The 256,873-nt window shown below is 38.3% G+C and overlaps 1 protein-coding gene and 2 long non-coding RNA genes across 4 annotated transcripts; 1 reads left to right on the forward strand and 2 right to left on the reverse strand.

Annotated features, from left to right (window-relative positions):
* Positions 1-49,695: 49,695 nt before the first annotated feature.
* On the reverse strand, positions 49,696-152,126 carry Snca (synuclein alpha). 2 transcript variants are annotated; one of them, XM_085690882.1, is made up of 6 exons: positions 152,014-152,126; positions 150,552-150,697; positions 142,600-142,641; positions 136,526-136,668; positions 51,301-51,384; positions 49,696-50,281 (listed from the first exon to the last, which is right to left on the reverse strand). In XM_085690882.1, exons 2-6 carry the CDS (start codon positions 150,670-150,672, stop codon positions 50,249-50,251), a joined length of 423 nt encoding a protein of 140 aa, XP_085547008.1. In that variant the 5' UTR covers positions 150,673-150,697; positions 152,014-152,126; the 3' UTR covers positions 49,696-50,248. The 2 variants fall into 2 exon arrangements, with proteins under 2 accessions (XP_085547008.1, XP_048272005.1); XM_048416048.3 differs by having other exon boundaries at positions 151,888-152,066.
* LOC146894288 (uncharacterized) lies at positions 85,387-124,114 on the reverse strand. Its single transcript, XR_015002342.2, has 2 exons — positions 124,048-124,114; positions 85,387-88,119 (listed from the first exon to the last, which is right to left on the reverse strand). It is a non-coding gene; the product is annotated as an uncharacterized LOC146894288 (long non-coding RNA).
* LOC146894289 (uncharacterized) lies at positions 151,609-187,797 on the forward strand. The gene is made up of 2 exons (XR_015002343.2): positions 151,609-151,879; positions 187,089-187,797. It is a non-coding gene; the product is annotated as an uncharacterized LOC146894289 (long non-coding RNA).
* Positions 187,798-256,873: the final 69,076 nt, after the last annotated feature.

Raw genomic sequence — 256,873 nt, forward strand, 5'->3', positions numbered from 1 at the left:
AGGCACAAATTTTGATATCAGATATCTTTATGTTGGTTTATCTTAGCAGTTCCCACAATCAAATGTCTCTCTGTAGTTAACTCATTAACAGTCAAAAAAGTTAAAGAAGATGCAATAATATACATAATCTAGATTCTCTATGTGTTTCCATGTTTACATGACCCATTCTAATTTTTTACATATTTCTCCTTTAAGGACCTCAGTTTATTATCCTTAAATTATTTCTTTTATCTGTGACTCTGTCTATCCTCTGTCCTTTCTGTCTCTCAAGCTTGTACACATTTATCAATCATAGTGTGACCCATTTAGAGGCCTTTTTTTCTCAATCTGTCCTTATTGTGTATCTGTAATCCTTTTATGACAAGAGAAGTTTTTTAAATGTTAAGTGGGTGTGACTAGAATTAGTGTGGTGATTTTGACTGCTGGCTCTGTTCAGTTCAGCTTCCCAACATCGCAGAGGTGGTATATTCACCACTAGATCAGGAAGTCATTTTCATTCAGATCGCCACAATTGTCCTGTCTATTTTGTGTTCTATGGTCTTCTTGTACCTTTCTATACTCATAAATATTTTAAATGAGATGATCCCCTCTGGGCTAAGAATATTCCTTCCAAGAACCATATAATCTGCAAAAATCCCCAAAATTAGGCATGAAAAGACCTCTTTTGAATTCTTGGTCAGGGTTTTCCATGAGACTCCCAAAATATGTTTTTATTGAGCTATATATGTTTCCTCACTACTCTCCCTGCCTCCCCCTCCACTTCTGTTTTCTCCCATTATTTCCACACTCTCAATTTATTCAGGAAATCTTGTCTTTTTCTACACCCCATGTAGATCAGATCTATGTATGTCTCTCTTAGGGTCCTATCTTTTCTCAATTTCTCTGGGATTGTGGATTGTAGGTTGGTTTTTCATTGCTTTATGTCTAAAAGTCATTCATGAGTGAGTAAATATTATATTTGTATTTCAATAGGACAATTTCTAGATCCCTCCATGTGCCTGCAAATTTCAAGACATCATTGTTTTTTTCACTGTGTAGTACTCCATTGTGTAATGTACAACATCTTCTTTAGTCATTCTTAGGTTGAGGGGCATTTAGGTTGTTTCCAGGTTTTGGCTAAGTCAAATAATGTTGTTATGAACATAGTTGAGCACATGTCCTTGTGATATGATTGAGCATCCTTTGGGTATATACCCAAAGGTGGTATTGCTGGGTTGTAAGGTAAGTTTCCTAAATTTCTGACAACTCGCCAAACTGATTTCCAAACTGACTGCATGAATTTGCACTCCCACCAGCAATGGAGGAGTGTTCCCTTTATCCTACATCCTGTCCAACATAAATTGTCATCAGTGTTTTTGATCTTGGCCATTTTTTTATTATTTTATATTTACTTAAAAAAACAAAGCTATCTTTTTTCATTATACATACCAATCCAATTCACATTCCCTCCCTTCCTCCCATTCCTTCCACTTAACTCCCCCAACCTCCCATCCACTCCTCAGAGAGGGTAAGGCACATTGCTTTGGGGAAGGTCCAAGACACTCTTTACTATATCTAGGCTGAGCAAGGAATCCTTCCAAAGAGAACAGGTTCCCAAAAAGCCAGTACAAGCAGTAAGGATAAATCTTGGTGCCATTACCAGTGGTCCTTCAGTCATGCAACTGTCAACCAATTTAGAGGGACTAGTTTGGACCTATGTTTTTTCCTTCCCTTTCTGGCTAGAGTTGGTGAGCTCTCATTAGCTCAGGTAGACTGTTTCAGCAGGTATACCCATCATGTTCTTGACTTTTTTGCTCATATTCTCACTCTTCCCACTCTTCAACTCAGTCCAGTGCTCCGATGTGAGTCTCATCTATTTTCATCAGTTGCTGGATAAAGGTTCTATTGTGATATTTAAGATATTCATCAGTCTGACTATAGGGCAAGGCCAGTTTGGACACCATCACCTCTATTGCTTAGGGTCTTAGCTGGGGTCATCTTTGTGGATTTCTGGGAATTTCTCTAAAGCCACATTTCCTGCTAGCCCTATAATGCTCCCTCAATCAATATATCTCTTTCTTTGCTCTCATTTCTGCCCTTCCTCCTTCTCAACTATCCGATTCCCTCAGTTCTCCTTCCCCCTTTCTTCCTCTTTCACCATCCCTTCTCCCCCCAACTCCATGCTCCAAATTTCTTTGGGCAATCTTGTCTATTTACACTTTCCTGGTGAATCTACATGTTTTTCTTAGGGTTCTCCTTGTTACTTAGCTTTCTAGGATCATAAACTATAAGCTCAATATCCTTTGCTTTACAGTTGGTATCAACTTCAAAGTGATACATACCATGTTTATCTTCTTGGTTCTGGGTTACCACATTCAGGATGGTGTTTTCTAGTTCCGTCCAATTGTATGCAAATTTTAAATGTCATTGTTTTTTACCACTGAGTAATAGTCTAATGTGTAGATGTGCCACATTTTCTTTATTCATTCTTCAATTGAGGGGCATCTTTGTTGTTTCCAGGTTCTGGTTATTACAAATAATGCTGCTATGAACATAGTTGAACAAATAAATGTCTTTGGAGTATGACTGAGAATTTTATGGGTACATGTCCAAGAGTAATATTGCTTTATTCCGAGGTAGGTTGATTCCCAATTTTCTGAGAAACTTCTATACTGATTTCCAAAGTGGTTTTACACATTTACATTCCCCAGTTTGTGTTTTCTTTATTGCCTTTATTTCAGTCTTCAAGTCTTAAACTATTTGCTTCACCTGTTTAATTGTTTTTTTAAGTTGGTTTTATTTGAGGGATTTTTTAATTTCTTCTAATTTTTTTGTTTGTCTTTTCCTCCATTTCTTTAAGGGAGTTTTTATTTCCTCTTTAAAGGTCTCCATCATCTTCATAAAATTATATTTAAAATCGTTTTCTTCTGCTCTTCTGGGTTAGGATGATCAAGTCTTCCTCTTGTATGACCACTGGGTTCTGGTATTACCATGTTGCTTTTTAGGCTGTTGGATGAATTCTTGCATTGGCACCTATCCATCACTTCCTTCAGTTGATGCTGGCAGTGTCTTTTTGTCTTGTTCCAATCCTTTCAGTGACTTTCTGCGTCTTTGGAAACTGTTCTTGGTTTGCTCTATACTGTCGATATCTGTGTGTCAGGGAGCTACTGAGGTCTGTCTTAGCCTGCTTTCTTGATCTACTTTCCTAGTTTGCTCTCTTGATCCACTATGTGGAATCACAGTTTGTGCTTTAGACTTCCTCTCTTGGTCCTCTCTCCTGGCACTCTGTGTAGTCGCAGCTTGTGTTTCAGTGTTCCTCTGAGGTTATAAGGCAGAGCCAGGTTGGAGGGCTTGGGAGTGGAGTGGGATTTGTAGCATGCAGGGTCAGTGGAGTACGGGGTATTGGGACAGTCTACTTGCAGGAAACTATCCTGATTGCTTGCAGTTGGGGGAGGGGGTCTGGGGTTGTGCCCCTATATGGAGGGCCTAGAGAGTGGGGTGTCCTTCTGGGTAACTGGTTCCTTACCTCATGGTCCTCTCTGTGTAGTATCAGGCTGTCTTTCAGAGTTACACTGAGGTTACAGGATAGTTTGGGGGTGGATGGGAATTGTAGCTTGTAGGATCTGGTAAATGGGGGATATTAGGGCAACCTACCTCCAGGAAACTCTCCTGCTGACTGGCTAGAGAAGCTTGAAGCAGGTGGGGGAGGGTCCCGGAGTTTTGACCCTGTATGAAGGACCTAGAGAGTCAGGTGTCCGGCTGGGTGGCTGGACACTCACCTCTTTGTCCTCTCTGTATTGTTTCAGAACACAACAGGCTGTGTTTCAGAATTCTGCTGAGTTTGTGGGAGGATAGGTGAGTTGGAGGGCAGTGTGGGACTTGCAGCTTGAAGGGTCCAGTGGATGTGGGGGTGGGAGTATTGGAGCAGCCTACCTCTTGGTCCTCTCTATATTGTAGCAAGCTGTCGATCTTGGCCATTCTTACAGGTAAAAGATGGAATCTCAGAGTTGTTTTAATTGTGTTTCTCAGAGCATTTCCTTAAGTGTCTTTTAGTCATTTTATATTAATCTGTTGAGCATTCTTTGTTTAAGTCTATACCCCATTTTTAATTGTATTATTTATTCCTTTGATGACCAATTTCCTGAGTTCTTTGTATATTTTGGAGATCAGGACACAGTCTTATATGGGGTTTGTGACTATCTTTTCCCATTGTATAAGCTACCATTTTGTCTTGTTGACCATGTCCTTTGCTTTACAGAAGTTTCTCAGTTTCAGGAGGTCCCATTTATTAATTGTTTCTCTCAGTGTCTGTGGTTATATTTAGAAAATGATCTCCTGTGCCAATGCATTCAATTGCACTTCCTACTTTATTTTCTATGAAGTTCAGTGTGGTTAGTTTTATGTTGAGGTCTTTGATCCATTTGGACTCGAGTTTTGTGCATGGCAATAGATATGAATCTATTTTCATTCTTCTACATGTTGATATCCAGTTATGCCAGCACCATTTGTTAAATATGTTTTCTTTTTTTTACATTTTACATTTTTTTATTTTTTCTGTCAAAAATCAGGTGTTCATATGTGTGTTGATTGATTGAATTAAGGTCTTTGATTCAGTTCCATTGGTTCTTCTGTCTGTTTTTATGCCAATACCAGGCTTTTTTCAGTATGGTAGCTCTGTAATAGAGTTTGAAGTCAGGGATTGTGATACCTCCAGAAGTTCTTTTATTGTACAGAATTGTTTTGACTATCCTAGGGTTTTTATTTTTGTTTTTCCATATGAAGTTGAGTATTGTTCTTTCATGGTCTGTGAAAATTTTTTCTGTGATTTTGATGGGCATTGCATTGAATCTGTAGAATGTTTTTGATAAGATTGTCATTTTTTACTACGTTAATTCCACCTACCCAAGAGCATGGGAGATCTTTCCATTTTCTGGGGTCTTCTTCAATTTCTTTCTTCAAAGACTTAAAGTTCTTGTCATACAGGTCTTCCACTTGTTTTTTTTTTTTTTAGAGTTACTCCAAAATATTTTATGATATTCATAGCTATTGTGAGGGATGATGTTTCTCTGATTTTGTTCTCAGTCCATTTATCGTCTGTGTAAAGGACAGCAACTGATTTTTTTGAAGACTTCATAACTACTGTAAGCTATTGCTATTGCCCTTGATTGTACCCAAGAGGAAGAAGGAGAATCCCTATTGTTAAAGACTCCATGCACTTCAGACATAGAACCCAGAACATTCTCTTTCCCAATCTGGATCTCACCTGAAAGCCTCCTTCCTCAATACTAGTTTTTATGGGCCCAGAAAGCACCAGACAAACTTCTAAAGGATGGAAGTGACCAATAGTTCTCTTCAGTCGTGAATGCTATTAACTGCCACAATTAACAGCATAGCACATTAACCCTAATTGTGCTATTGCAGTATGTGTATCTAGTAAGTAATCAACAACTTTCTAATTGCACTTAAGACCCATTTAACAACAGGGAATATGATGTCTGGTACTGGAACCTAGCGAACTATCAAGAGTCAGTGCAGTAATGTATCTTACAGAAGAACTTACAACCACTACTTTACTACAACAGCATAATCCCTAACTAGATTCTACATATTTGTGTTGATATCCAAAAATAAGGATGGTCCTCACTCCTCATTGAGAAACCTTCTCCTTGCACTACATGGAGATCATTACAGAACACCATGATTGATCAAAATGAAGAGTTGTGTAACCTACTCCCAATTTATATATCTAGATAACAGCCTCTGCACCTAAGGTTCAGGAATAATTGTGGAAGAGGAGACAGGAAGATTTCAAAAGTCAGAAGATCAGGGAATTTTCTGTGAGTTTGTGTTTCCTAGAAATGTCAGAGAGATTACACTTAGGAAGTCTCACCAGTGTGGCTGCATAAATGAGATCTGAACAAGGATGGTATCAATAGACATTCTAACACTGAACAGGGAAGGCTAGCAAGGCCACAAACCTAAACAAAAACTACAGGAAGACAGAGCATTGGACTGAGTTTCCAAAGTACAGTTAAAGCGAGGGAGGAGTGATAATATGAGCAAAAAGGTCAAGGCCTTGATGAAGATATGCACTAAAACAGCTTGTCTGAGCTAATGGAAGCCTTCCAACTCTGACCTGACAACAAGGAAGCCAGCATAGTACTAAAAAGGCCCTCTAAATGTGAGTGACAGTTGTACGGGTTGGGCAGACTGTGGGACCACTGGCAGTGAGACCAGAATTTATTCTTACTGTTTGTTCTGGCTTTTTGGAGCCCATTCTCTCTAGGGAGATACCTTGCTAAGCCTAGATATAGTGGGGGAGGGCCTTGGTCTTGCCTCAAAGAAATGTGCTAGACTTTGTTGACTCCCTATGGGAAACCTTATGCTCTCTAAGGATTGTATGGGACATGGGATGGGGGGGGGGGAGAGGGGAGGATGGAGACAGCAGGAGAAGGGTAGGGAGTAGTAAGTGAATTGGGCATGTGAAATGAGAAAAGATAGTTTTTTTTAAATAAATTAAAATTAAAAATACAAAAATATACTAAGAACAGAAAAAATAGTCTTCAACATTGAAGAGCAGCAAAATAGTTATCCAAAACCAATGGTCAACCCTGCAAGCAGGTATATATGTGTATGCACATAAACATGCATATTTATGCATTATTATAAACATTATTAAATATTACATTTATGTATGTAATACTATGCAAACTGTACAAGTTATCAAGTTATGCTTATGTATTTAGAAATGCATAAATACCCACCACAGTCATATATACGTATATATATGTAACAATTAAAGTTAAAGAATTCATTTATGCGTTATTGCATACATTATTACATGTTGCATTTATATGTATGTAATATTATGCAAACTTTGCAAGTTATCAAGTTTCACTTATGTATTTAGGAATGCATACATACGCAAATTTATATATATATATATATATGTATACATATGTAACAATTAAAGTAAAAGATTACACAGATTTGAAAATGAGCAAGATAGAAGAAGGTTACCAGAGGAGGTTTTTGAAGGAGAAAAGGGACAGAGTAAATGATATAATCACAGTATAATTACAAAAAAGAAAAAATATTTTAAAAACCACATTATTGATCCACTTACTCTATCTGTCTTCCGGCCAATATGCTAGATTTTCACTGTTCCATTCCATAAATGAGACATTTCCATTTCCAAATTAAATGAACGTTTAATTTGACCTGAATTTTCATTTCCAGTTTCATTGCCATTTATTTATTGTCCAGTAATTCTATCTCTTTATTGAGTTCTATTTTCATATCCTTGATTGATTTCCTCACTTCATTTGCCTCTTTGTTTTGATTCTTTTCCATAACATCCAAATATTCTTTGAGTTGTTTGAAAGTAATTATAGTTATTTCTTTAAATTCCTCAACCGAAAGTTCTTCCAAATTATTTCACTGGGATCCATTACTGTGGGATTAGTAATTTTGATTTAAGACATGGTACCTTGTGTTATTTTTCTGCTGTGCTGAAATTTGTGTCTGGAATTAGTTTGTTGTTTGACTTTTTCATTTTTTTATTGTAGCATTCTTTTTCAGTAGAGTACTTGACAATATTCAGAAAACTAAGTTCTAGTAGGTTTGAGATAAAATTTTTCTTCTAGGGAATTAATATTTAGGGTTGGAGATTTAATCCTTAGTCTTCCTCTGAGAGTCAGGTGATATCCTTGGTCAGCAGGGTTTCCTGCCTGTGACTGGAACTCTGGAGCTTCTAATGCTTGTATGTACTCCTAACTGAACCAATGTCTTCCTCAGGAACAAACACAGCTCAAGTTTCATGGGTCAGTAGCTTCCAGCAGCGAGTGTGAACCTCCCCAAATGCCCAGGAGCCTTACTCTAGGTGAGATTCAGTTTCTACCAAAGTCCACAGCATCTGTTGCAAGGAATTGTAGAATTGCCGGCATCTCTGGGCCTTTCTCTGGTTCAGCTTAATTCTTTCTTTTGGGTCACCATTTTCTCAAGGAATTGTGGCCATCCCTGTGCTGCGAGCCTTCCCCTGGCTCAAATTCTGTCTCTGTTGTAGGCATTCAGCTTCTGATGTTTCTGTGTACCATGGACCTTACCCAGCTGAGCTCAAACCTTTTTTCTGTGTTTGAGACTTGCACACAGAGCTACAGAATCCCCTGCACCTGTGTGACTTCACCTGGGTCAGCTTGATCCTCACATTGTTGACTTTTCTAGGTACTAGGATTACAAGTGTGTGTCACCACATCCTAGACTGTGCATTTCTTTCTTTGACTTTTGGAAAGAATTTGTTTGCATATAATAAACCTCCTGTATGGCATAAAGATAACAAGACACAGGCATTCCCAATACACTGGGTGAGAAGACTAAATCTTCTCAGCTATTGTACTAGGAATTCTTGATTATGAGATGGTTAGGAAACTTTCCTTTCCCCAGAATATTTCTCAGTCACACTACATAATGGTAGGGGCAGCTCTAGTCTTATTTTGTCATTGTTGGCATTTACTGATGTTTTCACATTAATCTATGTCTATAATTTATCAAGGTTGACAGCTAGTTCGGCACTCTGGTTCTTTGTTAAACTGTCAGGGGTTGAGGTTGGGGAGTATATTTCTTATGCATGAAATATAAAACCTCCCTTTTACTTACATATGTAGTACTAATGGCTCCTTTGGAATTTAAAGCATCTGAAGGAAAAACAGAATTCAGAATTCTTAATTGTTGTTTCATTCTTAAAAAATTAATTTCTGAGAAACTGTGGCTAAGTGAATAGTTTGCATTGCAATGTCCAAATATTATTTAGGAAGATACCCTTTAACTGATATCACATTAAAACATTGTTATGTAATTTCTTCAATCATTCCCAAGTTTCTCCTTCTTCTTTATCATAGTAGGATTTATTGTACAATATCCATATATCCAATGACACATGTCTAGTCTTGGAGCATTGATAATCTATTGCCACAGAACCAAGCACTACAACAGAACTTTGCAATTACATACCATATATATGTGACACGTATAGATAAAAATTCTGGGGTATGCTACTTTTATTAGAAGAAAAAGGAAGGTTTGAAAGTTATAAAAGAAAGTAGAACTAATTCAGAAACAAAAAAAATGTTACTATAAATCAGTTGCAAGTAATTTATAGATATTATAGAAAATACTTTATAGATATTATCCCATTAGTTCCCAAAGAAGCATAGCATTTGAGAAGTTGTGCTTGCAAAACTTAAAAAGACAAGATCGCTGGGCAAAAGTTGGGAGCATGGGAATGGGGGTGGGGTGAGGATAGGAAAGGGGAGAGGGAGAGAGAGAAGGGAGAAGGGGAGGATTGTGGAGAGTTTGGGGGAGTGGGATGGTTGAGAAGGAGGAAGGACAGATATGGTAGCAGGGAAGAAGATATCTTAAATAAGGGAGCCATTTTAGGGTTGGCAAGAGACTTAGCTCTAGAGGGGTTCCCAGGTGTCCAAGGTGATGTCCCCAGCTAGGTCCTTGGGCAGTAGAGGAGAGGGTGCCTGAACTGGCCTTATCCCATAGCCACACTGATAAATATCTTGAATATCACCATAGAACCTCCATCTGGCAATGGATGGGAATAGAGACAGAGACCCACATCAGAGCACTGTACTAAGCTTCCAAGGTTCAGCTGAAGAGCAGAAAGAGGAAGAAGATGAGCAAGGAAGTCAGGACTGTGAGGGGTTCATCCACCCATGGAGATGGTGTGACTGATCTAATGGGAGCTCACCAAGGCCAGCTGGACTGGGACTGATGGAACATGTGTTAAAACCAGACTCTCTGAATGCGGCTGACAATGGGGGCTGACTGAGAAGCCAATGATAATGGCACTGGGATTTGATTCTACTGCATGTACTGGCTTTTTGGGATCCTAGTCTGTTTGGATGCACACCTTCCTAGACCTGGATGGAGAGGGGTGGGCCTTGGACTCCCACAGGGCAGGGTATCCTGCCCTCTCTTAGGACTGGAGGGGGAGGCAGGTGGGTGAGTGAGGGAGTGGCAGGGAAATGGGAGGAGGGGAGAAGGTGGATATTTTGAATGGTATTATTTACAAAGCAAAAAAATATATAAGATAAAATGTTTGAATAAAATGTAAAAAGAGAATTATAACTCTGCCTTCTCTGAGGTTCGTTCCATGCATGCTAGAACATGAAGCCACATATGGAGAGAAGCTTTCTTTAGCATTTAAAAGTAAAGCTTACCTTGGTAAGATGTTTACTTGCTCTTATCCGTGGTTGTATTTCCCTGTTTTGCTCTATTAAAATCAGAATCATCTCATGTCCTCTAGAAATTGACTCCTTACATAAAATCATATACTAAACACTTATTTTTTCTATAAATGCAAAATCTACTCATAAATTATACCTAATTATAATTATATTAATCTTTATTATAGTTGTATTAGTTACTTTTCTCCTTGTTACAAAAAGTACCAGACATAAGCAATTTAACAAAAGTTTATTCTGAGCCAGGTGGTGATGGTACACGCCTTTAATACCATCACTCAGAAGGCAGAGGCAGGCATATCTCACGAGTTCAAGGCCAGCCTGGTCTACAAAGTGAGTTCCAGGATATCCAGAGCAACTATATAGAGAAATCCTATTCCAAAAAAACAAACAAAAATAAATAAATGTTGTTTGTTTCTTTTTAAGTTTTTTGTTTCCTGGTTCACAGTTTGAGAGTATAGTCCATTAAGGTGATCCAGGCATGGGGGCAGGAATGTGAGGCTGTTTGTCGTAGTGCATCCGCTTTGAGGCAGCATAGAGCAACAAATGCTGGTGGTCACTTCTGTATATTCGGTCTGGTACCCTAACTCATGGAATGGTGCTCTCCACATTTTGTGTGCATGTTCTTAGCTCAAATTACGCTATCGAGAAGCTACTTCAAAGATGTGCCCGGAAAATCACTTCCTAAATGATTCTAGATCCTGCCAGGTTTACAACATAAACCACCATAATCTCAGCCCTTGTCAGCTGGACTTGTAAAAACATCACTTTTAATTGATAACCTTTTACTGTTTTCTCCATGAACGAATGGTGATCATATAATACAACACGAATTTAGTCCATCTATAAAGGTCCCCCAACCTTTAACAGTGACAACATTTTTCAAAAGTTAAGTGCAGGGTCTCATTTAATTCTCAGGGGATCCGCTGTTCATTCAAAACCAACTCCACCCTACATATAATGGCACAGAGTGACTTATTTCCTTCAGCAAGGGAGTAACTGGAATATAGCAAGGAAAAAAATGACTAAAGCAAGACCTGAATCTCACAAAGAAAGTATCATAATCTCTAACTGCATGTTAGACGCGTGATGGACATATCAGTGTTCTAAAGGATTTGAACTGCCCTAGCATTCCATATATGTCTTTTGCAGCACATACAGGCTCTCTTGGGCCAATCCTACTCGGTGCCTGTAGCTTTCGTCAGTAGACATTCCCATACCCTGAATCTGTTGTAGTCTCCACTCTTACTTACTTCACTATTATAGCTTCACACAGTCACTCCAAGAGATATCAACCCTGTCAGACATTGCGTATCCTCACCAGTTCTCTGCATTACTGATGAGGTGGGGCAGGTGTGAGACGGAGAAGCCTAGACATCAATGTCTGCTTTATATCAGGTTTCATTTCTGTTTTGTTAATATTCTCTTTCATTTTACTTTCAGACAAAGGTTTTGCTGTGTAGCCTAGGTTGACTTCCAATTCATAGCAATCTTTCTTCAACAGCTTGAGTGCTGGGATTACAGACATACACCACATGTCTGACTTCAGATTTAAGTCATATACTATTTAATTGTTACACTTTCATCAGGGAAAAACATGGAGCTGTTACAAAAATATTACCCAGATAAGTTGGTGCTTCAGCCAACATTTAATGAAATTTTCCTGGCCCAAAAGAAGAGACAACCTGCAAGACTGTTCTAGAAAACTGATTTCTTCAAATAGAAGTCTCTCAGGTTTGTGAAACACTTTATTAGCCTTTGTTTTGAGTATGATAATTAAACATTTGACTTCATTTGTTGCATTTTTTATTATTCTACATTTTTCTCATTCTTTTTCACAGACAGGATACAGTGCTCAATTAAACTACAATAACTGTACGGTATCAACAATAGCAGTTTTCTGGAGTGTCGTTTTCTTCCCGGGATGCTCAGTCCTTCTGATGATGCAAACAGATTAGATCACGTGTGTTCAAGATGGTATCATTAAAGATTTGAACAAACAGAAATGAAAGTTGTAATAATAAGTTTTTCATTATCTCTCAAATCAAAGAAGAGAGCAAAGATGTGTTAGCATCCTTTAATAAATATCAGAATTAATGGTGTCACAGTTCAGTGCACTGGTTTATCTCCCATTTCGGCCATGTTGCAATTACATTAAACATTCCAAACACATTGCTATTGTGTCAATATGTCATCTAAACCTGTCTTTATGTAGGTGAAGGAGCAATCTGTGGACTGATGATAGGAAAGGAAGAGAACCCAAAAGGCAAACTACCCAGTGGTTCACAGTGTTCTCAAGGATGGTAAGGACAAGGGAGGGCTCCCGTGTCCTCATAGAGAGCCATCTTATTACTGTGTTAGAGAGAATTTGAGTGAAAGCAGCAGGAGATTGGATTAAATGTGTGAGGGAGGGGCGATATTAACTTAGTGAGGATGAACTAAATATAATTGTGCTGTTTTTTGAAATTATAACAGAACATGAAATGTTAGCATTAGCCCTATTTTCTTGTTACATAATGGGTACTTGCAATATTTGTCTGCAGTTGTAGTGACAACCTAGGCATGTTATTTCAAATTACTAATGTAACTACAGAAGAGTCAAGGATACAATTTTCATGTGTTAACTGAGAAACAATCTCCTCATTGTTGAAACACTGCCTTGAGAAGATAGGGAGAACAAACAGAGCAACTTTTTCTTTAAAATTTATGTCCTGAGGCAACGTTAAAAGATAAATATATCCACAAAAGAACAATAGCTGCTGTCTGAAAAAGCAGTGTTCCTAAAGCTAAAGTGTTGTCTGAATTACTTTTCAGTTTTGATTTCTACTTTAATAGGTGTTATTTAGAAGAGTATTTATTTTAAATTGTGTAGTTTACCATGTTGTTATTCTGTTCTCATTCTATTAAATCAAATTGCGTTGTGCTCAGAAAGTTTCACATCTTGGAAGTTTTCATTTGAAAATCTTTAGAGATCTTCTTTATAGTTGATTTTTTTAACTTACCCTGGGATTTAAAAAAAAATACAAAATCTCCTTAGTTGGGTAGAGCTCTGAACTCTCACTGTCTTAGAGCACTGCAGTGTAAGCTACAGCCCTAATTCCTTTAGACTCCTTACAAGGAATTCATAGAGCAGCCTTCACCCGGGAGATTTGTCCACTTCTCCCTCTGCATCTATTTCAAAGACATGGCTCCACATCACCAAGATAACCTGTATATTCAACCAAAATAAAATACTTTCTATTTTTTACCTTAATTGCATCTTGCCAAACATAAATTTTGTCAAATACACACCCCTCTGGCCATCAAACACTGGAATGTTTTTCCAAGTCTGCTACAATTGTATTGAAAATGAGAAACATGAAAAATGAATGAGAAAAAACATTCAAAATCTACTCTTTCATAAACCCTTGAGAATCTGAGCATACAACTGTTACCATTAATTTTTCAGAATTCTGAAAGCTAACTAAAGGCTTTCAATAATCCAAAGAAATTTCATTTTAGGAAGATTGTGGAATCTTCACACAATTGGAGACTTTGTGTGTGTGTGTGTGTGTGTGTGTGTGTGTGTGTGTACACCTGTAGAGGTCAGCAGTCAACATTGAGCATCTTTTGTTGCTATCGAATTTACTTTTTGAAATAGGGTATCTCAAGGAACCTGGAACTCACTAATTCATCTAGACTGCCTGGCCACTGAGACCCTGACTCTCATCCTCTTATCTCCACTGACCAGCACTGGGGCTATAGCCATGCAGCACCAAACCAGGTTGTATGTGGGTTCTGGGCATTCAAACACAGGTCCTCATGCTTGCTCAGAAAGCACATTATGCACTGGCCATCACCCAACCCATAAGCAGTTATCTTTACGGTCTATTAATATGTTTTGTTTCTTTTTCCCTCTCTTTTAACTCTATATCAGCCTTTTTTTAAAAAAAAAAAAAAAGCCTAAACAAAAACACACCATTCAAACACTGTGTGTAGAAAAAATGTAACCCGACAGTGGAGTGAAATGGGATTTGATACCTGATCCTCATTGTTCTGTTGTTACCAATTGACCTATGTAAAAGCTACCTGAGGAACTTCATCCTCATGTTCATCTTTATCTTATTAAATCCAGAATTTTGTCTTTAAGAGAAGCTATATCCCCAGAAATGTGTCTAAGATAAACATTTATTTAACATCATAGCTTTCTTGAAATAAGTTATCACTGGAGCTAATAAGAAGCTGACTAAGGAGCATAAATGGGAAGGTGATTGCTCTTAGGACTGGAGAGGGAGTGGAGGGGGGAAGGAAAGGGGAGGGAAATGGCAGGAGGGGAGGAGGTAGAAATTTTTAATAAATGAATAAATAAAACAATTAAAATAATAGCCTAATGAAAAAAATAAGCGTAACTCAAGGGCTTCAACAAGTTCCAAATATTGGCAGGAATCTCTCTCTCTCTCTCTCTCTCTCTCTCTCTCTCTCTCACACACACACACACACACACACACACACACACACACAAACACACACACACATACACATATACACACACAAACACAAACATGACACCTGAGAAAGTCCCATTCTCTCACCTGTGTCTCTGGTCAACTTGAGTTGCTGCACAATGAGGAGGTAAGGGTTAAAGCAAAGTTATAAACTCTTTGCTAGAATGTTAAAGAAGTAGATCAACATAAATACTAACTTTCCAAACTCCCTCAGGAAAGGTTTCTTAGGGGTCTAAGGGCTATAAAGAGAACACGACTGAATCACTAGTTGATGACTAACTTAGCTGAATAGAGATTTGGGTGGTTGAGTATTGCAGATAATATGGACTCAGAAAAACCAGTTCAGCATAGGCAGGGTTAAAAAAAAAAGCCTGAAAGAGAAATTATCAGATCAGGGGCAATGACAAACGGTACCAATATCAAAATTTAGGATGATGAGGCCTCACATTGGTCTCGCCCCAGAGTTCACACAATATTGTTTTAAAGGCCTCATTCTTCATCAAGGAACTGAGACAAAAGCATGCACTGTATACAGTAGATGAACTAAACCTGAAAGGAAATGCTTGACTTGAAAGATGTTGGGTTTACTAAAGGCTTTATCAACTATTATAAATATATTTAAGAACTAAAGAAATATCTAATGCCCAGAGGCTATCTTGTATACCTCTTCTGTTCAATATGGTAAACACCAATCAAATAGAGTATTTAAACTTAAAATAATTTAGGTATGAAAAGATAGACAGCACTTTCTGACTGAACAAGCCTATCAGTACCGAGGTAAAAGTAGAAGGAAAGAATCATCTGAACCACTGACTTTATATGCATGCTATAGCATGCAAACACACACACACACACACACACACACACACATAAGTATGCACACACAAAATGAATAAATAATTTTAGAGTCATTTAAAATTAATAAATTTCAATAAATTAAGATTTTGATAGTTCTCTTTATTAACAACCACCCCAGTGCACAACACTAAAATTGTAGGGAATTTTGTATTAGGCTTCTAAGAGATAGAGCATTTGTATAAATGAAGAAGCTTCAATGGGGCAGAACTAGTCTCTAACATTTAACTTGTAAATGGAATAAAGGAATGAAAGGAAATTTATAAAATAAGAAGGGTTCCATTTGGTAGGGGATGAGGAGGACAGAGTAGTGTTTAATAGAGAGATGCACAAACAGTCAACATGCAAGAGAAAAAGTAACTGAATCCCTAAGTGAGATATTCATGTCATATTCCTGTCCAAGTCAGTGTTGTGGAATATTATTTTAAGATGTATTACACTTGTTTTTGCAGCAAAATATTTTTAATGATGCAAATATATGTTAGATTCTTTTATGCTGTATTTGTTTAACTCTCTGAAGCTGTGTTATTTTGCCTGTCTAAAACACCTGGTTGGTCTAATAAACAGATGAATGGCCAATAGTAATGTATGAAAAAGGATAGTTGTGACTGGTAGGCAGAGAGAATACATAGGCAGAGAAAACAGGGAGAAGAGAAGATCCAGGAGCAAGAAAAGAAAGTGTCAGCCACACAGCCATCTAGCCACACAGCCAGACACGGAATAAGAAAGAAAGAAAAGATATACAGAAGTAGAGAACAGTAAAAGCCAAGAGGCAAAAGATAGATGGGATAATTTAAGTTAAGAAAAGCTGGCTCAAAATAAGCCAATCTAAGTCTGGGCAGTCATAAGTAAGAATAAGCCTGTCAGCGAATTTATAGGAGAGTTGGGTAGTGGAACTCTCAAAATAGCAAAGAGCAGGAGTAAAGAGTAAAAAGCAAGCAAAAGCAAGCAGCCAACAAGTCAAAGCTACTATTGATGTGATGAAACACCATGACCAACAGCAAATGGGCGGGTATATTTGACTTATACCTGGAGTCAAAAGCGATGTGGACAGCATGGAGGGGTGCTACTTAAGAAGGCTTGCTCCCAATGTCTTGCTCAGAACCAGCTTTGCTATAGAATTCAGGGCCACCAGACCAGGGATGGTCCACCCATAATGAGCTAGTTTTTCTTTTTTTTCTTTTTTTTTAGATTCCAGGCCCTGAGATGACACCCATGCTACAGTAAATTTCCTGCAGCCATCCATTCACATGCAAACTTCATTAAGTAATATCCACTTAGTGGATAGATATTACATTATTTAAGAGAGAGAGAAAGAGAGCATGCACATGAAGTATGGAAGGAAAAGTGGTGGGGGAAAAGAGGGGAGGGGTTGGAAGGGAGGGAATGAGGGATGTATTTAATCAAAACACACACACACACACACACTGTGTGTGTGTATATATATTACATATTTTAATATTCACTTAAATATTTTAAAAATAAATCAGGGGAATATAAATAGAACTTTGTTGGGAGTGTCATGTGCTCATTCTTCTTGGAAAGAATACAACACTATCTGTTTAGCTTAGTAATGGATTAGGCACATTGCTCAGTGAACATTAAACATATTTTTTACAAAACTAAAAATATTTAGTAAAAGAACACCTGTAGCATTATATTTATTATAACAAATAATTGGAAATTCTGCCAGTATTATTTATAGAAAGTTACTTTATTTATGTAACTTATCAAGTGGCAATAAGTTCATAATCAAATAATTTAAAAAGATAGAGAAATTTATAACCTTGATAAAAGTACCTGAGAACAGTGGAAACAATGCAGACATCAAGAAGTCTGGTTATAATGATTTTTAATGAAGATGAAGTCCTGGAGCTAAAACAGTGAGCATTCCTTTTTAGTTCTGGCAATATATACAATGTCTGTGTCACTTAACTCCTTTGAGCTTTCAAGAAATGATGGAGACTAAACATTTGAATTTCTAAAAGTCCCTTGAATAATGCAATCCCTGTGTGAATTAAGGTTCTTCCTTCCCTGTACTAGAATTTTAAGGTTAAAGTTGTTTTAGGTGAGGGTTATGGATTCACAGGCAGTTGTATACAAAACGTCAGGAAGATTCCATGTACCATCTACCTATTTTCTCTATTAACAGCATCTTGCAAAATCATGACACAATATTACATCAGGATATTGGCATTGTTTCAGCTAAGTCACAATATCTCTCTGTACACTTGATTCCTGGGAGAGCAGATGCTTGTCAGCTGGGGTGGAAGAATGAGATGTAATTGATATGAGATAAAAATCATTGAGATGAACTCTTCTGATAAGTATTTCTCCAGGCTCCACATGCAGAAACCTTGATCCAGAGAAAATCAAGCCTGCATCTCAAGATAGAATCTCACATGTTTAGCAGCATGTGAGAGTCTACCACATGGTCCTGTTTGTGGAAGTATGAAAGCTCCAGAGTTGAAGGAATTAAAAAGATAAGGTAAGAGAGAGGTCAGGAGAGGTAACTGGTGAAGCTGAAGTCCCAGTTAGAGTGGAGTCCTCAGAATACTGAATAAGCCAGCAACATTGAGAAATTACCAAGAACAGTGGTGGGTATGGAATGAAGACAGCATGAGTACACCAGAGAAACTATAGGTTTCAGATGGCAGAGCCAAAGCAACGATGCTGCCCAAGCACTTAAGAGCACAGAAGATCATGAGTGGGTCCAAAATGCCAGACACTGAGCTACAGAATTGAACTTACACTACTGGACTTTGTTTTTGCAGCAGTGTGATTTTAATTTTTTTGCCTTTGTCTTCCAGTGTGGAGTGAGAAAGTGATACTCTTAAAAAAAATAGAAAACCACAGCTAATAGATTTTGAAATTTTAAAGTGAGGTTTTTTCTTTTTGCTGTGCAATAAACAGAATCACCTACAACCAATTCAGGAAATAAAAGTTTGCTTGACTTATACTTTTAATCACAGTTGATCATTTGATGTGGGATTCCCCTTTGTATGCTGTGAATATCATTGCTTAATAAAGAAGCTGTTTCAGCCAGTGGCTTAGCAGAATAGAGCTATGTGGGAAAAACTAAACTGAATGCTGAGAAAAAGGCGGTAGAGTCAAGAGAAACCATGTAACCCTGCCAGAGACAGACGGCAGAACTTTATCCTCTGGTAGCCCACAGCCTCATGGTGATACACAGATTAATGGAGATGCAGTAATTTAATATATGAATTAGCCTGAAATATGTATAAGCTATTGGCCAAACAGTATTGCAAATAATATGTTTTCTGTGTGATTATTTCCGGGCTGAGCAGCCAGGAAAAACAAGCAGCCTCTCACATCATTGAGGGAAGTCACAGTAGAATTTTAAGCAGGAACCTGGAGGCAGGAACTGAAGCAGAGACCACAGGAGAGTGCTGCTTACTAGCTTTTTCTCTATGGCATATTCAGTTTTCTTCTTTATATAACCCAAATCGACTTCTCCAGGAGAGGCATGGCCCACGAATGGCTGGGCCCTCCTACATCAATCACTCATAAAGCAAATTCATCACAGACATGCCCACAGGACAACTTAATTAAGATTCTCTTTCCAGGTGACTCCAGATTTGTTCAACGTTGACAAAACAAACCAACAAGCAAACAGAGCAGAACACCCTCTCTGATGTTCCTGAAACAAACTTTGAAGATCCATACGCTTGCTTCACTTAGCATTAATTAAGTTGTATTGCACGTATCACTGAGAAAATACATGCATTGTATGCATCTGTTTATGGCAGAAATGCTTTACTTTCACTGACTGACCAAGTCACAAATTGAGGAAGATCAGAATGTGCCCAGGTCTACATGACCTTGCCTGTCACTAAGGCAATTGAATTTGTCTAAGGATTGGATTTGTAATCCTTATCATCTGGACTCACATCTTTTCTTCTTAACTTCTGTTCTTTTCCTCATTCTATGAATAATGAATGATGGCAGAACATGGAAGAGGATGAATCAGGGGCAATTTTTAAAAAAAGTCATCTGACATCTAAGGTTAAAAGAACAAGTAAACTATAAACAAACATACTTGGATAAATAACCTATTTCTATAAAACAGACAATGAAAGACAAAAACACCTTACTCTAAAAGTAGAAATGCCAAACTGGAAATCATGCTACTTCAATACTATAAAACACCAGTTTTCCTTAGTATTATGAGTTCATTAGGGTTCAACCCTTTAGACTTCCTTCTTTGATGACAGGAATGTCAGGTTACATGGTAAGGTCACATGAAAGTCCAGCTGATGGCCACTGCTCAGGGCTCAACAGACAACCAGGACTGACTTTTAGGTAAGTGAATGTCACTCAGACATTAAAGATAAAGCTGTACAATTAACACAAAAAAATTGTATTGAAGGTCTTCCAAGAATCATAATTAGAATCTGAGGCTCATATGGTAGACCAGAAGGACAATAGCTCTTTTATAATCGATGGACTATGAATATTTGTATCCCATAGTATCCATAAAGAAATAATCATGTTTATACTAAACTTTCCCCCCTAATTACTCCATGACCAATGAATTATAGATATTAGTGACAGAATTGACTGTATTGGATATTAATCAAAATCTATGTACGATGTAAAATGTGCTGATGGTTTAGGGGTTTGGAGTGAATGTTATGACATTTTGTACAACAGAGTCAAACATCTCAAGAGACTGGTAACCATAAGAGATCAGTTCTCAAATCAATTCTTCATAGATATGGAAAGTTGACTCAATGTGTTGATTTACATAAATTATAATCATATAAATATTGCAGAAATGCAAATTTTATTCTACAATCACACAGTTTGTTATAACCATGTGGCTGCCAGTTGAAACCTTGGTGAAATGTGTTGTTATTAACATGGTAAATGTGCCTCAAATGTAAGTAAATACATAGTGTGAGTTGGGCAAACATGTGGAAGTACTATCATATTCTATATGCCAATATCTTATTTTGAGAAGTTATTGATATCACTTCTGTTGCACTTTTACAGATGTAGCTACAAAATTCAACAGAGTTTTAAGAAAGGGTCTTATCAAACATTAAGGACCTTGTACTTTGTGCCCTTCCAAACAAAAAGTGACCTATCTTCCAAATAAATGACCCAGTTTCGATTAATCAATATCCCTTTATTTCTTCTGCCATACTACGTTCTATTTCACCAATATATTGGGAAAGCATAATATAATGACTATAAGCATATATATGTATATATATAAATATATACATATATACTATGTATACACACACACATATATATATGTATATATATGTGTGTGTGTATATATATATATATATATATATATATATATATATATATATATAGAGAGAGAGAGAGAGAGAGAGAGAGAGAGAGAGAGAGAGAGAGCCCTCCTACAAGGCTGGTTCCAAAAGTGAAGTTTGGAATAAGTAAAACAAGAAAAGAACACAGCATTTCTGTTGTTAGGGGTTGAATACACAGACCTGAATGTCAAACACATGTTTAAAGACCAAAATGTCATAAAAGTAAAGAATCTCTGAAATAAAGGAATTTATTGATCAATTACAGGAACTATTCAGAAATGAACAAACAAGCAAGGATAAGTTCCTGGAATTCAAGAAAGAAAAGGCCAGATAGCTTTTGGACGTAACACTGAGTAAATTTATAACAAAAGTTTAGAGAAGAATAGCTATCTTAGCTACTTTTCTACTGTCATTATAAGACACTATTACCAAGGCAACTTGTAAGAGAAAGAGTTTGTTTGAACTTATGGTTTCATAAGGACCAGAGTTTTTGATCATAGTGGTGGGAAGCTTGGTGGAAGGCAGGCTTCCTTGAGGAAATAGCAGCTATGACTTATAATTGGAGACACAAAAATTACAAGAGTGAGATAACTCAAAATTGAATTATCTTCAAAGCTCACCTTCACATACTTATAATAAGGCCACATCTCCTGATACTCCTCAAACAGCTTCAAAATGGAAAAAGAAGATTAAAACATATGAGTTCATGAGGGGTGTGCATTCTTTTTTTTTCTTTTTTTTTTATTAAATTATAAAAGTTTCCATTTCAGCCCCTCCTCCCAACACCCTCCCACTCCCCCCACTCCCTCTCCTCCTCCCTCTCTATCCCCTAGAGCAGTCAGGGTTTCCTGCCCTGTGGGAAGTTCAAGTTCCTCCCCCCTCCCTCCAGGTCCAGGAAAGGTGAGAGTCCAAACAGACTGGAGCGCCAAAATCCAGTATATGCAGAGGAAGCAAGTCCCAGTGTCATTGTCAATGGCTTTTCAAAAAGGCTCCGGGCCAGCCACATTCAGAGAATCTGGTTGGATCACGTCCTCGTTCAGTCCGAGTCCAACAGGCCTTGGTGAACTCTCATTATATCAGTTCCCTTGTATCAGTGGGTGCTCGCATCCCTCGCAGTCCTGATTACTTTTTTAATTTTCTTCATCTTTCTGTTCCTCATTTGGACCGTGGAGTGCTCAGTTCGGTGTTCCAATATGGGTCTCCATCTGTATCGCCATCCAACGTCGGATGAAGGTTTCCTCTGCCCTTGCCTTCTTTGCTCACGTTCTCTGTCCTTCTGCCTCTTATTTGGACCTAGGGAGCTAGGTCCAGTGTTCCAACGTGGTTCTCCGCCTCCATCTCCATCCATCGCCAGATGAGGGTTCTATGGTGACATGCAAAATATTCATCAGTATGGTTGTGGGCCAAGGCCGGTTCAGGCACCCTCTCCTCTGTCCAGAGAACCATCTGGGGATCTCTCCTTGGACCGGGGATCCCCTTTATAATCAAGTCTCTTGTAAACCCTAAAATGATTCCCTTAGTTGAGGTATATACTTGCCTGATCCCATATACATCCTTCCTCCCTCCCCCCATCCCAGTCCCCCGATCTTTCCCCAATCCTCCCCTACTCCCTTCTCTCTAACCCTCTCCCTTTCCGACAACCCTCCCACCCTCCCATGCACCCGAGGTTACCTGGGACTCTTGTCTGTTTCCTACCTCCTGGCAGATAGCTAAATAATCTTCATCAGGTTCATCTTCTTATTTAGCTTCTCTAGGATCACGAATAATAGGCTCAAAGACCTTTAATTATGGTTAGAATCCACTTATGAGTGAATACATACCATGTTCCTCTTTTTGGGTCTGGCTTACCTCACTCAGTAAAGCGTTTTCTATTTCCATCCATTTGCATGCAAAATTCAAGATGTCATTGTTTTTTACCGCTGAGTAAAACTCTAATGTGTATATGTTCACACCTTTTTTAACCATTCTTCTATTGAGGGGCACCTAGGCTGTTTCCAGGTTCTGGCTATTACAAATAGTGCTGCTATGAACATAGTAGAACAAATGCTTTTGTAGTATGTTAGGGAATCTCTAGGGTATATTCCCAAGAGTGGAATTGCTGGGTCCTGAGGGAGGTTGACTCCCAGTTTCCTGAGAAACCGCCACACTGATTTCCACAGTGGCTGCACAAGTTTGCATTCCCACCAACAATGGATGAGTGTTCCCCTCATGCCACATCCTCTCCAGCATAGGCTATCATTGGTGTTTTTGAGTTTGGCTATTCTGACAGGTGTAAGATGATATCTCAAAATTGCTTTGATTCGCATTTCCCTGATTGCTAAGGAGGTTGAGCATGACCTTAAGTGTCTTCTGGCCATTTGAAGTTCATCTGTTGTGAATTCTCTGTTCAGATCAGTACCCCATTTTTTAATTGGGTTAATTAGAGTTTTAGTGTCTAGTTTCTTGAGTTCTTTGTATATTTTGGAGATCAGACCTTTATCTGTTGCAGGGTTTGTGAAGATCTTTTCCCAGTCAGAAGGTAGCCTTTTTGTCTTACTGACAGTGTCCTTTGCTTTACAGAAGCTTCTCAGTTTCAGTAGGTCCCATTTATTTATTGTTTCTCTTATTGTCTGCGCTCCTGGGGTTCTGCTTAGGAAGTGGTCTCCTGTGCCTATATCTTGTAGACTACTTCCCACTTTCTCTTCTATCAGGTTCAAAGTGGTCGGATTAATGTTGATGTCTTTTATCCATTTGGACCTGAGTTTTGTGCATGGTGATAGATATGGATCTATTTTCATTCTTCTACAGGTTGACATCCAGTTATGCCAGCACCATTTGTTAAAGATGCTATCTTTCTTCCATTGTATACCTTTAGCTCCCTTGTCAAAAATCAGGTGTTCATAAGTTTGTGGGTTAATACCCGGGTCTTCTATTCGATTCCATAGGTCGACTTCTCTGTTGTTATGCCAATACCAAGATGTTTTCAATACTGTTGCTCTGTAATACAGTTTGAAGTCAGGGATGGTAATGCCTCCAGAGGTTCCTTTATTGTATAAGATTGTTTTGGCTATCCTGGGTTTTTTGTTTTGCCATATAAACTTGATTATTGTTCTCTCAAGGTCTGTAAAGAAGTTTGATGGGATTTTGATGGGAATTGCATTGAATCTATAGATTGCTTTTGGTAGAATTGCCATTTTTACTATGTTGATTCTCCCTATCCAAGAGCAGGGAAGGTCTTTCCATTTTCTGGTATCCTCCTCAATGTCTTTCTTCAAAGACAAAGTTTTTGTCAAATAGGTCTTTCACTTCCGTGGTTAGAGTTACCCCAAGATATTTTATGCTATTTGTGGCTATCATGAAAGGTGATGTTTCTCTGATTTCCCTCTCTGCTTCTTTATCCTTTGTATATAGGAGGGCAACCGATTTTTTGGAGTTGATCTTGTATCCTGCCACATTACTAAAGGTGTTTATCAACTGTAGGAGTTCTTTGGAAGAGTTTATGGGGTCGCTGATGTACACTATCATATCGTCTGCAAATAACGAAAGTTTAACTTCATCTTTTCCAATTCGAATCCCCTTGATCCCCTTATGTTATCTTATTGCTATTTCTAGAACTTCAAGCACTATATTGAAGAGGAATGGTGAGAGTGGACAGCCTTGTCGTGTTCCTGATTTTAGTGGAAAGGCTTTGAGTTTCTCTCCGTTCAATTTGATGTTAGCTGACGGTTTGCTGTATATTGCTTTTATTATATTTAGGTATGATCCTTGTATCCCCAGTCTCTCCAACACCTTTATCATAAATGGGTGTTGAATTTTGTCAAATGCTTTTTCCGCATCCAATGAAATGATCATATGGTTTTTTTCTTTCAGTTTATTTATATGATGGATTACATTGATAGATTTGCGTATGTTGAACCAGCCCTGCATCTCTGGGATGAAGCCCACTTGATCATAATGGATAAATTTTCTAATGTATTCTTGGATTCGGTTTGCCAGTATTTTATTGAGTATTTTTGCGTCAATGTTCATGAGTGATATTGGTCTGTAATTCTCTTTCCTGGTTGTGTCTTTGTTTTGGTATCAGGGTTACTGTAGCTTCATAAAAAGAGTTTGGCAGTGATTCTTCTGTTTCTATATTGTGAAATACATTCAGGAGTATAGGTATTAACTCTTCCTGGAAGTTCCGGTAGAATTCTGCATTGAAACCATCTGGTCCTGGGCTTTTTTTGGTAGGGAGATTTTTAATAACAGCTTCTAATTCTTCACGACTGACAGGTCTATTTAGATTGTTCACCTGTTCTTGGTTCAACTTTGGTATATGGTACTTATCTAAAAAAATGTCCATTTCTTTTACATTTTCCAACTTTGTGGCATATAAATTTTCGTAGTAAGATCTAATGATTCTCTGAATTTCCTCTGTGTCTGTGGTTATGTCCCCCTTTTCATTTCTGATCTTATTAATTTGCATGTTCTCTCTCTGCCGTTTGATTATTTTTGATAGGGGTTTGTCGATCTTGTTGATTTTCTCCAAGAACCAGCTTTTTGATTCATTGATTCTTTGGATTGTTTTCTGTGTTTCTATTTTGTTGATTTCAGCCCTCAGTTTGATTATTTCCAGTCTTCTACTCCTCCTGGGTGAATCAGCTTCTTTTTTTTCTAGAGCTTTCAAGTGTGCTGTTAAGTCTCCAATGTGTGCTTTCTCCGTTTTCTTTAATTGGGCACTTAGTGCTATGAACTTTCCTCTTAGCACTGCTTTCATAGTGTCCCATAGGTTTGAGTATGTTGTATCTTTATTTTCATTAAATTCAAGGAAGACTTTAATTTCTTTCTTTATTTCTTCCTTGACCCAGGGGTGATTCAGTAGTTGACTGTTCAACTTCCATGAATTTGTTGGCTTCCTGGGGGTAGCACTGTTCTTGAATTCTAACTTTAATCCATGGTGGTCTGACAAGACACAAGTGGTTACTAATTTTTTTTGTATCTGTGGAAGTTTGCTTTGTTACCCAGTATGTGGTCAATTTTCGAGAAGGTTCCATGAGCTGCAGAGAAGAAGGTATATTCTTTCCTATTTGGGTGGAATGTTCTATAGATGTCTGTTAAGTCCATTTGATTCAATACCTCCAGTAATTCTCTTAATTCTCTGTTAGGTTTCTGTCTGATTGACCTATCCATTGGAGAGAGAGGAGTGTTGAAGTCTCCTACTATTAGTGTGTGTGGTTTGATGACTGCCTTGAGTTCTAGAAGTGTTTCTTTTACATAAGTAGGAGGCTTTATATTAGGGGCGTAGATATTCAGGATTGAGACTTCCTCCTGATGAATTGTTCCTGTTATGAGTATAAAGTGTCCATCTCCATCTCTTCTGATTGATTTTAGTTTGAAGTCAATTTTGTTGGAGATTAGAATGGCCACGCCTGCTTGTTTCTTAGGTCCATTTGCTTGAAGAACCTTTTCCCAACCCTTTACTTTGAGTAAATGTCTGTCTTTGTGGTTGAGGTGTGTTTCTTGTAAACAGCAGAATGTTGGATCCTGTTTTCGTATCCAGTCTCTTAGTCTGTGCCTTTTTATAGGTGAATTGAGTCCATTAATATTAAGTGATATTAGTGACCAGTGGTTGTTGACTCCGGTTATTATTATTTTTTGTTTGATTAATAGAGTTTGTATGTGTCCCTTCTTTGAGTCAAGCTCTTGAAGGGTCGCTAGATGTCTGAGTTATTGTAAGCAGTGCTGGCAATGTTGGACTCCTTTGGTTGCAATTTTCCTTCTATTACTTTCTGTAAGGCTGGGTTTGTGGCTGCAAATTGTTTAAATTTGTTCTTATCCTGGAATATTTTGTTTTCTCCATCGATAGTGAATGATAGCTTGGCTGGGTATATTAGTCTGGGCTTGCATCCATGGACTCTTAGTTTCTGCAGTACCTCTATCCAGGACCTTCTGGCTTTCATGGTTTCCATAGAGTAGTCCGGTGTGAGTCTGATAGGTTTACCTTTATAAGTTACTTGCCCTTTTTCCCTTGCAGCTCTTAATATTCTTTCTTTAATCTGTATGTTTTGTGTTTTGATTATTATATGGCGAGGGGATGTTTTTTTTTTTTGATCAAGCCTATTCGGTGTTCTGTATGCTTCTTGAACCTTCATAGGAATATCATTCTTTAGATTGGGAAAGTTTTCTTCTATAATTTTGTTGAATATATTTTCTGGTCCTTTGATCTGCAGTTCTTCTCCTTCTTCAATCCCTATTATTCTTAGATTTGGTTTTTTTATTGTGTCCCAGATTTCTTGAATGTTTTGTGATGAGAATTTATTGGATTTGCTGTTTTCTTTGATCAGAGCATTTATTTTCTCTATGGTATCTTCAGACTCTGAGATTCGTTCTTCCATCTCCTGTATCCTATTGGTTATGCTTGATTCTGTAGTCTCTGTTCGTTTACCTAGATTTTCCATATCCAGCCGGCCCTCGTTTTGTGTTTTCTTCATTGCCTCCATTTCAGTTTTCAATTCTTGAACTGTTTCCATTACCTGTTTGATTGTTTTTTCTTGGTTTCCCAATATATCATTCATGGATTTACTCATTTCTTCGATTTTTTTTTATATTTTTCATCCATTTCTTTACTCATTTCTTCAATCTTTTTGTTATACTTCTCATCCAGTTCTTTAAGGGAGTTATTCATATCCTGTTTAAGGGACTCTATTGCTTTCATAATGGCATTTTTTTCCCGCTTCTTCTGAATTAAGAGGTTCAAGTCCTTCTATTGTAGGGTCATTGGGTTCTGGTGTTTTCATGTTGTTTTTTAGATTGTTGGAGGAGTTCTTGCCTTGGCGTCTGCCCATCTCTTCCTTCAAATACTCTCTACTGGATCTTCTAGTACCAGGTCAGGTTCCCTTGTTGGGCAGGGAATTCACTGACAGAAGGCCTACCTTTCCTCAGGCAGTCTATTGACACACAGGCACTCCCTACTACCAGGTTGTACTCACAACCCAGGTCCAGCGAGCAAGGGAGTTGCTCTGGGGAGATTTTTTGGCCCCAGAGGGAAGGGGGGAAGAGAGGAAGGTGTACCTGGATAAAGGCTGGGAGGGGATTCAGGAGAGCTCCGCAGGGAGGAGTCGCCTCTGCCTGGTGACCAGATTGTCGAGGGGGGCGGGGAAAGGCTGAATTCCTCCTAGAGGAAGCCCTCTGGCCAGGGGAAAACTCACCCCACCTCCAATGGAAGTCTGCTAGAAGTTCACTCTCTCTTGCTGGCCAGGAATGTGATTGAGCTGAGACAGGGCTTGCCTGTCCTCAGACAGGCTCTCAAAGCACCTGAGCTGCCCCTGCCGGACCGAGCCCACAGACCAGGCCCAGCGTGCAAGGGAGCAGCTCTGGGGAGATCTTGTGTCTCCAGAGGGGAGGAGGGGAAGAGAGGAAGGTGTACCTGGATAAAGGCTGGGAGGGGATTCCAGGAGTGTGCATTCTTATTCAAGCCATCATAGTCTGTTTTGGTTTTTTTTTTTTTTTTTTTTGGTCTCCAAAGGTCTGTGGACATACCATATGGAAATGCAATTGGTCTAACTTCAAAAGTTCCCATTGTCTTACATCACTCTCAACACCATTTGAAAGTTCAAATATTGGGGCTCTTCTAGAACTCAAGGCAACATCTTAATTGTAACTCCGGGTAAAATTAAAAAGCAAACTACATACCTCCAACACACAGTGACACAGAATTTATATTACCATTCCAAGGAGGAAGAATTAGGGCATAATGAGGAAATACTGAAGCAAATCAAGACCAAAATCCAGCATGGCACACTTCAAATCATTTAGTTGTGTGTTTGATGTCAAAGGACATAGATTGCTCTGCCTTTCCCACATTGTTACCTACAAGGTACATCTCTTCCTAGCTTTGGTTCACCTCCTTGACAGATATCCCACAGACTTAGCACCTTTAACATCTATGGTCTCCGGTGCAATCCAGACTTCACTATCACAGATTCATATTATAGAGACTCTTTGGGCATCCATGACTCCCCTGAGACACACCCGGCCTCAATAGCTTTTTCTGAACTGTGAAGAAAGGCTCCAGGACCATTTTTTATGCATCCTTCATGATTGTAAAGCCAGAATCATGGGGTATACAACTGCTAAGTTCAGCTACCATCTTGGGATAGAATTTGGCACCACTAAATAAAACTCGTGAAAGCTTTCTTTTATTATTTATTTTTAGCTACAAAATATTCCTCAGCCCTTTCCCTCTTGTATATTGGAGACTTAATAGATTGAAGGTTTTTCCCTGAGAGCACCTTTCTCTTAACTCTGCTTTTGAATAGGCCTTTCTTTAATCTTCTCATCTCCTAGCTCAAACATTACATTTCCTGATGTTCTTTTCTCTTCCACCTGTACATTGTGTATTTCTTTTTGTCTCTCTGCCACCTTTCCATTACAGATCTGAATAAGAGGGAATACTCATACCTGTGAGAGGCAAGACCAGTTTTCCCAGGGCCGTTGAAGGACATGCCTGGCTCAGCATGTCCCTCTAATTTTATCTCTCATGGTTCCAAGCATCTTCTGAGGTGACACAGACCACAGACATCCAAACAGACTCCAGAGGTAGCTGGATGGTGGACCCAGACATGGTCCTTGGCAGCAGTTAGGTTCCAGTTGACATACTGGCTCTGTGTGGAGGGACTGGCCACCATTGCCACCAGAGTGAATGAAGAGATAATGGAGAAGCAAGAAAAGGGAAGCAAAGAGATTTCTTTCCATTGTGGTTTTTGTTTTGTTGTGGTTTGGAGTTTTTTTGTTTATGTTGGTTTTGTTGTTGCTTTTGCTTTTATTTGCTTTCTTGCTTATTTTGATTTGTTTCCTAACGTGGAGGGGCATGGCAGGGTTGAGAGGAGGATATAGGAGAACCGGAAGGTGAACAGAATTGAGGTTTCATGATGTAAAACTACCAAAGAATCAATAAAGAAGTTTGCTTAAAAAAGAAAGAAATTTCAGCTAAATTAATGGTTATCTTATATTTAAAATTGGCAACTTCAGACTATTTCTGACTATACTTCTTTTTTTCACATTCCTTGGAAATGAACAGTGAGATTCTTGGCATGGGTTTCTCCACATGTAATAAAATAAACTCCAGTTAGAGCACTGGGTATTGTAAAAATCAACTAGACAAACATTGGTGAGTTAATATTTTTAAGTATATAGATATCATCTTCACATTTGCACAAAACACATGCAATTGAATTGATTATAACTTGCAAAAGGATACCTTCCTCACTTCCTTAATTGGTGGAATATAATGAGATTCATTCGACAGTTTCCCCATATCTAAGCTCAGAGAAAACTCTGATTTTCCTTCCCTATGCAATTCTAATCAGGGCAACATTAGGGCTCCAAGTTTGTCCTTCTTCCCCAAAGAAAGAAAGGACAAGAAAGGTGTAGTTTGTGAATCAAGCGTGGTGTTTGCACATACGCCATTCACCAGTGTGCCAAAAGGCAAGGCATCCTCTCTTCACTGACATCCATGTTTGCTTCCTTCTTGCTGCTCTGCTGGTATTGGCCCTGCATAGAAAAGCTCAAGTGAATGCACAAAGAGTGCCATTCTATTTTTGTCATTCCTGCTGCTGCTCAAGCCCCTTGATATTTCTCCAGCTCAGCAGTTAGCTCCAAAGACAATGAAAGCCTGTCCCTTCAGCATGCAATTTCCTGCTCTCCATCCATCAATCACATGGACCAACAATAGGAATTCATTAAATGAGTTAACTGCTTGGTTATTATAAGAAGGAAGAAAGCAAACACTGCTATTTTTGACCAGAGTGGCCTTTTATGACAGCCACTAAAGACTGTTCTTTCCCTAGTGAACTGGATCCCTCAAAAGTCACCTAGTTCCTTCTTGATGCTGCTCCATGATGGGCAGAAGAGAAACTATCAGAGGTTTTCTCTTTAGAAAATAAAGGGCAAATATGTAATTATTCAGCAAAGTCAGTGGGCTTTGTAGTTGTTTTCTCATCTGTGTATCACTTGAAGAGTCACTATAGTTCTTGGGAAATTCTAGATGATGTTGTGAATAAGGCTGACGTGCAACCAACAGCTTCTATAGTGAAGAAGTTAAAGGAATGGCGTTATTAATTTCATCAGGGTTAGTTGGTAATAGAGTAAAATTCATTTCTTTAAGTGCAGCGGAAACTCTGAAGCGTAAAAGGCTGAGAAAGAAACCTTAGCTTATTTGGGTAACAGGATTGAGCCCAGATATTTTTGAGAATTATACCATTACACAGAAAAGCTACTCCATTCTTTTATAAAATTGCTATTCAGTGAAGCTTTCAAAGTCCTAGAAAATTCAGTACAGCTGATGCATCCAAGATTCGACAAATGTCTCAGGAGGAAAAAAGTGAACAATAGGGCTGACCGAGACGATTTTTTAAAATTCAATATTCAGTTTCCTAAGTAACACTGAAAGAGTTTGGATGCTTGTATCTTTATTAGAAGGGAAAACTGATTGTGTCTGTTATTTGTGTTGCTAAACACAGAGATAATCTCTCCCTAAACTGCTGAAAAATTATTATCTTAAGTGTATATGTATCTATTTTGATAGTCATTACAGTTTAATTTGATAAACGTCACACTCTTCTTATATGTTGTAGAAGTAGCTCTTGATTCCTGCTAGTCTCCCTAACTATTTTTCCCATCTGGGAACTGCACTTCATAACCAGGGATGGGGCTCTACCATTCACAGCTTTACCGGGTTTTCTGTGTCTGATCTTGATGCCCCATTTAGCTCTGTCAGTAAGACTACCACGAAGAGTTGGAAAGTGGGACTGAAAGACACAGAAGTTGGTTCTTCTGCCAGCTGGGTCTCACCATGACCTGGGGTTTCTGAAACCTTGCCTGACCCTCCTGCTGAGGTCTCCCTTTTCTTCTGTGACATTCACTTGCATCTTCCTAAAAAGCAGATTTATTTAATTTAAACCCAGATGGTGTTTGTTACTTGCAAAAATAAGAATCTTAACTAATGTCTAGAGTCTATCTTTATCATACATATACATGTGTTTAACATTGATGTCATTCCCATATCTCCAGATTTTTAATAAAGATAGAATAATCCAAATTCAATCTGTAGCAAGGCAGAAAGAGAGAAATTTTTCTCAAGAATCTTTTTTCTCATTAAAATACTTATAGTAACCATAATTAAAGAATAATTCAGAAATATTCATATGAAAACTCCATGTATTCTATTTCACAAAATAATATTGTTGTGAATATACCCACTATAATATCACTAGACTATGTCAATCACTTCTACTTCTCAGTACACCTACTAAATTTTTAAATTGATTTTTATTGAGCTCTGCATTTTTCTCTGCTCTGCTCCCTACCTCTCCTCTACCCTTCAGACTCTCCCAAGGTTGCCATACTCCTAATTTACTTAGGAGATCTTGTCTTCTTCTACTTCCCAGATAGATTAGATCCATGTATGTTTCTCATTGTTGTCTAAGTTCTCTGGGATTCTGATATTTGTGGGCTGGTTTCTTTGCTTTATATTTAAAAACCACTTATTAGTGTGTATATGTGATAATTGTCTTTCTTGGTCTGGGTTACCTCACTCAAAATGATGTTTTCTAGCTCCATCCATTTGCCTGCAAAATTCAAGACACCTATTAAATTTTGATAATCCTATGTTCTAGGTAATGACAAAAATGTGGAAGACATCTGTGGAAGACATCTGTGGAACTGAAGGTCTTATCAGTTTTTGAAATAGTCACACATGGATAGAGGATTTGGAGCAATACAGAATCGATAAACTGTCATAACTTATAGTTATTTTTTAAATGCACAATCTCTTGTCATCTTAAACATAAGAAGCAACACCAGCTTTTATAGAAAACACCAGCTAATGCCAAAATAGCATTTTATGAGTGAATACATAAATTAGTGATGGCATATTTCATTTACTCTGAAAGGAAAGGGGAGAAACATTTTTAAAGAAACTGCATCTTGTCTTGAAAAACATTGCAGCTATCTTTATCCTTTGCTTCTCATTAACTGACTTAGAATCTGAAACTGGTCTTTGCAAATTCATAGGTGGTCCATAAATATTTATTGGATCAAAATGTGTTCCTCTGGGAGGTTAATGAAATGCAGACAGTGAAAAAATCAAGCTGGTGACAAGAGGAAGAACACGGTACCTAAATCACCACTAACCACTGGGATAGAGCGACTTGAAGAAGGACACCGCATTGCCAACCTAAATGGAGTGCTGGATTGAGATGAGCAGTGGACAGGAGGGAAAAGGGCAGCTTGAAACTTTTTTTCTATAGTTTTATCTATGACTTGAGCAGAAATAAAACATTAGACATGTCAGTCCCACTAGTAGCTCTAGGTGATATTGCACAGGAAGTCTGAAGATGTGTAACAGCTGAGTGTTTGACCTGCTAATCAGCCATCTCTCTGTGTGCTGGACATTGGTTCTCACTAGAGGAGACTTCAAATCTTGTTAATGCTTAAGTGAAAATAAAGCTCTTGACTTCCCCAAATTCACACAACTTTAGTCAGGACTCTGTAATTGCCAGAGTGTGAAGGTACAACATTGTCTTTCCTTCCCTGCCTGTTCTTATTCAGCCATCTTTTTTTTTCAGTAGACTAGTTGACCAGTGAGGAAGAGATACAAAAGAACAACATGGCCAGAGCAACCTGAGTCTGGTAAATAAAAGAAATGTAAAGCACGTTCTGTGGACCTATCGATCCATTTATCAGTTGCAAAATCATGGCTAGTCTTATTTTAAAATGCACAGTACCAAAACCAAAATAGCACACTTTGATAATAAACCAATTAAAACTTGCCAGATCTGAGGTCTCAGAGGATGGCCCACTGTATTAAGGGCTTGTTGTATAAGTATAAGAATCTAAGTTTGGGGTCATAGAATCCATGTAGAAGTCAGGTGCAGAAGCATACATCTGTCATTCCATTGTCCCTAGGGTGAGGGGGTAACAGAAACAAACAATTCTCTAGAAGCCTGCCAGTCTGGGTTATGAAATGAACAACAAACGAGACACTGTCACAAATAAGGTTGAAATTGAAGATCAACTGTTATACCTGTGTGTCCTGGCACATAGTGTGGAATCACTTACATATGCATCATGCTTTAGAAAGAATACGTTCATTAAAATGTTGACTGCTGGTCACAAGACATGGTGATATCAAATTTAAAATGACCAGAAGTCTTCACCCTTGCTGTCGAGCAGTCATAGTATGATAAAATAAGTAAGCTCATTGGAAAGCAAAGTCAACAACAGTCTTCCCTAGTTCTGAACCCTGTGAGCTATAAAACTGATCAGCATACCAAGATATGCTCATGGATGCAGTAGTAGCACAAAAGCTATAGGGAATAATCAACTGATTTTTACTGTATTTAAGGCCTCAATCAGAGGAGAAAATACTATATCCTGGTACAATCAATCTGACCCAAAGAAGTTCAAGGTCACCAGGGAAAACTTTCAATTATTATTCTGTTGAAATGGACATAGTATTAAACTGCCTCTAAAATCATATTTTAAAACAGATAAACTAGTGCAGTTCTCAGACTTAATCAGAGGTTTCTTTGTGTATTGGAAGACGGTTAATGCAGAAACTAACCAGCGATCGAAGTGCACAGAGTACCTGTTGAGTGCTCAGCCACCAAAGGTACATCTATCACCCCTTCCTCAAGGCTCAGAGAAAATCAGAGAAGGAAGAAGGGAGGAAAACTAAGAAAGGAACCAAAGGTCAGGAAGGACCAAAGCAAAACAACATCTTCTGCGCACAAGAGGATGATACGCTCATGAACTCACAGCATCTGTGGGGTCCTGAACAAGACCTGCAATCAAGGTAACGGTAACGTGGAGTTGGAAGGAGTTAATGAGCTCCTGCCCCTAACTGAGACACTGTGGGCAGTTGACGGCTTGTCAGGGGGAGGCAGTTTTCTTTAACGGTTTAGGTCTAATACATGAACTATTCTCCAGTGCATGGCCCCGTGTCGTAAGTTTGTGGGCAGAACAAGCTGGACACAGTTATTTAAAATGAGAAAAGAGAACTTTAAAATGAAATTGAGAAGAGATGGGAGGTGAATGTGCCTATGGAAAAAGTTAGGTGAAGGAATATAGGATTAATAATCTCAAAATACCCTGTCTGAAATTCTCAAAGAACTAATAAAAATATTACATTCAGAACTGTTAACAACTCCAAAAATGTTTCAGTATAGGTACTTAATTTACCTTTTAATTTTTTAAATATTTGCCTAACTTTCTAAAAACCAGTACTTGAGAGAATATATATTATTAAAAAATGAGCTTTTTAGTCTTTGATTTGTGAGGCATTATTGTGCCTCTCCAGCTTCCTAACCTTTTCTGGGTCATGCCCATTTTAGAAGTGGATGAAAATAGAAAAGTGTCTAGCCATAAAACATTGCATAGACATATGGACATTAAATTTTATATAAAATGCACAATTTGCATGTTATTTAAGTGTGATCTTCAATTTACCTTTGGACACTGTAATGAGGAAACCTGAACTTTTCAACTCTCTTAAAAATTAAGATTTATTTCTAGTATTCTCCACTTAATTGTGGATAATTTAATTAAAATTTTGAAGTTTTATTGTTTAAGTAGATGCTTTACACTCTTATGTGGCCCTTTTGAGTGACCTGGAAAAAGAATTTATAAAGAAATGAGTGTTGCAGTTCCTCTATCACAACCAAAAGTATGATAAAACATGACATAAATAATACAAACTCTTGGGCTGGAGCAAGAGCTCTGTTGTAAAGAGGGCTCACTGCTCTTACAGAGGACCTAAGTTCAGTGACCAGTCATGACTTTTGATGAATCAAAATTGCCTATAACCTAGCTCCAGGGGATCCAACATCCTCCTTTAAACTCCGTGGACACTACACTGTGTGCATAATCACATAGACATAATTAATAATAAAATAAATATTTTAAAATTGAATAGAAACTCTAAAATGTATTTCTGTAATGTAAACTTCTGAAATACTAGAGCAGTGGTTCTCAACCTTCCTAATGCTATGACCATTTAGTGCTAAGAATGTATATAATGCCCAAATTCTCAACATACATCTAATGTTCAGAGGTTAAGATATTTCCTTGGTTTGTTTACATAACTAACATGTCAGAACAAAATTAAGGATCAAGAGGACAAACAGTCTAGGCAGTGGTGGCATATGCCTTTAATCCCAGCACTCGGGAGGCAGAGGCAGGTGGATTTCTGTGAGTTTGAAACCTGTCTGGTCTACAGAGCAAGTTCCAGGACAGGCTCCAAAGCTACAGAGAAACCCTGTCTCGAAAAACCAAAAAAAAAAAAAAAAGTACAAACAGCAAGAACAAGGTGTTCATATTGGAAAAATAGAAAGCATGTTTCCTTTTGTAATAACTTCAAAAATAGCAGGACATGGTAGTGCAGTGCTTGAGAAACAGAGAAGAGAGTTGTTTGAAGCCATGAGTTTGAGGCCAGCCTGGGTATTTGATGGAACTGCAAGCCCAGCCATGTATGACAACACAAAGTGAGCTCTGACTTTTTGGAGAATTTCAATCTCATATTGCTTTGCTTGGGTATTTTTCGCCTTAGTGGTAGTTTGCTTGTCTTATACGTTTCCCTTCCTTTCTTCCTTCCTTCCTTCCTTGCTTGTTTCTCTCTCTCTCTCTCTCTCTCTCTCTCTCTCTCTCTCTCTCTCTCTTTACCTCTTTGCTTTCGAAATGGAGAAAGGAGACATGGAGTTGGATGGGCAGGGTGGTGGTGGTGGGGTATCTGGAAAGAGATGAGGGAGAAAAACTGTGATAAGAATATATTATATAAGAGTTTGCTTCGGGCCCGCGGCAGGGTCCCGGTGAGGAGGAGCGCAGGCTTTCCCGACCCCATAGACTCCCAGGTCACACTGCAGTGCTGGCTCCCCCCTCCCGCCTGCCATCCCAGCTCCCATCCGGTACGAATTCCTATATTTCTCCCTTCCCCCTGGGGTCATAAAATTGTAAGTGCATCCCGAAAAGAGGGAGTGCCTGTGCTTCAATAGCCTGCCTGAGGAAAAGTGGGCATTCTGTCAGTGAAGTCCCTGCCCAAGAAGGGAACCTGACCCGGTACTAGAAGTTCCAATAGAGAGCATTTGAAGTAAGAGATAGGCAGACGCCAAGGCAAGACCTCATCCAACAATCTGAAAAACAACGTGAAAACACCAGATCCCAAGGACCCTACAATAGAAGGAGTTGAACACCTTAACCCAGAAGAAGTGGAAAAAAGTGCCATTATGAAAGCAATAGAGTCCCTTAAACAGGATATGAATAACTCCCTTAAAGAATTGGATGAGAAATATAACAAAAAGTTTGAAGAATTTATTATATAAAAAATCAACTAAAAAAAAGACCACATGTCTAAAGAATAATAATGATTAATAATGAGTTTGATTTCAAAACACTGGGTCAAACTACCTGAAATAAGTAAGAAATTGTCTTTGGAAAGGAAAGGCTTGAGAAAAAAGTTTGATGCCATGCTTGGTGGATACAGAGAGATGCATCCTGGGTAATCAGTGTACCCACACTGTGAAACCTAGAAAGTACTGGTCAGTGACTAGGCACAGTGTCTTGAGACTAAGAGGCATGGCAAACAGATGCAAGACTATTTGAAAGAGACTTTTTTCTTAATTAGTAATTAATTCTATAATGATTAATCACAATTTCAAAATGATTAATAAATGCACAAACTAGAAAGACCATTATTCATTGTCATTATCAAATGTTTGGTATATAATTTTGTGCTTTTTTCACAACTGACAGCGTGGTAGGTTTGCTTTCAGCAGCATTATCGTGAATGTGGACTCTGTGGCACTTCATGACGACAATGCCATCATGGCATGGAGCAAGAAAAGCTCTGGCATCCATTGTAGTCCTACAGGAACACTGCAGTTATATTGTCTGTTGTTCTCAAACATCACAACTATACACAGTGCACACAGTAACCAAAGTTCTATTTCCTTTTACTTTAGGGTCTCTTAGGACTGTGGAGTCTGTGGAGAGCCCTGCCCTAATATCTAGACCTATGACATGCCCTACAGAAAATTGTTCTCATCATTTTGTTTTAATTTTTATTTAATACATTTTGCACACAACACACACATACACACACACACACACACACACAGACCTCTGTATCTTTTCAAAAGTAAGTCCACTGCTAATCTCAAAGAAAGAATCCCTTTTGTGGCTGGCCCAGTTTGTAGTCTTGTGTCTTGTGTGGTTGCTAATTCACACCTGCTGCTTCTCCATCTGCTAAAATTTTAGATCAGTAAGACCTTCCCAAAATATATGTAAAATGTCAAACAGAATCCAAAAAAGCACTGTCTTCTTCAAGTTGATGGTGTCCTAAGCTGACTGATGCTTTTCCTATATTAGCACTGCTTCTTTTTTTTCCCATTAACCTAGAGTCTTACATTTAAAGGATCAAGACAATTTGGTCTTGGTTTAAAGAACAGAGAGAAAGCATTTCTGAAGCAAATGCCATTGTCCTCAATGGGAGGCACTTGAAAGGTTTTATCTCCGATACTTAGGTGATACTAGTCACATGCTTTAATACCACAACAAGCCTCAATGATGCATTCTGACATTCAGAGAGTATACAAACAGCTTCTATCTCTACCTTAATATATCAAGCATGAAAAATTTTACATGTAAGAGTAATGTTCAATGACTTGATTTCTTTTTCCATGCAGGTACTTAGACTGAGTGAGATGCTACAGAAACTGATATGAGGAATCCAAAAATATGTCCAGGAACATGATGGCATCATATTTTTGCAGATATATGGTTGGCTCTTAGACTGGAGTTACATTTTGTTATTATTGATTAATGTTTCAGGATAGAATTTGGTGTTTATTTTCCCATATGTTCATGTGAGCCTTTGTATCGCACTATCAATCCTCATTACCTAAAATTTTGTGTTTCATGGCAAAAGGAAGATCTGGGAGTAAAGATGAACACAGTGACTCAAAGGAGTAAGATTCAATGAATCCCAACATTGGAGATGCATGTTGTGTGTTTTTCTTAGAGTTACATACTGGGATGTTGTCATTCTGTAGCATGGAATTCACTATCAGCTTTTGTAACAATAAAATATTAATCCTTGAAAGTGTGTGTAAATTCAAAATGGTGAAAAGTTGTGTATTGCAATGAAAACATTGAGTAATTAATATGTTACATGAATATCTAATTCTGAGTCAGTCTAGAGCTTTGTGATCTAGGCAGGGCTGAGTTGAAGCAAAATATAGGATCAGCCTCAAAAAGGAGGGTGTATTATTAGAACAAATTATTTACTACAGCCTGATACTAGAGAGTATGAAGCTTGGATTTTCTTCGATCTGTGTTACATCCTGAATCTTGAAACTCTTCCTATATCCTTTATCACTGTAGACTCCACCAAACGGCAGCCTTTGCCAAGTCAGGCTCCATCAAGCTGTTACAACTTGGCTGCTCTTAGGGTATCTCACCGGAATAATCCTAGCTTCCCTTTGAACCAAGAAAATAAACACAACTGCCAAGATGAAAATTAATAAGGTAGTTAATACTTCACCTAGAAACCTGAAGTTTTCCAGAATGTTTTTTGAAGACATTCACAGTGCCCAATGCCAAGCAGTTGCCTCCTAGAAATTTGTAACAGAACATTAGTTTACCCCCGAAACAAAATAGATTAAAGTATGTAGTGAGTCTTGTGACTCCTATGTATATGATAAATGGAAGCTTTCAAGGTTTTGCCTTGCCTTGAACTTTGACATGTAGGATTATTTGCTTCTGAACAAAATTCATAGAAGCATTATGATCTCTATTCTAAAAAAATTGTTCATCTCTCAAAATATCAAGAGCATGCTAAGAATTTTCTTTTTAGTTGAATAAATGCCTGTCCTGCGTCTAGATACTTTAGTTGATTGAAAGATGCTGTGAGTTAAAAATAGCTGATTGTTAATCCTGCCAAAACCTTCATATCATTTGTGTATGTTTGTGTGTTCATGTGCATGCCTGTGTGTGTGAGAGAGATTATGTGTAAGTTCTTTGAGAGCTTCATATGTTTTATCACATTCCCCCCCTTACACCTCTTCATGGATCCTCCTTCCTTACCACCCCCACAACTTTGGGTCCTGTACAACTATTCTTGGGTGTATGGTCTTTCACTGGGGTGTGGTTAACTTTTCAGGGTTGCACTCTTAGTGAAAACTGTCTCTTTCTCTCACAGTAGAAAACAATTGCCAATGACCCCGTGGATAGATGTGAAATTTTGTGTTTATCTCCCATCTTCATGTTGTGATTTGATATGACTTGGGCTCACACATGTTTTTGTGTGTGTGCCATTGCACCCACATAGGGATTCCCATGTGCAGCTGCCCTGATGTGTCCAGAAGATACTTTTTTTGCAATTTTTTCTCTGACTCTGTCTCTTACACACTTTCTACTCCTTCCACAATTATTGCTGAGCCTTTGGAGGAGGGGCTGCTGTATATATGCCCCACTTAGTGGTAAATACTCTGAAGTCCACTATTCTATGCACCTTGACCAACTGAGAATCTCTCTGTTAATCACTGTCTATTGCAAATAGAAGCCTTTGAGATGAGGGCTGAATGATCCACTGATCTATGAGTATAATGATAAAACATTAGAGTCAATTTAATACTATTTCCAAAGTAGTAGGTTTTTTCACTAGGGCCTAAGACCTCTGTAACCATAATTCTTGACCTGATAGTGGTGCAAAGTATGGATTTTATCTTGTGAAACAGAACTTAAAGTGGTCTGTTATCTACCGCCGTCTACCCACCCAGCCAGTGCTACTATAGTCTCAATAAGCATGTCTTGCCAGCCAGTCCTTACTATAGTTTATAAGGCTCACAGTTTGGTGTGGTTTGTGATTATTTTTCTCCACTGGAAGCTGTATAACACCTTCCAGCACCACGGAATCTAACCAGTAGGAATGACACATCCGCGTTAGTACCACCTTGATTTATCTATGTTGAATGATTCGAGTGTATGATATCTTCAGCAACAGCTTTTTACCCTCTATCTAATATGTGAAAAGCTCTGGAATTCTACTGTTGAGGCCCCTGCTTGGAGAAATGATGTTTTCTTTCATCAGGCTTCTTTGGTAAATGACACACATTTTTATGTACAGAGTACTGCTCTATCTGCATGATTTGTGGCTTTTTGTTCAATCCTTAATGCACTATCTGTTGGCAGATTTTCTCTTTGTACATATCTCTTTGATGTGGAAAGTCCTTTGTATACATGTTGCTTTTATTGGTTAATGAATAAGGAAACTACCTTGGCCCGTTGATAGTGCAGAGTAGAAATAGGCAGGGAAAATGAACCTGAATACTGAGAGAAATAAGGTGGAGTCAGTGAGAAGCCATGTAGCCCCACAAGAGACAGACACCGGAACTTTACCCTGTAAGTCACAGCTTTGTGGTGATACACAGATTAATGGAGATGGGTTAATTTAAAATATTAGTTAGCCAGAAATACACTTAAGCTATTGACCAAACACTATTGCAAATAATATGGTTTCTGTGTGGTTACTTTGGGGCTGAGTAACCGGGAACAAACAAGCAGCCTCGTACTACAAATTGGAGCTCCAACGTGTGCTGGCTAAATCCACATAAAAACTGAGAGGGCTTGGAAAGAAATTGTAGATACTAAAACACCAAGTTTACCCAGATTTTTTTTTTTCTGGATGGACTCTGCTTGCTGGCGGCATGCTGCAGCTCCTTTAAAAGAGATCTTCCTGATTCAGCAGTAATAGCAAAAGAAAAAAAAAAACCCATGTGGCTTAGAAACGATAGCTCCCTGGTTCATGCTGCTAGTAGGAACTCTGGCTCTTTCATGATACCAAGCATTTAAATGGGGTTTGTAAGCAGCGTGTTACAAACAGCTTAAAGTCTTGGCAGAGACCGGATGTATACATGGAACTGGGGTGGTGTACATGGCCTGCAGAAGCAGTGAACATGCATCTACCATGCTCAACTGGGTAAAGCCAAAAGGCAAAGCAGCCTTAGTACTTATCATACCGTCACTCACTCACCTTTTTAAGAAGTGCTTTCCATTTTAAGAAGCAGTCCAAGTCAGAAAATAATTACAAATACACAATAAAGGCAGATTCAGATAAAAAAAAAAAGACCTCTAAAAGGGTCACAATGTTGGATAAATGTATGTAGCTTGGAAAGAGAAGAAAAAGAGTATAGAGAGTTATAAAAAGAAGTTAATTGTTTTAAAAAATAAAAAAGTCTTTAAAAGAACAGAGTAAACTCATAGAAAAAGTAAAGGAATAAAGAAAAATAAGTCGTGTAAAGATGGAATATACATTGAGAATCTGGATTATGTATATTATTATATTTTCTTTGAATTTTTTGACTACAAAGAGACATTTTATTCTGGGGACTGCTAGGCTAAACCAACATACATGTTTTAAAGGTATCTTGACTTCCAGATTTGGGTCTAAGGATTTGTTGCTTTGGATGAGAGGTTCTTCTTTTGTTTTCACAGAGGATAAGAGCCTGTGGAATCCTTCCAGACTACTGTGGTTTGATGGACCAAGGGTCCTGGAAAGGTTTCTGTGAACATCCCCAAAAATTACTTTACCCAGCAAAAAGTAGGAAGCAGTTTGGAGAGAACTACGCCCAAATTCCCAAATATTATTTATAAATGTTTGTTTATATTTAAAGGAGGATATGATATAGATATGAATAATTTGCATTGTATGGATCTTAGTCTATTTATGTATATTTCTGATCTTGATTAAGGTATTGTGATTGTGCAGTTCATTTAAAATGTAATGTATAATTAAGAAATACAGGTTAACAGATAGTCATCTGTAATAGTCAAGCTTGTAGTCATGTTAGGTTTTCTAGATATATAGAGACATATTTCAGTTTTATAGATATTCTTCAAATCTTTCAAAGACCTTAACAATATGGCATTTAAAAAGGTTTTAAGAACTTAGGACTTTACATAACAATGAGACACATCTGTTCCTGGCAACACCAATTGCTTTGAGAGGAGAATGGGCATCCAAAAAGTTCCTTATGGTGTTAGTTAGCCATATGGGCAAGAAACTGCTCTTGCCTGGACTTTGTGATCTTATGCTGTGTGAGCTGAACATGCAGGATCCATGGAGAGATGATTGCTGAACTTACCTAAAGGTGAGATGGTCCTTTGGGGTTCCAGCTTCATGAAAGAGTCTTCCAATCTGCTGGATACAGAAGAATGTGACTGACAAATATCCTATATTGGCAGAACTGTCTTTGAAATTTCCTGCTTCATGGAAAAGTCTGCTGGATACTATGTGCCTATAGGCTGAAGATGGATGCCTCAATGATACAGAATTGTGGGTAACTGTCTAGGCAGTGAGATGTCTCTGTCAATTTTAGAGTTTTGGAAGTGTCTTACAATGTACTTCCTGTTTACATCGGTAATATTATATCCTTCTGGAGTCTTTGAAGGAGTCGAATAAGAGATAGTTATAGTTTTCCTTAGTTATGAAAGAAAATATTTATAAAATATATAAATGTTGTAACTGTAATTCTTACTTGATACCTGTTTTGTTATATGTAGTTTTATTATGTTAAAGTTAAAACCTTCCTTTTGGTTTAAACAGAAAAGGTTAAATGATATAGGAAATACTTTGTATATGTGTTGCGTTTATTGGTTAATGAATAATGAAACTACGTTGGCCTGTTGATAGCGCAAAGTAGAACTAGGCAGGGAAACTAAACTTAATGCTAGGAGAAAAAAGGTGGGGTCAGTGGGAAGCCATGTCACCAGCAGACACCAGATCTTTTCCTGGTAAGCCACAGACTTGTGTTGATTCACAAATTAATGGAGATGGACTAATCTAAGATATAAGTTAGCCAGAAATATGCTTAAGCTATTGGCCAAACAGTATTGCAAATAATATGATTTCTATGTGATTATTTTGGGGATGAACAGCTGGGAACAAACAAGTGGCCTCCTACTACATTTCTTCTCTTCCCTGACACTTCCTTTTCTCTAAAGACAAGTTAACTTTACAAGGCTTTTCTTCCCAGTGTGATTCATACAGTCAATACCTGTGTACTGTAGTGCAGTTACCATGCCGTGATGTTGGACACAGATCACTCCTCTGGGCCCTCTTCTTATAGAAACGTGTTGTCGTGCTTTTAATTCTGTCACTATGGTGGTACTTGGGACTGGGGTAGATGCTGTTGGAAATATAACAGAACTTCCTATCTGAAATAAACCCTGTCTGTTTGAGCTCCTAGACGAAAGTGGTAGGAAAGTAGAGGTGATTCAAATCCTTTGCTATTAGTAAGCCTAGGGACTGCCAGAATTTCTTCTTCAGGAAAAAAAAATTTTGTTATTAAGATGTGCTTGACTAATGAAAAGTATAATTCAGAAGGGTGCCATTTGATTGTGTCATGTCTTAAAATAGACATTTGTTAATAATAGAAATTTGCTTAATTATTATATACTACATTCTTTAGTTACATGGTTCTATTATTTAGAATCTTTTATATTAAAAAAAGTCAGCATTATTTCACAGTCCAGTGTAAAGTTTTGTGTCTGGTTTTTGGTGATAGTTGTTTGTTACAATGTGGGCAGAGTATTATTTGGCAATGAATTGAGTACATAGATATAATTATCATTCAGCAATTGAAAATGTTAAACATATATTACATGTTAAATATCAGATATGTACATATCTGTTCTTAATACACTACATAATTGAATATGCAGGATGACAGATGGTCTGTGTTAAGCTGAGATGGGTGGGAGTAGGAGTGGGATGGAGAAATTTGTCAGCTGAGAAACTGCTTCAAGAATTCAAGTCAATTAAAACCTGTCAATAGACTTTATCTATAAAAAGAGAAGTAGAAATCGTTGTTATTTCAAGAAGAATTACTCTGGGGATAGGGGAACCTGTTTCTATTTTACTCAGGAACTGTCATGAAAATTATGACCCAAAGATATTTCTAATGACTTGGAACTAGGTCTGCAGGAAGCAAGCAAAGCATGGCATTTCTGTCACCACAGACAGTGACAAGACAGCCATCATAATATGTATGGGGAGACACGGCTCTCCTGAGACACAGCTTTGATATGATAGACTCCTCAAAATTGCATCAAGCATCCACCAGTACATTTCTGCTGATGAAGCTGTGATTACTAAACTAAAATCCATTATAAGCAATCTTTAACACAGGTATTGGTTCTTGTATCTTTGCTAAGCTTAGTGAAGATCTTTAATGTTGAAGGTAATGCATTACTTTGTAATTTCCACTTTGTTTATCATGCTCAGGAAATGGCCTCCGAGAAATTATTCTGTAAGTTGTTAAGGTCTCCCAAGGCTGGTGGCTTGGGACATCTGCCAGCAATGCTTGAAAGTTTCTCATCATTGGACATGACACTCCATCTTCAACAGCAGGAGGCAGTGCTCCTGAATTACAAATACTTGGCAGCCTCTCAAGACTGGCCCTACCATTTCCACAGAGAGCTAGATGAGGTCATGTACAATAGACAGACTCTGTGTTTAAAGATTATTTTTAAGAGTTAGCCTTTCTAGGAGTTATAGCATTGAATAACAATGTTCTATTATTCTTAGTTCCCGAGGCTGTGAAAAAGTGTGAGTGTCCAGAGTGTGAAATGTCAAGTTCAAATTGTCCTATTCACTGACTTCCAACACTACCCCTCAGGGAGGTTCACAGGCACCTGCCACAGAAAGTACCTCATCTGTCACTTTCTCTTAGCAGGCTGCAATGACCAGGAATAAAGAAAAACAAGCGGTACCTTCCCTGAAAACACACCTACTGGCATCTCAGCTGTTTCTTGGATAATGTAGGAGCTGTACATAAACATTAACTTCTTTTGAATCAAACATTTAACCAACCCAATAGGAAGAATATGGGGGAAGATGAAAAATGAATTAGAATTAGGAATCCAATGGACATTCCTGTTTGAATTTTAAAGTTATTTTTCTCTAGGTGACAGATCAATGAGTTTTAGATCTGTGTTTTATGTTTAACCATACTATCTTTTTACCATGATATTTATCTTTTTACCAGGTTACCAGGATGATCAGAACTCTAATCTAAAACACACTAAAGACTATTACCTGTATGTATATATTTACTCCTCTTTCTATCAATCTAAAATCTTCCCTGATTGAGAAGCTAAGTGGCATGGTGAGTATAGTTGAATCTAAAGATAAATGTGTTCCATCAACATATTGTTTATGGATAAGATACATATTCATCTCCAGTAGTTATAATTGTTTTGATAGCTTAATAATATTCAGTTAACTTTACATAAGAGAGCACTGCTATTTGCTAAACTATTAAAATGTTCCAACTGCAGTTAATTAATAGCTTCTGGCTCTTGTCTCCAGGACAATTCCAACATCACCTAAACCCTGTTAAGTATTTTCTATTAAGAGTATGTATATACAAATTACATAACAGAGTGTATCTGACATCATTCTTACATAGTTTTAAATATATAACATATTCTAATCAATAATAGCTACATTGGGTCACTGATCATTTACTATAAACCAGGAATAATCTAAAGAATTCTACTTAATATTTATCTTTTGCATAGTAATGGTTTGAAGTACTATGATTACCATATGCATTTTTCTTTGGCAGATAAAGAGAGGCACCCATCTGGGTTTAAAGGAACTTGCTCAAAGTAACACTGACTGTCAGTTAGTCATTTTTCAATGGTCTTTTTTGGAGACCATTTTCAACATTCCTCTAGCCAGCCTCTCCAGGTATACATCACTGACTTTTCTACATTAAGAGTATTATATTCTTTCTAAGATAAGCACATAAACTTGCTACTATATTTTCTTAGATTTGACTTCTTGTATCCCTGCATTACTTTTATATTTATGGACATGGGTCATCTTCTAGCTCCTCTCAAGATATGAGTCTATTATTTAATTACCTCTACAAAGCAGTTAAGAAGGCTTGGATGAACATAATTAAAATGCAACAAATTTCCAAGACACCATGTCTTGCCGTGTTGCCATAGAAACAGTGGGAATTTCTGGTCACTGACCTTTGAGGGAATTCAAGGATACATTTTCATAAGGCTCACAAGAGAAGCCAACCCAGGATATTAATCTATAGCTGCAAGAGCAGCGTTTTGAAATGTCCTATGTAATCCTGAATAATTTTAAAGGTGAACTGTATTATTCATTCATACTATAGAGTTAAACTAGAACTTTTTGAAGAAATAGTTTTAACTGATTCTAATATATGATCTAAAATAATCACAGCTACCATAGGAACAACAAAGAAAAGGAAATCTTAGATGAGTGCACTGGGGTTATTGGAAGAAAAGCCAACTATAAAAAGTTCTGATGCTTTATCTGTTTGTTATATTATGAATCCTTCAAATTTAGGCTTACACAAAGCACATAAAATATGGCCTCACTGTACCAAAAATATAACTAGAGATTAGGAGCTTATCACAGATTATTAAGGTGTCAATATCATTTACCAATGGAGATTTTTAGTTCACTCCCTTACTATGTAATATATTTTTACATTAAGGTATTTTACTGATAAATAAACATAATTAAAATTCATGCTTATGAATGAATTTGCATATTTCTTTGGCCATTTGGCAGAAACCAAGTACCAATGGGAATGTGACAAAGCTTGCTTTATTTTAGACTGGTGTTACTATTACATCTATATTTTCATTCTATTGAAAATAAAAAAAAATTAGAATCATTTAATTATGACAAAATATCTATCAAGGGCTGAGTAGTATTCTTAGGATCAGAAATCTATCTCCAGAATTGGAACTCTCATAGCACAAAGACACCTGAAGTAAAGTAGAAATAAACATCCTAATAAACATCCTAGAGTTCACACCACTGCTTAGGCTTCTAGCAATTTCTCTTATAAAGTTGCACATTTTTACTCTGAGAGACATTGTAAAGGCTGGGACGCCAGGCCCTTCCACTTACTGAGGAGACGACCTTGAGCAAGCTTCTTCTCCTGTAGGTGCTTATGTTTACTCACATAATAAATGAGACAGAAAATTGGATCTCTTAGTGTTGTTTTGAGAATTAAGTGACCTAAAATTATATATTAGAACCAGAGTTTTCCCATTTAGAATGGGAAAAGAATGTTTTCTTAAGATATATTCAAATCCAAGGAAAGGGCTAGCATGGTCATGCGAGTCCAGCTCTGTTGTGCTGCCCAAGACAGAAAGAACAAAGTGGGTGAGCTCACGCTACACTGGAATACAGTTTCCCCAACTCAAGGCCAGGGCTGGTGTGTTAAGTTCATAGTTAGAAGATATATTTTATTCCTTGGGATGGGTTTTTCTCTTCACCAAGTGTTGAGTACCACAAAACTATGTCTAACTTCAGATGCCAGTAGCTAGTGTTGGGTCTTTAAGTTACTCCCAACTTCTTGTAATTGGAGGTTGTCTAGATTCTCTGCTTAGTTCTAAGTAAACTAGTAGTTCACAATTTGTCCAGTATATCATCAGCTTATAGCAAAAGAAACAACCCTGGAGCAACATGATAGAAGAAATGCAAAGGGCTAGGTGTAGGGTTGGTGTTCTAAAACTTCAGGCCATCTCTGGGTGCTCACTTGCCCAGGAATTTTCTGAGTCATGCCTTTTAGGGACTTTACAAAGAAATGCTTCAGACGGGTCTTGATATCTAGATCTTTTCCTTTCCTGCAGTACTGGAATGGGGACTGAAAGTTTCAAGTTTCTAACATTGTTTGACCTTTCTTATGAACAAGGCCAGGACTCAGAATACATATCTTGAAATATGACATGCATGCTGTGTAATTTAAGCTTAAGGAAACAGAAAGGTTTAGAATCACAAAGGTCTCTCTGTCTCTGTCTCTGTCTCTCTTCCTCCCTTTCTCTCTTTCTCCCCTCTCTCCTCTTTTTCTCTATGACCTTTTCCTGTTTGAAGACATCCAAATAACAGGCACCTGCTTCCAAAGGAAGACATGCCAACAGAAGCAAGAAGAATACAAAGAGGATTCCACCCCCCAGTATATTGTCACTGTATTATATCACATTTTTATTTAACCATGGTTCCATACAACTATATTGTTTACACCAAACTCAACCATGAAAAAACAGTTGCCAATTTTTTGGCTCTTGATTTCTGAGTACTCATGTCGTGTCAAACTTTCCTTAGATATGTTTGCCCTTCATTTTGCCCATCTTTGTTAGAGGTATATCATCGGCCATCTTTGTCATGAATGGGGAAAATATGTTACTTTCTCTCTTATATACCAGTCAGTTTCAGATGCCAACGTGTACTTCATCAAAACCAGAGTCAGAAAGTTCACATTAAGAGCTGTGTCTAAACCAGCGACATAAATAATCTATTAGAAGAAAAACACACGTAGCAATCTTAGCCAATATATGGTTCACATAACCACAAGTTTTTAAGTAACTCAAAGCAGAAAGTATCTGTATATATGTTTCTTGAGACAGTGTCTCAAATGCATGATCCTCCTGGCTCTGAAGAGATTATAAGTGTACGAGGTGTACGTCACTATTTTCTAGCAAGGGCATGTGTGTGTGTGTGTGTGTGTGTGTGTGTGTGTGTGTGTGTGTGTGTGTGCTGCTCTGAGTGCTGGCTGCATTGATCAGACCTGGCTCTGGGCAGCTACACTGAGGAACTCCTCCAACAGGTCAATGTTCCATCTCTCACTCCTCTCAATTTTTAAAGACCGTGTTTAAGACTTTAAGTTCAGGTTCTTTCTGTCAGTTGTCATTTCCAGTTTCATGACCCAGCTAAGCATGATTTTATTACTAAAGTGACATGGAAAAAAGTAATTTTGCAATGAGATGATATTTATTTTAGTTTTCACCAGCTTTGTACAAACACAAGTTAATAAAACACATCACAAAACTGTAAAATTCATAATTAATATTTATAGGTGCATAGTTTCATGCTCACATATTTTAAAATATATTATTAACAAATTTCACAATACATCATTCTTAGACAGAAAGAATCATTAAGGACACCTAAAACTCTTATAAGATAGCAAGTCACAACTTCTCAAGAACAGCAACAAAAATAGTGAAGGTTTAGAAATAAGTGGTAGTCACTTAGGTGTTTTAATTTTCTTCTAACATTTTAGGTTTGAAGCCACGAGATCCACAGCACACAGGACCCTGCTACCATGTATTCACTGTAGTGAGAGGGAAGCACCGGGATGCTGAGGGGCAGGTACAGGACGTCAATCACTGCTGATGGAAGACTTTGAAACACACTGCACAGCTTTGAGAAAACATCATGAATGGGCACATTGGAACTGAGCACTTGTACGCCATGGAACAGTGGCCGGCAGATCTCAGGACATTGGGACTCAAGGCCCTCTTAGGCTTCGGGCTCATAGTCTTGGTATCCTTCCTATCATCAGAGAGAAAGAGAGAATGACCTGTCTGTGAAAGTGACAGCTATCAAGAGTCTACTTCACACAAGAGAAGAGCCCACATCCCACTCAGATAAAACCCTCAGAACAGTGTTTGGAACATTTCTGTCACACACATTTATTTGTTTTCTTTTTCATACGTGTCATCTATAAGTTAGGGGAGTTGTCAGGGTTAGCGTACTAGGCCTAATTCCAGGTGTGTTATTTGATTTGTGGTCTGTCCGACAGTGTAAATTACCCGGGCTTCTGGATTTGTTTCCTTCATTGAGAACTACAAGCTGTGAGCACCAAGATCATCTGCATGGAACTTCTTCCTGAGCTCAGAGACTCTTGTTCTCAGAAGTGACAATGCTTAGAGATAAGGTGCATTTCTCTCTCCCACTAGGAAACTCCACTTCATGGAAAGCTTTAATGATTCCTTTACCTTATTCTAAAACCCAAGCCTTCTGGCCAAATGTGGACAAACACTTACAGCAACAGTAGGCTTAACTAGCTAGATTAGGTGTCCTTCCTCAAGAATAATTCCAATTATATCAAAATTCTGCTGTTAAACTAAACTTATCTTCAAACGCCTGCTTTTGTTTTGTTTTGTCTTGTCTTCTTTTAAACAAATATAAACTTAACTGACAAAGTTATTTTGGTGCTCTATAGTTTTTTTCATAACCCTAATTATGTCTTCCATTTTAATCTGTCATTTTTCTGTTTTCTAAGCCTGATTAATAAATGTACACTCATTGTTCCTCAGATACTTCCATGTGCCTTTGTTTCTGGTAGTCTCTTTGCTAGAATATTCTCTTCTCATTTTAATCTATAATATCTCCAATGCTCTCCCAAACAGATCAAAATCAGTTCCTCTGAAATCTTTTCTTGATTGAACTACTCAGACCCTAATATGGGGGAGATCTGATAGCCACAGGGTTTTGATGATACTTATCGGTATGACCTAAATTAAATACCTCAACTATTTTTCTTAGTTTTCTGTATATATATCATTTACCTCTGAAGGCATTTCATAAGCCTCACTGCTAGGATCCACAGGCATGTCTTCCAGAATTCCTTCTTGTGGGTATCCTTCTTCACCCTACAGTCAAAGAGAGAAGTGAAAAGCACAATGAAATATCATTTATAGCTACTGAAACATAGTTTGAAAAACATTATATCTAACACATCTATGGGATGTTCAGTGGAATATTGTCAGAGTTCCACACTTTAATACTACTGATGAAATTCTAATGGTACCACACCTATGGAAAAAATGCAAACATGGGTTACCAATCTGAAGAGTACTAGGCTTTTACCCAGGTGACTAGGAAGTTGTCAAAGCTAAAGTCCACAAATTCTCTCCATAAGAACAATGTGATAGATAGTAACACAATGGCTAATAATCAATGGATGATAATGAACAAAATAATGGTGATGTATTCAAAATTATTATAAAAAACATATGTTAATTTTCTAATAATGAGAACTTGGCTATGGTATAAAGCTTATCAGGACAGCATTTTTGGAGAGAACCCATGTAGCATTTTAATGCAAAAGTTGAAAAGGTCCAAAACAGTAAAATAAATATATAGAGACAAATTATTATTTATTTTACCCTAAATTTTATAGGGTTAAGTATATATGGTTTATAATTTACTTAAGAATTATTTTTATTTTACTTTATGTGTATGGGTATTTACCCTGCATGCATTTATGTTCACTGTGTACAGTCCTGGTACTCATAGAGGCAAGAAGAAAGCATCATATTCCTTGGAACTAGAGCTATACAGACAGCTTTGATCCTTCATATGGGTGCTAGGACTGGGGCCCCTGGAAAAAGAACCTGTGTTTTTAACTACTGAGCCATATCTCCAGCCCCAACAAATCATTTTTAAATGCTGGCAAGGAAATAAGTTCTCTTCTAAAACACAAAGTCTGAAATTATTCATAATTGTAGTTATAAAGCAAAAGACATGATTAAAGCAATTTTTCAGATTATCTCTCTATAAATGCAGACACCCTAACATTCAGTCCATCGCGATGCAGTTTATTTGTATTCTCCATCAAAAATCTTTTGCTCCTTCCCATTTGTTCCAGCAAAGCAATTATTAAATTAAAGAGTTCAGTAAAATTCAATGAGTAGAAATGCAACCAGAGTCTAAACGGGCTCACTTGAAGATGTCAAAGAATGTTCAGTTTGCGTGGATTATTTTCTAGTGTAAATGTTAACTCCCACTGCTTTTATCATAGACATGACAAGGCCAATATGGTAGGGAAGAGACAATGGCTGACAGTGAAGTAACATCAGACTCTGAAGACCATGTTTTTGGCAGTTGGAAAGAATAGCTTATATATCATCTTTTCCTGCTTTACAGACATCACCAATCTCCACTTATAAACCCAGAGTGTCCAATTTGTTTATAAGTTAAATAAAATACAAACCATTCCCAAAACACTTCACTTCAAAATGTGTGTATATCACAATACAAAATACTGTGATATAAAAATCCAAGTTTTTGTTGTTCAGTTATCAATCTTTTGTGACCTTGGACATGTTTCCCATACTACTCCTCAGCATCAACTAGTTTTAGTAATAGAAGAAGCAGAGAGATCTTTTTCTTGTATACAACTTGAAGAAGCAACTAATATCATCGACCCCTCCGATTGATATGCAAATGCTTTTTAGAGACAGTCAATATAAAGAAAATATGATGAACCACCAGCTCTGTGCATTTTTAATGTAATCTGTGAGATTTATGTTATAAACTGGATGAGACAAATGCAGGCCAATCTTGGGGACTGCTGACTCCCATAAAAGAAGTGACCCTGCATGAGTAAGAGAAGAGGGAGGGCATCATTGGATGTGACTGTCCCCATCTATGAAAGGGTAACCGTTTTCACTTTGAAGTTCAGTCAGGAAACAACTGGATGTTGTCATGTACTACAATAAATTAAAACCCATCCTTGCTAATTTTAAATATAATATCAACCAAATTGTAAATGAAAATGATGAGTTATAATTTTAAAATATAGTTTATATGTTTCTGAGTATAATTTTTCTTGTACTAAAATTGATTGAGTAAAATTCAAAGGTAATACCATATTTCACAAATTCATGAGTAATTATCATCGCAGATTTTTTAAAATTTTTTTAAGACATTCAAAAATGTTTGTAGGCAAAGGTTTCAGAAATCATTAAGGAACCATAATTTCTATAATAAAAGTAAAGTCACAGACATGTTTCCATAGTTTATCTGTGAATATTCTTCAAGGGAGTATTACATCTTTTGTGGTATAAATAAATACCCTCCCCAAAGAACAAAACAAAGTATTTGTTTAAATTAAAAGCAAGAATGTCTTTATAAAACACTCTGATGAATCACCTGAATGTGTTAAACAACAGCCAAAGGGCAAAGATAGAGCAAGGTATTGGTACAGATGAAGTGGCCATGCAAAAGACATTCAAATATCTGCCACTTTTACTGCAGCCATTATCAAAATCTTGTGACAAGGATATTTTATATTGTGCCTCCTCTTTTTCAGAGAGATCTATGCTGCAGTACCACCTGGATCCTCATGCATAGCTTGTATCCTATCTGGACCTGTAATGAATAACACACTTACTTCCTGGCCCTTAATGTATGTCTTGCATCCTATCTGACCCTTAATACTCATCCTGCATTTTATGATGCCTTAAATGCACAGCTTTCCTCCCACCTGGACTCCATGCCTAGGTTGTATCCTATCTGGCCGTTACTACATAGCTTGAATCCTCCTAGCCCTTAATGAATGTTTCCAACAAGCCTGGCCTCCAATATGTGGCTTGCAACCTACCTGATCCCCATGCAAATCTTGCATATTCCTAGTTTCTAGTATATTTCTTTTGTCCTTCCTGGTATTCCTATACATAACTTCCATCCTACCTGGCCCTCATGCCCCAATGCATAGCCTGTACCCTAACTGTCTCCCCCATGTATAGCTTGCATCCTACCTGGCTCCCATGTATACCTTACATCTTACTTGCTCTTAGCTCGCACACTTCACTAAAGTGTGTCACAGAAGATTCTGAATAGGACAATTCTTGGTAGCAAAGTAACAACATAGAAAACATGGATTATGCACAGAAGGAAGAAGTTATGACCAGAACTGACAAGGATTTCCAACTAATCTTGAAAATTACTGTCCACTGTAAGCAATCATTTGTAACCTACACAGTGACATTTAGTATAAGAACAGAACAATATACTTGCTACCAGCCTGTCAATGTGAATATTATAAAATAAAAGATGTTCTGACTTCAAAATCAGAGGGTAATGAACAGTTGCAGTTTCTGAAGAATGCATATAGAGTGTATATACATACAAACATACATACATACATACAATACATAGTGATATTTTCAATGGTAAGGGTTAATCAATTATCTGTCATCTAAATCTATAACACTAAAAGTGGCAGATCGAGATATTGCCCCACTGCTTTTATACTAAGATAGGTTTTGGATATAACCACTATTTTATATAATGCCAGGCAATGTTAATCAGCCCACAAATAAAGGAAGCAGCATATCATAAAGATGAGTAAGCATCAGTCATCGGACAAAGGAAAAAATTTAAAGAAAGAAATTTGAAATTATAAGGTAAAGGTTAATAAGCACATGTATTAGTTTGTTAAATGTTTCTAATATGAAATACAACCAGAACTCTGTTTCAGATGAAAATAGCATATATACATATATACATATACATACATATACATACATATATATATATATATATATATATATATATATATATGACTAAACAAAATTTCTTTCAGAAGCCATGGGCTATTAAACCAAACATCAAATGTCAAGGGCAGGATGTTTTCTTATGAGTTGTTGAACATAGAGACACCATAAAAAATTCCAACAACACCAGCTCTTTCCACTCTTCTTTGCTGTCTGCCACAAGTAGGTAATACTCTATTCCTAAATACACTAAACACCTTGGACGCAGTACTGGGGGAAGTCAAACTGGATCTGAGCTGAAGACTCCTCCCTGCTGGCTAGATTTCATGGTCTTAGAAGGTGCTATGCAAGATACTGGAAGTAAAATGACATCTTTTTTTTATTCTATGATATATGAGTCCAGTCTTCCAAGCACAATAGTGGCACTGCTGTTTGGGAGGTAACCACTTGCTCTCTGGTTGAATTAGTCTTACTCCAAATGAAAAAATGCATGTCTAGTGTTATAAACATGAAAAAAAAAATAAAATCTTGGTAGGAGATATCATAGCTCCTTGGGGAATACTGAATAGTGTTGTTTAGCAAATTGACCTTGTATCAAGTTGCCTCTAAATATTTATATTTATGCTCTTAAACAAATGCTACTTTTGGCCTTAATCACAGAAGCCTCTTTTTCCAGTGTACAGTGGTGAATATAGAGACCTATGGCTACAAATGGCACTGTGATTGACCTTCAATAATATATTTATATCATCTGTTTTAAAGATCAGTGGTCATTGAAGAAATGGTGACAGAAAGAGCCAGAAGAAAAAGCAAAGGGCAGTGATAAGCTATTTCCTTGGCAAGACAAAGAAATTTCAGTCATGAACTCATAGAAGCTGCTGGTGCCTGCTCTGAATATGCATAGAAATGAGACTGTCAACAGTTAGGCTTAGCTACAAGAAGGGCTCAGATGACCTGACCTCTCACTGCTGAACTATGTACTAATTAGTTTTGGGAAAGGGTAAATTGCTGCCTTTAGTTTTATACCCACAAATGATTCCACTATATACTAACGGACAATTCCAGCTAAACAGGCCTGATTAAACCAACTCGGTCTTAAAACAAAATCTAAATGCTTCGATGAGAGAGGGGCTCGTGGTCATGGCAGGAGTAAGTCTTAAATGGGAGGAGACAGAAATAAGTAGAAAAAAAAAACAGAGAAAGAGTAATTAGGAGGGGTGTGTGTGTATGTGTGAGTGTGTGTGTGTGTGTGTATAAAATAGTCAAATTTAATTGAAAAAGGTGTATATAACTATATACTCCACTTCTTATATAGGGAAGCCCACATACATATAAATTAAAAAGCAAATTTTGCTAAGACAAATAGCCATGTTTTTTTTTATTTTTCCAATTTATTTTTTTTTATTTCATTTTACATGGCAACCACAGTTTTCCCTCCCACCTCTCCTCCAACTACCTCTTGCTTCCTCCCTACCTCCCATCCACTCCTCTCAACAGGTAAAGGCTCTGATGGGGAGTCAACAAAGAACCATGCATTTTATGTACACATTAAAAAGTGAAGTTGCAAGAACGAAAAACTTGTTCAAAAATAAGTATACGGTACATTACATGGATTCAGCTATTTTTGCTGTCAGTTTTGACAAGGCATAGATGTTTACCACGATCAACAATTTAGAGCTTGGAAGGCCTTTGTTTCATATGAAAAGAGCATGAGACTAGGAGGAAATGACTCAATCAGTAAATTTCCCCTTTCTAAACATGAAGGTCTAAGTCGAGTAGCTTGTGCTTGTAACCTCTGGGTAGGGTACAAGGGAGGTTAGGGGTGGGCAGGAGATGAGGCTGTGAGAAGCTGATCTCTGGAGCTCATTGAGCAGTCAACCTAGTCTACTCAGTGAGCTCCAAGTCTCTTTGCCAAGGTCTTTGTCTTCCTGGCCCCTGAAAAACAATACCCTTGGGTTGTCTTTTAACTTGTACATAACCAGGCAGAGAAAAACTCCTATCCACATGCATGCATCCTATATTAATAAACACATAAAATGCAACTATAGAGTTCAGTGTTTGAGTTTTTTCCCTGACCTTGATATCTACTACTATTAAATTAACGAAAACACAAGTATATTCCGATTTTAACAAGAACAACAAAGGATAAAACAAAAAGCTGACTGAAGATCTGTGGTTCCTGATTCATCTGAAAGGCTAATTTACTAGCATAGTGACTAATCTGCCCTCACTTATTACATTTAACCAGATTTTCTCAATGAAATCTCAGTCAATTGTTATACCATCAACTACATGTGTCATGTGGAAATAGTCAAGTTGGGAAGCACTGGCAAGCCATGTCGCAAACACACTGCCCGGAGCTCACACCTACAAAAAGGGTTTTGAGATTATGAATGTAAATTTATCAAGTTAAGGGACATTTGTGGAGATTCTAATCCTACATAGAGACAATATATAGTCATGTTCTCATTGAACATGGGCATGTTCTACATTGGAAGGCCGATAGCTCATTTCTCACTTTTTCTTCTGGCACACTAATTTAGTCTCAGCAATCCTCTCAGACAGATAGAACAGTATAGAGAAAAGATGAACATCTGTTTACCTCATTGTTTTAAAAGGTATGGGAGCAGAGGAAATAACAAGATAATATAGTAAACATGCTTGAGGAATCTTTGTAAATGCTTTTTATTAATTATTGAAAACCAGTTGCATAAAACACTTGACACACTAAGTAGGTATCTGTGTAAAAGCTATTTTAAGTAGGGTTTCCAGGAGGTAGGCTGCTATCTTAATCCACATTTTCTTCGGTAAGCAGTGTAGGGCATGCCATATTGAGTGCACAACCATGTCATTAGCTGACTCAGCTAATGAGACTGCACAGCATGGCAGCAACTGCCAGCTTTCATTCCTGCTATTTGAATATGACCTGCTTGAAAATCTTAACACACAATGGAATCCTGAGAATAAACTGTATTTTTTCATGTTTGGGGACTGTTGAGGTAAAGTATTATTCTATATATTTAAATATTTACTTGAGATTTGTACTATTAGTTTAAACTTGTATGGATTGGATTCATAACGATAAGCCCCTGGTTTGGCCTGGCATAGGACATCATCAGAGTTCATGTAGACTGAGTCGAGGCTGAGCTGAGGCAGACTGGCTGTGCGGTGCACACAGAATCAGCTAGCCACATTCTCTTTGCAAGTGTACTGGTCTTCAAAAGCAGGTCCTAAAACCCACAACTGAATGATAAAGGTAGACTTTGCTGCAATTATGAAACAGGATTACTGTTTTTATTTTTGGTGACCTTGGAGAATGCTGAAGATCTTAGAGGAAAAAAAAAATAGGAAGTATTAAGACTTGAACAAGCCAAGGCATAGATGTTTGTTTTAATCAAACAAATAACAGACATTCTATCTATCTTATAGATAGATAGATAGATAGATAGATAGATAGATAGATAGATAGATAGATACATACATACATACATACATACATACATACATACATACATACATACATAGAATAGATATCCTTGCCTGGAAGGAAACTCTTCTGGAAAAACAAGCTGCAAAGGATGGACAGGAGTTACGGGGTTCTGAAGCAGACCATGGAAGCTTAGACATCAGCAAGAATAAAATCAAGAAACCTCAAAGAACAAAACAACGTTGTGTCTTCCTTATCAAGCTGTAGCAGGAATTTGAGCAGAGACCACGGAAAATCTAACAAGCCTAAGGTCTAGAAAGACAAGTTCCTCACTGGGCCCCTGCCTCTCAGACTGACTGTGCTATGCAATGTCTCCATGGGACCAGAGGCACGAAGGAGCTAGTGCCTCACTAATCATATCAAACTACTTCAGAAGGACTTGAAACTTCTCTCATAATTAAATATTGTCACATTGGTGGCATTCACCACTCTCCCTTTCCCTGTTTTTGTTTTTTGTTTGTTTATTTGTTTTATTTTTATTTTAACTTAGACTTGTTCTGGAAATGTCTAACCATGTCTGAACAGATTAGTGTAAAAAAGGAACTTTTAACCAGTACATGCCAGAAATGTGGTAGGGTGTCTGCGAAAGAAGTCATTCAAGGAAGAAAGGACTTCTTTTGTCTCACAGTTTGGAGAAAGTACAATCCATTGTGGTGAGGAAGTCAGGAGCTATGTTCACAAGATCAGGAGTGTAGGTTTGCTTGCTTAAGTCTTGGCAGATTAGGAAGCAATAACTCAGGCTAGACTCAGAGCCAGCCTATAATCATAAATACTGTCCCTGTGACCCTGTGTTTTGTCATCTAGACTTCATGTCCAAAAGGTTTCATGTTTTTCCCAATAGTAACACCAGCTGGGGACCAAAGGGTCAAGCATACAAGCCTGTAGGAAACATTTAGTATCCAAACCATAACAGAAAGAAATGGGGGGGCAGAGAGAAATAAGAAGAAAGGCAAAAGGGGGAAAGGGAATACAGCATAGTGTAATAACTGCTGAATTGAAATAGGATATTCTCTCCAATTCTGGGAATGCTTGATGTTCTCATTACAATGATTTCTAAAGGACTTTTTTGAATATAAATATAAAAGACTTGATCAAATAAATACTAAACATTCTTTTAAAAAAAATAAAAGAAAGTTGATGGGTAAGGGGACTCCTTAGGTGGTAACTGAAACCCAGCATGGTGATCCGCACCTGTAATACCAGTGCTTCGAGAATTAAAACAGAATTTCCAAGGATTTCAGCCCAGCCTGGGCAACAGAGTAAGTTTCATATATATAGTGAGACTTGCTTGCTCACAAAAATAATAAATTAATATAGTGAAAGAAAATGTTACTAAAATGTTTTCTTGTCCATCTTATTTATTAATGAGCAACAGTATTAAACAGACCTTTCTTGGTGCTTCACCGGGGTCTGGACATATTCCAAAGACCTTAGAAATATTGCATCCTTGTTCTAAAGCTCACCCTGTTAATTAATATGTTGTACTATTATGAAATCTCTTGTAAATAAAATCTTCACAATAAAACATTAAGCCAGTCTCCATGAACAAGGCATAATTAATTTCTGAAAATGTAAAACATTTTATTAAATACCTTAACTATCTGGTATTAATTAAAGTTTGTTTTGTTGCTATCCGTCACAGGAATAAGAGTCTCAGACGAGTGCAAAGGAAATTGAGTGTGTGTGTTTGATGTTTTGCCAAGGACAAATTCAGATAGCTTAGCTTTATAATTTTATTTATTTATTTATTTATTTATTTATTTATTTAAGCCTAGAGGACAATGAACAAGTATCTTCTAATGAAGAACCCTACTCAGGAAACATTATTTTCTGAATTTGTGGTAGCTATTTTGTCAGAGGTCCTGACACTAAACCTCCAGACTAGTTTGAATTATAATCATTGAGTGGCTTCCTTCTCCCATGCTGGACAAGGAACAAAGCTTGACTGAGCCCTGAAGATGCTAATCTCTCTTAAGCCCCTGCATTACGTCCACTTTGATTATTACAATCAGGTATAACGATCTTCAGTAAGCCCACTGGGCAGATGCCACATTTAGTCACTATATTTAGTTGGCTTATTTATTCACACAGGATCCGAAAAGAAAGGGAAGCTCCTCATCACAACTGATGTTCTTTTTCCTTTCCTTATAATAAGGCACTAAGTGTTTCTTTGTAGTCTCTTAATTACTTTTAAAGAATCCATTATTTCTAGATTACTTACATTATTAAATTCTCAGTAAGTCAATCCACTGCTCTTGGATCTTTCCTAATTTGGTTTTTTTAGATCGCCTTTTATTGACTATGCAACAGGAACTCACAGTTTCCCACAGACCGAGTGTTGTGTAAGGACAATGGACACATCTCCAAGACTGTGAGTAGCAGCTGCACGCACACTTTTGTGACGACCATGTACACATCTCCAAGATTATGGGTAGCGACCGAGCGACTGCAGGCACTCTTGTGGGGCGACAGTGCTGTTCTTTGACCCCTTAACTCTGGCTTGCCCTCACTTTCAGGTGATGACAACCAGCAACCAGCACTTTTGTTCCACTAGTGGTAATCCCTAGCTACACCTGACTTTAAGATAGGACTTCCTGAGCAGCAACAGTACCTATTCCAAGCTAGCCTCACGTTTCATGATCCTGATAGGGTTGCAAGCTGGTGGAGGAGGCATGATCTTGAGCCTTCAGCTGCTGGTGCCAGGATGTGGGGAAGATGAACCAGGGACTCCGCCTCTAGGCTGGTATTCAGGTTCAGAACACTCCCCAAGCTTGGGCAGCTGAGTAGAGAGTATTGGAAGGGAGAGGGGGCGCCTCCCACCCCATCCCCTGTTTGGAGTCTGGGACGGCCCCAGAGAGAGGGAGTCCAAAAAGGGTGGCCTAGAGCTACAGTCGGAGGACGATGCCCACTGCCAGGCTAAACGCGGCCACTTCATACAAGGTAAAGTCATCATGAGTTTGTGTTCCACCTGGTTTCTTAGATCCAGCCTCCCAAAGGCCAGCAGGCAAAGATTCGGGTGGGAAAATGCTGGCCTTCTCACTGGTTTGGCTGAGGGCAGGATTTTATTTAAAAGAGGGCTCCTCCATATTTAATGGGGGTACACTCAACCGCATAGTGATTGACCCCATCAATGATTCTTGTGTTCCTCACACGGGGGTCACCAATCTGCCAAGTTTTTTTTAGCAGAAAGGGCAGGGTTTCCTAGGGCTGAGCAGAATGGTGAGTGTAGATGACTCTGACCTCCCTCTCTGGCCACCAGGGATAAACACACACAGTGAGTAGGAAGTCTGTCAAAGCAGGATCGCTTTAATTGTATCAGGCAGGAGATAGGAGGTGGGAAGCCTGGGATGGGCCAAGGCAGATCAAGGAACAAGGGCCAATAATATCCTGCCACATTAGTGGTGGCTGGGCAGAAGCAGGCCTAGGTCAGGTTGTGCTGAGTAACTTCCTATGTGGAAGTTATAGTCAGAGGCAGGTCTCCAAACTAGAGCTAGACTCCAGAAGTTTCACTAGGCCTCAGACAAACCCAAGTTAGGCTCAGGAAGTTATGCTGGGTCACATGCCCAGGCCTCAGGAGGCCCAAGACACATGTTTCATTAATGAATACTCATTATTTTTAAATTATCAAGTTATGCCTATTTTTTCTCTAAGAATAAAGTATTTATTTAAAAAAAGCAAACTTTATTTTAATAATAGAAACCTTTTGTCTATTTTTCATCACTTACATTTGAGTCTCTAAGCAACCTCAGTTTGTCTTTTTCAAACTGGCACATGGGCCTGTCCTATCCTCACCTCTTAGCTGCCCAGGAATGTGGATTCAGACTAAAGGAAGAGATGCTGAAGTCCTACACATGAGTAAGAAGCACTCACTGGGAGACTTTTAACAAAGCAACAGTTGAGAGTGAGAGCTCTCAGCATCCTTCGCACAGGCTGACTCATAGTTGCAGGAGCAGGGCTTATGAGGAGCCACTGGGAAGGTAGGACACGTCTTAGCCTCAGTTCTGGAGGATAAGTAGGAGCCTGTTAATTCATATGATGCTGCTAAGGAAGCAAGCATCTCCTGAGGAAAGCAGGATAAGAACTCTATGCAAAGCTTGACCTATTCTTTGGAGTCCTTGGGTTCGATGCCCTAGTTTGCTGCCTATGAAACTTTCACCACTGAGACATAAGCAAAGACAGCTGAGATCTCAGAACAGAAACAAGAATTATTTCACAATATTAGTGCTATGATGGTGATTAGATGCATGGTCACTAGTCTCTAAAAACATGACCTATCTTGTGTTTAAGATGTTATACGACTTCTGCAAATGTAGACTTAATGTTACTTTATTTGAAGAACTGGCCAAATCATAGGGACTTTGTTGATGTGGGACTCCGCTATGTATGCTGTGATTCCCATTAAAGAATAAAGAAATCTAGCTTTAGCCTATAGCAAGGCAGAACTTAGCTAGGTAGGGAAAGACTAAACTGAATGCTGGGAGGAAGAAGGTGGAGTTGAAGAGAAGCCATGGAGCCACACCACTGGAGACAGACACGCTGAAACTTTGCTGGAAGGCCACAATCTCATGGCGATGCACAGATTAATGGAGGATGGATTAAATTAAGATGTAAAAGTTAAATACATAAGGGTAAAATTTGCTCCAGCAAATATACCTTGCCTGTGACCTGCAGAATGGTTGCATAATATGAAGATCATGTGAGCTGGTAGCAAAACCCCAAGGAGAGATGTTGGGAAGCTTGAGTACTGACAATGAAAATATAATAGCTGTGATCTTTCAAAGTTAACAATGATTGCTTAAAAGCTATCGATAGTCTCAATTTTTTCCTACTTGCAAGTTATTTGTCATACCAATATTATAGATATTGAAAAAATACAAAACAGTTTTGAGCCTGAGACAAGTGACCTCACTGTTTGTGAGGGCAACAGTAGCCAGGGCATGGTCCTTCTTTCACAGACTTCACAAAGCCTCAGGAAACTTCTCAGTTCCCACAAGAAGAGAAACCAACACTCAATAACTGGCTTTATAATAGAAGAGAACTCCAGAGCTCAGGGAGGTGGCACTCTTAATATAAAAGGGAAGTGGCTACAAACACAGCTTCTGACTAAGGGTGCCCACTCACATATGCCTTCCTCCTCAGAAGAAACCCCATCCATTCTCCAAGGCTGAACATTTTCCTAATATCCCCGTGAAGGGAGACCTGCAGTTGGTGGTGTTTTACTATTAGTTCTTTTGCCTTTTTGCTCTTTGTTCTTTACTTTCACTCTTTTGCCTCTTTGCTGTTTGGGTGGCCTGCCACCTGGCTCCCAAATAAATATACTGGAGGCTTATTCTTTTCTAGGAATGCCCAGCCTTAGCTTCGTTTGTTTCTAGCCAGCTTTTCTTAAATTATTCCATCTATCTTTTGCCTCTGGGCTTTTATCTTTCTCTATTTCTGTATACCTTTATTTACTTCTTACCCCATGGCTCACTGTGTAGCTAGACGCCTGGCCCGTTCTTTTCTGGCTCCTTGATATTCTTCTCCCAGATTCCTCTTCCTATTTATTCTCTCTGCCTGTCAGTCCTGCCTATCCTTTCTCCTGCCTTGCTATTGGCTGTTCAGCCTTTTATTAGACCAAAAAGATGTTTAGACAGGCAAAGTAACAAAGTTCCACAGAGCTAAACAAATGTAATATAAAAGAATGCAACATATCTTTGCATCATTAAACAAGTACTCCACAGTATAGATAAATATAGCTCATATTTACCTAATATTCTATAACAGACCCAAGCAAAAGCAGTCAATGTCTAGTTCAAAATGTGCAGAAATGCAAGTTCCTGTGGGTTCTAAGATTGTGTGAATGTGGATAAGTAACTGAGAGGAAAGTGATAAACTAGTTGATTTTTAATTATCAAGATCATAATTTAATTACATTTCTTCCTCCAAACCCTCCTATATACTGAACCCTGCTCTTCTTCAAATTCATGGTCTCTTTTTTCATTATTATTGCATAAATATATACATTTGCATATAGATATATACTTCTAAGATAGCCTGTTCGGTTTATATTGTTACTTAAATGTTTTCAATGCCGACTAATTGACACTTGAGTCTGACTGATCAGTAACACAGGGACTGCTATTAATTAGCAACAGGAAAAAATAGATATGCTATATTATAGGACACATAGACCTATCTGGAATACATTGTCTGAGATAATGGTACAAATCTTTTATGAATAAGACATTAGAGATTCCAGAAATGTAAGTGTATTTTAAAGACAAATGAGAGAAAGAGGATCCTGTCCGTAAGGCCCTAGGACAAAGTTAGACATTTTAAAATACCACTAAAACACCAAAAATATGATAAGCCTTTATCATAATCACTATCTAAATGTTTATTTAAATAAGCTAAGAGGTTGGTGGCTGGAGCAATGTGGTTCCCTAACTGACAGCTGCTAGTTCTCTGGTACTTTGTCAGTATGAGTGAAAGACTATCAGTCAACTGGAGTTAGTCATCAACACAGTGGCTAGGGTCACAAAAGAAAGAGGACAAGCCTTGGCAGCAGTGAAAAGAGAATGACTGAAAATCTCCAGAGAGCAACTGAGTAGAAATGATGGGTAACAGAGGTTGTGCAGACCATGCAGACTGTGAGGACTTAGAGACATGAAGACTCAGACCTGGCTCTTCTGAAAGGTCCAGGGAGCTCTCAGACTTTAAGACAACATTGATGTAAGAGCTGTATCCAATCTCCTGTTGACAGCAGATCCTAACATTCTAGGCCCTAGAGCTATAGCACATTGCTTTAGACATGAGGGTGCTAGCAAGAAACACTTGTTTCAGAAGGCTGCAACACTAGCCATGGTAGCCCTCGGTCCCATTCATGGTGTCCCTATCAGGGGCTGTTAACAGTGGCAGCAGCTGCCTCCTGGGAGCATACCCTGAACCTGGAAGTTGAGGATTACAACAGTTAATAAGTGTCAGGGCCACATGTGATTAAAGTTCAGAGAAATAAGCCATCAACTGAGCCTACAGGCATGACTCTCTAGCTAATGTCTATGCAATGATCCCATGCCCTGAGTGGCTAAAGATACAAGCCTGGGGTTCTGCTATCCCAACCCCCAAGATTCAACACTCAATGCCTGAATTCACAGCCCCAGGTAAGCTTCTTTTCATCTACTCAAGATTTCTCTCTAGCCAAGAGAAGGATTTAAGCAGCTTATTGGTGACAGTTTGAACATTGACTTCATTCCTGTGATTGAGGAAGTCATCATATTTCACAAATGTGTGAAGAAAAGTAAGGCAAGTGAAGAAAGAGAACACATTTGTAGTAATAAAGCCACTTGTTGCTTCCTGGCTGTTCAGCCCAGAAATAATCACACAGAAACCATATTATTTAAATTACTGCTTGGCCCATTATCTCTAGCTTCTTATTGGCTAGCTCTTACATCTTAGTTTAACCCATCTCCATTAATCTGTGCATCACCACGAGGTCGTGGCCTACCAGCAAAGTTACAGCATGTCTCTCTCTGGCAATGGCTTCATGGCTTCTTTATGACTCCACCTCCTTTTTCCCAGCATTCAGTTTAGTTTTCCCCACCTATCTCTGTTCTCTTATAGCTCTGATATAGGTCAAAAGCAGTTCCTTTATTAACCAACTGTATTTACAACATACAGAGGGAATCCCACATCATACATCATACCAAAAAAGAAAAAAATCTTCTCAGGAATCAAAGGAGAATAATATGAAAAACACATAAGCTCAGATAAAAGGTGTAAACCATAAAATAAAAGTGTTCTAGGAATATAATGGAAAAATCCAGGTACTAAGGATGTCATTGCTAAGGGTGTCAAGCACTGATCAAAAAAAAATGAGAATAGAAATCACACAAATACTTACTGTCCTGTGTTCTCACTTACTAGGAATGCATATGGGTGTCTTAAGGTTTCCTTGGAACATAGAAAAGTCTAGAAAGAAGAAGAAAAGAGAAATAGGAGGAAGAAAAAGACAGAGGGGAGAGGAGGAGGAAGAAGAAGACAAAGAGCGGGAAATGAGGGAGGAGGAGGGGAGAAGGAGAATTCAGATCTCAGAAGAAAACGGAAGAAGAAAGGCTTTTGGAGTCCACTATTTAAAGAAGTTATGAACAGAAAGAGTGGTCATTAATTCAGAGAGCAACAGTACAGGCAGTGTAACTGGGTATGTGCACCTGCCCTACATTTCTCTATTATTTTTCTTTCAAAAATAGAGTTGAGATTTGTTAAGCACTCAGTTGGAAGAAGTTTTAAGGTATTTGGCAGAGAGGTTGGTTTAAGATCTGAGATAGTTTAAGATCTCAGGTCACAGGTATATTTTCTTCACTGCGCATTACTGTGAGTGACCCTGGAATTTGGAAATGTCATCTTGGAAAAGTAGATGCATCTTAACAGGTTGCAGGTGGAGTCCAAATTTTTTAAAAAAAAAAGGAATCTCTAACACACCCCCCTCTTTTTCTCACTGAAACTGGTAAGATCGTGATCGGGAAAGCAGGACGGGAGAGGGACATGTATTCACCTCGTAATCCTGTAAAACAGTCTTTCAGCCTGTCTTATTCAGGAGAGTAAAACATGAGGGTGCATCTCATCCTAAAGTCACAAGGATGGCATTCAAGCTTAGGCTGCAGCCATGTAAATGGCAGACCAAAATGTGTGTTTTAAGTGCTGAGATGTGGTTGTGATTGAAGAAGTTTTATAATAAATCCTGAAAAACAAATTAGAAAAACATTAACCAAATGCCTAGAAGCAGTGTGTAATAAGAGGGACCTTGTATTGTCACAGAAGAAGTGATACATAACAAACAGAAGCAGGGCATCATCATTTGGGGTTTAGTCAGTCAGTCCAATAGCCGAAGTTTTTTCTAACAGTTAAGACTTAGTATAAGTGTTTAATCTTTCAAGGACAGAAAATGTTATAGGCTGTTTAGCATCTATAGTTTAAAAAATACTGTCCAAAGTAACAAATAACAAAGTTTCTTCAAGAAGAATATCCAGGCAGGTTGTATACAAGAATTAGCTGTATACAAGAATACAGTGTTACAGCTCCTAAATGCAAAATCAAGCAAAGTAGTCTGTTATCAAAGTCCTAAATTAAATTCCTATTTACATAATTAGTCATTTAAAAATAAATTTTAAAGAAAAATGTCACTTGGACATCAAACGAACACATTATATAAGAAAGCCTATATACAATGGACTTTAAAAATAAAAGTTGCTTTTTGAAATTAAAAACAATTGAGTCGGTTTCAATTTACTAGTTCGGAACAAATCCTTTTTTGCATTCTTTCTTTATAGGAACTTATATTCCACTTACCTCTTTTGATACATTCTTGCTACTTTAATTTTACAATTAAATTTAATTTTGTATTTAAATAAATTTTATTTTTACTCCTTAATACTGCCACATCTGGATAAAATGAATATAGATCCTAACTTTGACAACTCTTAACTCTGAGATATTTCCTAGCCACATCTGCTGAATGATGGCATCCCCCCCACTCCAAATCTGTGGCTCTTTTTCCTTACTATGTGTGTCTTAAACTATAATTTTGTGCCTAGTACATGAACATCTGATCTCTGTACAATCAATCATGGTGTAGGCAGCACAAAGGTGAAGGGTGAAAAATGCTTTCAGCGTGGAGGACCAGTGCACACCACCTCCTGGGCTAGTGCTCCCACCCCAAAGTGGCATCCTAGACATCCTAGCGGTGAAAGTTTACTCGAGCCATGGATATTTCAAACTACAGCACACCACAGTCAGGTTATACGATGACATGGCTATACTTCTGCTGGGAAATAAACTAGGCAGGCTCTCTAGGACTGAATGTCATGTCTACTGTTCAGATGGCCACTTTGTATGACTTAAGTCTTGCTGCCATCATCATTTTACTTCACAATTGCCATTAGTAAAAAATGCAAAAAAGACAACTATTTATATTTTTTAAAACCCTACTTCCAGTGGTAGTGCATGGTACATGCCTTTAATCCCATAATCCCAGCACTCAGGAGGCAGAGGACCTTTATGAGTTCAAGGCTACCCTGGTCTAGTTCCAGGACAGGCTCCAAAGCTAATGAGAAACCCTGTCTTGAAGCAAACAAACAAACAAACAAACAAACAAAATCCCTAGTTTCTGCTGCCTTGTCCCTGATGACTTGAACACTTAAAATGAATCTACAATGTTCTATGGGGCAAGTGTGAAAACCATAGCAATGAGCACTGTCAGGAGAGAGCTTGATATAATGGAGTGCTACTGGTTAATTAGTGAGATGGCTTTCATTGTACTAATAGACTGTGGTCTGACAGAGCACTGATATACCGCATAGCATCAGCATACCTGCACAATGGGGGTTTCCAAAACGGTCAATGAGAGACCGATTAGGGAAATTAGAATTTCCCTTTTATTTTCTTCATAGTCAAGCAAAATGTATACTGGATGAGTCAGCAAACTGATGCAGCTAGCTGACATGTCTTATTTTTTGGTTACATACAGAAGAACAGCCATTTGTAAAAAGTATTTAAAATGAACCTGATCAGGTATTGCTCCCCAATCTCTCTTCCACTATCAGTTCACCTGCTTTGCACAGTAAATGCTGTTCTTGCCTCAGGCTCTCTCATTAAAAGTCTTCGACCTCTGGAAGGAAGGACAACTAAGCTTGCTCAGTAAACACACACTAATGCAGAGAAGAAGGCACCTACAGGAAAGGGCTTGCCAAGCCAGGGCAGCAACCCAGGACATGAAGAGAACGCTGGTTGCACAGCACATACACACCGTTCCGACTTGTAATCTACGGCATATCTGTCACAAAAGGAACATAAGAAGCTTTAAAGACGCAGCACAGCCTGTACAAAGCCAAATGCTCTTTCTTGCTTGAAGGACACAGAGGATATCTAGAATCGAGAACAAACCTGATCTCTAAGGTGATTTTACACACTCATCTTGAGGAACGTGGAGAAAGTGTTTATTATTTTTTGGAAGCAATGCCATAATTCAAGTCAGACAGGGTCACTAAGAAAGAGTTATTTAATGATTTAGAAATAAAAGCATATACCTTTAGGTGGTTTCAGAGTGACTGAATGTATGATGTCCAGAAAGTTATCTGAAGAGCACAGATTCCATTTCTTTTTAAACTGCAGAGATGCAAAACTAAAATTTATTTGGACTACCAATTATGGATTTAAGTCAAAAGGAAATTTAGTTAATGGGTATTTGAGCACAGTAGCTCAGCACTATTTTTCTAACATTGTCCACCATTGGGGCACTAAAACTCCTTTCCTTAGGAATGCAACATGTTAGGAAGGCAGTACATTGCTGTCTGATGTCAGCTTTTCCAAACAGTCTCAGCTTTCTGCGCTGGGCATCTTATTTTCCTTCCCCACATTATACATTTCTACAGGAGCACTTTATTTTTAATTGATCCTCTCATTTCCAGCACTTTAAAAGCCATTTTAATTTTGTATTGAAATCCCCCCACAGAGACTTCAGTAATGTTTGAGTTGCTGACACACACAGCAGACTTTGTCAAGTACAAACACCAACACAAATGAAAAGATTTTAACAATAGAAGGCCTAAATCAACATGGAAGGTCAAGTTTCTCAGGATGTCTTATGTCTTCAGAACCTCCCTCCTGTAATTATCTGAAGCTTCGGTTGGGTAATTGCTGGGGACTCTGCAGTTGTCCCTTCTCTCTGCATAGGTCACCACATTAATTAAGGGAGTTTCACTGGGGACAGGTTGCTGCTCTGCATTTTAAAGTATTTTATTTTTAGTCTTTTATGTCCAACAGAGGTGGAAAAAACATTAAGGGAAAAAAAAGGCTGCTTCTCAGCTAAGTTTCTCACACAGATCTTTAAAGAAAAGGCAGGTGGTGAGGAAGGAAGCAGAAGAATCTTCCAGAATGAGTCTTCACAATTGAACTTTTACACATTTTAAAAAGGAGATCAGTTGGAAATTCACACATCTTTCATGGCTTCTAATATACTTTTCGGGCTGATTCATTTGAATTAGCACGGACATGTGATCCAGGTGCCGGCTGTCATCGAGAGGCTAAAGGTGTCTTCACACTACATCACCACCTTCAGGTGCGAAAACACAGTGGGACCATGAGGAAGCTGAGAATTGAAAGGACCAACAGGAGACAGGTCCACCTTCACCCAAGGGCTTCTCTAGGGCCGATGTGGTGATGGGAAAAGGCAATTAAAGCATGTTTCCCAGACACTTTTTTTTTTGTCCAAGGCTGCCTGTGTTATTGTAACACCGTAAGCAAAACAAGCCATCTGAGGGATAAATCTGAACTCACTTTCATCACCAAATGTCCTAATTACTTGTGCTGAGGCTGGCAGACATGGCCCTAGGAAAGAAGGTGTGTGAGAAAACTAGCCTGGTGGTGTTCCCTCTCCTTAGGTCCTGCAGATGGTAACCAACAGCCAGCCTCAGTGGTCTGCAATTAGCTCTTCCCCGTGTGCTCCCTCAAGCACATCCTAAATATCCCCCAACTCTGGAGAGCTCTGATATAGCTGAAAAGCCTTTAGGCCTACAGGATGGTGAATATCTAAAAGCAAGGGCATGACATTCTCCCATCTGTGCCTTTTCTAGTTCTTTCCTCAATGCCAAGTAAAACCTGCAAACTGAAAATGAGAAACACAAGGATGTGAGAGAATTTAACTGTTTTCAAACCATGAACGCTCAGTGTTTTGTGGCTGAAATTTAAACTCAAATAAGAAAGGAATTACTGTTCTTAAAAGGTAGAAATTTTTATAACAAAGGGCAAATATGCATGCTGTTTGATATTGACCTTTCATTTACTGTTTTTTTTTTGTATTTTGAGGTTATAATATAATTCAATCATTTCTCCTTCCCTTTCCTCCTTATGAGCCCTCCCATATGCCCCTCTTTGCTCTTTCAAATTCATGACATCTTTTTAAGTAAGTGCTGTTATGTGCATATTTGTACACATATTCTTAAATATAACTTTCTCAGTCTATATAGCATTATATATGCTCTTTTCAGGCTATCTGGTATTAGATAGTCAATTGGTGTATTCTTCCCTTAAGAAGACCATGTCATACACTATGAGAATGTCTTAGTTGCCTGTAGTTCTTTGCAAAGGTTTAAGGTCTCACGGGCTTCTTTTCTCTCCACTTAAGCAAATCTCTTGCTGTCCTGGTTGAGCTCATGTTTAGGCAGTTGTGTTGGTGAGACTTTATGGGTGTAGATTCTGACATTACTAGGAGACAAAGTTCCTCAAAATGACCAAAAGATGATTTACATGGACAACGCTTAAACCGTCAGCATCTTAACAATAAACAAAGCTGCAAGTCAGAGCGCTTATGTTGCCATGCTTTTGCAGGCTTGTTCCTCGTCAGGTGCACACTAACAACTTTATGTCGGTCTTAGTATGGATGCTCCAGATTCAGGCACATTCCACAGACAGTTAACTCGGAGCTCCCAGTTACAGCAGATGACACTGGAACTGTGACTGAGTCCCAAGCTACCAGGCTCAGTGCCTCTCAAAGCACACTCACGTGTGACTTCATGTTTAGGTAGTGAACATATCAGCGTGACTGAAACCACTTACTCGTCTTTACCTTGTGGTCTGAAATCCCAAGCAAATGGGAAAATCCTTGTACTTTCAAAATAATTGAAAGTGTCATTGAGTTCATTCACAGTACGCCTGACGCACTTTCCAGTGCTACAGAGAGAGTGTAATGGGTAGCTGGGAACAGTATATTGATTTGTACACAAATCAAATATGATTGTGCACAAATATATGTATATATATTCATTTCATTGATTCATCAGTCTGAAGTTCTCTCTGGATTTGGCTTTAAATGTTGCCACATTCCTCATACACAAATGCACCATCTTACAAACCTCTATTAAATATTTAGGAAAAGGAAAACAGACTGAACACAATGATTTGTTGTGACACTGGCACTCTCACATTGCCTCTGTAGAGAGTAATACCTTTTCCACAATGGTCCAAACAGGCAACTCTATCCATGTTATGTACGGTTAATATGTAAGTATGTAAGCAGCACATTTATACCACACTAGTAGTGGCCATGCTTTCCGAGAGGCAGGTCTGGGGCCCTGCGTGATTCCTTATTTTTGTCATTTTCTTAGTGTTCATTTTCATGAGAAAGTAGAGATTAGAACTAAAGAACGGCAGCATGTCCTCCATTTTCCTTTTTTGTTTTGTCTGTTTATTTCTCTGTGTGAACATGCATGTGCATTTGGGGGAAAGTCATAGGACAGCCTTGAGTGTCATTTCTCAGGATTTATCCCACTTGTTTCTCTTTTTAGCCAGGGACTCTCTGCTGAGGCTAGGCTCATCAGCATCCACCTGTCTGTGTCCCTATTGCCTTCACACTGGGGTTCAAACTGAGGTCCTTTGTGTGTAAGTGGCAAGAACTTTACTGACTCAGGTATTTCTCCCATTCTGATACATGTCTGTTAAGTGAGATTTTTTTTTCTCTCATGCCTGTATTTGACTTTGTTAGTAACTATTTGACAAGTACCTCGACAACTCCCAGTCATATAAATGACTGGTAGCACCCTGCAGTAGAAAGCACAGGCTCACCTTGTGGTAATGTGATGCTAGCCACCTCTGCCCATTGGTCAACTAATTTCACATCCTACGATCCATTGTTTTGATTGCTCACAGCCCACTAAACAGTTGGGCATCCTCTTTGACACGTGTTGATTTTGCTTCTACATAGGAATAATATTCTATAGCTCCGTAAAAATGATTCATGAACTCCAGTAAGAGCAACCGCTAAACAAGGCTGAAGTATAGTGAAATCATTTTCTTCATTTAGTCTTAATAATCTGTGTAATTTAAAGCGTTTTAGCCTCAGAAAATGCCTTCTTAGTCTCTACAGACTGTGTAAGTACTGTAATGTCACCTAAGAAAGTAAGGAGAGGCCACAGACTACAAACATTGGAGAAGGTTGTTTTCCAGGTCTACAACTGTGCGCTCTATAACGACTCCTGACGCTAAGCCTGCAGAGATTTGGCAGGTGGTTCATAGTTCATTCCCATGAGACATCACCGTAAGACAATTTTAGAAGTTGCATTATCTCTCTCATTTCATTTTGTATTTGAACATATCATATCCTTTGAGGATTACAGAATAAACACATCACTTCCTCCAAGAGTCTTCTCTAAGGAGTACAGGTAAGTGTGCCAAGAGAAGAAACAAGAAGAAACAGCTGACCCTCTGGTTAAATGGTCTCAGAGCATACAAGGCAGGAGTTCTCCAGCTGAAGGAGAATCCAGCCGCATGGAACCCCTGGAGAGGCAAAGCTTTTCATAAGCAGCATCTTCTGTTCTGCTCCAAGGACAAAGGAACTCCCCAGATAATACCTTTCCTCCCTCCCCACTCTTATCTACACATAGACCCAAAGAGATCAATTAACACATGTTCCAGGAAGAAACAGAGACAATAGCATCCGTATCACAATGTTCCTTTGTGAATTAGTTTGAAACTTGTGGAGAGGAAGAGAAATGTTTTGAAAGAGGCAGTGCTAAAACAAACCCCTTGGCCTTACTGCTTAAAGGAAGCCTGTTGTAAAAATAAAGCAAAAACATGGTGTATTGAATGTGGACTGTAATTATAGACCTGGTCTTCTGAGAGGATTACATAAAATGAATGAATTTTCTAATGCCCAGTGTGCTTGGAGAACTCTGTAAGAAGGAGGTCAAGAGGAGATTGAGCTAGTGGACAGGAATGCTATGGGTGGAAAGACAGAATAGGGTCCAAGTGTATACAAACTTGCATAATATTGGAGTAAATGGAACTTCTTCTTGTACACCAAAATACAGCATGTCCCCAACAATTATGAAGTGTCCTGACTCTTTCAAAATTCCAATAAGTAAATGTTTTGAAAACTTGGGTGATTCTGGGCATACTTCAGTAGGGAAAATTCCAATCTCACTTTTAAATTAAATGTTTAAGTTAACATGTTCAATTATTGATTCTCTTATAGTATTTTCATGCATGGATATCACCGTGCCTAATTATATTCACCCCATTGCCTTCTCTTGGCCCTCTTCATTATGCTGGTGTCTGTCTTCTTCCTGCATACTCCTCATTTTGTGTCATAGTTAGAGCACAATATATTTGAATCTAGACTATTTGTATGAGAGTAAACAGGAGATATTTGTCTTTCTCACACTATTGCTGTCTCAGCACCTTTCTTCCTCCCATTGGTTCCTTTCCTCCCAAACTTAGATAATGGAATAAGTCTGAATGTTCATCAATATGAATGAAATTAAGGGGATGCATAATATACACGTGTTTCTGGGTGATGGTATGGCATCCATAACTAACAAGTTACAGCCTTTCTATTCATAAAATTACTTGAAAGTACGTAGGTATACTTTGAATAATTTCTTCTTTCAGAATCCCAAGAAATTAAAGGGAAAAAAGTAGAAACCATTTTTAACAACAATCGCCAATAAAGGTTAGTATCATAAACACAGGCATACAGAAACTTATAAATCAAACTAATAAAAGATTTGTACATCATTAAAATGCATAGATACATCTGTGACCCAGGTTGCCACTATCAACCCAGTATTGCAGTCCAGGTTTCTTTGTTTCTGGAATACATCTGATTATAAGACAGACATGCCGTGAGCTGGACAATAGTAAACTCCTTCCTAGATTACTGACAAGTCTGTGCACAGAATGAAAACTTCTTGCTGAACTCATCCATCTACCCCCAGCCTGCATCTCTTCTTTCACTGACTCTCTCCTAGTTTTCTGCCCTCTTCCATGCCATTACGACACAAGATTCTCAAATCCTTTAAATCTTCATCAGGAAATGTTTTCTGCTTTGGATATGTCTGCCCTACAATCTAACAGCACCATCCTCAAATCTTCTGCCTTTGTGATATGGCTTGACTCTTTGCTTATCAAATCTATATTAAAATGTGATCTTTCTGTATAAGCTTGATATAGTTTGCCCTGCCTTATCTTCCTATTTCATGTGCTTTTTTAATGAGAATTTGGAAAATATGTGTGCGTGCACCTGCATGTATTCACAATGGATGTGAATATCTATGGGAGAAATTCAGGAAACAGTGTCTGCTCCCAGCCTGGCTTAAATGATCACACTACTATCCACAAGGGGTGAGCCACCAGAGCTGTTGATACTCCATCTGCAAGACCCCAGACACAAAACACAGGATCATTAGTAAAAGGAACATAATAGCATGATTTCTTCCTAACCCGTAAGAGCTGGTTTCACAAGGACAGCCAAGCAGATCAAAATCAAAGCATTTAGTTCTCAAAGGCATGAGATGCCCTTGCAGATGTCAATAAATCACAAAGGATCCTGAAGAGCAGCTTAAGGACCAATGATACCATTTACAATGGACGAATACCATGTTTATCCTCAAATCCATCAGGTCTGAAGATTTTCAGGTTAAGTAGCTGAGCTCTGGGATGGAAAGAGTGATGATTAGCAGTTACAGATCCATCTCTATACCATCATCTAGGATTATGAAAAACTACAAATTCGTTTCAGTGACTTCTCAGGCACCCACTCACTGCTTGCCCCTTACCTGCTTGCTACTCAGCAGCTAGAGAGCAGCTGCCAAATAGACAAGAAGTGAAGATGCGCATTGCTCTGTGATTTAAGGTTAACTTGGTATCGTCAGGAATTTCACCAGTCTTCTAACCAGCTTTCTTTTAGCACAGCCTTAATCTGCCTGTAATTGCCTTGAACTCAATGACTCAGTACATGTAAGCATTCATTTGACTCTCAACAGTGAAAAGCTGCAACTAATTTGACAGTAGGGATCTAGTCTCATCTCTGTGTATTCTGCATGATGCAATCAATACACAGACTTTGAGACTCTTTTTTTTTTCTTGCAGTGTTAGTGAGCTTGAATTTTTATATCTTTATTGCTCTAAGTAAAATAGAATGTATTTGAAAGGCAGTGGCTGTGGCAGAGTTTATAGTATATAGTCTGTACTAGACTTTTCTTTTAATGAGAAATTATGTTTTTAGAAAACAAACACAGCATATCTATTCATTTTAAATCACATTTGCTATAACATCATCAGTCAATTAAAAAAATTACATAAAGCTCTGTAACTGATGAGAATAAAGAATATGTTTAATTGAAATATTGGATCTCTGTTTTAATCACAAGAATTGTGTCATTTCGCTCGCCTTCCTGGACCTGGAGGGAGGGGGAGGGAGCTGGAGCTTCCCACAGGGCAGGAAACCCTGACTGCCCTGGGAGACGGAGGGGAAGGAGGGGGGGAGTGGGGGGAGTGGGAGGTTGTTGGGAGGGGGGGGCGGAAATGGAAACTTTCATAATTTAATAAAATTTACTAAAAAAAAATCCAAATAAAGAAAAAAAAGAATTGTGTCATTTAAAACAGGTATAAAAACAAATATTTTTAAACTAAAACCAAATTAAGCAATTAATTTATTTTTAAATAATGTTTATATTTAACAGGTTCTGCAGAAAATAGTAAATGTTTACATGTTTTAAAATCATGTTTGATATCCTCAACTTATTTGAACATGGACACGAATTTTAAAACTCCAGAAATGTTTATTCACTGACCAAATCTGAATACACAGCATCATAAGCCTTCATCAAGTGTTAATTTAACGTCTCAGGTTTTATTTAAGTCGTAAAGGAGGTAATGAGATTCAAAGGAAGAGGCATTGTCTGTGAACAGCTCTGTTTCCAGACTCCAATTAAGCCATTGATTATTTATGGCACTGAGACTGAGTCAGACAGGTTTGCCTTTCTATACAGCCATATTGTGCAACAGTAGGGGTTCAGGAAAATAGGCTCACTCCTCCTTTCTGGCTCCAAGAGAAGGAAGCTTCAGTTTGCAGGCCTAATAAATTTTAAAATAATCATGCTTTTTACAGATCCAGGTGAATCCAAAAAGCAAATATCACAACAGAAAAAGAAACTAATTAGGATTTGACTGGTTGCTTCAGACACAATTGTTATTATATAACTACAAAATATCAGGACACATTTTTTAATTGAAAATAGGTTATTTTCTCACATAATATATACTGATTACATTTTTTCACTTCCTCTATTCCTCTCAGGTCCTTCCTATCTCCTTAGCCTCCTCTTCCCTCTTTTTTGTTTTTATTTTTTCTTTTTCTTCCTTTCTCTTTCTCTGTAGCTTTCTAATACTGTTACAACTTCCAAAGATCAGAGGCTAACCTGGCTTATGATATCTGAGTACATATTTTTAACTACTCGTTTTAGATTATTAAATAAAACCTCCACACATCATGACATTTTCCCCTTTGCATGAATTATTCCCACACATACTTACATCTTTCCTTCCTCCACTCTAACAACCTAATATTTGTCATTATTCTCACCATGATTTCTAAACTCTTCTTTTCCTCTTCAGTTATAACCACACTAATATGTTAGTATACACAGTACTATTAGAGTCACCTTACACCCTAAGTCAACCAGTACTTAACAAGGTTCTCTTTGTAGTCACCAGTTACCCTGTTATCAGAGTGGGTTAGCTGTTGGATAGAAACTGTTGCCATAGACAGCTCTCAACACACAAGGGTAGATTGGAGATAGAACCTGGTGCTTGGAATACCAGTCTAAGAGACAAAATATCACCAAACTGTACTACAACCTAGTCTCCCATGAACACAGCAAATACATCCACAGAAAGAAGAGAAACAGTGAATTGAAGGTAAATGAATGTTACTGGACTAATGGTAACAAAGCATTTTAACCATTGATCAAACAAATTGTTATATATCAATACAAAACCAAAAGTTCATGAAATAGAGTATAACAACTACTTATTTTTTTTATTTTTTTTATAACAACTACTTATAAAGCACTTAGTTTATATTAGGTACTATAAGTATTCTAGAGGCAATTGGAAGTGTGTAGGAAGATGTAAATTGAAAGTGCATGTTAATCAATTACATATAAGAACTTAGGCATCTTCAGTTTGGCATCTGAAAGGGGTCCTGGAGCCATCTCCTATAGATATAGATGGATGGTAATATGAATCAATCACTTTGGAAGAGGTTCTATAAGGCTGTCCTGTGATGGCATATGAATAATTAGCATCTGAAGCAGGTCCTAGAACCAAGTCCAAGAGATATAAAGGGATGACGGTTACATGAATCATTGGTACCTTAAGGGGTTTCTGGAGCCATTGCCTACAGACATGGAGAAACAATGATATATGAGTTAATTGGTGTGTAAATAAGAAAAAAAGAAAACATCACAAAATTTACTTTATATGGCCAATGGGCAGAAGTGTTATATAGAGGGACAATACATAAATTATTGATATAAAAATAATAAAAAAGGAAATGTTACAAAATCTTCTTTATATGACCACAGGGCATGAGTATCTGATGATTATTAGAAAAAGGGTGAACAAATAAATACATCTAAGGCAATGTGTAATTTTAATAAAGAAAATTTTTAGTTTAAAATTATTAAACAAACATTAAATGACAATTTACTCATATTTTTCAACATTAACAACTTATAGTTTTAGACACATTATTTTCCCCAAACATTCAGTATTGATTATCTCTGTAAATAACCACTTTAAAAGAATTTATGATAAATTTTCCTGATATGCCTGAAGATTCCTGAGAGATACCTGGAGATAATCATTCAGCATTTGTGGCGGAAGACAGTGGTAAAGGAAAAAAGAGTTTCAAGTTTGAGAAGGTTGAAAGATGCCCTTTTTGATTGATATACTCCTTATTTTCTCTAGAGAGTAAATGAAAGCTTCATTAACAACATGAAAATTTCTGAAATAAATGTTTAGATATAAAAGTATGGATAAATTTTAGGACATTATATAACTTAAACTATCTATAATATAATGTTACTAGTTATATAGATTTATGAAGATAATGTATGTTGAATGATCTGAATGACTCTAAGCATGTTCACAAATGAAGCATAGTTGTGCTCACATGTAACCTGCTTTTATAATGGCATTCAAGTATTAACAAAGCAATAATCAAGTGTGGTGTGGGAGGTCCTTCTGTATATGTTTCACTTTTATTGGTTAATGAATAAAGAATCTGCTTTGACCAGTGATTGGGTAGAATAGAGTTAGGTGGGGAAAACTAAACTGAATGCTGAGAGAAAGAAGGCAGAGTCAGAGTCAGGAGCCGGAAACAGACATGGTGGAACCTTGCCAGTCAGTAAGCCACAGCCATGTGGCGATATACAGTTTAATAGAAATGGGTTAAATTAAGATGTCAGAGCTAGTCAATAAGTAACTAGAGCTAATGGGCCAAGCAGAGATTTAATTAATACAGTTTCTGTGTGGTTATTTTCGGGTTGAGTAGCCAGGAAAAAACAAGTGGTCTCCTACAACACAAGTGGAATAATTTGAAAATACAATTAAAAGAATCAGTCTCTGATAGCCAAATTTTAATAATTAGAGAGAGATACATCATGTATAATTTGAATTTACACACTCTAGTGTGCTAACTAACCTTGCTCATCTCTAGAGGCTAATTTAACTCAAAGTATTAAATTTGCCCAAATAAGGGATACTTGCATAAGCACATTTTTTCATGGCTAGACATTTGTTCTTCAAGTGTTTTCTAAGCATCCTTGATGAAAAATAGCTGTAACTATGAATCTGTGCATGTAATAGAGATAGAGTGTAGTTAGACATTTCCTCTAATGTCTTGTTCTATTACTCCTCTTTCCCGTTGGTGTCATAAGCACATGACGAACACATACAGCAAAATCCCTACATGAGAAAGTTCTGATGTATTAATCTACAGGTATAACAATGAGAAGCTTGTTTAATACTATGGTTAATTAGCAGAGCAATGGTAGTAGGTTATCCACTGGAGATATGGCTTTTTGAACCACAGGTTGTTTGTCTCAGGAATGATGGCATGTATGGCTTTCATCTTGTGGGACAGGCCTTAAATAAAATAAAATCAGAAAGCTGTTGATTACTCCTATGACATTCATGCCACTAGTCTACCAGGAGTCATATGTTGCCAAGCTCATCATTGTTGTACCTTGCAGGGTTCACATTTGACTAGTACTGATGACTGGTTTTTTCTCGTTTTGTAGCTCTTCCTAGCACTGTAAAAACTACCCAGTAGGGAAAAGGCTTCCAGATGAGTGCCATCTTGATTTTTCATGTTCTATGGCTCAAGAATGTAATGTCTCCAGCAATAGCATCATATTTCAGGTTCTGGAGGACAAACAAGAGTACTGAAAAAAGTTTATAATGCTTGGTGACCTCACTCAGCAACAATTCTAAAAGGTGGTAAGCCATTTCTGACACCGGGCTTTTATTTGTTAGCCTATACTGTCTAGTAGGGGCATTATTGTCCTGTTATAGGGTAATGATACTTACACCCTTTTGATATGTGTGTGTGTGTGTGTGTGTGCATCTATTTTAAGAAATTTCAACAGTAGTTGACTTTCATATGACATTTTTATTTTTGAAATTCTATTTTAATTACAATAATTCTTCCTTCCCCTTCAAGCCTCCAAATCTATATAATTTTTAAAAGGTCTTCAGTAGTAGTTATTTCTTTCCATAGTCTCTCCTATGGCCCACCATCCCATTTTAGTAACTCCATTTAACCCTTCCTGTTCCATATTTTCCATTTAACCATTTCTACTACTATGACCTTCCTTCTCTCCCTTGAAATGCTCCTTATAGCCTCATAATTTTCTGACCCTTATGGATGATTGATGTAAAATACAAATATCTAAGGAACTAAAACTAGCATGCATAAATGAGAGAAAACCTGGAAATATTTTTCTGGGTCTGGATCATAAGAGAAACTCCTTTTTACAATAGATGGTTATTAACACAGATAACTGTTGCAAGGAAAGGGCTGTTTGTTTGTCTCAGCCACCTGGCTTGCTTAGCCTTGAAATAACCACACAGAAACTGTATTAATTAAATCACTGTTTGGCCCATTAGCTCTAGTCTTTTATTGGCTAATTCTTTTATCTTAATTTAACCCATTTCTATTAATCTGTGTATCACCACGTGGCAGTGGCTTACTGGGTAAAATTTCCAGCATCTGTCTCCAGCGGATCCATGGCATCTCTCTGACTCTTTCCTTCTCCCAGCATTCAGTTCATTCTTCCCCACCTACCTAAGTTCTGCCCTATCAACAGGCCAGGGCAGTTTCTTCATTCATTAACCAATGAAAGCAACACATAGCCAGAAGGATCTCCAACACCAGAGATCCACAACTGGTCAAAGCAGAATACTCAACCCTAACCATATTGTGTCTTCCCAAGGCTTGGTACTCAGAAAGGAAGAGAGGGCAGAAAGAGTCTAAGAGCCAAAGGCAGCAAATGACTACAAGGAAAACAATGTTTTCTAGACATAGCAGAGTTGGTGCGCATATGAACTAACAGTAGTGTCCACAGTATGGACAAAACCTGTATAAACTCAAGTCAGACCAAATCCCTGCATAGAGGGAAAGGTGTGCAAAAAAACCCACCATTGGCCAAAAAAACTGTTGCTAATTGCTAGCTGTTGAGGGACAGGGGATGGATTGTCTGTAAGGGTGTTTCCCCTGGTAACTAGACTACACTGCAGTGGAGCCCACACATTCGTAAGTGCAAAGGCAGCACAGATTGTACTTGATAATTTGTTGGTTTTCAAGTTTGCTTGCTTGCTTGTGGTTTTGTTTTTTGGAGGGTACAGAGTTGGATGGATATGAAAAATGAGGATCTTGGGAGCAGATGAATATGATAAAAATACATAGCACAAAATTCTCAAGGAAATAATAGAAAAATGTGGAAACATTTCTGATGGAATTAAAAGTTTTAGCTACAAATCCTTTTTTTAGAATGGCATGACAGCTTATAAGAGTTCTCTGGCTATAATGGATATGTTCACAATGGAAAATATCAGGAAAGAATTTAACATTAAATAACAAAAAATGTTTTGAGACATTGGCACTAAGTATTCTGAGTCACTTTTTGGTTGTGTTTGACTCACAACTGAAACATTTAGCTTGAAATAGTCTTTAAAATAATGTTTTCATGGAGGCTCTTAATCCTAAAATGGAGTGTGTTGGAGATAGCTGTGTGGGGTAGCTAGGGAACAAACATGGCTATGGGTACAGTGGGAGATTTTAACTTTAGGCTTCAAGATGATGTCATGAAGTTATGTTAAGCAGGTATGTTTAAAAGCCAATCTGTCAGCTCTATCATCAATGCTCTCAAACATGAGGTAAAGAAAAATGTCAGTTATATATATATATATATATATATATATATATATATATATATATATTACAATAAAATGATGTTATAAAACTGAATTTTCAAATACACACTAGGAATATATACTATGTACAGTGTGTATTAAACTATAAATTCTACAATGTGACTTGAAGGAAACATGTGGCGGGTTCTTGTGATATTATGTGTCAAAAATCAAAGTCTCTCTTTCATTTTATTAGCTCTTTTCATGGGCTATTTATGTGTGTGTGGTGGGGATTAGGAGCAAATTAAGTAGTAAGTCATTATCTGATGTAAAAGCAAGCATTGATGAAGTCATCCACAAGGTGATAGTTTGCTAATAGCTAGGCACTCGCACCAATCTTCAGGGACTCAGATTCTCGGGAGTGTGGTAGAACATGCACCCAACAAGCAGCAAGCTCATTTGAAAAGATCACAAGCAGCAAATGGCCTTGACATTGTGGATTCTGCTCAGTGACAGCTGTATTTCAACCTTGTTAGCAGGTGAGGATGAAAAATGGCCCTCTACCAAACCTCGCCTTCAGTTCTTCTATGTGAGCCCTGCTTTCAATAGTCTGTGACTATAGTTCAGAATGATCCAGAAAGCATTCACAGGAGATAATGGAGCCAATGTCTGGGAAGTCATAGCCATCATTCTGTTCGCGCTGCTCTTAGACTAGGATCAGGGACTATATATGTGAGCAAATGTTTATCTTTCATACCCAAATCCAAAATTTATTTGGCATCATTGCGCAAGATGTGTAGCAGCATTGGTGCAAAAATAGGTTATACTGACAAGATCCAGTTCTTACCCAGATCTTTGCTTTCCTGTAATCTATTTGACATTCAGTTGCTTTACATCTGAGCCTATGAAAAAGCTCCTGTTATATTCTGTCAGGGCATACACACATCTCCCGAATTGTATCTGTGTGATCACAAAGATGCAAGCAACATTTATCATCCTTCTTTGTTTTTCTCTTTGGCTTTGGTCCTATGACCTTCAGATTTATTTGAGTTTGGATCACCTCACAAAAATAAGTAGGGTTAAATCAACTTGGACTCTAAATGTCAGAGAAGGCTTGGAACATACATTAAATACTTTTTTGTATAATCCTTTTGTTTTTATTGCAAAAACACATTTATTCCGTCATTCTTTTCTGAAAGTGAAAAGATCAAGTTCATATCATCACAGAAGGAACATAGGGAATTATTCATTCATGTTCCCAGACTGGCAATGGCAGTGATTCTTTATATCAATGACCTCATTTACAAATATTTTCATTTATGATACAGCCTTCTTTAATTAAAGGATACTGCAGCACAAGCATACTATCAACATCTACATTATTTGTTATTCTATACGCTTCCTATAATTATAGTACTTGTTGCTCAGTTTCAGTTTAATTATATTCATTGTTATTAACAGAGCATGTATAAGTTGTCTATCATCATTAAATAGTAACTATTTAAGAGGTGTCAGATTATTTTAGACCAGAAAAAGATAATTATTTACCACGATGCACAAGCTTTATTTGTTTGTTTGTTTAATTTTTTTTTCATTTTACATACCTGCCCCAGTTCCCCCTCTCTCCATTCTGCTGCTTTTACTATTGACAGTGATCAGTTCTGGCTGTAATCCTACAATTGCTGTTAGAAGAGAAAAGCGGATGAACAGGCCTGCTGGTCAGTGAGATGCATAGGGATGGGAACCTCCTCTCTGGTGTGGGAGAATTGTCTGTATTCTGTCGATCATATTTTAATAAAACGCTGATTGGTCAGGCAGGCAGTATAGGTGGGAAAGCCAGACAGGAAGTAGGGGTGGAGCAAAGAGACTGGGAGTATTCTGGGAAAACAGGAAGCTCCCTCTGGCAGTTCTGCCCAGACCACCGGAAAGGAAAGATGTAAGCTGCCCCACTGGAAAAGGTACTGAGCTGTGTGGCTAACATAGATAAGGATAATGGGGTAACATAAGTTATAAGAGCTAATAAGTAGCCTGACCTAATGTGCCAATCAGCTTTGTAACTTGTAGAGATCTCTGTGTTTGATTTTCTCTGGGACTTGCAGGTTGTGGGGTACCGGGCGGGAACAGAAACCCCAACAAGCCAGCCCTTCATGCAACACCTCTCCATACTAAAGAAAGGGCAACTGTGGGTCTTTCCAGACAGTAATTACTCTCAAGCACCACTGATAAATGGTTTAATTCTTTTTCCAAAGACATTTTTATTATATTCTGTGTTTATAGGATGAGCCTACATAACACCTTACCTGCTTGAGGTGACTAACAGCTCTCCTTAGGTGTTTGTTCAAGGAGTGCATAAGCGATGGCTTATGAGAAATTATATTGTTGAATTTAAAATTAATTTGGAGGTGATATACAGTCATTGTGTTACTAGGGTTAGCACACTGCTGTAGTTTTACTGTAAAAATTCTCTATAATTCATTAAAGAAAGGTGGTATTGGAGAGTTACATACTTTATAGATGAATTATCTATGATTTCCTTATAGCATGGACTTACTAAAATTAACTTTATAAATATAAATTCTATGGTATTGAAAGCTACAAAACTTTATAGTTATCCTTTCTATAAGCAAATGGCTACTTGTAAAAAAAATCATATGAAAATATACTGTCATGTAAGTTTTCTTTATTGCCCCTCTAAGAAATCTACAGGAGTGCAGTTATACCTGTAGACAGAAGTAAACCGAAACAGATAAATACATCTTTCAATAACACTTATAGGTACCAAGACATTCAATTTATTAAACCTCACTATGTAAAAAATCACATAGAAAGTGATAAAAAGAGACCAAAGTTATGGTGATAGTATTGAATGACTACAGACCAGTTACTGGAATGTCTGCAGTGGATCCATGCCAGATGTGTTAATCCTAGCTAATGTGTGTTTCTACAAACATTCCCATGCAGGGATTTTGTCCACATTAGGATCTTACTGAGATGAAAAGGAAAACAGAATGATACAACGTTACATTTCTCTCTGGTCTGGACAGAATTATTTCATTGATACTCAGTGCCTGTAAATTCATATAGAATATGAACAGTCCTTATTGTTTAGTTTCATGCACACACCATTTTAGGTTTCATGGAACCCAGTAATTATGTGGTTAGTTGGCATCATTAAGGACCTTTCTGAAGCTGCGGTTACTGCACATGCCCTAAGAGAACGCTTCATCAGTCACTGGCAGGTCATAGACTCTCCCTCCACAGAGCTGGAGCTCATCCTCGGGAGACTTTGTCTCCGATCAGCTGTCGGAACTTGAAAACATTACTCTTACATGGCAAGCTGTGTAGTTATGCCAAAAACTTAAACTATGATTTTGATAATAAAAAATATTTTAAAAGGAAGGCTAATTTGTTTTAGGATCAGAATTATTTGGAAACTAGATGTAAAAAGGCTATAGGTCTTAATCCAAATCTACTCACTTGCAGTTTGACAAAATGGGTTTAAAAATATGAATAGCTGTTTTAAAATAAATAGCCTACCTTGGTGGTACATGCCTTTAATCTCAATACCCAGCAGGATCTCTGTGAGTTCAAGGCCATCGTAGTCTACACAGTTGGCTATAGGACAGCTAGGACTCCATAAAGAAAACCTGCCTTAAAACACCAAAAGCAAAAAACTAAAGAATTAAAAATGATTGTAGAATTTATATTTGAGAACAAAGGGAAGAATGAAACCTCTGGTCTTGTGGAACCTGGTAGAGTGGAAACAATGCAGAAGGTTTTCATCTATGGCTTTCTGTGATGAAAGCAAGAGCTACGCTTAGCCGTTGGTCTAAGAATAACTAGTTAGAATGCAGCTAGGAGAGTTAGAATAACTAGTTGGCCTAAGAATAACTAGTTAGAATGCAACTATTGAGGGTTTAAATCTTTGAGAATTTCATACAACATATTTGGTCATGTTCACCCCAGCTCCTCCCCACAGTTCTCAGAGCTACCTCCTTCCCCCTCTTCCTGCAATTTGTATCTTTTTTTTCTTATCTTTTTTTAAAAAAATGGTAAAAAAAAAAATTGTACATGCTAACAAACGACCTGGTCCTCTGGTTCTTACCATCTTTCCACTCCCTCTTCCAAAATGTTCCTGACCTTTAGTTATACATGTTGTTTGGAAAGAAATTAACTGGGGTCACTTTTTCTCTACATTTTGGCAACATACTGGTCTCTTAATTGGACTTAAGGCCTGCTCAATGGAGGGAAATTCATTCTTGGTACTGTAAGTCAGTCAACTACCCATGGCTGGTGGGGCAATGGACCATAGGAGAGAACCTGCTGCTGCCATTTTTCTAAGCCAGTATAATTCTTAGATTCATTCTAAATAGTTACCACTTATCACAAAAGCTTTTTGCAGCAGCAACAGCAGCCACCACAGACAGAACCCATCATAGAAAGCCACAACTGACAGCCTTTTGAACTATTTTTTCCCTGAACCAGTTTCCCCAAAACCAGTGGCTTCCTTCGTCTCTTTTTTTGCAAATATGAATTCTGTAGTCATTCCAAATCCATCACATTCTCAGTCATTCTGTGACCTGTTCTTCCCAGATCATCTTCTAGACCATGTTTTCTGTTTACACATCTAGCCATATCACAACTCTAAATTGCAAATAGGGTCAGCTGTTTTCCCTTCAAACCACCACTGAATTGAATTATTAAAGTATAGGCACTATGCTAAGTACTTTATATAAATTTGTTGAGGTAAGAGTAACTTTTATTCTCATCCCATGTGCAAAACAGCCAAGGAACACAAAAGATTATGAGCTATTATACAAGACCTCACTGCATGCATACAGTCTGTTTGACTAGAAGACAGTTGTCAACCGCTGCAATCAGACATTTGTTGCAATGGTCATGAACCACTCATTACACAAGCTGTACATACAGGCTTTTTGGGCTTCATGTTTGCTTCTTATGTTCTGGTAATAGTAGAATTTTACTTGCATTGCTGAAAAAGTAGCAGCAGAAGAAAATAAAGGCAGACCACAGAGATCCTAAGTTTGTTAATAGTTTGACATTGTTTTGTGTGGTTTGGGAAATGTTAAAGGGCTGTAGATGGAAGTTTATGGAAGTGTAATGTGGAGAGGTGTAACTGGAGACCAGAGGAGAGAGGAGATGCTGAACTGTGTTGATACAGGCAAGGTTGAGTGGAGGTGGGGGGAGTGTGCAGAACTACTAGGCAAATATGACTAACTGTGGAGGGCAAGATAGCACACATCTTGACAATCACTGTAGAGTGGGAAGAGAGACTTGCTTCTGGTTCTGTTCTTGTTGTCACTCTTGGTCTGGACATAGCCTTTCAAGTGCAGCTTCCTCCAGCAATAAAACTCCAATATCATAGTTATGAACTAGAGAAAACAGGTAAAAGAAAAATGAGGGATTTTGAGTCTGTTAGGCTTTAACTAAGTGGTAGGTAAGGTGTTGGTCAATACATAGGTATATATATATTAGGCTTCCTTTATATAATATTATAATCTGTATTTAATTGATATATTAAAAGTTTTGTAATCATGTATTTAAATAATATAGAAAAAATAAAAATAAGATTTAATTGGTGTTTTACATTTTCAAAGTCCTCACCATGCTTAGTTCTTGAATATGCAGATGTTTATCAAACACAAATGATAAAGATAATGATAATAATACCTCTGTATCCAGAGATCACTTCTTATATATAGGGACATAAAATTAAATTTTTTGTAATTAAATGTAATCTAATGGGTGTGTTTTCAATGTAGTTTTTAAGTGGAAAAAATAAAATAGTTACCATAATATTTTACCTTTACCACATCAGCATAAAGGCTTATTTAAAACTGAAATTTCCTTAGAAAATATTAGAAAACCCCAAGAAATTTTTCATGGAAGAAAAATTAGCCAAAGAAGATTCCGTATTCCCAAAAGCTCTGCTCAAGCAGGTCAAGGCAAAAAAGTAAGTCAGAAGCAAAATTAAATAAATATGTGCCAACCCAATCTGGGTGTATCTTTAGTATAAAAATTGGAGAAGAAAGAGCATATGGACACAGGAATCTAAGCAGACACATGAGAATCTATCTGAAAAGAAGTATCCAAAAGATTTTCTAAATGTCAAACAAAGTCTAAGTTTATTAAAAGAGGGAGATTTTATTAGAATTTAAAAGGAAAATACAAACCTAGGGCAGGCAAGCTGTAGCTCTCATCAGGTGCCCAGAAAAGGAGAATATGAGAGAGAAGGAAAAAATTCTATACGTTGGGCTAAGCACACTTAGTAAAGACAGAGGGAAGGGAAAGTTATGGTCCTCTGGGAAATTCAGAAAAGCAGGCCAACTAATGATGTAGTGCACCTACACTCTGTAAGAGATTCAGCCAATGGATAGGAATCCTGAGATGTAAAGCTACCTCATGAAAGGGACAACGAGTCCGCTTATCTTTTTAGCGAGTCTTAAGTTGAGCCCACCTTCCTCTGGAGTGGTCCTTTGACTAGGTGTCTATACAACCTAATTATGTTGATTTTCGTTTATTTAGTTTGCAGTGTTAGTTCTTGCTAGAAAAAGCAATAATTCTAAAACGAAGACACCAAAAAGTTTTCACGTTGTTTTTTTCTTCACATGTTTACAATGTAGGGGATGAGGGTAGCAGAAGACAGTGTAAGAAGCCATGGAGAGTGAGAATGGCATGGAACCCAAACACATAATAGACTTTTGCCAGGTGGATAGTAAATGATAATTGAAAACCAAGTCACAGAAATGAGTGCTGTGTAACTGAAACACAGTCATCTGCTCAAGCACGCAATCTGAGATGCAGCTTTGACTCTGGCTCTAGACTTCAAGTGCTTTAATACCAGGATGTGTACAACTTGGTAATAAAAATCTACGAGCCAGTGAATTCCCAGAACTAAAAAAGTATCTCCGTAAGAATAGAGCTGCTTAAAACACAAAATCACTTTCCTTAGAAAGGTGCCTTCAGCTGGGCCATCCAACTTTAGAAACTGTGAAAGATGATGTTTATCATCCTCCTTTAGGAGAACCCCTGGAATCAAGCTGAGGATTCTGCCTTGCCCAATCTAAGCTTCTCCACCTCGGCCTAGTTGTGAGACATATGGATCCCTCGAATGAAGACATGTGGATGTTCTTTTTGAGGCTGTCCTAAGAACATTTTTCAGAACTCCAGAAATAAATTTCTTAAACTCAGGGTCATCTCTCTATCTGTGCTACCTAAGAGGATTCTGTGGAATGAATGGACATGCTAATCATCATCTGTCTCATGGCAGGAAAGTAGATGTCCTGGCCAATGCTGTCTTGACAATCATGTGTGTTCCCTTCTGCTGACATCAGGGTGAAAATGGGCATTCCCTAATTTCTGCCACCATGGAGTGAGAAGTCTGATGCTTGCTGGATTGACATGATCAAAGTTCATACTAGATATTCCTCCAACAAAATGTGAGAAAATTACTGCTTTTAGAAGGATTATTCTATTTCAGTTAACCCAGGGTTGATGTCTGAGTTTCAGTTATCAACTGATAAATTATTTTATCATTCAGTGAATACATTGTGGTATTAAACTCTAGTTGTAGAACAAGTTGAAAACTCAAAAGAAAGAGTTATTCCAGATAAGACTTGACTTTATTCCCTCTGTAAACTACTGTCATACCCCATATCTGAACACGCACAGTTTTTGTTATCATGGGTACTTTCATAGAGTAAGACTCATGCATAGGCATATGTCATTTCTGACAGCTTTAAAAAGGACATGTTCGGTAGTGAAAAAAAAAGCGCAGCAGACAAGTTGCTACTAGCTATTTTCTCTTACTCTATTGAGACTATACCTAATATTTAAATGAGCTTGTAGTTGGTGTGCAGTTATTTATTTAATTAAAGTAATCATAATACAGGTATAGGTGTGAAAGCATCTCTCCACAAAACTGATAAAGATCAAAATCTCAGGCAGTTTCAACCCTAGATAGGTCTATTCTTCATACATGTGGAACATTTGCTTAGAGGCACACAAACTCATCTTTCAGATTCATCTTTAGCTGGATTAAGCTGTAGTTGACTTGATACAAGTTATTCCCATCAGACCAAATAGCAGAATACTTTCAAAAATGAAGACAACAACAGGGGCAGCATAAGTAAAAACTGTGAAGAGTTCCTCTTGTCCACAGGCAGTTTTACAGATCGAGGCTTGGGCCACATTCAGAACATTCTAGTATCTGGAAAATATACAGATGAAAGAGACACCTAGAAACTGTGTCTTTCTGAAGTTATCTCCTCCTCAGCAAGAATAATGGAGACCAGAATGGCTTCTTAGGCACTGAGGAAGCCAAAGCTCTCGTCTGAAAAGAAGGAGGCTAGGTACTATTTTGAAGCTGCTTCTGTTTTCTGATTTCTGAATAGAATTTTGGAACCAGGAACACAGTATTTCTGGCCTTTGGAAGGGAATCATTTTGCAGAGCGTGCCTGCTATTTGATGCTAAGCACAAACAATTTGGTATTTGGCTTCGGAAATATCCTCACTGTTGACATTTCTCCCCTCAGCAACAGGCATGCAGCCAAATCATTTTTAACCAAATCCCAGAACCCAGTTACGCCTGTGCTACTGAGACCATTTCAGTTGCTGTCAAGACAAGGAGAAGAATGAAATATTGGCACTTTTGAGATAAATAAATTGCTCACCAGTATATTCTACCTTAAATCAGAGTTGCTAACATTGTTTTGCTTTGAAGCCGAACTTTGTGGAAATGGAAAATAAACATGTCAATCAGAAATATTCAACTTCTAGGCTAGAGGCTTATATAAAATCCAAATTTTAAGACTCTCCTTAGACTGAATCTTTCATGCTTCACACAAAGTGTGCGGAATTTGATTTATGTTTCTAATATGAAAGAGAAAATGAATAAATTACCTCTTACTATTTTCTTACAACACTGCTTTCTGGTATCATTTTAACATATTGTGAATCTTCATTTTTTTCCCAGAATTTCACATTGTAATATAATAAAGCATTTTACCACAATTCAACAAAGTTAGTGAACAAGAATTCTGAATTTTCTTTCTCATGGTTTAATTATGTAGATTCTAGTGAGATGGGTAAGGTCATGGGATGCTTTATTGAGCTTTAAGGGAAAGATTAGAATAAAACTAGGTAATTCTGCAAATAACACCATAATAAATAGTAAACAATATATGTATATATTCTAGTAATATATTACTTTTTAAGCAAATGGGTTATTATGATAAATGATTTCATTAAGATCACTAAAATGTACATAAATTTTGATTTTATGGAGGTAGAAAGTAGAACAGCTATCATGAGAAGCTAGGGACAACAAGGATGGATAGAGAAAGCAGAAAGGCTGGATAAATGCAGCAGACTACTGATCGGAAGAAGGAATGATCTCTGGTGTTCTACAGAGGCATAACATGCCAACAGTTTATAGTACTTTATTAGCTACGTTATAAGGAAATAGGAGAATGGTACTGAGAATTTCCTTAAAAAATGAGAAATGGCTGAGGCATTTTATAGCCTAAGTTTTTCAAATGAATGAGGTGTGCATGCATGTGTGTGTGTATGTGTGTTTGTGAGGGTGTGTGTTTATCTGCAGGTATATATGTGTATGTGTGTGTGTGCAAGCCAGTGAACGGTTTCTGATATTGTTCCTCAGATTCTGTCCACATTTTTTTTAAACAATGTCTCTTACAGGCTTGAATTTTGTCAAGCAGACAGTGCTGGTTAGCTAAGGAATGCAGAGGTCTTCACTCTCCACCTCTCAGAGCTGAAATCAACCATACATTTCACCATTCCTGCATTTTTTTCCTAAGGATCAAAGTCAGGTCTTTGGGTTTGTGAGAAGCCTACTGAACCATCTCTCCAGACTGGGATCCCTGATCTGATCATCACGTGTCAAATCATTGTGTAACACCCTGTAGGGACACACCACAATGAAATGTCAATGAAAAAAAGGCAACATGATGTTTACATAAGTTCATAGAGACGAGTGGAACTCACTTCTTTTCGCTGATCTGAAATCTCAGTAGCATTTGGTGACAATAAGGATAGACTCCTTTGGCAAAAATTAGACAATAAAGGAATTATAGAGTGAGAGTTTCCATTTCTTAGTTTTGTACTGTGCAGGTGAACTGTTAAGCCACAAGCACTTTTCCTTGTTCAAAAGTAAGTGTTGGGCCTAATTAGCTCAAATACTCCCACTTTTGCTCACCCTTTAATAGCAGGCATCCTTGGTCACCCTTCATGCTGGAACGCTCACTCCGACCACATCATTTGGGAGTTTTTCTCTGTTTTCATCTAACAGTCTATCTCAGGCCTTTAGTGACCTCCCACATGTGCTTACGCTTTTCTTTTCTTTCTTTTTCTATACAGATCAGGTTTCTAAGACCCAAAAGCAAGTCAATTGTGGGAAAAAAAATTGTCAACCTGTCAACGTGTGATCATACCCCACTAGGTATAGGATCCAAACCAGCACAAACCATTCATACACCACAGAGCATGACCAAGTATCCAACTTCATCAGTTGGTATTGTGCAGAGGGTGCAAGAAGAAGGCAGTCATTTTCAGTGAGCTCACAGAACAACTCAGGAGCCAGGCCTGCAGACCATTGTAAAATAGTTCAGCTGTTGCCAAGACAGAAATGAGCATATGGACATGGAACCAAAGGGAGGGACACGTACGCGGCCAGAGCCAGAGGGAAAGAAGGTTGAAGGAGACTTAATGGAGAATATAACGTGTAGAAGGCAGTGTGTAAAGGAGCTGGCTAAGGTAAGGCAAAGGTCAGCAGAGCAGGAACAAGCCCATGAGCTGAGGCAGTCTGCACAGAAGCAATTTGGGCACTGTCAGTACTTGTATCTGCAAACACCTCCACAGACATTGGAATCTGCACACACTCCTCCACAGGCACACACATCTGCACACTCTCTCTTCTCCACAGTCACTCACATCTGCACACTCTCTCTCCTCCACAGACACTGGAATCTGCACACTCCCTCTCCTCCACAGACACGCACATCTACACACTCCCTCTCCTCTACAGGCCCTCACATCTGCACACTCTTTTCCAGTGCACTTTATCAGAGTGACCACACAGATGTTCTGTGGATATGAGGGTCACAGAAGAGTTAATGGATAAGGTGACCTGTATGCTTTATGACTTGTGCCATCACATGGAAACCAGGAGACCCAAATGCAAGTTGTTACAAAGCACTTGCTTGTAAAATCTCCTTGGTAATAATGCTGAAGCATCAAAAGCCTATTTTAACTGGGGTTGGTGTACAAAATAAATAACATACTTGGCAACAATTTAAGACTTAGAATACTAAGATGTTTTTGAGAACAGCTCTGGGCAAAACAACCATTCCAAGAGCTTTACAGAAAAGCCAGAATTGCCTGACTCACCAATTTCCCACCAGGCTTGACCTGCTTTTACATCCAAGATCTATGTGAAATAAGCCTTGAAATACCTAAGCAGCACCAAGTGCCTGTGTGGGTAGCACTGGAAAGATCCTCTGCCTCTGCCTCACTGTTCGCTGCATCTCCACTCACTTCAGAGTCATATTCAAGGCACAGATGGCATCAGCTGAAACTCCTTAATGCCTAAGAACTCATTACTAGAAACCTCAATTTATATTCAAGTTTCACTTAATGTTGACTCGCTTATGGGCCAGTTGCTTTTAAAACTGCCTGCTTTCTGCCATTATCCAACAACAAACACAAAAAAACCTGTGTGGTATCCAAGTCTCTGTTCTGAAGTGGCTGGTTTTAAGTCTGTATTCCAGAGACTCTGTTACTCTGACCCATGTATTTCAAGTTCTTCGATTTGAATCCCATTTTAAATCTTTCCTCCCATCAAATGTGGTGGTATATGCTTATAATCCCAGTGCTCAGGAGGCTGACACAGGAGAATCATGAGTTTGAATCCAGCCTGGTGCTTCATTGTAACAAGTACCGGAGCCTGCTTAACTTGAGCCTGTGGTATATTTTCTGGAAACTAACATTCTGTGATGGTCATCCAAGATATATTTTCTGATACTATGAATGTCCTCCATGCATATAAGTGTGTGTGTGTGAGTGTGTGTGTGTTGCTGCTGCTGTTGTTGTTGTTGTTGTTTGATTTTATTTGAAGCCTGAGGAAAATCTTTCACAGAACTGAATTCATATGTTTTAGCACTTATTGATCAGTTCTCAGTAGTATCCAATGGTACCAATGACATGAGCTATCCATTTTGGAGGCTTGCTCATTCAGCTTTCTGATTATAGACGAACAACCATAAGACAATCCTTCCAGAGAGATAAGATATACAATGATGATTAAATAATTTCAGATTTTTCGTGAAATATCTGAATGCCACAATATGGTTTAGAGTCAGTGTGTCAAAACCAAAAACAAATACTTCACATACTGTTGAAAATGGGAGCCTTAAGAAAGACTACATCTGCCTGGGAAAGTTCAATGAACAGTAATAGGTTAAATTTGAAAATTCTTCTCTATTCCAAGAATAAGAAAAGGTTACTTTAGAAATGATATATGTAGGTTATTGTCTTTAAAATGTATTTATGATTTGCATCTGTGTGTGGTGTATAGTGTGTGGGGGTAGACACAAGCGCAATGTGTACATGTGGAGGTCATCTTTGGCAGTCAGTTCTCTCCTTCATCCTCCGGTGGGAATTGAACTTGGGACATCAGGGGTGCAAGACAAGCACTAACCTTTTGTGCCATTTTGCCTGATCATGTCCAAGCCACTTTTTAAAGAATACTTCTTGTTTCTTTTTTATGTTTGCATAGTGTTTAGGACACACAACTCAGTTGTGCAAAGACATTTCAAATGAATTCATTGTGAATTATAAGTTTTACTCCCTGCTTCTAAAGGCTGCCCTAGAGTATTTTGCACTTGCCATCAGGGTACCTTCAAGCTTCCAGTTCATGCTTTTCTTCTTCATGGTTTTGAGGGGCCAGATGACGCTTAAGTATTGTATAGCTAGTTACCAATCTACGGCACTCTCCTCCGATATATTTTCTTGAACACTCAGTGTATTTTACTTATTAATCCATAATGTAACTCTTTTATCTTTGAGTTTGTACTTCAGTTTTAGTTGTAGTAAGCCATCTGTCATTAAATCTGTTGATTAATTCTTAATATCTCTTTTTAAACTTTCACTTATTCAGGGTGGAGCTGTATATGTGTCACGATGGACATGCAGAGGGCAAAGGATAACTTGTGGGATGACAATTCCTCCTTTTACTATGTGGTTCCTAGGGAACCAAACTCAGGTCGTCAGGATTGGCGGGAAGTTTCTTTACCCACTGAATCATCTCATTGACCCTAATATCTCTTTGACTACATCTTGAAGCATCTAGTCAACTGAGTAGAAACTCTGTGAATAATTACTAAATTGAATTATCCTTTTTAACATACAGAGCCCCACATGAAGGATAAGAGTCAACTACAAATCAATTAATTGATCAATCAACTCGCTGCAGAGCACAAAGGCTTAAATCAACAATATCTCACAGGGAAATTCTTCCATATTTTAAAATAATACACAAGTCCTGTGGCTTTCTGATTTAGAGTTAATTCACAAGATCTGAGCTTTTCAGGATTCCCAGGGACACATTTTTTTTCTTTCACAAACAGTAAGATAAACACTAAGCCTGAGTGATAGTCCTGCAGTACAACCCTTGGTCACAGGAGGTGGGCTTTGCAGTGCCATTGTAAACAAGGGAATTATGAACCAAAACGTGAAAATCTTGATTGCAATTCTGATTCAGTCTTCAACAGAGGCTTGCATCTCACAGTCTGTGAAATAACTAAGTAAGACAACCATGCAGAAGTCCACCCAAGAGTGCTGACATCCATGCTGCCTCAGATTGGGACTGTACCCTCTCCTTGGACAATTTAAAATCCTTTCTACTTTGAATGAAAGGGGAGTACCAGGTAACACATGTTTCAAAATCACAGTCCTCAAAGCAGATATATCTAAACACCTACATTTTGCTACATTTTTTTTCCATATGTCTTTTAAGACTATAACCTGAAACCACTCACAAAAGCTTGTCCAGCAGCATGCATGGTGTCTGCTTCCTTGCACTGTCACAGAGGCCAGCATTTTATCAGTAGTGATATGAAGTAACTAAAAACTTACAGTTCATGCATCTTACTTTTTTATCTTCTGTTTTAAGGTTTCCACTGGGGATGGAATCCAGAACTTAAGCTGTGCATATGAGACAAGTGTGCTACCAGGGAGCTAACATTCTTAGACCGCGAACCTTTAAATGTGGTGTAATGATATCAGTGACGGATGGGCGGGTGAGATCTGAAGGAAACATTCTTCAGATCTGAGAACAGATGGCTAATCATTGTGACAGCAAAGGACATATCCCAGATGAATGGCTGTCAGGCTGGACTTGTTTTAAATTTTTAAATCTTCCATCACTTGACATGCCCTGTATTAGCAGAGCTGACACAAGCAAGCCTTTGGATTGTTCCCCATTCTTTGGAGAGTCTCCTATTGCTTGTGTTCAACAGAGCAGCAGTGTGGTGTCAGATGCTGCTTCTTAGTGATCTCAAGTGTCCACAGGGAATTGGCTGTTTCTCATGACAGACAAGCTGCCATACCAGTGCAGACTTTAGATACAACCATTTTTCTGTAATTATTCTATTGTATAGAATTCTGAGCCTAATTTATCACTAATTGGCTTATTTGTCTTATGGTCCAGGGCTAATTGGAGGTTTATCATTTTAATATTTGAAGTTGTAAGAGTCAGGTTAAAAGAGAAGCTGGATGTGCTAAGAAAAAGACTGTAGGTATGGGGTAGTGGTTTCAGTTTCCTTTACTTGACACCTTCTACCAGGAAATGGGAAGGATTTCAAGGTGCATTTTCCAATCTTGTATTTACTTTAAACAATAGAAGCTTGAAGAAAAATGCATTTCTTCCTGGTTTTTATACATATATCTTGGTGGTCAGATACCGATAGAGTTGCAATAATCTACAGTGATTATTCCTTTTGCCAAGTACTTAGGTCCTTGAAATCCACACCCAATTTTCCTGTTGTGATCAGTTCCAGGATTCATCTTTAGACACATCTTGTGAATGACAGAAATAATTTATATTTCTTCGAATCCAGATGAATATAGCTAAGGCAGTGTTATAGGGGAAAAAACCATTTTCTCCATTTTTTGTTTACAAAAGCTAAAAAAACAGATTTTAAGTTTTTAATTGACTTTAGTTTCATTAACTGCCTTTACTAGAATCTCTAAATAATATTTCCTTCAGTGAAGCACATCATAGTGGCTATTAGTTTCAGAAGTCTAACCCCTAAATGAATAAATAGATGGCCATATTATTAATTGAGGGTTTTGGATAAACATGTTTTTAATTCTGAGCTCTTTTCAATGGTAGGCACCTTAAGAAAAATTTTTCTTTTTAAAAAATCTTGGCCAAGTGGGGAAAGTGTTGGCTGAAAAGAATGAGGAAATGAACTCAAATATCTACCACACATGCAAAAACTGAGCATAGTTGCGTCTATAAGCCCATTGCAGGGAGCATGGAAGGAGTCCAGGGTCTAGTCTAACTGAAACAGAGATTCCATATTCAGTTAGAGAAAGTGTCTCAAAAAATAGTTGGAGAGTGATTGAGAAAGATTTGATGTAGACCTCTGGCCTCCACTTACAAATTCAAAAATTTGTAAAACTAGATACTACACATGAATGTACATACCACAGACATATAAAATATGGTACATACATACATACATACATACATACATACATACCTGGCATGGAAAATGAGGAGGGGAGTAGCAAAAAGGCCTTGTGAGATCCATTTCTTTTTAAATGGTAATTTTAAAACATTATGTAGTACTGTCACATAACACAAATGTATTTCTACTACATCATAATATTGCAATTCACAATTTGTGACCTGACACAGACTTGTGCACTATTTTGGAATTTATTGTTTAAATGGAGAAACAATCAAAGTAACAAATGCAACTTTAAAGATGAGAATTTTGAAGTACAATCCAGGCTAGGGTCAAGATTAGGCAAAAAATAAGTAAATGTGTATTTTTACCAGACGAAAAAGTAAAACAAAGAGCATGTGTTGATGGTCACCACATCCCTATGGTGGAGGGAAAGAACTGGCCTCTGAAGTTGACTCAATAACAGTCAGTGAACTGAAGAACTAATGAGCAGATAGAGGCTTATACCTGGGAACCCTTTGAGTCTGTGTGCATAAGTAGTCCAAGTCCCTTTGAAGGATTATGTGGCATGTTTTCTCCACTTGTGTACTGGACTAATGCAAACCCATGAAATTCAGAATGCTCTAGAAAAGAAAAACGAGGAGAGCAAAGAGTTTCTCGGCACATTTGACACAACGCTTCTTCTGACCTATCACGTATCTTGCAGACCATGGAGAAAAGATGGCAGTATTTATTTTTTAAAGAGGTGTGGCTATCATCGGGTGGGGTGGACAATGGGAAAGTGTATCATTGTTGAATAAACCCATGCAACAGGTCAAAGAAAGAAACATCATAGGGGACAGAACATATGAGGATATTAGAACACAGAAACTTTTGGAGTAATATGGCTCTCCCAGCCAAAGTTATACCAACGAAGATGCTCAATTTATCAATCTACCTGAGTGACCATACATCAGTTCATCTGGATCCTTGATGAATCTGAAGATGAAAAACAATGTGAGTCCTTCCAGAACTAGAAAATTCTACAACGCAAAAGATACTGGAACTGTCAACTATTAAATCACCCCTGGGTCAAGGAAGAAATAATGAAAGAAATTAAAGTCTTCCTTGAATTTAATGAAAATAAAGACACAACATACTCAAACCTATGGGACACTATGAAAGCAGTGGTAAGAGGAAAGTTCATAGCACTAAGTGCCCAATTAAAGAAAACGGAGAAAGCACACATTGGAGACTTAACAGCACACTTGAAAGCTCTAGAAAAAAAAGAAACTGATTCACCCAGGAGGAGTAGAAGACTGGAAATAATCAAACTGAGGGCTGAAATCAACAAAATAGAAACACAGAAAACAATCCAAAGAATCAATGAAACAAAAAGCTGGTTCTTGGAGAAAATCAACAAGATCGACAAACCCCTATCCAAACTAATCAAACGGCAGAGAGAGAACATGGAAATTAATACGATCAGAAATGAAAAGAGGGACATAACCACAGACACAGAGGAAATTCAGAGAATCGTTTGATCTTATTACGAAAGTTTATATGCCACAAAGCTGGAAAATATAAAAGAAATGGACATTTTTTTTAGATAAGTACCATATACCAAAGTTGAACCAAGAACAGGCGAACAATCTAAATAGACCTGTTAGTCGTGAAGAATTAGAAGCTGTTATCAAAAATCTCCCTACCAAAAAAAGCCCAAGACCAGATGGTTTCAATGCAGAATTCTACCAGAACTTCCAGGAAGAGCTAATACCTATACTCCTTAATGTATTTCACAATATAGAAACAGAAGAATCATTGCCAAACTCCTCTTATGAAGCTACAGTTACCCTAATACCAAAACCACACAAAGACACCACCAAGAAAGAGAATTACAGGCCAATCTCACTCATGAACATCGACGCGAAAATTCTCAATAAAATACTGGCAAACCGAATCCAAGAACACATTAGAAAAATTATCCATTATGATCAAGTAGGCTTCATCCCAGAGATGCAGGGCTGGTTCAACATACGCAAATCTATCAATGTAATCCATCATATAAATAAACTGAAAGAAAAAACCATATGATAATTTCATTGGATGCTGAAAAAGCATTTGACAAGATTCAACACCCATTTATGATAAATGTGTTGGAGAGATTGGGTATACGAGGATCATACGTAAATATAATAAAAGCAATATATAGCAAGCCGACAGCTAACATCAAATTGAATGGAGAGAAACTCAAAGCCTTTCCACTAAAATCAGGAACATGACAAGGCTGTCCACTCTCTCCATACCTCTTCAATATAGTGCTTGAAGTTCTAGCAATAGCAATAAGACAAGATAAGGGGATCAAGGGATTCGAATTTAAAAGGATGAAGGTAAACTTCATCGTCATCGTTGTTTGCTGACGATATGATAGTGTACATAAGTGACCCCAAAAACTCTACCAAAGAACTCCTACAGCTGATAAACACCTTTAGTAATGTGGCAGGATACAAGATCAACTCCAAAAAATCAGTTGCCCTCCTATACACAAAGGATAAAGAAGCAGAGAGGGAAATCAGAGAAACATCACCTTTCACGATAGCCACAAATAGCATAAAATATCTTGGGGTTACTCTAACCAAGGAAGTGAAAGACCTATTTGACAAGAACTTTAAGTCTTTGAAGAAAGAAACTGAGGAGGATACCAGAAAATGGAAAGACCTCCCCTGCTCTTGGATTGGGAGAATCAACATAGTAAAAATGGCAATTCTACCAAAAGCAATCTATAGATTCAATGCAATCCCCATCAAAATCCCATCAAACTTCTTCACAGAACTTGAGAGAACAATAATCAAGTTTATATGGCAAAACAAAAAACCCAGGATAGCCAAAACAATCTTATACAATAAAGGAACTTCTGGAGGCATTACCATCCCTGACTTCAAACTCTATTACAGAGCTACAGTGTTGAAAACAGCTTGGTATTGGCATAAGAACAGAGAAGTCGACCTATGGAATTGAATAGAAGACCCGGATATTAACCCACAAACCTATGAACACCTAATACTCGACAAGGGAGCTAAAGGTATACAATGGAATAAGGAAAGCATCTTTAACAAATGGTGCTGGCATAACTGGATGTCAACCTATAGAAGAATGAAAGTAGATCCATATCTATCACCATGCACGAAACTCAAGTCCAAATGGATTAAAGACATCGACATTAATCTGTCCACTTTGAACCTGATAGAAGAGAAAGTGGGAAGTAGTCTACAAGATATAGGCACAGGAGGCCATTTCCTAAGTAGAACCCCAGTAGCACAGACAATAAGAGAAACAATGAATAAATGGGACCTGCTGAAACTGAGAAGCTTCTGTAAAGCAAAGGACACTGTCAGTAAGACAAAAAGGCTACCTTCAGACTGGGAGAAGATCTTCACCAACCCCTCATCAGATAAAGGTCTGATCTCCAAAATATACAAAGAACTCAAGAAACTAGACACTCAATCTCTAATTAACCCAATTAAAAAATGGGGTACTTCACTGAACAGAGAATTCACAACAGATGAACTTCGAATGACCAGAAGACACTTAAGGACATGCTCAACCTCCTTGGCGATCAGGGAAATGAAAATCAAAACCACTTTGAGATACCATCTTACACCTGTCAGAATAGCTAAACTCAAAAACACCAATGATAGCCTATGCTGGAGAGGATGTGGAGTGAGGAGAACACTCATCCATTGTTGATGGGAATGCAATCTTGTACAGCCGCTGTGGAAATCAGTGTGGCGGTTTCTCAGGAAACTGGGAGTCAACCTCCCTCAGGACTCAGCAATTCCACTCTTGGGAATATACCCAAGAGATGCCCTATCATACTACAAAAGTATTTGTTCAACTATGTTCACAGCTGCACTATTTGTAATAGCCAGAACATGGAAACAACCTAGGTTCCCTTCAATAGAAGAATGGTTAAAAAAGGTGCGGAACATATACACATTAGAGTTCTACTCAGCGGTAAAAAACAATGACATCTTGAATTTTGCATGCAAATGGATGGAAATAGAAAACGCTTTACTGAGTGAGGTAACCCAGACCCAAAAAGGGGAATATGGTATGTACTCACTCATAAGTGGATTCTATCCATAGTTAAAGGTCTGTGAGTCCATAATTTGTGATCCTAAAGAAGTTGAATAAGAAGGTGAACCTGAAGAAAATCATATAGTTATCCTCCTGGATATTAGAACTAGGCAAGAGTGCCAGGCAAACTCGGGTGCATGGGGGGTGGGGGGATGGAAGTAGGGGAAGATGGTTAGGGAAAGGGGAGAGGGGGAGGATTGGGGATGGCTTGGGGGAATGGGAGGGAGGAGGGAGGAAGGATGGTTCTGGGAGCAGGGAAGTTTATATCTCAACTAAGGAAGCCATTTTAGGGTTTGCAAGAGACTTGATTCTGGAGGGGTTCCCAGGCCCAAGGAGAGGTCCCCAGATTGTCCTCTGGGCAGCAGAGGAGAGGGTGCCTGAACTGGCCTTGGCCCATAACCATACTGACGAATATTTTGCATGTCACCACAGAACCTTCATATGGCGATGGATGGAGATAGAGACAGAGACACATATTGGAACACTGGACTTAAGTCCCTAGGTCCAAATGAGAAGCAGAGGGAGGGAGATCGTGAGCAAGGAAAGCAAAATCAGAGGGGGCCTTCATCTGACGATGGATGGAGATAGAGACGGAGACCCACATTGGAGCACTGCAAGTCAGGACCTCGAAGGGTGCGTTCACCCACTGATACAAGGGGACTGATTGAATGAGAGCTCACCAAGGCCAGCTGGACTGGGACTGAACGAGCATTTGATCAAACCGGATTCTCTGAATGTGGCTGACATGGGGGCTGACTGAGCCCCCGAGGTCCAAATGAAGACTGAGAAGCCATTGACAATGGCACTGGGTCTTGTTGCGTCTGCATGGACTGGCTTTTTGGGATCCTGGCCTGTTTGGATGCTCACCTTCCTGGACTAGGAGGGAAGGGTAAGGAACTTGGATTCCCCACAGGACAGGAAACCCTGACTGCTCTTGGGAATGGTAAGGAAGTAGGAGAGGGAGTGGTGGGAGCGGGAGGGTATTGAGAGGAGGGGAGGAAGTGGAAAGAGTGTTTTCGGATACTTGAATAAACAAAAAAAAAAACAAAAAAAAACATAAGGATTTTGAAAGAGCATAAAAAAAAGATACTGGAATCTAAAACCATGTTAATGTGGGAATGAAGTGATTATTTTTAAATGTGCTTGATTATTATTTATTTTGTTTGTATGTATATAAGTATTTTTCTTCATGTGTGTATTATATTACATGCATGCCTGGTGACCAGAGAGCAGAAGAGGGTATACTATTCCATAAAATTACAGCTACAGATAGTTATGAATCACCGCGAGGGCTCTGGGAACTGAGCTCAGGTATTCTTAAGTACTGATCTGTCTCTCCATAACCAAAGTGACAGCTTTTTATTGTTTTTGAAGGAAACAAACTGTTCTGGAAAAGCAGCATAGTATGATAAAGCTTTCTCTTTTTGGGCCCACTATGCCCCAGCCATCATATCACTATGCCAATGAATTGCATCCAGAAGGTGGGGTAAGATGGTCAATAAAAGCAAGATAGTATTTCACATTTCAAGCTTTATGAAAAAGTGTGCTGGATACTGTAGGCCTGTAGGCTGAATGTGGATGCCCCAATGTTAAAGAAGAACTTTTGGTACTAGCTAGGCAGCAAGATGTCTCTTTCATTTCTAGAGTTTTGGAAGTTGTTTACAATGCACTTCCTGTTTACTCCGGTAATATTATATTCTTCTGGAGTCTTTGGTAGAGTTGAAGACAGAGCAGAATATAGCCAGACTGGAAGAGATATAAAGAGAGAGCAGGCAGAGTCAGAAAGATGCCATGAAGCTGCCAAAGGAGACAGATGCCCTGGAACTTTACAGATAAACCACAAGCCTTGTGGTAAAATATAAAATAATAGTAATGGGTCAATTCAAAATGTAATAGCTAGCTAAAAAGACACCTAAGATATTGACCAAAAAGTGTTGCAATAAATATAGCTTCTCTGTGATTATTCAGGTTTGAGCAGTCAGGAAATGAAAACACAACAGTCTCTGTCTTCATATGCTGTATTGATAACCCCCATATTCCTTTGATAGAATCAGCTGGCTCCAATGAACAAATGATTCTATAAATTTTGCTAACATTTCCATGACCTGATGTGCATTTATTTAGAAAAATATTGTAAAAACAAAAAAGTGAATAAATATTAAAATTAGAAATATTTACTAAATATAATGCATTTATTTATCTATCAGTAATCTACTAGATGTTGAGTGGCAGCTTTTTTTTTCTCCTAGTATTTACTTTAATTTTTTCCAAGGATTAGGTAAAATATAGTGAGGCATATCCAGCAAAACTATATTTAAATATATAAAATGTTTCTTGACCTAGTCAAATAGATTCAAATCCAAAAATGGGTGAATAAGGTTTTATCCAAAAGGAAACAGAGGCCAGAGAGGCCACCTGACTTCTCGACTGTACTGAAGAAGGCTAAAGTAGATTTGGGTTTGAATCTTTGTTATGTGCCCTGGCACAGATTCTGCCTGGCAGGGCACTGCACTGTGTTCAGCCTGAAGGTCTGGCGGTTTGTGCAGCTGCACATGTGAACCTTTTCTTGTGTATCCTGTTGACTATGACCAGTAACTCATCTAATTAAAACACGGGGAATAGGTAATTAACAACTATTATGCTGCTGTTGTGCCAAACGTTAGGTAGTATACCAGGTTACACTTCTTTCCAGGGTCTTTTTGTTATTGTTTTTGCTTTGAGGACTATTAAAAACCAAGATCTTACCATATAGTCTAAGTCGATCTTTATCTCACTATGTATCCCAGTCTACTGAACCCAAGTCCCCCCACCTCTATCTGCTACGCTGGGGTACAGGCATGCACTACTGTACCCCATATTTAAGGTTGTTATCTCCATCTTTAGTCTAAAATACTCTATTAGAACTAGTCTACAGAGACCTCACTCACCTGAGAACTAAAGGCAAGAGTGAAAGTTTGTGAAAAGTAAGGGAAGCCAGGATGGACACTTTAACTGAGTTTTCTTCATAATTAAACCTTACTTACACGTGTATTACTTTTGCATTGCTTTGTAAATCCAAACACAATTTCGAGTAAAAGATAGCCCAACTTCAAATAAAGAAGATAACTCAAAGATAATAATTGAAAGAAAATTCTGAGCTCACAGTCAGGAAGGCTGCCAGTGTTCGGCTAACAATAGATGCTCTTAGGGATGAACTATACACAAGAAGCCAAGTTCAAGCTGGTCCACAAGCTGGCATTAATTACTTGAATCAATTCCCAGTAGGGCAATGCCTAAAGATGCTTCCGTTAGAACAGCATATAGATTTGTATAAAAAGGTAATGTTTCAGCCAAGAAGGTGTCTGACCTCCACATATGCCACTAGCAAAAATGTCTGAGAAGTATTTCGAATGAGTGGATGGAAAACTGCACCACAAATGGGCGTCTTCAGAGTCTGGTCTCAGTTGCTCACACAGCCGGATCAATTGAACAATTCTGTCCAGAGCAACTAAGGTGATAAGATGACTGTGTGTGAAAAAACTGCAGAATTTTCATTGATAACATGGTGTCTTCCTGAGGCTATAATGCTATAATCCTCACTTTCTGAATGTTGACAAGAATAAATATCTTTAAACAGAAAAACCTTTTTAAAAACTATTTTAGCGATTACCCTCTCTTCACTTTGTCTTTCTATCCTTGACATGATTGTATTTAATGAGTTTTAGCCTGCCTACAGCAATTTATTGCTACATTGTATTTGAGAATACTTCATTTTATTTAAACAGCAGCAGCTCTATGTAGGCATGATTATTTTTTACATATTCATCTTTTGTGAGTTTACTGATATAATTGTGACCTCTTGTTAAATTCATAGCTAGCCTAGTTTCAAGTGAAAGAAAGACATCCAACTCTCTTCTTGAGGGAAACTTCTAGCATCAGCCCACATATTATGGTTAGTAGGGGGCCTAATGTGGCTTTCTAGTGATCTGCAGAAAATCTGTTCTTCCTTCTCTGTCTGACATGTCTGGCATGTACTCTACAGGACATATTTTTAGCCTCCTTCAGTTGTGAATCAAAGTCCATGACATGGAAAAACCAATGATATATGCTTCTTCAAACAAGTGATGGAGTGAAGGATATACCCTTGGAGAAGACAGTGGGGCATCATTAGGGAAAAGACTGGCCATCTCAATTTTTCTGCTCAGGAAACTCTCACTTGCCAAAACACCTACTATGTTATATTATGTAAGCACATAGCTATTTATTGTATTTGAACATCTTTATGGGAGATTTAGTAAGTAATGGCTATTTTGTAGTTTAAGATTTTCGTAACTCAAAATACATAGAAAAGTTTCAATAATGGCTCAAGAGACCCTATATTCACATTGTCCAGAATCCCTAATCATTATTTTTACCTTGTCTTCCTTCCTATTCAATGAAACAATCAGAGTCTCTCTCTCTCTCTCTCTCTCTCTCTCTCTCTCTCTCTCTCTCTCTCTCTCGTGCACTTATATGTGTGGCCTGATTGATTGATCATGGGATAAAACACTCAATGTTCAGCATGCATACCCTGGAAACAGGAATACTAGTCTACACAAACAACAGACTTCTCATCAGTCAGGAAGCATACACAAAAACAATACCAAGCCAGATAACATTAACAGACATTATTCTGTTTATGAATTGTTCAATTGTTTTTGGTGTGACAGACAAAGCTGAAACCATACCTTCTTTTACCCACTTTCAAGACACCCTTTTCTTTCCGACTTCTGTGCTTAATCATGACTTGATACTATTTTTCCTCCTCACTGGGCTTACTTAGATACATGGCAGTGGTATTTTCACATCGCATAACAAGATAAAAAGGGAGAGAAGAAGTATCAAAGGGCAGATGAAAGAACAAGGAAAAAGTGGTGAACAAATCTACATTTGGTGTAATGTTAGCATGATTTTGAACATCAGTGCTAAAAAAAAATCTGTAGAGGACACCTAACATGGACATTCACATTTCACTCAAGCTCTTGTTAGGACTGGTATGGTCTAAGTGTAACTGGACAACAGCAAATGTTCTTTTAAACCATCCAGTTGCAGCATTCAGATGACAAGCAAGCAATTTCTATATGTTTGACATTTAGCTTTTTATATTTTTTATTAGAAGCCGTAAGCTGAATACTTATAAAATATGTGTATTAAGTAAACATGATTTGGTCGAAGAAAATCTTTTCTCTGAACACTTAGTTCCAGAAGAGAAGACATTGAGGCTTAAAGGAGAGCACACTACACACTGAGAAACATTTGCCTCGCAATAAACACTCTGTGAATGTAGGAGGTAGAAGAATTCTGCCAAAAATACATTCCCTTCAGCGAAAACTCACAGCAGCTTGTCAGACTTCTCACAAATTTATAAAGGCAGACCTGCTCATCAGAATCATGTTTTGTACAATAGTAATTTGATTCAAGCAATTTCAGTATCTATTCATTGTATTAAGTAATTGTAAAAAAAAATCTCTTGACTACTTCACTATGCATAAAATTGTATTGAGTAGTTTGATAGGCTAACAGTAAAGTAAAAGCTTTCTTTATTCCCATTAATCACACTGTGAGTTTCAGCTGAAACTACAGTATGAGGACATACAAGACAACAGCCATGATCGCTAATGTGGCAGAAAGCATATGTCTCCTAGAATATAAATGTGCTTTATCTCAATAAGTACTTGCCAAATCTTAGGTCTGAATCAAAGAAAGGAATTTCTTACCACCTCAGAATTTTCACTGAGGATGTGGTTAGTTCCCAATAAAAGTTCAAAATAATGGTTTTAAATTTATTATGTCATAGAACTTAAGGCTATGTGTTTACCCATGAGATTCCAAAAGTCCATTCTCAAGACCCTCGTTCCCCTTCCACCTGTGGTGGAATTTGACGTGGTTGACAGCAGTAAGTCTTCCTAGTTCTTATATCAAGAAGTTTCAAAATCCTGCCAGACTTCCGGAGTATGTGTAGAAAGTAGTGCTGCAGGGAGGGGCTAGCTTTTCGAAAATGGGGGCAGTATGTGTGTACAGCTGGTAGGAAATATTGTATATACTTCATCGTACCCCGACTAAGCAGCAAAGAGCAGAAAAAGGAACTCAGTGCTGATGGCCAGCCAATGGGGAAGAAGTGACTTCAAAGGAAGGGGCCACAGCTAAGAACTCTGAAGCAAAGTTAAAAGAAAAAGTCCACAGACAGCCTATTTAAGTAACAAAATCCTCCTCTCAAGAAATAGAAATTTATTAACTACAGTGAAACCTGATACAAAAAAAAAATAGTTGCTATGCACTGTCTGTAGTCTGCTTGAATCCACTATGTTCTAGAGTGTCTTCTGACAGGAATGAGAGCTACTTTAAATAATGTTTAGGCACATAACTTCTATTCAAGGCTCGTGTGTCTTATAATGTAGTGTCTTCTTTACTCCCGTTTTATATGATAGTTCTGCATGTTTTTTTTTAGAGAAAACTCTAAAGAAACTGAGGTAGATGTTAAGTAGGGGGGCCCCTTGGTGGCCCTGATTTATCTAATGACAGTCACTAACTGTTAGGTTCTCACACCATCCTCTGAATATGAAGAGGGCAAGTTCATGTCCAATGGTAGCTTTGTTATTTTCTAACAAAGGACTTAATAATGAACTAAGCCACTGTAGTTTAGAATGTGACAAAAATGGGTATGTTTTACTGTCCACATGGCCAACTGTATAACTGTGGTGTCTGTTTCTGCCTCTTTCACCACTCAGGTCAAAATGTCTTGTCTCAAACAACTAAACGGTGGTGACGTAGTTTGTCTCAAAATAGTCTTCACCCCAGTCTTCATAAACACCCCCATCACTGAATTCCCTCTTCTATGCTACAAGACAATGGTGTCTACACATAAAGATGTGCTTTGGACAGTACTTTTTTCTCTAGTTGCCTTAAAATCCTCATAGTGAGACCTGCAACCTTTGATGTGAAGGGGAAATGTGAAAATGTATGGTCCAACTTTAGGAAGGAAATTTTTTCTAAGGTATATTTCCATCAGACAACTTCTCATCTATGATGGTTTGCATTGTAAATACTTCTGATGAGAAACAAAGATTTGTTGGATCTAAACTTCACCTGTGTTCATCTCGGGATGCTAAGATCTGGGTCTGCCATCCTTTCATTCTTACCCACAAGAATCAGAGTGTCAACTATCCTTCATCTTGTCTCTCCTCCTGAAAGGCTTCTGTGGATGACCAAGTCCACTTTCAATACAATTAAAATTTAACTTATTTAATGCAATGAATTTTTTTGTTTTTTCTATTGTGGCTATATACTGGCAATACATTGGGATGCAGCTTCCGTTTCACAAGCATTTCTGTGTATCTTCTTGCACACACCATTGACTGGAGACCTTAAGATTTATGAGAATGGTCACAAGGCATTAATTGTGTGTAACATGAGGGCCTGCTTGGGGAAGTGGTGTGGGAAAATTATCTGTATTCTGTCAATCATGTATTTTAATAAAACGCTGATTGGCCAGGCAGGAAGTATAGGCGGGCCAACCAGACTGGAAGTAGAGGCGAGGTGATGAGAACAGGAGAAGGCTAGGAAGGAGGAAGCCCATTTCTCCATTTCTGCCCAGACCACAGAGAAACAAGATGTAACCTGTCCTGCTGGAAAACGTACTGAGCCATGTGGCTAACTTAGATGAGAATAATGGGTTAATATAAGCTATAAGAGTTAACAAAAAACCTGAGCTAAAGGGCCAATCAGCTTATAATCTGACGGAGTCCTGTGTGTGATTTTCTTTGGGGTATGCCAGCTGTGTGGTACCTGGCCGGACAGAAACCCCAACAAGCTGGTCCTCATGTTACAATTGTGGACTACCTATTAAGAACATCAGACTAAGAGCTCTAAATACATTATTGTGCATAGTATTAACATGTTTTGAGGCCATTACTTATTGTGTATATTTTGCTGTTTTATATTTCAAGAGATATGAATGTAATTCATTTTTATTGTTGTTATTTAAAGACTTCAAATGACATATATGTATTATTTTAGAGGACTATAGGTTTAAAACCCATGGAAGTTTCACCGCTAAACACAGTATGTGGAAAGGATTTTGCACCCTGCTAAAAGATCTAGGGCAAAGTCTCTTTCTTTGCTGCCCCAATTCCTTAAGGACATTCATAATTCTGATCATGATCTACTGTGTATCACACATGCTCTATTGCTACCTGTTTAATCTCTATGAGAGAGATAGTTGCCAAAGGAAATGGGTCTTTGGGTTTTTTAGCTCATAATTCTACGTGAATTCTATCCAGCATGACACTCAGAACCCAACATGATTTCATGAATCAATGAGCCAAAATTTCTAGTTTACTTAATGTTGTGTGAGCTAGTGAAAACACTTCCACGAAAAAGCACATATATGAACAACAAGTGTGAATACTAAAATTTAAAGAATTGTAGCTATGCTTGTAAATACCTAATACCATAGTGTCCTCTATACAGTATTAACAGATTATATCATTGTTATTTATTAAAAGATCCTTCTTTAATTTATTGTTTATATTATTCAGTTATGTAGATTATTTATTTGCTCATCTATTTACAATTCCTTAAAAGAAAAGGGTAGAATGTTAGGAAACAAGCCAAAGACATCTTTCATTTGACCAAATGCCATTTCATGCCTTACCATGCCTGTGAGGCAGTGTATTCCTGAGGACAAGTTTCAGCATTCAGAAGAGGTGGGAATGTAGAATTGTTGCTTTAGGGAGTGCTAGACCCTCTTGGTCCTGCTATAATAAAAGGTTTTATGTTTTTTATGTCCTTTAAACTTGTTAAACTCTAATTAAAGCCATGAAGACTCAGATGTTCATTCCAACAATGTACATCTCTTCACGCACATAACACTCTGCATAGACATCCAAAGATGGATTGTGGAACCTATCAAAATACAGTAAAATAACCTCCTTATTTAGGTGAATCTCTTCCTGGTATACTCCTTTCCAGATGTGAGGTACACAGCAGAGTATGTCAGTATAGCAGGAGTACCAGGGGCCAAAAGCAGTTGGGAGGTAGTATTACAATCCAAGGCCAGGTATTTTTGAAGACTGGAGTTGACATTTGTGATGCTGAAGTGAGAGAAGTCTCATATGAATAGATCCAAATTGTCTTGGTATTTTGGAGAGTGAAGGATAAAAAAACCATCCTTAACTATAACATTACTACCCTCTGCAATCAACATTTTATTTGTTTGTAGTTGTCATAAAGTATTGTAAATATTACCTATAGAAGGACTTTGAACAAAGAAATATTCTAGGCTAACTTTTATGTGATTTTCAGCCATTTATATATTATTACAACTCAGAGATCATTCTATCCATGGCTATTATTTGAAAATTTGTTTTACATTATTCCTGCACACTGTATGAAAATGTATTGATATGATTGGTGTAATAAAAAGCTGACCTGCCAATTGACAGAAAGAAGTAAGATGGGACTTCCAGTCAGAGAGAGACAGAAAGGGGCAATGAATCTAGGGGTGGAAGAGGCACCAGAGGAGAAGGAGAAGAAGCAGGACATGCAAGGAGCGAGGTAACAGCCATGAGTCAGATGGCAGGTTATAGATTAATAGAAATGGATAAGTGTAAGTTATAAAAGTCAGCCTAAGCTATGGCCAAACTTTCACAATTAATAATACTTCTCCATGTCATATTTAGTGAACTGGCATCCCAAGGAAAACTCCATCTACAAAGATTTTTGTTTTTGTTTGGTTTGATTTTTTTGATACAGGGTTTCTCTGGGTAGCCTACTGTTCTGAAACTCTCTCTGTAGACCAGGCTGGCCTTGAACTCACAGACAGAAACCTGCTTTTACCTCCTGAAAACTGAGAGCTACCACCACCCAGCAATTTGAAGATTTCTTAACCCATAAAGAAAAGTCTTAATATCTATTTAAATGTACCTAATTTTTCACCCCAGAAAACATTTTCAACTGCCACTGAACAAAGACCATTAAAATTATTGCAAATATGAGCTGGTGAGATCGCTCAGTGGGTAGAGTATTTGTGTGCCAGCCTGATCACCTTAGTTGAATACAGAATACTACAAAGAGGTAGAAGTGAGCTAACTCCAGAGAGATGTTTTCTGACCCCCACAGTCATATGGCACATACACATTGTGAAGCAAGCAACAATTGTTTGGAAAAGAGGTTCTTCTTTTGTTTTCACAGATGATGAGAACCTGTGGAGTTATTCCAGGTTAATGTGGTTTGATGAACCAAGATCCCTTGAGAGATTGCTGTGAACACCCTCAAAATTTCTTCACCCAACCAAGTTCAGGAAGCAGTTTGGAGAGAATTTTGCCCATAATCCCAAATATTGTTTATAAATGTTTGTTTAAACTTAAAGGAGGTATGCTATAGATATGAATACTTTTCATTGATATGGATTTTGGTCTATTGATACAAATTTTAGGTCAATCTTATTATATGTATATTTCTGCTCTTGATTAAGGTATTGTGTTTGTGTAGTTCATTTTAAAATATCATATATAATTAATAAATATAGGTTAACATATAGTCAGTACTATACTGGGTCTACATTAGTTCTAGTGATTTCAAATCAAATCTTCACATTTGGTCAGTAAGAACATTGTGCTCTGAAGCATTTCCCAACCCTCCATTTCTGTTGTTGCTGTTTTATTTTAGACTGTTGGTTTTGAAAATTTTATCCTACTTTCTTAATTTATTGTTTTGAATAATAAAAGATTATTAATAGTAATATACCAAAGTATTAATGAATAAGATTAATAGTTAAAAGAATTAGAGAGGGTTACTTTGAGTACTGACATTAGGTATAAGAAGATATTTACACCACCTGGTTCAGCTTAATATGAAGTCAATGCTTTAACAGTTTTTAAATAGGTCAAATGTTAAATTGTGAGATATATATTTTAAGTTGCATAGAATTTCTTCATAATCTTACATAGATTGTATGTAGAACCATTGGTATGTAGTTAAATAGGTTTCTTTGCTTTGTAATATGGTAGCCAGAGGTCTGTTTAACCCATGTCTCAGAATACATGTCACTACAACTGTACCTTAGTTCTAGAGACTTAGTAGCGATATTTGTCCAATTATAGACACACTAGACATACAGGTATAGATATCAACAAGAAATGCTTATGAAGCCCTGCCTTAGAAGGGAAAATTTTCTGATGCTCAATAACTAGCTAATCCAAATGTACGAAAGAACAAATGGCAGGATGTATATCCACGCAACAAGGATGGAGAAGAAGTAAGAGCTTAGGACAAATACGGACTTGTCATGAGGACCTGGAGAAGTGTGTTCATGTTCAAAGGAAATGATGTCTAGAGACACAGGCAGCTAACAGTTATCCAGAGAAAAAGATCAATCAGGAGACAAGTTGTTAGTCTCATTCACTCTCCAGGTCAGAGTCTCACCGACCTTCTGAATGAAAATGACAGGAGAGAAGTTGGAAGACAGAGTGGGAAAGATAAGGAACCTAGAATCATTTTATGAGAGAGAAAGGAAATTAAAAACTTCAAATGCCTCTGTGTTTTGTGTTGTGGCTCACTGTAGAATACTGTTTCCAATGTTGATAACTGATAAAGCAGGATTGCTTGTTTGGGGGAAAGATTAAGTTGAACTTTATGACCTGTTGAAGCGGAAATGGAATATCTTTCTAAGTAAATGTGTGGTATGTATGAAGAAACATTGAGTCAACAATGTAGCTAGAATTGTAAATAAAATGATAAATGGTTTTGAGAACATATGGCATTTCTGGTGGGAAAGGCAAACATGGAGAATATGTCAGGAATCTACACAGTAGTTTAAAGGCTTAAATTGTGAAAATGTGAGAAACAGATTTTATGGACAATGCTTTGGGTAATACATAGGAGATTAATAAAAGAACCAAATAGTAACTAGACAGACTATGTATCTTTGTGTATGCAAACAGGTACAGCTGCAAAAATGTCAAGGTTACTGTCTCATGTGGCAACATCACTATGCAAATCACAGTTTCTAATGGGGCACAGTGAAAGCAGAAGAGTCATGTGTAATATCACAAAATCACTTGTGCAAACACTATGTTATCCTATTACTTTCTTGCCCATGTTTTACATAACGTGTCTAACTATAATATGAGTGCTGTATATGCCCTTTATTAACAGATCCTTGTATAAATCCCACACGGATTTTCTAAAGACAAGCCTAACTTGCTAAATATTATACACTCCTTGTTGAATTTTAATAAATCTCATAGATCCCACCTGATGTATTTCTGAGCCTTTTTCCTATTTTTTCCTGCTGTCTCTGCACCTCCTGTTTGCAGATTGTTCCATGGTCATGTTTTCTCCTTCAGACACTGGCTCCATCCTACTCCTGCCATGTCTGAAGTGAGGAACCATATGGATTGTACTAGGGCTTGTTAAGTCTCACACTAGACATCAAAGCCGGTGACTTCAGCAAGATGTGTTATGTGCATTGGAGTCTGGACAGAGAATATTGAACTCCTATGCAGTGGGCAGGGAAGCATGCTTCTCCCACAGAGTTTAGGTAACTCAAAACTTTTCTTTGGACAAACCTGTCCTAGATGAACAACAACTCTATATCTAAACACTGCTTCACCTCCATACAACTATGGGGTATCAGTCAATATAATCACCAGAAAGAGGGGGATGGGGAAGACCACGTGAGGTGATCTGTTCCCAGACAGTCACTCATCTCTCCCTGCCTGGCCAGGGTAGTTGTCAGTCTGCAGATGACCAGCCCAGTCAGGAGGACAGCACCTGCTGCTTGTTTCCCTTGTTCTCCCGCTCTATGCTGCCCTCCCGTTCCCAAATCCATCCCTCTCCCCCACTCTTTTCTCCTCTTTATGGTTACCTCTCTTGACTGTTTAATGGGTTGTTATAAGATGCTTTTATTACCAGCATCCATAAATTACTACTTAATGAATTTGCATACCATCTGTTCTTACAGGAATTATAATAAATACAGAGGAAATATTTACCAAAATATTTAGAGAAATGTAAAATTCCAAATAGTTACTGAATTCTCTCCACATCAACCCTAGTCATTTGGATGTTTATACATACAGCTTTGGAGTACTCACAAGGTAATACTTCAATTCCTTTTATATCTTGATTTGATTAATTAGCAAAATTATTAAAAGTGTGTCTAATCATTCTCATGTGAAATGATACATATTTATAAAAAAAAAAGGAGTAGCTTCTCTGAGGCATTTCAAACAGCACTATAATCAGGAAACACAGAGGTACCCTGAGGTGATCTAAGGCCATAGACAGTATAAACCCTCTGTAGCATTCTCTTGCACATGTTATTAAAACCAACAGGGAAGGAGAAATATACGATTGGCTACACATTTAGTTATGCGGTCATTTTTTTGAGTCAGTAAATTTTAGGTGCCTATTAATTGTGATAAATACTGTAGAAGGTACAAATGCAAGTAAAATGCAGTCCTAGCCTGAGAAAGAATATATAATCTCTCAAGGCATGAGGAATAATTAAGATTATCTATGGCGTAGACATTAAATTTCAGTGGTAACCCATAAGTGTTACTAAAGGATTTGCACAGTGCCTAAAAGGGACTTCTCGACAGCTAACAACAAATACTTGTTGAATGTATCCAGATTTCAAGGAATCTGAAGAAAGAAGACAAAACCTTTACCCCATGTTTCAGTGTTGTGTAGAGATAACAAAATAAACAATTCTCCCAGTTTCTAGCCACACTGCAGACCTAACTAATGCCTACTGACATTCCATGCTTGAAGGAATAATTAGACATATTCTGTGTTTCTGCTCCTCTTTATTTGAGGGTAGGATTATTTTGGAGATATAAATTATTTCCCATACATTTTACATCAACATATTTGCATCTCTACTGTTACCAAAGTGAATCCAACTGGATGACACAAGGATAGGTGAAAGAATGCAAAATAAGTTTCTAGTACTGTGGATATACATATAATCTAGGGGGTTATATCCTTCTGACACACTAGTTTTAGAGAAGCCTTGGACAGAATATTTGTACAGAAATAAGAATGATTTCCAGGTATTCCATTTTCCCATCTCCCAATTCCCAATTTATCATCTTGCTTAAGTTAATAAGAACTAGTATGATAGTACTAAAGGTCAAAGTTCACCTATAGATTTCAACTATTTTATATGAGTCAACAAATGCCCAACATGGACAAATATGACATCACAACAACCTGCCTAATTATGTTCCCATCTCCACCACTCAGTCATTCACCTGTTCAGGAGCCCTGGAAGCCATTGTTTTGCTTTCTTATTGTCCTCAGAATTTTGTCATTCTAAGATTATCACATTTTTATATATCACCACATCCTATAGCTCATAGTCTTTTAAGACTGCCTTATTTTACTTAATAATATATATTTTAAATTTCAACATTGTGTTTTTGTGCTATGATAGATCAGTTTTTAATCATCACTGAACAGAATTTCATTGAGTGGCTGAATCATAACTTGTTTATCCATTCATCAATTAAAGAACTTCTTGAGTGACTCCAAGTTTGGGGAATTTTGGATAAAGTTGGTAGCAAACCATGTGCTGTTCCCCATGTAAGCATGTCTTCAACTCAAGTGAGTAATATTAAGGACTGTGATTGATACATAATAGATACTAAGCCCAGCATTAACTTTGCAAGGAACTTACAAGCCATATTCCATGCTTTGTGTGTTCAGCTGCAGTGTATGGGTTTCTCTAGCTAACCACCCATACTTCCCAGCATGAATAACTGTTATCACTGCTTTGTATTTGGTCATTCAACCAATGCATGTTGAGATTTTCAGGAGGCTAACTCTCATATAGACTTTCAAGTCACCAAAGAAAAGTAAAATTAGAAGCTCCGCTATTTCAGGGAAGCATGGAAAAATGAAAGGATACTATTGAAAGGCAACATACTAAATACAGAGAATCTCTGAGAAACTAAACTAAGATTTTTAATGGTAGATTTTTAAAAATTGACTTGTACATACCCAGGATATGCATTTTTCACTATCCATTTTCTGCTGGTTTAAATAGTTCATAGGATTAAGACTTGTTTAATTATTAGTAATTTTGAGTAAAAGTTGTGATATGTATGACTGTGTTCTTGAGAATCCCATGACTTTGGATTCAGTTTCTGAGATGCACAGTACTCCTGATGAGTCAGGCAGACATGGAATTTTAGTACATTGGATCTTTTTTCTTTCTGGGTCAATTACCATTTGTGAGATTTGGAGTTCATTTGATCTTTTATGCTTTAAAATGTGTTCGTAAAATGTAATTACATTATTTTTTTCTGATATACCTTAAAGACTTAATTAAGGTTTCTATTGCTGTGAAGAGACACCAGAACCATGGAAACTATTATAAAGAAAAACATGTAATTGGGGCTCGCTTACACTGGTTTAGTTCATTATCCTCATCATAGGAAACATGGAGGCAGATAGACATAGTGCTTAGAGTTCTATATCTGAATCAGAGAATCACAGGAAGTGAACTTTGACACTGGGCATAGCTTGAGTATAGCAGAACTCAAAGGCCACTCCCCAGTGACACACTTCCTTTAACAAGCCACACTATAACTTCAGCAACGTTACACCTCCTAATAGTGATACTCCCTATGGGCCTATTTTCATCCAAACCACTACAATTAGTGTTGACAATAAATAGCAATTAATAAGTATGTTGTACATTTTAAACTATGCAAAATCTGAAATCTATAAAACACTATAAAAGTATATTGTCTCACTGGTGAAGGTTCTTACTTCACAGGGTTTATAATTTGCCAGGAAAATGTGACACTCAGTGACCACAGTACAGTTTAATAAATGTCAAGATAAAGCATTAAAATTTCTAGGCCACTAAGGAATAAAAAGACCACAAATTCTAGGCTCTTTTATGGCAGGAACTAGGACAGTTATTACCACACCTCTAAAACATGAATTGTGTTAGTTTCAATTCACACAGTTTAAGTAACTGAATAATGAAGCAGTGTGCTCTTGACCAGACAGATAATGAGTGCATTCCCACTTTCCACAGGACACTGGAGGAAGCTACATTACATAGCCTTAACTACACAGACTATTTCCAGAATTCTAATTTCAAGAAACCAGACCATCTGCATACATTATCATACGGCATAGGGATGGGGTCAAAATCTTGGGTCTCTTTGCCAGACGCTCTAGCAGGCAGATTTATACTATCTTGAGTCACGGTTTTGACCATGGCTCTGCAGCAATAATGCTGTCTTAATTTTTCTTTCCATTAAAGAAGCAACAACAATGACAACAAATTCTTAACAACCTCAATTATGATTGGCACCTTCAATAAAAGTTAGCCTGGGCATAACCTCAAGATTAATTTGTGAGAGATTTAGTATCCTAGCCTTTCAACTTCATGGCTGCTGAGGAGTTAAGAGGTTTTGAATGAATCCAGTGTGATCAGGAGAAGAAAGGCATTGAACTGAGTGTGTCTAGAGCAAAGACAAACTGAAGAAACTGCTCCTTTAGATTCATTTTTGAGTTTAATATGGGAGGGGAACAGAAAAGAGGAATCAGAGCTATTCTATACAAATGCTATTTTCATTATTCTGCATCTTACACATCTTAACCGTTCTTGTATCTTAGCTCTCAAGAAAGCATAATGCTGTCTGTGGACCCATCACACAGTCAAATATTCCTATGAAGACACATAGTAACAGGCTAGGACAATGTATAATTTTGTGTAGTTGTACATAATATGTATTTACCTATATGGTTGCTTTGGAGACATTTTTGTTTTTGAAATTCCTACCGTTTGCTATAAAGGAATCACCTTCATCTGTCATCCAAAGCCCTATACTCGAGTAGAAACTTGAGTATCAATACGCTTCCAGCTTAGATTGTATAAAAGATCTGAAGTGGGCGGATTAAGTAGAGCACCGTTAATACCTGTGCATTAATAGGTCCTGATGAAAGGATTACTCTCTACCAGTTTGTGAGAAATACAACTGGATGAAATGACACAATGGTAATTCAGTGCATCCTAGGACACTGAGCATCAGCCAGGTACAGTGAAATGCACAAAAGCTACAGATAGGGCATACAGGGTAAACTCCATTGTAGTAACTCTGATTTCATTGAAAATATAAGTATTAAGAAATTGTAAATCTTTTTTAATTAACCAAAAGAGAACACGGAAAAAGAAATTAAGAAAACCAAATTCCAAATTGAGAGAAAACATATAAGAACTAATATAGAAAGCACATGAAAATAGAATTCTTTAAGAAAAATATAGATATATAATTGACAGAAAATGATGACAGCTCCTGTTAATCACCAGACCCCCCAAAAATTATAATCACATTTTACTGAATTTTAAAACTACTTTTAAAAATAAAATGTTATTTTTGTAGGTTTTTTTTATGGTTTTGGTTTTTTTTTTCTTTTGGTTAAAAAAAAGGTCTGCCCATGTGAGGCCTGACTTGGGTTTAGTTAAATATGAAGTAAAATATTATTGAAAATTGAGGAAAGAAATAAATCCATAATAAATTCTGTGAGTAAATCCAGCAAAAGCTAAGCTGATGATTCACATAACAAATGCTTCAACATTTTCCATGTGGCACCAAATGCTAATTCCAAGTAAATATCAAAAGATAGTAGGAGAAGGTATAGCTGATCTGTGCTTGCAGTCACCTCTCTAGTAATGAGGCAAATGACTGAGAGATACAAGGTCAGCTTTGGGTTTCTCTAACTTTGTCATCTAGATGGGGTCAAGCAAGCACAGAAGTAAGACTGGTGTCTCTCAAGAATCTTGTTCACAATTCTCATTCACATTCAGGTCTCATAGATGTGTTTTGTATTTAAGAATAAGTGCACGCAAATGTACTTTGGCTGTGCAGATAACAACCCTTCAACATGATTGTGCTGTAGAGCATCAATTGACTCCCTTCCACAGAAGATGAATTACTAACTGTGGTGTTTTGAATAAGAATGGCCCCCATGGGCTCATATATTTGAATGTCATCAGAAAGTCACACTATTTGGAAAAATGGTTCTCAGTCTTCCTAATGCCGTGACCCTCTAATACCATTCCTCACATTGTTGTGATCCCCAACTATGAAATTATTTCCTCTGCTGCTTCACAGCTGTAATTTTGATATTATTATGAATCACACATAAATATCTGTGTTTTCCAATGGTCTTACATGACCTTATGTTGAGAACCACTAACTTAGAAGAATTAGGACTTGTGGTCTTGTTAGAGGAAGTATGTCACTTCGGGAGGGCTTTGAGGTTTTAAAATCTCAAGCCAGGCCCAATGGCACTCTCTCTCTTCCTGCTGGCTGCAGATTCAGACATATAACTCTCAACTACTACTCTAGCACCATGTTTACCTTCATACCACCATGTCTCCCATCATGGTGATGACAATGGACTAACCATCGGAAACTGTAAGCCAATTCCAGTTTCTTAATAAGAGTTACCGTGGTCATGGTATCTCTTCACAGATATAGAATACTGACTAAGACACTAAACTACAGTGATTTCTACCAGAACATACAACACAGTAGGCAGCATTTCTCTGGAGGTTGAATATGCTTTTTTCTAAAAAGACTAGTCAAACTTGAAGAAATGCAGCAAAATGAGAAATCTCTAGATTGACTACTATAAGCTATAGATAAAGCAAGTCATAGTTTACCTTTATAATCTTGACTAATTTCAGAGTTGAGTCAGGAAAGCTAATGTAGCTTGACATTTTTCTTTTCTTATAGTGAAACCATTAATGCTGAGGAGTTCTGAAGAATTTAAGAAGCCCAGGGTTTCAGCTATACCTCCTGAGCTCTACTCAACGGCATAGTCCAGACAGTGACAAAGTCATACAATCTCAACCTGCAACATAGCCTCATTCACCCTCTAACCACACCTCTTCATTGTGTGTGTGTGTGCACACATGCATGTACACACATACACATGCATGCATGTATGCACTCACACACTTTCCCTCCTCCTCTCCTAAGGAAAGGAACACTAAGAAAGCTTTAGTGCTCTCTGCCAAGTAATTTGCATTTTCTAACTGGCAGCCTGGAACAAAAGGCAGAAGGAACATGAACTCTTTTTTGTATTTTTATCAGGCCTACCTAAGTGCCTCATTTTATTGCTTATATTGCAATCACTACAAGAAAGCAGTGAGTATGTTTGGATTTGAGCTGGGAGAAGGCATTATTTTGGAAGGCATTATTTCCAAAGGAAAACATAGTTAAATCTTACATTCAAATACAAACATGCATAGTCAAAAAAATTTCCAAGTTTCCTGCAGGTAGGCTGTTCTTTTATCCCCATTCTGACCATTAGACCCTGCAAGCTACAAGTACCATCCCATCCCCAAACCCTCCTATCCCCCTGCAACCTCAGTGGAACTCTGAAATACAGCCTGCTACTACACAGGACCAAGAGAGGACCTAGAGTCTTCTACTACAAATAGAGGACCAAGAGCCAACTACTACACAGAGAGGACCAAGAAACTCCAAATAACCCAATTTAAAAATGGGGTACAGATTTAAACCCAAAATTCTCGACAGAATAATCTCAAATGGTCAAAACACACTTAAGAAAATGTTCCTTCATCCGAAAATGGATGGCGATACAGACGGAGACCCACTTTGGAGCACTGGACTGAGCCCCCCCAAGGTCCAAATGAGGAGCAGAAAGAGGAAGAACATGAAAGAGGAAATTAGGACTGCGAGGGGTGTGATCACCCACTGATACAAGGGGACTGATCTAATGAGAGTTCACCAAGGCCAGTTGGACTGGGACTGAATGAGCACGTGATTCAACCAGATTCTCTGAATGTGGCCGGCCCGGAGTCTTTCTGAAAAGCCATTGACAATGACACTGGGACTTGTTTCCTCTGCATATACTGGATTTTTGGGATCCAGTCTGTTTGGATACTCACCTTCCTGGACCTGGAGGGAGGGGGGAGGAACTTGAACTTCCCACAGAGCAGGAAACCCTGATTGCTCTTAGGGATGGAGAGGGAGGAGGAGAGGGAGTGGGGGGAGTGGGAGGGTGTTAGGAGGAGTGGCGGAAATGGAAACTTTTATAATTTAATAAACTTTGAAAAAAAAGAAAATGTTTAACATCCTTAGTCATTAGGGGAATGCAAATCAAAACAACTTTGAGATACCATCTTACACCAGTCTGAATGGCTAAGATCAAAAACACCAATGATAGCCTATGCTGGAGAGATGTGCAGTGAGGGGAACACTCATCCATTGTTGGTGCAAATGCAATCTTGTATAACCACTTTGGAAATCAGTATGGCAGTTTCTCAGAAAACTGGGAATCAACCTACCTCAGGACCCAGCAATACCACTCTTGGGCACATACCCAAAAGGTGCTCAATCATATTACAAGAACATTTGTTCAATTATGTTCATAGCAACATTATTTGTAATAGCCAGAACATGGAAACAACCTTGATGCCGCTCAACCAAAGAAGGGATAAAGAAAATGTGGTGCATTTACACATTAGAGTACAACTCAGTGGTAAAAAAACAAAAACATCTTGAAATTTGCATGCAAATGGACAGAATTAGAAAACACCATCCTGAGTGAGCTAACCCAGACCCAGAAAGATGAACATTTTATGGACTCACTTATAAGTAAATACTAGCTGTAAAACAAAGGATATTGAGCATGTAGTTCATGATCCTGGAGAAGCTAAGTAACAAGGTGAACCCTAAGAAAAAACATCCACCTGGAAAGGGGAAATACACAAGATTGCCTGACAAAATTGGGAGCATGGGGGTGGGGAGAGTAGGAAAGGTGGAAAGGAGAAGACGAGAAGGTGAAGGGAGAGGAGAACTTGAGTTAATGGGATAGTGGAGACTGGAGGAAGGACAGCGCTGAGAGTCTGAGGTGTGTATGTGGATGGGGTGGAGAGATAGGTAGAAGGAATGGGAGGAGGGGAGGGAGTGGGAACCGGAACTGGTATGTAAAATGAAAAAAAGATAGGTTGCTTACTTTTTTAAAAAATTATTTAAAAATTTCAAGCTACACATGAGATCCCTGTTTATCCATTAACTAAATCCATACACTATGAGTTGTGCTAACTACTAGGAATAAAATGAGGATAAATAAATAAATAAATCCCAAAGTGTGCTTTTGTGACTTTCTGTACCTTATCAAACAGGATAACAAGCACATTGGGAATGATATGTAAGACAGGGATTTTGTCACGCTGTAAATAATGTTAATATAGAGAAGAAGGTAACATTCTAAGAACACTTGAAAATAAAGATAATTGCTACTATGGCCTGAATGTCCGCAAAACCCATGATCTCAAATTTACTACTGTCGCAGTTTTTGAGGTAAAGCTCTTTGGAGGTAATTAAGTCATGAAGGATCTGTTATTCTGTAAAGGGTATGAAGGGACAAGTTTACCCCTTTGGTTCTTTTCACCTTGTCAGCAAAGATGTCAGCATCTTGGAGCAAAGATGAAATCCTCTACCATTTTAATCTTGGAATCTGCAGCCTTTACAATCTGACAAGAAAATGTCTCTTGTTTATTAACTACCCTATCTCATTTATTTTGTTACCACAAAACATATTGACCATGAGGAACAACTCTCTCAGAGTCCAAAAGTTTTATGATGAGAATTGGCAAAGTCAGTTAATTTTTAGGACTCCAATGATCAGAAATACTTGTCAAATGTACATAAGCCAATAAACTACATCCATTTTGCTCAGGAAATACAATTCATCGCTCTTAGAAATGTTTTGTTCTAATGTGTCCTGTTATCTGGATATAGCCTGCAATTATCATAAGATAACAAGAAAGAGAATTGTCAAAGTGGTATTTCATATTTCTTTGAAAATTAAGATCAAGAGTAATATATAAAAGAACTACTCCAGCTAGGAATTGTTAATGATCAGGATCTACATAACTTCACACGCGCGCGCACACACACACACACACACACTCACAAACACAAAATCTGGTTTTATACTAGGAGGAGACGAGATCATTGAGGGAGATACTTTCAAGCAAGTCCACACTTAATAAGTGATTATCAGGGTTCACAGCTAGATGTCAGTGCATTAGATCCCCCCAAAGCAATCTTATACATAACCACAGTATAATGCTTGCTACAGTCTTGAACACATAGTATTAATTAACTAGGTAAACTCATGTATGTGTAAATAAGTAAATGAATGGACAGTGAAGGTCATAGTCATATAATTAATTTCAAGTCCTACAAACCTCAAATGACTTTACAAATCAATTTAAGTTGAAATTTGGACACCAACAAGGAAAACTTTTATTTTTAATTTCTAATTGTAATTAAAGGTGGATAGTGCATAGACACACACATATCACATAGATGCACACCTCTCTCTGTTTCTCTCTCACACACACATTCATACAGACATACACACACCACATGTATATTTTAAAGAACAGAAGGGTTTACCACATTCATTATTGTTTTATAATCTGTTTGTTTCATCTAATGCAGCAAGAGCAACCTAATATAACACTGATTATTCATCTATACCTTTCTGTTCAAGTCATTGTTGCTTGGGAAAAGTCATCATGTATTTAGCCAAATGTCTATGTCAAGCTTCTAGCATTTAAGAAATGCATCATAACCAATGCTTCGATAAATAAACTCATATTTAAACTGATGGCTGCTAAATTCCAAGACACAAGATACAGTGAGCAGAAAAGCATACTTGCAGGGTTTTTCTATTAGTGTCCCATGTGTCCTTAGGGATGCTTCTTTCAGTGCATTCTTAACCTATGACCTGGAGATGCTCAACACGTGGAGCATCAGCAGGAAGCACCACGCCCTTTCCAGGTCAGCCTCAGTGCCTGAGATTCAACACTGGAATGACAAATTTCCAGGTTCTCTGGGTTCAGATCAGGTCTTTGAAAGAAGTGTAGGCTGGCACATGACAAGGAGAGAAGCAAGCAGGGGAATCTTCTCTTTCCAAAGCCTCTGGGTTAGGAATGTACCATGGCACATTTCAATCACAGGGACCATAGTCACAGACAGAACTGGGCAGGAATCTGGGATGATTACTAAATGCCGGCAAGAGCAAGGGCATTTCATGTCCCTCTTTTTTCCTCTTCTCTCTGCAGAGACATCTTTCTATTTTTTTTAAAGAACTTAGAGAAGAAACAACTTTAAGGGTCTGTGTAGTTTTGTGATGGCTTCCATTTCAGGAATTTCCAGCCCGATAAATTAGCATGAGGAGACACTTTACATGTGGTATCCTCTAATGTTGATGAGGAAAAGGACTGAGACAATGAAGATGCCAATAGCTGGTCTCCTTGGACCTCTCCCCATCGAAGGCATCAGGATCTTTTGAGGATTTGGTGAAAAACCTCACACTTGGTTATCCTTCCCTTAAAAATTTTTTAAGTGCCTACAAAGAAATAGATTATGGGACAGAATGCTGAGAGGTCGGTCACTTGCTCTGAATGTCCTTTCAGCTGGGATCTAAAACTAGCCATTTCTAAGAAAAGGAAGAACAGAGTGCAGAACCAGGCAGGTCATTAACCCAGGTCATCTCATATCTGTGTTCCATTGAATACTTAGAATCTTTCTCTATGCACCCAGCACCAAAAGAAACTAAGAAAGATCATTATACCTCCGCCATGTAATGTTAAGCACTTGGGTTTTCTTCAGTTTAAAAGAGAGGCTTTTAAATTTGCTTATGCCAGTGTTTCTCAAAATAATTTGAGCAGAACCCATTCACATTGGAGCAAGGAGGTAACAATTAATAAAACCTAGTATATTTTAGAAAAATTTGAAAACTCTAAGGGACAATAACAGTGATGTGATGTAATTGTTAATCTCAATTGTAAACTGGATAGACTCTAGGATCAGCTAGGAGATGAGCCTCCGGGAGTGCCGGGGAGAGCTATCCTGATTAGATAACTAAAGTGGGAAAGCCATTCAACGATGGGTGGCATCATGCCCTGGGCTAGGATCCTGAATTGTGTATAAAGAGAGAGTAAGTGAAGAAGCTAGCATTTGTCCCTCTCTACTCCTGGCTGGGTTTTTCTTGTTATTGTTTAGTTTGGTTTGGGTTTTGGTTTGGGTTGAGGGTTTTTGGTCTGTTTTTTTTTTCTCATGGCTTGACACTTTGAATTTCTGCTGCCTTAATTTCCTGTCATGATGATCTCCACCTTGAACAGTCAAATAAAGCCTTTCTCCTTTAAGTTGTTTAGGTCAGAGAATTTTTTTATCACAGCAACATGAAAGAAACAAAGACAAGGAATGTGACTCATTTTATTTAGCCAATAAAGTGAAATTCTTGGTGAAGTCTATTCCTTTTAGTGTTAAAACGCTTAATAAAGCCAAAGTATGCTACTGTGGGAAAGGGTCTCTAAAATAATGTATCTAAAACAGAGATACAACAAGAAGCATCAAGAAAAAAATGCCACAACTATTCTACTACCCAGTTGACTGCTTGTCTTTTGTCTGCCGCTGCATTTTTTCTCACTCGAACTCTGTGCAGTTGACCAGCCAATTACAGAGGAAGAGCGCTGCTTTAGAAAGGTTAAATGAGTTGCCAAGGGTCTGGTAATGCATAATTGGAAAAAAAATTGGCCTAAAATGCAGTCATTGAATCAGCACGAAAACATTTTGAGCTCATTTCACTCAACAATTCTATTCAATGGATAAAAACATCCATGTTCAAAGCTCTGTGGCGACCTTATCCAGTATGGTGAAAGGAATGAGAATAATGCCACACTCCACGACCTACCGAGCTGCCCTCTAGACACTGCCACATTTTCTATACGCCTGAGCAAACTAAATAGTGCCCATAAACCAGGCACTGGGTATAAAGATCAGGGCCAAAGTCCATCATAGTGGGTCAAGTATTAAAAGCAAAGTAGCTCTAACCAGAACATGTAGGAACTACCTTTGCTTCAAACTTAGAGTGGCTGTCTTCCATGCAAGAATCCTTGTTTCTATAAACAATTTTGTTAGTATTAGCAGAGATTTTTAAAAATGTATCTGCTTGACATATGTGGCAAAATTAAAGATGAAACATTCTAGTAATTTTGCACCATGTACGGCAAATACTGATCCCAAGCTTAGTGATGTAATAGCAAGCACCTTCCTTCTCCCAGAGACTTAACAAATAACACTTGGTCCACTGAGCAAAAATTGGAGTGTCAAAGCTAAGCTGAGCATGCTTTCCCTAAAGCTGTATTACAAGAAATAACATAACATATTAAAATGGAAAAAATTTTTGTGAATATGTAACAATAAAACAGAAAGGTGTGCATGTGTATGTGTGTGAGTTGCTGTTGGTTTACTACAAGCATAGTAAAAAAAGTCTGACATTTGTTTTTATTACTTCTATACACTGACCTGCAACTGTATTCATTCATGTGAACTAAGTTCCAGATAAATTAGACATACTGTTTTAATTAGAGAACATCAATGAAAGATAAGGAAAACAAAAGCTGAAATATACATGTCCTCTTCTTATTTTTCATTTATTTTATTTTCATTGGTTCCTGACTCTATTGCTTGTTTTAAATATGCAATATAACTTTAATGGGAATTAAAGACTACTATGAAAATGTTGCAAATATCTGTTTAATGATTCCATTACACTGGGGGATCTTTAAATTAAAATTAAAAAATTGATAGAAAATATAATAAAATTTCTTATGAGGTAATTACTTCATACTAGATTTGACAATTCATTTTCTCCTAATAGAATGGTTAGATTTATGATATGTATCATCCAATTTCACTTTTCATAAATATATATTCCCATGCAAAACCAAACTGATCTCATTTACTTTACTTCTGCTCTTGAAAATATCAAGCAGTTGTATTGTATCCTGAATTGTGCATTTTGAGTATTTGGAGAATAATACGACACCTTCTGTCATCTCCTTTTGACAAGTGACAATACAATCTATGTGTACATGGGATTAGAATCAAAATCTTCCTTTTTGAATTTGGGATAAGACTAACTAATGACAGTTACAATATACAAACACGTCTTAATCATTTTCTGCTTTAATATGTAGATTCTATCTATGTCTGTTATTTTCTTACAGAGTGAAAATGTGGGTTAGATGGGAAAGATGAAAATGAAAACAAACCATGGAGAGCTCATAAATGTAAAGGCAATAGCAAACATTGAAAGTGTCCAGGTAATTGATGACAATAGCTAATATTGAGTGTGTACAAGCAATTTTCCAAGAGAGTAACTTTTAGCTTCTATTAATAAAAAATAAATAAAACTAACATTATGAGACAAGAGACATGTTAACTTGCTTGACTGTAAGAATGTGTGTGTGAAGATGAGTGTACCATGTTTTATCCATTTAATATACAAAATAAATTTTATAAAATCATATAAATTTGAAACCACCTTACATATAATGGTAGAAGCTCAATGAAACCCTATCAAAAATATTACACAATAGCTATATGTAAAGGGACATTGCAAATAAATGTTCACATGTGTCCAACTAAGACCAGTTCATGAAACTGCAGTCGTTGCTGTTTTGAAGTATTTGTTAGAATACGAACATCTGCCAACATTTAGGAAAAAATGAACTAGTTACATAGTATAGCTTGTACCTGTTCACTGGAGTAATTATGGTCATACTACCATGCTGACCTTGGAGTGCATTTCTCCTACATACAGCAATATCTATGATTCAGCATTTGAACATTTTTATTCATGTCGATGCTGCTGAAGGTTTCATTCTGGCAGACTGTAACCACTGAAACTGAGAACTTGAGTGGAAGTTTTGTGCCCTTGTGTTTAAACAGCTGAAATATTATGGTTATTATTTGTCTAAGATTACTTCATATACCCAGCTTAACACTTGTTCAAGAGTTAGTATTTATTTGGAATAATAAAAATTCTCTTTCATTTCTAATAAAAGCCATTTAATGTTTTTTATAATAGATATAAACTTAAGGCAAGTGCATACTACAGCCAGATTTTGATACTAGGGATAATCTTATCTGTTGCCCTACATACTCCAGGACAGAGGTCAGGCACTCGTGATTCATGCATCCCCTGCTGAGCCATCTACATACCCAGAACATACAAGCAAATTACACAGTGCTATTGAATTACAGGAACAACCAAAGCCCAGTAAGTCTATTTTTCCATAACAGTTTATAGGTCATAAGAGAAAGATTTTGCATTTAGAACCTTGCTTGCATAAGGTCACGAGGATTCACAATTCATCTTCATCCATATATGTTCAATGAAACAGTGACAGGCACATCACAGCTACCTGACATGTATGTTTCTAAGTGGGGACAATGCATGCACAATTAGCAGATTCTCCTTTCAGTAAAAATACTGTATTCAAATCACATTGCAAAAATATTACTGATAATATCCCTTTTAAAACAAATCAACTGAATAAATTGTATTTTTCCTATTTGGTCTATTATTAGACTTTAAGATTTCATGCAGTTTGTGGACTTCACTCCCACTACAAACAGAGAGCAGGTCACTCACTGTGCCTCAAAGCTTTCACTTAGGTTTGAATACTTTTAACAATTGTGTTGACTGTCTTCAACTGGACTGACAGGACTCAGAGTACTAATGATTTCAGATAATGTATTGCATTAACCATTATTAAACACTGAAGGAGAAAAATTTACTGTGCCAGGAAGTATTTCATTAATCCTGACATTTGATGTCACCGGTAATCTGTGTATTTCTTCAGAGAGACCTGAAAGGCTGCCTATAGCCGGTGGCTGCTTTGTGAGATGGGGATAACATGACTCACCTAGACTCAGAACATGTCTACTGATCAAGCTCTGTTTCAATGTTTAAACTTTAATCTGCCTGATGCTGCATATGCCAATCATGCTAACAGGAGGCAGGAAGAGGGATGCAATAAACGTTACAGACCATGCCACTCCTGACTCTGTTCATTCTGCCTTGGTCTTCTTCACCCAGCACACACTTAATTAGCCACCCTCTTATGAATTAAGGAATGATTATAGACTACACTTATCTTATCCTACATTGAAATTCAGGTTTTCAAATTTTATTTATACCCTATTGGTAAAAATTTTCAAAATTAGCAATGCTTCAGAACTTCCTTTTGATTCTGGGGAAACATAATTAACACTCCTGAGCCTTGGTGCTTCAAGCTTACTTGTATAAAAACAGTGAGTATCTGTGTGGATTAGGTCAATGCATAACAGGGACAGAATAAGAAGCAGAGCAACATCATGTATGCAGGGCAGCAGCTCCACAATTGATGCAGTACTTTCCCACATTTTAAAATGTTTTTAAAAGTCTGGTTACAACTTTTCAGAATGCTCTAAATTGAATAAAAGAAATATGTATTTATTTAGCAATAGTCACATTGAACAGCATCCCCATACAGAACACCACTGAGCAGCTGTACAAGACGTACCGGCCAGATGTCGCAACCAAATGCTCCAGTGACTAGCTCTGAGCTGTAAGCACTGTACCGCTACTCAACAGCATGAACTCCTGTAACTTCCTTTGTCCTATATTCTCCATCCAAGCAGATCTTTCTCTCAGTCAAAATGGAGAATAGACTGATCTTCTGTACATAAAACCCTGACTAGCTTGCATTTCTGCCAGTGTGTTTTGGCCAATTTCTATTGTAACAACCAACTGAACAAGTTTGGAGCAACTGATAAGCTTTGCAACACAGTTAAATGTAGATCAGGTTTATTGACTATTTAGTCACTTATAAAATTTTCCACATTTGATGTTGCCAGTGATTATTCCTATTTGTGCATATACAGCGCAGCATATGTATGTATATGTGTGTGAGTCTGTGTTTTATATGTGCTTATTGATATATATGGAAAAACTGTAAATAGTACACCAAGCAGCTAATAAACAAATACAGTAAAGTTTTCAGTTATTAACTCAATATGCAAAATTAAGAAGCAATTTTACAGGTATCTAAGAAAGAAAATAATTCCACTTAAATAGTATTAATAGCATTGAAAGTATCAACAAAAATAAAGTCCTTAGAAATAATTTAATGCAGGTTCTATAGTCTCTGAGAACTAAAAATTATAAAACATTGATGAAAGAAATTGAGAAGACAAACGCAAATGGGAAGATAACCTATATTCATGGATCTGTAGAATCAACAATATCAGACATTCACTTTGGCTAAAATAGCTTAGATCTGAGATGTGTCTCTGGTCCCAACTACAATACCACATCTTCCAGACAGCCAAAAGCCCTAAACCCAGACGTGTCAAATGACATTAAATGTTCAAAGGACATTAAATGTTCAAAGTCACCTTGAACAATAAGTAATCATACCAATACTTCAGATTCATAACTGGAGGCATTAGAATGTCAGATTTCACAAACTGTCAAAAAACTGGAGTAACAAAACAATAGTGTACTGGCATAAAAACAGTCACATAATGCATGCAATAGAGCAGAGAACCTATAAACCCACAGACTGGACATCAGTCCACCTTAGCCAAACGCATCAAAAGCACAAAATAGTGAAAACTGCACTGGGAAACTTTCAGCAAGCATCACTAGTGATGTGGACAGTCATATGCAGAATGGAAAATTGGACACAACATTCAAGCCTTGAAAATAATATATGAAAACATAAAGGAAAATTTATTGATGTTGGTCTGAGCAATAATTTTTTGGATCCTATTAAAACACTACAGACCACAGAAACACACAAATCTCAGCTTCTCCACTGCAAATCAGATGACTCTCAGAATACAGAAGTAGCCTGTTGAATAGAAGAACCAGTTTGTGAACCATGTATCTGTTAGGTGTTAATTTTTTTTAATGAACTTGAATTAATCAATAGAAAGGAATTAAATAATTTGGGTTAAAAATGAACAAAAGAGTGTAAGAGCCCGAGGGAATGGAGAACCCCATAAAAACAAGGCCTTCTAAACACAACAGAACATACCCACATATGCCTGTGGCACCATGTGGTATGGGAGAATTGTCTGTAATCTGTCAATCATGTTTTAGATAAACGCTGATTGGCCAGGCAGGAAGTATAGGCAGGAAAACCAGACAGGAAGTAGAGGTGATGCAATGAGAACAGGAGAATTCTGGGAAGGAGGAAGCTGATTCCTCCCACTCCTGCCCAGTTCACCGAAGCAGCAGGATGTGATCTGCCCCACTGAACAAGGTACTGAGCCACATGGCTAACTTAGATCAAAATAGTGGGTTAATATAAGCAACAAGAACTAATAAGAAGCTTGAGCTAATGGGCCAATCAGCTTTATAACTTATAGAGATCTCTGTGTGATTTTCTCTGGGACTAAACTGCTGGGGGTATTAGGCAGGACAGAAACTCCCAATTAAGTCAGGCCCCTCATGTTACATGCATCGGGTTGGCACAAGTCTTCACCAGATGAAATCCTAGACCAAAAAGGAGAAGTGAACACATTCCCCCACCCCAACCCAGAAGCGCTCTCCAGTTTATAACCACTTGCAAATGAAAACTTAGCTTTTTCCAAGGAAATCTCATTGGAGAAACTCACTGTTAAGGGTAGGCGCCATGCGCAGCAGCAGATGGTCAACACAAAACAAACACAGTGACATCTTTAGAGGTTCTTTGTCCCATAATATTGTGTCAGGGCATTTTCTTAATGCTACAGGTCTTTGCATATATGTTATGACTTCTTGTTTTGTGAGGGATTGGCAGGGAGTAGGGGATTCTTGTGTATGCAAATGTGTGTGCCTCTGTGTCCATATGTATTTCTCAGGCTTTTTCTTTGACTCTTTTCCTCCTGCTTGCTTTAGTTTTATCTGTTATAATATGATACCTTAGCTACCTGTTTATTTTCTAAGGATAGACAGAAATGGTGCAGATGAGGATGGGAAGGGAGTTGGGGAGCAACTGGGAGCAGTTAGGGTAGGGGAAGTTATATTCAGAATACTTTGTATGAAAACGATCTATTTCTAACAAAAGAAAAAAAGGGAATAAAAGGAGTTGGACAGTTGGCTTACTGGGTAACATGACTGATGCCCTAACATGGGGTCCTGAATTTAGATAACCAACACCCACATGGAGAACAAAACAGCTTGGCAGAGGACACCTGCAAACCCAACACTAGGAAACAGAGGCAGGTAAATCCAGGGAGAACTGACTGAGAAAGAGATCCCAACAGGAGCCTACAGCCTCCATATATGCCTGTAAAAAGTGGATTTGCATACCAAACACACACACACAAACCACAGATACACTACATACACCATACACACATGCATACCACATAAACACTCATACGCATGTATACAAAATCACATGAAAACCACACATACCACAGTTGCACGTGGGAGTACACACATACACACCCCTAAGTGAATTATCTGGATAGACATTTATCAAAGAAGACACACAAATGGCCAAAGGCTACACGAAAAATATTCATCACTAACCATTAAGAAATGAAATTCCAAACCATAATGGCATTGCCTTAGACCCCATTAGACTGGTCAGCTAAAAAACAACAGATGACAAACATCTTGAGGATGTGAAAGACAGGGGAGCTTGAGCTCCTGCAGCTAGGAACGTAACTGGTAACTGATTGAGCCATTATCAAAATAGTATGCAAGTTCCTCAAATTCTGAATCACAACTACAATGTACTCTGGTAATCATTCTCGTAGGTATAAAGAAATCACTCACAATAGTCAAGATATGTAAGCAAGCAAAAGAGTAATTAGCAGTCGAATGAGTACAGAAAATGGTGTGTGCACATGTATGCAAATGAAATGCTATTCAGCCTTCAAAAGTCATTAATGTTGCATTGTATTCATAAACTGTTACCACAATAAGAGGAAAAGTCATGGAAGATGTTGACTATGTTAATTATCTTTGTTGCTGTGATCATTACAAGTTGTACATACACTTACTAAAACATTGTGCTGTATTCCATAAATACAATTTTCTTTAGTTAGCTGTACCTAATTTAAGATGGGGGCACATCTCACCTTAGTTATGTGAAACCATACCTCTTAACTGATATTAAAAATAGGTAGAATACAAAAGAGCAGAAGTATCACAAAGAGAAGAATTTAGGAAATAACAGGGTAAAGAGATGAATGACTATAGCTTAGTTCTAGAGAAGAAAACAAGAAGAAAGGGAGGGAAGAAGTAAGTATGCCTGTTCTCTTATCACCCCAAAAGCGATGAGACAAATACACTCAGAAAGCATGCTAAGCAAATCCAACGTGTGTCACCTCTATTTCCCCAGTGAGCCTAGGTCAGGGATCCTGGCCACCAAGAGAATGGCAATGTGGTTAATCCACTTCTATGAGCCCCACTGGTCAAATTTCTGCTCTTCCAAGTTTCTCGAACACATTAAATAATCATTAGCTTTAAAAAATAGAGCAAATGAGGTCACTGAAAATTAGTTAAAACATAAGTAAACGTTTGTTGCTCTTTACGAAGATCATTCTGATTAGAATCTGAAAGATGAAATAAAATATTTCAAATTTCATTAGAAATAAATGTAATGATTTTATTTAAACTGTGGATATGTTTAGCATCAAAAATATGGTCATAATTTTCTGATTTACTTGAATAATCCTTGAGTTATTGTAGATATTCAGAACTTCATTGCAAAATTGGGCTTTACCAGCTTTCTGGTAAAGTAGTGGAATTCCCTGTATTCCACTGTAATGATTACAGATGAAAAGGTCTGAGGCACTGAGCACAAGCTTTCATGCCTAGCAAATGACCAGTAGAATATGAAGATCCACAATTTTAATCCCAAACCCACTGGGTTTTATAGCAATTTCTAACTCCAATTTCTATGTTTATGGATTCATTTTTATACTAGGAAATTTTAAGAACTTACAATACTCAAAAGAGAAATATCTGCAAATGTTTCATTTTATAACATTGGTAGATTTCTTCTTTAGAATATTAAAATGAGGATTGGTATTTTAAAAGGTAGAAAACAAGCCCAAGTTAATGTGAAGTGGTCTAATGAACCATTTGTGATTTACATTGCATATTTTAAGAGCAAGCAAATTGGGAAATGGAATGAAACATGCTTCCCAAACTTCCTACATCCAAAGCAACAAATTCTTCTACTAACTTCATTATTGCATAATTCAATCAGAGGAAGCTGCGTATTGGCCATGACCAGGGAAGTGATAGTTCAGATAGACAGATGTGTGCTAGCCAGGACCATCAAGGTAACTCCAACGGGCTGCAGGAACTTGACACTCACTTCCCCTCTACAAATTCCACATTCCTCATTATAAAATCAGCAAATAGTTTTAAATAGAGGTTCTGTTGACAGCCTTCCTTTCGTCCTTTGGTATATGAATGTGATCGTGCATTTTTTGATAAGAGACTCCATTGCTATATTTAGAATATGTCATTAAAGCCCCACATTTATCAAGAAACAAATTTAAAATTCTGGAAATGTAGGAATCACCATATGAAACCATGACCTCTGTTCAGTATGCACTTTCAGTCTCAGTTTACAAAAGCTGTATTGGTAATGAGTTGATATCTGATATGCAAATATGTCATTTAGTAAAAGATGGTGTCATTACAAAGAAATCAAATAAAAGATCTTCATCCTTGAAATTTAGGAATGAGGAATGGCAACATACTGTTATTCTCACAACGAGGAATTCCAGACCTACCATTCACATGAAAGCAGCCATTCTTTCTGAAATGTCACCAATACTTTAGCACTTACGATACTGTTCATTTCTGCCGTTTTCTTCCAGAAATTAAAACAATCAGGGATATTGTGCAGTGTGCATGGCATTTCCCAGGGTAAACAGTGTGACAAAATAAAGGCCCTATAAAAGTTCAGTGCCCTCCCATGCATGTCCAATGTCTTCTTTCTGATATATATGAAGGATAGTGGTATTCCGAGGTTATCATGATAGTATAAAACAAGCAGTCTTACCTTGCCCATCTGGTCCTTCTTGACGAATCCAGTGGCAGCAGCAATGTTCCCAGCTCCTTCCACTGTCTTCTGGGCGACTGCTGTCACACCAGTCACCACTGCCCCTCCAACATTGGTCACTTGCTCTTTGGTCTTCTCAGCCACTTATGAAAATCAAGAGAAACACCATATTAAAAGTTTTAAACGTTTAGTTTTATGTTTTAGTAAGTGTATGTACATCCTGAAATAGATTGCAACAACAAAGATAATTAATTTAATTTAAAGACTTCAAATAACTACCCTTCCATCAGCTGTCAACAGACATAGACACATACACCATAGGCAACAAGAGTTGAAGAACAAGACACCGAGGTAGAAGTGACCTGATTTAGCCAAAGACTGAATCTGAGCTATAATTATGCACAGCTTAGAAAATCCGGAGCATTTAGTTGTAACAAGATGCAAACAAAGTTTGGTTTGCATTGAGGCAAGTGGACAGAAAACCATGCACCTGGTACAGTGTCAAGCTGACAGGCCAAACATCTCAGTCATATTAATTTCCAATGCCAATCCTTTGATCTCATTTACCAAATTCACTTCCATTATCCCTCTGAGGAAACGCATCTCACAATCCAATATTATTACTTTGAAAATGTTCCTAAATCCTTAACTTTTGAGCAGGCCCAATTTAATACTAGTAGAAAATTTCACACCATGAACTTTGATATATGCTCCGAATTATTCTAAAATAGAGTATGAAATTGCCTTCAGACAATACGTACAAGGTGAATTTTACGTTTAGACCTGGGTCCCATTGCCAAGACATATCATTATAGGTATGCACTTATTCCCAAATCTAAAACAGTTAACATCTAAAGTAAGTGTTTCCTTAAGCAGTTCTGATAAGGAGACCCTAAGTGCTCATACATGCTCCTTGTACGTTTTGGAGATAGGTGATAGGTGAGGACACGGTAGAGGAAAATGATGGTTCTTTTAAAAGAATATTTTTTAAAACATTATGTGTATGTGTCTGGTGGAGGCAGGTATGTGCACATGTGTGCAAGTGCACAAGAATGCCAGAAGGTGGTGTCAGATCCCTGGAGCTGGCCTTACAGGAAGATAAAAGCTTCCCAGCAGGATGCTGAGAACATAATTCTAATCCTATGGAAGAGTATCAAGTGCTCCTCAACACTGAACCATCACTGCAGTCAAACAAATTTCAGCCACTTTAATGGAAACAGAGAAGCTAGAATTTTAGTAAGTGTGAAAATAAAGAGATTTACAGAACATACTTATATTATGGCTGTTTAATGTGTTTTTTAGACAAGTTAAAATTCAGAGAAGATTCTACAAATAGTTTAGAAGGTATTTATAAGCAGAGACTTATTTTCATATAAAAAATTCTTTGTGGCATCTTAGAAGGATGCCTAATTGTCTTTACCACTTTCATGTATACATACACACACATATGTGTGTGTATATATATATATATGTCAGATATATATACATATATATATGAACTCATATATATATATATATATAATCAGAACTCAAAATTTTTAAAAAAAAATGTGTTTTTGTTCACTCCATAGTTCTGTGCAAAAAGTGAAAGGCAAGAGATTCCACTTCTAAAATGTTGCTAAGTAAAACAAATAAGTAAAGGAACCTGTCTGTACCTGAACCTCTACATCTTATATCTATAAACCCTGAAATCTCCCAGCTCTTATCAACATGGATGTCATGTCTGCCTTTCATTTACTCTACATTTTTTTCTTTTGCTTTTGTGCCAAATTTCAGCGGTAGGTGTTTGAGTTCATATGCTCCATGTGTTTTTTTTTCTCCTAAGCAAATAACACATGTTTTTCTTCACACTCTCTGAGAAGCTTGGATCCTCATAATCTGAGGAGTCAAAGCACATTAGCCATTCACATGACTACTGAACTATACAGATTTCAGTCATTAGCCAGAAGGACCAGTAACCCAATAAAGTGGGCAAAGAAAATTAATTTACAAGGGACACGTTCTGTAATTGAAGCTACATTATTTGTAAAGGCACAGGGCTTATCCCTCAGACCAGGCAGAGAAAGGAAGCCTGAAGGTCATGCACACTGCACCAGAATCCACATAAGCGACTCTATAGCTGCCTTTTAGGTCTGAGCTCTGTAAGTCTGCCTATGAGCTCCCTGTCATTCTGTGTGCTTCTTGAACATCACTGGAATCATAGTGAATTCTGTTTCAAGTTGTTATTTTTCTTCCAAGAATATGACAAAAAGTTTTGCTTGAGATTAACACTTTCTTGTTAAAACAACTCAAAGCAAAGCAAAATAGTTTTTGTCTTTTTACATATTCTTATTTTCTGCCAGCCATAAACTTTACATTTTGTGCACACTTCTTTATATAAATATAAATTTAACATGTTTTTAAAACACAAAAATTGTACAGTAAGTGCAAATTATACAGGATTCCCATTTTAATGGTTTATCATAACAATAAACAATATTATAAAATGACAACATATATTAGTGATACTATATGTGATTAAAAAGTTAAAAATATAAATATCTGTAGGACTATATTTTGCCTTTAAGGTCTACAGTTTACTCACTGACACTGCTTAAAGTAAAAAGGGAGACAAACTTTCTTGTGCTTTATTCATTCAATAAATGACATTTATTTTGTGGCTAAAGACCTTATAATCAGGATCAAAAGATTTAGCTACTGTCTTAGTGTTTTCATTGCTGCAGTGAAACACCATGGCCATAAAACAAGATGGGTAGGAAATGGTTGATTCATCTTACACTTCCCATCGCTATTCATCACTTAAGAAAGTCAAGACAGGAACTCATACATGGCAGAATCCTGGAGGCAGGAGCTGATGCAGAGGCCATGATGGGGAGGGGGGTACTGCTTACTGGCTTGCTTCTTCAGGGTTGCTTATGCTGCTTTCTTACCAGGCCCCATGGTAAGAAAGAGGGCTGGGCCCTCTCTTATTGATCACTAAGCTGAGGCTCCTTCCTCTCTGACTTCTCTAGCTTGTGTCAAGTTGACACATGAAACCAGCCAGCACACCTCCCAATCACGGATATGGTAGAATTCAAACCGACTTGTGTTTATCCCGATGTGTCAGTCTTGTCTAATTGCTAAGTAGAATTCCATCTGATAAGAAGCCCTTGTCCACTCAGTTTCTCTGTTTTAATCCACTCAACTGTCATAGCCTGTTAAAGACCTGCAAAAGACTCCTTCTTTCTCCATGGCCCCATGGATTTCTGGCTATATCTCAGTGGCAAACACTGAGAATGTTATCAAAATTTACCATATGCCTACCTACATTTGTCTCCATGATTTAAGCTCTTTAAAATCATGGGCACAGCTGTCTTGTTTTTTCCTTATATAATGCATTGGCAGATATTTAACAAGCAATTTTTAATTTACCAAAAAGGAACTTAATGCCAAACTTAATGCCCAAATTAATTTTAATAATTAGATTTATATATTATTTAGTTGCTAAAAGTAAAACTTTAATTATAAAGTTATTATACATACAATAATAAAGTGAAAAATTAAATAAAATATTCATGAAACTTCACACTATAGTTATATAAATAAGGTTTATCATCATTTTTAAGTTTTTACAAAATTTTTGTACTTTTTTATGTGCACAAGTCTTTGTGTGTGTATATATATGTGTGTGGACTCCATCTATGCAGGGTCCTTGGAGGCCAAGAGAAGATTAAGTTCCCCAAGTACTAGAGTGAGAGATGCTTACAAGATGTCAAGTGGGAGCTGGGAAGCACACCAGATCCTCTGCAATCACAGCCAGTGCTCCCAGTTGCTGAGCTCGTTTTGCAGCCCCACAGTTTATTCTGAAACAACTTCAAAGATGTCTTTCAATAAATCTAATGAAATGTATTCTTATATCCCTGCCACATGACACATACACTGACAACTGAAACAATATCATGAAATCAAAACGGTAGAATTTAAGATGTTTTCTACATTTATATTGAAGGATTATCTGACTGAGGGATTTTCTTTTCCTTGGATTTGATAAGTAGAAAAGTACCACCGAAGTTTCTTGGTTTATATTCCTGCTGAAAATCTATGGTGGGGGTCTTGGGGAAACTTCAACAGAGGTAGGTAAGGGTGCAAGCTGCAGGGGAGTCTCTTTCTTCTTATGTAAGCATTACTAACAATAATGGAAATATCACTGAACCAGTATAGTGCACCTGAAATGGGCACTTCATACCCTGCACAATAAACCACCAACTCTCCCTCTATTCTCATATTGAAGTGGTTGCCAGAGACATTTGTCCCTGTAACTGAAATTAGGGCTTAATATTAAATAATATTACTTCATAAATTAAGCATTTTATTTATAGGCAATGGGGGAATGGTTCTTACTGTGGCATCTTTTTGACGATGCATCTATTCATCGCCAGTCTAATTGTGACAGTGCATTTGATGTTTTACTACTGCCAGGGTACTTAAGTAGTAGAACGGTAATTCATATTGCTACAGACACATCCTTGTGTCTTTGCTGCCTAACAGAGTCTCTCATAGTGTTTTGTGAAACACTAGATCCATTTGATATAGTAAGTACTGAGAAGAAGCTTCAGTAGTGAAGCTTCCAAGATCCTTGGGTTATACCATATTATGTGTGTTTATTTACTGTGGGATATCTCAAATTCTTTAATAGACTAAAGAAATAGAAAAATACAGTATTATAATTTTTGGGCACTATTAAACTATGGAAATGCAAACTTGCTATTATTCTTTAGAAAATATTTGTAAAATATTGCTTATTGTATAAACACCCCTTCTCTCCTTCCCTTGCTCCCACTCTCTTTCTACGCAGCATTAAAAACTCATGTCCTACATTCTGCTATTTAGAGGAACACTAAAAAGTTCCACACTTGCCAACAGAAAGCTCTGCAGCCTGTCATCACAGAAGATTCTGAACCTCACCTTGCTACCTGTGTTGTAAACCACATTGCTTCTCGCTCAACTACCAAAACCAGAACACCACGACTCTAGAGTGGGCCTCTTCATGACACTCTCCGCCTGTCTAATCTCTATGTCTTATTATATTTGCGCTGACGTTTGTCTTTCTTTCAGCCTCCCGAAACCAAGCAGTCTATTTATTTGTCTCACTATCTACACTTCCTGTTGGCCAATAGGAGAGAGAAGGTGTCAGCACTGTGAGCTTTGAACCTGTCTGTGTTCCTGGGCTTCAATTTTACTTGTGCAGCCTCGCTCTTTATCAGAAGGTTGTGCAAAAAGGGATGAAGCTCTTTTCTTCCCTGACTGACAAATCTCACTCAGGAAAGGGCCAATGGAAATCACAAGCTGTCCCTATGTAATGCAATGCATTTGCTTTCTGTTTTCAAGGTCTTTCACAGATGAGAAAATTACGCCAAGGAAAGATAGAACTCTAGCAGAAAGTCACACAACAATAAAAATTAAACAAAAGTGGACTGGATTCCTGGAACTCGGCCTGGTGCCTGGCTGTGGATCTCTGCATCTGGTTCCATCAGTTACTGGATACATACTCTATAATGATAGTTGGGGTATTCACCAATCTGATTACAGGGAAGACCAGTTCAGGCACCCTCTCCACTATTGCTACAAGTCCTAACTGGGGTCATCCTTGTGGATTCATGAGAATTTTCATAACACTAGGTTTCTCCTTAACCCCATAATGGCTTCCCTTATCAAGACATTTCTTTCATTACTCTCCCACTCAATCCCTCTCCCTACTCAGCCATCCTTTTCCCTCGTGTTCTAAATCCCATCCCCCCTCCTTTACCACCTTCCCTTGCCCCCAATTTACCCAGGAGGTCTCATCTAATTCCTCTTCCCAGGGTCCATGTGGCCCTCTCAGGGTCCTCTTTGTTTCATAGCTTCCCTGGGGCTGTGGATTGTAGTCTCAGCAAAGCAAAACAAATTTAAAAATAGGCATATAAAAAGTAAACTGACCAGTGTTCCTCTGTAGACAGTGGTTTTGACAGCTACATTTTGAACCATAAGCATAAGGTGCAATTGACCTACAGGAAATTTTAGATATCACCCCAGGACAAAAAACCAATGCAACTTACCTGTGGTCACACCATGAACCACTCCTTCCTTAGTTTTGGAACCTAAAACAAAGAAATTGAATGCATAAGGCTTAAACTGTCCTTGGATTTTCAGTCAGCCAATTAAACCATCTCAGTATTTTGATGTTCATGTACAAAGACAACCTCAAAGGACAAGCAAAACCAAACACTCACAAAACTCATTAAACTGGGGAGATTCAGCCACCAGAACACATGAAAGCCAGCAGAGGCCTCTCCAGGTGAGTGCAGGAGGGAAGACCGGAGGGCATGATTAATGGGCAGAGAGTTTAGTCAGCAGTATGCAACTCTGTGCTATTCCAGTGGGGTGATCACACACAGCATCAGGGTATGGGGTAATTCAAAACAGTACAAGAGACTTTAACGGTGCTTGTCTTAAAGATCTCATAAGTGTTTTGTTTGTTCTTTATTTTTTCATGGATTTCTCTGCACAGCCCTAGCTGTCCTGGAAGACAACTCTGTAGAACAGGCTGGCCTTGAACTCAGAGATTTGCCTGCCTCTGCCTCCCTAGTGCAGGGATTAAAGGTGTATGTCACCACACCCAGCAAGATCTGACATATTCAAGGTGACAGAGATATGTAATCTGATCTCACAATATAAACATGTAAGAAACATCACAAGGGGTCTCACTGATAGGTAAACATTTTGTGTCTTTATGTATCAGGTAAAAAGACATGTATCTTCAAAAAAAAGAAAAAAGATTTTCACAAAGCATAATGACTTTTTATCTAACCCTTGCTTATAAAAGGGAAAGGTGAAAATTCACAGGACTTAGAAAGACTCTATGTGCAGACCTGCGGATGCTGTAAAAGCACAACAGAATGGAAACTGGACGAGCTTCAACAGACAAGTAGAAGGGAAGAAGGTGCCAATGTCTGCCCAACCTCTGGTCCGGCTTCACCACACCTAAACTTTGAAGGAGCCATTCAGCGTCCATTTCATACATAAGAAAAGTCATAATTAAGTGATTTATCTAATATTAAGTAAGAGCATGTTATGGCACAATCAAACTGTATGGAAGATAAACCCTCACCTACGTCTTAGCCATTACTATACAAATAATTATTGCATACATTACTAAAAGTAAGTCAATAAAGCACTTTAATCATGACCTCTCTAAGGTTGAGTTTTTCAATATAATTTATACCTTTAGAGTTATATGGCTTTTGTAGATTTGAGACTCACTTTAAAAACTCTGGTTTTGATATATTCCAGGCTCTTCTCCCATTCATCCATTTGTGAGTAACTGGACTGATTCCAAATTGGGCTGTGGTTGAGTGGTCAAAGAAGAATGGGTATGCAATATATCATTTTTACATGCTGACTCTGGGTTTACACAGAAGTAGCATGGTTGGAAATTTCATTTATAATTTTTTTCAGAATTCTCCCCGTACTTAACTTCTTAATTTACTCAATCATAATGAAAAATAAAATTAATATGTGTATGAAAATGGATGGGTCATCATGGTAAGTGCAATGAGCCAGCTCACAAAGATAAATATGGCATCATTTTTTCTCTCATATGTGCATTATGGAATGGGTTTTTAAAATGGACACAAAAGTAAGAGGGCACTACTAAAGATGTGGAGAGAAAGAAGCATAGACTAATGGGGAAACATGATCAAAGTGAATACAAGAATTGTGAACAATCATATGTTAAATACTTACATTAAAATGTTCTTATGCAACAGTATCATGAACAATGAGTAATCACAATGGAATTTGAAAAGGATCATCTCTACAAACAATAAAAAAACTGAACAATAGAAGGGTGTATATAAGAAATGCATGTATGAGAAGATCATAATGAAACCATTCATTTTGCGCAATTAATATCCACAGTTTTAAATACACACACACACACACACACACACACACACACACACACACACACACAATACAAATCTTAAGTGGAAGTTATAGGGCTGAAGACATAGTTCTTGGTACAGCAATGTTTTCAGATGTGCAAGGCCCTGGATTTGATCCCCAATATTAACAAGAAAATGAAGAAAAGAATAAAAAGGAAGAGAGAGGAACATTAACTACCATAATCCTATTCACACACAGAAGAATGTGAAGGATAAAAGGAAATGGAGACATATAAACTGAAAGAGATTTAGGTTTGTGTATGGAAAGAAATTTAACAGTTTGTGTTTTAAAAATTCACTATTTAGAAAAAAAATCTTGTTAAGTATACAGGAAATAAGTAGAAAAAAACTAGAACAAACTCGTATCATATACATAGCTTCCTAGAGGCTAAGTGCACAATAAATACAAAGTACAGATATCGACATTTGTAATGAACTTCATTATTCCCTGTACATCATTGAATTACAAATCAAATTTTTCTGTTTTATAATAAATACTATGACCAAATGCAACTTGTTGGAAAGCGGGTTTATTTCAGCTTGCAGTTTAGAAGGGCATCATCTTGGGAAACCAAAGTGGGAACTCCAGCATGGCAGGACTGGAGACAGGAGCTGATGAAGAGGCCTTGGGGAACACTGCTTACTGGCTTGCTCTCCGTGCCTGTTTTCTTATAGCACCCAGGACCACCTGCCCAGGGGTGGTGCCACTCACAATGGATGGGGTGGACCCTCCTGCATCAGTTAGCAACCATGAAAAAAAAAAACTTGCAAAAATTCCCACAGATCAATCTCATGTAGGCAATTCCTCCAGTGATAGTTCCTCTTCTCACTTACCTCTATTTCCTATAAAGTTGACAAACATTACCAAGTATAAGATTTCTAGCTCCAAAATTGTTTAAACTTCAGATGTTCATTATCTACCGCCTAATAATATGATCAATTAGATCTAAGGACATGTACAGAAGTATGCTAAGGCATTTGGAAAATGTTTTTGAACATATATAATCGCAGCCTTAAGTGAAATTTGCATATATATTTAAAATTATATTTTTAAAAAGAGTTCATTCAATGCCCTACTTTTAAAAAAAACATATTTAGGAACTTTCATTTTGAAAATAAAGACTGCCCAGAACAGAGTCCATGTTTCAACATCCACTTCATTAAAAAAAAAAAAACTGCATCATTATCTTAGTAAAAGTATTCAGGAAATAGTTCACAGAAGGCCCCCGAGCACTGTGTTTAATGCAGGATGCAGACTTGGTGAGAGTTCTGCTTCTTACACACACAGCACTGAAGAAGGAGGAGCTGAAGCTGAAGGCACAAGGCAGAACACCACACTAGAAGAAGCAGAGTCAAGGCCACATGAGCTGGCATGAATGGGCACGCTCCAGTGTTTTACATGTGTGTTGTCTGTATATATGCACAGGCACTGCTCACTGTGCAAGGCACTGTAGAGCTGGGTCACTGTACAGAACCAAATAATGGAAGGGTAACCTGCTTAGGCAGGGGAACACTCGGGGCTATTATTCAAACTGTTAAGCATTCTGACTCATTTATAAGTTTGTTGAGAAATCATAAACTATTAGAGCTAATATTGATCTTACATTTTGTAGATTAACATTTTTATTTTTTTGCAAAAATAACATATGAAGTATTTCTAACAGAGCTTGTCTTCTTCTCATTGCATATTCCTTCTCAGGTAGGTATCTTTTTCATGTCCTATAGAATTATGCAGATTAGAGTCCACAGTGGTAGAGGGAAAGCAGGGCAACAGGAACAACTGGGAGTTTGCATCTTGATCCAAAATCAGCAGACCAAGAGCACATTGGGAATGATGGGTGGCTTTTGAAGCGTAATAGCCTACCCCTGTGACACACCTTCTCCAACAAGTCCACACCTCATACACCTTCCCTAGTTCCGCTCGCGGGGAAACAAGTTCATGAACCTCTGGATAGCATTCTCATTAAACCTCCACAACTCTCCATGTTATGAGCTGTCCCTGATAGTTCCTTTAGCGTGGGGTTGAGATGGCATTACTTCCTCTGAGGTAATGGCTTCCGATACTTCACATCCTCAGTGTAAGTTTATACATTCATTTCCAGATATTTAGCTGCATGTTTACTATCTAGGAAGACAGTAAAGACCACATCTGCGCTATACTCAGTGTCAAATTGGCAAACACTAACCAGTCTATGAGGTAATTGCTATTTCCTAAATTATTTAAAATTCAGTCGTACATTTTTGCACTCTGAATAGTCAACTGTTTCTTCCACCAAGCATTTACTCGCAGCATTTTTCATCTTACTGCCTCAATGTGCCCTCACCTCAGCTGGTCAGCCTTCTCGTTCTGGAATGCAATTCTGCAAAATACCACACGGACTCATCGCCGCCGGAGACAAGAGACAACACACCCACAGGTGTTGCTGTTTGTGAGAATTGTGTAACAGATGGAGAGTGGCAGCTCACCAACAAATTCCCAAAGTAGTGGTTTAACTTAGTCATCAATTATAATGGGTTATTTGTGTGATGATTTTGAGGGTGAAGAGCTAGCAGCAAAGATCATACCTTGCATAATTGCTCTTAATTTATGCATTGCAGTAACAGATATTTAAATTGTGTTGTTTGGGACAAGTGCTATTAAAGTCACAACTGGAATTTAAATATACTGCACAACAAGTAGTTGAAGGGCTTGTGTGAGAGAATGCCTTTCTTCTGAATCCCTTTTCTTCACTCCCTACAACCATTCAGACCATGACTAATGGAAAGAAATGCTCACTGCTGATCCCTGGTCTGTCTCCTCTGCCTCAGCAGCAGGGACAATTAGACATTTGATAAACCATGGAATGCCTTTTTAATGGAAGACAAATGACGGTCTTGATGAAGTTGCTGTATCTCAAAACAATACCTCATCTTTGTTTTCATAATTATCAGTTAAGTAATAAATGATAATTTCCCTTCCATTTACAAATGACATCGAAGTAATAATGTCTAGCTAAAAAGTTGGTTCCAGTGGCAAATAAGAAGCAAGATATGAAAGCTGGGAGACAACATGGCTTCTCCGAGCTGAGGTGCTCTGCCCCCAACCCTGTCTTGCTTTTTGGGAAATCACAAGGCTGCAGACTGGCGAGGGCTGTGAGAACACCACTGTAACATTGTTTCCTACGCTCACTCTCTAAACACAAGCAATAAGTCCCACATGTGAGAGTGGGAAGTGTGGCTCAGCAAACAGTGACACAGAATTTGAAGGTGATTTTCTTCAACTTAATACTATAAAACTAGCATTATGTGAAGAAAACATTTTGACTTTAATCTCAATTTCCAATTATTTGTCATGCCACTGACACTTTTATTTATGTAACTAACATATGCTAATTGAAATTTTTATGCAAATAATACAAATAGTAACAGCAAATTGTAACAGCAAGAAAACAGGTGTCTAAAGCATCTGATATACAGGAATGAGATTATGCTCCTGCCAAGCTTTTTCAGCCAGAAGTGAAATTTAAATTTTTTCTTTGATTACTTCTAATCTTTTTTTTTTTAATCCTCTGGTTTTCTAGGATCAAACCCAGTGCTGCTTGCACACAGACAAGCACTGAGTCACTGAGCCAAAGCAACAGTCCAGGCTGTTTCCAATTTTTCGGGCTAATTATTGATAATAATTTTATATATTGAAGAAGAAATCATGCTATCAAAGTAATTGTTGAGTTCCTAAATATGAAAGTGTACTCAGTTCCACATTTCCACAAAAGCTCTGCAAAGTAATTGCATTTTTATAAACTGTCTGTTTGTGGGAAAAGGAAGGAAGTCCAAAGACATTAAAGAACCTCTTCAAGATCCTAAAGGTAGCAGTGATGTAGCTTGGATTAAGTTTATGTTGGTATGATAGTAAGTTCATAACCCGATTTCCTTTCACATCTCTGTAGCCTGAGTTCACTCCAGCTTACTGTTTTAATAACAAACTGCAGCAGCCACACTGCTTACTGCCTGTGGTGATTTTCACACTTAAACAGTAGAGCTGGCTATCTGAGACAGATTTGCCAAAATAAGTGTGAACAGTAACAAAAGTTGACAAAAATCTGAAATATGATTTTTATCTTTGTACCTCACTTTTGATCCTAAATTCAACTTGTGCTTAGCTTTTAATTGGACTCCAGAACATAATCAGAGAATTATTAATTATACATGTATTAAATATAAAAACAAAATATAATAACAGACATGGGCAATTTTAATAAGATTGAACATATTGAAAAACTACACTTTTTAATATAATTGCCTTGCAGTGAATAACAAAACAATTCTTTGAATAATGCAATCATTTTATTTGCCCCAAATCACAATTAACAATAAAACACATAAGTGTTCTACTTGATAAAATCTGTTTATTATCTAGAAATAGTAATAAATTAATATTCAATAACTTCCAGATTTGCCTGAAATTTGTAGTCTAGCCTGAAGGAGATATCACATGCCTTTAATCTCAACACTTGGAAGACGGAGGCAGGTGGATCTCTGTGAGTTCAAGGCAAGCCTAGTCTATATAGTGAGTTTCATGACAACCAGAGCTAAAAAGAAAAATCCTGTCTCAGAAAAAAAGGAAAAAAGAAAAAAAATAAAGAAACTTAGAAAGATATATTCATTAAATAACTGAAGTTAAAAAAAAACTTAGTCATGAGCCCATAATTGCAGAACGTGAAAGACTTAAGGCCCCCCAAAATCTATAAATGAGTGATTTTTATATTCTGGATTCTACCTAAAACATTATACTTCACAAAAGAAGCACTTAACTCACTTATACTTTTCTCTTATATTGCTCATTTCACAACTTTCTGAAAGGATGCTTCGAGGTAGAAAAGAGTTAAGTCAACATAAAAATAAACTATAAAGAATGAATGAAGGAGATCTGCTGGGAACTTGATTAGAAGCATTTATACAAATGTTTCCAAGGGTAATTTTCCCACTGAACTCTTGGAGACTTAGCACAACTTCTGTCTCTCCACACTTCCTGGTGTATGTAGCATCTCTGCCGTATCTGCCACCTGGCCTGTTCCATCTCCATTTGAATGTCTACTGTGGACCTTCTACCAAGAGTAGAGCCTCGAAAGAAGGTGGTAAAGCTCAGAGAAGCAAAGAGAGTCATGCATCTGTGCTCCTGTGCATGCCTGCGTCCCTGTTGCAGATGAATGTGTGTATGTGTGTGTCATTTCCTTCCACCAAAGTATTGAAAGTGCTCTGTAAGACTGCACCCAATTGAACACATGGAAAGACACAGAAAGAGTGTGACCTCTGCTGTGAAGGTGTACACTTAGGCACAAGTGGCACCAAATAGCAACCATTTATTGTTCCGTGCATGCATCATCTGGCATGTGACCACACAAACACTTCTGAGGTTCCTTGGGTTTCTGTGTCCACACTGACCAAGTGGTCTCTAAAGGAGATCCACTGGAAACAACTGCTTTTTTTTCCTACTTGGGGGTCCAAAGTAGGTATATTTTTACAGATATTAAATGCAATCATACTAAAGTCTTACATTAAAAATTACAATTCATTACAATTAGCAAGTATTATCTATAGTGATAATGAAAGGAGCCAAGTTCCCATGAGTGTTTGGGGCTCATTTTGCTATGGGATTTCACATAAACCAGACTGACTCTGACTTTACTCTGTAACTGAAGTTGACCCTTAATTCCTGAACCTTAGGTCTCCACTTCCACAGTGTTGGAAGTGCAGGCATGTACCACCATGCTTGGCGTCATAAATGGGTTTGATTAAAAAGCATATTCTTAGTTATTTTTCACAGGTTGTCAGTTTTAAATATTCCAGTGTAATCACACACATAAACATTGAAAACTGAAATAAAAACCCTAAGTAACAAAATAAGTTTTCTGAGTGAAGAAAACATTGTTCCCATTTGTTTCTGAGCGCAGGGGCAGGTTCACACTCTCTCACCTCCACAAACCTGTCACTCTCCTGAGGAGCAGGGATGCACACGAATCCGACATCGCACACCAGCACTGAGTTATCAGCCTTCGCAACTCATCAGTCAGAGTGTCACTACCTACCTACATAGAGGACTCCCTCTTTTGTCTTTCCTGCTGCTTCTGCCACACCCTGCTTGGTTTTTTCAGCAGCAGCCACAACTCCTTCCTTGGCCTTGGAAAGTCCTTTCATGAACACATCCATGGCTAAAGATGTATTTTCTTCCACACTAGAAAATACACAATACATTCTGAATTAGAGAATTTGGGTAAAAGAAAACAAGATTAAAGCAGCTAGAGTGGAAAGAATAAAAACCGAGAAAGAAACAGCTAGAAAATTAATAGGGACCACCTCATCCCTGTGTAACTGTACACTCGTTTTATAATTTTTGAGTTTTAGTTTTTTATTTATTTGTTTGTTTGTTTGTTTACTTGTAGGACTGGGCATGGTGTTGCTTGTCTCTCTGCTTTTTCACTCAATTGAGGAAAAGTCAAGCCACTGAAGGATGGGATGGATCCAGATGGGATCACCTGGCAGGTGTTACATCAGTTGAGAAGTGGAGTTACATGGAAAGATGGATGCCCTCTGCCCCATCAAGATCCTGTGGTCCAAAGGCGACATTCTAAATATAAAGCCTATCTAGAAAACGAATAGGGGAGAAGAGCTGAAGTTGGGGGCGCGGGGTTGGGGGGTGGGCAAGAGTAGAAAGGACCCAGAGCGGGGTTAGGAAGTGGTTAGTCTTTGGTGATGAGAGGAATGGGGACTGCTCACTTCAGGATGAAGGGAACAGCAGGCCAACTGGCAGTGGTCCAGGTTTTCTAATCTAGCAAGACCTTCCTCCCACCACAAGCTCGCCAGTCTGCTATCTGCTATCTGCAGGCGCTGTCCCTACACTTGAGCAGTCTCACTTCAGCGTCACTCAACCTAGGGGCACTTTCCTCAACTGTAAAGATGCTGGATCACCCTGCACCCGGTGCTCATTAACCCCTTATCACCTGTTGCCAAGTGTCCTTGGCACGTCTATTAATCACTGGCCAAAGGCAGCCTCCTTATTCTACAAATAAAAGCTGGAACGCGCTCGGGGTGGGGGAAGAAAGTTGGGTGATCACGTTTCTTTCAACGCCCAGCACCCAGCTTCCAGTCCCCAGCACCCAGCTTCCAGTCCCCAGCACCCAACAAGAAACACCCTAGCGTTTCCGCTCGAAAAAGCAGGTGCCACAGGCAGCCTGGCGTTTCCCTCGGGCTTTGGGAGGATGGAAGGGCACGTCTCCAGCGGGAGGAAAGCCAAGTAATGTACTTTCTACGCACTAGCCTTGTTCCCACCGCCGAAGTAGCCTCAGTTGATCTCCAGGCACCCAGACTCCTCTTAGCCAGGGCTTTCCGGGGTGCCCAGAGCGGCTGTAATCTACAGGTACTTACCGGCGCCCTTGGTTTCGGCAGAATTTCAATTCCTCCTCTTTCCCCCTGATCTTATTTCAATGGCAGTGGGAAGGAAGACGCTGGGCGGAGGGGCAGCGACAGGGGCAGCACCTGCTGGTCTCTTGCCGTCTGCTGCTCGGCGCTCTGGCTCCCGGCTCCTTCACGTCGCCCCCGCAGCTGATTTGTCAGCGCCTCTCCCCGCCCCTCGCCTGCCTCGTGCTTTCGCCCCTTTCCTGGGGAGGGATGGGATGGAGATGCGTGAGGGCTGCGGGTACCAGGAGCACGCTCCCCAGGAGGAGGGAAGAGAGGATGGTCTGAGCTTCACCTCGAGTTCAGGGACCCTGGCTCTATAAGGGTTGAACTTGGATTGCTGTCTCTCTTGCCCATCCCCCACTCCTTCCCTGCCTCCGCCTGTTCCAGGTTCCACTCGGCGACCCCTCCTCCGGGGACGTGCTGGGACGCTGGCACCGAGGGCTGGATAGCCTGAGACTGCCTGTGTGCCTAGCCAGGCCCTGGGGAGAGAGTACACACCCTTTGGGTTGCTTTTGTTCATACAGTCAGAGATTTCCATTTGCTTTGAGCCTGCAGGGACCTAAAAGGGTTGTGAGTGTGGAGAGGAGCCGACTAAGGAAGAGTTACAGGTCGAGAAGCAAGGAGAGTCTCAGCAAATCCTCTTTCCCACTCCACTATCACCATTTTCTTTTCCACCAATCAGCAGCTGCCAGGCGCTGATTTTTCCCATCTGTGGAGCAAAGAACAAATATCGCCCCCCCCCCCCAACCGTCGAAACCCAGCCGCCTAGAGTTGTTTTTGCTCTTGAAATGTGGCTTGCTGTGGAGAATCGCATAGAACGCCTGTGGGATTCACCCTCTGGGACCATCAGAGGCAGTATCTTCCTCCGCCCCCATTGAAAGGCAGATTTTACACACCTCTTACCTTTCCGACTTCTGGCTCCCTGGAACTTCAGCTGACAAACCCTTCCCCCAGGCCCAGCAGACACGCAGATGCACACGCTTCTAGACAATTTTTGTGCTCCTTAATACATCTCCACTTCTTTCTGAGCTGAGCAGAATACCGCTGTTGAGGGTAGCTGACAGGGTTGGAGAGCCAAGCTCCTCCCCTAGCCGAATGCCCTTGCTTTCCTTTCTTGTATTCTGAACCTGTGTTGGTCACTAGCAGCAAAACCAAGCTTTTGGTGTATCAAGGGGGGGGGGGGGGTTGTAGGAAAAGTACTTTCTCTGATCTTTGCACTCATTCATCTTCTGAATTCTGAATAATAAATAAGTAATAAGGTTGAAACCTAAAAATCATTTAGAAACAAGGGGCAAGCAGCTAATGTGACCAGCTGTGTAGAGAGGAGGTAGGTAGAGCCACATATGCTGAGTCGAAGCAATGTGAACAAAATTCGTTTCTTAAGCACCTTCGTGACTTCTTGGCATACCTTTTAAAAATCAACTTCCCACACAGTGGAAGCAAATACTCTGTTTACTTGAAATTAGAGGAAGAAGGTGGTGTTTCTGAAGTCAGGGTGTCGGTTCCTGGGCCCTGATATCCCCAGTGAAGAAGGTTAGGATACCTATCCTCAACAGACCAGCTAAAGAGACATATAAATATAGTGGATTATGCAGGGGGTACAGTTAGTCACTGTGTCCACATTGAGAAGAACAAAGACGTCCAGGGCCCTCCAGTTCATCTTTGGGGACCTGGCATGAGGTTCGGGTTTAAATTTTGTATAACTAAGCAGTCCTGGTCAAAGTGTGGTTCTGGCCATCATCATTGCCCATGCTCCATTCTCTTCTGCAAGGTGATCTGCATTGTTTTTGGCCTCTGTAATTTTTTTCTGGAAGACATGCTGTCCCTATATCAGGCACAGTGCTTCAGCCTTTTCCTTGCCCCAGCAAATTCCTTTTCAATTTCAGTTTCTTGGGGTCTACAGTTCAATCGTCTGAAGCCAGACGAAAGGACACAAATGTCTCTTTAGGGTATAACTGCTTGACAGTCCTGCTTTGGTGGAACCTAAGAGCTGGTTCTCTGACTCTCAGAACTTGACCAACTTAGGTTCTATTTTTCCTTTTTTAAAAGGGAAACTGAACTGTGATGATGCCTGTTCTCTGAAATTGTGTTATGCAAAATATTTAAACATGCATGAAGTGTTGAGATTAAGACGTCCACATGGAGATCACCAGCTTCTACAATTGTCCAAGAATGATTTTGTGCCATCAGTGTGGCCACGCTGTCACTAACAGTTCTTACTATTGATGTTTAAGTTCACACATTTTTCCATCTGTGAACATTCCAGCACACATCCATAGATATGCGTACAATTGAAATACCCAAAGTGGCAGCTGGTGATACTCTATATTGAGATATCGTTCATAGGTGAACTGCCCAGATTTTAAGTGTCTGCCAGTTTTGAAAAACGTATGTGATGGTGTAACTCACACAAATTTGAAGAGAGACTATGTCATCACTTAGAAGTTTCTGTGTACCCTTCTTAAGAAAATATGAAAAACTAAGAAGTATTGGTCAAGGTGTGGTTCCTGCCTTAAACATTGTCCAGGTTCCAAGATCTTCAGTTACATGATGTGGCCATTTGGCTGACCTGTGTGAAATCTCAAAAAATGAAAAATAAAAGAAAAATTGTAAAATAATTTTCATCATTTTGAACTATGTTTATGGTTCTGTTCTATTCTATGTATACTCATGGAATATGACCTTTGTTTATGTCAGTCAGCATGTGTTAGTTAACCCATGTTGTTGCATGAATCAGTAGTTTATTGATTTCTTTTTTTGTTGTTACTGTCAATAATGCATTTTTTACAGTGAACCACAAAACTCAGCTAGCTGGATAGACTATAGTGACAATTACATAATATTTTTCCTAATATGACATAATTGTAACTCCACGGGGATATCTTTAAACCCTGGTGCCTTTGGTTAAAAGAGAAAATAATAGCAGATACTTTCAGACTAACAACACACTAAGAGAAAATCACCAGGATGTCTGTGATTCTCACAAGGCAGCCTAACTCCACATCTGTGTGCAGTGGTTTATATCCAGAAAAGGACCAAGGTACTGTGCCATTTAATTATAACAAGGGGGTAAATTTAGTTTTTTGTCAGTTTTTCTGGACAGAAAAACTGGAGCTCCAAGAGTGCCTTGGATTCCGATCATTTTCCTCCTAAAAGTTAGACCTGAGACGACCTAGCTGGCTTTTCCAGAACTCACAGTCCTCTATCATAGTAAAACCCTCTCTGAAGTCTCCCAGATCAGGGATGGAAAGGAAAAAGATAGGGCCCAGCTGTGTTAGAAATAGCCTCCAAAGGTGACTTATGACCTTGGAAAGTCAGGAGCATAGGTTCACATGAAGGCATGGGAACCTTTGGAGTATCTGTCAGTGGTCTCTGGTTTTGGGAGACTTTCTCCTTTCACGATGAAACACACTCAAACACACAGATACACACACACAGCAAGACATACTCACATTGTAGAACTGCTTTCACCGTTTTGAATTATTATTATGGATCTATTTTATTCTGTCCACACCAAGTTCTGTGTGCACATTAAGAAACTGTTTTAACTGCTAATGTTACTGAAAATCCACCTCTGGGCTTTTGTCTCTGCCTTTACAATGGAGCTAAAGCCTTCTAGAAAAAGAAAAAAAGAAAGGAACAGGAAGCTACTGTCGCTTTCTTCTTTTTGTTCACACCCTTAGAGGTCCCAAAGCCTTTCTCTGAAGACAACTTTAAAATTTAAAGTTCATTATTGGCCTGAAGAGTAGCTTATGGGACATGTGCGTAATGTACACATGTGTTACCAAATGCTCAGATGTGTCAGCTGTTCTTCCACGAACGAAATCTAATATTTTACCATGCTAATGATATTGACTTAGTTGGGCTTTAATCAGGTAATTATGTTGTAGATTAGAGTTCTATTCAAATATATACTTAACCTGGGCTTCCTTTGATTTCCCTGGGAACCAAGTGAATTTTGAGGTCTGCCATACAGTAAACTGATATCACTACTACAAAGAAAGAGTGAACTGCCAATGGCTGGAAGGAAGCTTCTTGTGATGAGGTGTTTGGAAGGATGGAAAACATTGATTTAATGTGACAGGCATGGTATGTTTATTGTTGAGCCTCAGTGTCTTGTTATCTGTCTGTTGCTTCCCCATCCTCTATATTACACGAGACACGTGCTGGGAGATGTATCTGCATGCATGAATCTTACAACTGTATGTGGGAGGTGAATGAGAAAGACTACACGTCTTCAGGATGGCATCACATTTTGTTTTCAACGAGTCATAAACTTGAACCAGAACAATGATGTTACTCCCAATTAAAGAACAAAAGGAATCCAGGAAGAGGGGATGTAGTACCACAAGAAAATCCTTAATTTGACCCTTTATGCCATTGATATCATTTCTATCATTCCACAAGCAGCAGAATGTAATGAAGAATAAATGTAAATTGTGACCACAGGAAAATGGCATGGCATATATGAATAATTCAGTTGGATATCTTTCGGAATATCCCAATCATTTTTGTAGTCCTATGAACATGAAAACATATACAATTAAAATATTAAAGACTATAAACCAAAAGCAAAATGCATTAATATTTTAGAATAAAAGAAATTCATTGACTTTGGAATTCAAAATAAATCATATTGATGAACCCAAGAAATGCACTCAACTCTGGTAAACAGTATTTACTTCTGAGAATGGGTGCACAAGGTAAAAGACTGTCCTGTGTGCTGCTACTAGCCAGTGATAAAGAAGCGCTAGAACCTCACTCTTTGACCTCATCTGCACTGGAGAGATATTTATTTGTCTTGTGTAATGTCAGTAACTAATAAGAAATGGGGTTCTAACTGGGCCATGGTGGTGCACATCTTTAATCCCAGCACTCGAGAAGCAGAGGCTGGCAGATCTCTGTGAGTTTAGAACCAGCTTGGTCTACAAGAGCTAGTTCCAGGATAGACTCCAGAGCTACAGAGAAAGCCAGTTTCAAACCCCCCCCCCAAAAAAAAAGTTCTTAGAAAAGATTTAACTTAGTGCCATCTCAAAATGAGTGATGAGTGTACATATTTGTACATATTTTAACATTTGTGTATGTGTTTGTATAGGGTGTGTACACACGAGTACCATGACCAAGGAGCCTAAAGACATGGAGGCTCTGGAGCTGGCAATACAAGCTTTTTGAACCTTCTGTTGTGAGTGCTGATTATTGTACCTGGATCTCTTCAGGAGCAACTTGACCACCTAATCACTGAACCATCTCTTGTACTGTGAGTAGAGATACTTTTTATGTAGATTGCTGTTTGGGGTGAGCTAGGAAGAAATTATTTTCTTTGTGGTAATTTTGAGCCTTATTTGCAGGCATGTGTCAACTCTCATTCCATTCCTGATATGGCTGAGATGTTTGTTTCTGCCATCAATAGTTTACCAGGGATAAAAGTGGATGGAATGAAGCTTTTAATATCTCAGGTGAGCAAAAACAGGCACATTAATGAGACAGATGTAATTTTCAACAATATCTGTGTTCAGAGGGACAGATAATAGAAGAAAAAGCATTTCAAGGGAATTTATGTCTTTCTGACTGAATTAGTTATTATATCTTTCAAGGAAATAAGTAACAAAAAGTCAATGAAATGAACATTTTCTTGTTATTCCAGAAACCAAGAGCATCTAATATTTTGTTCCTGTTTAGCTTACTTGAGAGTATGAAGTGACATTTAAGAGATTTTCTGTAACATTATATAAAATACATCATTAGTATTGTCAAAGCTTATTAGTACACATCAAATATGGAACAAGTTATTAAGCCATTTAGAAAAATAATATGGGCAAAGTGATAATTTATTAGTAGATAAATACTTTAGCTTTCAAACATAGCATTTTAAAGTCCATTTATATTTAAGTTTCACCTTAGCTTTCTCACTCAAATGCTCATTATTGTGCATGTGTTTATATCAGAATAAAAACTCGGAGTCATTTGCAAAGAGACTTTGTGTGTAGCAGCCATGCATTGTTTGAGAAAGACTGAGAGAATAAAGCTATGTGTTCTTATTTTATTTTTCAAAACCTAGACTGCAGAAATAGAACTTTCTAGATATGTAACTTTTTGGTTCATAAATAGAAGTATCAATATTTCACAGACAACAAAGAAAACTTATTTAAACATTATCATATAATGCAGTTTTTCAAAGGAAAAATTAAATTATTTTACTCAAATGTACACAACTCCTTTTCACGCAAAGAAATAGCACATAGTCTTCAATAATATTAAAATAGAGAGGAGAAAATAGAATGTAAATGAAAATACTTATGTGCATGCATACATATAATACATACTATATATAGAGAGAGAGAATAGTAATAGTAAAACAATTTGACATTTTTAAATGTAAAATGGACCTGTGTTTAATGACTTGACTATTGTGTGAGTGTCTGTAGCAATAATTGAGTCAATAATTATCTTGTGCTGTGATCTTACTCAAAGAGAGAATTTAAATAGTTAAAATAGCAATCATAAGACAGATAGGAAATCAAAGTGAGTTTCTGTGATAAGATGAACAGACTTCATACTTCACACATAGAAAGCTTTTTCGCTGCTAATAGTACATGCTAATTAAAGACTTAATTGTCAATGTAGATAAAAAATTAAACTCAATACCGTATTAATCTTCCAGGCAGAAATTGATAACCTTTAGATTTTCATATTACGATTATCCTAATGAGGATTCCTAGTAAGAAATGGAGGATACAGAACCTGAACCAGCCAAAGCTTTCTCCTAGTATGGGGACTAGGACACCAACCAGCCACAAACTCTTTTTTTTTTTTTGAAAGTAATTTTATTAAATTATAAAAAGTTTCCATTTACGCCCCTCCTCCCAACGGCCTCCCACTCCCCCCCCTCCCTCTCCTTCTCCCTCTTTGTCCCCAAGGGCAGTCAGGGTCTCCTGCCCTGTGGGAAGTCCAAGTTCCTCCCCCCTCCCTCCAGGTCCAGGAAGGTGAGCATCCGAACAGACTGGATCCCAAAAATCCAGTATATGCAGAGGAAACCAGTCCCAGTGTCATTGTCAATGGCTTCTCAGAAAGACTGCAGGCCAGCCTGAAATCTGGGGATCTCTCCTTGGACCTGGGATCCCATATATAATCAAGTTTCCTATAAACCCTAAAATGACTCCCTTAGTTGAAATATATTCTTCCCTGATCACGTATTCATCCTTCCTCCCTTCCCCCCATCCCGGTCAGCCGAGCTTTCTCCATTCCTCCCCTACTCCCTTCTCTCTAACCCTCTCCCCTTCCAACCACCCTCCCCCCCCCCATGCACCCAAGGTTACCTGGGACTCTTGACTATTTCCTACCTCCTGGCGGATAGCTAAATAATCTTCATCAGGTTCGTCTTCTTATTTAGCTTCTCTAGGATCACGAATCATAGGCTCAAAGACCTTAAATTATGGTTAGAATCCACTTATGAGTGAATACATACCGTGTTCCTCTTTTTCGGTCTGGCTTACCTCACTCAGTAAAGCATTTTCTATGTCCATCCATTTGCATGCAAAATTCAAGATGTCATTATTTTTTACCGCTGAGTAAAACTCTAATGTGTATATGTTCCACACCTTTTTTAACCATTCTTCTATTGAGGGGCACCTAGGCTGTTTCCAGGTTCTGGCTATTACAAATAGTGCTGCTATGAACATAGTTGAACAAATGCTTTTGTAGTATGCTAGGGAATCTCTAGGGTATATTCCCAAGAGTGGAATTGCTGGGTCCTGAGGGAGGTTGACTCCCAGTTTCCTGAGAAACCACCACACTGATTTCCACAGTGGCTGCACAAGTTTGCATTCCCACCAACAATGGATGAGTGTTCCCCTCACCCCACATCCTCTCCAGCATAGGCTATCATTGGTGTTTTTGACTTTAGCTATTCTGACAGGTGTAAGATGGTATCTCAAAGTGGTTTTGATTTGCATTTCCCTGATCGCTAAGGAGGTTGAGCATGACCTTAAGTGTCTTCTGGCCATTCGAAGTTCATCTGTTGTGAATTCTCTGTTCAGTTCAGTACCCCATTTTTTAATTGGGTTAATTAGAGTTTTAGTGCCTAGTTTCGTGAGTTCTTTGTATATTTTGGAGATCAGACCTTTGTCTGATGAGGGGTTGGTGAAGATCTTCTCCCAGTCAGAAGGCAGCCTTTTTGTCCTACTGACAGTGTCCGTTGCTTTACAGAAGCTTCTCAGTTTCAGTAGATCCCATTTATTCATTGTTTCTCTTATTGTCTGTGCAGCTGGGGTCCTGCTTAGGAAGAGGCCTCCTGTGCCTATATCTTGTAGACTACTTCCCACTTTCTCTTCTATCAGGTTCAAAGTGGACGGATTAATGTTGATGTCTTTAATCCATTTGGACCTGAGTTTTGTGCATGGTGATAGGTATGGATCTACTTTCATCCTTCTACAGGTTGACATCCAGTTATGCCAGCACCATTTGTTAAAGATGCTTTCCTTCTTCCATTGTATACCTTTAGCTCCCTTGTCAAAAATTAGGTGCTCATAGGTTTGTGGGTTAATATCCGGGTCTTCTATTCGATTCCAAAGGTCGATTTCTCTGTTCTTATGCCAATACCAAGCTGTTTTCAATACTGTAGCTCTGTAATAGAGTTTGAAGTCAGGGATGGTAATGCCTCCTGAAGTTCCTTTATTGTATAAGATTGTTTTGGCTATCCTGGGTTTTTTGTTTTGCCATATAAACTTGATTATTGTTTTCTCAAGGTCTGTGAAGAAGTTTGATGGGATTTTGATGGGGATTGCATTGAATCTATAGATTGCTTTTGGTAGAATTGCCATTTTTACTATGTTGATCCTCCCAATCCAAGAACAAGGGAGATCTTTCCATTTTCTGGTATCCTCCTCAATTTCTTTCTTCAAAGACTTAAAGTTCTTGTTAAATAGGTCTTTCACTTCCTTGGTTAGCGTTACCCCAAGATATTTTATGCTATTTGTGGCTATCGTGAAAGGTGATGTTTCTCTGATTTCCCTCTAAGCTTCTTTATCCTTTGTGTATAGGAGGGCCACTGATTTTTTTGGAGTTGATCTTGTATCCTGCCACGTTACTAAAGGTGTTTATCAGCTGTAGGAGTTCTTTGGTAGAGTTTTTGGGGTCACTTATGTACACTATCATATCGTCAGCAAATAACGAAAGTTTAACTTCATCCTTTCCAATTCGAATCCCCTTGATCTCCTTATGTTGCCTTATTGCTATTGCTAGAACTTCAAGCACTATATTGAAGAGGTATGGAGAGAGTGGACAGCCTTGTCGCGTTCCTGATTTTAGTGGAAAGGCTTTGAGTTTCTCTCCATTCAATTTGATGTTAGCTGTTGGCTTGCTGTATATTGCTTTTATTATATTTAGGTATGATCCTTGTATCCCCAGTCTCTCCAACACCTTTATCATAAATGGGTGTTGAATTTTGTCAAACGCTTTTTCAGCATCCAATGAAATGATCATATGGTTTTTTTCTTTCAGTTTATTTATATGATGGATTACATTGATAGATTTGCGTATGTTGAACCATCCCTGCATCTCTGGGAAGAAGCCTACTTGATCATAATGAATAATTTTTCTAATGTGTTCCTGGATTCGGTTTGCCAGTATTTTATTGAGAATTTTCGCGTCGATGTTCATGAGTGAGATTGGCCTGTAATTCTCTTTCTTGGTTGTGTCTTTATGTGGTTTTGGTATTAAGGTAACTGTAGCTTCATAAAAGGAGTTTGGCAATGACTCTTCTGTTTCTATATTATGGAATACATTAAGGAGTATAGGAGTTAGTTCTTCCTGGAAGTTCTGGTAGAATTCTGCATTGAAACCATCTGGTCCTGGGCTTTTTTGGCAGGGAGATTTCTGATAACAGCTTCTAATTCTTCACGACTAACAGGTCTATTTAGATTGTTCACCTGTTCTTGGTTCAACTTTGGTATATGGTACTTATCTAAAAAAATGTCCATTTCTTTTACATTTTCCAACTTTGTGGCATATAAACTTTCGTAGTAAGATCTAATGATTCTCTGAATTTCCTCTGTGTCTGTGGTTATTTCCCCCTTTTCATTTCTGATCCTATTAATTTGCATGTGCTCTCTCTGCCGTTTGATTAGTTTGGATAGGGGTTTGTCAATCTTGTTGATTTTCTCCAAGAACCAGCTTTTTGATTCATTGATTCTTTGGATTATTTTCTCTATTTCTATTTTGTTGATTTCAGCCCTCAGTTTGATTATTTCCAGTCTTCTACTCCTCCTGGGTGAATCAGCTTCTTCTTTTTCTAGAGCTTTCAAGTGTGCTGTTAGGTCTCCAATGTGTGCTTTCTCCATTTTCTTTAGTTGGGCACCTAGTGCTATGAACTTTCCTCTTAGCACTGCTTTCATAGTGTCCCATAGGTTTGAGTATGTTGTGTCTTTGTTTTCATTAAATTCAAGGAAGACTTTAATTTCTTTCTTTATTTCGTCCCTGACCCAGGGGTGATTTAGTAGTTGGCTGTTCAACTTCCATGAGTTTGTTGACTTCCTGGGGGTAGCATTGTTGTTGAATTCTAATTTTAATTCATGGTGATCTGACAAGACATCGGTGGTTACTAATATTTTTTTGTATCTGTGGGAGTTTGCTTTGTTACCAAGTATGTGGTCAATCTTCGAGACGGTTCCATGAACTGCAGAGAAGGTATATTCTTTCCTATTTGGGTGGAGTGTTCTATAGATGTCTGTTAAGTCCATTTGATTCAATACCTCCAATAAATCTCTTAATTCTCTGTTTGGTTTCTGTCTGATTGACCTGTCCATTGGTGAGAGAGGAGTGTTGAAGTCTCCTACTATTAGCGTGTGTGGTTTGATGACTGCCTTGAGTTCTAGAAGAGTTTCTTTTACATATGTGGGTGCCTTTACATTAGGGGCATAGATATTCAGGATTGAGACTTCTTCCTGATGAGTTGTTCCTGTTATGAGTATGAAATGTCCATCTCCACCTCTTCTGATTGATTTTGGTTTGAAGTCGATTTTGTTAGATATTAGAATGGCCACACCCGCTTGTTTCTTAGGTCCATTTGCTTGGAAAACCTTTTCCCAACCCTTTACTCTGAGTAGGTGTCTGTCTTTGGGGTTGAGGTGTGTTTCTTGTAAACAGCAGAATGTTGGATCCTGTTTTCGTATCCAATCTCTAAGTCTGTGCCTCTTTATAGGTGAATTGAGTCCATTGATATTAAGAGATATTAATGACCATTGGTTGTTGACTCCAGTCATTTTTTTTTGAGGGGTAATAGAGTGTATGAGTTTTCCTTCTTTGAGTTGTGCTAGTGAAGGGTTGCTAGATGTCTGAATTATTGTAGTCAGTGTTGGCAATGTTGGATTCCTTGGGATGTAATTTTCCTTCTAGTATTCTCTGTAAGGCTGGATTAGTAGTTACGTATTGTTTAAATTTGTTTTTATCCTGGAATATTTTGTTTTCTCCGTTGATAGTGAATGAAAGCTTGGCTGGGTAAAGTAGTCTGGGCTTGCATCCATGGTCCCTTAATTTCTGCAGTACCTCTATCCAGGACCTTCTGGCTTTCATGGTTTCTATAGAGAAGTCTGGTGTAAGTCTGATAGGTTTACCTTTATAGGTTACTTGACCTTTTTCCTTTGCAGCTCTTAATATCCTTTCTTTAATCTGACTGCTTTGTGTTTTGATTATTATATGGCGAGGGGATGTTTTTTTCTGATCCAACCTATTCGGTGTTCTGTATGCTTCTTGCACCTTCATAGGAATATCCCTCTTTAGGATGGGAAAGTTTTCTTTTATAATTTTGTTGAATATATCTTCTGGACCTTTGATCTGCAATTCTTCTCCTTCTTCTACTCCTATTATTCTTAGATTTGGTTTTTTTTTATTATGTCCCATATTTCCTGAATGTTTTGTGATGAGAATTTGTTGGATTTGCTGTTTTCTTTGGTCAGGGCGTTTATTTTCTCTATGGTGTCTTCATAATCTGAGATTCGTTCTTCTATCTCTTGTATTCTATTGGTTAAGCTTGATTCTGTAGTCTCCGTTCGTTTACCTAGATTTTCCATATCCAGCCGGCCCTCGGATTGTGTTTTCCTCACTGCCTCCATTTCAGTTTTCAATTCTTGAACTGATTCCATTACCTGTTTGATTGCTTTTTCTTGGTTTCCCAGGGTATCATTTACGAATTTACTCATTTCTTCAATCTTTTTGTTATATTTGTCTTCCATTTCTTTACTCATTTCTTCCATCTTTTTGTTATATTTGTCTTCTATTTCTTTAAGTGAGTTATTCATACCCTGTTTAAGAGACTCTATTGCTTTCATAATGACACTGTTTTCCACTTCTTCCGGAATAGGGCGTTCCAGTCCTTCTGTCGTAAGATCGCTGGGATCTGGTGTTTTCATGTTGTTTTTCAGATTGTTGGAGGAGTTCTTGCCTTGGCACCTGCCCATCTCTTCCTTCAGATGCTCTCCAATGGCTCTTCCCTCCGCTGGGTCTTCTTCTACTGGATTAGTGTCCCTTGCTATCCAGGAATCACTTTGCCTGCAGTCTTAGCTTGCTGCAGGCAGGCTATTAGAACAAAGGGACTTCCTTCCCTTTGCACTCACCACCTGACCCGAACCGCGGTGCCCACCCCGGCTGAGATGGAGGAATTTAAGCCCCAAAAAAGGGAGAGAGGAGGGGAGGGGTTCGAGGCCGAAAGCTGGGATGGCGTAGCAGGAGAGAGGGATTAGCTGGGGGAAGCTGCCCCTATGGAGCAGCCAGGGAGATAAGGATGGCGGGAATACCGTGTGTACCTAACCGGACTAGTATGGCGGTCAACACACTCACCCCTCCACAGGATCAGAGCCCCTCGATCCCAGCACATCTTAAAAGTAGGAAAGGTTGTAGGTTTAAGAGTTTGTGGCGGCAGGCCCTTTGTCTCCTGAGTCCTGGGAAGACCAGCTAGCCCTGTTGCCCTGCTGAGCAGTTCTTCCCAGAGCAGTGAGTGGGTGCTCACCGGGGCAGCCTGCCTGCCCAGGAAGAGAGCACAGCCCCCCCCCAGCTTCTGCAGCAGGGTCTTCGGTGTTCCAAGGGACCCCTCCCCTCCCCCCACTGCAGCGGGCCCTTTGTCTCCTGAGTCCTGGGAAGACCAGCTAGCCCTGTTGTCCTGCTGAGCAGTTCTTCCCAGAGAGGTGAGTGGGTGCTAGCCTGGGCAGCCTGCCTGCCTGTCCGGGAAGGGAGCACAGCCCCCCCCCCCAGCTTCTGCAGCAGGGTCTTCGGTGTTCCAAGGGACCCCTCCCCTCCCCCCACTGCTGTGGGGCCCTTTGTCTCCTGGGTCCTGGGAAGACCAGCTAGCCCTGTTGCCCTGCTGAGGAGTTCTTCCCAGAGAGGGCTGAGGAGCTCTATCCAGAGAGTGCTGTGAAGTCCTACCCAGAGAGTGCTGAGGAGTTCTATCCAGAAAGTGCTGAGGAGTTTCATCCAGAGTGGGGGAGATGGGCAGGCGCCAATGCAAGATTTCCTCCAACAACCTGAAAGGCAACATGACATCGCCAGAATCCAGGGAGCTCGAAACTAGAAGAATTGAACACCCTATTCCAGAAGAAATAGAAGAAATCGACTCTAAGCGCTTCTTTATGAAAATAATAGAGGAACTTAAACAGGAGGTGAAAATCTGCCGTAAAGAAATGGAAGATAAGTATAACAAAAAAATTGAGGAAATGAGTAAAGAAATGGAAGAGAAATATACCAAAAAGTTTGAAGAAATGAGTAAATCAGTAAATGAAATTCTGGGAAACCAAGAAAAAACAATCAAACAGGTAATAGAAACAGTTCAAGATTTGAAAACTGAAATGGAGTCAATGAAGAAATCACAAACCGAGGGCCGGCTGGCTATGGAAAATCTGGGTAAACGAACAGAGACTTCAGAAACAAGCTTAACCAATAGAATACAAGAGATAGAAGAAAGAATCTCAGACTCTGAGGACACCATAGAGAAATTAGACACTCTGTCCAAAGAAAACAGCAAATCCAACAAATTCTCATCACAAAACATTCAGGAACTGTGGGACACAACAAAAAAACCAAATCTAAGAATAATTGGAGTAGAAGAAGGAGAAGAATTGCATTTCAAAGGTCCAGAAAATATACTCAACAAAATTATAGAAGAAAACTTTCCCATCCTAAAGAACGATATTCCCATGAAGGTTCAAGAAGCATACAGAACACCGAATAGACTGGATCAGAAAAAAACATCCCCTCGTCATATAATAATCAAAACACAAAGCATTCAGACTAAAGAAAGGATACTGAGAGCTGCAAAGGAAAAAGGTCAAGTAACTTATAAAGGTAAACCTATCAGACTTACACCAGACTTCTCGATGGAAACCATGAAAGCCAGAAGGTCCTGGATAGAGGTACTGCAGAAACTAAGAGACAATGGATGCAAACCCAGACTACTTTACCCAGCCAAGCTATTGTTCACTATCAACGGAGAAAACAAAATATTCCAGGATAAAAACAAATTTAAACAATACGTAGCTACTAATCCAGCCTTACAGAGAATACTAGAAGGAAAATCACAACCCAAGGAATCCAACATTCCCAACACTGCCTACATTAACTCAGACATCTAGCGACCCTTCACAAGCACAACTCAAAGAAGGAAAACACATACACGCTACTACCCAAAAAAATGACCGGATTCATCGATCACTGGTCATTAATATCACTTAATATCAATGGTCTCAACTCACCTATAAAGAGGCACAGACTTAGAGATTGGATACGAAAACAGGATCCAACATTCTGCTGTCTACAAGAAACACACCTCAACCACAAAGACAGACACCTACTCAGAGTAAAGGGTTGGGAAAAGGTTTTCCAAGCAAATGGACCTAAGAAACAAGCGGGTGTGGCCATTCTAATATCTAACAAAATCGACTTCAAACTAAAATCAATCAGAAGAGATGGAGATGGACATTTCATACTCATAACAGGAACAATTCATCAGGAAGAAGTCTCAATCTTGAATATCTATGCCCCTAATATAAAGGCACCCACATATGTAAAAGAAACTCTTCTAGAACTCAAGGCAGTCATCAAACCACACACACTAATAGTAGGAGACTTCAACACTCCTCTCTCACCAATGGACAGGTCAAACAGACAGAAACCTAACAGAGAAATAAGAGATTTACTGGAGGTACTGAATCAAATGGACTTAACAGACATCTATAGAACACTCCACCCAAATAGGAAAGAGTATACCTTCTTCTCTGCAGCCCATGGAACCTTCTCGAAAATTGACCACATACTTGGTAACAAAGCAAACTTCCACAGATACAAAAAAATATTAGTAACCACCTGTGTCTTGTCAGATCACCATGGATTAAAATTAGAATTCAACAACAATGCTACACCCAGGAAGCCAACAAACTCATGGAAGTTGAACAGTCAACTACTAAATCACCCCTGTGTCAAGGAAGAAATAAAGAAAGAAATTAAAGTCTTCCTTGAACATAATGAAAACAAAGACACAACGTATTCAAACCTATGGGACACAATGAAAGCAGTGCTAAGAGGAAAGTTCATAGCACTAAGTGCCCACCTAAAGAAAACAGAGAAAGCACACATTGGAGACTTAACAACACACTTGAAAGCTCTAGAAAAAAAAGAAGCTGATTTACCCAGGAGGAGTAGAAGACTGGAAATAATCAAACTGAGGGCTGAAATCAACAAAATAGAAACACAGAAAACAATTCAAAGAATCAATGAAGCAAAAAGCTGGTTCTTAGAGAAAGTTAACAAGATTGACAAACCCCTATCCAAACTAATCAAACGGCAGAGAGAGAACTTGCAAATAAATAGGATCAGAAATGAAAAGGGAGACATAATCACAGACACGGAGGAAATTCAGAGAATCATTAGATCTTACTACGAAAGTTTATATGCCACAAAGTTGGAAAATGTAAAAGAAATGGACATTTTTTTAGATAAGTACCATATACCAAAGTTGAACCAAGAACAGGTGAACAATCTAAATAGACCTGTTAGTCGTGAAGAACTAGAAGTTGTTATCAAAAATCTCCCTACCAAAAAAAGCCCAGGACCAGATGGTTTCAATGCAGAATTCTACCAGAACTTCCAGGAAGAGCTAATACCTATACTCCTTAATGTATTCCACAATATAGAAAAAGAAAAGTCACTGCCAAACTCCTTTTATGAAGCTACAGTCACCCTAATACCAAAACCACACAAAGACACAACCAAGAAAGAGAATTACAGGCCAATCTCACTCATGAACATCGACGCGAAAATTCTCAATAAAATACTGGCAAACCGAATCCAAGAATACATTAGAAAAATCATCCATTATGATCAAGTAGGCTTCATCCCAGAGATGCAGGGATGGTTCAACATACGCAAATCTATCAATGTAATCCATCATATAAATAAACTGAAAGAAAAAAATCATATGATCATTTCATTGGATGCTGAAAAAGCGTTTGACAAAATTCAACACCCATTTATGATAAAGGTGTTGGAGAGACTGGGGATACAAGGATCATACCTAAATATAATAAAAGCAATATACAGCAAGCCGACAGCTAACATCAAATTGAATGGAGAGAAACTCAAAGCCTTTTCACTAAAATCAGGAACACGACAAGGCTGTCCACTCTCTCCATACCTCTTCAATATAGTGCTTGAAGTTCTAGCAATAGCAATAAGACAACATAAGGGGATCAAGGGGATTCGAATTGGAAAGGATGAAGTTAAACTTTCGTTATTTGCTGACGATATGATAGTGTACATAAGCGACCCCAAAATCTCTACCAAAGAACTCCTACAGCTGATAAACACCTTTAGTAACGTGGCAGGATACAAGATCAACTCCAAAAAATCAGTGGCACTCCTATACACAAAGGATAAAGAAACGGAGAGGGAAATCAGAGAAACATCACCTTTCACGATAGCCACAAACACCATAAAATATCTTGGGGTTACTCTAACCAAGGAAGTGAAAGACCTATTTGACAAGAACTTTAAGCCTTTGAAAAGAGAAATTGAGGAGGATACCAGAAAATGGAAAGACCTCCCCTGCTCTTGGATTGGGAGAATCAACATAGTAAAAATGGCAATTCTACCAAAAGCAATCTACAGATTCAATGCAATCCCCATCAAAATCCCATCAAACTTCTTCACAGACCTTGAGAGAACATTAATCAAGTTTATATGAAAAAACAAAAAACCCAGGATAGCCAAAACAATCTTATACAATAAAAGAACTTCTGGAGGCATTACCATCCCTGACTTCAAACTCTATTATAGAGCTACAGTATTGAAAACAGCTTGGTATTGGCATAAGAACAGAGAAGTCGACCTATGGAATCGAATAGAAGACCCAGATATTAACCCACAAACGTATGAACACCTAATTTTCGACAAGGGAGCTAAAGGTATACAATGGAAGAAGGAAAGCATCTTTAACAAATGGTGCTGGCATAACTGGATGTCAACCTGTAAAAAAATGAAAGTAGATCCATATCTATCATGATGCACAAAAATCAAGTCCAAATGGATTAAAGACATCTACATTAGTCCGTCCACTTTGAACCTGATTGGAGAGAAAGTGGGAAGTAGTCTACAAGATTTAGGCACAGGAGGCCTCTTCCTAAGCAGGACCCCAGCAGCACAGACAATAAGAGAAACAATGAATAAATGGGATCTACTGAAACTGGGAAGCTTCTGTAAAGCAAAGGACACTGTCAGTAGGACAAAAAGGCTGCCTTCTGACTGGGAGAAGATCTTCACCAACCCCTCATCAGACAAAGGTCTGATCTCCAGAATATACAAAGAACTCAAGAAACTAGACACTAAAACTCTAATTAACCCAATTAAAAAATGGGGTACTGATCTGAACAGAGAATTCACAACAGATGAACTTCGAATGGCCAGAAGACACTTAAGGTCATGCTCAACCTCCTTAGCGATCAGGGAAATGCAAATCAAAACCACTTTGAGATACCATCTTACACCTGTCAGAATAGCTAAAGTTAAAAACACCAATGATAGCCTATGCTGGAGAGGATGTGGAATGAGGGGAACACTCATCCATTGTTGGTGGGAATGCAAACTTGTGCAGCCACTTTGGAAATCAGTGTGGCGGTTTCTCAGGAAACTGGGAGTCAACCTCCCTCAGGACCCAGCAATTCCTCTCTTGGGAATATACCCTAGAGATTCCCAAACATACTACAAAAGTGTTTGTTCAACTATGTTCATAGCAGCACTATTTGTAATAGCCAGAACCTGGAAACAGCCTAGGTGCCCCTCAATAGAAGAATGGTTAAAAAAGGTGTGGAACATATACACATTAGAGTTTTACTCAGTGGTAAAAAATAATGACATCTTGAATTTTGCATGCAAATGGATGGACATAGAAAACGCTTTACTGAGTGAGGTAAGCCAGACCGAAAAAGAGGAACACGGTATGTATTTACTCATAAGTGGATTCTAACCATAATTTAAGGTCTTTGAGCCTATTATTCGTGATCCTAGAGAAGCTAAATAAGAAGACGAACCTGATGAAGATTATTTAGCTATCCGCCAGGAGGTAGGAAATAGTCAAGAGTCCCAGGTAACCTTGGGTGCATGGGGGGGGTGGGAGGGTTGTTGGAAGGGGAGAGGGTTAGAGAGAAGGGAGTAGGGGAGGAATGGAGAAAGCTCGGCTGACCGAGATGGGGGGAAGGGAGGAAGGATGAATGTGGGATCAGGGAAGAATATATTTCAACTAAGGGAGTCATTTTAGAGTTTACAGGAAACTTGATTATATATGGGATCCCAGGTCCAAGGAGAGATCCCCAGATTGTTCTCTGGACAGAGGAGGGGGTGCCTGAACCGGCCTTGGCCCGTGACCATACTGATGAATATTTTGCTTATCACCATAGATCCTTCATCTGGCGTTGGATGGCGATACAGATGGAGGCCCGCGTTGGAGCACCGAACTGAGCCCCCCAAGATCCAAATGAGGAGCAGAAGGAGGAAGAAAATGACGAAGGACTGCGAGGGATACTATCACCCACTGATACAAGGGTTCGGATCTAATGAGAGTTACCAAGGCCAGATGGACCATGACTGAACGAGCATGTGATCCAACCAGATTCTCTGAATGTGGCCGGATTTTCTGGAGTGCTGCTACTAGCCAGTGATAAAGAAGCGCTAGAACCTCACTCTTTGACCTCATCTGCACTGGAGAGATATTTATTTGTGTTGTGTAATGTCAGTAACTAATAAGAAATGGGGTTCTAACTGGGCCATGGTGGTGCACATCTTTAATCCCAGCACTCGAGAAGCAGAGGCTGGCAGATCTCTGTGAGTTTAGAACCAGCTTGGTCTACAAGAGCTAGTTCCAGGATAGACTCCAGAGCTACAGAGAAAGCCAGTTTCAAAACCCCCCCCCCAAAAAAAAGTTCTTAGAAAAGATTTAACTTAGTGCCATCTCAAAATGAGTGATGAGTGTACATATTTGTACATATTTTAACATTTGTGTATGTGTTTGTATAGGGTGTGTACACACGAGTACCATGACCAAGGAGCCTAAAGACATGGAGGCTCTGGAGCTGGCAATACAAGCTTTTTGAACCTTCTGTTGTGAGTGCTGATTATTGTACCTGGATCTCTTCAGGAGCAACTTGACCACCTAATCACTGAACCATCTCTTGTACTGTGAGTAGAGATACTTTTTATGTAGATTGCTGTTTGGGGTGAGCTAGGAAGAAATTATTTTCTTTGTGGTAATTTTGAGCCTTATTTGCAGGCATGTGTCAACTCTCATTCCATTCCTGATATGGCTGAGATGTTTGTTTCTGCCATCAATAGTTTACCAGGGATAAAAGTGGATGGAATGAAGCTTTTAATATCTCAGGTGAGCAAAAACAGGCACATTAATGAGACAAATGTAATTTTCAACAATATCTGTGTTCAGAGGGACAGATAATAGAAGAAAAAGCATTTCAAGGGAATTTATGTCTTTCTGACTGAATTAGTTATTATATCTTTCAAGGAAATAAGTAACAAAAAGTCAATGAAATGAACATTTTCTTGTTATTCCAGAAACCAAGAGCATCTAATATTTTGTTCCTGTTTAGCTTACTTGAGAGTATGAAGTGACATTTAAGAGATTTTCTGTAACATTATATAAAATACATCATTAGTATTGTCAAAGCTTATTAGTACACATCAAATATGGAACAAGTTATTAAGCCATTTAGAAAAATAATATGGGCAAAGTGATAATTTATTAGTAGATAAATACTTTAGCTTTCAAACATAGCATTTTAAAGTCCATTTATATTTAAGTTTCACCTTAGCTTTCTCACTCAAATGCTCATTATTGTGCATGTGTTTATATCAGAATAAAAACTCGGAGTCATTTGCAAAGAGACTTTGTGTGTAGCAGCCATGCATTGTTTGAGAAAGACTGAGAGAATAAAGCTATGTGTTCTTATTTTATTTTTCAAAACCTAGACTGCAGAAATAGAACTTTCTAGATATGTAACTTTTTGGTTCATAAATAGAAGTATCAATATTTCACAGACAACAAAGAAAACTTATTTAAACATTATCATATAATGCAGTTTTTCAAAGGAAAAATTAAATTATTTTACTCAAATGTACACAACTCCTTTTCACGCAAAGAAATAGCACATAGTCTTCAATAATATTAAAATAGAGAGGAGAAAATAGAATGTAAATGAAAATACTTATGTGCATGCATACATATAATACATACTATATATATATAGAGAGAATAGTAATAGTAAAACAATTTGACATTTTTAAATGTAAAATGGACCTGTGTTTAATGACTTGACTATTGTGTGAGTGTCTGTAGCAATAATTGAGTCAATAATTATCTTGTGCTGTGATCTTACTCAAAGAGAGAATTTAAATAGTTAAAATAGCAATCATAAGACAGATGGGAAATCAAAGTGAGTTTCTGTGATAAGATGAACAGACTTCATACTTCACACATAGAAAGCTTTTTCGCTGCTAATAGTACATGCTAATTAAAGACTTAATTGTCAATGTAGATAAAAAATTAAACTCAATACCGTATTAATCTTCCAGGCAGAAATTGATAACCTTTAGATTTTCATATTACGATTATCCTAATGAGGATTCCTAGTAAGAAATGGAGGATACAGAACCTGAACCAGCCAAAGCTTTCTCCTAGTATGGGGACTAGGACACCAACCAGCCACAAACTCTTTTTTTTTTTTTGAAAGTAATTTTATTAAATTATAAAAAGTTTCCATTTACGCCCCTCCTCCCAACGGCCTCCCACTCCCCCCCTCCCTCTCCTTCTCCCTCTTTGTCCCCAAGGGCAGTCAGGGTCTCCTGCCCTGTGGGAAGTCCAAGTTCCTCCCCCCTCCCTCCAGGTCCAGGAAGGTGAGCATCCGAACAGACTGGATCCCAAAAATCCAGTATATGCAGAGGAAACCAGTCCCAGTGTCATTGTCAATGGCTTCTCAGAAAGACTGCAGGCCAGCCACATTCAGAAAATCCGGCCACATTCAGAGAATCTGGTTGGATCACATGCTCGTTCAGTCATGGTCCATCTGGCCTTGGTAACTCTCATTAGATCCGAACCCTTGTATCAGTGGGTGATAGTATCCCTCGCAGTCCTTCGTCATTTTCTTCCTCCTTCTGCTCCTCATTTGGATCTTGGGGGGCTCAGTTCGGTGCTCCAACGCGGGCCTCCATCTGTATCGCCATCCAACGCCAGATGAAGGATCTATGGTGATAAGCAAAATATTCATCAGTATGGTCACGGGCCAAGGCCGGTTCAGGCACCCCCTCCTCTGTCCAGAGAACAATCTGGGGATCTCTCCTTGGACCTGGGATCCCATATATAATCAAGTTTCCTGTAAACTCTAAAATGACTCCCTTAGTTGAAATATATTCTTCCCTGATCCCACATTCATCCTTCCTCCCTTCCCCCCATCTCGGTCAGCCGAGCTTTCTCCATTCCTCCCCTACTCCCTTCTCTCTAACCCTCTCCCCTTCCAACAACCCTCCCACCCCCCCCATGCACCCAAGGTTACCTGGGACTCTTGACTATTTCCTACCTCCTGGCGGATAGCTAAATAATCTTCATCAGGTTCGTCTTCTTATTTAGCTTCTCTAGGATCACGAATAATAGGCTCAAAGACCTTAAATTATGGTTAGAATCCACTTATGAGTGAATACATACCGTGTTCCTCTTTTTCGGTCTGGCTTACCTCACTCAGTAAAGCGTTTTCTATGTCCATCCATTTGCATGCAAAATTCAAGATGTCATTATTTTTTACCACTGAGTAAAACTCTAATGTGTATATGTTCCACACCTTTTTTAACCATTCTTCTATTGAGGGGCACCTAGGCTATTTCCAGGTTCTGGCTATTACAAATAGTGCTGCTATGAACATAGTTGAACAAACACTTTTGTAGTATGTTTGGGAATCTCTAGGGTATATTCCCAAGAGAGGAATTGCTGGGTCCTGAGGGAGGTTGACTCCCAGTTTCCTGAGAAACCGCCACACTGATTTCCAAAGTGGCTGCACAAGTTTGCATTCCCACCAACAATGGATGAGTGTTCCCCTCATTCCACATCCTCTCCAGCATAGGCTATCATTGGTGTTTTTAACTTTAGCTATTCTGACAGGTGTAAGATGGTATCTCAAAGTGGTTTTGATTTGCATTTCCCTGATCGCTAAGGAGGTTGAGCATGACCTTAAGTGTCTTCTGGCCATTCGAAGTTCATCTGTTGTGAATTCTCTGTTCAGATCAGTACCCCATTTTTTAATTGGGTTAATTAGAGTTTTAGTGTCTAGTTTCTTGAGTTCTTTGTATATTCTGGAGATCAGACCTTTGTCTGATGAGGGGTTGGTGAAGATCTTCTCCCAGTCAGAAGGCAGCCTTTTTGTCCTACTGACAGTGTCCTTTGCTTTACAGAAGCTTCCCAGTTTCAGTAGATCCCATTTATTCATTGTTTCTCTTATTGTCTGTGCTGCTGGGGTCCTGCTTAGGAAGAGGCCTCCTGTGCCTAAATCTTGTAGACTACTTCCCACTTTCTCTCCAATCAGGTTCAAAGTGGACGGACTAATGTAGATGTCTTTAATCCATTTGGACTTGATTTTTGTGCATCGTGATAGATATGGATCTACTTTCATTTTTTTACAGGTTGACATCCAGTTATGCCAGCACCATTTGTTAAAGATGCTTTCCTTCTTCCATTGTATACCTTTAGCTCCCTTGTCGAAAATTAGGTGTTCATACGTTTGTGGGTTAATATCTGGGTCTTCTATTCGATTCCATAGGTCGACTTCTCTGTTCTTATGCCAATACCAAGCTGTTTTCAATACTGTAGCTCTATAATAGAGTTTGAAGTCAGGGATGGTAATGCCTCCAGAAGTTCTTTTATTGTATAAGATTGTTTTGGCTATCCTGGGTTTTTTGTTTTTTCATATAAACTTGATTAATGTTCTCTCAAGGTCTGTGAAGAAGTTTGATGGGATTTTGATGGGGATTGCATTGAATCTGTAGATTGCTTTTGGTAGAATTGCCATTTTTACTATGTTGATTCTCCCAATCCAAGAGCAGGGGAGGTCTTTCCATTTTCTGGTATCCTCCTCAATTTCTCTTTTCAAAGGCTTAAAGTTCTTGTCAAATAGGTCTTTCACTTCCTTGGTTAGAGTAACCCCAAGATATTTTATGGTGTTTGTGGCTATCGTGAAAGGTGATGTTTCTCTGATTTCCCTCTCCGTTTCTTTATCCTTTGTGTATAGGAGTGCCACTGATTTTTTGGAGTTGATCTTGTATCCTGCCACGTTACTAAAGGTGTTTATCAGCTGTAGGAGTTCTTTGGTAGAGATTTTGGGGTCGCTTATGTACACTATCATATCGTCAGCAAATAACGAAAGTTTAACTTCATCCTTTCCAATTCGAATCCCCTTGATCCCCTTATGTTGTCTTATTGCTATTGCTAGAACTTCAAGCACTATATTGAAGAGGTATGGAGAGAGTGGACAGCCTTGTCGTGTTCCTGATTTTAGTGAAAAGGCTTTGAGTTTCTCTCCATTCAATTTGATGTTAGCTGTCGGCTTGCTGTATATTGCTTTTATTATATTTAGGTATGATCCTTGTATCCCCAGTCTCTCCAACACCTTTATCATAAATGGGTGTTGAATTTTGTCAAACGCTTTTTCAGCATCCAATGAAATGATCATATGATTTTTTTCTTTCAGTTTATTTATATGATGGATTACATTGATAGATTTGCGTATGTTGAACCATCCCTGCATCTCTGGGATGAAGCCTACTTGATCATAATGGATGATTTTTCTAATGTATTCTTGGATTCGGTTTGCCAGTATTTTATTGAGAATTTTCGCGTCGATGTTCATGAGTGAGATTGGCCTGTAATTCTCTTTCTTGGTTGTGTCTTTGTGTGGTTTTGGTATTAGGGTGACTGTAGCTTCATAAAAGGAGTTTGGCAGTGACTTTTCTTTTTCTATATTGTGGAATACATTAAGGAGTATAGGTATTAGCTCTTCCTGGAAGTTCTGGTAGAATTCTGCATTGAAACCATCTGGTCCTGGGCTTTTTTTGGTAGGGAGATTTTTGATAACAACTTCTAGTTCTTCACGACTAACAGGTCTATTTAGATTGTTCACCTGTTCTTGGTTCAACTTTGGTATATGGTACTTATCTAAAAAAATGTCCATTTCTTTTACATTTTCCAACTTTGTGGCATATAAACTTTCGTAGTAAGATCTAATGATTCTCTGAATTTCCTCCGTGTCTGTGATTATGTCTCCCTTTTCATTTCTGATCCTATTTATTTGCAAGTTCTCTCTCTGCCGTTTGATTAGTTTGGATAGGGGTTTGTCAATCTTGTTAACTTTCTCTAAGAACCAGCTTTTTGCTTCATTGATTCTTTGAATTGTTTTCTGTGTTTCTATTTTGTTGATTTCAGCCCTCAGTTTGATTATTTCCAGTCTTCTACTCCTCCTGGGTAAATCAGCTTCTTTTTTTTCTAGAGCTTTCAAGTGTGTTGTTAAGTCTCCAATGTGTGCTTTCTCTGTTTTCTTTAGGTGGGCACTTAGTGCTATGAACTTTCCTCTTAGCACTGCTTTCATTGTGTCCCATAGGTTTGAATACGTTGTGTCTTTGTTTTCATTATGTTCAAGGAAGACTTTAATTTCTTTCTTTATTTCTTCCTTGACACAGGGGTGATTTAGTAGTTGACTGTTCAACTTCCATGAGTTTGTTGGCTTCCTGGGTGTAGCATTGTTGTTGAATTCTAATTTTAATCCATGGTGATCTGACAAGACACAGGTGGTTACTAATATTTTTTTGTATCTGTGGAAGTTTGCTTTGTTACCAAGTATGTGGTCAATTTTCGAGAAGGTTCCATGGGCTGCAGAGAAGAAGGTATACTCTTTCCTATTTGGGTGGAGTGTTCTATAGATGTCTGTTAAGTCCATTTGATTCAGTACCTCCAGTAAATCTCTTATTTCTCTGTTAGGTTTCTGTCTGTTTGACCTGTCCATTGGTGAGAGAGGAGTGTTGAAGTCTCCTACTATTAGTGTGTGTGGTTTGATGACTGCCTTGAGTTCTAGAAGAGTTTCTTTTACATATGTGGGTGCCTTTATATTAGGGGCATAGATATTCAAGATTGAGACTTCTTCCTGATGAATTGTTCCTGTTATGAGTATGAAATGTCCATCTCCATCTCTTCTGATTGATTTTAGTTTGAAGTCGATTTTGTTAGATATTAGAATGGCCACACCCGCTTGTTTCTTAGGTCCATTTGCTTGGAAAACCTTTTCCCAACCCTTTACTCTGAGTAGGTGTCTGTCTTTGTGGTTGAGGTGTGTTTCTTGTAGACAGCAGAATGTTGGATCCTGTTTTCGTATCCAATCTCTAAGTCTGTGCCTCTTTATAGGTGAGTTGAGACCATTGATATTAAGTGATATTAATGACCAGTGATCGATGAATCCGGTCATTTTTTTGGGTAGTAGCGTGTATGTGTTTTCCTTCTTTGAGTTGTGCTTGTGAAGGGTCGCTAGATGTCTGAGTTAATGTAGGCAGTGTTGGGAATGTTGGATTCCTTGGGTTGTGATTTTCCTTCTAGTATTCTCTGTAAGGCTGGATTAGTAGCTACGTATTGTTTAAATTTGTTTTTATCCTGGAATATTTTGTTTTCTCCGTTGATAGTGAACAATAGCTTGGCTGGGTAAAGTAGTCTGGGTTTGCATCCATTGTCTCTTAGTTTCTGCAGTACCTCTATCCAGGACCTTCTGGCTTTCATGGTTTCCATCGAGAAGTCTGGTGTAAGTCTGATAGGTTTACCTTTATAAGTTACTTGACCTTTTTCCTTTGCAGCTCTCAGTATCTTTTCTTTAGTCTGAATGCTTTGTGTTTTGATTATTATATGACGAGGGGATGTTTTTTTCTGATCCAGTCTATTCGGTGTTCTGTATGCTTCTTGAACCTTCATGGGAATATCGTTCTTTAGGATGGGAAAGTTTTCTTCTATAATTTTGTTGAGTATATTTTCTGGACCTTTGAAATGCAATTCTTCTCCTTCTTCTACTCCAATTATTCTTAGATTTGGTTTTTTTATTGTGTCCCACAGTTCCTGAATGTTTTGTGATGAGAATTTGTTGGATTTGCTGTTTTCTTTGGACAGAGTGTCTAATTTCTCTATGGTGTCCTCAGAGTCTGAGATTCTTTCTTCTATCTCTTGTATTCTATTGGTTAAGCTTGTTTCTGAAGTCTCTGTTCGTTTACCCAGATTTTCCATAGCCAGCCGGCCCTCGGTTTGTGATTTCTTCATTGACTCCATTTCAGTTTTCAAATCTTGAACTGTTTCTATTACCTGTTTGATTGTTTTTTCTTGGTTTCCCAGAATTTCATTTACTGATTTACTCATTTCTTCAAACTTTTTGGTATATTTCTCTTCCATTTCTTTACTCATTTCCTCAATTTTTTTGTTATACTTATCTTCCATTTCTTTACGGCAGATTTTCACCTCCTGTTTAAGTTCCTCTATTATTTTCATAAAGAAGCGCTTAGAGTCGATTTCTTCTATTTCTTCTGGAATAGGGTGTTCAATTCTTCTAGTTTCGAGCTCCCTGGATTCTGGCGATGTCATGTTGCCTTTCAGGTTGTTGGAGGAAATCTTGCATTGGCGCCTGCCCATCTCCCCCACTCTGGATGAAACTCCTCAGCACTTTCTGGATAGAACTCCTCAGCACTCTCTGGGTAGGACTTCACAGCACTCTCTGGATAGAGCTCCTCAGCCCTCTCTGGGAAGAACTCCTCAGCAGGGCAACAGGGCTAGCTGGTCTTCCCAGGACCCAGGAGACAAAGGGCCCCACAGCAGTGGGGGGAGGGGAGGGGTCCCTTGGAACACCGAAGACCCTGCTGCAGAAGCTGGGGGGGGGGGCTGTGCTCCCTTCCCGGACAGGCAGGCAGGCTGCCCAGGCTAGCACCCACTCACCTCTCTGGGAAGAACTGCTCAGCAGGACAACAGGGCTAGCTGGTCTTCCCAGGACTCAGGAGACAAAGGGCCCGCTGCAGTGGGGGGGAGGGGAGGGGTCCCTTGGAACACCGAAGACCCTGCTGCAGAAGCTGGGGGGGGGGCTGTGCTCTCTTCCTGGGCAGGCAGGCTGCCCCGGTGAGCACCCACTCACTGCTCTGGGAAGAACTGCTCAGCAGGGCAACAGGGCTAGCTGGTCTTCCCAGGACTCAGGAGACAAAGGGCCTGCCGCCACAAACTCTTAAACCTACAACCTTTCCTACTTTTAAGATGTGCTGGGATCGAGGGGCTCTGATCCTGTGGAGGGGTGAGTGTGTTGACCGCCATACTAGTCCGGTTAGGTACACACGGTATTCCCGCCATCCTTATCTCCCTGGCTGCTCCATAGGGGCAGCTTCCCCCAGCTAATCCCTCTCTCCTGCTACGCCATCCCAGCTTTCGGCCTCGAACCCCTCCCCTCCTCTCTCCCTTTTTTGGGGCTTAAATTCCTCCATCTCAGCCGGGGTGGGCACCGCGGTTCGGGTCAGGTGGTGAGTGCAAAGGGAAGGAAGTCCCTTTGTTCTAATAGCCTGCCTGCAGCAAGCTAAGACTGCAGGCAAAGTGATTCCTGGATAGCAAGGGACACTAATCCAGTAGAAGAAGACCCAGCGGAGGGAAGAGCCATTGGAGAGCATCTGAAGGAAGAGATGGGCAGGCGCCAAGGCAAGAATTCCTCCAACAATCTGAAAAACAACATGAAAACACCAGATCCCAGCGATCTTACGACAGAAGGACTGGAACGCCCTATTCCGGAAGAAGTGGAAAACAGTGTCATTATGAAAGCAATAGAGTCTCTTAAACAGGGTATGAATAACTCACTTAAAGAAATAGAAGACAAATATAACAAAAAGATGGAAGAAATGAGTAAAGAAATGGAAGACAAATATAACAAAAAGATTGAAGAAATGAGTAAATTCGTAAATGATACCCTGGGAAACCAAGAAAAAGCAATCAAACAGGTAATGGAATCAGTTCAAGAATTGAAAACTGAAATGGAGGCAGTGAGGAAAACACAATCCGAGGGCCGGCTGGATATGGAAAATCTAGGTAAACGAACGGAGACTACAGAATCAAGCTTAACCAATAGAATACAAGAGATAGAAGAACGAATCTCAGATTATGAAGACACCATAGAGAAAATAAACGCCCTGACCAAAGAAAACAGCAAATCCAACAAATTCTCATCACAAAACATTCAGGAAATATGGGACATAATAAAAAAAAAACCAAATCTAAGAATAATAGGAGTAGAAGAAGGAGAAGAATTGCAGATCAAAGGTCCAGAAGATATATTCAACAAAATTATAAAAGAAAACTTTCCCATCCTAAAGAGGGATATTCCTATGAAGGTGCAAGAAGCATACAGAACACCGAATAGGTTGGATCAGAAAAAAACATCCCCTCGCCATATAATAATCAAAACACAAAGCAGTCAGATTAAAGAAAGGATATTAAGAGCTGCAAAGGAAAAAGGTCAAGTAACCTATAAAGGTAAACCTATCAGACTTACACCAGACTTCTCTATAGAAACCATGAAAGCCAGAAGGTCCTGGATAGAGGTACTGCAGAAATTAAGGGACCATGGATGCAAGCCCAGACTACTTTACCCAGCCAAGCTTTCATTCACTATCAACGGAGAAAACAAAATATTCCAGGATAAAAACAAATTTAAACAATACGTAGCTACTAATCCAGCCTTACAGAGAATACTAGAAGGAAAATTACATCCCAAGGAATCCAACATTGCCAACACTGACTACAATAATTCAGACATCTAGCAACCCTTCACTAGCACAATTCAAAGAAGGAAAACTCATACACTCTATTACCCCTCAAAAAAAAATGACTGGAGTCAACAACCAATGGTCATTAATATCTCTTAATATCAATGGACTCAATTCAACTATAAAGAGGCACAGACTTAGAGATTGGATACGAAAACAGGATCCAACATTCTGCTGTTTACAAGAAACACACCTCAACCCCAAAGACAGACACCTACTCAGAGTAAAGAGTTGGGAAAAGGTTTTCCAAGCAAATGGACCTAAGAAACAAGCGGGTGTGGCCATTCTAATATCTAACAAAATCGACTTCAAACCAAAATCAATCAGAAGAGGTGGAGATGGACATTTCATACTCATAACAGGAACAACTCATCAGGAAGAAGTCTCAATCCTGAATATCTATGCCCCTAATGTAAAGGCACCCACATATGTAAAAGAAACTCTCCTAGAACTCAAGGCAGTCATCAAACCACACACGCTAATAGTAGGAGACTTCAACACTCCTCTCTCACCAATGGACAGGTCAATCAGACAGAAACCAAACAGAGAATTAAGAGATTTATTGGAGGTATTGAATCAAATGGACTTAACAGACATCTATAGAACACTCCACCCAAATAGGAAAGAATATACCTTCTCTGCAGTTCATGGAACCTTCTCGAAGATTGACCACATACTTGGTAACAAAGCAAACTCCCACAGATACAAAAAAATATTAGTAACCACCGATGTCTTGTCAGATCACCATGAATTAAAATTAGAATTCAACAACAATGCTACCCCCAGGAAGTCAACAAACTCATGGAAGTTGAACAGCCAACTACTAAATCACCCCTGGGTCAGGGACGAAATAAAGAAAGAAATTAAAGTCTTCCTTGAATTTAATGAAAACAAAGACACAACATACTCAAACCTATGGGACACTATGAAAGCAGTGCTAAGAGGAAAGTTCATAGCACTAGGTGCCCAACTAAAGAAAATGGAGAAAGCACACATTGGAGACCTAACAGCACACTTGAAAGCTCTAGAAAAAGAAGAAGCTGATTCACCCAGGAGGAGTAGAAGACTGGAAATAATCAAACTGAGGGCTGAAATCAACAAAATAGAAATAGAGAAAATAATCCAAAGAATCAATGAATCAAAAAGCTGGTTCTTGGAGAAAATCAACAAGATTGACAAACCCCTATCCAAACTAATCAAACGGCAGAGAGAGCACATGCAAATTAATAGGATCAGAAATGAAAAGGGGGAAATAACCACAGACACAGAGGAAATTCAGAGAATCATTAGATCTTACTACGAAAGTTTATATGCCACAAAGTTGGAAAATGTAAAAGAAATGGACATTTTTTTAGATAAGTACCATATACCAAAGTTGAACCAAGAACAGGTGAACAATCTAAATAGACCTGTTAGTCGTGAAGAATTAGAAGCTGTTATCAGAAATCTCCCTGCCAAAAAAGCCCAGGACCAGATGGTTTCAATGCAGAATTCTACCAGAACTTCCAGGAAGAACTAACTCCTATACTCCTTAATGTATTCCATAATATAGAAACAGAAGAGTCATTGCCAAACTCCTTTTATGAAGCTACAGTTACCTTAATACCAAAACCACATAAAGACACAACCAAGAAAGAGAATTACAGGCCAATCTCACTCATGAACATCGACGCGAAAATTCTCAATAAAATACTGGCAAACCGAATCCAGGAACACATTAGAAAAATTATTCATTATGATCAAGTAGGCTTCTTCCCAGAGATGCAGGGATGGTTCAACATACGCAAATCTATCAATGTAATCCATCATATAAATAAACTGAAAGAAAAAAACCATATGATCATTTCATTGGATGCTGAAAAAGCGTTTGACAAAATTCAACACCCATTTATGATAAAGGTGTTGGAGAGACTGGGGATACAAGGATCATACCTAAATATAATAAAAGCAATATACAGCAAGCCGACAGCTAACATCAAATTGAATGGAGAGAAACTCAAAGCCTTTCCACTAAAATCAGGAATGCGACAAGGCTGTCCACTCTCTCCATACCTCTTCAATATAGTGCTTGAAGTTCTAGCAATAGCAATAAGGCAACATAAGGAGATCAAGGGGATTCGAATTGGAAAGGATGAAGTTAAACTTTCGTTATTTGCTGACGATATGATAGTGTACATAAGTGACCCCAAAAACTCTACCAAAGAACTCCTACAGCTGATAAACACCTTTAGTAACGTGGCAGGATACAAGATCAACTCCAAAAAAATCAGTGGCCCTCCTATACACAAAGGATAAAGAAGCTTAGAGGGAAATCAGAGAAACATCACCTTTCACGATAGCCACAAATAGCATAAAATATCTTGGGGTAACGCTAACCAAGGAAGTGAAAGACCTATTTAACAAGAACTTTAAGTCTTTGAAGAAAGAAATTGAGGAGGATACCAGAAAATGGAAAGATCTCCCTTGTTCTTGGATTGGGAGGATCAACATAGTAAAAATGGCAATTCTACCAAAAGCAATCTATAGATTCAATGCAATCCCCATCAAAATCCCATCAAACTTCTTCACAGACCTTGAGAAAACAATAATCAAGTTTATATGGCAAAACAAAAAACCCAGGATAGCCAAAACAATCTTATACAATAAAGGAACTTCAGGAGGCATTACCATCCCTGACTTCAAACTCTATTACAGAGCTACAGTATTGAAAACAGCTTGGTATTGGCATAAGAACAGAGAAATCGACCTTTGGAATCGAATAGAAGACCCGGATATTAACCCACAAACCTATGAGCACCTAATTTTTGACAAGGGAGCTAAAGGTATACAATGGAAGAAGGAAAGCATCTTTAACAAATGGTGCTGGCATAACTGGATGTCAACCTGTAGAAGGATGAAAGTAGATCCATACCTATCACCATGCACAAAACTCAGGTCCAAATGGATTAAAGACATCAACATTAGTCCGTCCACTTTGAACCTGATAGAAGAGAAAGTGGGAAGTAGTCTACAAGATATAGGCACAGGAGGCCTCTTCCTAAGCAGGACCCCAGCTGCACAGACAATAAGAGAAACAATGAATAAATGGGATCTACTGAAACTGAGAAGCTTCTGTAAAGCAACGGACACTGTCAGTAGGACAAAAAGGCTGCCTTCTGACTGGGAGAAGATCTTCACCAACCCCTCATCAGACAAAGGTCTGATCTCCAAAATATACAAAGAACTCACGAAACTAGGCACTAAAACTCTAATTAACCCAATTAAAAAATGGGGTACTGAACTGAACAGAGAATTCACAACAGATGAACTTCGAATGGCCAGAAGACACTTAAGGTCATGCTCAACCTCCTTAGCGATCAGGGAAATGCAAATCAAAACCACTTTGAGATACCATCTTACACCTGTCAGAATAGCTAAAGTCAAAAACACCAATGATAGCCTATGCTGGAGAGGATGTGGGGTGAGGGGAACACTCATCCATTGTTGGTGGGAATGCAAACTTGTGCAGCCACTGTGGAAATCAGTGTGGTGGTTTCTCAGGAAACTGGGAGTCAACCTCCCTCAGGACCCAGCAATTCCACTCTTGGGAATATACCCTAGAGATTCCCTAGCATACTACAAAAGCATTTGTTCAACTATGTTCATAGCAGCACTATTTGTAATAGCCAGAACCTGGAAACAGCCTAGGTGCCCCTCAATAGAAGAATGGTTAAAAAAGGTGTGGAACATATACACATTAGAGTTTTACTCAGCGGTAAAAAATAATGACATCTTGAATTTTGCATGCAAATGGATGGACATAGAAAATGCTTTACTGAGTGAGGTAAGCCAGACCGAAAAAGAGGAACACGGTATGTATTCACTCATAAGTGGATTCTAACCATAATTTAAAGGTCTTTGAGCCTATGATTCGTGATCCTAGAGAAGCTAAATAAGAAGACGAACCTGATGAAGATTATTTAGCTATCCGCCAGGAGGTAGGAAATAGTCAAGAGTCCCAGGTAACCTTGGGTGCATGGGGGGGGGGAGGGTGGTTGGAAGGGGAGAGGGTTAGAGAGAAGGGAGTAGGGGAGGAATGGAGAAAGCTCGGCTGACCGGGATGGGGGGAAGGGAGGAAGGATGAATACGTGATCAGGGAAGAATATATTTCAACTAAGGGAGTCATTTTAGGGTTTATAGGAAACTTGATTATATATGGGATCCCAGGTCCAAGGAGAGATCCCCAGATTGTTCTCTGGACAGAGGAGAGGGTGCCTGAACCGGCCTTGGCCCATAACCATACTGATGAATCTTTTGCTTATCACCATAGATCCTTCATCTGGCGATGGATGGCGATACAGACGGAGACCCACATTGGAGCACCGGACTGAGCCCCCCAAGGTCCAAATGAGGAACAGAAGGAAGAAGAAAATGACGAAGGACTGCGAGGGATGCTATCACCCGCTGATACAAGGGGTCGAATCTAATGAGAGTTTACCAAGGGCAGTTGGACTGCGACTGATCGAGCACGTGATCCAATCAGATTCTCTGAATGTGGCCGGATTCTCTGGATGTGGCTGGCCCGGAGTCTTTCTGAGAAGCCATTGACAATGACACTGGGACTAGTTTCCTCTGCATATACTGGATTTTTGGGATCCAGTCTGTTTGGATACTCACCTTCCTGGACCTGGAGGGAGGGGGGACGAACTTGAACTTCCCACAGGGCTGGAAACCCTGACTGCCCTTAGGGACAAAGAGGGAGGAGGAGACGGAGGGGGAGGGAGTGGGAGGGTGTTGGGAAGAGGGGCATAAATGGAAACTTTTATAATTTAATAAAATTACTTTAAAAAAAAAAGATATGCTGGGACAATGGTGGCTTGGAGCCTGTGGGAGTGGCCAACCAATTACTTGTCTAAGGAGGCCCATATAGCAGAGCCCATGCCTGACACTGGCTGACTGCCTAAGAACCAGAAACTGGATGACCTAGAGACCTAAGACAAAACCAAACACTACTGATCAAGAGTAAAAACAAACAATCAAAAAAATCGATAAAATGATAACTAATGATATTCTACTATACAAATAGATTGGGGCTTAGCCCAACCGTCATCAGAGAGGCTTCTTCTAGAAGCTATGAAAACAGACACAGGAACTCACAACTAAACTTTAGGCAGAGATCTTGGGGAACCCTAGGAAAGAAGAGGGGAAGGACTGTAGGAGCCAGAGGCCTTGAGGAGACCACAGGCCCACAAAATCAGCTAAGCAGGGCTCACAGGTTCTCACAGAAACTGAAGCAGTAATTGCAAGCCCTGCAAAAATTAGGTCCTTTTGCATACATGCTGTGATTGTTTAGCTTGGGATGTTTGTGGGTTTCCTAACAGTGGGAGTTGGGTCTTCTCTGACTCCTTTGCCTATTTTCAAGATCCCTTTACTCCTACAGGGTTACCTCATCCAGCTTTGCTAGGTGAGTTTATGCACAACCTGATTGTATCTTATTATGTTGGTACTCAGTTGATACCCCTGGGAGGCCTGCTCTTTTCCATAGAAATGAAGTAGCAGTAGATGTGGGAGAGAAAGGCAGTAGGGAGGATGGACTGAGAGGAGTATAGGGAGGGAAGGCTGCAGGTGGGGTATATTGTATGAGAGAAGAATAAAAGAAAAAAAACATATGTCTTAAGAATATTGTCATATGTCGAAGAAACACTTTTTTACCATTTACACACAGTGGATAATGATCCTGTATTTTCCCTAAATATTTTTACTAAGGCAATTGTTCATGTAAAATTTTTCCTTAGGTTTTTGTCTAAGCCAGCTCCTCTATGTGAGAACATCTTACAACATCAGGGCATGGCAAGATGTCCTGACCCACAATCTTACAGTGAACTCAACCAGACAAACAAGAATCATGATGATGGGCGGCCCACTTCGTTCAAACAGTGTACTTCAGGAAACCAACGAGAAGAGTAATCAAAGTGCTGCTTATTTCTTAACTGTCACCAATGCATATATTACAAAGCAATGCTCATCCAGTTCAACGTCAGGTCCTCAGATATTCACAGAAGTACTACTAACTGGTAAAAAAGAGGAAAGCTTAAACCAGCTTTTCATTAATCTTATGCTGATAAGTAAATTATTTCCAACAAGAGATGAAACAGTGGTTAAGCATATGACTTAGATGCCAAAGAGGACTGATTCATAAATGCTTACATTTATTATTCTGATTCGTACATCATGTATTCAGAGCAAACAAAAATGTAGTTCTGCAAAAAGAGGTTAATATAAGGATGTGAAGCTCAGGGAGACTGGATTATATCTCTTCAACATATAGTATCACTAATCAGATTTAAACACAAAACTGAGGAAATTTGAACATTTGAAATAAACCAAACCCACACAAAATACATCTCTTAGCTCAGAGATGAAACTCTTTGAAAGCATTACATATGTATCTGTCTAAAACAATTTCCTTCTTCTGTAACCCAAAATAAACCTTTGTCTCCCAAATGGCTTCTGGTCATGGTCTGGTCAAAGAAACAGAAAGAAACCTAGGAGAGAAGAGGGTACCAGAAAGTGGGTTATTGCTAAGAGGAATCCAGTCACTTTGGGTTTGGGGGGAATATAGAAGACTTTGGAACTTTGAGCAAGAAAAGCAGATAATGCTATAAGCAGAGACTAAAGGACCTTTCTAGTAGAAGCATGGAAGATGGTAGGGCTGAGAGCAATGAGAACTATAGAGTCCTGGACCAAAGGTTCCACGGAGAGTCCAGGACTTCAACAGCAAGTGGACTAGAGGCCATTTATGTCATATTTTGGCATCTTATCTAAATATCCTCTGTTCATGTCCTCATTGTCTGAGGCTCAATTAAAAAGTAATAAACTAATTTTGTTGGTGGAGGAAAGTTTAAGACACTGTAACGTTGAATCTGTAGTTTACTGATAACATTTATGCAGGTCTACAATGAAACAGAGAAACTAGGACATGAAGAAATATAAAATATACAGCTTAGGGAGAAAAAGACCACTATGTTGCCTGTGTTACAGCGAAGGTCAGTGATATAAGAAATACTGTAATCATTAAAGAGATTTGTGTCTTAAGGATAAGCCCACTTTACATTAGTGCATGTTAACCCTAAAGGTGCAGTAGCGGCATGCATGCTTTAGTGGTAGCCAGTAGCTCTCTAATTACACTTAAGACTCACTCAATAAGGAACACCATGCTTTGTAACTGAACACCTAGCTAACTACTCACTGGTGGTGAAGTCATGGATATTGGAGGAGAATCTACAATCACTAATTTACTAAGCCAACATCATCGCTAACCACAATCCGTAAACATTTGTCTTCATACCCACAGGCAAGTGCAGTCCTCATCCCTCTTCAAGAAACCTTCTCTGTACAAAAGAGAGACCACAGTAGAAAACCACAACCAATAAAACTTCAGATCTGTGGAACCCAGTTCCAGTGTATACCTACACAATAAACTCTTGCCCTGAAGGCTCAGGGAACATTGTAAAAGAACAGAAAGATTATAAGCACCAGAAGATCAGAGAGTTTGCTGTGAGATTGTGTCTGTTAATAATGTCAGAAGTTATACCTATACAGTCATACATACATGCCTACCCAAACGTAAGAGGAACAAGAATAACACCAATGAATATGTCAAAGTAGACAAGGAACAGCCCATGAGGCCTCAATGAGACAGGAAGAACTGGAGGCAACTGAGGAAAAAAATAACTGGGAGTAGTAAATGTAACCTTCTTCAGAGAATGGAACACCAATCGCATGTCCAGTGCCAAATGGTTAGCCCTAAAAATATACATTCAAGTACCATTTAAAGTCTAAGTAGGTTATGTTGAGGAGAACAAACATATGTGTGTGTGTGTGTGTGTGTGTGTGTGTGCAAGTATGGTATATATTCACATATATGCACTCAATAGCATTCATTTGAAGGAGAGCTGGGAGGGATTTACTGGTGAGTTTGAAGGGAAGAAAGGGAAGGACTGTAATTGTATTAAAACCTAATAAAAAAGAAAAAGAAGCCATTGATAGGGGAGAACACAGTTGTTGGTCAGAGTTATTCAAGAGACTCACAAAACATTTATATGCTACCACTATTGCCTTTAATGGCCCTTTAGAAGTAGAAGATTAGGCCTTACTGCTGACACACCATGTACTTCGGACATAGGGTTCAGAGGCCCTGAGCTGAAACTGACCCAAAAGCCTCCTTCCCAAGGACTGGTTTTCATAGTACTGGAACATGCCATGCAAGCTTCCAAAAGAGGGAAGCAGCCAATAGTTCTACGCAGCTATGATGCCTATGAACCACATCAACCAGCATGGAATGATAACTCTAAGGATGCATGCAGTTGCCTTGGTAGTGTGTACGACATATCTTGAAGGCAACCAACAGCTCCCTAATTGGTTTTATGACTTACACAAGGGTAGATCATGCCTGGTAACTGAAAACCTATACAGTTACCACAGGCTCGAGAATCTTACCATTAGGCTCATCATACCATAGGTTCATCGATCTTGGAGGAGAACCTAAGAAGTAGCATAATTCCTAGCTACATTCTAAGTATATATCCATGGATAAATGTAATTCTTACCCTTCATCAAGGAAACTTCTCTTTCCAACTGACAGAAACTATTGCAGAAAAACACAACCAATCAAAATGCAGAGATGTGGAGTCACATCCCAATTGCTATAACTACAACATAGTTTCTTTCCCTTAGATTTGGGGATCCTTGTGGCAAGGGAGGCAGAAAGACTGTAAAAACCAGAGGAACAGGGAGTTTGTTGTGAAATTGTGTAGCCCAGAAATGTCAGAAACTATACCCCAAAAGTCTCATCAGTATGGCTGTCTAAATCTGACCTGAATAAGGAAGACATCAAAGACGTCAAATACAACATGGATGAGGATGCAAAAGGTTCACACCCTACACACACACAAAAAAAAAAAAAGAAAAAAAGAAATGCTGAGACTGGGAGAAATTGTCTTCGCCAGGGAAGGGCTATCCAATACCAGATAGTCAACCCAGAAAACATAAAGTTAAAAGTAACATTATATAGACCTAGAAGGCTGTATTTTTGTATTTAAGAGAATATGTATAATATATTATAAATTAATATTATATTATTAAATATATTATATTAGACTATATATTAGAAGAATTATATAATAGCAAATTATATATATTCATATATATACAAAACTGTAATAACAACTGAAGAAAGATGAGGAATAAATTTGAAATTAAATGCGGTACAGGAGAGGATTTAAAGAAATAAAAGAAAAGGTGGAAATGATGTAATTATAATATTATCTCAAAAACAAAAGAAAAAAATTTATCTAAAAAGAAATTAAATACCTACCATAACACAGACATTTGCTAAATATTTTGTACAATATATAGTATAAGATAATTTGGATTATTGTCAGACAGGGTGGAGTATCTTAGAAATAAAGCAGACAAGCCAAGTTAAAGTGTGTATTAGAGTATTAGAAGTCAATCTGGAACATTGGAATAAAATTTTTAAGCAAATATAACTAGTATGAAGCTTGAATTTTGTTTGGTAGCCTTTAAATTGAGTTCTGCATTGGACTTTATCCTTTGGTTAAATTGTTTAGAGAAGAATAACTCAGAAAAACATAAACCCTTTACCCATAGTCATTTAGAAATGAACTTAGGAGCTAGATATCTTTAGGACTTGCCTCTTTGCCAGATCTCATATCTGACTCCTTGGAGTCAAGCTGGTGCTGACATTATATATAATGGCTACAGTACATGGAAGTATACAGTTTCACTTAAGTGTCTGAGATTCCACAGATCCTTATGATATTGTCACTCCATTCCTTTCCAGGGCAAAAATGCTTGGCCAAATTTGATTGTAAACCTTTGTCCACTTCTCTTAATTGGTTTTGCTTCATTGTCTTGTTTTCTCTTATATGCTTTTTTGCAGCTGGAAGATAAAAGTTTTGGTGGTAAAATCTCACAATTAAAAAAGTATGAAAGCATTTTGTAAAAGGGTTAAGGGCTTATGGAGTCTTTGTCCATTGTTTCAGAGAGTTTCCGAGGCCAGGCAGCATCTGATGGGCACCCTGCATGAAGAATCTGAAAGGGCAGGAGACCCTGAGAGGCCATTTTGAGAAACAATGAAAACAAACCCTGGTTTGTAATAGAAACCTCGAGATTTTGCAGATTTCAGAGTTGTGAGTTATCTGACAAGGTGATCGGCAGACAGCAAGTAGAATGAGCCCAAGGGAGAGATGTATGTTGTAAGCAGCAAAGATGGGGGGATATAGTCATCTAAGCCCTTGACACTGGTCATGAACCTATAGGATCTGCGGCTTGCCCTGCTCGCTTTCCTCTTTTCTCGCTATGGCCCCACTCCTCTTTTGGAATGATAATGTATATTTGTGCCATTATATGCTGGAAGTCTGGAAGTCTCTCTCTCTCTCTCTCTCTCTCTCTCTCTCTCTCTCTCTCTCTCTCTCTCTCATTTTGTAGGTTGCAATTAAAAGATTGCCTGGAGTCTGAGAAGAGACTTTAGACCTTTGAACAGTCGCTGTGACTTTTAAACACTCGATTTTCTAGCAAAGAGGGCTGAGACAGAGCCTGTCCTGCTGGTCTCTCCCTGGGGCTATTAAATAGCCCCAGCTCCTGGTATCCATCCCAGCCTCCCTGACCTGGGAGTTGCTTTGGTCTGGACTCCAAATCCCAGCATGCCAGGTCCTGACCCCCCTCGTCAGGACCACTCCCACAGTGTACTGAAATGGGGTCCCAGAGGAGAAACACAAGATTTTCGGGTATGCATGGGCTTCCTGCTTTTCTGTCTCCCCGCCATGCACTCAGCCACCCGAGAGTGTCATTCTTAATAAAATGATGGGCATTTTGATTTGGTTTGATTTGACCTAATTGGATTTTCTTACACCAATGAAACTGTCTTTTTTATTATTATTACTTTTTACTTAACACTGACCTCCCACCCTGGCCACCAGGGAGAAACACACACTGAGCTGGGAGTCTTTTGAAGCAGGAGCTTCAAATTTTATTGCATCAGGGCAGGACCTTATATACGGCTGAAGTAGTGGGCTGGTGTCTTGAGATGGGGTGAAGTGAACTGAGAAATAAGTACCAATAATATCCTGCCACGTCAGCGGTGGGCAGAGGTTGGCCTAGGTCAAGCTGTGTTGAGTCACTCCTCTCCAAACTCAAGTTAGGCTTAGGAAGATACACTGGGCCTCATGAGGCCCAGCATTAAAAGACGACTTTCGAAGTCGAATAACTGTATTTTGCAATGTGATGCAGCCATGAACCTATAGCGGCCAGAGAGTGGAATGCGGTGATTTGAGTAAAAATATCACACATATAGTTGGCTATTTGAACACTTGTTTCCAAGTTGATGTTGCTGTTTGGGGAGGTTTAGGTGGTTCAGCTTTACTGGAGGAAGTATATCATGGCGTCAGGCTTTGAGATTATATAACTTCAACTTCCTTACAGTTTGCTCTCTGTCCTTCTTGTTGATATTAACGATATGAACCTCCCACCATGCCTGGGCTGCTTCTTACTATGCCTCTCTGGTGCGAAGGACTCTTATCTCTATGCAACCATAAATCCACATGAATTCTTCATTTTATAAGATAATTTGGCCATGGTATCTTATCAGAGCAACATAAAACTAACTAGTACAAATAGCATCAAGACAAATTCATCTGAGTACAGAAGTATAGCCATGTGCATAAAGAATTTATCGCTTAAAAGAATCAAAGAGTTTTCAGTCATTTTTCTTTGATTATTAGTCATCTTTAACTAATAATCACATATGTGCATTTAATTAGAACACTTGTTAGCTGGAGTGTTTGTAAATTCGAATTTTGCTTCAGGGAGACAAAAAATTTCTTTAAGAATAAGGCAAATAGTCAGATTCCCTGTTTCCATATCAAACCTGCCAAATGCATCTGGTACCCACATCAGCGAAGCTCAGCCAAAGATGAGCAAGACTAAATAAAACCTTCATAGCAGAACCACAGGGCACACGCTCCTCTCCACCAGGGAAGGCTCAGTATTTCAGATATCAATCTCCAGGAAAATGTTTCTGCTTGAAGCAAGTTGTTTCTATCACAGAAAGAAGCATGCTTCTTCATCTTCATCCACACAAGAACAGAGTACAAACATTTCTTCTCCTTCTTGCCGATAATAAATCGTGCCATTTACAGAATACATGGTAATATCCACTATTACTATAATGGATATGGTCCATTTCACTGCAGCCTGATCATCAGAATATTCCTACTGCTCAAGACATTTTCTACCTCTTCTTTTCCCCAAATAGACAAAATGAACTCAGCACCTTTTGGGGTCAAACTTAATAGCATAGAAAAAAAAAGTTATAACTTTTAAAGTGTTAATTAAAACTGGTGACAATTTTTCTATAAAATTCTTCCACACTCTCCCATCGGTGTTGGATGATGACCATGTTAAAACCTGACAAGTGTTCAGATTTATTTTTTTCATGGCTTTAACAAAGGTAACATGTCATATATAACGCTGTCTGGATGCAGGAGTCTACTAGAATCTTCATGCAAGTAGTAAGTATATATTGACCCTGCATAGAGATAATGTATCTTGATCTTCCTCTACTAATTTTCCTGATCTCCTCATCTTTCTCCTTGTCTTTTGATTTTCCAATTCATGATAGCTGTTTTCTATATCTCAGGGGGAGAAAAAAAGTATTTCTTTACTAAAATATTCTTTAAAAATTCTTTTACCTAGACACCAATAACTGTCATGACTAACACATAGTGTTAAGGGCTGAGTTGACTCTCATCAAATTACATGTTGACAAAAGTCTCAAAAAAGTAAAATATTAAAGTAGATCTTACTAGGTAAGTGAAATATTTTTACAATGAAAATGTTAAGACAGAAAAATTAAAAAATGAAAATGATACCATGGGATAGAGAGACTGAAGATGCTTGTGGATTGGTTATGATTGATACTATGAAAATGATCACCCTATAAGTATTCAATGAAATTTCTATCAAACTCTCAGTGCAATACCTTAGAAATCTTGAAAAACTAATTTTGACCTCATACAAAACAAAAAATCCAGGATAGATAAAACAATTCTGAATAACAAAAAAAATACTTCTGGAGGTATCAGCATACCTGATTTCAGGTTATATTACACAGATGTAGTAATAAAAACTGCCAAGTACTGGACAAAGACACATAGATTAGCAGAATAGAATTAAGGGCAGAAATATAAGTTCACACCTAAAGCCAGCTTCTGTTTGACAAATAGTCCAGACATGTGCATTAAAAAAAGACTGTATCATCAACAAATTTTTCTCACCAAACTGGGTGCCTATATGTAGAAAAGTGAAACTTGATTTTTATCCCTCCCCCCTTGTCAAAATCCAATTAAAAGTATATCAATGGCCTCAACACAGATCTGATAGCCTGAATCTTTCATTGGGGGAAGGGAATATACTTGGCTTGTAGGTGCAGGAAAGGAATTTCAGATAAGGAACCAGATGAGCAGATATTAAGAACAACTGATGAATGAAACCATGATACTCAAAAACTTCTTTACAGAAATCGACAACATATTTTGATGGAAGAGACAGTCTGCTTAATGGGGAAATTTTTGAAATTTTTACCCACTATGCATCTGAGAAAATAATTTCTGGAATATACAAAAAACTAAAAAGAGAATTTAAATTTCATGAGAGCAATCTAATGAAGAATGAACCATAGAGACTGTCTTAGTTTCTATTGCTGTGAAGAGACATCATGACCATAGCAGCTCTTATAATGGAAACATTTAATTGTGGTGACTTGCTTACAGTTTCAGGGGTCCAATTCTTTATCATCACAGAAGAGAGAAAGGTCTGGAGCATGGTGGTGTGCAGGCAGACATAGTGTTGGTTATACCTTGATCAGAAGACAACAGGAAGTTGACTGAGACAGTGAATGGTATATTCAGCATAGGAAACCTCACAATCCACCCCCACAGTGACATACTTCCTCCAACCAGGTCATACCTACTCCAAAAAAGCCATACCTCCTAATAGTGCCACTGCTTATGAGGTTATGGGGGCCAATTGCATTCAATCTACCACGGGGACTAAATAGAGAACTTTTAAAAGATGAAATACAAATAACTGATAAACATTTTAAAAAATATTCCACATAATAGCCCATTGGGTAAATATAAATTAAAACTACTTTAAAACTTCATCTTAACCCATTCATAATCTCTGATACCATTAGACAAATGACAGAAATTCTTATGTAGTTATCGGAAAGAGTAACACTTATTTAATAATGATGGGAGACAAAGCTGTAATACTCACTATGGGAATTAATATAGAGTAGACATAGATCTAGAATATCATCAAGCTATACAGCTCCTAGGCATTTTCCTATAGGACTCTCTTATACTACTCCAGAGAAACTTGTTCAACAATATTCATTACTTCCCTATTCATAATAACCATGAAATTGAATCAGTCCAAGAGCCCATTGATTGAGGAATATTGGAAATATGTTAACTAAACACTATGAAAGTTCATTCAGCTGTAAAGACAAATAAAATTCTCAAGTAAACAGATGAAGCTGAACATAATCATCCTAAGGTAACCAAGTCCAGAAATACAAACGCCATATGTTCTCTCTTATGTGTGGATGCTACCTTTGAGTTTTCAGATATTTGTGTTTGGAATGCTCATAGAATTCAGAAAACAAAGTAATGTTTGGTAGAGAGATAGAGGGGGTAATTTAAGGTAAGGGAGAAATAATAATGGAACAGGGATGGTTGCATGGAGTGGATTATGGGAAGAAAAGAGAAAGGAAAGCATATGGAGAGGGATAACTAGATGAAAAACCTTTCAAAAAGCCATAGGAACCCCGATTATTAAAGAAGCTTCCTAGCATATGTACATACACACATATAAAAAGAGTTTAAATGATATTACCCTATAACAGATAGTTGATTCTTCTTTCAGACAACATAATCTAACAAAAAGGTCAATTTGGGCATGGGTTATCTCTTTTTGAATTAATGCCTCTCCTCAAACATTAGAGGTTGACACCACTATTGATTACTTTCCTTAACTTGACGACAATATCCTATTGCTGAATATACCATATATGTGAGACATGGGGCATGGAAAATTAATCAGGTTCTGACCTGGAAGCATCATACCTACTAGGTAGCTTTTACAGTGCTAGAAGGGTTATGTGGGCTTTTGGGAAAGCAAAGTAATCAATGATTTTAAGCACTTGGGAACCCTAAAAGGTACAATAGCTACTTTCCTGACAATGTATACACACTGATATTATAGTGACATAAATGTTGTGGCAGTTTCTGACTGGATTTAAAGCCAACTGGGAACTGGTTCCTGGTATCATTAGTTGGGTCAAAACCTTATGGCTGAGTGGATCATAGGCACAGGGGAGAATTTAATATAATTATTCTCTTAAATAGACATAATAATAAAATGTCCCATATGATTTCATTTTCACACTCATATATATATATATATATATATATATATATATATATATATATATATAAATTCTCATCAGAGAGGTTTCTTTTTGCAGTAGATGATGATTAATAAAAATATCCATAGATGTTAATATGAAAAGAATAAGACACTATGGAGTGTTCAGCTCTAAATGGGACACTTCTATCACACTCCTTGCCTACAAGTCTCAGGAATCGTGGTGGAAAAGTGGAACAGAAAGTTTGACAGAGCCAGAGGCAGTGTATGTCTTCAATAAAACTGTGTTTGCTGGACATGACAGAGATATTGCAAACATGAATGTAAAGCCCCTGTGACTGCATATAAGATATCTGCATGCTAGCAATATAATAAATAGTTAAGTGTAGATTGTAGCATGAGGGGCCAGCTTGTTGGGGTATCTGTCCCACCCAGTACCCCACAGCCGGCAAGTCCCCAAGAAAATCACTCACAAGACTCCATAAGATTATAAACTGATTGGCCCATTAGGTCAGGCTACTTATTAGCTCTTATAACTTATGTTACCCATTATCCTTATCTACGTTAGCCACATGGCTCAGTACCTTTTCCAGCAGGGCAGCTTACATCTTTCCTCTCCGATGGTCTGGGCAGAACTGCCAAAGGGAGCTTCCTGCCTCCCAGAATTCTCCTGTTCTCATTGCATCACCTCTACTTCCTGTCTGGTTTTCCCACCTATACTGCCTTCCTGGCCAATCAGCGTTTTATTAAAATATGATTGACAGAATACAGACAATTCTCCCACATCAGTAGATGGGAGAAGGTTATTGGTAATTAATGGATTCTGTGGAATCAAGACTCAGCTTTCTTTGCTTCCCAACCTCCAGTAGATCATTCTACACCTATGCACATGCAGACAAGTTGTAGCCTCAGCCATGGTTAGTGGGGTTTCTCTTTACAATGATTAGCAGTGAATGCAAAAAGTTCTGGTTGCTTCAGTCTCTATGAATAAGTTACCAGTTAACATGTCCCTAAACAAGACATTTGTGTCACTACTTCTAAGGCTTGAGGAATGTAAGCCAAAGAGGGAAAAAAAATATAATGATCTGGATATTAGGGAGAAGGCATATGGAACACCATCTTCAAGCCATAATAGTCATTTTAAACATGAGCTTACAGCAACTGAATTTATAGACCTTGGGTCTGTACATGACAATGTCTGTTAATAGTTCACCACCAGTGGGGAGAGGTACATATGACCCTACATCTTCATGGTAACTATTGGCTATTGATGGATGTGAAAGCAGGTAAGGTCGTTGTCTTTGGTTGTGTGTTCATTCGTAAACTCACTAGGTTCCAGTGGTCACATGCCCTGGTCACACAAATGGACATAGTTAAACTCAGCAGTCACAAAACAAAAGGACATAAATGTGAGAAAGAGACTTCCAAGGTTTGAAAAGGGTGAGAAATAAATAGAAGAGAATGAAAGATGAGAGTTATCAAAATGCATTATATACATGTAGGAAATTGTTAAAGAATAATGTTTTTGAAGATTTCTAAGTAAATTATTTAAAAATATTTTTCAAAAATGTGTGTTGAAGTCCTAACCCTCAGTTAATCAGAATACTACTATATTTGGATATGGTGTCATTAAAGAGGACATAAAGGTTAAAGCATGTCATTGAAGACTGTCCAAATCTACCATGATTGGTGTACTTACAAGAAGAGTAGACTAGAATACATTAGAGGTAGACAGGGAGGCTGTGCTGGGAAGACAGTGGCCTATGAGCCAAGGACAGCATCGTTAGGATAAATCAGCACTACTGTCACCTGATATTAGACATCTAACCTCCAGAACTGAGCAAAAGCATTTCTTTTTCTTGTTTAACACATAGCGTGTGTCTTTCTTATGGCTGTCTTAGTGGACTAAGAGTAATACTTATTTTTACAAAGTAGCGTTACAAAGATACTTGATAATATCACAGAGGACTTTATCAAGGAACCTGAACCTTGAAAAACCTGCGTGTCTGGCCCTTGATACACAGATAGGAATCATCCTGTCTACCAATGTCATTGTCCACTCTCACAATGCAATAAACTAGGGAATGAAATGCATGAAATTGGTCTCCTGCTTTATAAATTCTTGTTTTGTGCTCTGCAGCCTTCCAGAGATGAAAACCCAAATCTTGGACAATGGGGCTAGAGAGATGGCTCAGCAGTTAAGAGCAAGGGCTGCCCTTGCAGAGGACTGGATTGATTTTTGAGTCTTAGTTTCCATTTGGTAGCTCACAGCTGTCTCTGAATCCAAATCCAGGAAACCTAACACACTTTTTCTTTCCTCCACACTCACCAGGCACACAAATGGTGTGCGGACATAGCTATAGGCAAACAACCACACATCAAAAACCATCTTGGATAGTGTGCTTGACTATTTTTTAAAGTATTGTGCATCTAAAAGTATTTCTTAAAGTATTGTACACGAGGCTGTAAAGCTCAAACCAGAGACTCTGAAGCAGGTGCTTTCAGCAGAACACAGCCAACATTCTTTCATCCCTCTCCTTTTGAAAGCAATAGTAATGAACCTGAGTACAGTCAGGTGTTAAGGAGCATGCTAACCTGACCACTTATTTTAGAATGAACTAGAAGAACAAAGAAATTCTGCAACATGGAATCCCTGCACTATTCTGTAGATAATGTGCACTCTGACTGCTAACTAGGCCAGAAACAGTGAGTTTTGACATACTCTCAAGGATTGGCTTTTAAAGGAACTTTTGGAGTTTGAAATGCAAACGGTGGCCTGGTATGTCCCTGTATAGTATGTATCAGTGACTGCTTACTGATTGATTGAGGGGGACCCATTCCTTTACTGCTCCGTGGTCTGACTTGTGACCTCAACTCATTTGCTGGAGGATTCCAAACACACCTTGCCTACTGATCTTCCATTCACAGTACTCAAGCTGTCTTATTGTTCCATGATTTTTGTCCGTTCATTTAGTGGATTGGTTCTTCTTTATTTTATTTTGTTTTTTTGTTTTGTTTTAATTAGAGAAGACTTACCCAGTGTCCCTGTGAAAATGGCATTCCAGCCCACTTGTTCAGTAGAGTATTTGTCTTTAGAATCTGGAGATCCATCCTATAAACTTTTTAAATGAAGACTTCTTTGCATGTGAAAAGACCAATTTTGATCTTAAAATGTCATCATATCTTTTATCCTTGCCAACTGATAATTTCCTGAACAAATTTAGTTTAAGCATTTTTCCTTCTCTTTTGTATTCACAGACTTCCTTTAGCAATGTTGTTATTCGTACTCTCTCAATAATATTGGATGAACCAAATTTATCCACACATCAGAAGTGTGTGTGTGTGTCTGTGTGTGTGTCTGTGTGTGTGTCTGTGTGTCTGTGTGTCTGTGTCTGTGTCTGTGTCTGTGTAAGAAGAGATTGCTTTGAAGAACTCCCTCATGTTTTTCCACAATTTTGTACGTTTGTTTTCTTCATGGAAATATGACCCTGGTAGGAAGACAGTCCAGTGACAGAACTACCAGAGACTCCAAGGAACCTTGAGAACCTGGAATCTTGAGAGCTTCCCTGTAGGAGGCTGCAGGTTCATTGGCCCTTTGGAAAAGTTAATCCTCTTTGGCTACCTCATAGTGAGGCACAGTACTCTTCAAATTTCTGACTTTAATGCTATAGCAGTGATTTGTGGTCCACTCTGCATGCTGCTCCCCAGCAGAACTGTGACTGAAAAGGTTTAAAATGTCCAGTTTCTAGGGTCTAAAAGTCAGTATGAGTGCCTAGTCTGGTAGCACATGCCTACAACAGCAGCCTGTGAGAGGTTTGGTCAGGAAATAACTTGTTTTCAGGTCAACCTTGTGGACACAGAGAGAGTCTGTGTCAAAAGAGAAACAAAAAGAAAAGGAAAAAAAGAAAGAAGAGTTGGGAACAAAAGTTATATGAACAGAAAGGTATTTGCCAACATGAGAAAATATTTACAAACACAAAACACTTCAGTTTCATTTTCTCCATTGACCCATTAAGCAGTGACTGACTTTGAAAGCAGGCAAGACATTTAGTGTTGAATTGAAAATTATAGTAGGTTTTAATTTCGTTTCCATAAACACCAAGAATTCCTTTCTTTCTTTGTGGATACTCAAAAGCACGTGTGGATATCTGAAGAACCGAATTTGTGAAACGAAACTGTCAATGAAAAAGTTTCCTGTAACCAATTTCGGCCAAAGTCACTGCCTATTAACTTCCGGTTTACTCTTCCTTTCCCCAGCTACATCCTGACAGGTGTGAGTCCTCAACACAATTTTTCCACATTATCAAAGACATTGCCTGGGTAGTGGCTGCTAGGGAAAAAAAGAAGTTAATTCTTAGATAATGGCTGTTGTGCCTGTATTTTCCTGAGCCAATCATCTCACTCTATGCCCACAGCAGCAACTGCCTCTGTTCTTAGAGCATTTCCAAAAGCAGGCTCATTTATTGTGGCTAGAAATTGCAGGAACAAGATGGAGCACTCGCTTAGTCAGTCAGTTTTCTGAGGTTCAAGTACATGGGCCCCTTCCCTCAGACTTTTGGCCCAGTAGCACAGGTCTCCCCCAAACCCCACACAGGCCTGGCATCAGGCTGCAGGAGTTGCAGTCCATGATGGAAAGACACAAGCATGGTGACAGGGGAAAGCCTATAGTACAGCATTGTTTTAAGCTTCTTAATTTAAGCCCCCACCCACCTCAGATTTCCCCCTCCCTCTTCCCGGTCCTTGCTGCAGACTTAAGAAACCTTTGCATCCTACACTTTTGAGTGTCTGTGACTGACCTTTCTGATCTCTGAAAGTTCTTGGCAGTGAATGAACCAATCCCTATAGGGAAAGCCTTATGGTTTTCTGTTTGTTAACATGTTACTATTAGAGCTTTATTAATTAGGGAACATAGAAATGATTGCTCTGAATTAAGATTACAGAATAGTTTATAGTTTATAAAAAGCACAACTTAGACACATAGAAAGAGATTAACACTTTTAGATTCTAAGTTAAACAAAAAGTTTTTTGATAAAATACTCATATTAATATGTAAATAAATAAATATATAATAAATAAGTAATAATATTTCTGTGATATGTTTTTACTCTTTTTAGCCTTAATATCTACCTCAAAACATGATTTAAAATTTTGGGATAGAATTTTTTTAATGTAATAGAGCTTTAGAATTCTGCAGGTTTAGTTTTGCTTAAATGATTGTCATAGTTAGCTTCAGGGGCCAACTGCACATAAACCTAGAGTCACCTGGAAAGAGGAACCTCAACTGAAAAACTGTCTTGTCAAAATTTGCCTGGATCTGTGTCTCTGACTTATTTTTTAAATTTGAATTTTCACACAATATATTTTGATAATATTCTTCCCCTCCTCCAACTCTTCCCTAGTGCTTTCCACCTGCATACCTACCCAATTTAATGTTTTCTCTGATAAGGCAGTCCCCTCTGTATGCTATTAATATGTTTTATTACCATTGGTTAATAAAGAAACTGCTTTGGCCTATGGCAGGACAGAATATAGAACTGCAGGAAATCTAAACAGAGGTATAGGAGGAAAGAAGGCAGAGTCAAGAACACACCATGTAGCTGCCAAAAGAGAAAGATGTCAGAACCTTACCAGTAAACCATGAGCCTCATGGTAAAATATAAAATAATATATAAAAGGGTCAGTTTAAGATATAAGAGCTAGCTAGAAATAAGCCTGAGTCGTTGGCCAAATAGTGTTGCAATTAATATGGTTTTTGTGTAACTATTTGGGTCTGGGTGGCCAGGAAAGAAATATACAGTTTCTGTTTACCACTCCCTTTTCACTCTTCCTCTCTCAAAATAATCAAAAGAAACAAAAGACAAAAAAATACCAAGATGAAACATACAAATAAACAAGAAATATGGAGAGTATTTTATGTTGGCCTGGAGTACAGTTGATATACCTAGCTACCTAGAATCACTTCATTGAAAAAAAAAGGATTTTTTTTTTACCTATCCGAGCACATATCAAATTCAAAAAGCTTGTTGGTTAGGAGTGGGAATTTGTTTCCATTCCTGTTTCTCCTGCTCTAATTTTGTCTATCTTGAACTTGTGTATGCTGTCACAGTCTCTGTGAGTTCAGATCCAGGAGGGCAATTAAGTGGAAAGAAGGTGGAACTGGCCTGTACAAGAAAGGTTGGGGAATGTCTAGAGGGAATCAAGGCAGTGCGCAGTTTTCCTTCATGGTCTCTGCTTCAGTTCCTCCAAGTATCTGTCTTGAGCTCCTGCTGCGGCTTCTGTGGATAATAGACTGGATTCCGTCAGACAAATAAACCCTTTCCTCCCTGAAATTGTTGTTGGTCAATGATTTATTACAGCAACAGAGAAGAAATAATAAAGCAGAACTTGAAATTTGCCTAGCTGGATATCAGTCTTGCTTTGCTTCAGCATTTCCTCACTCTGCTACTTTCTCTGCATTTTGGAATGGTAATGCATATCCTTTGCCATTATATGTTAGAATTATGTGACCTGTTTTTTGATTTTGATATTTACAGGTGATTAAAGTTAAGAGATTGCACAAATCTCAGAAGAAACTTTGAACTTTAAAACATTTTTGAGACTATGATGAACTGTGGGAACTTTTGAAGTTGGATTAAATACATTTTTAATTGTGATATGGTTATAAGCTTATGGAGGCCAGGCAGTAGAATGTGGTAGTTTGAGTGTAATTGCTCCCATAATCTCATAGGGAGTGGCACTATTAGGAGGTATGGATTTCTTCGAGTGGGTATGACCTTGTTAGAGGAAGTATGTCATTACTGGGGCAGGCTTTGAGGTTTCCTATGCTCAAGATACCACCTAGTGTCTCAGTCAACTTCCTTTTGCCAGTGTGATATAAGACTCTCAGCTACTACTCCAGCACCAAATCTACCTGCATGCCGCCGTACTCCCCAACATAATGATAATAGACTAAACGTCTGAAGCTGTAAGCAAGACCCCCTCTAATGAACATCTTCATTTATAAGAACTGCCATGGTCATGGTGTCTCTTCACAGCAATAAAAATCCTAGCTAAGACAGATACAAAAATACTCAGTAAAATATTTGTAAACCAAATACAAGAACATATCAAAAGATCAACTACCATGACCAAGTAGGCTTCATCCCAGAGATTCAGGAATGGTTTAATATATGAAAATCAATAAATATAATCTACCATGTAAGCAAATTTAAAGACATAAACCACATGATCACATTAGATGCAGGAAAGTTCATCTTTTACAATATCCAAAAACCCATTAATAGTAAATGTGCTGGAGAGAATAGGGATACAAAGGACATGCCTAAACATCCTAAAGTCAGTTTAAAGCAAACCTGTAGGCAATATAAATCAAATGGAGAAAAACACATTGTAATTCCACAAAAATCAGGAACAAGACAAAGTTGCCCACTTTTTTCATATCTGTTCAATAGAGTACTTTGCAGGAGCAAAAAAAAAGCTGTAGGAGATCACAGGGATACTATTTGAATGAAGGAAGTTGAAGTACTATCATTTGCAGATGATATGACAGTATACATAAGTGACGCTTAAAATTCTACCAGGGAATTCCTACAGCTGATATATACTTTCAGCAAAGTCACTGGATATAGAATTAACTCAAACTCTCAGTAGCCCTCCTATATGGACTGCAAAAAAATATAAGAGAAACAATTCATTTCACAATAACCTGAAATAATATAAAATATCTTGGGGTAACTTAAAATCAAGCAAGTGATAAAACTGTAGCATAAATACTTCAAGTCTTTGAAGAAAGAAATTGAAGAAGGTATCAGCAGAGAGAAAGTTCTGCTATGCTCATGAGTAGGTAGGATTAACATAGTAAAAATGGCTGTCGTACCAAAAGCAATCTAAAGATTTAATGCCATCCCTATCAAAATCCTAACACAATTCTTGATGTGAACAGAAAAATTCTCAATTTCATATGAAAAAACAAAAACTTAGGATAGCTAAAACAATCCTGAACATTAAAGGAATTGCTGGAGCTCTCACCATTCCCAATTTCAAGTTGTACTACAGAGCCATAATAATAAAAGCCAGATGATATGGGCATAAAAATATACAGTTTGATCAATGAAACTGAATTGAAGATCCAAACATAAATCTACACATATATAGACACCTGATTTTTTATAAGGAAGCCAAAAGTACACTCTGGGAAAAAAAAGACAACAAATATCTCCAACAAATAGTACTCATCAAACTAGATGTTTGCATGTAGAATAATGAAAATAGAACCATAATTATCACCAGTGCGACACAAAACTCAAGTTCAAGTGGATTAAAGACCTCATCATAAGCCCTTATACACTGAACCTGATAGAAGAAAAAGTACAGAATAGCTTTGAATGCTTTGGCATGGGAGATAACTTTTTGAACAGAACACGTGTAGTACAGGCAGTAAGATTAGCAATTAACAAATGGGACTCTATGAAACTGAAAAGCTTCTATAAGACAAAGACACTGTCAAGCAGACAAAGCAGCAGTCTACAAATGTAAAAAGGTTTTTACCGCCTTCATATTTGATAGAGGACTAATTTTCAAAATATATAAAGAACTCAAGAAACTGGATATTAGAAAACCAAATAATCCAATTTAAAAATTCAGAATAGATCTATACAGAGAATTCTCAACAGAAGAATCTCATATAACTGAGAAAAACTTAAAGAAATGTTCAACATTATTAGGTATTAAAGAAATGTATATCAAAACTACTTTGAGATTCCATCTTATCCCTATTAGAATGGCTAAGATCAAAAGCTAATACTAGTGAAGATCTGGAACAAGGGAAACAATCCTACACTGCTGTTGGGAATGAAAACTTATACAATCATTACTGAAATCAATATAGCAGAAAAAAATGAGAATCAATCTACCTCAAGATCCAGCTATGCTACTCTTGGATACATAACCAAAGGATGCCCGACTCTACCACAAGGACACTTTCTCAATTGTGCTCATTATGGTTTTATTTATAATAATCAGAAACTGAAAACAGTCTAGATATCCTTCAACAGAAGAATGGATAAAGAAAATGTAGTTCATGTACAGAATAGAGTATTATTTGGCTGGCAAAAATGACATCATAAAATTTGAAGGCAAATAGATAGAACTAGAGAAAATTATCCTAAGTGAAGTAACACAGACACAGAAAGAAAAGTATGGGATTCATTTGCTTGAAAGTGGATATTATAAATGATAACCAAGGTTCAATCCACAGACCCAGAAAGATTAGGTTAAGAGGAGGGATCTAGCAGGTTGGAGAGAGGAAACATGGATCTCCCTGGAAGTGGGAAATAGAATAGATTTTACTGATGAACTAGGAATGGTTGGAGACCAGAGCAGGGGGATGAAATTGAGTAAGAAGATGGGGAGAGATATGGCTGAAATTGGGAGGCATTTGCAGGGTAGTATGAAAGCCTAGTGCAGTGGAAACTTCTTGGAATCTGTAGAAAGAGAATCTAATGAGTACTCCTAGTAATGAGGCATATGGAGTCTCATCTGGCCATCTCTTGTCACAAAAGAGATTTCCAACATTGAACTAGGTTGTATTTAATTGAGTTGCTGGCCCAGGGGAACTAAACAACCCAGGCTATGGCTTGCTGTGGGACAATGGTCTTAATGGTTGTATTAAAACAAATGACTTGTTTGTTATAATAAAACTCTGACTGGCCAGTAGCCAGGCAGGAAGTAGAGGTGAGACAACCAGGCAGGAAACACAGGTGGGAATTCTGGGAAGAGGAAAGACTCAGTCTGCAGTCATCACAGAGGAAGCAAGATGAGAATGCCTCATGATGAAATGTACCAAGTCACGTGGCTAACACAGACAAGAATTGTGGGCTAATTTAAGATGTCAGAGTTAATAAGAAGTCTGAGCTAATAGGCCAACCAGTTTATAATTAATGTAGACCCCTTTGTGTTTCTTTGGGATGGAATGTCTGTGGGACTGAGCAGGACAGAAACCGCAGTCAACAGAGTCAGGGCTGGAAGCCCTGACTGCTCTTAGGGATGGAGAGGGAAGAGGAGGGGGAGGAGGGAGTAGGAGGGTGTTGGGAGGAGGGGCGGAAATGGAAACTTTCATAATTTAATAAACTTTGAAAAAAATAATAATAATTATAAGAAAAAAAGTAGTGTGGAGAACAGATTGAGTCACAGCATATATTTCCTTCACTTTTTCTTCCTTCTTAATGTGAGTACATTTTTCTGGAATGGTTAACTTTTCTGTGAGTACAACAGTGGGTTTTCTTATTTCTGTTGGTCACTTTATCTGCATGCCTCCTCTTACAATATAATCCATCCACAAAAATTTGAGCTTTATGATAATATGAATAGATACTGTGAGCTTATTCTCCTCAATTAAAGCAACGTTAGGACTGTATTTGGTAGAGATCTGGTGCAATTAATTTGAAAGTGAACAGGAGGTTTCCTTGAATACATCATCTATTGATTTATAGATTTCCCCATTCTCCCTTTATTCTGTGGACTATTTTCCATTATTTTATGTCTGGACCATGTTTTTATTAACCCCTAGCAGTTCCTTATATAACTGTTCTATATTTTTTTTTCTTCTAAACACCACTTAGTGATCAGAGCGCCACTTTCACAGTTCCTTAGGACCTCCACAAGGATGTTTGTTTCTGGCTGCCTGATCATATGTCCTCATTCTGATTCCCTCACAGGATGATTGACCAGTATTTCCTCAGTGGTCAGATATCTAAGATTCAGAAAGATCCAATTTAGAGATATTTCTGGACATTTATGGAGTGTTCACTCTGTAAGACTGTTGCATAGAAACCTACATCTTAAGAATTTTGCAGAGAATTTCAAATAAACTACTAATAAGAGTCTCATTTTATATCTGTGTTTCTGAGACGGTCTTAATATATTTATCACTAGTTGTATTCATTTTTCTATAAGTGATGTAAGATTAATATTTCTTGCAGGTGTTGTTTATATAAACATGTTGTTTATATAAATATGTCTTCTTAATAAAATCCTCTGTTGAAAGATAAAAAAAAAGACTGAGAAAAAGAGTTGCTCTCCACAAACTGACAGTAGGACCTGTGTTAGTTTGGAAGGAAATGGCCTCTATAGGCTCCTACTGTGGGACACCATTATACTCACTCAACAGAAGATATTATGTATATATAAATATATATATTTATACATATATACATATTTTTAAAAGAGGTAGTGAATTTTAGAGGAAGTAGGGAAACAAGGAGGGAATCAGAGGAACCTAAAAAAGCAGAAATGATGTAAATGCAGTAGTACAGTATTCATGCAGGAAGTTTTAAAAAAGATATAAATTAATCAGAATAAACATCTAAAGAAAAGAAGCATGGCTGGTTTAGCAAATCAGGAAGCAGTGTTCCTCCAGGGTCTCTGTTTAATTTCCTGCTTCCAGATTCCTGCCTTGAGTTCCTGATTTGGCTATAACCTTACATGTAAACTGTAAGCTTAATAAACAATGATTTCTTCCCCTAAGTTGGTTAAGGTTGGAGATTTTTCACAGCAACAGAGAAAGAAAGAAGTACAGTGATAGAGACATGGAAGTCTACTTTATTATTGCCTGAAAACTAGTACTCATATATGCGAGTATAACAAATTTAGCAGGCTAGCATATTCTGGCTTAAAGTATCTTTGCTTTGAATCATAAATTATACATCCTCTGCCAGTATGTAAAACAGAGATGCAAGTGTACAAATATTTTGAACCTACTTCCTCTTATACAGGGAAAGGAAATAATTTTTAGCACTACTTTGTCTAAGTGTTCTATTGCTGTGAAGATACACCATTACTAAGCCAACTCTTTTAAAGGAAAGCATTGAAAAGAGGTTTGTTTACAACTTCAGAGGCTAAGTCTCTTTATCAGAATGGTGGGGAGCAAGGCACAATGCAGTCAGGCATGGTGCTGGAGAGGTAGCTGTGAGCTTTATGTCCTGATGCACAGACAGGACACAAAGAGAGAGAGAGAGACATTAGGCCTGGCATGTATGTGCTTTTGAATCCTCAAAGTCACCCTCAGTGTCAGGACTCCTACAACAATGCCACACCTCCTAATCCTTCCAAACAGTTCATCAACTAGAGCCAAAGCACTCAAGCATATGAATCTGGGCTGGGGGGGGGGGGGACAATCTCACTCAAACAACTATAACCTTTTAGAAGCCTGTATACTCCTTGCTTTGTATAGTATTTAAGTTCTTTAGTTTAGCTGTTTGATGATGTAAATCACTTTCTCCATTCCAGCTGAAACATGGGAAAACTGTCCTTAGGAAGCTTTAAGTTAGGGTTTAGGATTTGAATCAGATTCTCCTGCCTCCAATCTCTGCACTTTCCTTCTAATGCATGTCTAGCCTATGTTGTGCTCAGTGTAATGGTTATATCAAAGAATAAGTCATTCTGTTATTGCCAATGTAACTTCTGTCACTTTTCCCAGAACACTGTAATTTATAATATCAATATATACAGGGTTGATTTTGCATCTTCCTTCTCTATTTTCTTTCTCTTTCTCCTTCTCCACCTTCTCATTCTCCTTCTCTTCATTCATTACCAAAATATTTGGATTTAAAATATAAAGAAAGTACTAGAACTGCATTAGTGTAATATAGTTATTTTTAAATTCATATTGTATATAACATTATTTGTAAATATCTACATGCTTATATAGATATATACACTTATGATAAATTCATTTATCAGTAACAAAAAAGTATAGTATTCACATATCATAACAACAATTGTAGTTTCTGTGGCCTGTATTATCTCCTTAATTACCAACCTCACAGTAACCTCATTTATTTTTCATTGGCATATAGCATGAATTGTTACTTTAATTAAGAATATCAATTAAATTCTCATTTGTATCACAATAAACATTTTATTTAATATTAATTACTGAGAAATGCTTCATCATCCTTTACAGAATGTCAAGCATATCAATATGTTTCTTTAAATTTGTTTTAGGAATTTAATGGCAGGTTTAGCTTTGACAGTCATTCTTTGTGAATGTTCCTCTCATGTAGAATAACATACTAGGGCTAGCGACATAGTTCAGAGGGTAAAAGTGTTTACCAACAGATACCTTAATGACCTGAGTTCATTCACAGAAGCGTATAGAGTAGAAGATGACAATAAACTGTCCTAACGCACACATACATAAACACAAAGTAAATAAAAAGCCCGTTCATGTGTGTGGTGTAGGTGAATCTTTGTAAGGGAATGTGCATGTGTAGATTTTGGCACATGTGTGCATGCTAATATCTGCACAAATGTGGAGATGGACATTGGGTTCTTCCACTATAGTTTATGAGACAGAATCCCTCACTGAACATAAATTGATCCAAGTGGCCTGGTTAGATGATGAGCTTCAGTGGTTTCCTATCTGCACCACCAGCCTTTTCACTGCAGTTACAGAACACAGGGTTATTTAACCAGCTTTCTACAAAGGTGACAGGGACAAAACTCAGGTCCTCCCTCTGACAGAGTAGACACCCTACCAACCGAGTCATCTTCCCAGACCCTAAAATAAAAAAGTTCTTTTTTATTTGTTGACAACAGATCTCAACTTTTATAATCTTGAATCTTTGAAAAGATAAAATTTCTGCAATTCAAAATTTTGAAATATTGCAACGATGCCTACCTAATTTAGTTTTTAGTATCTGAGAGGTGCTTAAATGGTCTCAAAATGGCAAAAGGAAAGTTGATATGCATTAACACCCTGTATTTACTTGAATGTAAGGAATCCCCACAAGACAAAGTTTCAGGCAGTTTCTGTACAGAAAACATGTTGAATTTGGAGGAACCTGAAGTGAAGGTATGGGGTTTATAATCTAGACGGAAACATAGATTCTGAGAACCATCGGGCCATTTCAGTACTTTTCTCAGGACATACAGAATGTTCCTGGAAATAACAAAGGAATGCCCCAAGTAATTAAATCAAGGTATTCTCCACAAAAGCAATCCTCCCACCTAAGACTTCTTAGAACCCCTTTGGATATCATATAAGGCCAGTGTTAAGTATCACATTCCTCCCCAAAGTAATATCCATCTGGTATTTGACCTTCTAAGATATTATTGGAGAAAATTATTGTTTCCCTTTGAGATTGGACCAGTTTAGAGTAGTATATAACCTAACCATAAATAAGAGTGCCATACTTTTGCTAATTTATAAACATATTTATCCCACCTAACTTGTCATTACTATTCGTGTTTCGTATTACCCATCGCAGCTTCAGAATTGTAAATCAATGGACATGAATCACAAAGCAAATCTTATCATTTCTTCTATAAACCCCTATTCTAGTAACAGCTGATGCCGGTTTCCAAAACAACTTATATTTATTCTAGGTCAACTGTAATTAGACATTTGAATTTTAGAACTATAAAAAGTTATAGGGAGCATAGTAGTTTATAATTATTTAACAGGCTATTGAGTGAAGAGACCTCTAATTCCTAGAATTTTTTTCAAAGTTTCAGAACTGAAGGAAAAATACATGAAATCACTAATTGCAAAGAGATTCACCAATAATTAATGCTGTGGAACTTGTCCCAGATTTTATTTTAAAATATGGTCATTAAACACATTTGCATTAAGGCCTAACTCCTTTCAATCCACAGAGGAAAAAGCCAAAATAATTCTATCTGCTCAAAGAAAATCAGAAATAGGATGCAAATAATAGGTTATGATTTACCGCCCTCAGCTGATGTCACTGAGCCTCAAATTCTACAGGATGACTAATGTGTCATTAAAATTGAGTGAAGGAAGATTGTAGACACTGAGATTTTTTTCTGATCCACAGTTGGAAGAATCATATTACTGAAGATGTGGACAAGACTGAGGTGTTCTGTCACTGACAATGTAGGTAAGAGTGAGCTATCCTGTGGCTGGGGATATGGGCAAAACTGTGCTGTCTTGTGTTTGGAGATGAGGGCAAGGCTGTGCTGTACTATACTTCAGGACACCCAAAGACGATCTGTCTACAGCAGTCTCCTCCGGCACTGAGCATATGGGACATATACTGAGAGCACAGGAGTTCATAAGGGAGCTGCGAGGCACTACAAGAAGTCACTGTCATGGAAGAGGAACTATTAGAAGTCTCCCAAGTGAGGATAGTCACTCAAATCATCACGAACTCACTGCCCTGCCAGTTGGGGTTGTGTGGAACCTGACCTATGACTTAATACTTGAAGAAAGAAACTCAAATCTGTGGGTCATCACTGAATGAACATTTACACATCACTCATACTTGAAGGTTGCTGAGTTTACAAGCACCATCTCCATGTGCTTCTTGCACTCTTCATTATGCCCACTGGAATGGAACCTACAGGGTATTCCCATAAGAAACCTCTGCAACTGGGAACTCTCCAACCACAGATCTCTGCACCATCTTTCTGTTCTTATTATTTTCTTACATCTCTATTATGTTATCATCTTCTTTACAGAGTTCTTCTTTTCTGTCTATTCATTGCTTCCCTAAAACTCAATTCTTCTTCTCATTTGGATAAATGGGCACAACAAACGTTAAATATCCCCAAATAAAACTTGGTGTATACAGTTTTCTTTACCTTTTCTCCCCTTCTTAGTCAACAAGTCACTTAAACTGTTTCCCCTTAGTAATGAGTCCAGTTTTTGTGCCTCTTCCATGCACTGTTGCTGGTCTGCTTTTCAGGATGACTGAAGCAATATTTTTTCCACTTTTTAAAATCGAAAATATTTTTTTCATAAACATGTCCTGAGCATGGTTTCCCTTCCTCATCTCCTCACAGATTTTTTTCCACATCCCCATTCACCCTACACTGTGCCTTCTTTCTCTCTCTTTAGGAAACAGGCATATTTAAAACAAAAAAGGTAAAAGGTTTAAAAAGAAAGAGAAAGCAAAGAAAAAGCACCAGAAAACACACACACACATTTACAAACAAAACCCATAAGACACAAAATAGGAAACCATAAAACAGCGAATTTTTTTAAAACCCCAGAAAAGAAGTATGTAGACAAAAAAATCTACAAAAATACCACTGAGCTCATTTACTGTTGGCCATCTACTGCTGAGCATGCAGCCTAGCCTTAAGTGTGATGTATATACCTTTGTGCGTAATTGCCAATTAGATATAGCTCCTTGGTTAGGGATGGAAGCCCAAGTTCACTGAATCAACTTTTTTTTTCTGCCTTAGGAAAAGTTTCTATTTTAATATGCCTGTGTGGCAGTGCAAAGAATTCTCAAAAAGGTCACTGTGTGACCCAGCTAAATCACTCCTTCGCATATGCTCAAAGGACTTGACACCTAACTCCACAGAAACTTGCTCGGTTCTATGCAGAACTGCTCTATTCTCAACTGTTAGGAAGTAGAAAATGAATGTCTTTCAACAAATAAATGGATAATAAAAATTGGTATGTATACGTAAGGGAATATTATTAAGCTATAAAGAAAAATGAAATTTGCAGGTAAATGGATGGAAGTAGAAATTATTCTTTGGAGTGAGAGGTAAATCAGACCCAGGAAAATAGACCCCACATGTTCTCTCTCGTTTGTGAATCCCAGCACCAAATCTTCAGAAATATGCAACCAGGAGCAATCATATAAAATAGGAACATAAAAAAGGATTACAGCAGTGGGAAAAAGTGCTAGAGAGGGAATAGCAGGACACAGGAGATATGAAGAATTGGGAAAATACTGTGGGGTGGTTTCAGCTAGGGAGAGGAGGAGGAATCAATACAGATGGAGAGGGGATATGGAAGGATAAATAACAGTAAGGATATCTGAAAAGGCCTTAAGATAGCATATTGTTTTGTATTTATCTAATGTTAACTAGCTAGCTGTCACCACTGTTGACTAACAATCCTTTCTGAACTGTGACCTATATATACCTAATGGACTCATCCATGGCAACTCAATTACACGGTATATGTAAAATATATAGCTAATTATGGGTGGCTATTGAGGGCATGGATCTTAGAGAAATTCCCACAGCCACTTTACTGAACTAATATAATTCCCAGCTGCATTCTGTTCTATTCCTTACACCCACAGATAAGCAGTACCCAAACCTCATCAAAGAAGCTTCATTTTGTTGAAGAAAGAGTGTGAATGATATAATTGAATTTTATTTTTAAAAGTTACAAATAGGGGCATGCTTGGCACCCAGCTGGTGATTGACTGTGTGAAGGCAGGAGACTTGAGCTGGTTAGTGGAAGACATTGTTACTTACTGCCTAGTGCTCGTGGTTTCTGTCACTGTGACGGGGAAAAAAGTTACAAATAAAAAACTGGTTGGGAGGCCAGCTATTACAGCATGTGCAGTTAATATATTGAGTTCTATCCAAGGCATAAATATTATAGAACCTTGTATGTTTGTCATCTATAATAAAATAAATCATGTGGAAACTCTCTGTCTCTCTGTCTCTGTCTCTCTCTCTCTCTCTGTGTGTGTGTGTGTGTGTGTGTGTGTAAAATTTCTCCAACAAGATTACCCTAAAATGTAGTTCGTAATGTTTAAAGTGATAGCCATATTAAAAACAAAGAATAAATAAAACAAATCTATTCTGCTGTTGGAAATGAGATACAAGCTTATTTGAATTAGGCATGCTATTTATAATAAGTGTTAAAAACATTGACAGTTTTATATTTTGAGAATCTGTTAATACTCTTAAAATAAACTAACCTGTTCTTATTTTCTCTTAAATATGTTTCTGGTTTCTCAGGATAGCCTTTATATAATAATCATTGTCTCCATGATATTTTGTAAAAATCACATATGTCTTATGTATGGGGATGCATTTTATAGATTTAGACAGTAATTCCTCCCTATACTGGAAGAAAAGTCAGCCAAATATGTATCTATGTATCTCCCATCGTCTATCATCAATTAATATAGCTATGTATTTATTTATCATCTATCTAAATATCATTTACTACCATCTATCTGTTGAGTTATTTCTTTATGAAAATAAAAAGTACATGTATGGAAGGAGTACCTGCATGGGGGTCATATATGGACCAGTATCCGGAAAGAGTAGAATGGCTATTTCCCATGGGGGTGTTGAAGAAAGCCTTGTGAAGAGATACTAAGAGACTCAATTGAAGAAACTGAGTGAATGTGTGGAAATAAGTACTAGTCTACATAACACGATAACATAGACACTTCTCCATGATACAGTAATATTATATTAGTAATTACTAACATAATTAACAATTACTAGTAACATTATATTAGTAATAATATTTTAGTATTTTCTATTGCTATGATGAAATATATGAAACAATGTATTTTGTAATAGAAAGAAGTAGGTTTGATGTTTACCTCTTGAAAGTCAAGAAAATATGAGGAACTGGCAGCTTTGGTGATGACTGCCTTATCTAAGTCACAGCATGCCTACTGCTACCATATTGCAGAATAAGAGGAGAAAAGTTATGGAAAGACAAGAAGTCATAGACTAGGCATGTTCTCATCTGAGGTTATCCCTGAAGACTAAATCATTTCCTACCAAGCCTACCTCTTATGGGCTATACCATTTCCAAACCTCACCACTCTGGGGAGCAAACTCCCAACATGAACTTTTGGAGTCAGACTACACATAAGCCATGGACACTAAGGAAGATGATGTTCTATTCTATTATGTATGAAAACTTAATCCTTATGATAATGTAATAGAGATTACAGAATTCAAAGATCATGATGCAGACTCTAGGCAGCATAGACTTTTAGAGAGGACTGTGATCTAAGCATATTTGGATGGAAACGTAGACCAGAGCAGGCTAACGTCTCCAGGGGAAAGAATCCTGAGAGAGCTGGGAAAGTTCTAGAATTCCCAGGAAAGGGAGAAATAAAGACATCCTTTAAGAATATGGGCTCATTCTGAGCATTGCTTTAAATGTAGAGCACAGTTTACAAGTTTATTTTTAACAGTATAGTTCTGGTTTCTATAAGCAGAAACACTTAAAGGTGTGAAAAGTATCCATCAATATTAGATGGCTTTTTGCATCTAAACAATGTCAAGTGTCTCGTTTGTGGTTTTCTCAGCTTTACCAAATGAGTGAATCCTAGTAGGACATGAAAGGATTCTGAGAGTCTTCACTTGCTGTTCATTCCCAAGATGATACTGAGGCTGCTGACTTAAAAACTGGACCTGGGAGTTGCAGTGTTGAGCACTTTGAATGGTCCCAGTGACTGGTGCTCAATACAGCTGCCCTGGGTCAGGTTGTCCCTCAACTCTTTAACAAGCAACTGAGGATGTGTTTTCCCTGAAAACAGCTAAACATAAACTATCTTAACCAATTTTAATAAAAATATTACATAATTTCTCCCTTCTCTACCCTCCTTCCTACAAATCTCATGTCTGATCCCCTTCCCAAATTTGCAGCTTCCTCTTCTCTAACCATTGTTGATATATATATATATATATGTATGTATGTATATATATAGATAAATAAATTAACATACATGTACAACTTACTGAGTACAATTAGAGTTTGCCTGCATGATTATGTCTCTAGGGCTGATCACTCCATATTGGGGTTCATCCCTGGGGAAGGCTAAATCTCCCTCAATTGCCTGTAGCTCTTCATTTAGGGGTGGGGCCTAGTGGAATCGCCCCCATCTCTGCTGGAACGAGAACTGTTGTTTGAATTGCTTGTGTCTTGTTTAAGCAGCCATGTTGTTGAGATGTCATTAGTAAAATTTCCCTCTCATTTCTAGGAAACACAAACTCACGGCAGGCTTTTTATAAAAGACCTTTGCCTTTTATAATCTTAGTTACGTATTCTATGAATTCCCTCAACCTTGGGTATAGGGGCTATGTTGTAAATGGATCAGTTGGGGCTGGGGACCCCAATGTCAGTAATTCTCTGCATTTAGAACAGTTGTGGAATTCTGTAATAGTTTCCATCAGCTGCAAAAAGAAGTTTCTTAGATAAGGGGTGAGAGTCACACTTATTTGTGAGCATAAGAATAAGTATTTATAATATGGTTAGTTAGTCTGCATGGGCCTCCTCTAAGGTCAATGCTAAATAGCCACATATAGTTTGGCTAGATTACAGTACCAGGTAAAATTTTCCGATCTGCTCAATAAATCTTGAGTGCAAATAGACAAATGCTGGTTACCATCAAGATGTAGGTTCCCCTATTGCACCTTTAGGAATAGCTTGCCATGATGGCTATTTTTGTGTTCCATAAGTGTCACAGCTGGGTAGGACTAAGGATGGATTTCTTCCTTAGTAGTTTGTATATCACCTTTTAATATCGTGAAAGCTAATCCTCAGGGAAGAGTTTTTGGTTCAGTTTCACTGCAATCTCTTATTCCTATGTCCAAAGCAGGTAATGTTTGGTTAAAAGCATCACCTCAGCTCCCTAACATTCCTTTATACAAAGAGTCTGGAATGTTTAGTTGGGGGCCTCACCCCAACCCCCTGCATCCACATATACAAGGAGTCTGAAATGTTTGGTGGAAAGTTCCAAGCCCCCTCCCCTGGGAGTGGCCGCAGTCTAGACTCCACCTCCAACAAAGCCCGCCCAACAGTGACCCCTCCCAGGGAGGTTCAAGACCACTCCCATAGGCTATTTAAACTGCTCCCCCCCTCAAGAATAAACACGTAGTCTTCCCTTTTTCCTCTCCAGTGGTCATTCTGGTTCTCCTTTCCCCTTCTTCGTATTTTCTGTATTTTCCTGGGAGCCACCCGGGAGTGCTGGCATCTGTGAAATCTGGGTTAATTTAGTCTAATTTGGATTGTTGCATTGGGGAGGCTTGTCAGTCCTAAAAACACGTAACATTTAGAGGTCCCACCAGAGTTGTATTGGAAAATGCCCTTCTCACCCATGCTCTCTGACAGGCTAACATTGGCTTCATCTAGGTACACGCCTCTAGGGTCCAGGGTCCGTTTACATTTATATTTGCCATATGTGGGTAGTCTGTTTAAGCCGCAGTCCGTGCAAAATTCCCAACCTCACCAGCACCGAGGCAGTCCTAGCTGAGGTGGGATTGCGTGGGGTGGAGTTGGCTGCCCACTGTAGTTGTCAGGCTCCTCTGTTTTGACGCAAGAGTCTTATCACAGTGGAGGCGTTGGGTCCTGAGACTTGGCATAGACTTGTCAAAATGGACATTTACAATTGGAAGCCTGATCTCCAAATGCCCTTGGGCTGCTTTTTACAAAAAATCTTTTTAAATTGGGGCTATCTAGCACCTAACATAAAACAAACAAGGCTCCATATGCCCATAGTTTACTGGGTGCTATGCTTGGGCTCCCACTCCCCTCCCCTGCTCCCTACCCTGTTTCTCTAGCTGTTTATTATTTGTCTCCATTTCTGGCAATAATCTTGTCAGGCTGGGACTCTCTACTATGGTTCAGGATCTGTTTTCTCCCTGTCCTTCCAATCTAAAACTGTATAGGTGTTCTGCCCTTATATTTCTGTTACCTTTTACAACGTCTGCAAATCTGGTCCTTAATGGGATCACCTATGCTCTTCCCCCGTTTCTGCCGCCTACCTACACCAGGATTTTAAAATTGGTCAGCTGACACAGTTCCTAAAAAAGTTTTTACTTGCCTGTTAAAATAATATGGTCATACTATACTTTTATGTCTATCTGTGTATGTATGTTTCCATAGGATGCTTGTCTTATTTCACTGTGTGTTTATGTGAGTGTTTTAAGATCTGTAAAACTTTTAACTCCAGATTACAACAGCTCTGGAAAAATACAAACACGTGGGTAGCCACCATTTTCACCTCGCCACCATCTTGGGTAAGAGTACCCATGTGTACCAGTATTCCTTGACTTATCAAAATATTCCTTTTAATCTTCTTACATTTACTAGCATTGGTTAACTGTAACTATTGGGTAAAATACAGGTCTAAATTTAACCTATATGTCCAATTTAAATATAATTAATAGGTAATGGTACCCAATTCTCAAGTACCTTTAAAGATCTGAGAGTATAGCATTTAACAAAAGAGCTTCTAACACTGAGACATGACAGCTCCTGTAGCATCCTATAGCTCCTTCAAGAAGATACATGGTTAGAGAAGACCTTTTGCCTCCTGGTCTAATTTAGATTATTGCATTGGCGGAGTGGTTTGTTGGTCCAGAAAAAACTTAATAGGTAGTGTCTTCGGCAATGGGGACTTACTTTCAGCTTCTGGAAACTTACTAAGGACAATGACAATAGGCTATATTATTTAAGCATTCTGGAGAATTCTTTAGGCAGTCTTTGGATCCTGGGAAGGGCATTATCACCCCAAGTTGTTTAAATACATGTGTGTTTGTATGTGTGTGTTCATACATATGTGTGTCTGTATGCATGTGTGTAACTTAGGTAAATATAAAATAATGATTCTACTATTTTTATCACAAAATATAAAAATGCCAACAGTAGAAATGGGAAACTAGAAACTCATCCATGGAGAGAGCAAAAGGACCTGAACTATGCTGAACTCTTTGAAATAGCACCTTTAAATGACTGTCTCAGTTTCCCCAGTCAGTTTCTGTCATCTGCCTGTAAGTACCTAACGATTTAATGAAATCTTTATCTGTTGCTCTCTGTTATTTTCCTTGAAAATCTCACCATAGGGGACACATTGCTCGACTGAGGATTGTCTGTTAGGATCTCCAGCTGGATGACTCATCAGAGCTTCTCCAGTTGTTTTCTGATGAATGTTATTAAGCCCCAACTAGATGGTGTTAACTTTTGTTTGATCTCGCAGTTAAATTATGGCAGTCATTTCTGTGGGGTGTTTGAAAGGTTGATTTGGCGAGTCTGCATCTATTTGCTTTTTACTGGTCTTTTTTTTCTTTTACTTTTGGTTGCTAGGTAGGTATTTAATAGAGTCACTCATTTGAAACTGAAAACATGGCTGCCATAGACGTGGTTTAGAATGTACAGAATATATGTGTTCAAATGGGTAATGAGATAGCTAAAAATTGCTACTTAAACAAGCCAGTTCCCTAATAAGAAAAGGGCTAAATTTTGGAGTAGAGGAAGGACTCACCACCATCTATGCATGTGCTGTTTCAGATTCAATTGGGAAAAAAAAAGACACCAAGATATTTGGAATAAGAAGCAGGAATGTGTGTACTTTGTAAACTTCATTTTGGTAAGTATAGGCAGTTTTCTTATCTATGTGTATGAATGGCCTTTTTCCCACATTTTGAAATTCACTGAGAATGAATTCCACCATAAATCTTTTGAGGCATAATTTAAAAAAGAGGTAAAGTTGGAATGGATTCAGTTACATCAGTTCAACTTCCTATTAGCATGTGGAAAAAATGATGTCTTCTTTGGTTTTGTTTTTGTGTCTTGTTTTGCTTTTGTTTTGTTTTGAAATGAGTTTTTTTTTTTATGCTGCTGCACTTTGAATTACATTTCTGGAAAATTTCCAAAGCCTTCGTCACCAGCACCTGCAATTTCTTCCAGGTAAGGGACTCCTGGTCTATGGCAGAGAACTATTTGCAGAGTTTAGATTTTAAGCCTGTACCCACTGCCTGTGCCCAACAGGACTTTACAGCTCCATCATGTACAGAGTCTTGGAATTCCCTGGTCAGGTCAGGTTGGGGCTAGGTATAGCCTATTGATTGACTTCTCATTGGGTGGAGAGGTATTTACAGTACAAGACTGGGCAGGTAGAACTACCTGTCATGCCTCTTGAGGGTGGTCGAAACATGCTAAGCATAGGACTCTTACATAACTCCTAAATAATTAGGAAACCCCACCAAAGCTGGAAACTTAAGCTAAGTCTGGCTTTTCCTATTGGGTGAGTTACAGATTCCTACCAAATCTGGGAACTTAAACTGTGTTTTTGTAGATGAGTTATGGATGACTGCTAATTCTGGGAAACTGCACTGTGTCTGGGCCTTCCTGTCAGATGGGTTATGGATGCCCACCAGTCTTGGGTATGTGAGCCGTGTCTGGGTCTTTCTGTTGGATGTCATGTTTTGTCTCTCAATATGGTGAAATAATTTTCTCATGAATTATTGTAATACCGTACTGGACTTGAAATTGAAACTGAATAATTTTACACAAAATTACCACGTTTTTGTTCTGTTCATAAGTTTTCTTGTATCTTTCCATATGGTAGCCATTCATAAGAGGCAAAGATAGGACAACAGTGAAGAAGATCATATTTTGAAACTTAAGTCAACTTCTGCTCTCATCAGTAATGTCTGGTACTTTCTGGCTTTGTCTATGTCATTACAATTTTTTTCCTCTGTCTTTACCTTGCTGTTTTCTTTTCATGTGTGTCTGTTTTCCCATACCCAAATTTTCCCAGCCATTTTCTTAGTCAGTCTTTACAGTCCACTTGAATAGTATAACTTGATAAAATATTAAAAACTCATTTTCTAAATATAGTCAAATTCTGAGTTTCTATGGACTTCGAATAAACACCACTCCATTCAGCACTGTTGTTACCACAACCGCCATGAACAGCTTCATCAATTTACACCTTGAGTAACAAAAGGCTCAGAAAACTAAAATGCTGATGAACTTTCCAAGTGACCTACTTAGTGCAGTCAGTTCAGCATGCTGACTTTTTGCAGTGCTTCATTATAAAATTATTTGATGTCCAACATAAAAATTAAAAGTATACATATTATAAATATAATTTGTCTTAAATAGCTTTGACTCTCAACCTTACACAGCCTAGTGTTACCTGAGCCAGGAGTCTCAAATGACAGGAATTGATGTCAGTTGCTTAAATCAGAATGGCCTGTGGACATGTCTGCCATGGATTGCCTAGATTGCTAATTGTCCTGCCCTCTGTGTACAGTACCATCCTGAGGCAGGTTAACCTGAACACAACAAGAAAGCTAACTAGTCGTGACACTATGTAAAAATCAGAAAGCGCTTTCTTCTATGGTTTCCAAGTGCCTACCTTGAATTCCTTCAGTGATAGACTATAACTGGAAGGGCACGTCAAATAAACCATCTTCTCCCCTAAGTTGCTTTTGTTTAGAGTGTTGTATCATGACAACAGAAATAAAACCAGAATAGTATTGCGTAGTGTCTTAGTTAGGGTTTCTATTGCTGTGAAGAGACACTCTGACCACAGAAAATCATAAAAAAAGATTAATGGAAGTGGTGGCTTACAGTTTCAAAGGTTCAGTGGCCTGCAGGCAGACGTAGTACTGACTACATCTTGATCAGAAGGCATTAGGAAGTGGACTCAGACAGACTCAGGCAGTATCCTGAGCATAGGAAATCTTGAAGTCCATGTCCACAGTGGCACACTTTCTCCAACAAGACCATACCTACCCAAACAAAGCCACACCTCTTAATACAGCCACTCTCTATGAGCTTATGGGGCCAATTACATTGAAACTACCATACTTGGTATGTTGTCACAAGCTCAACACTCAAGGAAGAGATAAATACTGTGATCCACTGCCTTGCCTTAGTAATCACCAATAAGGATGTCTGCTATCCTTACCACCAAGAGAGATGTATGCCTTCCATTTTAATTATCTGTGAAAACTAAATCAGTGACAAGTTCATAAAGAAACTGTATTAGATTAATATTGGTGATAAAAACAATCACAAAATTAATTGCATAAAACAATACAAATTTATTTTACTAAAGTTTTAACAATTAGAAATCTGATACAGGTTTTACTGCCACAAGGTAAATACTTGTCTAGGCTGTTTCTTTATGAAGTCTCTGGGACATGGGTCTATGCCTTTTTCTTTTCTTTTTTTCTGTCTTTCTTTCTTTTCCAAGACAGGATTTCTCTGTAGCTTTGGTGCCTGTCCCAGAACTAGCTCTTGTAGACCAGGCTGGCCTCAAACTCACAGAGATCTGTCTGCCTCCGCCTTCCGAGTGCTAGGACTGAAGGCATTTTCCACTACTGCCCGAATTTCCTAATTCTGGAGACCACTCACAATCCTTGGCTTGTTGCATCCTCTCTCCATCTCCATCTTCAAAGTTGATTATTTTTTCTCTCTTATTTTCCTCTACAAATAGCTAGGGGAGGTTCTACATTGTCAGAACCATGCCACCAGATTAAAAAAAAAAAACCCAGATACAGATGATTGGTCCATGGTCACATTAGTAGAGTGCCCTTGGTCAGGCTGGCATAGCACATTCACAGATCTTAGGGATTAGAAGCAAGCATCTTCAGGGGTCACAATTTTAGGGTTCAGGTGCTGAATGACAGTGGGTACAGGTAATCAGAATTAATCAATGCTCCGAGTTCCTCAGTGCAGCCCTGCAAAGTCACCTTCTTCCCAGCATAGTGAAATTCTTGCTGTTTTGATGGTGGGAATTCAGCTCTTTCTGAGTCCAGTACCACAAAACTCACTCCTGAGTTTCCCCATTACCAGATTTTACTGCTTTCCAATGTGCTGAGTCAAAAACTCTGAAGGTCTTGCATTTATTCTGCTTTCAAGCTGATGTGTTAACATATCAGCTTCAAGGATGTTGGCAAGATGTGCAGTGTCTGGGACAGAGATGAAAGAGAGACACATAGATTAAAATGTACCCCAAATCCCTGGTGTTAAGTCCCAATCTGACAGCACCACTAGACAAAGCAGGTATAGGCAGCAGAATCCGCTTAGATCCTTGGGAGGATGCCTGAACAGTAGAGCGGGGCTCCAATCTTCCTATCTGCTTTCTGGCCACCATGAAGTAAACAGTACCCTCTCCCCTGATTTCCCCACCATGATCCTCTGGCTCATCTCAGGTTCAAAGGCAGCTGAACAGCTGACCATGAATGGAAACCTCTGGAACCATTACTCCCTAGAGTTGAGTTTTCAAGTAGGTTTGTGTCCTTACACAACAATGGAAAGCTGACACGTGCATATGTCTATCAGCGACAAGAATATTTGCAGTTGTTCCAGCTTCCATTTTGCATCTCTGTCTGGACAACACAAAGAGGGATATGTGGCACTCCTCACCTGGGGTAGTTTTGTTACAGCAGAAGAACCCCAAGGATAGTTAACCTGGCCTCTATACTAGAGAAGTGCATGCCTGCTTTTTGCCCTATGACTAGACACTATGCCTACTTCTACGGCTGATTGAACCTTTAGGTTGCTGTGGAGTGGAATATTATCTCCCAATAAAGCCCTCCAGGACACCTTGCGAATGTGCTCTGGAATCTCAGCCATGTGTGTACCTCCTTCTAAGATACAGAGCGAAGCAACAGACCTAGATGGGAATTGCCTCCTAACATGCTGCCCCTGCTTAGAGTCAGGATTGCAAACAGATTATAACACATTCTACAAGAAAGATCATCCTAAGGCATGGCAGAGCCTATTTGGAAAGCATTACAAAAGGAAACCCAGAATGCCTTTGCTTTCAGGCATTTACAAGCTGGTTGACAATGAAAAACACACAAGATAATGTTTTAGAATGAAGTGGAATTTGCTCAGCGTGTATCAAAGCACTTCTCTTCGTAGCTAGTAATTTCCAGAAATTACTGTTGTTGTGCACCACATACTCTGTGATTTCTACAAGTTTGATTTTTTTTGTAATAAACTTTGTTTTTAGTGTATATTGAGCACTGAAAACTAATAGATGTATTTCATTATGTGGATAAACTGTAAATAGGAAGCGGACACAGTCTTCAGTGCTGTTGGGCTTAGGAGAAACTTTTACAGCATGTATTGTTCAACTGAACTGGAGTAAAATAACTCAAATGAAAACAGGATTCCACATTTTAAGTATATGAAGAAGTATGGTGGCGGGGGAGAGGAGACAGATTTGCAGGATTTCACGTGTCTACTACTAAAACAACTGAGTTTTAAGATTAAAAACAAATAACTGTTGGCCATCTTCCTTCACTACTTCGCTCAAAGCAGGAAAAGAGCTCCTTTCCAATTTTAATTTTGTTTTCAATCGTTGTGCATAAAAGTATTTAGCTCTTGGTCTAATTTCTTTTTTAACTTCTTGTACTAAGTAGAACTAGACAATGGGTCTCAGGGTCGAGCCTTAAAAGGTGTTTGTGAGAATGTGTACTGGGAGTAGGGAGTACATTGGAAAGCGCGATGACGATACTGTGCTTCATGGAAGACACTCTTGGATGGTGCTGAGGGAGAAAGAGGGCAGCAGCTTCTAAGCAGGTGGAGCTAATGGGTACAAGAGACATAAGGGAGTCTGGAGACAACCAATCTGTGCCTTAGCAACAAACACGTTTCTCAGCCAAGCTTTCCTCTCCAACATTTGAAAAACAGCGGCAGCTTTAATTGTGGTGAGGAAGATAGAAAGAATAAGGGGTTTTTTTCTTTCCAATTTGTATCCTTTTGATCTCCTTTTGTTGTTTTATTGCTTTAGCTAGAACTTTGAGTACTGTATCGAACAGATATGGAGAGAGTGGACAGCCTTGTCTTGTTCCTGATCTTAGTAGAATCACTTTGAGTATTTTTTTAAATTTTATTTAATGTTGGATGTTGTTTTGCTGTATATTGCCTTTATTATGTTAGGTATGTTTCTTGTACCCCTGATCTCTCCAAGACCTTTATCATGGAGGGGTGTTAGATTTTGTTGAAGGCTTTTTCAGATTCTAATGAGATGATCTTTTTTTCTTTTAGTTTATTTATATGGTTTATTACATTCACAGATTTTCATGTGTTGAACCATCCCTGCATTTCCATGATGAATCCTACTTGACCATGGTGGATGATTCTTTTGATGTGTTCTTGAATCTGGTATGCCATTATTTTATTAAGTATTTTTATGTCAGTATTCATGAGGGAGATTGGTGTGCAATTCTCTTTCTTAGTAATGTCTTTGTATTGCTTGGATATCAAGGTAATTGAAGCCTCATAAAAAGAGTTTGGCAATGTTCCTTCTGTTTCTATTGTGAGGAACAATTTGAGAAGTATTGGCATCAGTTGTTGTTTGAGTTCTGGTAGAACTATGCACTGAAACCATTGGAACTTGGGTTTTTGTTTGTTTGTTTGTTTGGGAGACTTTTGATGACTGCTTCTATTTCCTAAGGGGTTATAGGTCTATTTAAATAGTTTATCTGGTTTTGATTTAATTTTGGTACATGGTACCTATCTAGAAAATTGTTCATTTCTTTTACATTTTCCAATTTTGTGACATACGAGTTTTTGAGATATGACCTAATAATTCTCTGGATTTCCTCAGTGTTTGTTATGTTATGTCCCCCTTTCCATTTCTGATTTTGTTAATTTGGAAATTCTTTCTCTGCCTTTCAAAGCACAAGGACATTAGCTCAGGTATGTTTGTAGCAGCATTATTTGTAATAACTAGTGCCTGGAAACAACCTAGATACCCCTCAACCAAAGAATGGTTAAACAAAACATTATACATTTTCACACTGGAATATTACTCAGCTGTAATAAAAATGATATCTTGAAATTTTAGGCCAACTGATGAACTAGAAAAAAACATCCTGAGTGAGGTAACCCAGACCCAGAAAGACAAACACAGTATGGACTCAGTCATAGTGGATATTAGATGTAAAGCAAAAAATAACCATACTGCCATCCACAACCCCAGAGAAACTAGGTAAGAAGGAGGACCCTAAGAGGTACCATATGGTGGACCCCATAAAGGGGAAATAGTTAAGATCTCTTGGGTAAACTGAGAGAGGGTAAAAGAGAGAGGATGAGGGATGGGAACATAAGTACTCCAGATGGCTGAGTTGGGGAAGGGATGGAGAGGGAGAGCAATGAAAGAGATAACCTAATAGAGGGAGTCATTATGGGGTCAGGGAGAAAATTGGTGCTATGGAAATTTCCCGGAATCGGCAAGGAATACCCCAGCTAAGACTTCTAGCAATAGTGGAATGGATGCCTGAACTGGCTTTCCCCTATAATCAGATGAGTGACTACCCTAATTATCATCATAGAACCTGCAGCCAGTAACTGATGGAAACAGATTCAGTGTTCCACAGCCAAGCACTGGATTGAGCGCCTGGAGTTCAACTGAAGAGTAGGAGGAGGGATCATATGAGCAAAGAGGTCAAGATCTCGATGGGGAAAATCATGAAGACAGCTGACCTGAACTAGTGGGAGCATATGGACTCTGAGCTGACAGCTGGAGAACCTGCATGGGACCAAACTAAGCCTTCTGAAAGTGGGTGACAGCTATGTGGCTTGATCTGTTTCAATGAAGGAAACTGGCAGTGAGACTAAGACTTTTCTCTGCTGCATGAACTGGCTTTTTGAAGCTCATTTCCTTTGGTGGGATACCTTGCTCAGTCTTGATACATGGGGAAGGGGTTTAGTCCTGCCTCAACTTGGTATGTCAAATTTTGTTGACTCCTTAAGGAAGGCTTTACCCACTCTGAGGAGTGGTAGGGGATAGGATGGGGAAGGTGGGAAGAGAGGATAAGGGGAGGAAGGGGGAATTGGGGTTGTATATAAAATGAAAAAAAAATTTAAATAAATGAAAAGAACAGAAAGTGTTGTAGAAAAGCTGTGTTCTTCTGTGGTTACTTGTTGGGGTAAAGGCCACTCCACAGCCCCTGGCATCCATATCACCAAAGAGTCTGGAATGTTCCAGTGGAAGTTCCATCCCAAGTGCCCTCTCCTGGAGCTGCGTCAGTACAGACTCTACCTCCAAGAAAGCCTGCCAAATGATGACTCCTCCCAAGAGATGCTCAACACCACTCCCACAAGGTGTTCAAATTGCACCTCAGAGAAGAAACACATGATTTTCCAGTCTTCCTTTCCTGGCTCCTCTCTTGGGGGCTGGAGAGCCACCAGGTAACATTGTTATCCATTAACCTGGGCTTTTTCTAATTCAGTTTGATTTGGTCTGATTTGGATTATTGTATCAGCGGGCAGTCTTAAGGGGTGCAAAAATTTTTTAGTCTTTAATGAAGTTCTGGGAAATTCTTTGTTTTCTAGTCTTTCAAAACTGCAGAGTCCTGTTGAGGGAAGCACCTGAGCTTTCCTGAGAGGGGATGCTAAAGTGAGACTCGGCATCCTCGGAGGCATGGCACCATAGTGTTGGTATCTCTGCTCCTGCTAACTTTACCAGTGAGCAGAGTCATGCTGTGAGGTGGGAACAGACTGGGGGAACAGTTGACAGTCAGGGGATAGCTAAAAAGCCAGATTCACTTTACTTTCAATCTCTGGTTCCCTATGTGGGTTATTACTAATAAATTCTCTTTAATATCAAAAACTGGACACACAGGTCTGATCTACTGTATGTATTTAAATTTTACAATTTTAAATTTAAGATTTACCCAACCATTTTAAAATATGGACAGTTCTGTATATCTGTCACCCAGTTTCCCCTGATCTGCACATCTCATTTAACCATCATATATTTAAGACTAATCAGAACTCAGCATTTAAATTCTGTTTTTCAATATGATTGTGTGATTTGTTGCCAAAAGTTGTAGACTTAACTGCTTTTCCAAGCCATATATCCAGGTGAAAGTTTTCCAAAAACACATATGCTGGCTTTGTGTGGACCACAACACAGAATATAATTTTGCTGGTTTGTTTGTTTTTCCAAGACAGGTTTTCTGTGTGCAACAGCCCTAGTTGTCCTGGAAATCATTCTGTGAAGAAGGCTGGCCTCAAACACAGAAATTCACCTTGCTCTACATCCTGAACACCAGAATTGAGGGCATTCTACCACAGTGAACCTCAAAATATAATGTTAACCTATGATCATTTTAAACCCCCACTATACTTTATCATGATAAACACTGCAATTTATTGTGTTTTCCTTAAGATGATTTTATCTTGTGGGAGTGATGGACTGATTTTGTTACTGAATTATAAATGAAAATTGCTAGTAGTTACCTCAATAAAACATTTATTTCTACTGCTGGAGCTTGGATTTGACTGTTGCTGATCATTGTGAAACAAGATGAAATTATAATTAAGTCAAATTACAGATCTACTAAAAATCTGTCAAATTAATCAACACTATGTTTGTGCCAACTGGGAAGCAAGTAGCTTTTGTACTCCAGCTGCCATGCAAGCCTTGCAGCAAATTTAAAATAAATACTTCGAAATGTATGATTTATGTTGTGAAAATAATGTACACCTTTCAAGCACTGTAGTTACCATAACAACTACACAGATGATACTTTATTTGATTTCAGTCCAATCATTCATTTGTATTTGATTGTCACACCAAAAATGAAGAGGGAAAGAGGAAGGGGAGTGGGAAGAGGGAGAGAGGACCAGAGATAGAGGACCAACAGCATTTCCACTTCCTCTCTTGGTGCAGGTATAGGCTTCAGCAATGCTCTAAGATACAATACTCACATAGAATTGAGAAAGAGACATTTTCTGGGATCTTTAGCTGGTCTGTGTGATAGGAGATTTGTGTTAGTTTAATATTAGCATTTGGAATCTTCCAGAAATGACTAATATTTGCATTTTTGTCTTCCTCATCTATTTCTTCTTTCCATTGCCTAGACTATGGATGCACTAAAGAAAGCTATTACTGACATTTTGTTTCTGTCATCTATTAAAGATTCTGGAGTAGTTGGTTAGATGTGAGTTGAGCTTTGAAAACTCTCTGGAGTGGCATCTCCATCCAAGAGTTGACTGTAGGAGAACTTCTACACAAGAGTTATTTCAGTTTTATTTAAGCCATTATTAGTTTTTATTTTTCCTTATAGTTGTACTTTACATCATCCACAACAAGAAGGAGAAACGTAAAAAAATGGTAGCAGTAGTTATGCTCTCTCCTGTCCCCTGTTAACACGACAGCTGTTACTCCTGCTACTCCTGCACCGTTTCGCTGGATAACCTTGTCAACAGGAAGCCTGCAACAGCTGCATGTTTCAGGCCCAGCCTGTCTGACTCCAGGAAGAAGACTAGTATACATGGGCATATAAAATATTTGTTGTGAGGTATGGGGTGGCTATGTTGTTTTGTTTATGAGGACGTCATATCATAAGATAAATTTGAAAGCCCAAGAGCTTTGCCCAGTCAGCAATATGGAGTGATGACATAGGGTTTTCCTTTTCAGTTTTAAGCAAATAGGTTAAGACAGTTAAATAATACTCCTGACATTTTCTGTTATGCAATGTGTCCATAGTATACACTCTTCATGATAGCCTCAAAATCACCATATGACCATTGTATAAAGTCAACAAAGGAGTAGAAAGTGTGAACCTATAATCTGAGGTCTGTTTCAATTACCTATGAGGAGAAACTATGAAATACAAAATATATTAAACTGACTAAATCACTTTTTATAAGCTTTATTATTAAAAAAAATCTTGAAATAAGTCAAAACGTCACAGAGCAAAATTAACTAACCCTAAGTCCATACAATTCAGTGGATTTCTAAACAGAAGGCACATTCAGAAAAGAAGCTGTGGAACTACAAATTAAATTGTATATGTTCGGTATCAAATATACATGATACACTGACCACCTCCAAAAATATTTAAAAAAAAACTCTCACAGGATAATAAAGCAATTAGTTTTATATCCTCTTTCATAACTGTGTCTATTACTTGAGTTCAGTTCTTCCTCACCGTGTGTACCCATCCTTTCTCATTCTGTTTTCTTCATGTTATACTGTATCTACTACACTTGTTTACATATACACATGTATAGTTGGCTGGATTGTGCATATGGGAGAAAGCTTGTGATTTACTTTCTTTCTGATATAATGACTTTGGTTAATATTATGCATTCTAAGCCTACCAGTTTCCCTGAAATTATTTAATTTCGTTTTTCTTTAGAGCTGAGTGGTATTCCACCGCACATACATAGAAAGAGATAAATTTTCCATTGTCTATCTATTTATAGGCAAGTAGGTTGGCTCCATTTCCTTGCTGCAGTGAATAAAGCAGCAATAACCATGGTGGGACAAACATAGAGTTCTCTGGATATGTGATCAGGAGTGAGAAAGTCAGGTCATATGACAGTTCTATTTTCAATTTGTTAAGAAACCTGAAAATTGATTTCCACAATGGTTGTATTTACTTGCACACCAGCAAAGGTGCGAAAGTGTTCCTTTCTCTCACCATTCTGACTGGAATAAACTGACATTTCCCTGATGGCTAGGGATATAGAAGCCTTTTAAAAATAGTTATTGGACATTTTTGTTTCGTTTTGCTTTTTTTTGAAAATTGTCTATTCCATTTGTCTATTTGTTGATTGATAGTTTTATTTCCTTAATATCTGATTTCTTGAGTCATCTATAAATTATGAATGTTAGCCACTTGTCTGAATTGTAACCAGTAAAGATTTCCTCCCTTTCTGTGGACTGTCTGTTTGTTCTGCTGATTGTTCCCTTTGCTGTTCAGAAAGTTTGTATTTTCATGTAGTCCCATTTGGTGACATTTGGGGATAGTCCCTGTGCTGTTGGCATTGTTTTGTTTTAAGTTCTTGCCTACCTGAATATCCTAAAGGATATTCTTTGTGTGTTTTGTTTTTGTTTTGTTTTTCTGATAGTTTCAGTAGCTCTCATTTTAAATTAAGGTCTTTGGTCCAATTTAATTGATCTTTTATGGGGTGATATATAAAATCTAGTTTCATTCTTCTACAGGAAAAATCAAGTTTTACTGTTACCATTCACTAAACTGGCTACCTTTTTCTCAAAGTTTGTTTTTCCCACCTTTGTCAAATTTAAGTGAGTGTAGCATTGCCTTTTTATTTCTGGATACCCTATTCTATTCCATGGGTCTGTCTACTATTATGCCTGTTACCAGTCTGTCTTTAATACTATGGCTTTACACTATAATTTGAGGTTGGCTATTATAAAACCCACTGGATGATATTTACCTATTAGGATTGTTTTGGCTAGTTTCTGGTCCTTTGTGACACCATATGAATTCTTGTCTTTTTTAAATCTGTGGAATATACATGGCAATTTTGATAGGTATTGCGTTTTTATTTTATTTTGGTAGCACAGACACCTTTACAATATTACAATAGTTTACCTATCTTGGTACATGATGTATTTTTCCTTCTTCTAGTATCTTTTGTGGTTTCCTTTGTTAACCTCTTGTAATGTTCACTGTAGAGATTCTTTATTTCTTTGGTTAGATATATTCCTAAACCTTTAAGTTCAGGGAGAGTTATTTTGAATTGAAGGTTTTGTCCTAATTTGTAGTAAAAGAAGCGGGCTGCGTTCTCGCCTGGATCCCGGCTAGCTTACCCCCGAAATAATTACATGGAAACTGTATTCTTTTAAACACTGCCTGGCCCATTATCTGTAGCATGTTATTGGCTAACTCTCTCATATTGATTCAACCCATTTTTAATAATCTGTGTCTCACCACAAGCTCGTGGATTACCAGGAAAGATTCAGCATGTCTGACCTGGCAGCTTCATGGCGGTGGCTCTCTGCCTCAGACTCTTTCTCCCAGCATTCTGTTCTGTTTTCCCCGCCTACCTATGTTCTGACCTATCAGGCCAGGCAGTTTTCTTTATTGATTAACCAATGAAAGCAACAGATAGATAGAAGACTCTCCTACATCACTAATTTCTTTCTCAGAGAGTAATTCCTCAGTAGACTGTTAATGTATCTAGAGGCTACTGTTGTTGTTGTTGTTGTTGTTGTTGATTTTGTATCTGGTAACTTCACTGTGTTTAAGCCCAAGAGTTGTCTAGTATATTCATTTGGGTCATTTAATTAAATGATCATGTTACCTGTAAATTAAAATTATTTTACTTCTTCCCTTCTTATTGTTATCTGCTTTATGTCTTTATCTTTTCTAATTGTTATACATAATACTTATAGTACTATATCAAATAGGTGAGAATGGATATCCTTCTCTCATTTCTGATTTTAGAAGAAATGTTAACAGTTTCTTAACAAACAGTATGCTGTTGTACACAGGTTTGTTACATATACACACATATACATATGCACATATACTTTATTGCTTTGACACATGTATCAACTATTTCTGAAATCTCCATATTTTTATTTTGAAAGCAGAAAAGCATGTTGAAATTTTTCAACTGCCATTTCAGCACCGATTTAAATAATTATGTAGTTTTGTCCCTGGTTTTGTTATATGGTACCTTGCATTTACATTCACTGATTTATGTATGTTGGACCAATCTTGCCATTCTAGGGTGAAGCCCATTTGGTGATAATGTATAATATTATGTTTCATCAATTCAGTGTGCTAGTATTTTGTTAAGGAAATTTTCATTTATATAAGGAAAATTTCATTATGTCTGTAGTTAATTTTTTTAAATGTCTTAACTTGATTTGGCTGTCAAGCTGATTCTGGTTTCATAGAATAAAGTTAGTGGTGTTTCTTCACTTTATAATTTATGGAGCAAGTTATGAACACAGTATATGAGGCCCTCCTTGAAAGTTTGATGGACTTCAGCAAAAATCCCTCTGGTTCTGAGCTTTAATTTGAAGGAAGACTTTGAATAACAGTTTCAATCTCATTGCTCACAGTGTGTTTCTTTATGATATGTATGTCTTAAGGACTTAATTTTAGTAGAATCTATGTCTGAGAAATCTTCTGTTTCTTCTGGGTTAGCTAGCTTTTCACAAGTTGTGCTTTCATAGTAATTTCTAATGATATTCTGAATTTTGTTTGATTCAGTTGTAATGATATTCTTTAGGTTTTTAATTTTATTAAATCTGTATCTTTTCCCTCTCTTGTTGTCAAAGTAGTGTCTATCTTAACATCTTTGTCAACGAACCAATTCTTTGGATGATTTTGCATATTATTCCTTTAATCTCAATTTCATTAATCTTTTTCCTAATCTTTATTATTTTTAACCATCTCTTGCATTTGTTTTGGCTTCAGGTTTCTCAAAAGCTTTGAGGAGAATTATTGGTTATTTATTTGATATTTCTCACATTTGTTAATATAATCCCTTTTCACTATAACTTTCCCCTTTTGGATTGCTTTGGCTGTGTCGCAGAAATTCTGATAGGATGTGCTTTGTTTTCATTTGTCTTTAGAAATTTTTTAATTTCTACTTCAATTTCTTGGATGATCCACTTCTCATTCAAAACTGTGTGGTTTAGTTTTCACATATTTTTGTAGGTTTTGTAGTTTATCTTATTATTGATTTGTAGTTTTACTTTATTATGGCCTGATAGGAGACAAGGAGTTAGATCATGTTTTTTGTTTTGTTGCTGTTGTTATTGTTGTTTAATATGTTGAGGTTTAACTTGTAATTAATCATGTGATCAATTTTGGAGAAGGTTCTATATGCTGTTGAGTAAAAATGTTTAATCCTTATCTATTGAGGTGAATATTCTGTATATATCTGTTAAATCTAGCTATCCCACGATATATTTTAACTCTAAAGTTTCTTTATTTGCTTCTTGTTTGGAAGAGTCTTTAAATTTGAGAGCAGAATATTGGAAGTTCCCTGCTACTCTAGTGGTCTTTTGTGTTTTTTAGCATCTGTTTTATTAAATTGGAGGTATCAATATTTTATGCATAATGGTTTACAATTATTATATCTTCTTAATGAATTGTTACTTTTTAATTTGTAGTGTCTTTTTAAAAAACTCTTCTAAGTTTGGTTGGCGTTTACTTTGTTGTGGGGCTAGGATAACACTGCCAGGTTGTTTACATTTTTCTATTTGATTGGCAGTTTGTTTTCTATTAATACTAAGGTTTAGGGCATTGTTGCTGGTCAGTGTTTTTCTTATAGAGAAAATATAGTCATTTCCTGTTTTTCAATCCACTCTATTATTCTGTATCTTTGTAGTGAGGAGTTGAGCTATTTATATTTTTAGTGATGATATTTTAAGAGGTAAAATTTCTAAGTGATGTTTTATTTGCCTGGATTATTATATTTCTGTTCCTACTCCCATTTTAGCTTTGAGGACTGGCTGAGATGCTATGTTGGATCTGTTTCTTTCTTTTCCAGCTCTAATTTATTTACCTGTAGTCAGGCTATTTTTCATCTTCCTCAATGTAAAGTTTTCGATTAAGAACTTTCTATAGTGCTGGCTTTATTTCATGAATTACCTTAGTTTTGCTTATCCTGGAATACCTTCATTTCTCAAAAGGTTACATCATATGGCTTTGTAGGCTATAGCATTCTTGGCTCACAGCTGTTTATTTTCAGAGCTTGGAATAGTTTATTCCTTGATTTTCAGGCTGCTGTGCTTGCTGGTGAATAATTCTGATATTCCTGACATGTAAGTATTATCATTTTAACTCTATTTCTTTATCATGTGGAATCTTTGACATTCTTATTATAATATGTCATGAAGTTTGTTCTCTGATCAAATCTATATGTCTCTTGTATTTTGAAACCTACTATTTTAAGTAAGTTTGAGGGTATATTTCTGCAATGTCATTCAATATTCTATCTGTTCCATTCACTTTTACCTCTTCTACATAATGAGTTCTTAGATTTGGCCTTTTGAATGTGTTCCAGACTTCTTGGAAATATTTCAGATGTACTGGGTCCTTAATATTTTCCTTTACATACTATTGTTTATATTATTATGTTGACTTTGTCCTCCATCCCTGAAATTTGTTCTTCTGTATGGTTTTGTGTGTTAGTGATAATGTTTGTTGTAGTTTTTTATCTGATTGACTATCTCTTTTAATCCATTTCAAGTATTTCTCTTTGATTGCTTCTCAATGTTTCAATCTTCTTGCTAAAGTTTCCCTTCATATTTTGAACTTTTACCTCCATTTACTAAATATTCACTATGGAGACTTTTTTTGTCAAGGTTTTGGATAGAATTCCTTATTTTGCGTCTGTTTGCTTGACTTTGATATAATCATTAATTTTTTTGAACATTAAAATTCTAAATTATATTACAGGGTAACATTGGTTACCTCTGGACTTTACAAACCTGCTGGAGGCAGGATAACAATCTTGAGACCCCATGGTGTCTGTCTACTGTCGGGGGGCTTCTGTTAGAGCCACAGCCCAAAACAACCTTTCAGACCACAGCAGTACAGACTCCATGCCATGAAGTGACTTTTGACATCAGAATTTCACCCTCTGAAGTGAATTCAGACACTTCTGGAACCGAAGCTCGAGGTTCTTAGGAGACCCTGGGCACACTGGAACTGAAGCCAGGTGCTACATTGACCTCTGAGGTCACTGGGCAGGAGAGCTGCTCTCCAAGTTACCTCTGGTTCTGCAGCAGCCTGAAGCTTCTAGAGTAGTTTGCTTATTCAAAGCCTATTTTCCTAAGCAGATTAACTGTTTTTAAAACAAATGTGACAAAAAAGGATAAATTATTAATAATTTGTTAAGCTATAATAGCATGGTTACTTTCAAATGATAAAGAAAACATTAGAGAAAAAGAAATATTTTTTAAATAAAAAGTCCACTAACAATATAAATGAGATAATGATAGATTGGAAACATTTGGGGCTGAATTTTCAGAGTTAGGTTAAGAAAAGAAAAAGCAGTTATATGGTATGTCTGAGGAGTGCTGTAAGTGGGCTTCAGTTGTGAACACCCAGGAAAGAGATAACCAGCTCTACTTCTTCCTTCTGGGAAGCTCTAGATTGAACAAACATGCAGAAGTCGTGAAAGGGAAGTTGCTGATTTCAAACATTCTTCCTGATGAAACCGCATCCTCGCAAGGTCAGCCTTAAGTCTGGTCTCACAAATCCACTGAGACCACCTCCTGCAGAACATGCCTACTGTTTGGCTTTTCTTCTCAGTACATCTTCTCCCCACCACCGAGTGGTCTACCTCACACTGTAGTTCTTCAGAATAGCTGCCCATTTTAAGTTTCTGCTGTAAATTACATGTGACTACTACTGCTGGCTTCTAGAGTGATCTCGTTACACTTGCCTCCCAGCCTCCTGACCTCCCTGGGTGCTCAGAGGCAACTGTTTGGTGTAATGGTGAAAGCTGTAGTGGCGTTGGTGTAGATCCACTAGATCATGTGGTTGGTTTCATTTGCTCCGATCTTAATGCTAGCGGAAGCAATGAGCCAGCACTGTTACATATTAACCCTGTTTCCAAGCAGCAAGTTTCTAAATTTGCTGCAAACATTTTTTTATCAAGATTGAATGTTAGTAAAACTGCAATTCCTGAGTTTAAACTAATTGTATTTCTGAGGATAAGGCAGTCATTATGGTTTCTTTGTTTTTTGTTTTTTGTTTTAAGAGAGAAAAGTTAAAAGAAAAATTGTAAAGTGAATTTAAAATATGACAGTGCCATCTGTTGCTTAGAAACAAAATTGCATGGACCTTAAAATGATAAACTTTAAGAAAAAATATAAGGCTGAGTTTTCCTTTTTTTTTTCAGTATATCAAAAAGAGAAAAAAATGGTGCTTTATGCATAGGTATTTCTAAATATACCAGTCACTCCTTTTTAGAGTGTCTAACTTTGATGCTATTATAAATAGTACATGAATATCTATGTAAAAGTAGTTATTAAAATAAACTTTATTGGCATTATGTTTAAAGATGAAAAATAAAAGAAAGGGGAGATGATATGAATTTTTAAGTTTTGAAATCTAACTGAACATAATTTATATTTAGTTGTTTAAGAGTGAGTAGAGCTTGCCATTGGTGGTGCACACCTTTAATACCAGAATAGGGAGGCAGAAACCGGTGGATATCTGAGTTCAAGGCCAGTCTGGCATACAGAGAGTTCGATACAACCAGGTTTACACAGACAAACCCTGTCTCAACAAACCTAAATAAGTAAAGTATGTGAGTGTCCTATACTTCTCAATAAAAATGAACAACTGAGCAAACACCTAACTATGGCAACACTTAAGTACATAATTTAGTCTTATAAAAGTATAATTTTTTAAAATATTCAATTTGGTTGAAAATATGACTTATATAGTTTTCTTTTTAAGTAAAATATCTTAAAATTTTTCAAATATTCTGTATGTATTTTTACAGATGCAGATATAAAACAAAGTATAAATTGATTAAAATACTTATTTGGAACATTTACCATGAAATATTTTATAAAATGAAGCATAATATATACTTTCAGATTCTGAATCTATAATTCTGTTTGTAGTCTTCCTGTGAAGTTTAACTACTAATTATAACAAAATAATTATTACATAAAAGTTACTACTCAGATAAAAAGAAAAAAGAAATCATATGTGGTTGTTTCTTATGAGTAATTTATTACTATCAGTTGAAAAAGTTTATCTCACAACTTTTAAGAGTAAAAAATTGCAAGACTATAGTACAAATCTTACATAAGAATTAAAATTTTCATAAAAATGTTGAATTTCAAAAAGTAGATATTAATGAATTTGAAGTCAGACTCGTTTAATTAGAAAGTGGCAGGCCAGCCAAGACTACGTAATAAACTCATACCTTAGGAAAATAAAAAAGAGTCAGGCAGTGGTGGTGCATGCCTTTAATCCTAGGACTAAGGAGGCAGAGGCAGGAAGACATCCAAGTTCGAGGCCAGCCTGATCTACACAGCAAGTTCTAGGACAGCCAAAACTACACAGAGAAACCTTGTTTCAAAAAAACCAAAGGAAAAAAAGAAAGAAAAGAAGAAAGGACGGAAGGAAAAAAGGAAAGAAAGAAAGAGAGAGAGAAGGAAAGAAAGAAAACAAGCAAGCAAGAAGTGACTCTTGCCTCCTTCCTAGTTGGTGTTGGCTAATGTAACTACACAATTTATTATTTTTTTTCTTACTGCCTTTTTCTTCACAGGTTATCACAAGGATGTGTTGATTCAATGAAATTGTTATACACTAACCTGCATAAAGGCCTCACTTTTATTTTGCTGTGCTACAGAAAGATCCTCAGCAAGGACCACACCTTTTCCCTCTCCTGTTAGAAAGGCAGCTGGACATTTCACAGAAGGTCCTTAAACTTTTCTTAAAATGTCATTAATTTGGAAGTGGAAGTTACAGAGCCCCATGTAATGATTCAGTCCTCTGTAGAGTTATTCTAAGAGTGCTCTTCAAAGATAAAAGTAGAAGATCACCAGTTTTTACACAAGGAATCCTGTTCTCTTGTTTTACCTGTCATTCTTTTAGCTTCTATAAGAACTAGTTTTACACTGAGTTTTTTTTTCCTCGTTTGATCTATGGAAGTAACTTGTTACTAAGAAACTGACAGGAATAAATCCAAAATTGATTTGTAAGAAAATCTAAACATTTAAGCAAATCTTTCTTATATCACTGAAACAAACCCGCATTCTTCCATCACTAAACATTGTAAATGTCAAAGGAGATCAAATTATCAGTCTTACCGCTGGGAAAGATGATGTAACAGAAACTACTCTCTTGTTCCTCTCCGTTACTAATAATAAATAATAAGAAATCAGGAATGCATTTGAGAGACTGAGACAGGAGACTCTTCAGTTTGAGGCAACACTGCACTAGACAGTGAGTTTCTATATCCATCCCCTGAAAAAAATTTCAAGGAAACAACATGAAATACTGGCTTCTGGACATGGAGAACAGGTACAGATAGTGATTCATGATTCAGAAAACAAACTGATGAGTACTACAGTTGCCCAGGTTATTGCTGAGAAAGCAACATACAAGCCAGGACACAAGATGAGGAACAGGCAAAGACAGGGACTCTCACTGAGTTGCGGGAATGCCCTTGGCAATGTGGGAAGTTCAAGGTTCTAGGAAAAAAGACCTGTGTGAAAAGAGAGCTCCAGAACCTTTTCCAGAACTATCTGCCGGTGCTTCTTTGAGCATTGAAGAGAATGCACACAAGAGGATGCCCTCTGAAGCCAGAGAAGCCCGCACACATAAAATGGGAGGAAGAAATCTACAAACTCATGGAGTACTGCCTATGTCTGCAACACAGAGGAGAACCAAGTATTTTACAGGGCACCCAAGTACTGGGACTTGGTTTTGTCTGTTTAATTGAACAAATCCACCTTTAACTAATGTTAAAGGGTTCAAAGCTTGAGGCTGTTTCATTAAATCACCAATACCACCTTGGGGGCAGTTCATTTGTATATCAAGGTCTGTCCTGTGCTAGGCTCCTATCTGAGCTCCTCATTGGCCTGCCAGGGGATTGCTTCTGAGATTTCAAGTTTCATAAAATGGACTCTAAATTATACAAAATAGTTTTTAAGTTATGTTCCTAACAGTCTGAAAATCGATATTCATTAGATTTGATGAGCATCTTCTAGACATATAGAAACTTCTTAGACAGAAACTCCTCTACTCCCAAGACTGCACCTGATAACCAGAACCCAGTGACATCACTTACTCAAGATAACCAGTCACAGGACTTTGTAAGCAGAGAATTCCATGGTGACCACTTGTCAGTATATAATTAAAGACCAAAAGCAATGTATAATTCTTTGACTCATCAGAACTGCTAGAGAAATCGGATAAACTCCGCCTTGATTACCCTGAGGCTCTCTGTGACTCCCTGTGGCTGGAGAATGTCATCTATGCCCCTATACTGCACCCCACTCCAGGACTGGAGACTACCGTTGTAGACTGTACCAGACCTTCAGCTAAGATATGTCATACAAGCCAGAAGCCTTGAGGAGAAAGGCCTAAGACCATAGCTAGGAGCTTGAAACGTGCGTGATGACCCTCAGTATAAAAAATACAACTTTTGTTATACCAATACCAACTACACTTACCTACCTCCTTGCTTGCGACATTAGACCTGGGTGTTAAACATTTGACAGTATATTCTATGTGTTCAAGAACTTAAAGGTAAGATTAAACAATATAGACACAGAAGACATAAAGACATCTTAAATTTAGCACTGTTTGAGATGACAAATATATTGGGTGAGATTAGTGTTGCATAAAATAATTATAAAGAAAAGATCAGCAGGCTTGAGCATGTATTGATAGGAATTATCCATTTTGAAACACAATAAAAATAAAATTGAAAAAATCAACAGCATTAATGTGCTATGAGATAATTTCAAGCATCCATAATTAAATATAGCTGGAATATCTGAAGGGTTAGAAAGAAATTTATTTGATGAAATCGTGATTTTTTTATCCCAAAATTTAATGGAGACTCTAAATACAAAGAACACAGTATTAAAAGCACACCGTTGTAATCAAACCACTTTAAACCAGTAAGAATGAAGAGCATTAACAAGTAGCTGAGAAGAAGGTACATTTCACCCAGAGCCTTGATGGGGCATGCACAGATTACTTTCGTCTCTAACAGTGGAAGCTGGAAGGCTGTGGAACAGGTTGTCTGCAGTCCTGGGAGGAAAACAAAGCTACAAACCTGGAATTCCTCATCCAGACAAAAGAATTTAAAAACATGAGAATAAAGTAAACCTTAGTTAGAAATAGGAAAACAGAAGAAATTCACGGTGTGTTGGCCTGTACTACAATAAAAGCCAAAGAAAATTTTCAGGAAGAAAGTAATTATCAGAGTATAAAAGGGATGTGGCTATAGAAATGAAAACATGAGAAAGGTAACATAAACAAATGTGTCCTCAGATTTATGCTATTTAAATCACATTGAAATGTAATTGTTCAATGTAAATATTAAAAAATAAAATATTATTTAGCTTGTAATGTGTACACATTTAAAATGGGTGGTGGTTGATTACATACACTCAGGACAAGGAACAGAGGAAGTATATTTGTCTGAGGCTCTTACATTTCACAAGAAGTAAAACAAAGTCACCTAAAGGTAAAGACAGGCAGACCTAAATAAGATGAAAGAGTTCTAATTAAAGGCCAATGAAAGAGGACATCAGTAATACATAAAGCTCATAGGAAATGGGAGGAGAAGGAACAGCAGAGAATGCAGCCGGTCAGTAAGATGACGCTTGAGCCAGCCAAGGCTCACCATAAAGACAAAAGCCTACTGCAATTAGAAGGCACAAAATGTCAGGTCAGGCAACAGCCTCATTCTTTCTTTGATAAAACCAATTCAATACAAGTACCCTGAGTTTTAACAGAAGGATGAGACATTCTGTGCTAATGTTTTTGAAAAAAAATGGAATGACTCTACTCACGTTAGACTACGCAGATCATAGGTCAAATACGACCAATGGTGAGGGTCTTCTTCTTTCTCCTCTTTTCTGATGCCAAAACATTCAGCTACCTAAAAAGACATGAGAATCACAAATGTTCATCTACCAAGACAGTTTTTTGATGCTGCATAACAAATTGCCTTAAACTTCATGGTTTCCTAAAAGCTCAAAGTTCTAAAGGGCAGAAATCAGAGCAAATAATCTCTCCCCATTTTACAGGGTCAGAGCCAGGTGTCTGGTGAGTTATGTGATTGTCTAGAGCTCAGGGTCTTCTTCAAAGCCCACATTTATGACAGTTTTAAATGTATCCATATAACCCGAGTTCTCATTTGCTTGCTGACTGCTGGTTGGAGGCCACTTCTGTATCACATGCTAAACCACGCCCCACCCCCATTTTCAAAGCCAGGAACAGGCAATCCCCTCACACAGGTTCTCTCTGATGCTTTAAATCATCTTTGCCATGATCCTGTCCCTTTTTAAGAACCAGGATAACTACCCAGCTCCACTGAGGAAGCTCTCTACATAATAAATAAGCACACCGGGCAGACGATAAGATAGGGCCATTTAAGATTCTGGCACCTTGCATATCACCATAGAACCTTCATCTGGCGATGGATGGAGATAGAGACAGAGACCCACATTGGAGCACTGGACTGAGTTCCCAAGGTCCTTATGAGAAGCAGAAGGAGAGAGAACATGAGCAAAGAAGTCAGGATCACGAGGGTTGCGCCCACCCACTGAGACCAGCTGGACTGGGACTGATGGAGCATGTGATCAAACCGTACTCTCTGAACGTGGCTGACAAGGAGGACTGACTGAGAAGCCAAGGACAATGGCACTGGGTTTTGATTCTACTGCATGTACTGGCTTTGTGGGAACCTAGTCTGTTTGGAAGCTCACCTTCCAAGAACGGGATGTTGGGGGGGGAGGACCTTGGACTTCCCACAGGGTAGGGAACTCTGACAGCTCTTTGGACTGGAGAGGGAGGGGGAGGGGAAATGGAGGGAGGTGGAGGAAAATGGGAGGGGGGAGAAGGTGAAAAATTTTAATAATAATAATAATAAACCAAAAAAAGATTCTGGCACCTGTATCTAATATCTGAAAGTGTCCAAAAATAATGAAGCCACCAGTAAGAGCTATGGAGTAGAGATAAATTTATATATTTATATTATAGATTCTAACATTGCTCTCAACTTATAGAATAAACATTCAGAAAATCAGTAAGGATCTAGAATTGAACATCACTATCCATCAGTTTGACCTAGTTGCTATTTTTAGAGGACTTGACTTTTCAAGTTCATGTAGAACACCTAATAAAATAAGCCATATCCTGTACCTAAAGCCAGTCTCAATTGCTTCAAATAAAAATGAACAGATAAAAAACATATTCTCTGAGTCCATGGAATGAAAATAAATGAGAGTGCTACTCTCATTTATATCATGTGTTGGCATAGTAGTACACATACACACATGTGCACACACATACACACATGTATATATGAAAAAGTTTCAGAAGGTGACAATAATGAAAGATTGAAGGGCAAAGTCCACTAATATCTAGGGAAGGACGCTTCTGGCAGAGAAGTAGACTGTCCAAGGTTGAGGGCATCCAGGGGAGCTCATATGGCTGGCTTACGATATAAGAACAAAATAGAAATAATGTCAGGTGTGGGACAAGGCCCATTCTGCATGGGCATGGAAGTCATCCATGAGGGCAATCAAGCTGTTTACCATCAATGACACACATAACACAGCCTCAAAACAGAGCTCTTCTGCCTCAACCTCCTTAGCAACAAAGCAGAGTTCTAACCAGAGTGATTAGCATTTGACACTGTAGGTCCCTCTCCTCATGCTGCGCTTAGGGGCAACATGCTTTCCATTGTTTTTGCACCTTCAGACCTTAGAATCAAGCCAGAAGGGGAAAAATAAAATAAACACTCATGTGCCCAATCACCTAAGTAGAGGGAGTGATGAACAAAGGAGAGATGAAATAGCTGAGGATTGGTGCTGGTCAGGATTGAAGTCAGACATTTAGCCTGTGCTGCTGCTGCTGCTGTTACTACTACTGCTGACGAATAAAGCATCCTGAATAGAAAAAAAATATGTATGACGTTCTTATTTTCTTTCTTTTTATTTATTAAATATGCTGTTCCTATTCCTTTCCCATTCCTTCAAATCTGCTTTCTGCCCCTGCAACCTCCCCACCCAAAAGAAAAACAAAAAGAAAAGAATTAAAAATCTTATCATGAAAGCTGTCATATGACACAGTGAGTCACACAGGAAATCCCTTTGTCCACATACCTTTACTTGCAAGTAAGTGTTCGTTGCAAAGGGTCATTGGTCTTGTTCCAGGCCTCTGGTTTCTATTGCACTACTGATGGTGGGCCCTCACTGAGACTCTTTTTAGGTATCCTGTTGTTGCCCTGTGTTGTGGAGATTACTCAGCTTTGGGTCTGCTGATGAAGTCCATTCACATGCTCCAGCAGATCATAGATAGGGTAGACATTGGGGAAGGACAAGTCATAGATAGTCCTGGTTCTGGGCTGGGATACCTACAGGGTTGGTTAGTCTGCTGGCTCTCCCCTGTCCTCTCCACCAAAGTGAGCTTTCCAACATTGACCCATGTAATTCACCCTAGCAGCAATGAGCAAGGGGTAGGACCAGTTCTCCTGCTTTCATACTCCCAGAGCTAACTATTCCTCACCTACGTGGTCAAAGACAATTGTGTTGTCCAGTTAAGGTGCAGGGATCACTCTTCCAAGCCCTGCAACTGGTGACAGGCAGGAACAGCCCTCCCACTCTTATAACCCCAGGGTCAGTTGCTCCATCTGTCTTAGTCAACGATGGGCAGCGGGGGGGGGGGGGGGGGGGGGCGGGTAGAAGGGTGGGCATCTCTCCTCTGTCCATACTAGCACATGTCAGAATAACCGCTTCAGCTCCACTTTGCTCACCACATCGGAGATGAGTCACCCATACCTCCAACAACAAGGTCTGCTCAGTTGCCTAAGCAAGAAGCAAGGCTCACTTTCCCGAGTGGTGCAACTGGCAAGGAGGGTCATCTTGTTCGTCTGTTGCAGGCAGTAAGGGACAATAGATAAGGGGGTGCATCTCTTCACCACCCAGACTGCTGCATGACAGACAAGTAGTGGGGACAGCTCTCCCATGCTTACAACTTCAGAGCTGACTCACCCTTACCTCCACCAACAGGGTTGGATAGCTTTATTGTGTTGCCCAAGTAAGGTGCAGGGCCTGCTCTCCCAAGTGTTGCAGCCTGGTGGGGGTATGAAGGGGTTGGGGGAGTGGAAGGATGGGACTACATGGACACGGGACAGAAGCAGTTCTTGCATTCTTAAAACCTCAGGGCCAGATCTCCAATCTGCCCTCAGGCATTGGTGGGTAGAGGGGGAAGGACGACTTTCCCCTGCACATGTCACCACAAGACAGATGAGTAATGAGGCCAGCTCTCTCATGTTCACAACTTGGGACTGGCTCATACACACTTGTGCTAACAGGATTGACTCTATTGTGCTGCCCTGGAGAGGCCCAGTTTTCTTAGGTGACTGTTTTAACAATGACAAGTCATAGTCTTATATCCAGAAAGAAAGGTTCTATTTAATGAGAGAGACACTAGGGTTTGATACTGGGCCAAACTCTTTTATTTAGCTACAATAATGTCTAAAGGCCACTGCTAAATTCTATATAACAGAAATTAGAAAAGTAAACCCTTCATTTCCAACAAAGGATCTGGGTAGCACATCCCAACATGAACTCCAGCAGACTGCAGAAGCTGTTGCTGTGATGTCTCCTAATGCACGAGGAGCCCCTACTCCAGTTAGAGTCCACACAGCTCCAATGCAAGGAATAAGGGTGACATGTTTAAAGAGATGTAAGGGTTCACAGATTGTCAGGGCACACACAGATGTGAGCCCTTTCCACCTTGTCATAAGGTCAGAGAGTCTAAACTTATTTTGCTCTCTCAAAGTTGTTAACAAACTGTGTGACTACTAACAAGAGATTCTGGCAGAGGATGTGTAATTTAGTATTTTGAGTGTTGAAGTAGATCTGTTCCACCTGGACCAAAGTTCGAAGAATTCAAGTCTATCTATTCCTTGTGTCATGCTAATGAAGTCTGTTGCCTTGCTCCTCCCCTTTTGGAGTGAAGTGTTGGAGCCCATGTGACTCCAACACAATTATCTATTTTCCCTAACTGGACTGGTACGGAGGCACAAGGAATAACCAGACACATCTTACACCACTGTTACGGAAAAGGGCATCTCAGGCTTCTTCCTCCTGAAGATCTCTCCTGAAGCTCTCTTGTTTATGTTTATTCTCCAGACAGCTTTTATATCAATACATAAATTGAGCGGGGGGAGGGGGGGGATACATCATCATGCTGTCTCCTAGGTAACCAGGTGAATGGCCTTTTGTCAAGTTCGCGTCTACCTGTCTGCTGAGTACTCTAGCAGTCACATAGGCTTAAATTAGCATCTCTATAAGGCATCCTCTAAATTACAAAGAAAGGGAGCAGCCATTGTCAGGCAGAGACAGACTGTCTGCAGGGCTAGTGATCACTTTGGATCAGCTCAATGGCTTCAGAGCCTGGCTGTTACACCATAAAGAAATATGGGCCCACAGTGAAGTATATAAGCCTGAGGAAGAACTGGGAGGACTCAGTGTTCACTGAAAGTCCCTCCCGATATTATTGTTCTTTATAAAGATATGATGGTGGGATGCCCCAGCGGCCTGCGAGCCAAGCAGAGGCTGCCACCAGAGCAGTGCAGGTTCCCCAGGCAAGCGGCAGAGTCAGGCGGCTGGATGTGGTGGACGGCAGAGTAAATGGACATAAGGCTATACATAAAGCTAAACATTTATTACTTAAAGAAAAGGGAGACATTTATTACTTAAAGAAGAGGGAGACAGAGAGACATGGAGATAAACATAGGGAGAGACAGAGACACGTGTGTACACACCAAGAGACGGACAGAAAAGAGAGAGTTAAGATGGCGACCAGGAGGTCAGAAGTGGCTGGGAGTGGGCGTGGTTAGTCCTTAAAGGGACCACAAAGGAATAACAGATATTATCCTGTGTTATCCTGATTTTATCCTCTTATTTCTTCTACATCTTTGTTCCTTTTGAATAATTCTAACCCTCTCACTTCTACTCTGGAACATACAAATTTTGTTGAAGCTGGTTTTGTGCAAACGATTACTCTTTATCTACTCATTAATAAATGTTTATTGAACAACCCACTGATCCTTGGACTCTTTGGTCGGCAAAATAGATTTGCACATCTCTTATTCAAAATATCTGTGACTTGAATTGATTTAGATTTTTACATACCTTTGAATTTTGGTATGAATTTGAATTTTGGAACTGAAGTTGTGTGTGGAAATTTTGTTCATCTCATGGCACTATAATAAAACACCTGAGTGAAACATTAATCTAATTCATCTTTATCAATAAAAAATGGGAAATCAAATATTGGGGTAAGAACCTGAAAGATCATACAACAGGGAGCAGCTGCCAGTTGCTTCTTTCCTCTTCCATTCCCCCCTCACAAAGGGCGGAGATACTGTCTCAGTCCCACGCTACCACTTCCTGTCTCCTCTCTCTACAATCCTCCAGGCCTCTGTGGTTAGCTAGTGGCTAGCTCTGCTCTCTGACTCCAAGAAGCTTTATATGTCAGAACACAATCAAAATATCACACAACATCTGAGATAGTTTATAAGGAGAAATTCTATTTCCTTTCTTGGCTCAGAATTTGGAAATTGGAGAATAAACTAGCTTATTCCTCTGAAGAGTCAGCATACTGTTCGAAAGACATGCAGAGGAGCAAGATAACACACTTCATCAGTCAGGAATCAGAGGGATACAAAGACAAAGGCCTTACAATCTCTGTTAAGGACAAAGACATAAGAAATTCCTAGCCCTGTTTCTTTAAAAGTTTCACCATCTCCCAACAGTTTCGGTTAGGCCTTTAATGCAGAGGAAAGGGGTCACTTCCTATAGCACGCTGGACCCGAAGCATGAGTAGGAAAGAAGGTACGCAGCAATTACCATGACTACAGGAGATTTGTGTTTTGAATGTGTTCGATTTATTCACGCAAACATTCCTTACAACACCACGTTAATGTAAAAGTTAACCAGGCATCTCATCACATGGGGAACAGCTAGTCAAACAGGAATCACTGGGGCATCTTCTCCACGCGCTCACATCTGGAGCTCTGCCAGGTGGACGGACACACAGCTGCTGTGAAGTTCTTCAGCTTTTGACAGGCCAGTTAGGTGGCCCTGGTGGAAGTCCAGAAAATCCCCGAAAGATTCAAGCATCAGCAAGTGTTGAGAGCAGGGCATACATGAGCTCAGTAAAGGGGCCACAAGGTCCACAGCAACTAAGGCCAGGACTACACAGGTCTACTACAATCTCAAGAAGTTCAGTGTCAGAAGCCAGGTCTCAAAAGCATGGCAGTGTGACCCTAGCAGCCACTTCTGAAGTTCCAGTTTTTGTACCATTTCATTGGGAAGTAGCTTTGTTAGAAGGGTTCATAGCTTAGCACTTGTTCCCTAAAGTATCCATTGCTGACTTGGGGTTCGCTCTTTAGCACATCAAGGCCCTTAGACTTGACTCTATGAGTTGCTTTGGAGCTGGTTCATAAGCACTTACCCTGGGTTCTAACTCCCATCAGAGCTGCCTGGTGTCAAGCTCATATCTTACAGACATTGCATTATTCTAAATCACACAAAAAATGGTTTTTTGAGTTACACAAAATGTTTTCACTTATGCTCACTTATGCAAGTGACTTTTAAGAGAAAGGCACTTGAACTTTGAGTAGACTTTAACACATGGTTTGACAGTACTAAAAAGATACTCTATGTGATGTTTGTAATGCATCTGCATTTAGCCCATGCATTGTCACATGAGGTCAGATGTGGAAGTTTCCATTTTTGGCACCATTTTTCTTAGATTAATTTTTCAAAGCTGCTGTGGACAGAGAAAGAAGGTGGAAAGAAAGAGGGTCTTTGTCTGACCTAAGGTGCGACTATGTTTATTCCTAGTGAGGAAACATCTTGTCATCCCCACATGTGGATAATCAAAATACTTAGGGAAGTTTGGTTGCAGAAATGACTTCCATAGTCTGCAATGGAAGCTGGGAAGTGTAATCCTTCAGCAAGAAACTATCATTCCCAACTCTGAGGAAATATAAAATATGCAGGGAATGAGTTATGAGTGGCTTTTGCTGAGGCAGTTCTTTGTCAAAAGGGGTAGTTCTGGGTCCATTGCAGAAAGAGGCTTCTGGTCTTGTAGCAAAGGAAGAGTCTTAACTTTACCAGTTGCAATGTATTAGGTTATTGCTGTCCTCTATTCCTGAAGGGGAACTGAAAGTAATTATTGTGAAATCATTATTACAGGATTGTAAACAGATGATCTGGTTACAGAGTAGGACTGAGAGATTCCCCAATCTGCGGGTTAGTAGTGGAACAAAATGGTCATAAAGTTAATTCAGGATGGCATGACAATGACTGGACCCATTGCCAGGACTACTGCACCAAAGGAGCGGAAGTCACTGGGAACTACAAAGCATAAAGGAAAGAAACGGGGACAAAACAGAGGACTAATGCAAAGGATTGTATCCAGCCCTGGGTCAAAGGACTAAAGATCCCCTTTAGACAGTTTCTCCACAGAATGTAGAAGGCCTTTTTGCAGATGTATCAAGGAACAAATGAAAGTGTTGTAGAGTGAACACTATCGGGAAAGCTTTCGTAGAACTGTTTGTTTGGGTATAGAGTGAAATTTCGTAAATAAAGAATTTAAAATACAGGGTGAAACATAAGAATTAGGATAATAAGGAGGAGGGAAATGACCAGAAGGAGGAGCCAGAGTGCGAGGGAAACAGAAGCCCAGATGCTTGTGTTTTAGTTTTTCTGGTTTCTGTTTCTAGATCTCATTACAAACGCGTTAGAATTGGTTTATTGGTTTGAAAACAACATGTTTATGGAGGACAGAAATCCATTCAAGCAGCTGGGTCTCACGCTTTTACACTTCGGAGTACTGCAGGAGTCAAGGTCCTGAAAGATGTTAAGCTGATCTTAGATGGGAAGACAGAGAGTTTAATTGATGCCCAGGAGGCTTCAGCCCAGCTGATTCCCAAAACAATGTCCAGAGTGGCGAGAGATGCGGGTCTCCCTTTTCCTCATAGTCTGTTGGCCGCCAGGCTACAAGAAAAAAGGGACAGTGGTGGCAACCAGGGCTTGGCTGGCAGTGAGTACTACAGAAATAACCTGACAGTCAGTTTCAGTGAGACAGCTCAAATTTATTCCAGAGTGAGGAGAAAATATAGGATGTGGGCAGCAGCAGGGTCATCATCATAGGTAATATTCTTTATTTGCATTTGGCAGCATGGTCCTACCATATAGATGGGAGCATAATAGCTAATTTTTATATGGGCACCAAGGGGAGACCATTTCCAGGGAATTGTATAAACTGTCACACTTAAGTCAGGCATCCAGGCTCAGAAACAGCTTCCTAATAAGGTCAGACAGAGGGTAGGAAGCCCCTACTTGAGAAAGGGAATCTTCCATTTTGCACTGAACTCAGAGATGAGTTCGGACATGGTAGACGGCAACCTTAATCAGCAAGGCCTTCCAAAGAGAAGAGGATGCCTTAGAGCAGTGGTCATCAACTGCTTTTATGCTGAAGCCCTTTAATACAGTTCCTCATATTGTGGTGAGCCCACGCCATAAAAATATTCTCATTGCTACTTTATAAGTGCAATTTTGCTATAGTTATAAATAATAATATAACTATCTGTGTTAATTATGTAGTTAATTTAAAATTATAGGCAACTAACTGATGGACAGGGTCATGACCAGAGTTCTGTGGAAGGATTGGATAACTAGAACTAGCTGTATGTTTACATCAGACTCCTACATAAGGAGCAAGAAGCTGGAAGCTTTGTAAAAGGAGTCAGCTAATGTCAGCACCTAAGGAATGACTATGAAGAGAAAGTGCCCAAGTGATATCTCTTGTTTTCATATATGACACATTTTGAATATTTGTTTTAACTATTAACAGCACCAGATATTTTTAATGAACAAAAACACAGTATCTTTAGTAAAATAAATCTTTGGTTAGAAACAATTTGATAAGACAAAGTTTTTAAAGTTGAGACTATTAACTCCCTGATTGTATTAAGTATTTGAAAACATGACAATATGCAGTTTTGTTAACATCGAATTTGTATTTCTATATGTCAAGAGACAATTTAATTTTAAGTTGTATTTTTCAAAAAAAATTATTTTCAATTTCAAATTTAAAACGTATATTCCCAGAGACTATGACTGCCTAACTATCGCCTAAAGTCATTCTTCTAGAACACTCAGCCATTCTAATGCTGTGATCCTTTAACACAGTTCTTCATATTGTGATGACTCCCAACCATAAAATTAATTTTATTGCTACTTTATAACTGTAATTTCTACTGTTACAAATCATAATACAAATATCTGTGTTTGTCAATAGTCTTGGGAAACCCCTGTGAAGGACCATTTAACCAAAGACCCTCAGGTTGAGAACTGCTACTCTAGAACATCTGAAATCACTACCCAAGTTAGTGACTGCCATGTTGAGAATGAATGATTCACTTTATAAAGATTTATAAAATTGGCTCTATTAACAGAGCCTTTAGAAACCTGTACATTTTCATTCCATAAAATCAACCAATAGATGAAGGTAGTAAGTTACATCAAATCAAATCTGTAATAAATGTGTTACATGTAACATGAACTGGAGTAGCTAAAGCCGACTCTTACTCCATTTTTCTATGTAAGAAATCTCTAAGTAACCATATACTAACAACAGTAAGTATAATCTTTAACCTAAGTCTATTTAAAAATAGGTTAGTTGTTTAGAGGAATAATTTGTTCAGTAAGATAAACAAATTAAATGAGCTTTTGGCTTTTGCAGTTTCTTAGGAAACAACCCAGGCATCACTGCCAAAGCCCTTGCACCCTTTGTAGGTTTAAAGGGAAGAGCACAGGCATGGGCACTGGTGTTATCTGCCTGGGTAGAGACTAGACTGTATTCTCAAAGCACAGCATGTGAGTGCAGGTTGGAGAGAATCTCCTTCATGTAAGTCAGCTCCTCCTGTACAGTTTGAGGGATTAGAATTATAGCAGGGCAAGACAGTATAGAGTTTTCTCCATCTTGTATTCTTACTGAGGTCTTTTCAGGTTTAAGTAGAAATTGATCCCATTGAAGGAGAATCCATAGAATATTACTCGACTCTATTCTAGGAACCCAAGGTCAAGATGTCCCAGCTAAGTTATCTTAGCTTCTGGTAAACTGCTTGCTTTTGGGAATGCCCACTGCAACTGCTGAACAAATTTTTTGAAAGTTGAGGAAGGAACAACGGCTGCTAAAAGATATTTGTTTACAAATGCTGAAAAATTAATCCAAGATAGGTATTTTGAAAATGCCTTGTCTTCAAAATTAAAGTCAAAAGGTATGTTTCTTTGGAGAAGAGATTTTGCTTTTGTTTCCACAGAAAATGAGAGGCTGTGGATTCATTCTGAGATAAGAAAAATCCAGTTTGATCAAAGAAGACCACCTGAGAAATCTCTGGTATGAACAGATGGCCCAGATGTCTGAGTTTTTCATCCAGAACAAGTTCAAGACTGCTGCCTGAGATGATCAAGACTCACAGGATACTTCAGTCAGGACTTGATCATAACTCTAAATTTGCTTTAGGTCTAGATAAGATTATCGGTGCCCCCAACCAGCTGGAAGTAGCCTGGAATACTATGCCCACACCCCCCACAAATGGACTATGGATATTTTCCTTTTTAAAAAAAATAAGAGGGGGAAGTGGTGCAGGAAAATTGTCTGTATTCTACCAATCATGTTTTAAATAAACGCTGAAAGCAGAAAGTATAGGTGGGAAAACCAGACAGGAAGTAGAGGTGGTACAATGAGAGCAGGAGAATTCTGAGAAGGAGGAAGCTGATTCCTCCCACTTCTGCCCAGATGACCTAAGAAGCAGGATGTGATCTGCCCTGCTGAGAAAGGTACCAAGCCATGTGGCTAAAATAGACCAGAATAATGGGTTAATATAAGCTACAAGAGCTAATAAGTAGCCTGAGCTAATGGACCAATCCGTTTTATAACTTATGGAGATCTCTGTGATTTTCTTTGGGGCTAAACAACTGTGGGAACCAGGCAGGACAGAAAACCCAAATAAGCAATCCCATCATGTTACAGATGGCAGTAAGCCACACTCCAAACTGAGCTCATCAGGCCCATTCCCCTTCCTAAACAAAAGTTGAATCCAAGTTATAAGCTTGGTATATTATAGAAAATTAAGATCCTTTTAACAGAGGTGGGGAATAACTTTTGTAGGCTGCTTGAGAATCTGGGAAGTATAGGAAACTGCTATTTATTAATGTCTAAAATTTTGAGGAATTTGGAGCTGCTCAGGACAAAATTGAAGGGAGTGGACATGGTCCAATACTACCATGAGGTTGAATGATTTTAGAGAGCATGATAAACTAATTAAAAATCAACACAGAAATTAACAATAAATAATGAACATTTCTGCAATATATTTTTAAAAGAGATGCTCATCTGGCAGTGGAGTTTCACAAAGACATGCATGCAAGAGGGAAGGGATGGAAAAATTATCCTTGTGTCTTCATATAGTTTTATGTTCTACAATGCTTATTCCTTTCTGTCTTAGAGTTATATATATTACAAAGTACACTAAATTATGTATATTTTCTATATTATGTATTTATATAGTATATATACATTATGGATAGATTCTCATGCACACAATAAATACATTATACACAATAAATAATGTCTTATAGATATGATAATCTCTATATCATACAGAGTTATGCAGTGATAGTAAATGTTTGCATTTTAAAAGTTTTAATAACTCTGTGAAAATGCTTTATAAAATACTACCTTGCTTTGCCATTTCCTGTTTCAGACCTGCACAGTATCCTTTGTTGGAACTGAAGCTTTTATTTGGGTATTGTCATAGGTTAATTACACTCTTTGATTCTAATTGGCAATTACCACTCAAATAGCTTTGCCATTTTCAATTTTATATTAAAACATTATCAATGCATGCATAGTTTATTTTAAAATGTAATTTTCAAATCCACCAATTATGTTTGCTCATTTCATTTGCTCATTTGTGATGGAATGTTTTTATAAAGCAACGAAGAACTTACATGCCTTGATTGAACATAGTCTATTGGGTCCTGTTCCTGCACTGAGGCTTTTCACCCAGAGGGGTGAGTGTCTGCCAATTGGGCCAAGGCCCCCTGAAGGGAATGCACAGCACCTCCTGCTCCTGCTGCAGGGGCTTCTTTGTTCCACAGGACCCTGACCTTCCCCCAAGTTCACCCTTTTGTCTGTGGGGTCCTGGGACTACCAGGTGTCCCTGTTCCTGTGCTGAGGAGATCAAATCAGACTAGTGAGTGTGTGCCATCTCTGGGTGGACAGGCAGGGAAGGGAACACAGGGCGATTCAAGCTCCTGTTGCAGGGACTTCTTTGCTCCACACGACCCTGCCTCCCCCAAGCCTGCCCTATTGTCTGCAAGATCCTTGGTCCAGGAATAGTTCCTGTTCCTGCACTGAGGCTTTTTACCCAGAAGGGAATAGTTCCTGCTCCTGCGATGAGGAGATCCACTCAGAGTGTCAGTCACAGCATAGATTGGACAAAGATACCAAGACTCTCCTGGCTTCATTTGAAGGAAGAGATGGACAGGCGTCAATGCAAGAATTCCTCCAACAACCTGAAAGATGACATGACAATACCAGAATCCAGGAATCACGCATCAAGAAGACTTGAACACCCCATTCCAGAAGAAGTAGAAGAAATCGAATTTATACATTATGAAAATAATAGAAGACCTTAAACAAGATGTGAAAAAACTGCTTTAAAGAAACAGAGAAGTTGAACAAAAAGGTAGAAGAAATGAATAAATCTCTTAAGGATGTCCAAGAAACCCAAGAAAAAGCAATCAAACAGGTAATGGAAACAGTTCAAGACTTGAAAAATAAAATGGAGGTAAAGAAGAAAACACAAATCAAGGGAAGGCTGGATATGGTAAATCTGGATAAATGAACAGGAACTACAGAGAAAAGCATTACCAACAGAATACAAGAGATAGAAGAAAGAATCTCAGACACTGAAGATACTATAGTAGAAATAAACTCATGGATTAAAGATCACAACAAATCCAACAAATTCTTAACACAAAACATCCAGGAAATTTGGGACACCATGAAAAGATCAAACCTAAGAATAATAGGGGTAGAAGAAGGAAAGAATTACAGCTCAAAGGCCCAGAAAATATATTCAACAAAATAATAGAAGAAAACTTCCCCAACCTAAAGAAGAATATTCCTATGAAGGTACAAGAAGCATATAGAACACGAAATATTCTGGATCAAAAAAATCATTCCCTCACCATATAATAGTCAAAACACAAAACATACGGAATAAAGAACGAATATTAAGAGCTGCAAGGCAAAAAGGTCAAGTAACTTATAAAGATAAACCTATCAGAATTACACCTGACTTCTCAGTGGAAACCATGAAAGCCAGAAGGTCTTGGATAGATGTGCTGCAGACACTAAGAGACCACGGATGCAAGTCCAGACTACTATACTCAGCAAAGTTTTCATTCGCCATCAAAGAGAAAACAAAATATTCAAGGGTAAAAACAAATTTAAACAATACGTAGCCACAAACCCAGCCTTACAGAAAGTAATAGAAGGAAAATTACAAACCAAGGAAGTCAACAACACCTACAATAATACAAGAATCTGACAACCATTAACCAGCACAACTCAAAGAAGGAAAACACACAAACACTACCACCAGAAAAAAATAACCAGAATTAACATCCACTGGTCATTAATATCACTTCATATCAATAGACTTAATTCACCTATAAAAAAGGCACAGGTTAAGAGAATGGATACAAAAATAGGATCCCATATTCTGATGTTTACAAGAAACAGACCTCAAACTCAAAAACAGACACTACCTCAGAGTAAAGGGCTGGGAAAAGGTTTTCCAATCAAATGGACCAAAGAAACAAGTGGATATGGCTATACTAATACCTAACAAAATTTATTTCAAACTAAAATCATCAGAAGAGAAGGAGATGGACACTTTATACTTGTAACAGGAACAATTTATCAGGAGTAAGTCTCAATCCTGAATATCTATGCCCCTAATATAAAAGCACCCACTTATGAAAAAAAGCATTACTAGAACTCAAAGCATACATCAAACTCCACACTCTAATAGGAGGAGATTTCAACACTTCTCTCTCACCAATGGACAGGTCAACCAGACAGAAACTTAACAAAGAAATAAGAGAACTAACAGTTGTAATGAACCAAATGAACTTAAGTGACATCTATAGAAAATTCCAGCCAAACAGAAAAGAATATACCTTCTTCTCCGCATCTCATGTAACCCTTTCAAAAATTGATCACATAATTGGTAACAAAGAAAACATCCATAGATACAAAGAAATTATAGTAACCACCTGTGTACTATGGACCAAAGTTAGAATTCAACAACATTTCTAACCCCAGAAAGCCTACAAACTCATGGAAACTGAATAGTCAACTACTGAACCATCCCTGGGTCAAGGAAGAAATAAAGAAAGAAATTAAAGTATTTTTTGAATTCAATGAAAATAAAGATACAACATACCCAAACCTATGGCACACTATGAAAGAAGTGCTAAGAGGAAAGTTCATAGCTCTAAGTGCCCACATAAAGAAAGCGGAGAAAGCACACATTAGAGACTTAACAGCACTCCTGATAGCTCTAGAAAAAAAGAAGCAGATTTACCCAGGATGAAAAGAAGACTGGAAATAATCAAACTGAGGGCTGAAATCAACAAAATAGAAACACAGAAAACAATCCAAAAAATCAATGAAACAAAAAGCTGATTCCTGGAGAAAATCAACAAGACTGACAAACCCCTATCCAAACTAATCAAACAGCAGAGAGAGAACACACAAATTAACAAGATTAGAAATGATAAGAGGACTTAACCACAGACACAGAGGAAATTCAGAGACTCATTAGATCTTACTACAAATGCCTGTATGCCACAAAATTGGAAAATGTGAAAGAAATGGACATTAGATAAGTACCATATACCAAAATTAAATCAAGACCAGGTGAACACTTTAAAAAGACATGTAAGTCACAAGGAATTAGAAG

Source organism: Myodes glareolus, chromosome 6 (genome assembly GCF_982192425.1).
Source record: "Myodes glareolus chromosome 6, mMyoGla1.1, whole genome shotgun sequence".
Taxonomy (NCBI): Eukaryota; Metazoa; Chordata; class Mammalia; order Rodentia; family Cricetidae; genus Myodes; species Myodes glareolus.

Excerpts from the sequence above, each read along its gene's own strand:
- Snca (XM_085690882.1), bottom strand. The coding sequence starts at position 150,672 with ATGGATGTGTTCATGAAAGGACTTTCCAAGGCCAAGGAAGGAGTTGTG. Across the intron at positions 51,385-136,525 it reads AGAAGGACCAGATGGGCAAG|GGTGAAGAAGGATACCCACA; the intron begins GTAAGACTGCTT and ends CTTTGACTGTAG. Across the intron at positions 50,282-51,300 it reads CTTATGAAATGCCTTCAGAG|GAAGGATACCAAGACTATGA; the intron begins GTAAATGATATA and ends CTCTGATGATAG.